Source organism: Antechinus flavipes, chromosome 2 (assembly GCF_016432865.1).
Source record: "Antechinus flavipes isolate AdamAnt ecotype Samford, QLD, Australia chromosome 2, AdamAnt_v2, whole genome shotgun sequence".
In the NCBI taxonomy this organism is placed as follows: Eukaryota; Metazoa; Chordata; class Mammalia; order Dasyuromorphia; family Dasyuridae; genus Antechinus; species Antechinus flavipes.
In genome coordinates, this window is record NC_067399.1 from 122,235,419 (window position 1) to 122,523,776 (window position 288,358).

At 36.3% G+C, this 288,358-nt stretch overlaps 1 protein-coding gene and 1 long non-coding RNA gene across 2 annotated transcripts; one reads left to right on the top strand and one right to left on the bottom strand.

The window, feature by feature from the left end:
* Positions 1–96,881: 96,881 nt before the first annotated feature.
* On the top strand, positions 96,882–219,306 carry TGFA (transforming growth factor alpha). The gene is made up of 7 exons (XM_051973565.1): positions 96,882–96,951; positions 97,038–97,973; positions 143,433–143,486; positions 191,386–191,503; positions 202,058–202,207; positions 206,810–206,919; positions 210,279–219,306. Exons 1-7 carry the CDS (start codon positions 96,882–96,884, stop codon positions 210,284–210,286), a joined length of 1,446 nt encoding a protein of 481 aa, XP_051829525.1. The 3' UTR covers positions 210,287–219,306.
* Positions 160,998–182,522, bottom strand: LOC127548191 (uncharacterized). The gene is made up of 3 exons (XR_007950332.1): positions 182,276–182,522; positions 179,513–179,623; positions 160,998–162,371 (listed from the first exon to the last, which is right to left on the bottom strand). It is a non-coding gene; the product is annotated as an uncharacterized LOC127548191 (long non-coding RNA).
* Positions 219,307–288,358: the final 69,052 nt, after the last annotated feature.

Below are 288,358 nucleotides of genomic sequence, written 5' to 3' on the forward strand. Positions count from 1 at the left end.
ATTGTTTCATGGTAGTAAAGTTTAAGTATATATGAATGAGAAGAGCATGGATTTAAATGGATTAGAGAGTTTGAGAACTTCTGAGAAAATGGAAAAGCAATATGATACCACCTTAAAAAAATGAATGAAATGAAAAATGTGCATACCCTTTGATCCAGCAGTGTTACTACTGGGCTTATATCCCAAAGAGATCTTAAAGAAGGGAAAGGGACTCACATGTGCAAAAATGTTTATGGCAGCCTTTTATATAATGGCTAGAAACTGGAAATTGAATGGATGCCCATCAATTGGAGAATGGCTGAATAAATGGTGTTATATGAATGTTATGGAATATTATTGTTTTGTAAGAAATGACCAGCAGGATGATTTCAGAGAGGCTTGGAGAGATCTACATGAATTGATGCTAACTGAAATAAGCAGAACCAGGAGATTATTATACACGGCAATAACAAGATTATAAGATGATCAACTCTGATGAATGTGGCTCTCTTCAAGAATGAGATGATTCAAACCAGTTCCAATTGTTCAGTAATGAAGAGAATTAGCTACACCCAGAGAGAGAACTATGCAAAATGAATATGTACCACAACATAGCATTTCCATTCTTTCTGTTCTTTTTTGCTTGCATTTTTGTTTTTCTTCTCAGGTTTTTTTTTTTTTTCTTTCTAAATCTGATTTTTCTTGTTCAGCAAGATAACTGTATAAATATGTATACATATATTGGATTTAATATATACTTTAACATGTATTGAACTACCTGTTATCTAGGGAAGGGAGTGGAGAGAAGGAGGGGAAAAGCTGGAACAGAAGGTTTAGCAAGGATCAATGTTGAAAAATTACCCATACATATGTTTTGTAAATAAAAAGCTATTAAAAAAAAAAAAAAGAATTAGAACTGCTCTGGAAGTGACCTGGGACTTTCCTCATATGAAGTTGGTTTATTTTATTTGGGATGAGAAAGTGAAAGACCCTCTTTTGAAATAAAGGATATGTTTTTAAAGGAATTATATATTGTCTGTGTTCTCATCCTTTTTTAGACCTTAGCAAATAATAATTGCTGATGCAGACAACACTTTTGGAGTTTACAGTATGCAGAAGAATGAGAGCTTACTGAGTCCTGGAAGAAGCAGAGTGGGAAGGACCTTACCAGACGTTCCAGATGACTGAGACTGCAGTCTGGAAGCTGAGAACACCAGGCTTATAGGACCTGTAGAGGAACTTCAAGAATGAATGGACTATTAAGGACAATTTAAAATCTCTAAAATTGACTTTGCAATTAGGAATGTTTTGGTGGGAGATGGGAATGTTTGTTCTTAGAGGAATTTTAACAATACTTGTGTTGTACCTGTTACTTATATTACCAAAAAAAAAAAAAAAGTTTAAAGGGACTCCTCAATTGTAGGAAGTTGAATTAACATTTTTTTAAGAATGAAGAAATCATTAATGTTAATTCTAATAAATTCTTTTATGTGAAACTGGGATTTTCTATATTCTGTATGAGTTTTAATTGTTTGTATTGGTTCATCTTAAAGTCATACCCATTATTTAAAGGGATTCTTTGTCCCTTTGAACATGTTTCTGTTTTAGACAATATGCAATTTAGAATGTTTCTGTGTATTGAGCATTTTAAAAGCAAAATGATTTGTGTAATGTTGAATTTAAAACCATATACTTAGATGTGAAAAATAAGCAGTGAACCTTTTTATGATGAATCTCTTACTATCATCAATGTAAGTTCATAGTCAATACCTATTTAGGATCCTTGAGAGCTAAATTCACCTGAAGCTTTGACTGATAAGATGTGCTATTGCAGATAAAATCTCTTGGGATTGTAACTGAAATTATTTGGAGTTTTACCTTCAGGTATGACTGTCTGATGCATCATTAAGCCAGTTATCCACCGTCTGAAAGAAATATGCCACAAGTTACTCAGAAGAATGTGATCCTGAATTGTTAACAGGTAGAAGTTAGTATCTGGGCATGAGTTGTGAGGACAACCTTGGCCTCTGCTTAAGGTGGTATGCTTCTGATTCAGTTTCCCAGTGATGTTCTTTTGAGTAAGAAGTCACCTAATTATTTCTGAGTCTGGCTTAAGATAGAATTGTTACCATCATGTATGTGCTCTCAGGCCAAGGCTTGAAGGACCTGTTTTGATGCTATTGTGTTCCTGTTTTTTTCATTTATGGTAAATTTTTAAAATCAGAGCAAATAGTCAGTAGAAGCCATGAGCACAATTCAAAAAAAAAGTGTGGTCATTATATCCCAAAGTAGGTTAAGTGAGCATTAGCCTAGTCACCTATCTGTTGCTAGGTGCATATGTTTATCTATTTATTTTAATATCTCTTTGTTGCTGACTTTTATGGTAGGCATCTTTATTTGTGAAAGGTTGTCTACTCCAATTATGGGGGACTGGTTGGGATGATAGGTGGCCCTGCTACCTGAACCCAAGAAGAAAACTACCATCAGGAAGGACATGTCTATGGAAGACTATCCTCATAGAACTTGTTGAGGCCTTCCTTTTCCCAATCTATATTATCCAAGAAGATTACAATGAAGGGCAAGGAAGGGAGATAACTGTTTGGGTGATTTCACAGTTAATATTCCCATGAGAAAAGACTATGTTTCCAAGAGAAAATACTATTGCCTTGGTTTAAAAAATATATATCCAAAGATATCAGAAAATTAGCAGATGTTCTGATTCAAACTTGGATCTTACCTTTTAACACATCTTGATGGTCTTGGTTTGGAGGAACCTGTTGGAGACAGGCTCTATGGTTTCTCCTGATACCTCTCAGGGGAGTTTTGTCTCCCCTGTATGATGCAATTTATTACCAATGTGGCTCAGAAAATTCTGTCCAAAATCATTAAGATTAAGAAGATACAGTCATGAGATTACCATGATTGGTGGTGTTCAAGAGACAAGGGTGGGAACCAGAATCTGGGAGGATAGGTCAGACTCTGAAGATGAAGTTGATCAGAAAGTTGAAGAAATGAATAAACTTTGGCATGAGAAGCTGTCTCACAAGATGGAAACAGTGTTCTAAAGACTGAGTGAAGACTAGCTGTGCCCCAAGGCCAGGGTTCTTTTGCCACAGATCACGTGGTTTACAAGGAGTGGGAGCTTTTCTTTGTGAGACTAAGTTGGGGCCACTTTAACACTGAACCTCTCATATAAGGTAATTTAGTAATCCTAAAGATGTGGTTGGTTAGAAGCTTTTCCTCATTTATGACTTAGAATGTGAGGTCCTTTGTCCTGACTAATCAGGGCAAAGATCCAGCCTATAGGGAGTGTTATTAGCCCAGGCCCTTATATAATTCTAGGGTGTTAACTGCTTGTGGGGAGGGAGGCACCCTTTCTCATGAGATCATAATAAAATTCCTTTCTGCTTTTACCTTGAGAAATCCCCTTGATTTATTTGAGCCAATGGTCTTCTCTCACACACCCCTAAAGCCTCCATTTTGTGGAAGATCCTAGGTTAACCTTTATTCTTTTCCTGGTCTTGTTCCTGATATTCTGAACTTCAAAACCAAGTTTTTCTCTACTGCTGGGTTATTCTGGAGTCTCCTTGTCCTGCAATAGCTTATAAGTCTTGTGATCTGCTCATCCTAAAATATTTCTCTGAAAGGCTCACCTCCTTTTCCTCATGGATCAGCTCCTTCTAAAGTCTCCTTTTTATGGAAGGGCCCAAACTAGCCTGCCTTCATTCTCCTCTTCATTCATTTCTTGGCTGTCTGGACTTCAAAACTGTGCCACCCTTGGGTAATTTCTTCTTTCCCCATTCTATATATTCTATATCCCCCACTCATTTCACTTATTTTTTATGGGTTGTTGTCTTCCATTAGAATGTAAGCTCTTTGTCTGATTCTTTTTGTACAGCAAAATAACGGTTTGGACATGTAAACTTATTTTGTATTTAATTTATACTTTAATATATTTAACATGTATTGGTCATCCTGCCATCTAGGGGAGGGGTTAGGGGGAAGGAGGGGAAAAATTGGAACAAAAGGTTTGGCAATTGTCAATGCTGTAAAATTACCCATGCATCTAACTTGCAAATAAAAAGCCATTAAAAAAAAAAAGAAAGAAAGAATGTAAGCTCTTTGAGGACAAAGATTGTTTTTCTTTTGGCTCTTTACCCTCAATAGTTAGCACTGTGTCTAGTCATAGTAAGTGCTTAATAAATGTTTGTTTCCATCCTTCCTTCCTGTATATGTTTTATTTTATCAGTTTCCCTGAGTTGATCAAATAGGAGCTCATAGGGTTTCTAAAAATAAAAGTTCATTTTTCTATAGTACTGTGGTATGAGAGCACTTTCTTGACAAGTAGCGCTCTCTACCTGGGAGATAAGTATCATCCCATTTTATAGATAAGGAAACAGACTCAGAAAGGATTCTTTTTTTTTTTTTTTTCTCTTTTGCAGAAGTCAGATATGAACTCAGGTCCTCCTGACTTCAGGGCCCAACACTCTATCCACTGGGACATCTAGCTGCCCCTCAGAAAAGATTTTTAAAGAAAATAGTAATATCTTTCATGTTTATATCTGAATTTCTTATTTATTTATTTCTTACCTTTTTACACCTCTTGATGGTCTTGGTTTGGAGGAGCCTGAATAATCTGAATATTTATTTCTGAATATACCCTTTTCCTCCCCCATCCAACTACTCTTTTTTTTTTTTTTTTGGAACAAAAGATTTTAAAAGGAAAGAAAAAAAAGCAACTGAACAAAACTTTCCAAAATATATCCCATACCCATAGTGCCTTATCTCTTCAGAGAAGAGAGGAATGTGTATTTTCTCAAATCGTGCCTAGAACCACCCTTCTTCTTAATTATAATTACATGGAGTTCAATTTATTCTTTGTTATTGTTTTTCCATTCACATTATTGTAATTCAATTATTGTTATAATCATTGTGTACAATATATTGTTTTCCTATTTATACTTATTGTACTCTGTATCAAGACTTAACAAATCTTCAGATATCTCTGAATTCTTTATAATCATTTTTTCTTATAGTGTCATATTTTTTATTTTTAACTTAGCAAACAAAAAACAATGAGCATTTTCATTTATATTGTAGAGCAGAAGAAGAGGATTATATACAAATCCACAAATCTCTATTTTGTAGAGCTAGTTTCCTCCAGATTTATAATAAATTGAACAAGTAACCTACAAAACAGCTCTACTTGTAGATGATATTTTTTTCTGACCTTTCCTTTTGTTCTCTTGTTATTTTAAATCAGATCTTTCCCATTTCCACCACCCCTAATTGAAAAACAAAATAAAATACTTTTACCAATATGTATAATCAAATAAAATAAAGTCTCACATTGACCAAGTCCAAAAATATATGTCTCATGTTGCTTCTTGAGTCTATCACTTCTCTGTTAAGAGGTAAGTAGCACATCTTATCATCTGTCTTCTGAAATTGTGGTTGGTCATTCTATCATTTAGGATTCTCAAGTATTTTCCAAGTTGCTTTTCTTTATATTTTTGTCATTATATAAATTATGTTACTGATTCCATTCATTTCATTCTGTAACAGTTCTCAAGTTTCTCTGAAATCATCCCTTTCATAATTTTTATTGGTAATTTAATATTCAACTATATTTACATGCCATTATTTGTTCAGCATTCCCCAAATGATCGATACCTCCTGAGTTTCTAGTTCTTTGCCACTATTGTTTTTCACTATTATGTACTCAACAATCACAATTACATATTCACCCAGATTCTGCTTGAAGACCTCCAAGGAAGAAGAGATTGTCACTTGTCAGAGTGGCCCATTTTTCTTTTAAGCAGTTCCATATTTTAGCAAGTTCTTCTTGATTTCTTGCCTAAATATATATCTTTTATAAGAGTGAAAATTTTATTTTATTTCTAGTTTCAAATTCTCCCATCAGCCTTCCTCCATCCATTGAGAAGGCAAGAAATATAATACCCATTATACATTTGAAAACATGCAAAATTTACTTTCATGTTAGCTATATTCTAAAAAAAGGAAGAAAAATTATATTTCTATATATGCATATATGTGTATACACACACACACACACACACATACACTTCAGTCTGTGCTCTGAGACCTTGGTTCTCAATTTGAAGGTAAATAGTTTCATATCATTAGTCCTTAGAAGTTGTGGATCATTGTATTAATCAGTTACCAAATCTTTCACAGATGATTATTCTTATAAAATTGATGTCATTGTGAAGCAGAAAAAATCCAGCCCTTTCAAACTATTCTGAAATAGTTCCTGACCAAGATATGTTCCATCTGTCAAACTGAGATCTTCATTTGCCTTGGAACCTCAGGATGGAATCCTAAAATATATTTAAAATAAAATACATTTTAAAAGAATGTGTTAAAATGTCCACATTTCCTGGCATATGTGTGTAAGTTTGGCAACTCGGTTCAACATGAGGGAATATATGTGTGTGTATTTGTACACACAGATATATATATATATATATATATAAACACATATCAAGAGAGAGTCACAATCATCTGTTCTTCACTGGATACTTCCTGTGGGTAAATATGCCATTGTGGAAAAGCAAAGAGACATCCATGTCAGAAAAACTCCCTTGGATAATTCAAAGGAATGGCACATTTCCCAAAAGTTTGTTAAATAAATATATATATATACCATTTGTAATATGCTAAATTATGTTACAAGTATATATAGGTAGATTAAAATTTATGTGTGTGTATTATGTATATATGCATTTATACGATGCAGGCATTAGGGGGTACAGTGAATAGAGTGCTAGGTCTGAAGTAAGGAAGGCTCATCTTCCTGAGTCTGACCTCAGACACTTATTACCCATGTGACTCTGGCTAAGTCACCTAACCTTATTGCCTCAGTTTCCTCATCTGTAAAATGAGCTGAAGAAGAAAATGACAAACTACTCCAGTTATCTTTGCCAAAAAAAAAAAAAAAATCCCAAATGAGGTTACCAAGAATCAGACATGACTGAACAACAACAAAATATAAATGGTAGATTTCATAAATCTGACATTGGTGTCTTTTGTTGGTAGATTTAATTATATACATATATGGAGATTTAATTATACACATAAATACATGTATATATAATGTTAAGTGACTAGAGCTTAATGGACTGCTCTTCTATTCTTAAGCTTCATTATGTCATAAAAGTGACTTTGGGTTTTCAAAGGCTATGTTATCAGAACACAAGCTCTAGTAGGTCCTGCTAAGATGGAAATATTTTGAATGAATAAAGTAATGAAGGAATGAAACCAGCACTTATTAAGCACCTACTGTGTGCCAGTACCAAGCTATGCACTTTACAAATAATTCATTTGATCCTCACAATAGGAAGATACTGTTATTATTTTCAGAAAGAAAACTGAGGCAAACAGAGTTTAAAGTAACTGGTCCAAACTGGTAAGTATCTGAGGCTGGATTGGAAGTCGGGTTCTTTCTGACTCCAAATCTAGAACTACAATACCACCTAACTAAACTCATTGTTGCCTGAAGACTAACCTAGCTAATTGCAGAGAGAAACTAATAAACAGACTAACCACAAGATGAGTGAGTAGTTGTTTTTTTTACCACAGAAATTTAAAGACCACCTACCAAGTTACTGAGGAGTTGTAATCTGCCTTGGTATAGACAAGAGCCACACTGAAAAAATTACAGATGCTTGAACAACTGAAGACCATAGCTTATTTGTTTATTGCTAATGAAGAAATATGTTTCTCTGACTCCTCTGGGAGAGACAAAATGGAAAGCGAATCTGGGCATATAAGTAAGAGGCAGAAACAGAAAAATAAAAGAATCTAGCAGAATTTGAGGACCAGGAAGTTTAGTCAGCATGGGAGTTTGAACTACCTAGTTGGGAATTGGCCTAACTAGTACCTATAAATCATGTCAAATTTATAAGCATTTATTAAGCACTTATTGTATTAAGCTCTGGATACTTTGGTAATCCTATAACAATCTACATTTTATAATGTTTAATGTTTATCAAGCACTTTGTTTTATTGTTTTTAAATTTATGAGTAGCTCTTGTTTTTAACCTTTGTTTCAGAAAATATCACTTCCCTACTCTCTCTTCCTTACCTACTGAGCCATCCCTTGGGGAAAAGATTGAAAAAGAGAGAAAAGAACATTTCAGCAAAACTAATTAACACCTAGAAGTGTGAAATATACAATATTCTGAACACCTTTTTCCAACTCTGAAAAGAAAGGAGAAAATGGCATATTCTTATCTCTTCCCTGTGCCATGCTTGAAAGTATTTTCTTTTTAGCAATTCCAGTATATGTTATACAAATATTCATCAGTTTTGTATATAATGAAATTGAGACTCATAGCGGTTATACATGAGGGAGATCATACTGATGAATCAGAATTCAGCTTCAAGCCTAAATATTGAAGCTCCCAATCCAACACTTCTCCCCCTCACTGAACCACACTATCTTTTAGTTTGTGAAATCAAAGAGCCATACCCCAAATATCTTCTAAAAGAGTCAGCGTCATTGCAAAGAGTAGAGATCTGACCTCAGTCAGGAAGACTTGAGTTGCAGTTGGTTCTGTAATTCTGGACAAATCATTTAATCTCTTAGTGTTCTGAGGAGCTCGCTAAGAGTGATGTACCAAGAATAATGTGTCAAGACCAATTCCGCCTGCATTATACAAAGAAGTTTCCCCATCAGGGGCTTTTTTTATACCAATGAGATCACAGATTCTGCCCCTTTTCCTATCTCCTAAACTGGACAAAACTGGATTTTTTAATCTATTGTATTTGTAATGGTCAGCTTGTGTACAGTTTGCTCTCTTATGGCTCAGAAAGAAGTCCCCAAAGAGACCCAATGATTTCTTGAATCTTGTTTTGGAGAAAAATAAAACACTCAAATACTACATAGAGGGTATGTGGGGATAGTTCAAGACAGAGAATGACAGAGAGAGACACACACACACAGAGACAGAAAGAGAGAAAGAAGAGAGGAGAGAGAAAAAAGGAGAGGAGAGAGACATATAGACAGAGATGGACCGAGAAAGACAGACACAGACCGAAAGAAACAGACAACGCAGAAACATAGAGAAAGACAGAGACAGAGACACACACACAAAAACAGAAACAGATAAACAGATAGAGAGACACAGAGACAGAAATACAGACACAGAGAAAGAGACAGAGAGAGAGAGAGAGAGAGAGAGAGAAGAGAGAAAGGATACCTAAATGCTCAAACAAATGAAAATATGTTTTGCACTCCATAGATTCAGACTATTAACTTAAATGAAGTATAGGGGAAGAAAAGTTTTAATTACTCGGAGAATATGCTGTTTGCTGTAGTCATAGAAGAGGACCTGAGTTAAAGGGCTATTATGTTCAAGTTTTAGCCACAAGAGGGAGCGCCAAGCATATAGGTAAAATAGAAGCTTATTAGGGCTCCTAGTTAAGCATTCTTCACAAAGACATCAATTCACCTCAATTCCAGTTCTACATAGTGTCTAGTAGAAATATTATCTCTGTTTATTTTCTAGCCAAAAGGTTCCATTTGGCAATTTTAGGTGGCTGAGCTCTTGTTGTTTCCATTTCCCTTGCTTTTCCCCATTTTGACATTTCTCCTAGTCCAAGGCTTATTAAACTGTGGGTTTACACAACATAGCATTTGCACTCTTTCTGTTGTTTGTTTGCATTTTTGTTTTTCTTCCCAGGTTATTTTTACCTTCTTTCTAAATCCGATTTTTCTTGTGCAGCAACATAATGTATAAATATGTATACATATATTGTATTTAACATAAACTTTAACATATTTAACATGTATGGGACTACCTGCCATCTAGGGGAGGGGGTGGAGGGAAGGAGGGGAAAAGTTGAAACAGAAGGTTTTGCAAGGGTCAGTGTTGAAAAATTACCCATGCATATGTTTTGTAAATAAAAAGCTATAATAAAAAAAAAAAACCTGTGGGCTTAAATTGTGGGGACCCATATGGGGTTGCATAACTGAATGTGGAGTTTGCAAAAAAAATTGACAATAGCAAGAAGTATCAAATATTTTGCCAAGATTCAATTTTCATGTAAAAATAAACAAATCCATCTCATTATATGCAAACTTGTTTTGTCTTTCATAAATGGCAAAATTATATTACAAAACAAAGAATTGTTTTAAAATAAATTTCTTTGGGTTTTATTATCAGTAATATTTGATTTGTATACCTATTTTACATACCTATATACCCAGGGTCATATAAACATTTCTCAGGTAAAAAGAGGTCACAAGTAGAAAAAATTTTAAAAGCCCTCTCCTATATGAACAATTTTCAGACAAAGAAATTAAAGCCATTTCTAGACATAGGAAAAAATGTTCTAAATCACCATTAATTAGAAAAATGCATATTAAGCTAACTATGAGGTATCACTATATATCTTTCAGATTGGCTAAAATGATAGGAAAAAATGATGACAAATGTTGGGAGGGATGTGGGAAAACAAGGATATACTTGCGTTATTAGGGGAGTTGTGAACTGATCGAACTATTCTGGAAAGCAATTTGTAACTATTTTTTTAAATAGTTTTGTTTGTTTGTTTTTTAAAGGGCTATCAGGTTATGCATACCCTTTGATCTAGCAGTGTCTCTACTAGGGTGTGTATCCCAAAGAGATCAAAAAAAGAGAAAAGGATCCAAATAGGCAAAAATATTTGTAGCAATACTTTTTGTAGTGGCAAAAACTAAAAACTGAGTGGATGTCCCTCCATTGGGGAATGGCTGAATAAGTTATGGTATATGAATGTAAGGGGATATTATTGTTCTACATAAAAACAATCAGCAGGATGATTTCAGAAAGATATGGAGAGACTTAAATGAACTGACGCTAAATGAAATGAGTAGAACCAAGAGATCACAGCAACAAGATTATGTAATGATCATTTGTGATGGGCTTGGCTCCTTTCAACCATGAGGTGATTCAGATCAATTACAATAGACTTGTATGAAGAAAGTCATGTGCACCTAGAGAGAGAACTGGGCACTGAGTATAGATTACAACATAGTATTTTCACCTTTTTTTGTTGTTTGCTTTTTTTCTCTTTCTTATTTTTTTCCCTTTTTGATCTATTTTTCTTCTGCAGCATGATAAATATGGAAATATGTTAGAAGAACTGCACATGTTCAGTATGTATTGGATTACTTGCTGTCTAGGACAGGTAAAGGGAAAGGAGGAAAAAAATTAGAATACAACGTTTTGCAAAGATGAATGTTGAAACTATCTTTGCATATATTTTGAAAATAAAAAGCTATTCTTTAAAAAAAAAAAAAAAAAAAAAAAAAAGCCCTATCCTAGTTGAGCTTTCTTACCTTCTTAACTGTGGCTTGTACAGGAATCTAATCTTGCCCCTGAATTATTGGATGGTAAAATCCCTTCCCTAGCTTCCTTCAATACTCCAATAAAATTTCACCTTCTGAAAGAGACCCTTCCCCATCTGCTAATACCTCCCCTTCTCAGAATATCATCTACTTATACCAGAGATATCAAATATACTGTGATTAATCTACTTCCATGTAGGCTTATATGCACACACTTTCAAGTACCCCTAACTAAACTAAAATAAAAGTGGGAAATATTTAAGAAAATAAGTACAATAGTCCTTAATAGATAATAATAGAAAAAGATAAAGAAAAAATAATAGATAATAATAGAAAAAAATGTGATTTTCCAAGTCTGCAAGGATCTTTACAAACAGGTTAGTGGGCCCTGTTTCTATTTGTATGTGATACTACTTATCTATACTCTTTATAGATATATATGTATATCTATATATAGATAGATATAAAGATATAGATATGTAAAAAATCTTGTATGTACCTAATTATTTAAATATTATCCCCTCCCCTTTAGAATGTGAGCTCCTTAATTAAGGAAATGCCCATCACTTGGGGAATGGCTAAATAAGTTATTAGTATACGAATCTAATGGAATAAGAAATTATGAGCAGGATGATTTCAGAAAATGCTGGAAAGTATTCCATGAACTGATGCTAAGTGAAGTGAGTAGAACCAAGACAGCATTGTACACAGTAACAATAAGATTATGTGATGATCAAGTGTGATGGACTTAGCTCTTTTCAACAATGAGATGATTCAAGGCAATTCCAATAGACTTGGGATGGAAAGTGCCATCCAGAGCGAGAGAGCGAATTATGTAGACTAAATGTGAATCAAAACATAGTATTTTCACCTTTTTGTTGTTGTTGTTTGCTTGAGTTTTTCTTTCATGTTTTTTTCCCCCTTTTGATCTAATTTTTCTTTTTTGTGTGTGCAGCATGATGAATACAGAAAAATGTTTAGAAGAATTGCATGTGTTTAATGTATATCAGAATACTTGCTATCTTGGGGAGGGGGAAGGAGAAGAGAAAAAATTTGGAAAAGAAGGTTTTGCAAAGATAAATATTGAAAACTATTTTTGCATGTATTTGTAAAAATAAAATATTATTTAATTTTTTTTAAAGGTGAGCTCCTGATGGACAGGAACTAATAAATATATATATATTTATATATATATATAGCAGAAAAAAAAAGAAAGAAAGAAAGAAAGAAAGAAAGAAAGAAAGAAAGAAAGAAAGAAAGAAAGAAAAAAAGAAAGAAAGAAAGAAGAAAGAAAGAAAGAAAGAAAGAAAGAAAGAAAGAAAGAAAGAAAGAAAGAAAGAAAGAAAGAAAGAAAGAAAGAAAGAAAGAAAAGAAAAGAATTGTATATTCTGGCTTCTCTAACTTGCTATTCCCTTTTCCTAAATGTTTCAGGGCTGTGTCTTTCTACAAATCTCTCCTTTCTCCTCTTTAAACCAACTTCTTATACACAGTTGGTTCATTTCTTAAGAAAGAGGAAACTGGGAGGGGGAGGATTTTACAGCAAATTTCTCTGATAAAGGCCTCATTTTTTCAAAAATATAGGCAACTGAGTTAAATTAATAAAAATAAGAGCCATTCCCCAATTGATAAAAGGTCAAAACATACGAATAAGCAGTTTTCAAAGGAAGAAATTAAAACCAGCAATAGCCATATGAAAAAATGCTCTAAGTTGATAATCAAAGAAATACAAATTAAAACAACACAAAATTGGCTGTCATGGCAGAAAAGGAAAATGACAAATGCTGAGATGGGGGAAACATGGGAAAATAGATACAATGATGCACTGTTAATGGAGCTGTGAATGAATCCAACAATTTTGGAGAATAATTTAGAACTATGTCCAAAAGCCTATAAAACTGTGCTTAGTCTTTGACCCATAAATATCAAAGAGGAGCTATATGAACAAAAATATTTTAGCTTCTCTTTTTGTAATGGCAATGAATTAAAAACTGAGATAATGCCCATCACATATGGAATGTCTAAATCAGTTGTAATATATGATTGTGATAGAATAATATTCTCTTATAATAAATGACAATCAGAATGCTTTCATAGAAATCTGATAAGACTTATAAGAATTGATGCAAAATGGAGGGAGCAGAATCAGGAAAGAAATATACATCAAACAGCAATAGTGTAACTCCAATCAATATTAATATAACAATCCATGATAATTCCAAAGGATTCATTGATGGTTTAAGAGTATAGATGGAGGAATAGTTTTTCTTTTATTGTTGTTGCTTCCCCCTCCCATGACTACTGTAGAAATATATTTCTGTATGACCTATTATGATAGAAAGTCAGAGCATTGGGCTCAATTTCATGAATTCAAATCTGGCCTCAGACATTTACTAGCTGTATGATCCTGGGAAAGCCACTTAACTGTTTGTCTTAATTTCCTCATATGTAAAATGAGCTGGAGAAGAAAATGGCAAATTATGCCAGTATCTTTGCTAAGAAAAACCCCAAAGGTGGTCCACAAAGAATCTGTCTCTAAAATGAAGAGGTTAGAGAGGGCTTCTAAGATCACTTCTAACTTTAAATATATGATCCAGATGATGATAATGGTTCTTATTTTTACAGAAATTTAAGTTTTTCAGAGTATTTTTTGGATCAATAACCATATGATACAGATAAAGTGATTTGACACAGGCCATCTAGCTTAAAAATGCTAGAAACAATATTTGAATCCAGATATTCTGAATCTTAAATCCAAGACTCCTTTAGAATACCAAGGTATAGGGTAAAAGTGATATCAGAAGCAGCAAATTACCACATTTAAATAAGCATTCTACCTCTACACCATGGTAACAGCTTGAAACATTCCTGGTTTAAACAATGACTGTGGCTTTTAATGCCATGTGTTTAATTGCTTCCTACCTCTTGTCATCCAGAAAAGAAATTCTTGACAATTTCATTCATACAAGATCATGGCATGTCAAAGCAGGTATTGGGCACATAGAATGTACATGAAGCTGGGATGTATGGCAGGGTAATAAGATTGGCCTGAGAATCAGAAGTGATAGATCTGCCATTTACTTCCTGTGGGCTTTTAAGTTACTCACTTCTCTGGGCCCTTGGCTTTCTCATCTGTAAAATGAGAAAATTAGACTACTTGACCCCACTAAGGGGCCTTCCATCTCAAATAGTGTTTCTATGCTCCTATGACTAGCTTTGATGTAGCAATGAGGGCTTACTGTGCTGGGGGAGAATCCCAGAAAGTGAGCTTACTAGCTGAGTGTCTCACATGGTAAACCAAGGAAAATTCATCCCTTGTTTTCTCCCACTGGCGGGAGAAAAACTTCAAAAGCTAGAGATAAGACAAAAGTACCATGTATGTAATGACAAGCTTGACCTTCTTAGATCTTTCATCTATGGATCTGTAGATCTTCTTAAAGCATTAATTAAGTCTTCCTCACTTGTTGGGAAGAAAAGTTATACTGAATATAACAAGATAGCATAGCCTAATGGGAAAGAACAACCTAGGAATTCTGTTTCTTCTAACTTGAGATCCTGAATAAGTAAGTCACTGAATGCTCAAATCTATGCCCTTGTTTATTCGTTAGAAAAATGTTGCTAGGGCTAGTTATGACAATTCACATGACTATTATATTTTATGCCTTAACAACTGAATAAAGTAGAGTGAGATTATCCTCATTTTACAGATAAGATTCCCTGAGGTTAAGTAGCTTGTTCAGTTTCACAGAGTTATAGAGCTAGAAGAAACTTCATCTAGTCTGAGCCCATCCTCTTAGAGAGGGATAAACAAACCAAGTGATTTAAGTGACTTACCTCACATCACACAGTAAATAAAGTAGTAAAGTCAGGACTGAATCCAGTGATCCTGACTCCAACTATAGCGCTCTTTCCACTGCCCCTCATAATAAGAGCTATACTACCTAACTTAACAGTTAGCGTTTGTATAGACTTTATATAAAAGAGAAAAGGGGAGGGAGAGAGAAAGGGAAGGGAAGGAAAGCAAGAAGGGAAGGGAGAGGGAGGGGAGGAGGGAAAAAGGAAGGAGAGGGAGAGGGAGAGGCAGAAGGAAGAAAGTCGAGGGAGAAAGAGGGGGAAGAAATGAGAGAGAGAGAGAGAGAGAGAAAGAGAGAGAGAGAGAGAAGAACGAGAGGAAGAGTGAGGGAAGACAGAGAGAGAAGAAAGCAAAATATTTCACTTGTAAAATATGAGAACTTTGCTGGATCCTGTTCATATTAACTTCACTTCATAAAGTCTTTTCTTCTTCCTTCCCCATTAAAATGTAAGTTCCTTGAGGGCAGAAATATTTTTCATTTTGACTTTGTATCCCTGCAGAACAATGCTTTGAAGACTTGCTTAATAAATGTTCGTTGTGGATTGAATCCCATTTTGCAGAGGAAGAAACTGAGGTTCAACCAGCTAGCACGGTGTCCTTGAAAAAGCACTAGATTTGGAGCAGCAAGGTGATATAAATGGATAGAGTACCTGAGCTGAAGTGAAATATTACTTCAGACTTCAGACTCTTTTTAGCTCTGTGATCCTGGATAGTCACTTAACCTCAAATACTATCAAAAAAGTATACTAGACTCAGAGCTGAGTCAGAGACTTTATTTTTGAGACTTTATTTCTTAGCTGGGTGAAGTCGGTCAAGACATTTGCCCTCTATCATCGAGGGGTTAGAGCTAGATAATCTCTAAATTCCCTTTCACCTCTAAATAGTATGATTTTATGACTTGCCTTTGATCCCAAGGCTAGCAATTGTCAGTCAAATCCAGTTCTTCTGATTTCAAATCAAGAACTCTGTGCAACAGATATGTTGTGATAGTTAGGATTTGTACACTCAAGGGTGTGCTGATAAATGTTTAACAACTGGTTCTCTGAAAGAAATGTAAACATAAACATACTTTTAAATGTTATATGTATTACTAATACTTCCTCTATCATTTTCTTAAATCTAGAAGATCAACAAATCAATAAATCAGATCCTGATTTATAGCATTTTCTAATGTCTTAGGTGTAAATGTTTACAACGAAAATTTAACAATTCTCTCTCTCCAGTCAACTGAAGCTGGCTTGTACTTGCCTTGTACTAATCCTTAAACTATCAGACTATTTGAATGGGACCACTATCTTTAGGAGGGTCTATAGGACCTATAGGACTTCCTATAGGAGATAGGAAACACCTCTGGGTTTGAGAGCATAACAGAAATCTTTACATTTTGTATGCTCGGGTGTCATTTCCAGCTCATATATTTCAGAGAAGCTTTCACAGAACTGGGTTTCCAACTGTCTCAATTAGTAAAGGTGTACACGCTTAATCCTGTTAGTATAACACTCCGCCTAGTGGTATTTGGGAGAATAAACTTTAGAAATTTAAACAGCCCCAGAAAGATAACCTAACATTCCATTTCTTCATTACTATTAAGAATATCACTATTAACCCAGTTACTTTGGTCAGAAACTGCAGATATCGTCTTTGATTCCTCCTCTTGCATTTCCCACATTCAATTAATAGAAAATCCTGTCAATTCTACTTCCTCATCTTTCTTTCTCATCTGTACCCCCATTCATCATACCCCACCGCCAATTCACTTGCTTTTCATTTGCACTCCCTCCCATCAACTTAGATTACTGCAAGAGCTATAAAAAGGTGCCCCACACTTTATCCTTTCTAGCCGTATCTCAAATTCCCAGCCTCCATTGCTTGAGTTCCTAATTTCCACCTTTTAGAATCCCTGGTACCCCTTAAAACTCGGCTCAAACAAGACTCCTGCAGGAGCCCTTTCTCCCCAGCAGTTAGTTCCTTCCCTTTTAAGGTTTACTTTTTATCTATTCTGTTGGTAACAGGTATATACCTATATCCAAGCTCTATACTTTACTCTCCCACTTAGAATGTAAGCCGCTTAAGGGCAGGGATTGTTTCTTTTGTATCTCGGTAACCCCAGCTTTTAGCCCCGTGCCTGGCGCATGATCCGCACTTAAGTAATGCTTATTGGTACTTACTTCTGCTGCCTTTAGGCATGACTTTCCCTGCACTTGCAATATTCTCCTTTACATCTCCACCTATTGAAATTCCACACTGCTTTCCCCTGCATTCCAATCAAACAGAATGACTGGCTATTTTCTGAATTCCACATTCCATCTCTCACTTCCAAACTTTTCCATAAAGCACCTGCTATGCCTGGAATGTATTCTCTATTCATATTTACTTCTCAAAAACCTTTCTTTTTCTTCAAGCCAAGAGTCACCTTCATGAAGACTTTGCTGATCCTTTCCATTCTATAAAGCGCTGCCTTTCCTTCTAATAGATTGACTTATATTATGGTGCCACAGAATCTAATAGACCACAAGAACTTTGGGAATGACTTTTGCTTCCCCCTAGTTTTCTGTCCTCAATATCTTGCATCTTATTTTGCACTCAATAAGGGTTTTAACCAAAGCCTGTGGAATATGAACAGAAGGTTTTCAACTATGTCCAGTGCATGGCTCTCTTCAACAATGAGATGATTCAAACCAATTCCAATTGTTCAGTGATAAAGAGAGTCATCCACACCCAGAGAGGATTGTGGGAACTGAGTGTAGACCACAACATAGCAATCTCACTTTCTGTTGTTGTTTGCTTGCATTTTTTTTTCTTTCTCAGTTTTTTTTTTCTCTTCTTAACCCTAATTCTCTTGTGCAGCAAAATAACTGTATAAATATGTATGCATATATTGGATTTAACAGATATTTTAACATATTTAACATGTATTGGACTATCTACCATAAAGGGGAGAAGATGGGGGGAAGGAGAGGATAATTTGGAACAGAAGACTTTTCAAGGGTCAGTGTTGAAAAATCACCCCTGCATATGTTTTGTAAATAAAAAGCTTTAATAAAATAAAATTTTAAAAACAAAAACAAATATGTCCAGTGGTCCTTTGCTGCACCCTAGAGGCAATAAAGAAAACATTTACAAAAATAAATATTTTTTGTTTATGGCAAGAAACTGGAAATTGAATGGATGTCCATCAATTGGAGAATGGCTGAATAAGTTAGGGTGTATGACTGTTATGGAATACTATTGTTTTACAAGAAACAATCAGCAGGATGATTTTAGAGATACCTGGGGAGACTTACATGACCTGATACTAAGTGAAATGAGCAGAACCAGGGGATCATTATACACAGCAACAAGATTATACAACAATCAATTCTGATGGATGTGGCTCTTTCCAACAATGAGATGATTGAGGCCAGTTCCAATGATCTTTTGATGAAGAGAGCCATCTACACCCAGGGAGAAGACTGTGGGAACTGAATGTGGATCACATTTTCACTCTTTCTGTTCTTTGCTTGCATTTTGTTTTCTTTCTCATTTTTTTCCCTTTTTGACTTGATTTTTCTTCTGCAGCAAGATAATTGTACAAATTTGCATACATATATTGGATTTAACATATACTTTAATATGTTTAAAATATATTGGATTACTTGCCATCTAGGGCAGGGGGTGGGGAGAAGGAGGAGAAAATTTAGAACACAAGATTTTGCAAAGATCAATGTTGAAAAATTATGTATTCATGTTTTTTGTTTTTGTATTTGTTTTTGTTTTTTGTTTTTTGCTGAGGCAGTTGGGGTTAAGTGACTTGCCCAAGGTCACAGAGCTAGAGCCATGCATGTTTAATTTTAAAAAGATTTAATTTAAAAAAAAGAAAGAAGAAAAAATAAATAAATATTTTGAAAAAACAAAATACTTGATAATTTAAAGATGTCTTGGAACAAATAATAAATTTCCCAGTCTGTAAGAAAAATTTTCCTATAGTACACATCGATATTTTGATTGCTGCATTGGTATGGCTACTTCTTCCAACAAGACAGAGGGAGCACTGGATTTGGAAACAGAAAGTTTGGGTTCAAATCTCAGCTTTGTTCCTTGTGACCTATATGACATTATGCAAATTGATTAAAATTTTCTTGGTTTTAATTTTCTCATCTGAAAAAGAAGAATTTAGACAGAATGTACTTTCAGGTTCCTTCCTGTTCTGCACCCTATTCTCCCTTCAAGACTGCTAAACTCATACAGTTCTTGTTGATGGCTTCCCATAGATATATCTGATACACCAGAGACTTTCCTTGAGCCACAGGACCAACAGCACAGCTCTTGGGTTGTCCCCCTATTTTTCATTGCTCTTGTTAGACAATTAGGGCAAAATCTCAATGTCCCTCTATTACCAGAAATTTGTTTTTGAGATCTAGTTCTCCTGTGCCTCTTCTAGTAATAATGAGTCAGCTGTCAGAGCCCTCTCTGCTCTGGTTTTTCCTTGCCTTTTAGCCTCCTTATCAACCATGTCAGCCAGGCCCCCTTCATCACCTTCTCTTAGAAAACCATCCTCATTCCAATCTCTGTATATTTGCTTATGTTGATTCAGTCTACTAGAATTTTCTTATTTTTCTCATAACTATCCCATTTCCAAATCTTTCATAGCCTTTAAGGTCCAGCTAAATTCCCATCTTCTCTGTGAAAACTTCTTTAAGAGTTCAGCTTCACAGCAGCATATATTGACTACACCATTCATTTGAGCGCTTAAACTTCCACTGCTTTCTAATTGTTACTTTACTGTAACATTGGTGGGTTTTTCTCTTCCCCATAGGTAGCATAGGAAATGAGATTTGGGTCCTGGAGTCAAGAAGCTCTGAGTCCAAATCCACCTCAGAAATTCATTAGGGATATCACCCCAGACAAATCAATTAACCTTTGCCGGGTTTCTCGACTGAGGATAATAGCACCCACCCTCCACGGTTAGTGAGAGGATCAAATAAGATAGTATTTGTAAAGCCCTTAGCAGAGTGTTTGGCACATAGTAGGCATTTTTTTTCTCTCCCTATCTTCTTTCCTTTCTTTTCTCCTTCCTTCCTTCCTTCCTTCTTTCCTCTCTTCTTTTCCTTTCTTCTTCTTTCCTTCCCTTTCTCCCACCCTCTTATCCTCCTTCCTTTCCTTTCTTTCTTTGTTCTTCCCTCTCTTCTTTTTTCCTTCCCTTTCTCCTACTCTCCCTCTTTTCTTTCATGCTTCCCTTTTTTCTTCCTTCCTTCCCTCCTTCTTTCCTCTCTCTTTCCTTTCCTTTCTTCCCCCTCTGCTGCTCTCCTTTCTACCTTCCTTCCTTCCTACAGACCTGTTCATTTTTTAAAGCTGAACATTCTGATATAGACAATATTTCAATCATGCAATCAAAAAAAGGCCTTAGATTTCTAATTGCATTATTGGGACTATAGACAGTTCGGATTCTTTAGGGAGTCTTGGAAAGCAGAAGGATCCTTCCACATATTAGAAAAGGAAAATGTAAGATGGATTTACAGTCTGAGAAAAAGATTCATAAGATGTTAGAGCTAGAAGGTATCTAAGAGACAATTTGGTTTAATCCTTTCATTATTCATATGAAAAAATAGGCCTGGAGAAATTTGACTTGCCCATGGTGACATAGGTGACCCAAAGGGACTCAAAATCATGCAACCAAAATCAGGAGGGTAGTAAAATTGAAATAGGCAACCAGAAGGTAGCAGTTACTGCTACTAATTCTAAGGAGTACACCAACCTCACTTCCTTTCTGAAGCTCTGAAAATGAGGAAACCCAGATGGGTATTTCCTTAACTAGCCTTCATATTGTAACTATAGAGCTGATTGTATTGACTGGCAGGAGAACAAGAGAGCCAGGTAAGATACCTTTGGCCAAGCAACTAGGATTAATTGGATGGTTTTCCCTGTGTGCCTACATTTAAGTTCCTCTGGGCCATGTGTGTCTCTGACAACAAATGCTGGAAGATGCCTGAGTTCTTAGACACAAAATAAACCCAAGGGCCAGGCAATGGTGACCTTATGCCACAAGGTTAGAGCAGCTATGTCTGTTCCATCATTTTCTAAGCCTTTCCTCTCTAAGTCATGTGTATGACCACTGATATATATCATATATATGACCACTGGAATTCTAAGAAATCAGTGGTCTAATAACCCTAATCCTATACAAGTTACCCTGACTTTCTGGTGTGCCTTACACCCTTCTTCCATTTCTTCCATTTCCACATGAAGGAGCATGCTGCTATGCAATCTCCAAATTTCTGTAATACTTTAAATTGAAGTTCCTACAACAGTGATAGTTGTGATAAAATTAATATCTGCCAGCATTTCTCCATAATATTTTTAGATGCTTACACTTCCCCAACACTTACAACAATGATTAATATTCCCTAAGGGATATTAGTTATCTCTTTCTGGAGTCAAGAAGACTAAGTTCAAATCCAGCCTCTGATATTCACTAGCTGTATGATTCTCGTTAAGTCACTTAACTTCTGCTTGCCTCAGTTTCTTCATCCACAAAATGAGTTGGAGAAGGAAATAACAAACCACACCAAGAAAACTCCCAATGGGGTCATCAAGAGCAGACATGACTTACACGACTCAACAACAACAAAAAATGAGCATGTTGTACTAATCTTGTGGCACAAGGTCATCATTGCCTGGTTCTTGGGTTTATTTTGTGTCTAAGAACTCGGGCGTCTTCTAGTACATGTTGTCAGGGACACACATGGTTCAGAGGAACTTAAACTTAAGGCACACAGGGAAAGCCATTCAATTAATCAGTATGCAAACTTAGAAATGTATTAAGAATCACCCATGGAAGTAAGAACTTGATTTTATATTTCTAAAGTAAGACTAGGCTTCAGGTATGCATCCTGTTTATCTATCAACAATAAGGAGAAGGGAAAAGCAAAAAGAGAAAAACAAAGGATCTAAAGTGCCTGGAGGATCCTGGTTTGGAGAGTTCTGGATGCCAGATGAGTGAATGAACCTGGAAAGGCTAAAGAGTTTGACCATGATCAGCCTGACTTACTTGAGCTGCTCTACCACCCTCATAAGAGCTCTATCTACCATTCCTCCATCTATCCTAATAATTAATTCAATAGAGATAGGATGGTAGAAGTGAAGGACTAGTAGGAACAAAGGAACAGATATACTATCAGAGGATCTGGTACTCAATAACTAGAATTCTTTAGAGGACTAAATATCCCACTAGTGGTTTCAGAAATGAGTCATTAATAAATTTGGTCATAGATTCATTCACTCATAGCTTGTTAAAATGGAAAGCAATGGATTTCAAGTCAGAGGATCTAGATTTTGATTCTAGCTCTACAACTCACTCTCTGTGTTGCTATATAACATTATGTGCCTCAATTTCCCCAATCTGCACAATAAGCTAGAGAAGAAAATGGGAAGCTACTCTAATATTCTGGCCAATAAAATCCAAATGGGGTCACAAAAAGTCTGGCATGATTGTATATCTTTCACATATTCTTTTTACAGACATATTTTAACTTCCCTTAACCTGGATTTTACTCCCATGGTTTCCTTCTGAACATTACCTAATACTAGCCGTCTTTACAAATGAGTCATGATGAGGCAACTAGTTGCATAGTGGATAGAGTACCAGCCCTGAAGTCAGGAGGACCTGAGGTCAAATATGACCTCAGACACGGAATACTTCCTGGCTGTGCGACCCTGGGCAAGTCACTTAACCCCAATTGCCTCAGGGGGAAAAAAAATCATGAGGAGATAAAGCACATTAATTTTCTCTATGGCTGTTTAATATTTATTCCTAGCTACTGTCTACTGATGATCAACAACTTAGCACATTATACTTTTGTTGGTGATTGTGTTTTTAACCTACTTGCCTATTTATTTAACTGTCCTCATTTGGGACTGTTAGTACATCAAAGAGGCTTTTAAAAACCCCAACAATTAGTTCTGGACAAAAACAAAAAACAAACAAAAAAACCTACTGCACATAGGACTTAAGACGTCAGGGCTTGTTTCAATAAATACACTTTTGATCTTCTAACAGTCCCTAATGAAGACCACAGGTATAAATTAAATAAAGAAATCATTAAGTTGGCAATGTAAGTGTCAACTCAGATTCTGTATTTCTGATATAGATAAATATTCTATGCATACAGTGATTCTCAGTATGTATGGGCAGTAATAGCAGTAATAATGATAGGAAGCACTTTAAAGTTTGTAAATCGATTACAGATTTCATCTCACAACAAGACGAGGAAACTGAGAGAGGAAGGTTCGGTGACTTGTCTAGGATCACAGAGCTAGAAAGTTTCTCAGGAAGATCTAAAGATCTTCTTGACTCCAGACTCAACTCTCTATCCACCCTACAAATAGCTGCTTAATGTGTAGCTCAATAATACTAATGGAATCTAGAGATGTTTTTCAAGGTCTTTTGCTGTTTGGGGTTCTAAAAGATCATCAAGTTTAGAGCAGGGAGGAACCTTGAAGGCTTGAAAGGATGAAACATTTCCAAGGGATAGGGTGCCAAGACCTTTGACCAATCAGAAGGAATAAGAAAGGTCAGGGTGGTGCTGTCAGGGATAATAGCTGACATAGATTTTTCAAATGTATAAAATGCTTTACACATGTAATACCACTAGGTGGCACTTCATTCCATACCTGGTTTTTTATGCAGCTTTCTTTCTAGAAGAGACAAAACTGAATCTCCCTCATCTGGGTCTCTTCCATCTCACCCCTTAGTCCTTACCTGATTCCACTCTGACCCTTTTTCTTTTTCACCTTGGAGACTAAAGATTTCATGAGCCATATTGGAATCCCAACCAGATAATTCACTCTTAGCTTAGGGACAATAGAATGGCCTTCTGGTTCCTGTGGCCCCTTTCTTTGCTGCTTTATGGAAACGATAGCAGACAAAAGTTAATACTACATATTATATTGTAGTATGACCCAGTTAGCTCGTCATCTTAATTTAACATTTTTTGTGTATCTGTAGTTAATTTTCAGACTCTTTATGTTTGAGGCAAAAATCAGGATACAAGAAATATTTAGATAAAAGGTGACATGGTATATTTCAGTGTCTGTTGCTAGAAAGCTATGAAGAAGAAAACTTGGAGAAAAAGCAAACCTTTTTTTTTCTAGGACTTTCCTTCATTCCTTGAGGAGGCGAATATTATTACCAATAGCTTCAATTCAGAGATGTTTATAGATCCCAACAGCCTCCCTTCTTTGTTACTGCCCAGCTCTCCTTTTGGCTTCTTTCAATTATTCCCTCTATGCAATCTGTTCTTTCAAACTCATTCCATGCTGCTGCTGCTGATTGGCTTTTATAACCGCCCTATTTCCCTCTCCCTCCCTCCCCACCCCCCCTTCCCCTTTGATAAAATCTCTCTTGCAGACAGTGCTAATTTCTTTAAGAACTCCCAGGCATGAATTGAATCTGCCTTCTGGTTCAATGATTTAGGTAACTCTAAATTGCACTTACAGTACAGAGGGAATGCTTATCTTTTTGAACTACAAATCCTGACATGCATCTCAATTCTTAATCTCTTTTACAAATATAAAATCTCATTTGATGTTCACAACAACACAGAGAAATAGGAATTGTAGATACTATTTCTAGTTTACATATAATACAACTGAGGTAAAGAGAAATAAGTGCCTTATACCCAGGATAATGCAGCTAGTATGAGGCAGCATTTGAATCCAGTCCTCCATAGCTATTATATATACTGTCTCAGCTGTTAGTGATTTTCTGACCTAGTATTATCTTTGCCCAATCTTTTAAGCAATTTCTGTGCCTAAAACCTCAGAAAGTTCACAGCACTGCTAAATGCACAAGACTCTCCCAGGAAGACATAGAGCAGAGCAACAAACACAGACACTAAGGAAAAGCTATTCCAAGCTATTATGTTGCTGCGCTGAGCTCCCTCATCCAGATTTCGCAATCTTTTTGGTCAGAAACTTCAGCCCAAGTCATAGGACAGGGGTCAGTTTCGGCAATACCAGCTCAGAGGTTCAGGTTCTCCTTGTCTAAGATACCTGCAGCAACCTGAAAGTGAGAAAAAGATGGGAGCCTCCTTAGGGGCATTCCAGCTTTCTTATTCCCAAAGAAAGTGTTCTGCCTTCCTCATTGAAGAAACGATTTTGTTTCTTCCATCTCTGTCTCTGCCACTTCCCCTGTCTATTTTTCTATCTCTTTCTTTCTCTCTCTCTCTCTCCCTGTTTCTGTCACTTCTCTGCTTCTTTCTGTCTCTCTTTCTCTGTCTCTTTCTGTTTTTCTTTTTTTTTATTTCTGTCTGTTTCTCTTTTTGTATATGTGCCTCTGTGCGTCTGTCTGTCTCTTTCTGGCATTTTCTGTCTCTGTTTCTGTGTATGTGTATCTTGTTCTGTCTCTCTGTCTCTGTATTTCTCTCTCTCTCTTTTTTTTTTATCTGTGTCTCTGTCTCTTTGTGTCTCTCAGTGTCTTTGTCTTTTCTCTCTCTCTCTCTCTCTCAGTCTTTCTGTCTCTGCCTCTGTCTCTCTCTGCCTCTGTCTCTGTGTCTCTGTATCTTCCTCTTTGTCTCTCTGTCTATACCTGTCTGTCTCTGTCTTTGTCTATATGACTGTGCAAGTGTGTATCTCTCTGTGTGTCTATGTCTCTGTCTCTTTATATGTGAATGTCTTTCTGCCCCTCTGTCTCTATCTGTCTCTATCTCTGTTTCTGTCTTTGTGTCTATCTCTGTGTCTTTCACTGTCTCCCTCTCACTCACTCTCTCTCCCCCCCCCGTACTTATGAAAAGAAACAAAATTTCTTTTACTCATTTATTAAAGAAACAAAATAACCCTAAGGAAGACTAGTAAATGACCTCATAAATAAGGGGAAATGCCTTGTAATGACAGCAAGTGGCGCTCTTCCTACATCCAGACTCCTCAGTGATTTCATTCACAAATCCTGAGCTTTTTGTTTGTAAACACTTAACTCAGGTTACTGGTTATCATATTCCCTCAACTGGCACCTGTTTGGCTGGCATCTCTTGGCATCTCCCCCCAGGCCCTTAGCACAATTCTTTGTGGGTTGTTTGGCTCTAAGGGAAGGTTTCAGCAATTATCTCTTCATGCCATCAGGCATGCTCAAGTTTCCTTCCCAGGACAGAATCAGAGGACTTTAGAATCATCAGAAACCTTAAAAACCATCTAATTCATCCCTGTCATTTTGCCAACGGGGAATCTGAAGCCCAGAAAAGGGAATGATTTGTCTTAAATCACCCAACTAGTCAATGTGGAGTCAGGATTGAAACTTCGATGCTGCGACTTCAAATCCGATGATACTCTTCATTGGGCCACAGCTGCTTGGTTGGATGCTAAACTAGGCAGGGTGGTTAACAAATATATTCTTGTGTAATCCCTATATTGATACTCCTGTTATACTAATAGAGTGCTAATTAGTGAACACACTTACCATCTTTATCGCCAACTTAAATAGACAGTCCTTGTTTTTTACTTAGGCTGGATAAACTGTGGTATTACTGTGGAATGATACTCTGCCCTTTCAGAGTACCTTTCATCTACAGATCTCAAAGCACCTTGGAAACATTAATTAAATCCTCCCTCCACCTCCAAGCAGTTGGCATTATCAGCCCTTTTCCTGGATGTGGAAAATTGAGGCACAAAATAAATAAATGACTTCCTTAAGGTTAATTCAAGGCCAAAGAAAAGTCTGTTTTAGAGTGCTTGGGGAATGGCCTAGACTACATTATTCTCAGTTCTCCTATCCTTTACCCAGTCTTTCCAGAAGAGTGTTTTGCATTGATAATTCCTAGATAGTTTCATTTACCCTGTGCAGAGTTAATAGGGTTGAATTGGAAGGAACTTTGAAATCACTTAGTCCCATATTCTCATTTTATACATGATAAAACTGAAGTGCAGAAACGATAAGACATCTAGCAAGGTTTTGGAGGTAAAAAATAGCCCAGCCAGAATTCACATTCTACTCTTCTGATTTCATTCTTTGGATGTAAGGATTATATTTTGTCTTTTCTGGTATTCCCATTTCTAAGTTCCCCAAGAACTTAGCACAGTGCTTGGCCCCTAATAAATCCTTAATAAATGGTTGGTGGCTGACTGACCACCCATTTCTTTGTTCAATTGCTTCAGTGTTTCTTCCCTTTGGTTACAAGCTTACATTGGCTTTTTATCTTCCCACTGGGGTGGGTGAGGAAGCAGCACAAGTATTTTCCAACAGTGACAAAGTTTCATACTTGGGTTCTTTAGGATACCTTCCTCTCAGTTAGAAGTAGTGCTCGGTAGTGATAAGTGCTCAAGATTTCAAGTCAGAGAGAGACACAGAGAGACACAGAGACAGACAAAGACAGAGAAACAGAGACAGACAGACAGAGAGACTACATAGATTTTATGTCAGGGGAAACTTCCTAACAATTGAGCTGTCTCAAAGCAGAATGAGTTGTCTTGGGAATTGGTCTCCCTCTTCCTTGAGTCATTTACAGAAAGATGAAGCAAAGCAACTTGTGGTATCCTTACAGTTCTATGTATGACAAGGTTTCAAATAGCAGCTTTGCCACTTGTGTGACTTTGGTTTCAAGACATTTAACTTCTCTAGGTCTCAGTTTCTTCACCTGTAAAATTAAGAAGTTGAAGTAGTCTTTGAACTTCTTTCCAGTTCTGACCCTAGGATCCTATTGATCTATGTGATCTTAAATGAGTCAAGGCCTCTCTTTGGCTCAGTTTCCCCCTTTGACAGATAAGAAAGTTAAACAATATTTAAGATTTCTCTCACTCTAAAATTCTCTGGTGTTCCTCTCAGCCACTACACTTACACACATTTTCACATGCTTAGAACAATTTCTATGGTCTAGGAGTACAAAATCTCAGTCTCACCTTGCTAACTCAGACTGTTAGTCTACCCAGAACAAACCATCATTATCCACCCTTCCTGGGGTGCAGTCCTTCCTTCCCAAACAGCCAACGGGTACAGAGTGAAACTAAAGAAGGGGCTCAGAAACTCCTGAAACCCTGAGGCAAGCCTCTCTACCTTGGCGGAAGTGAGCAACCTAGATTGTAACTTTTCCCGCCCCAGCCTCTGGGGATTTTCTCAATCTTTCTTTTCTGCTGCTGAAATTTATAAGCAGAAGGTTAAAACTGGCTCTAACTTTTTGAAACTCAGACCTAAGAAATAAGTCCAGTGTGATCTTTCCATCTCAGAAGTGTCACTTGTGGAAGGGAGGAAGGGAGGAAGGGAAGGAAGGAAACATTTATTAAATGCCTAATATGTGCCAAACACTGTGCTAAGCACAGCAATCCTGGGGAAGAAGAGGTCCACTTATTATCTTCCATTTTTTATTGTTGTTCAGTCATTTCCAATCCTTCATGATCCCATTTGGAGTTTTCTTGGCAAAGATACTAGAGTGGCTTGCCATTTCCTTCTCCAGTGGATCGATTTTTGTTAGGCAATCAGCAGTTAAATAACTTGCTAGAAAGTATCTGAGGTGAATTTGAACTCAGGTTTTTCTCATTCCCAGCCAAATACTCTAACTACGGAGTCACCAGGTGCCTCTTATCCCCCATTTTACAACTGAGAAAACTGAGGCAGGTACCTAGAGTCACATAGCTAGTAAATGTTTGAGACTCCACATTTGAAATCAGTTCTTCCTTACTCCAGGCCTACTTGCTTCTTGAACTGGAGATGCCTAAGATATTTATAGAATCAGGGGGTTTGATAACTATCTATAGTTTCCAAAACAAGCACTTCCTAAAAGGTCTTTTTACTGTTCATTAATCATGAAGAAAGAAAATAGAACTTGAATCTCATGTAATAGAAGGCTACCTTGGCAATATTTTCCACCAATTAAAAAAGAAAGGGACGTAACAAAAAGTTTCAGACAAAAAGGAATCAGAAAGCCTTTCACTCACTTCTTGTGTGAACAAGTCATTCCCCATCCTTGGTTCTGACCATGATGCAGTTGAACCAAATTGTACTCTAAAATTCCTTCTAGTTCTAACATTATGTGACCAAAACAAGACAGCTTTGACAAAGAACTATCTCTATGGTTCAGACTTTCTCTAGCTCTTCATTGCCTCTCTCCCCACCCCCCCACTCCTTCACTAGGCAAACTAAAGGCTATAAAGAATTAACCTTTGATAAGCTGAATCAATGACCTTAACCAATTATAAGTTTGAATGGGTTCAGTGAAATGGATATAACATGTAAATGTGTTTGGTGAAGCCTTCAGGGCCTCTAACTACATTCTGTAATTGTGATTTAGGGTTTTTAAATTAGCAGAATCTATCAATAAAAAAGGAGTTACACCTACAAGCCCAGCTTCTGAATTCATAGGCTCTGTGTCAGTTTATTATTGGATTTTAAAATTAGAAAAGACCTTAGAACAAAGAAAAATCATGAAGAAAGAAAACAGAACTTGAATTTCATGTAATAGAAGAGTTACCTTGGCAATATTTTCCACTAATTAAAAAAGAAAGGACGTAACATAAAGTTTCAGACAAAAAGGAATTAGAAAGCTTTTCAGTCACTTCTTGTGTGAACAAGTCACTCCCCATCCTTAGTTCTGACCATGATGCAGTTGGACCAAATTGTACTCTAAAATTCTTTCTAGTTCTAACATTATGTGACCAAAACAAGACAGCTTTAACAAAGAACCATCTCTATGGTTCAGACTTTCCCTAGCTCTTCATTGCCAGATTGAAAGGTAACTTATAATGTTGTGGTTCAGTCATTTTTCAGTCTTGTTCAATTCTTTGTGACCTCATTTGGGGTTTTCTTGGCAAAGATACTGGAGTAGTTTGCCATTTCCTTCTCTAGTTCATTTTATAGTTGAAGAAACTGAGGCAAACAGGGTCTTATAGCTAGTAAGTATTTGAGGCAGGGAAATGAGTCTTTCTGATTCCAGGCCCAGCATTTTATCCACTGTGTCATATAGTTGCCCAAGTTTATTATTTATTATTATTATTATTACTTATTAATTAAAACACGTGCCTTTTAAAATGAGGGGTAGGTGAAAGGAAAAAAGTAAAATTCCAGAATTGTCAGAGATTTTAGAACAAAAAATGTCAGAGCTGGAAGAGACCTTTAACTATATAATATAGAATGTTAGAGATAGAAGACAATGTAGAGAGAGATGAGGAAACAAGACCCAGAGAATTTAAGTGAATGGTCTGAGATTTGGTGTAATTTTGTATAGTTTGTATAGATAGGTTGACCTGAATGGGGCATTTCTGATTTTGATAAAATAAAGTGTTCTTTAATAAGACTTTGCAAAAGGACTCTAATTTTTTTTAGGTAGAAAGAACTTTAGAAGTAATCTAGTCCAGAGATAAAGACCCAGACATATATTCTCAATTAGTCAATTTCTTGATTTCTTTTACTTTGTTTTATAAATATTTATCATAAGCTAGAGAGGTTTTTTTGTTTGTTTGTTTTTTGAGGGGAGAGAAAAAGAAGGGAATTGAGGACAGTGACAGATTTTTTTTAAGCATCAGTAAATAGAGCATTTTAAAGATTTCACTAAAGTCCTTTGTAGTTAGTTTAGGCATTTATAATAGTCAAAATGACTTAGTTGTCTACAGTTGTTCTTCGAATCATATTGCTGTTACTGTTTAGTCTCTTGGTTCTGCTCATTTCGCTCTTCATTAATTCATGCTAGTCTCTAAAGGTTTTTCTAAGATTGCTGAATTCATCATTTATTAGAGCACAGTAGTATTCCATCACAATCATATACTACAACTTGTTCAGCCATTTCTTCATTGACAATCAGAGGGAAAAAAACTGATAAATAGAAGTATAGGATGATTTTGCATTGTGTGTGTGTGTGTGTGTGTGTGTGTGTGTGTGTGTGTGTGTGTGTACACATTCATATTTGTTTCTAATAGTAACCATCTTGGGGGGAGAAAAGGAGAAAAAGGAAGCTTTCATGATAACTATTGTATATTTAAAAGGGATAACAAATTATACATAATAGATTTGCAGGTTCATATTCAATCATCTTTCTTTCCTCTCTATTCTATATTTTAGAGATGCTTTTTATATATCTTAAGTTTGGAATAAAACACATAAAAGAAAAGTAAATAAAAAGTTGTACAGAAGGAAAAGAGGAAAGATGCTAAAAGGCTCAAAATAAAGCAATTTGTTATTACCTGGTTAAGCTTGTGTGTGTGTGAAAAAAAAAAAAAAGGAGGCAGGGGGAAGAAAAAGAGAGGGAGAGGGAGAAGTAATTAAAACAGCATGTACTTAAAGTTATAACTGCTTTTTAAAATAAAATTGTATTTTTAACATATATTGGGTTACTTGCCATTTAGGGGAGAAGGAGGGAAAAATTTGGAACACAAGGTTTTGTAAGGGTCAATATTAAAAAATTATCCATGCATATGTTCTGAAAACAAAAAGCTTTAATAAAAATTAATTAATTAATTAATTGCATTGTATTTGTGTGTGTGTTTTTTAACACCCCCCAAAAGTTTTCCTTCTGCCATTTACCTACTCTCTCCCAGAGTCTTCCCTCATACAATTTAAAAAAAAAAAAAGAAAAGAAAAGAAAAATATGAAGACGTTTCAGTAAAACCAACCAATACATTGTAAAAAGCTCATGTTTTAGACAATAATCCATATTCAGGGACCTTCACCTTTAGAAAGAAGTGGTAGGAGAAGGTAACCTTCTCTATCTCTTATTTGGAATCAAGCTTGTTCTTTGTAATTGCATAACATTCATTTTTGATTGCTTTGTGGTGGTCATTCTTTCCATTTACAGTATTGTAGTGATTGTGTATAGTGTGTCTTTCCATCCATCTGTGTATTCATAATATTTGTTTTTTCTTTAAAAAAAACATTTTATTGATATCTTTTGTTTTCATATCACCTAAATTCCTTTCTCAGAGAATCATTAAAGAAAAAGAGGAAGAAAAGAAATGCTCAGCAAATCCAAAGGATTTATTGGAAAAAAAAAATGAGAAAATATATGTGATAGTCCTCAGCCTTGAACCTCCCCCCAGAGGGAAAAATGTTCTGATATTTCTCCTTTGGGGAAGTGCTAGTTCCTTGTAATTCTATAATAATCCTTTTCATTTGTTTTGTAGTGGTTCTTTCCATTAAAAAATTATTGTAATCATTCTACATATGATTTTCTTGGCTCTGCTTACTTCATTCTGAATCATTTCATGCAAACCTTTTCATGTTTCACCATATTCATCATATTTGTCATTTCTTACAACATAGTAATATTCCACTGAGTTTGTATTCTAACTTAGCAGTTTCTTGGATTGTCTTCTTCCTTTTTTTTTTTTTTCTTTACGTCATATTTGTTGATGGTGCCTGAATTCAGTTTAAAAAATGAATTGTATTTGGATTAAGACAATTCACAAGAAAAAAAAGAAGAAGCTATCTAGTATTATTCCTTGATTCCATATATGACCAAACTGAGGAAATAGTTGTTCAGGGTTACTTGCCCAGAAATAAGGTCATCATAATCACAGGGCTGGATAGGGCTGTAAATGATAAACAACTGAATGGGAAATGATTGAGGAGGTATGCTTAACACTAAATTATTTTCTAGACACATTCATTTTGAATGGCAGAATTAAGAGCAGACCTGTCTGGGTTTTACCACTTATTGGGCCAGAGTGTCTGTGAGATATAGACTTACTCCAATTTTCAAGGATCTATAATTTTACTAGTTGGAATACCTCTAGAGAGACCTTTTCAAAAGTTGTCCCACAGCTTTTCCCACATTTACCTCTCTGTCCCACATAATTTTCTCAGATAATATTTTTGAATGCATACTTGATACGTTTTCCAGTTTAGTAGGCCCTACCAGATTAGAGGCTCACAAAACTAGAAATAGAAGGGTCCTCAGAGTCTACTTTCTGTCTTTATAGATGAAGAAATCAGTCACTCAAAAAGTATTAAATGTCTATTACATTCCAAGCACTGTGGTAGGTACTGGATATACAAATACAAAAGATTAAATAATGTCTATTCAGAAGGAGCTTAACTTCTAATAGGGAAAACAACAAAGACATATACCAAAATATATGGCATAAATATAAAATGAATAAATACAAATATTTACAAAACATTTAAAGGTAGTTCAGGAGGAAGGGTACTAGCTGTTGGGGGAACTCAGAAAAGACTTCATCCAGAAGATGGTGCTTGAATATTATTTGTTTTAATAGGAGAGAGGAATTCTAAGAAATAGAGATAAGGAGGGAATCCATTTGAGGAATGAAAGAAGGCCAATAAAAAGGCATGATTAAGGGACAGAGTGCCATGTTTGAAGAATAGAGAAAAAGGGTCGGGTTGGCTGGATTGCAGAATATGTGAGAGGGTATAATATCCTATGAGCCTGGAAAGATAAGACAATCAGGGGACACTTATCTAGCCTTTAAAAGTGAAACAGAGGAGAGAGAATTTGTATTTTATCCTAGATAGCAGGATCTAGGTTAGGGGAGTCATATAGTCAGATCTTTGCTTAAGGAAAATTACTTTGATGTGTATAGGATGGAAAGAGGTAGAGACAGACTGGAGGCAGGGAGGTCAATGAGGAAGCTGGTGTAATAATATAGGCAAGGGTGATAAGGCCTGAATGAAGGTGAGAAAGAAGAGTCAGGTGTAAGAGGTATTGTAGAAGCAGAAATGGAAAGATTAGAAAATTACACATAAACATACAAAACTTACATACAATACCATGAGAAAGAGTAGGACTCCAAGATAGCAGTGAGATAAACAGTGACATGAGGGGACTGGAAGGAGGATAGTGCCATGAACAGAAATCAAAAAGTTTAGAAGAGGAACAAGGGTGTGGGGGAAAAGACTTAGTTTAGTTTGGGATATGTGAGTGTAAGATGTCTCTGAGACATCCAGTTCAAAATAGCTACTAAGCTATTGGTGATACAGAATTTAAACTCTGAGGATCAGTACATTTATATATGTGTATATGTACATACAGATACCATGTGTATATGTGTACATAGATATACACCAATATGCATACAAATATATGTATGTGCATATATATTGTATATTTGTACATGTGAACACATACATATATTTGTAACATCTAAAATATGCATGCATATATGTGTACATATTATATATACACACACATATATGGGGATTGAGAGACACAGAGACACAGAAACAGAGAGAGGGAGATAGACAAGGAGAGATAAAGAAGGAGAAAGAGAGACAGAAACAGAGAGAGACAGAGACAGAGAGAGGGACAGAGAGACAGGAACAGAAACAGAGAGACAGACAGAAACAAAGAGAGAGAGAGAGAGAGAGAGAGAAGAGAGAGAGAGAGAGAGAGAGAGAGAGAGAGAGAGAGAGAGAGAGAGAGAGAGAAAGAGAGAGAGAGAGAGAGAGAGAGAGAGAGAGAGAGAGAGAGGTGTTGGTATAGAGATGATTGTTGAACACATGATTGTTGATAAGGTTTCTAAGAAAGTAGAGAGAAAGAAAAGGACATAGGACAAAACTTTGGATAATTCCCATAGTTAGGTGCATGATATGATGATGTTCCAGCAAAGGAGAGCAAGTGGTGGAGAACTAGGAAAGAATAACATTGCTACATGTTAAGAAGGTTATGTGACTTCTCCTTAAGTGAAACAATAGTTAATAAGGTTGTTGGTCTTCCTGATTTGCCTATTTTTGCTTTAATTTACTGGACTAATTGTCAAATTGATCTTCCTAAAGTGTACTTTCCTGTTCAATAAAAGCAGTTAGATGGTAAAATGCGTAGAACTTTGGGTCTGGAATCAGAAAGACTTGGGTTCAAATTCATCCTCAGACACTCACTCGCTATCTGATCCTAGGCAAGTCACTTAACTTGTCTTAATTTCCTTAACTGTAAAATAGGCATCATAGTAGTTCCTGCCTCATAGAGTTGTTGAAAGAGATCAAATGAGATCATTTTTGTAAAGTGCTTTATTTAATACAATGTCTGCTAAGTTTTTGTTTTCAGTCCTTTTTTCAGTTGTGCCTGACTCTTTATGACCCCATTTGGAGTTTTGGGGGTTTTTTTAGGCAAAGATACTGGAATAGTTCACCATTTCCTTCTCCAGTTCATTTTATAGATGAGGAAACTGAGGCAGAGTTAAGTGATTTGCCCAGGGTCACACAGCTAATAAGTGTCTGTGGCCAGATTAGAATGCAGGAAGATCAGTCTTCCTTACTTCAGGCTCAGGCCCTCTCTGCTCTGTGCCACCTAGTTGCCTGGCACTTAGTAGTCACTAAATAAATATTTGTTATTTTCCCCATTTGATAAACTCTAGTGGCTCCCTATACCCCCAGCACCAAATATAAAATGCTCCATTTAACTTTTTAAACCTTTTGTAACCTGGTCCATTCTTCCCTTTTAGTCTTCTTCCCCCTAACTTGCCTCCCCATAATCTGAGATGCAATAACTGACCTCCTTGCTGTTCCTCAAACATAACATCCATCCCTTGAATTTCATGCCTTCTCCTTGATTGTTTTGTCCCTCGTGCCTGGAATTCTCTCCTTCATCTCTATTTCCTGACTATCCTGGCTTCCTTCAGATCTTAGTGAAAGTCTAAGCTTTTTCAAAAAACCTTTCCCAATCTAGAATCTTAGTGCCTTCCTTTGGAGAGAATTTCCAATAGCTTGTATATACATTGTTATTTGCATCATCTCTTCCATTACACTGTGAGCTCCTCTTGTATCATCAGGGCTTAGCACGGTGCCTTACACTTAGTCTGTCACTGTTGGAATTGAGTTAACAGTGTGTTTGATTGTGGCTGATCAGATCAATATGAGTTCAGAATGCTCTGCCACAGATCGGACACAAATAATCCCCATGAACATGTGGGGTAGATTCTTTAACTTGTCTCTTCTGGATAATTCAATTCTGCTTTGCTCATAGGGCACAGCACCTCCTCTGGATGAGGGCACACCATGCTGGCAGTCCTGCACCAGTGTCTCCCATGTCACACAATCAATTCCAAAGTTCTTAAGAGAGACCTTGAGAGTGTTCTTGTATTGCTTTTTCTTGCCCTGTGTGAGCTCTCCATAAAATAATCTTTTTGGCAAGTATACATTTGGCATTGGAACAATGTAGCCAGTCCAATCGAGTTGTGCTCTCTGCAGTCTAGTTGGAATGCTTGGCAGTTTAGTTTGAGAAAGGACCTCAGTGTCTGGTACTTTATCCTGCCAGGTGATGTTCAGCATCTTGTCAAGACCATTCAAATGGAAGTGATTCAGTTTCCAGGCATGGTATTAGTATACTATCCAGCATACTATCTATACTACATAGTATATATCCAGTATACTATCCCGGATAGGTACACAACAACAAAGTCAGTACAACTGTCCTGTAGACCTTCAGTTTGATAATCATTATAATACATCTCCTTGCCTACACTTTCCTTTCGAGCCTCCCAAATGCTGAGCTAGCTCTGGCAATGCATGTGTCAATCTCATTATCAATGGGGATATCCCTAGAAAGTATATTGCTAAGATAAGTAAACTTATGCACAGCATTCAAAACATCATGATTTACTGTAACCGATGGTTCCACATATGGATGGTGTGGTGCTGGCTGATGGACTGTGTTTTCTTGGTGGTAATTGATAGGTCAAAATTAGCACCGTTGGCAGAGAATTGATCCATACTTTGTTACATCTTTGCTTCAGAGGCTGTGTTGATGCACAATCATCTGCAAACAAAAAATTATACATTAACATTCCCTCCAGTTTAGTTTTGGTTGTATTCTTTTCAAGTTAAAGAATTTACCATCAGTGCAATAGCTGACTTTGATACTATGTTTGTCTTCACTGAAGGCATTTGACAACATGGCTAAAAATATCGTGCTAAAAAGCAAGGGAGCTAACATACAATACATGCTTACTAAATGCTTGTCAACTTGACTAAGTAGCAAAGGAAGTATTTTAATTCATATTCTTCTTTAACATACATCACACTCTTGTGTGTATTATCTCAAATCATAAGGAGGCATCAAAGGAGCATGTTAGAAAATAAATAATTTACAATTACAGGAAAAGTTTCTCCATCTTCTCTGAACCATACTAGGTGGAAATAGCCTAAACAAGAAAAGGAGAAAATCAAAGCAAAAGGGAGAAGAAGATTTTTATGTTTTGAGTTTAGTTACTTTGGTTTTGTTTTTTTTTCAGAATTTGAAACCCCTCCATACAATTCTTGCAAACAACAAAGCTGGAAAGGACCATTTTGCACAATAACATTTCCCTTAGGAGGCAAGCAATGAACTTCAAAAGTACAAGATGGGGAGATGGGGAGATGTGTCTAGACTGTTATTCTTGTGAAAAAAGAATAGAGGATGGGGGTTGGTGGATTTTTAGCTCAGTGTGAATCAATGATGTGATAGGACATCTAGGTTAATGTTATTAATTAATTAATAGGTGGATTTAACAAAAATTTTAACATATTTAACATGTATTGAACTACCTGTCATCTAGGGGAGAGAGTAGGGGGAAGGAGGGGAAAATTTGGAACAGAAAGTTTTGCAAAGGTCACCCATGCATATGTTTTGAAAATAAAAAGCAATAACAAATTTTTTAAAAAAGAAAGTTAATAGGATTTTGACCAAAATGAAGAGAAAGAACATGAGAGGTGACAGCCCCTTGGTACCTTGCCTTCATCAGACCATACATTGAGTGTTGTGTTCAGGTCTGGACACATTCTTTTTTAATGAAGACACTGATAATCTGGAGAGTATCCAAAAGAAGGCAACCAGGATAGTGAATGACCTTTATACCATGCTAAATGAGGATGGCTGCAAAGAACTGGAGAGTTTAGCCTATTAGGGGGATTAGAGTTGTATTTAGAAATTTTAAAGGTAATCTTGAGGAAGAGGAAAAATAAAATTTTCTTCTTGACCCCAAAGGATAGAACCATGAATCATGGTAATAAGATCAGAATCAATCTTAGAGGAAAGAAACAATCCTGAGAGTTAAAGACATCCCAAAGTGAGGTGGGTTGCTTGAGAAGAAAGTGGCTAATATTTTTATTAGTTGAGGTCTTCAGGGAAAAACTGGATGACTCCTTACTTAATATGTTACCAATCCTTCCTTGATCAGTAGGATTAGGTTTGAAGTTCCTTTTAGTTTTGAAATTCTGTGATGGCAGCTAAGTGACTTGGTGATTAGAATGCTAAACCTAGACTCAGGAAGACCAGAGTTCAAATGTAGCCTCATACACTTAACTCTGTGACCCTGAGAAAGTTATTTAACATCTGTCTGCCTCAAGTTCCTCAACTACAAAATAATACCACCTACTTCGCTGGATTCTTGTGAAGATCAAATAAGATCATATTTGTAAAGCCTTTAACGTAGAGCCTGGCTTATAGAAGTAGCTCAATAAATGCTTGTTTCCCTATTTTTTTCCTTTCTGACAGAAGGGATGGAATGCATAAAATTGCAAAAGTGATAAAATACAAGATATAGGTGTCAAATTACTCATCCCCTATTATTTATGGAAATTCTGTCCTATTATGATGAAATCATTTTTCTGTGCCAAAATGGTTCACAATAGAATTCTAGATTCTTGTTTCTGGGAAAATGGGTAGGAACAGAAAGATTCTAAGGGATGAGTAGGCAATTTAATATACTGTATTTTACAGTTTACAAGGTGCTCATAGTATTTTAAAGATAAAGAAATTAAACCTGAGACTTTAAGTAGTTTGTCCAAGTTCCCATAGCTAATGAGTCTCAGAATCTGGGAGTAGAAGCCAGGTGTCCCCAGTACAAAACCAGTGTTCTTTGAAATGAATCAAATGGCATCCTCTAAGTAGCACTGCTCCCTTGGAAGGGGAGAGAGAGAGAGAGAGAGAGAGAGAGAGAGAGAGAGAGAGAGAGAGAGAGAGAGAGAGAGAGAGAGAGAGAGAGAGAGAAGAGAGAAGAGAGACTGCCATCTTAGATCAAACGTGAATAGATGTATCTCAGTCACACAAGCTCACACACAAAGTGAGGAAGGAGCATTGATGTCAACGGTAGTCAAAGTAGACCTTCTTGAGCTTTCTGCCTATATAACTAAAATTAGCAACAGATATTACTACTACCACCACCACCATTATTGTTACTACTACCCATAAACCATGATGAGTTACAAAGCAGTTTGTACAAAGCATATCATATTCTCACAACATCCCAGGCAGAGAGATGCTATTATTAATTTAATTTTACAGAAAAGAAAATTGAGTCTAAGACAGATTAATAACTTGCCTGGTCTCATATAGCTGGTAAGTGTCAACTGAGGTCTTCCAGATTGCTACTCCATTATGATATCTAGGTAGGTGGTATCACTTTCATGAATGATTTTTTAAGCTTTAGTGTTGCCTTTTGCTTTTATATAATAACTGTTTTCTCTCCCTGAATCCTTCTTGTAATAAAGTAAAGCATTTAGGCAAAGCCAGCTTATCCATTGATTGTATCATGTGTAACCCATTCCACATGCAGTGTCCGAACCTCTTTATAGAGAGGTATGTATTCTGCAAGGCTAAGATTGATCTTTGCAATTTATCTGAATTTTGTTCTTTAGTACTGTGTGCATTTACATAATTATCAGTTCAAAAACCTTCACTGATTTTTTATTCTGCAAAACTTGTCTCAAAGAGGCTTTGGCAAATGGCAAGTGTTGAACCTAAGAGTTTAAGGCATCTATCCCTGTTCATAATTTTGCAGCAATGATCTTCACTCATAAGAACATTCAATCCACTTTCCTTCTGCTGCCAGGTATATCAACTCCAAGATTGGTCCTCTGCTTTCTCAGTCCCACCACATGGGACCATAGATGCTGGTCCTTAAGTTGTGAGCTTGGTTTTCACCAGGTGCACATGGTCTGTTCTTCCCTGTCACTTGCTTGTGTGCCAGAACAAAAGGGATTTTTCCCTCTTGTCTACCATGACTATGTTTCCTGTAACTATGGTTGTAGTGGGAAAAGAGGAAAACAGTTTGGCTGGAGCAGAGAGGTCAGGAAATGATTAGTTAGAGATGAAGCTGCAGGGTAAATTAAGGCCAGATTGTGGACATTATTGAAAACCTAATTAGGAATTATGAAATCATTTCACAACAGTCTTTTGATGTAGGATTTATTCACTCAGCATTAAATAAAAATTATATCAAGTGTGCATTGTAAAAAGAACACTGTGCTAGACACTAAGAAGAACAAAGTTTAGGCAAGACCTACCTTCATGGGAAGCAACAAACTGGGAAAACATCTTCACAGTTAAAGGTTCTGATAAAGGCCTTATTTCCAAAATATATAGAGAATTAACTCTAATTTATAAGAAATCAAGCTATTCTCCAATTGATAAATGGTCAAAGGATATGAACAGACAATTTTCAGATGATGAAATTGAAACTATTTCCACTCATACGAAAGTGTTCCAAATCACTATTGACCAGAGAAATGCAAACTAAGACAACTCTGAGATACCACTACACACCTGTCAGATTGGCTAAGATGACAGGAAAAATAATGATGAATGTTGGAGGGGATGTGGGAAAACTGGGACACTGATGCATTGTTGGTGGAGTTGTGAACGAATCCAACCATTCTGGAGAGCAATCTGGAATTATGCCCAAAAAGTTACCAAACTGTGCATACCCTTTGATCCAGCAGTGCTACTACTGGTCTTATACCCCAAAGAGATACTAAAGAAGGGAAAGGGGCCTGTATGTGCCAAAATGTTTGTGGCAGCCCTGTTTGTAGTGGCTAGAAACTGGAAAATGAATGGATGCCCATCAATTGGACAATGGTTGGGTAAATTGTGGTATATGAATGTTATGGAATATTATTGTTCTGTAAGAAATGACCAGCAGGATGAATACAGAGAGGACTGGTGAGACTTACATGAACTGATGCTAAGTGAAATGAGCAGAAGCAAGAGATCGTTATATATTTCAACAACGATACTGTATGAGGATGTATTCTGATGGAAGTGAATTTCTTCAACAAAGAGAAGATCTAATTCAGTTCCACTTGATCAATGATGGACAGAAGCAGCTACACCCAAAGAAAGAACACTGGGAAATGGATGTAGACTGTTTGTATTTTTGTTTTTCTTCCCGGGTTATTTTTACCGTCTGAATCCAATTCTTCCTGTGCAACAAGAGAACTGTTCGGTTCTGCACACATATATTGTATCTAGGATATACTGTAACCTATTTAACGTGTAAAGGACTCTTGCCATCTGGGGGAGGGGGTGGAGGAAGGGAAGGAATCGGAACAGAAGTGAGTGCAAAGGATAATGCTGTAAAAAATTACCTTGTCATGGGTTCTGTAATAAAAAGTTATAATTATTAAAAAAAAAAAAGACCTACCTTCATAAAATTCATCTTCTAGTAGGGGCAATAAAACAAAATACAAATAACTAGAGTTGAAGATTCATAGTCCAAATAAATATTAGAGGCCAATTATCCCAACTTTCTTGTTTTATAAAGGAACTGAGTACCAGTGGATTCAAGGACATATAGAGAGAGGGAATTGAAAAAGAAATACCACCAATAATACTATTTTCCACTACACCATAATATCGCATATTACATGCCAACCACATTAATCAGAGAGGTGTGATAATAACAATAGCTAATGTTTATGTATCTCTTTAAGGATTGCATAGCTCTTTATAAATATTATCTCATTTGATAATCACAACAAATATGAGAAGTAGGTGCTATTATTATCTTGAGGGGGAAAGTTTTTAATTTAATATTTTATTTTCTCCAATCACATGTAAAAACAATTTTTAATATTGGGGGTTTTTTTGTTTCTAAATTCTCTTCCTCCCTCCTTTCCCTCTTTCCCCTTATCAAGAAGGCAAACAATTTGATGTAGGTTATACATGTAGTGTTATTGCTATTTGCTTTCGAAACAAGAAAACTAAGATAAATAGAAGTTAAACTTTCCCAAATTCACACTAGTGTCTCAGGCTTCCTAACCCAAGATCCAGAGTCCTAGTCATTCTACCATTTAGTTAAAAAACAGTGTTATGTGAAGCTCATGAGACAAAAACAGTTTTCAAAAGTAGGAGATCAGATTCTGTGAGGTTGATTTTCAAAGAATTGGTAAGAATTTACCAGATTGAAAGAAAGAGATAGCAACAGAGATAGATAAATAGAGAGACAGAGACAGAGACAAAGAGAGAGAGACTTCCAGTCATGGGAAACAAGTTGAGCCAACAGGAGTAAGTAAGCACAAAATATGTTGGAAGCACAGAGAGTCGACTAGTTTAACTTGAGTGTGGAATGTGTAGAGAGAAACTAATAAAAGATAAGACTGGAAAGGTAAGGTATCACCAGATTGTGGAAGGCCTTGAATGCCAGGTAAAACAAGCCTCCTCTTAGTGAGTCAGAATTTACTTCCACCAACTTCCTTTAACACCCTGTTTAGAGAATTGTGTTAGTCACTCCCACTTACTGTCAATAAGCCAGTAAATGAACTCACTCCAGTGCAAATGAGCCCTGCTGGTGATACCCACTTTAGAGAAGAACAAGAGTGTTTGTTACCTAATGCTGACTTATTGACTTAGATTAAAGTAATAGATTTCATATCTGTCATAATTTATTTAGAAAATGCTTTCCTTTCAGTGACAAGAGGATAGAATGAAAGGGGAATAGGGCATAAATAATAATTATAAAATGTATATTATAATAATGTATAATATAATATATGTAATATAACATAATGTATACTAGTATGAATAACAATAGCTAATAATTTTACATTTTATAAGTACAAATATATTGCAAGTATTATTATCCCCATTTACAGATTAAAAAAGAGACTGCAAATTTAATTATCAGAAGCAGGATTGAAATTCTTGACATTGTGTCCAAAGCTCTCACCTTGTTAGCTAATTTGTTAATACATGAATTATCATTGGTAAAACAATGATTAGTCCAAAGGCGTACCTTCAAGCTCCATTTGACGCAAACATTCACTTATGAGTGAATTCACTCCATTTTCCTTCACAGGCATTGACATAAGTGCCAATATAACCCGAGCAGTTGTACTACCCCTAATCTGCACCCATCAAGGGCCACATGCATAAAGAGCTAGTGAATGAACAAATAAATAACTTAACCATGACTACTCCTGAAAATACCATTTCTAGAACAAGCATGTGTCTGCTGACAGATACTCCATGTGGTTCCAAAAATCAATAATGAGAAGGGAGAAAAGACTTAAGGGGAGCCACCAGGTGAGACATTCCAAAGAGTCAACCCACATTTGTTAGGGTTTCCTCTGCCCCTACACACAAATTATCTTTTAAAGAAAATTCTTATGTATATAATTATTTGATAATATGTTCTACATGTTGTCTTTATATAATATAAGCTCTTTGCACTATCTCATTTTTGTCCTTGTTTCCAGAAACTAGAGCAGTGTCTGGCCAGTTTTTATTAAATATTTATTGATTAACTGATTAAAGTATAAATATAGATATTGTCTTGTGAGAAACAATGAAAGGAAGGGTCCCAGAGAACTCTGAAAAGGCATGAACTATATTTTGTGAGTAGAATCAGAAGAGCAATTTATACAATAACAGCAATGCTATAAAAACAAATAATTTTGAAAGACTTAGGAAGTCTGATCAATATAATGAGCACCCACAATTCCATAATAAAATATATTGTCTATTTCCTAATAGAGAGGTGGCAGATTGGAACATTTTTTTGATGGGAATTTATTTTGCTTAACTATACATGTTTATGACAGGAGTTTTGTTTTTCTTCCTCTTTCAATGAGGAAGGAACTGAGAGAAGATGAACCTGAAAATAAAGTAAAGTTGAATTTTAAAAAATAAACAAAAAGGAATAGAGAAATCCAGACATTCATGGGAGCCAAAATCTAAGAAAGGCCCAGCAAAGAGCTCTTACAGAAGGTAAGATTTGAGTTGAGTTTTGAAGAAATCCAGGGAAGTCAGGGGAGAGCATTCAAACAAGGGAGGCAGCCAATATAAAGTAATAATAACTCATGGCCTTAGCTATCTTGTATACAAATGCAAAAGCACGTGTAATTACCAAGGAGAACTTCAAATCCTAATGCAAGGAGAAACATACAACCTCTTAAGTATTGCTGATACTTGATATAATGAGACCTATAATTGGAATATGACTCTGGAAGTATAAGCCTTATTCATAAAGGAACTAGAGTAGAATAATATCATATATTGAGAAAATATATTCATGTGAGGAAATTCAGGAAACATAAGGGGAATTAATGAGGGAATGCATTATTTTTTAGACAATTAAAGATAAATGACTTGCCCAGAATCACATAGTTGGTGAGTATCTGAGTTTGAACTCAGGCCCTTCTGGCTTCTGGGCCCATGTTCTATCCACTGCACCACTTAGCTACCTGGAAGACATTTTCACAGCGCTAACACAGAAGCAAGATGGTCATCAGAGTGTATCACAAAAAGAAGAATTAGATGGTTTCAGAAACAGATCACAAGTCTACTTTAAAAAAAAAAAAAGTGTAACTTAAAAGTGAGAAAAGGACTTGATGGAGGTTTCTCTGTACCAAAAACAGAGCAACTAAATTTTTTTGTCTTTTCTTAATGATGATGTCACTCTTCAAAAGGTAGGGACATCAACAAGTTGAAATTTACTCTGAATCTAATTTTTTTTACCAATAGGAGCAACTTTTTGTTGGAGTGGAAATGATGGAACCTTTAAAGGAAGTGAACCTTATCATCTTTGTGTTAGAGCAGACAAGGAAAGTGGAAAATTATTTACCATGTCACCTGGATTTGGAGAGAGCAGATTTCAAAGGGATAGGTAGGGTCCAATGAACTCAAGTTCTATAGGGGAAGTCAATGTAGGAAAGATGGGAAGCTCTGAAGAATCACTTTCTAAAGATAATTAAAAAAAAAAAGATGAACCTGAAAATAAAATAAAGTTGAATTTTAAAAAATAAACAAAAAGGAATAGAGAAATCTAGATATTCATAGCAACCAAAGTTTAAGAAAGGATGCCAAGGGAACACATTAATCAATTTAGATCTTAAAAATAAAATATTGAAGCAAAGAACTGGTAAGAAATAATGAAGACAGAAAGTATGGCACAGTCTTGCAAGAATAATGCCAGAAGTGATAAAACTTGGAATGAACTGAGGTAGGAAAGGTGTCACCAAAAAAAAAAAAAATTTAGATTTACTGGAAAAAAAAGAAGGAAAGAAAGGATAGAATGGAGCTCAAGGGGTTTGGGACTGTTTAGTGGGGACAGAGAAAAAACAGAGCTGGTCAGTTTGTCTGCCAAGGAGACTGATCTTTGGACTAGAAAGAACAGAACAAAATTAGCTAGTAATTAAATCACAAGATAACTAAAGAAACAGAAATCAACAGGTTGCCCTGCCTAGATGAACCACCTCTCAAGCTACTGAAAGGACATGCACATGTGATGACAGAACCTCTGTTTGTGATTTTTTGAGATATCATGAAAAATGGGCAAAGTATTACAAAATACTTTGTTTAAAAAAAAAGTTAACAAAACTTAAAAAAAAAAAAAAAAGAAGCAAGAGAACAAAACAGAGCCTGCAAACTATGGACCAGTAAATCAGATTTTGATTCCTGGTAAATTTCTAAAAACCATGAGTAAAAGGATAGCTAGTGTGCATTTAGAAAAGGAAATGGGGGAATATGAAGAGCCAGTATAGTTATATTAAATATAGGTCATGCCATACTAATCTAATTTCTTTTTTGGACATGTAGAGATGTAGTAGTAGATGAGGACGATGGTTAGAAATAGTTTGCTTAGAATTTAAGAAATTATTTGACCAATTTTCTCATGATATTCTTGTGGAATAGAAAGATTTGAGACAGCTTGTAATTCAGTTTTGCAACCTGGTCAAAAAGCTATATCCAAAGAGTCACAATAGGATATTAATGTGCAACCAGGTCTCTAAACTTGGCCCTATTTTTTTTATGATTATATTTTCTGAATACACAAAGCTGGTAAGAATGGTTGACATGCAGGATTATAGAATGAGGATATAAAAAGATCATGATAAGCTAGAAACTTTGGCTGAATATAATAAGATGAAAATTAATAGATATATGTATATATTACTACATGTGGATTCAAAAAACAAATTTACATGCACAAAGATCAGGGAGATGTGGCTGTATTTTTTTATGGAAAAAAAAATCTGACATTTCATTGGATAAAATTATTCAATAGTTTAATGTCAGCTCCCAAAGATTTAACATTTATATGGTGCTTTAAGGTTTACAAATATCATCTCATTTTATCCTCCCACCAACCCTGAAAAATGACTATTATTGTCATTTCACTTTTACAAATGAAACTTCTAAGGCACAGAGAAGTTGTCGTGCTCAGAGTCACATAATTAATAAATCTCTGAGAATAGATTTGTACTCAAGTCTACCTGTTTTGAAGTCTAACACTATTTATTTCATTGCCTGAAGGGCTTTTCTGAGATGTATAGTTTCAAGTACTAGTGAGGAAAGTTTTGTTTCTGCTCTATCCTGATCAGATCCTTGGAAAGAAGGATGTCTTACTCGCTATGTAACCTTGGGCTTAACCCTGATTGTCTCTCTCTCTCTCTCACACACACACACACACACACACACACACACAGAGAGAGAGAGAGAGAGAGAGAGAGAGAGAGAGAGAGAGAGAGAGAGAGAGAGAGAGAGAAGAGAGAAATGACAGGTATTCAATTTATTCTGCTCTGTCCCAGGGAACAGTACAACAGCAAGAAGTTACAAAATAAAAACTAAACTTAATGTAAGGAAAAAACATTTTTTGACAATGAAAATGGGCTTCTTTGGGAAGTAGTGTGTATTCTTTCCCTAGAAGGCTTTCATTAAGGGTTAGAGAACTTTGCTTTGGGTCACACTGCTATGAGGATTCTTGTTCGAGTTTGGATCAGTCTTACTGACCTCAAAGGTCTCTTTCAAATCTGGGATTCTGGGATTCTTTATCTATGAAGAACAGCATGTCATGTTACATTACATATTACGATGTGTATTATCACTCTCGGGCAAAGTTTCCTTCTCCTAGGGATATTGGGAGTAGCAACATCTAATGGGTTGTTTCATGTTTACAAAACATGTTGGGAGATAGGTCCTGGATTATTATAACTCAGTATGCTCTAAACCCTGGGACCTTGTTCCTTTCCCATACCAGAAAGTTTCTAATAAACTCATTGATGACTCTTCTCCCATCCTAGTTAAAATTAGAACATTTTGTTTTACTACTGCCCCTTTTACTTACTGATAAAAACCTTGTCCCTTCCCAATAATGATATGCTATCCTTGAGTACAATGCAGAGGTTTTGCTAACCTCTAATAACTAGACTTATTTTCATTCCTCTCAAACCCCTTCTGATTTCTTGTTTTGTCAGTAGCAGCACCATTCATTCATCTGTTGTCATTCAGTTATCTTTCAGTCATGGATGACTCTCTGTGACCCCATTTGGGGTTTTTCTGCTAAAGATACTGAAATGGTTTGCCATTTTCTTCTGCAGCTCATGTTTTGCAGTTGAGGAAACTGTGGCAGAGTTAACTGATTTGCCCAGGGTTACACAGCTAGAAAGAGTCTGAGGTCAGATTTGAACTCGGGAAGATCGGTCTTCCAGACTCCAAGCCCTGTACTATACACACTGTGACGCCAGCTACCTGCCCAATTCATTGAATGATTCTTGTTTAAAACCTTGGCAATAATGTTGAATTCTCTTTCTTCCTCATCTTACCTTTCCAATATCCAATCAATCATCAAATTCCATTGTTCCTCCTCTTTCAGTTTCTCTCCACTTTCTGCCATTCCAATAATTGCCATCTTAAAACAGACCTTCCTTACAGCATCTGGAAGTTTGAAATAATGGCCTCTGAAGTCAAAGGAGTCAAAGAATCTGAATTCAAATCTCTGACACTACTTAGATGACCCTGGGTAAGTCACTTCCTTGAACCTCATCTCCTCATCTGTAAACTGAGGGGTTGGATTAATTGGCTTCTAGGTCTGTTCTGGCTCTAGATCTGTGATCCCATTCTTCTATTCTCTTCTTCCTCCAGTTTCTTATCTTGTTGCCAAATTAATCTTCCTTGTATATAGGTGTTATGGTGGATAGAACGTAGGACTTAGAGTCAAGAAGTCTTGCCTCAGTTGTGTGCTCCTTGCCAAGACATTAAATCTCTTTGAGCCTCAGTTTCCTCATTTGTAAAATGGGGGTAATAATATCAACCTGTCTCCAGGAAGGAGTTGTTGTTGTTGCTGTTCAGTCATTTCCATCATGTCTGACTCTTTGTGACCCCATTTGGGATCTTGGCAAAGATACTGGAGTGATTCAACCATTTCTTCTCCAGCTCATTGTGCCCATGAGGAAACTGAGGCAAACGGGTAAGTGACTTGCCCAGGATCATGAAGCTGATAAGTGTGGTTGAATTTGAACTCAGGTCTTCCTGATTCCAAAAGCTCCATATAAGCAAACTCCATTTCTAAAGGAATCCCTGCCTTAAGGTGATTAATTTCAATTTTGTCAGTTTATCCTGCCATATACCTTTTCAGATTTTAGGTACAGGAGGTATTAGGGACTAGTTGTGAGTCTAATCTCTGCCCTGGGTTCAAGTTCAATGTCTCATAGTTTTTTTCACATTCAATGACACTAGTCAAGCTTCACACCTTATATGTGTTGGAAGAAAGTCTATTTCTGCATCTGAGGGCCTTTGTCTTTCCAACTGAATGTCTCCATCATTTGGAGCTGATTTTCTGCTTTTGCTGACAGATTTTCAGCTTTTGCTAAAGTTTTATTAGGACACTTCCTCAAATTAAATTAAATTGACCAATCCAAAAAGCGACCTGTCATTAACCAGTGGACCTGTTAGGGTAAAACGAAGCATTTATTCTTCCTTCTGTAAGGTTACCTCACTGCTTAAGGATCTGTAACTTCCTTGTGTTGGTCTTCCTTCAGCCAACACAGGTCACAACCAATCTGTAAATCATAGATGAACTTTGAGAATTACAGTAGACAAAAAAAAAAAAAATCTATCCAGAAACATGATTGAACCCTTCTTGCAAGCTTTTCCAGTTAGAAACTCAATAGGACCTCCCTGAACTTGTATTCATTTGGCATAGAAAGCAAGAACTCAGAACCACCTCTATGTCATGATTCAACATGGGATAGCTAGCCCTTTTATGAGAAGATGCAGGGAAACAGAAAAAAAAGTCTACTGCTATAAAAGTTCCATTTAGAATCTTTTAAACCAAAATCAGCTGTCGAAACAAAGCCATCGCCTTCTTAACATCCTATTTCAGGCAACCAATGGTTTGCTCATCTCTTCAATCTCCCTATGCCCTTTGAGGTCAGTTTTCAATTAATTATATTACAACAGTGGTGATGTTTGCTTGAGATGGTAGTAAATTAATTATGAAATTAAATCCCACCCAGTACCATATTGTAAAGGTATTGCTACCAGTCTGAAAACCATCATGGTCTTTGAGTGTGATGGCACAAAGTACAGCTATTTTAACCTGGGGACTCGTGAACTTATAAAAATATTTTATAACTATATTTTACTCAAATTTGTTTCTTTGGAAATCCTTTTGTTATTCATTTGTTTCAGCCAGGTTCAACTTCTCCTGACTCCATTTGGGTTTTCATGGCAAAAATACTGGACTATTTTGTCATTTCCTTCTCTAGCTCATTTTATAGATGGGAAATTGAGGCAAATAGGATTATTGTTATTAAGTATTTAAGACCAGAATTGAACTCAGGAAGATGAGTCTTCTTGACTTCAGACCCAGTACTCTACCACTGTATTCCCCAGCTGCCTATAATTCTATGCATTATATTGTCCATTTAAAAACATGATTATAAGACGAGATCTATAAGCTTCACTAGCCTGCCAAAGATGCTATGACACACAAAAAAGTTAAGAACCCTTGAGACCCTAGAATCCTGGTGCTTTTTCTTTAAAAAAAAAATTAATAGCTTTTTATTTTCAAAAATATTCAGATAATTTTCAGCATTCACCCTTGAAAAACTTGTGTTCCAAATTTTTCTCCCTCCTTTTCCCTCACCTCCTCCCCAGACAGCAATATGTGTTAAACATGTGCAATTCTTCTATACATATTTCTATATTTATCATGCTGCACAAGAAAAATAAGACCTGATCCTTTTTCTTATAGGAAAATTGCCTGAACCTCTCCCTGAGTTTTTAGTACTCTCTCTCTTCTTCTTTAAATCATATTCAACCTAATTATCTAGAATTCAAGTTTCTGGAAGTCAGGAAGAGTTTTAATGCAGTCTTTGTGTTTCCAGCCTAGCCCAAAGCCTTGCATATAGAAGGAAATTAAATGCTAGATGATTTGAATGGAAAGGAGTAGGAATGAAATGAAAGGAAATGACTCATGACAGAAAATTAAATCTTCCTTCTTACCTCCTGGAGGTATAAGGCAAAATACTGAAGTGAATCTATAGGATCTTTTCCTAATATTAGGCTAGTATGAAGATCCATAATCTGAAATCTGACACATTTTCAAGGAGAATTTGTGTTTCCATCTAATATTTCTCCTTCTATGTTTCTAAACATCCTGAAAATGCTTGTAATTAGTCCTTTTCCCTGTACTTGTACATCATACAGAGAAAAATAAAACTAGCAAATTCATGACTTACTCATTCAATAAACATATATTAAGTATCTACTATGTGCCAAGAGCTGTGTGAAGTGTTAGAGACACAAATACAAAAATGAATGAATCCTTGCCCTCTCAAAACAAAAGCTGCAAACCCTGTAATCAGGCCTTGGTCGTTGTTCAGTTGAGCATGACTCTCTGTGACTTCATAGGTCATAGTCAGGCCCTCTGCTATCTCCCAAAGTCTGTCCCGGCTTATTCAGGCCTTGGTAAAATAGATAAGCTCCTTGCATTTGATGAGTTTTGTAAATTAGTGTCTGGCTTTCTCCAGGTGGTGGATAGGCCCACATCTCCACTGTAGAGGGATTATCCAGAAACCTTGGGTACATAATTGTGTACTTTGTCCGACAGAAGTACTCAATCATCTAGAGTTGAATGACTTCAGGTCCTAAACCTTCCTTATCCTTCACAAAGTCTGGGTCAGAGCAAGAGCCTCACGGCCACCCAGAAGCTTTTTCTCTCTCCCTGCAAAAGGAACAACAAGAATTGGAATCTTTTTGATGAAGCAGCCACAGGACAAAAAAGGGCCCCTTTCTAGTTGTCTGGGGACTGACCTAAAGCCCCCTAAAACCCAATGAGGGATTTTGTCAGCCTTGAATGCACTGATCAGCTCTGCAAGGTCCCAACTCCTGCTGCCAGCCTGAGAAGATCTGGGCTTTTGCTGGGTCCACAGTACAAAACCCGGGAAGGTCCAGGTACAAGGGAATGGTTCTCAGGGTTCCTATGTTAACTGCAAAGAACAGCTGGCTTCTAAGGCTCTTACAGGGGTCCTCAAACTACAGCCCGCGGGCCAGATGTAGCAGCTGAGGATGTTTATCCCCCTCACTCAGGACTATGAAGTGTCTTTATTTAAAGGCCCACAAAACAAAGTTTTTGTGTTTACTCTAGTCCAGCCCTCGAACATTCTGAGGGACAGTGAACTGGTCCCTTATTTAAAAAGTTTGAGGACCCCTGTGTCTACAACCTGATTTCAGGATACATCTATATGAGAGGAAAGGCTTTTTTTCTATAGAAGAGACCAGGAACAAAGAATAGACATTGACCAAAGATTAAGGATACCATAATTCCTAACATTTACAATTTACAAATTTCATTACATTTATCTCATTTTAGCCTGCTGACAATCTTGTAAGATAGATTTTTCAATGTTCCCATTTTATGGATGACATTGAGGCTCTGAGAGGTTAGGTATGTACCTATCATAGGGTCTTTGTGCCTTCAGAATTGACCTTCCCTCTCAACTGAAAACATCTGATGATGGTTAGGTAGGCATGATGAAAGAGAAAGTTCTGGCTTGAGGGTCAAAACACTTGGGTTTTAAAATCCTAACTGCAATTTGCTGCTTATATGGCCTTGGGCAAATGTTTAACTTCCCTTCACCCGAGTTTCCTCAAGGAAAATTTGGGAGGGGGGGAAGGACTAAGAGTAGATTTAGATAATGGAGATGACTAGGTGTTCTGGTAAAGTACTTAGTTTGGAATTAGGAGGACCTGAATTCAAATCCTGCCTAAGAGACACAAACTGTGTGACCTTAAACACATTGGTTAGCCACCGTCTGCCTCAGTTTCCTCATTTGTAAAATGGGGATAAGAGAACCTACCACTTAGGGTTGCTATGAGGATCAAACTTTATAATTTATAACATTTATAAAGGGCTTTGAAGACTTTAAAGCCTCATGTAAATACTAATACTATTCTTTTTATTATCTCTAAAGTTTTTCAGAGCTCTAATGAAAATGGTTCAATCTCATAATCAAAACATTCATCTCATGCCTAAAAGAATCTTTTCTACCTGTCTGTAGCCCTAATCCTAAGGCAGTTCCAGATCTTGTTCATCCTTTCTTCTAAGAGGACCAAAGACATCAGGAAGGTGATGTCTTGATTTGCAAGGGAGTCGGATTTAATTAAGATAGGGCTTTGCAAAGTCATCAGTTTCCCTCTCTCCTCCAGTCCCTGGAGACCATTGACAAGACATAAGTCAGGATGACCAGTGATAGCCCTGAAATTCTAGAACTATTGCTTACAAGGTATAGTGGAAAGAGATTAAGACCTGGAGTCAGGAAGACAAATCCACCCCTAATCTTCATGTTATCTGATTATATTTGTATTGTCTCCTCCATTAGAATGTGAACTCTTTGAGAACAAGAACTATCTTCCTTTTTTTTTTTTTTTTTTTTTTTTAATTTGTATCTCTGGTGCTCAGCACAGTCCTTTGTGTATAGCAATTGCTTAATAAATGATTTATCCATTCATTCATTATGGGCAAGCGACCAAGTAGTATTTATCATGTCTGCTATGTGCCAGGCATTGTGCTAAATGATGGGATTACAAAGAGAGGCAAAAGATAGTTCCAATTCCTGCTTTCAAAGAGCTCAAAGTCCAACATGTTAGCAAGTATGTCAAACAAATAAACCATATACAGGCTAAATTGGGGATAGACTCAGGGGAAGGTGAAAGATTAAGGAAAACTGAGAAAAGCTTCTTACATAAAGTGAAACTTGAAGGAAGCCAAAGGGTAGAGATGGGGAAGGAGAGAGAGTTCTAGGTATGGGAGACAGCCAATGAAATTACTCAGTCAAAAGATGCAATGTCTTGTAAGAGGAATGGCAAGGAAGCCCTTGTTACTGGATTGTAGAGTCAATTAATTTCCCTGACCATTCATTTCTTCTGTATAAGGGAGATAATATTTATAATAGTCACTGCAAAGGGTTTTTGTGAGACTTAGTGGTGATCATTTGTGTAAAGGACTTTTAAAAACTTAAATCACTATATAATAGTCAATTATTATTATTACTTCAAAGTTCCATTATGTCTTTGCCATGGACCATCCTTACAATGATTCAGATCACTTCCCCTCCCTTTTTTAGAAGAACATGTTCATAAGGTATTAATGCAATCTGACCAACTCTTGCTGCCTCTCCTTATGGAGAGAAGAGTGTCAGGTAGATAGAAACAGTTAGAATAAGTGATAAATTCATGAAAACAGTCCTTTCTCTTCCTTCCTGTCCCTCTTCCTCATACTTCTCTTCACTAACATCAAAATAATTTTACCAACTGCTGTCCTGATCTAGGATTCAAAAGGTTCCCAGGGTCTCTTGGTACTTGAAAAAAGAATCTTGCTGTCTGTTTCCCAGAATGTAAAACTTCTAGAGATGCTGGGCTGTATTTAGGATCTCCAGCACTAGTTTTGCCATCTATCTTGTGGGTTGTTTGTTTTGGACCAAAGTGAAGGACAATAATAATTATTAGATTTGACAGACAGAAACGGAGAAGCTAGCAGAGCTTATTAGCACATGTTTTATTGTGTATCTTTATACCATACTATTTAATGCATCAGTGAATCCTAGAGTGAGCCTTAAGAAATCCTACAGGTATTTCTATTTCTATATTTCTATTTCTTGGGTTTTACATCTGGATTTATTTAGTGTCTAAAGAAATTAAATTCTTGCTAGTGATGGCTCTCTCTCTCTCTCTCTCTCTCTCAAATATTCTACATCTAAGAAGATCTTCTACAGAGATGAATATCTCTTGAAGCATTCTCCTTACATATGCTTGTTCTGCTTGGACAGCTTCAATTGTTATGCAATATTTGGAAATATTTCTATTCTGCCTATTACTCTTTATTTTATTATCTAAGGCCAAGAAGAACAAGTCCAACCCCTCTTCTATTTAACAACTATTCAAAAATGTGAAACAAATCATATCCTATCTAACTTCTCTTTTCCAGGTTGAACATACCTAGTTCTCTTAGTTGAACTGGGTTTGGCATGAATTTCAATCCCCTTGTTATCTTGATTATCCTCTCCAGGATGCTCTTCCTAAAATGTGGCATCTAGAAATAACATATTCAATCATATGTGCTCTGACCAGGGGAGAATAAAATAGGACTATCACTTCCCTGACTTCCAGTAGTAAATAGAGCTAGAATTAAGCAACACCCCACCCCACCCACTTTCTGTTAGTGTTGGGACTATCAGTGTAAGGAAATAAGTAAGGAATGGGGAAACGTACCACCAGTCTGGGGTCACCTGCTTCTAATTACACCTCTAGAGGATAATTACAGGCAATATAGCAAAGATAGAGCTAGTAATTCACTAGTGATGAGACAGTATAAGTGAGAACAATATTCTAGTACTTTAGGTGTGGTAACTTGGAATCTGGTTGAAAACTCAGATTTGCAACTTATATCTATGTTGACTTGGAATCCATTTTCATCTTGTGTGTGTGTGTGTGTGTGTGTGTGTGTGTGTGTGTGTGTGTGTGTGTGTGTGTGTGCTGCAAAGCTTCTCTGGATTCTTTTCATGGGTCAGGACCATAGGATAAGTCGTATGTATATACCACAGAGAGAGATAGGAAGGGAAATACTAGTAGTCTTGTTCTCTGGACTTGAGAACTACAGATCGGATGAAAAATTAGAGTCAGTTATTATAATTATTCAGATCTACTCCTAATGATAGATCACATCACCCTCCCCGCCCCTCTCTTCCCACCCCCCACCCCCCATTTGCCCAAGTAGCATATACCTAAGAAGTCTCCACTAAGGAATAGTCTTCCTTCAAAATGATGGGAAAGCAGTATGTAATAAAATCTGTTTCTTGATTTTCAGTTTATAAATTCCATTTCCCCTCTCCATTGTCCTGCAGGTTTCCCAATTAATATTCTCCTAATATTCCTTCTAATAATCCCTTAACAATCTTTGAAACTTCCCTTACCATATATCAATTCTCATACCAAAAACTATATCAAGATTCATGGATCATGGAAGATTCTCAAGGGAAGTTTATCATGGAATCATAGGATCTAGAATTAGGGGGATATTACCCCTCATTTAGACTGATCTTGTCATTTAAAAATGAGGAAAATGAGTCTCAAAGAAGTAAGATCATAGATCTAACATTTGAAAGGGACTTCAGAGGTCATCTAGTTGAATCACATTTCCCTACTTCAATACGTCTATTTTGTCTCATGTCTGTCTGTCTCTGTCTCTGTCTCTCTCTGTGTGTCTCTCTCTGTCTTTGTGGCTCTATCTCTGACTCTGTCTCTCTGTGTGTGACTCGTGTCTCTTTCTGTTTCTCTGCCTCCCCACCCCCATCACTGTTTCTGTCTGTTTCTGTGTCTCTGTCTCTGTCTTTATGTCTTTCTCTATGTCAGTATCTGTCTCTGTCTCTCCTTTTCTTTCTATATAAGAAAATTGAAGCCTAAGGATTTTAAGTGGCTTATCCAAAGTCACACAATATTAGAGAAATGATTTGAACCCAAATCCCTGACTCCAGAGGCAGTGCCCTGTACTATATACTACCTCCTATGAAATAATCTAAGTCACAGAAGTAATGGTAATTGGAAGAAACAAGCTTTAAAATAAAATTTCCTGATTTCAAATCCAGTGGGGTTTTTTCTTCTGTTCTAGCACATTTTGGAAAAAATAAACCTGTGACAATGAAGTATTGATATTTTTTTGACAGGATCTATAGAAAATATTGACCTCCCCTATAATTTTCTCTTCCTGCCAGCCTATTAAATGGATTGTCTTTTTTCCTTTCTGCATTATAAATCCATTCCAATTCAATCCACCTCATTAAAATTCAAATTTTAGAGATGCTTTTAAATTGGTGAGCAACTAAGTGAGATGCTGGTTGTAAACCTCTTGTCTTTTTTTTTTTTTTTTTTTTAAGTGTTTCTAGTTAAGGCTTGATCTTTATAACTGTTAAAGAAATATTGCAAATTGTATCCTCAGGGTCTTTTCTGTGGCCAACTAAGTTCTACATTGAAGAAGATTATGTATGTTATTAGGAATGCACTAGGAATTTTGCTATATTAATAGTATAGATTATGCTGAATTAAAATATAACTAGTTAAGAACAGTTAGTTATCTTGTTACCTGGCAGGGTAAAAAAACTCTTTAGGGCAATAGAAAGAAAAGAGGCTCATATTTAAGTCTTAATCAGTACCGGTTTTGAAAATGGAAAAAAAAATCAGTTACGTAATTCTTGTTATCTGGGAAAAAATCAGCTATTATCTGTAATTGGCAGCTGCCACAGTAAGAGATTACTGCTCTAACAAATGACTAATTGAAATTTAGCAACTAGGAAAATTATAAACCATGGGGCTTTTTCTTCAGGGTGGGTCAGGAAATACAGTTGAAAAATCTATGAATTTCTTATAACAGTACTATCAGAAGTTAGAGAAAGGTAAGGCTTCCAGACTCTAGAGAAAAAAGAATTCTAGAAGGCCAGGGATTTTTGTTTAAAAATCTCCTACTGATTGATTTGGTTTTTTTGTTTTTTTCCTATTAAAGCTTCTATCTACATTGAAAAAACAAAATGGATGACAATGAACATTGTCCAAATCATGACATAGAGCTGTAAAGGCAACCTGCTGAGGAAGTCTATCAAAATATACAAAAATATTTTTAATACAATCTGAATATGGGCCTAGAATTAGGTAGTAAAAAGATAAAAATAATTATAGCTGAGTCATATATTGCCCTTTAAGGTTTACAATACAGTTTGGATACTGTTAATTTATTTGATCCTTACAACAGCCCTGTGAGATGTTTACTATTACAGAGACCTGCCCAAGATCACATAGTTAGTATCTAAGGCAAAATTCAAATTCAAGAACTACTTGGAATCTACCTACTGTGTCGCATTGCTGCCTGGAAGAAATGGAGATGGATCAAAACTGGGAAATTGTGCAGGATGTGTTATTCCACCCAAATTACTCATTATTGCAAGTGTCCACCATTCTCTTTTAGGCACATCTACTATGACTCATGAAGAATCTCTGAAGAATCAGTATTACAAGTAACCCAAAAGACAGTGGAAATATTTATGGTGGGTTTAAATAGACTTCAGTTTAGTACCAGCTGTGATTTGCTTATGAGGAATATAAAAACCTAACTAAGAATTTGTGTTAGCAGAAAAAGATGAAAAGTTGATTGTCTAGTGCTAATAAGAGAAAACAGATGGTTAGCCCAAGTATTTCTTGGGTACAACTGAGATATTTGTTTTAAAAAAAGATATTAAAAAAGAAAAGAAATAGTAAATGAGAAATAAGCAATGTATTAATAAGGTGGCTAGGTGGCACAGTGCAGGACCTGAAGTCAAGAACACTCATTCTTTCTGAGTTCAAATCTGGCTTCAGACACTGTATGACTTTGGACAAGTCATTTAATTTAATTTACCTAAATTTCATCATCTGTAAAATAAACTGGAGAAAGAAATGGCAAACTATTCCAGTATCTTTGGCAAGAAAACTCCAAAATGGGGTCACAAAGAGTTGGAAATGACTGAAAAAAATGACAGAACAACAAAACAACAATATATTAGGTGCTAGGACAGAGACAAAGACTTGCAGTTGAATCTTCTATTGAAGATTTATGGAAAACTTGGATAGGAATCCATTAGATGAAAAAACATGAAAAGGCATGATTTGCACTGGCAGAAAGAATTTCCAAAAGGATATAATCATGGATCCAGTCAGATAGCAATCATAAAATATCTTTTATATATAGGGTCCTGTGCCAAGTACTGAAATAACAGAGAAAGACCAAAAAAACCCCAATAATGACTATCCTCAAGGAACTCAACAGTGCAAAGGGAGAAACATCATGCAAACAACTATGAACAAACAAAAGATATACCTGTTGAATTGGAGATAATCTCAGAGGTAAGGCACTAGCTTTAAGATGGATCAGGAAAGGTTTCTGGAGAAAGGTAAGACTTAAAGAAAACCAGGGAAGTCAGGAAGTGGAGATAAGGAAGGAAAACATTCCAGACATAGGGGATAGTCACTTAAAATATTTGTGTCCAGAGACAGAGTGACTCAGAGAAGGAACAGCAAGGTAGCCAGTGACATCGAATCATTGAATATATGAAAGGGAAAGTATCAGAATACTAATGTTCTTTATCTTACCAATAACCCACAGAACTCTTGACCAAATATTTATACATATTTAGCATGGTTCCTGTCACTTAGCAAATGTTTAATAAGTTCTTGTTGACTGATTGATTACAACTATGCCGAAAAGAGAAATGCCAGATCTTTCAGGGCAAGAACTATTCTTTTAACTAGGAGCAGGCTCTTACTTAAAATCTATATAGTACCCATAACCTAACATGGTTTAATGGTGGGATAAATTTAATGATTATTGAATAGATTTAAATTGTTCAATGAACACTAGGGGAAACTGCCTTGGTAATACTTTAAGTGGGTGATCACCTTTCTGGGGTGATTTGAGAAAAAGGACAAGTATTTAACTCTTAAAGATCTGCATCTTTCATTTTCAGGTGTCCCAATGCCAAATATTTCTTTTTCTAATAAGCATTGCCTTCTTTTCTGTGTCTCCTCATACTACATATCCAGTTAGATTCCAAGTTTTCACAACTCTGCTGACAACACATCTTTCTAATCTGTCACTTGGTCACCACCCTAGTTTCAAATTCTCATTATTTCTCACTTGGACCTCAGCAAAAGTCCCACAATTGAGTTTCCAGTTTCTAATATCCCTCCTCCCTTAACTTTCTTCCACAATGCTGCCAAATTACCATCCTTTAAAAGAGCACTCCTCTGACACATAAAATCCTCTACAAACAATTCTATGATCCAAAAGTTCACTTCAGTTTCTCTCTCTATATGTCTTTCCACTCCAAACTATCTTTCCAAATGGATTTCATGCTATATACTTAAACCAAACTGACCTGCTTGCTATCACTTGTGTCTGAAATATTCTCCCTTTTCATGTCTTTGAAATCCCTTCCTCCCTTCAAGGGTTAAATTAATTGTGTCTCCTACTCCAAGTCTTACTTATTTCCCTCAGGGGTTAATGCTCTCTCTTCTCCCACTAAAACTGATATCTTTATAGGAATCATATTTTATATTTACTTTTCTATGCATACATAACATCCACCAAGTAGCATATAAATTCCTTGGAAAAAGACACTTTTTTTTTCTGCTTATGATCATCACCTAGAATAGGTCCAAGAACAAAGCAGGTGCTTAATCAATGTTTGTCTAATTGAAGTGAATTGTTATCTCATGCAAGGTTTTGAACGTGTGATTAAAGAATTTAAATTTTATTCCAGAGGCCATTAGGAGACACTTGAAGGGTTCTGAGTAGGAGTGTGACATGATCTGACCTTCACTTTAGAAAAATTAACATGACAAGAGTGTGGATGGATTGGAGGAAAGAGAATAATAAAGAGTAATGATGATAGCTGGCATTTATAAAAAAACACTTTAAGACATTTTACATACATTAACTCATTTAGTCCTCACAACTACTCAGTGAGAAAGGTGCTATTATTATCTCCATTTTATGAGGAAGGCAAGACTGAGAACTGTTGAGTGACCTTCCTAGGGTCACATAATTAGTAATTGTCAGATACACAATTTGAATTCAAGTGTTACAACTTCTGTATTAAGTTCACTAAACTAAGATGTGAAACTCAAATACAAATGTGGACTACTAAACCTACATAAGAATCCCTGTTGATAGCATATTGACTAAGTAAACCATCTATTAACATTATCTATGTTCTATTGTATTTTTATTTATTTTGTTAAATATTTCCCAATTAAGTTGGTTCAGGTCTAAACCACCACCACCCTCCCCATTCCAGATCTGAGAACCATGGGTTTGACAGTTCAGTATATCACCATCTAATTGTCTAGAGATAATTGAAGGCAAGGAGTTTGGAGGCTACTACAATAGATTGAGCAAATGATTCTGAGAATTTAAAGAATGATGATAGTTATACTGGAAAGGAAATTGATCTAGGAGACATTGGATTAAGCAGGAAGAATTTCCAGGACTGAAGGAATAGGAAGAATTAAAAATAATTCATAAGTTTTGAGTCTGGGTAACCAGGAGAGAGGGTATTATTAACAGAAAAAGAGAAATCAGGAAAAGTAGGGATTTTGGAAGGGAGGGATGAATTTATTTGTGGACATGGCATATCCAAGTGAACATATCCACAATGGGTTTGCTTTGAAACCAAAAAAAACTGTTTCTTACCTAAACATTGTATCATTTCCAGCACCTCGCCTAGCACTTTGAATAGAGAATAAACTTAATGAATGATTGAGAAATGAAATGAATAATGGGCTTGAGTGAAAATTATCGAGAAAGGCGAAAAGAGAAAAGGTTTTGTGATTTAGTGGTGGTGATGAGTTAGTGAATTACTAAAGTGGCTGACCATGGGTGGAGCACAAACCACATGGGAGTGGAAAGGAAGCATTGAAAATCAGAATGATGATGATCATGAAAAAGAAATAAGTAAATAGTGAGAAATGGAAAGGAAGAAGGGATTGACAAGAAAAAATTCCCTAGGTAAATGGGAAAAATGAACAGATAAAAGATGTGGTCAGAGAGGGTAATTTTAAAGTTCCAGACTACCAAAATATACTATGAACCTGTGGGTACAGGAACTAAAAGAGGGTGTGGTCTCAGGGTGAAAGAATAAGAGAATTAGGTCTCCAAAATGGAAAAGAAGAATAGCTGAATATAATTTTCACAATTTAAACTACGAATGACTGTTAGCATGTTCTCCCCCAATTTTCTTTTCCCTTTAGGCATATGTTTTTGCCATTTCAACTATCCCATAGTTTAGAAGCTATAAATTTTCCTGATCTAATAGCAAGAACAGAGATGACTGGGAAGAAAGGAAGAATGGAGAGAGGGAGAAGGAAAGAAAGAAGGAAGGAAGGAAGGAAAGGAGGAAGGGAGAGAGGAAGGGAAGAAGAAAGAAAGGAAGGGAGGGAAGGAGGGAGATTAAAGGAAGGAAGGGAGGGAGGGAGGGAGGAGGAAAGGGGAAAAAGGGAAAGAAGGAGGAAAGGGGGAAGTGAGGAAAGAGGGAAGGAAGGAAGAGAGGGAGGGAGGGAGGGAGGGAAGAAGTAGGGAAGTGAAGGAAAGTAAAAGGGAGAGAGGAAAAGAAAAAGAAAGAGAAAGGAAGAGGAAAAGACAGAAAAAGTAAAAAGAAATAAAGAGGTTTAATTCCCTAGGAGACCCAAAATGCCGGCTGGGACCTTCCATACTCTGGAAAAGCAAAGGCTCAGGCTGAGAAATCCTCTCAAACAAGGGTCATTAAGCTTGGATGTCCTTTCAGTTAGGAAAACATTTTTTTTTTAAATTAAATCTCCTTTGAAATGAGAACTTTTAATTAAGGGGCAAATTTTTTTTCAGCTTGAGAGTTCTGTGAAACATAAACCTGGCCCATCAGCCTCTGCTTGAAACACATGTTTGAGATCAAGGCTCAAATTGGAAGGGAAGTAGGGAGAGTGTGGGAAGGATGAATAATTATACCAACCAATAAGTGATTTTCTCCTGCAATCTTATAATCAAGTCAATATGTATTTTTAAATGTCTGCTGCGTGCCTAGCACAGGTCTAGGGGATGTGGGGGAAAACAAAGACACAGAGCATGACCACCCTGCCCGTAGGGGTTCCTGCTTCTACCACTTACTCTGTGACCTTAGGTAACTTCACCCCCATTAACCTCAACTCTTCATCCTCAATAGAAGGATAATACTACCCCTATTACTTTCCTTATAATGTTGTTGAGAGGGAAATACTTTGCAAATATGAATTGTTGTTATTATCATTGAGGAACTTCCAGTAAAATTGTGAAAATGAGACATAATTTTTTAAAAGTAGAAAACAAAACAAAGAATTCAATCCAGGAGCATAGAAGGGATCTTTGAGGCTATCAGGTCAGTGGGACTCATTTATAAAGGAAACAGAAGCCTAGGGAAATGAGATGACTAAACACTGTGTGCAAGACTGCACTAGAAATTGGGGAAACAAGATGAAGATCTGCATGTAATAAAGTTACATTCTTCTGAAGGATACACACCTCCCAAAGTAAGTAAATAAAAGATAACATGAGATGGGAGTGAGCACTAACTATGGAGAGTTAGGATAGGAAAGGCTTCCCACAGGTAGTAAGTAGCAAGTCTTTGAACCCCAACCCATCTCTCTTTCCAGTACACCATGCTGCTCCCAAAGATGAAGACCTAGAATTCATGTCATACTTTTTTTTATGTTTTAACATTTTTATTTTTCCTAATTACAAATAAAACAATTTTTTAACATTTGTTCTTAAAACTTTGAGTTCCAGATTCTCTCTCTTCCTTCTTGCTTAAGCACATGTGAAGTAGTGCAAAATATTTTCATTAAAATCATGTTGTGAAAGAAAACATAGATCTTCCTTTCCCTCTAAAAAAAAAAAAACCTCAAGAAAAATTAAACCAATTTTTAAAAACAGAGAGAATGAGAATGATTTAATTTGTATTCTGACACAATCAGTTCTTTCTCTAGGTATGGATAGGATTTTTCATCATCATTTTTCATTAGAATAGTTGTGGATCATTGATTGTACTGCTGAAAATCGTAAAATCATTCACAGCTGATCATCCCACAACATTGCTATTACTTTGTACACAGTACATTTCACTTTGCTTGAGCTCCTGGAGGACTTTCTAAGTTTTTCAGAGAGTATTCTATTCTTACAGAATAATAATATTCAGCTTATTCATGCAGTTTATTCAGCCATTTCCCAATTGATGGACATCCTTTCAATTTCCAATTCTTTGCCCTGAGAAAAGAGTGGCTATAAGTATTTTTATACTTGTAGGTTATTTTCCCTTTTTCAAACTCTCTTTGGGGAGTCAGCCTATTAGTGGTATTGTTAGGACAAAGGATATGCATGATTTTATATTATCATTTTATTAATTAAATGAATGTATAATTATATTAATGTAATCAATAATTTGTATTATTATACTAATATATAATGCTAATATATTTCATGTGCACATATGTTCTTTATTACAGGGGTTCTTATGTGGGGACTATAAATATACAGATCTCTCTTACTTATGCCTCCAAGTAGCTATAGCATGTCCAGAGACCATACTCCAGAAACGCCATCTTGGCAAAGGGCTAAACCAGGCTGAGAGTAACAGACCTCAAACCTCTTGGTAAGTTAAGGGGATGTCTACCTAAATCTGTGAAGACTTCCCCCAATGGAATAGGTGGATGAGAACAATTTGTTCCGATGCCCACAAAGGCTTTTGAAGCAGGAACTGTGTAGTGCTTAGAACTTCATCAGACATTGAAGATGGCAAGGTCATATACTGCATCCTGGGCCATCACCAGTTATCCTGATTTTTGTCTGTACTTAAATGACTCTGAAAGAGAGTAAGGTTGATGACCTTGTGTAACTCTGCCTCAAATTCAATTCATGCACAAATCAAGACTTCATCCCACTGATTTCACCATACTGCTAAAGGGATCCATGACACAAAAATGGTTAAGAATCCACAATTTGGGTCCAGTGACCCAGTCTTACAAAAGAGGAGCCTGAAGTTAAAGGAAATGAAGTAACTTGCCCAAGATCATGAAACAAACTGGTAGAAAAACTGGGACTAAGGCTTACATATTCTGACTTGAAGCCCAAGTCATTCTTCATAAAATCTCCCCTTGGAAGCATCCCATATGCCTCAAATAGGGTTTTTTTGGGTTCATTCCATTGATTGATATTTTCCAGGCAGCATTTTATGAAATATAAAGTTCAGTATCTTCTGGCATATTTACTTGATATCCCATGAAGAAACAAGAAAAATCAAACAGGAAGAGGAAGGATTGCAAACCATACCAATGGAGGAGGAATTAATAACAACAAAAACCAAGGAATTCTGCAAAGTATCCAAAGGAAGCAGGGTGCCATGGTAATAAGAGAACTGGGTTTGAAGACCACATCCTAACTCTGTCACAACTGAGTGACCGTGGACACATTGATTTCTCATTCTGAGCCTGAGTTTCCTCATTTGTAAAAGGAAAGGATTAGATTAGGTGACCTGGGAGGTTTATCCCTACTTTCAATCTATGATCTTATGAAAAGTTAAATAAAAGCAAAATCCTCCTAATGTTGCTAATTGATTCTACAATGTTCTGTGATATAAATAAGAAATGTATTCTTTGTTGGCCACAGAGTGCCAGGGCTCAATTGAATAGAGTGCAATGGACTGAGATAGAAGGTGGTTATGAAGTAGAAATCCTCATAAATCCTGAGTAGGAGTTCCAGCTTTGCCCTTTACTGTTTGGCCTGAAACAGAATACTTCCCTGGCTTTAGGTATTTCGGATGAATGGATACTTAACGCCACAAGGTGTACTTTAATTTTGCATTGAGAAAACCCTTTTTACCATAAAGATGCTGTTGCAAAATAACTTGCCTGCCTGTTAAGTAACCAGCCATATAATATTCATAGGTTTTACTACTAGAGGTCATCTTTGAGAGAACCAGGCCCTATCTTCTTATTTTAAGGATTGAAAAAAGTGAAACCTAAGAAAATGAAATGACCTGCTCAAAATAATACAAATAACAAATATTCAGCAAATAATGGAGGAGGATTTGAGTCGAGATCTCAGTGTAGCTCTAAAAATCTAGTGGGCTTCACTTTATACTATCTCTTCTAGCAAAATTTCTAACAGTAATGTGAAGTTTTGTAGTGAGGTATTAACAACCTTACTGAAAGTTAATGTTGGTTGGAACAATGTCATACTAAGTATGCATAAAGCTTGGTGGGAGGTGAGGTCTGGGCCAGTGATTTTATCAGCCAAGAGAATAATCAGTGAAGAAACATCCTCCACCCATGCAGATCAGAAACTTATCTGTAATTTATAGTCACAGAGTTGCCTGGAGCACTAGTGATTAGGTCACTTGTCTAGGGTCACAAATACAATATGTATTAAATTTAGGACTTGAACCCAGATTTCTCTGAATCTCAGTCTGGTTCTTTGTCTCCTATGCCATGATGCCTCTTGAATGTGAGTTAGGAGGAGTATCTTTCTTATATTATATAATGGAACTAAGATTGGATCAAATCTTCTATAAAGCAGGCTGGAAACCTTCCCATAACTTAGTTCAATTCAGTAAATGTTTATTAAGCATCTAACCTGTATTCAACACTGTGATAACACTGTCAGAGGATTTTTTAAAAGCTCTTCAGGAACAATTTCACACTGGAGATAAGACATAGATAGCAAGGATAGACAATAAATGATTCACTATCTGGTATAGACACTAAGTGCTATAGAAATCCAAAGAATTCCATCCACTCCCTCTTTCCCTTATCCTCCAACTGTGCGGTTAATCCCAATTATCTTCTCCAAGCATCCAATCCTAAATCTTGGTGTGGTTGTTCCTTCAGTGCTTGGGAAATCTGTGAGTTCAACCACAGGGATATTCCCTCCACAAATGCAGATTGCAGCATCCCCACGCTTTAAGAGATGGTTTTGATGGACAATTCTGGGCACAACAAAACAAAACAAAACAAAATATCAACTTATTGTCCGGTGGCCAACGTTCTAGTTGAAAAGCTTTTGCAGTCGGTAGCTTGGCTGTTCCTGAGACAAAAGATATCTTTTGTAATGGAAAAGGAGCTTGATTTTTATCAGGGGATCTATGTTCAAACTCTAGCTCTGCCTACTTGGAAATTGTGTGATCTTGGGCAAATCTTTTCATCTCTGTGTACCTAATTTACAAAATTAGGAAGTTGAATGGATAATTTCTAAACTCCTTTCTATCTCTAAGTCTATGATCCTATGATTATCAGACTGGCTGTTGTTGGGCTGTTTCAGTCATATCTGACTCTTTGTGCCCCTATTTGAGGTTCTTTTGGCAAAGATACTGGGGTGGTTTGCCATGTCCTTCTCCAGTTCATTTTATAAAAGAGAAAACCAAGGCAGAGAGGGTTAAGTGGCTGGATTACGTCAGGCTAGTAAGTGCCTGAAGCCAGATTTGAACTCTTGAAGATGAGTGTTCCTGATGCCCAACCCACTGCTCTATCCATTCTGTCACCCAGCTGCCCCATCAGACTGGTACTCAAAAGCTCTCCAATGTGTAGGACCTGCTAGACCTTGGAGTCTATTGACATAACTTCCAAGAAGCCCAAGGTCCCTTCCCTATTCTTCTGAAGCATCAAAGGAGGACTTCACTGGAACACAATATATAGTATATAGTAAGAATAAACACAGGATACAATTATCAACAAAAACAAAGTTATGCTGATCATGGTATGGATCCTTCAGGTATAGAAAGAAAGAGATGTTGTCCATTTGTCTCAGGATCAACAACACTTGTTTCTAATAAGAGGGAAGGAGTAGGAAACCCCACCTAGCTACTCTGGAAGAGATAAATTAAGTAATGACAGGAGTGATGCTGATGAAAGTCACACCTCTCACAAAACAATGAGCCAAGATGTTAATGGAAACCAGACAGGGAGAGGTTATTTTGATAGACCATGCTTTATTAGTGGGCTTGCTGAGGTAGAATCACAGAGCCGGAAAGGACCTTACAGGTCATCTGGTCCAATTAAGGAAGAAGTGTGGCTCAATAGAAAGAGCATTAGAGTTGGACTCAAGAAAGCCTGAGACTTATTACCTATGTGACATGCAGAATGTTACTTAGCTTCCCTGGACCTCAGTTTCCTCATTTGTAAAATCATGGGGCTGAATTAAATTACCTTTAAAGTCACTTCCAACTCTAATTTTACATGGGACAGAGAATAATAGGGAAGGTAGACATACAACTATTGGTCTCAAAACACTCTCTGCATAAACTGAAAATCATCCAGTTTTCTTTTTCCAATACCAGCCCTTGGATAATTTGTGAAGTAGCCAAAGTTTAGGTGTTTGGATAGAGTGTCAGGCTTGGAGTCAGGAAGATACTTATTAGGTGGGTGACCCTATTTGCCTCAGTTTCCTCATCTGTAAAATGAACTAGAGGGGGAAATGGCAATTCATTCCATTATCTTTGCCAAGAAAACCCCAAATGGGGGAGGGGGGCAGCTAGGTGGTGTTGTAGATAGAGCACCAGCCCTGAAGTCAGGAGGACCTGAGTTCAAATCTGGTCTCAGACAACACTTCCTAGGCTTCCTAGAAGATTTTCTGGGATTCTGGGCAAGTCATTTAACCGCAATTACCTCAGCAAAAACAAAACAAACAAATAAACAAATACCCAAATGGAGTCAAAGAGTTGGACATAACTGAAAAATGCTTGCACAACAAGGAAAAAGTTTGTCTTCAGTGCCCTTAGCCTCTCCTTTCCATATCCTTTCCTTAGCTGCATCGCATACTCCACCTCTCTCCTTCTTTAAAAGATCTTTCTAGTCTTTCCTCTTCTGCCCTATTCAGAATTTGTTCCACAGATGAATCTAGTCAATATGTCAAAGACATATTGTGATTTTGTAGGTGTGAAAATTCTACCCACCTATAGAGATCACAACCAACCTATAAGATATCATCTTGGAGAGAGTTGTCTGAAGCTGAGAGGAATCATGACTTGCATAGTACATATTACTAGCAATTGTCAGAGGCAGGATTTTAACCCAGGTCTTTTGGCTCAGTCTAGCAGTCTAATCATCCCACCATACTGCCTCTGAGATCTGGTACCAACTATATCTCAGTGCAAATTCCAGAGTGTTTAGATTTTGTCTTGTCTGTAATTATGGATTGAAACCTTTACCCCTTGTTAAAATAATTTCTAAGAATTATTAAGCAAGTCTCTAGAATAAGCAGTTGGGACAGTGGTAAATAAGGAACATTTCCCCAGTGTCCTTGAAATCCCATCACTGCCAACTTTAATCAAGGGAAGGATTGATCATATCTTTATTCCATCTAGACTCTGTCCACTGCTGCTACTTGTGGACTTTTCAAAAAGTCAAGTACAAAAGGACTTAGTCTTGAAACAGGCCAAACTGTGTGATTACAAAAACAAAAAACAAAAAACACCACTATGGTCTCCTGTGAAAAATGCTGGATTTGAAGGCAGGAGTGACTCAAATCTGGCTCCTGCCACAATATGAGGCCATGATCTAGTCATTTCCTGGCTATTTCTAAACTATCCAGCCAAGAGTGTCCTGTCTCTCCTCTCCCCACCCCCACACATCTACCTCCTTCTTATATTCCTCTTACCACATTTGAATGTTATTATCCTTGATTCAGCAACTGTTTTGCTTGTATTTGTATTTCTAGTGCTTAGCATAGTGACTGACAGAAAGTGCTTAATAAATGCTTTCTTATTCATTCATGTCACTTAACTTCTCTGAGACTCATTTCTCTTATTTATAAAATGAGAATAACCCTACCTGGTACATTTTTGGTACATGGTTATTGTGAATACTAAATGTGATCATGTGTGTAATGTACTTTGAAATACATAAATCTTCATAGAAGTATTAAGTATCATATTGTATCATAACTGGACCAAAGCTTCTTGAACTATGGGAATATCTAAATTCAATATATCTCTTAAACTGAGAAAAACTGGAATTGTTACTTAATCTATACATGTATATTGTCTATTATTTACACATTGACTACTCCTCTGCCTATAGTGAAGTAGACTTTGTTCTTCCCAAGATACATATGACCATTTATTGCTTCAACATATAAATGCATATGGTATGCTAGGTACCATACAAAGTGTTGAGATATCAAAATATATATCCTTTCCTTTCAGTGAAATTACCATTTAATTAGAAAATCATGTGCACAAATGCATTTTTTACCAGGCTGCATTTCTGAATTGTCCCATAGACCTCTTCATCCCTAGAATTTACATTTCAGAGATATCCTTAAAAGATTAACCCCTCCCTATGATTACAGAATTTCTCCTGGAGCCTTGATTTAAGGAGGGTCCTCAGGGCAACCAAGTGTTCATTTCTCACCAGGTTGTAATTCAGATTTCTCCATTATGACCTTTTCCTCCCACCTAGCCCTTACTTTTCAGCATCCTTTTATGTGTGGCCTCCTCCCATTAGAATGTAAGCTTCTTGAGGGCAGGGATTTTTTTCCTTTGTATTTATCATCTCATTTAGTACAATGATACATAGGAATCACTCAACAAATTCTTGTTGACTGACAGAGTGATATAAGAAAGACTGACAAAATCTAAAATTCCAGGGAAAGTGCTATAAGAAGTTTGAGGAAAAAGAGATTGCTTTCAACTGAGGAGAATTAGGAGAGGGTGGAGTAAGAAAACATTTAATGGAAGAGGTAGCACCTGAGTTGGGACCTTGAAGGAGAGAGGGTTTTCAGGAAGTGGAGATGGGGATGGGGGAATACATTTAATTAAGCTCAACTCAATTCAACAAGCATTATGAGGGTCTACTTTGTACAAAGCTCTATATTAGACCCTGAATAGACTTCTTCTTCTCCTTTTTTTTTTAAAGACAAGGTCCCTATTCTAATGCATGGTAAATGGACAGGGAATTCCCAGTGTAGTCTTCAAAGATTATTGCATCAGGCAAAACACAATGGCATTTCATTAGCCTTCAACCTCTTAACTGGCTGAGATAGGAAGCACAAAGTATCTCAAAAGAGAGAGCCATACTCAAATCTCTGAGGAAAATTGGAGGGAAAAAATATTTTCAACTGAAAGATATCAGAGACTTGATCAGAGGTGGTGCTAATATTTGATCTGATTCTTGAAGTAAGGAGGTAGAGCATTCAAGGAGTGGGAGACAGTTTGTATTATACATGGAGGCTAATCAAGTTTGGTAATAGCAACCTGTTCATTCTGGTAGGAAATTATAATACATGAAGGGAAGTAATGCTTTAAATGCCAGGCTAACAACTCCAAGACCAATGCTCTGAACTCTAATAGCCCTTTAGTTTGTGTTCTAAGTATGGGGTTGGGATATGCCATAAGCAAATTTACAAAGAAGGGAGAAGGAGGAGCAGAACAGTGTCAGAGTGGTCTAGGTCAGAGAGTACGTGAAGAACATGGAATAGGATAAAGCTGGAAAGATAAATTGAAGCCAGAGAGTCCAGGGCTCAAATGTCAGAGTGAAGAGTTGTTCATTTGTTTTTCTTAAGGCAGTTATGGAGAAATGGGTAGAAGATGCAGAGGGCTGGATTTAGGTTTGAAATAAAGAAGAATTTCCTAACGCTTAGAGCTGTCCAAAAGTGGAATGGGCTACCTTGGGATGTAGTGATTCCTCATCACTGGAAGTCTTCCAACAAAGGCTTGATAATCACATCAGGGATATAACAGAATTCTTCCTTACATGCAGGTTGAACTCAGGTTGGCTTCTGAAGACTATGAGATGCTATGACTCTATAATCTTTATGAAGTCGAGCCCCTGAATGAATTGCTCATATTTACTTAGCACTTTAGAGTTTCTAAAAATCCTTTTATCTCACAAGGAGGCAACATTGTACATTAGGAAGTGTGCCAGCTCTGACATCAGAGGACCCCAAATTAAATCTCATCTCTGACATTACCTGTGTGTCCTTGAGTCAGTTAATTAACACTGGACTTTGGTTTCTTCATCTATAAAAGGAAGAAAGCTGGACTAGATAGTCTTTGTTGGCTCTTCCATTTCTAGATTTAAGACTGAATGAACACAAAGCAAATATATTGCTCTAATAAGCACGTTCTTCAGGCACAGGCATAGGATAATAGACTCTAAGCAAAGACATAGGAATGAGAGAAGGAAAGAGTCTAACAGGCAGTAGAGAAGAGAAACTAGAGGCAGAAATATCAGAAAATTCTTAAAATAATCTGTAGTAGAAAAGATGAAAGGATTTGACTTCAGTGGCACTTGAGGGGATTGGATAGATGTGAGTGTGTCATTGTTCCTCATTTGCTGCTAAAGAAAGTATGGGAGATAAGGGAAAAACAGAATTCTTGAGGACATAGAAGCTTCCAGAGGTGGCCCAAGGAAATGAATCTCTTGCTCACTCAAACATAGGCTATTTTCAGACAGAAGATCAAATTAACTCTCCAGCTCTGCTTCTGAAATAGGGTTCACTTCAGCTGTGGATTTCTTATGTACAGGAGCCAACAAGGATATCCCCTGAAATGCAGGACATTTTTTATTGCATGAATATACAAGGAATGTTTTTTTTTTTTTCTTCTCCCTAGGCAGCTGTAACTTCAGTCTTTCTTGGCAACCCAGCAAATAATTTACATAGCTCTTCCAAGACTTTTCTTGTTCTGTTCTGTCAGTTTCGGGAAATCCTAGGCAGAAGCAAGGTCAAACATCTCCCCACCAAAAAAACAAAAGTCATTTTTCTCAATACAGCTTTCCTTTTCTAGGACCCCTGAGTTTTGCACCCCCCACTCAGCAGCTTGACGTCAAATCTCATTGTGGGGGCTCCAAAAAGCCTTAATAAGAGTCTTGTGGCTGAACTCTGCTCCCCCTCCCCCTTTCAGGAGTTTTAAATGAACATCTCAAAGGGGGTGAGACAACAGGCATGGACATCGTGCCAGTCTGCTCTGGTTGTCTGGCCTGTGAACCCTCAAGGTCACTGAGCAAAGTGCTGAGTTAGCATGAGCTTCTACAATCACAGAGGCTGGGGCCTCCATCTGGGGACAATCAACATCTTTGTCTGGGAAACAGATTGGATGGATAATGAGATGCAAGAAGGCTGGTGGCAGGGAGCACTTGTTATTACCTGACCTCATCTGATTCTGAATCCAAACAAGGCAAATTCCTTTCTTTTCCTTTCCTCCAAAATAATGAAGCTCAGCAAGCTAACCAAACCAGTTAATAGGGGGATGTTTGCAGAGAGAGGTTATTGGATTACAGATTCAGAGGCTGGAAGAAACTTCAGAGATTATCTAATACAAACCTTTCATTTTATAGAAGAAACAAACTGAGACCCCCTAGGGTTTAGGTGAGCTGTCCAAGGTCATATAGGCAGATAGCAGAATTAGGATTCTACCCCATCTTCTGACTGTAAAGTTCATGCCTTCTCTCTCTCTCCCTCTCCCTTTCCTTTTCCTCTTCTTTTCCCTCTCCCTCTCTCTCAGTCTCTCTCTTCTTTCCATCTCTCTCTGTCTCTCTCTCTTTTTCTCTCTGTGTCTCTATGTGTCTGTCTCTGACTCTTTGTCTCTTCTCTCTGTCTTTGTCTCTCTCCTCTGGCTTTCTCTGTCTCAGTCTCCTCTCTCTTCTCTCTCTTTCTCTCTCTCCTTCCTTTCTTCCTCATTCCTCTCCCTTTTTTTCTCTCTCCTCTATCTTGCCTCTAATCTCTTGATTATACAAGGTCTGGATAGGGAAAGTAATATGCCCAAGGGTACACATCTATTGGGGTGCATTGGATAAAATTTCAGGCTTGGAGACTAGAAGATTCCTCTTCCAGAGTTCAAGTACAGTCTCAGACTTTTCTAGTTGTATAACCCTGGATAAGTCACTTAACCCTATTTGACTCAGTTTCCTCACCTTAAAATGAGCTGGAGAACAAAATGACAAACCACTCCAGTATTTTTGCCAAGAAAACCCTAAATGGAATCACAGAGTCAGAAATGACTGAACAATACACAGCTAATGAGTGACAGATGGGACATTCAAATCCATATCTTTGACCCCAAATCCTGTGTTCTGTGTAATTCCAGCACCTAAATCTATCCATTTCTGACTAAATTTCTCAGCCCAGATTCAAAAGATGATGAACTCTTCCTGGTCTAATTAACAATGTGATGCCCCTTAAGATCTATGAGATTATATCATTAAAAAAAAAAGGCTACAATTGGGCCAGAGATTGCAATGCTTCCAACAGGATTAAGATGATGTCTGGACTAAGGATAGCAAGAGGAAATGGAAAATGAAGCTATTATTCTTCCATTAATTATTATCATTATGGTGTTACAATTACAGTGTCTATTTGGTTTCAGAGGTCCTATTATTATACTAATGTATGCAAGAAAGCTTTGTGTATTTCTTTGACCCTTTGTGCTGGCAAATCTCTAACAGCTTCAAAAACAGGGCAAGTCCCTTTCCTTCCCTGGGCCTCAATTCTTCTGTCTGTAAAATAAGGTAGTTGGATTAGATGCTTCTTTGAACTCAAGATCCTATCATCTTATGATCTCTCAGCTCCAACTCCTTTGTGACTTTGCTTTTGCCAGGATAAAAAGCCATGTTAGAAATTCTTAAGTTCTGGTGGGAACAAATGTATTTTGTACCACATGTACATTAAGAAAATTACTCTCCAAATCAATTATAGCAAAACCTGTCTTATTATGTGATTTAGTGCTGGATTTGGAGGCAGAAAAAAAAGGAATTTGATTCCAGTTCTGCTACTAATTTCTTCTATAATATTAATAATGTAATAGTAATTATATTAATTAGTTACAATAATAATAAATAAAATTTGGTTTTGGTTTTTTAAATTTTTTCCTCTTTGCATATTTTTCTTGGCTTCTTGGTTTCTTTTGTGGTTTCAGCTGGCTCTTGGTTTTATATTTCTCCTGTCACTTATCTTCAGAGAATGTAAACTCCTTGAGGGAAGGAGACTGTTAGATTTTTGTCTTTGTACCCCTAGCATCTGGCACATAGCAGACATTTAATAAATGCCACTTGATTGAATTTTTTTTTATACTGTATGATTGCTCTGTGGCTACCTAGGATGTTTTTCCATCCAGTAAGAGGTGGGGGGGACACAATCACTCCATCTTTTTTCAGGATGATACCTTATCTCCCCCACTCTTAGAATCTTCAGGAAGGATATTTTGCAACATGATTTAGAGAAATGGAGCATCTTTGCCTTTTACTACCCTTCAAATGACACTGTCTCTGGCAGGTTCTCAAGCATGAAGCCAAAATTTTATATTGTATTGATCGCATTGCTCCTATAATCAAGGAGAAAGAAAATTTATCTAGTTACCCTTGCAGAATTTGAGAGCCTATATAAAGGAAGGAGTATCTAGGGCCCATGGAAAAAGTATTCAGAGAGAGAGAGAGAGGAGACAGTTAGCTGGATGAGTCAAAAGTAGGGAAGCCTTGTAAAGATTTGCTTATGAGGCCTGGAATTTAAACTTATGCCCGGGTCAAGAGATCTGAATTCTCACAGTCACTCAGAGAGGGAGGCCTTGTTATCCTTATTTCCTGAGTATTTAAATTGAGGCAGAGAACCATGAGTGAATTTGCCCCGAGAGGTCACCAATAAATCTTTCAGTCCTAGGGGCAAGTTTCACATTAGGTCTCTACCCACAAACAGAGGTTCTAAAATTTGGAAAAACATGTTAGTTTCTTAGGCTTTCACATCCCAAAGGAGAGCAGATGTTGGTCCTTTGGTGCTTTCCAGCTGCACTTTGCAAGAGTCAAGGGGCTCAGGTAATAATAATTCACATGTCTCTAGCACTTCATGAGTTACATAGGGGCTACAAAGGGGTTTTTCATAAGACAACCCTATGAGGGAGGTAATGCAGGCATTATTACCCTTGTTTGTTTTACAGATGAGGTAACCAAGACTCAAGAAATTAAGTGGATTATCCAGCTAGTAAGTGTCAGAGCCAAGATTAAAATCTAAATGTTCTGACTGTATCAGAGGCTCATGCCCGATACGGCTTAAGAGAAGCATTCTTCCATATTGAAGTAGGTAATAAAAACAATAGCCAACCTCTAAGCTTATCATTATTTATTTGTTTATTGACTAATTTAAAAAAGCCAATTTCTTTTTTTGCCTCATTTTTGTCTTACTTAATCGTAATCACTGAATAAACCTGAATCAAACTGAACTTAAAAAAGGCCAAGACCTCCCACTGCAACCACAGCCATCTCCACTCATGCTGATCTATATCTGGCCACTCTACCTAGATAGAAACAGAGGAGAAACTGAGGTAGGTGACCTTGCACAGCTCTCCCTTCACTCAAATCCAATTCATTTATATATCATGGCATCATCTTCCCTGATACCATGATCAACTTTGAGAAAGAAAGACAAACAATTGCAACAACAATCATTTAAGGTTCACAAAGTTAAACATTTTCCCCCTTGTAACAAATATGCATAATCAAGCAAAATAAATTTTTCTATTGGCTACAGTTGATGTATTTTATTCTTTATCCAAAATCCCTCACTTCTCTATCAAGTGTAACCTGTTTCATCACTAGTTCTTTAGAACTGTGATTGATGAATTGATCAGAATTCTTGTCTGTCAAATATCTCTCTATATATTTATGTTATAATATGAATCACTCTTCCAGTTCTTCTCACTTTACTCTGCATTAATTCATACAGGTCTTACCAGGTTTCAGTGAAACCATCTATTTCATCATTTGTTATGGTGTAATAATATTTCACATTCGCATACCATAGCTTGTTTACATATTTCCCCATTGATAGGGATCCCCCTTTACTTTCCAGTTTTTTGTTACTACAAAAAGAGCTGCAATAATTTGGTGGTTTTTTTTTTTTTTTGGCACATATATTTTTTTCCATCTTTCTTTGATCTCTTTAGGATATAAAACTAGTAGTGCTAAAACTGAATCAAAGAATATACATAATTTGTTAAATTTGGCAGCAAAGTTCCAAATTACAAAGTGTAATTTGTATCCATCATTCCATTTGATTCTCATAAATAAATCTGGGCAGTGTATTACCCCTATTTTCCAGATAGGTGAATGAGACAAAAAAGTTAGAGATTTGCCCATGGTCATATGGATAATAATACATCTCCTAAATTTCTAGAATTATTCTGAATAATCCTTGGAGAACCCTAAATCTTTCCTAGACTTGTCCCAGTTCGGTCATCATCGATTTTTTAAATGGAGAAACAAAAAGAAAATCATTCACCACCCCACATGCTAGGACACATTTCTGTTTATGAAGATATATACAGGTAATACTCCTCCCAAGGGGAATACATGCTTGTCATTCCTAATTTCCTTAGTCACAAAAGTTTTCCCTTCAGTTCTCTTATAGTCTCCCCTGGTTGTAATATATGCAACAATTTGCTCTTTCATATAAAAAAAAAAGTCCCTTTCTTTTGCACGCAGGTGGTAATTATCATAGGATAATTATCATATCAATGAGCCTCATCAGGTGGAAGAGCAGGGATAATCCAGAGAGCAGAGAAATATAAACCTTGATTAATTATGGTCCCTGGAGGCTCATTTTAAAAAATTTCTTGTCCCAGGGAAATATCATTTAGCTAATTCCCTTCATCAAGGGGTCTTGCTGTCAGTGATGTAACAAAATCAAAAAATTTCGGAGAAGGAAGATACATCCTCAGAGGCCTTAATGTACAAACTATAGTGTAAAAAAGAATCTACTCTAGAGAAAAGGTCCACTACCCTTTGCTTAAAGACCTCCAATGAAGGGGGAGCCCAATGCTTCCTGAGACACACCATTCCACTTAGGCGCAGTTAGCAAGTTTTTCCTTACACCAAGTATAAAGATATCTCTTTGCAATGCCTATGCATTATTTTCAGTTTTGTTTTCTGGGACCAAAGAAAAACAAGTCTGATTCCTCTTCCATATAACAGTCTTTCACACATTTCAGTCTTCTCCAGAATGAAAAATTTCTACTTTTTTCAGTTGATTCCCTTATGGTATGAACTTATGGCTCTTTGCCATTATAGTTGCCCATCTCTGGATGTTATCTAGTTTATAAACATCCAATCAATCTGGAGTCTAACAAAACAATGTGCTAAACATTGTTCTAGATGCTGCGTTTACAAGTACAGAAGTGCAACAATCCCTTCCCTCAGAGTTTACATCCTATCACTGTGGAATCTGACAGGACTGAATAGCAACAAATGTGCTAGACATTGTTTTAGATGCTGGATTTACAAATACAAAAGTGCAACAGTCCCTTCCCTCAGAGTTTAGATCCTACTGAAAGAACACAATAGGTCTACAGAAAAGTCAATATAAAATATATAGAAAATAAGTATACATTAATTTCGGGAATTTCCGTTGGGGTGGGGAGGAAGAGAATTATTATGGGAAAATTCACATAGAGTCTTCTTAAAAGAGGTGACACTTTTTAGGACAATGAATTTAGGACTGGAAGCAACTTTAGAAAGCACCTAATTTAACCCCTTTGTTATTGTCCAACTCTTTGGACTCCATTTGGAATCTTCTTGGTAAAGATACTGGAGTGTTTGCCACTTCTTTCTTCAGCTCATTTTTATAAATGAGGAAACATTTACACAGGATTTGATTTTGCACAGGATTCAATGAGTTGCCCAGGGTTATGTAGACTATAAGTGTCTGAGGCAGATTTGGACTCAGCTCTGCCTACCCTAAGCCCAGGACTAATTGTCTTCATTTTACAGATGAGGAAAATGAAATTGATAAAGGGATAGATATAGGGCTTACTCAGGGCCACAGATCTAGGATGTAGAAAAGGCAGAATTCAAATACAGATACATTATTCTTTCCGTTATGTCATAACACTTTTTACTTGAGCTGGATCTTGAAGGAAGCCTTGGGATTCCAAGAAGTAGAGATATAGAAGGCATGAGGGATAGTGTATCCCAAAATCAAGAGGCAGGACTTGAAAAGTCACAGACAGAAAAGACAGTAAATAGATCAGTTTGGCTACGATATAATTACATTAGGGGAACAATGTGTAATGAGTTTACAAAGATAGATTATGAAAAGTTTTAAATGCCTGAGAGAAAAGGTTGAATTTTATCCCAGAAATGATAGGGAGTTTTAATGGTGAGGGACTGATCTAGATTTTTAGGATACTGACTGGCCAGGTTACTTGCCTGCCTTGTTCTTGGAGGATTATTTGTATCAGGAACAGAATCATAGCAGATGTAGATTGTGGGACAAGATTCAACAATAATCAAACAAATGTTTATTGATTATTAGTCCAGATCCATGACAGCATTGGAGTGTGAGGAAGAGAAAGGGCTTACTGAAAGGATAAACTCGCCAACAAGTATACCTATCAGAGCTAAGCCTTGGTTTCTAGGCATAATTGTAGCCAGATTCCTGAATAAAAAGAGGATTATATCCAAATTGGCTCTGAATGGGTTTGCAAATGGATTCTACCGGTGTGCTCAGAAGTCAAAATTAAAGCTTTAAGACCCCATTGTTCAGAAGCAGGATGGGGAAAGTGGTGACAAGGAAAAGTAGCTTTCAGATAAGAATATGGCAAGGAGGAGGACACTTTTTTCTAAACTGGGGTCATGGGTCAAAGAGGAATAATCAATAAGGACCACTGAAAAGGCAAAGATAACAATTTCATTTTGTTTTGAGAGAAACATAATTTTAACTTACTCTCTGAAAATTAAGTACAATGGCTAAGAATACTTTCCACTTTCACTATTTTTTTTTCTATATGTATATAGTTATCTGTGTTTTATCTAGTCCATTAGAATGTTAGGGCTCTAAGAGCAAGTAACTTTCTTTGTATTCCAAGTGATTAGTATAGTGTTTGACAAATAGTAATTTTTTTTAAAAATTTTATTTTATTTAATAATAACTTTATATTGAAGAATCCATGCCAGGATAATTTTTTACAACATTATCCCTTACACTCGCTTATGTTTCGATTTTTCCCCTCCCTCCCTCCACCCCTTCCCCTAGATGGCAAGCAGTCCTATATATGTTAGATATGTTGCAGTATATCCTAGATACAATACATATTTGCAGAACCGAACAGTTCTCTTGTTGCATAGGGAGAATTGGATTCAGAAGGTAAAAATAACTCGGGAAGAAAATCAAAAATGCAAATAGTTCATATTCGTTTCCCAGTGTTCTTTCTTTGGGTGTAGCTGTTTCTGTCCATCATTAATCCATTGAAACTCAGGTCTCTTTGTCAAAGAAATCCACTTCCATCAGAATACATCCTCATACAATATCGTTGTCGAAGTGTATAATGATCTCCTGGTTCTGCTCATTTCACTTAGCATCAGTTCATGTAGGTCTCTCCAAGCCTCTCTGTATTCATCCTGCTGGTCATTCCTTACAGAACAATAATATTCCATAACATTCATATACCACAATTTACCCAGCCATTCTCCAATTGATGGGCATCCATTCATTTTCCAGTTTCTAGCCACTACAAATAGGGCTGCCACAAACATTTTGGCACATACAGGTCCCTTTCCTTTCTTTAGTATCTCTTTGGGGTATAAGCCAAGTAGTAGCATTGCTGGATCAAAGGGTATGCACATTTTGATAACTTGACAAATAGTAAATTCTTAATAAATTCTTGTTGACTAACTGGAAAAATATGTATTCCAACATGCAATAAAAATAAATGTAGAGTAATTTCATACTTTTGTTAAAGAATAGAGATGGAGAAAGATCCCTAGAGGAAGAGAATAAAAAGGGAAAATACAATGTGACAGAAGAAAACAAAGGAGAGAGAAAGATAGACAGAGACAGAGACAGACAGAGACAGAGAAGGAGAAGGAGGAAGAGAAGAAAAAGGAGGAGGAGGAAAGGAGAAGAGAAGAGAGAAGAACAGAAAAAAGGAGAGGAGAGGAGAGAAGAACAGAAGAGGCAAGAAGAGAGGAGAAGTGGAAAAGAAAAAAAGAAAGAGACAGAGGAGGAAAGGAAACCTAGAAGAGAAAAGAAGAAATAGAAAACTTTTTTTTAAATTAAAGCTTTTTATTTTCAGAACATATCCATGGATAATTTTTCAACATTAACCCTTGCAAAACCTTGTGTTCCAAATTTCCCTCCCTTCCTCTCACCCCCTTCTCTTGATGGCAAGTAATCCCATACATGTTAAACATGTTAAAATATGTTAAATCCAATATGTATACATATTTATACAGTTATCTTGAGGCATAAGAAAAATCAAAAAGGAAAAAAGAAAAAAGAAAATAAAATGCAAGCAAACAACAGCAAAAAGAATGAAAATGCTATGGTTATGATGCACACTCAGTTCCCACATTCCTCTCTCTGGAGTAGCCATCTAGAGTAGATGGCTCTCTTCATCACAAGATCATTGGAACTAGTCTCAATCATCTCATTGTTGAAAAGAGCCATGTCCCTCAGGATTGATCATTGTTTAGTCTTTTTGAAACAGAAGACTTAACTGGTTCTGAGGTAAGTGGATTAACCAAACATAAACTGCTTATCATTTCTATTTGGGCTAAGGGCATCAGACAAAATTATTGCCTTTTGATAGTCTTATAAGTTCTTTAATGGCTTAGAACAGGTATTTGAGTCCTGGGAAATAACTTGTCAGATGGGGGTTGGAGGGAAGCCTTGAAAAATCAAGGCTTCTTTCCCTTGGAATTCTGAAAGTTTTGCAGTAATTTGAGTTTTGTAATTTTAATTTGGTATCTTGGAGCTGTCCTTATATTGGTTAGGCATCCAAAATTGATTGTTTCATCTTTGTTCTGTAAGAGACTGAGACTCCATCATTAAATAATACCTGAAGGTTACATTTGGAATTATTACTTTTTCGTTGTTTTGAGCCTTTTCCTCTAAAAAAAAAATAAAATCTAGTTTTTGTTTTTAGTGATAGTAATATGTACATATATATGCATACTATATATGTATATGTGTGTATATAAATACACACATATACATATATAATGTGTCTAAATCTGTATGTATACACATGCATATATCCCAATAAAAACTCAGTGGAAGAAAAAAAAATCCAGAGCTAAATACATTAGGGCACTCACCAAACCTTCAGAGGCTCTACTTGAAATGGGATAGGTACAGTAGCCCATTTAGGAGAAAATTATTCTCTGAGTTTGTGGACTGTGTCCAACAAAAATCACCTTAGATATTTGCCTCTGGATAAAATGAAGCAATAGACTAGATATGACTAGCCAGAGGTTCCACACCCCTGATACGGGTAATTTAAACCATCATAAGAGAGAACATCAAAGTTGTTTTCCTGGAAGTTGTGGTTCCCCACATATCCTAGAATATGTGCACCCCTTTAGTAAGAGGATACAGACAACATGGTATAATGGACAAAGCACTGGCCTTGGTGTTTGGAGCTAAGCTCTGTCACATATATACTCATTGTTAGTGACTCTGCACAGATCATTTAATTTTGCAGGTTTATTTATTGATTACCCTATCCCAAACAAGACAATATTTATCAAGTGCTTAGCCCAGTGGCTGGCACATAATAAGTGTTCGTTTCCTTTTTCCTTTCCTCCCTTCCTCCCTCCTTCCTTACTTCCTTTCTTCCCTTTATCCACCCTCTCTTCCTCCCTCCCTTCTTTCTTTCCTCCTTCCTCCTTCCTTCCCTTTCTTCTTTTCTTTTCCCCTTCTTCTCTCCTTCCCTCCCTTCCTTGCTTCCTTCATTTCTTTCATCCTTCCTTCCACCATCCTTCTTTCCTTCCCTTCCTTTCTCCCTTCTTCCCTTTTCCCCTCTTATTTTTCCTCCCTCCCTCTCCCCTTTCCTCCTTCCCTCTTATTTTTTTCTTCCTCCCTCCCTCCTTTCTTCCTTCCCTCCTTCCTTCCATCAAACATTTATTGAGCCCTGTTATGGGCAAGGAACTGTGTTAGGTACAGAAAATATAAAGATAATACTTACAAACAATCCCTGCCCTTATAGAGTTTACTTAGAGGTTGGTGAGAAATACATTTATAAAGATAAATAAATAAAACTTAATTTGAGGGAGGAGAGAGCACTAAGGATTAGGGGGATCAGGAAAGGCTTCCTGTGGGAGGTGGTACTTGAAATGAACCTTGAAAGAAGGTCAGAATTCTTCACCTTGGGCTGCCAAAATACATAGAACCCATGAAGACTCCGACAGCTGTGAACAGGAAGCAAACACCTCATGGTATCATGTCTATCTTTGGTTTAAACACCTTGACTAATCAAGAACTGAAAATTCTCAAACTAATGCATAGCAAACTTTTAATAAATGACTGTTGAATGACTGATTAAAAGACCCTGCAGGAATAATGACACATATTTTTGATAGGGCCAATGGGAAGATTTGTTTTGCTTTGCTATGTGTTTTTGTTACCAGGGTGGCTTTTTTTCTTTTGCTTTTTTTCTTTTCAAAGGGGAAGGGGAAGGGAGAGAAAATTAATACTTGTTAATTGGGGGGGGGGGATTAAAAACTTTAAAAAGCTTTTTTTTTTTATGACGAATTTTCCAAGGAAATCTTAGAATCAGAAGTGGGGGTGGGGTGAGAATGAGAAGCAGAGAAGTAGATGAGAGGTGGGAGTGGATGTAGGGAGAGCAAATCTCTACCCAATTCACCCCTATTCTCAGATTGCATCAACTTTTTTTTTTTCCTTAAAGGGGAAAGGTCATTTTACCTGACTGACTCTACTAATAGAAACGCCACTCCTCTGATAAATGAATACTTCATCAGCCAAGTCAGTGATACTTTTAAACTTTCAGATCATAGAGTAAAAAAATAATAAAAATAAACATGGGAAATGAAGGCTTCATTGGCTGATCCAGGCTGAGTGATTTTCATTCAGAGAAGATGCCAAAAAAACTCATTTGCTACAATTTGTTTTTGTTTAAGAATTTGAAAGGGGGGAAAACTCAAATGTTTTTGCTTTTTCTCATTTGAATATTCATCATCCAAAGTAAACAGGGGATCTAAGTCTTTTATGTTGGGCACAGACACACATAGAACCCTTGTTGAATTCTGAACTTTTTAACGGGCACAGGAAGTGATTGCCAGTTCAGACTAAATGATTCTGTGTCCAGGATTTGGAAGCAGGGTAAAAGATTGACAGATTGGTCCCAATTACTTTCATTCTATGGTGGATCAATAGAAATGGTTGATATGTAGCATCTTCCTTTTCCTTACCCATTGTTCCCCTCACTTTTTACAGGTCCTCCATCCTCTTGACTTACTGCTTCAACATTTTCAATATCTTATTTTCAATAGAGGATTTTTCAAGGATAAACATCAATCAATGCTACTACTCTCAAATCCATCCTTTGCAAACACATTTTGTCATAATTTCATGGACTATATGTGTCCTCATTTCATAGGATCATAGGGTCATAGGTTCATAGATAAGGAGTTAGAAGGTACATTGGAAGTCATTGATTCCAACCTCTTTATCTGACATATAAAGCAGGAATCAAGGAGGTTTGGTGGCTTGCCAAGGGGCAATATAGCAAGTGTCATCACTTGGGAATCCAAAGACATTTTTAAATCCTGATTATGTAGTTATTTATTTGTGATATTATGGAAAATGCTCAATATACTTCCCTGAGCCAGTTTCCTCCTCTGTAATAGGAGATTGTTGAATGAACTAAATATATAATATCCTTTTCTATGGACTCAAGTTCCCTTATCTCAAGAACACATTCTTCCTACCTAATAGACAAACTCCACAAATTTCATACACCTTATGATAATAGATGATTTTTCTAGAGCACTTTAAAGGTTTATAAAAACAGTAATATTGTGAGGTGGCTAGTACATAATCCCCCAAATAATAGGAAGAAACTGAGGCACAAAGAGATCATAGAATTTTAGGCTGAAAAGTACCCATAAAGATCATTGAGCCCAAACCCTTTTTTTTGTAAAAAAGGAAGCTGAGGTTCAGAAAGGTTAAAGGATTTCCCCAGAGTCACAAAGATCAGAGTGGAGAGCTATCTAGATGTGAACTCAAGTCTTCCAACTTCCAATCCTGTGCTCTTTCATTATATACTACATATTACTATACCACATATTATTCCAATCTCTGGATTTTTATCCTCCATTTTCCCCTCTGTTTTTATCTCTGTCACCTACAAATTAACTATCAAGAATATTATCAACATGATAATTTAGTCAAGTGAGATAATGTATGTCTCTGCAAATACTAAAATGTATGCCAAAAGAAACCATCTATATCAAGTGTTCCATTCCATGTTATTTGCCAAAGGTTCTTTTTTTGGACTAATTTTTAGTAGTTTGTCTTTACCAATTACATGTAAAAATAATTTTATATTCATTTTTTTAAATTTTGAGTTCCAAATTCTCTCTTCCTTCCTTCTTCTCCTTCACCCTCATTGAGAAGGTAAACAATTTGATATAGATTATACACATGTCATACAAAATATGTTTCTATATTAACCATGCAAAATAAAATAGACCAAAAAAACCCCAAAAAACAATACCCAAGAAAAATAAAGACGTTTGGTTTTTAAAGCATGCTTCAGTCTGCATTCAGACTTCATCATTTCTTTCTCTGGAGATAGATATCATTTTTCATTATAAATTCTTCAGAATTGTCCTGAATTATTGTACTGTTGAGAATAGTTAAATCTTTCTTAGTTGCTCATTGTACAATATTGCTTACTGTGTACAATTTTTTTGGGGGGGTTCTATTCATTTCACTTTACATCAGTTCCGGTAAGACTTTCCATGTTTTTCTAAAATCAACCTGCTCATCATTTCTTATAACACAGCAATATTCCATCACAATCATATACAACTTGTTTAGTCATTCCCCAACTAATGGATAGCCCCTCAATTTCCAACTATTTATCACCATGAAAAGAACTGCTACAAATATTTTTGTACATAAAGATTTTTTCTCTTCTTTTTAAAATCTCTCTGGGATACAGACCTAGAATTACCGGGTCAAAAAGTAGGTGCAATTTTATAGCTCTTTGAGAATAGTTCCAAATTGCTCTTCAGAATGGATGCATCAACTCACAACTCAACGAACAGTGCATTAGTGCCCAATTTTCCCACATTCTCTCCAACATTTTTCATTTTCCTTTCTTGTCAGATTAGCCACTCTGGTATGTGTAAAGTGGTACCTCGGAATTATTCTAATTTGCATTTCTCTAATCAATAGTGATTTTGAGTATTTTTCATATGAATATAGATAACCTTGATTTCTTCTTCTGAAAACTATTAATATTTTCTGATCATTTATCAGTTTGAGAATGTCTTATAAGTTTGGCTCAGTTCTCTATATAGTTGAGAAATGAGACTTTTATCAGAGAAACTTGCTGTAAAATTTTCTCCCAGTTTCCTGTGTTCCTTCTAATCTTGGCTATACTGGTTTTGTTTGTGCAAAAAAAAAATAATTTAATGTAATTAAAATTATCCATTTTATATTCCATAATACTACCTCTTGTTTGGTCACAAATTCTTCCCTTATCCATAGATCTGACAGGTAAATTTGTTTATGGTACCTAATTTGTTTCTGGTACCACCTTTATGTCTAAATCATCTAATCTATTCTACTATTCACTTCTCTTTTATAAATGAGTTCATTCCATTCACATTCATAATTATAATTATCGTGTATCTCCCTCCATCCCACTTTTTCTCTCCCTATCCTTTTATCCTTTTCTCCATCTCTTTTAATCCTGTCTCTTTTCAAAAAATGTTTTCCTTTATCAAACTGTGCATACCCTTTGATCCAGCAGTGTTTCTACTGGGCTTATACCTCAAAGAGATAGTAAAGAAAGGAAAGGGACCTGTATGTGCCAAAATGTTTGTGGCAGCCCTGTTTGTAGTGGCTAGAAGCTGGAAAATGAAAGGACGTCCATCCATTGGAGAATGGTTGAGTAAATTGTGGTATATGAATGTTATGGAATATTATTGTTCTGTAAGGAATGACCAGCAGGATGAATACAGAGAGGACTGGCGAGACTTACATGAACTGATGCTGAGTGAAATGAGCAGAACCAGGATATCATTATATACCTCAACAACGATACTGTTTGAGGATGTATTCTGATGGAAGTGGATCTCTTCGATAAAGAGAGCCTTAATTGATCAAAGATGGACAGAAGCAGCTACACCCAGAGAAAGAACACTGGGAAATGAATATAAACTGCTTGCTTGCATTTTTGTTTTTCTTCCCGGGTTATTTATACCTTCTGAATTCAATTCTCCCTGTGCAACAAGAAAACTGTTCGGTTCTGCACACATATATTGTATCTAGGATATACTGTAACCCATTCAACATGTAAAGGACTGTTTGCCATCTAGGGAAGGGGGTGGAGGGAGGGAGGGGAAAAATTGGAACAGAAGTGAATGCAAGGGATAATGCTGTAAAAAATTACCCTGGCATGCGTTCTATCAATAAAAAGTTATTTAAAAAAGTTTTCCTTCTAATAACCACCTCCCCCAATCTGCCCTCTCTTTAATCAGTACCCTCCCCAATTTTTAAAATTTTCTTCTCTTATTTTCCTGTAAGATAAGATAGATTTCTATACACAATTTAATGTATATATTACCTCTGAATTAATTCCAATGTGATTAAGGTTCACATGTTGCCATCCTTCCTCTTTTCTTGTCCATTGTAAAAGATGTCTCATGCTTTTTTTTTTTTTATGTGAGATCATTTACTGAATTCTACCTCTCCTTTTCCCCCTTTCCCAATTCATTCCTTTTTCTCATTCCTTAATATTATTTGTTTTATGTCATTTCATTATAATAAACTCAAAATTAATCCCTCTGGCTACATATATTCTTTCTAATTGCCCTATAATGATAAAATTCTTCCATGATATTTGAATTTATTTTTTTAAGGCAACAATCGATGTTTTCTCCTTGATTTGGAAGCTCTAGAATTTGACTATAATATTACTGGGAGTTTTCATTTTGTAATCTCTTTCTGGAAGTAAATTGGTGGATTTTTTCAATTTCTATTTTATCCTCTGGTTTCAGCGTATCAGGGCAGTTTTGCTTGACAATTTCTTTCATGCTCTTCTTTTGATCATAGTCCATATGTCCATAGTCCATAGATCAGATAGTCCAATAATTCTTAAATTATCCTTCTTTTATCTATTTCCAGGTCTCATTTTTTTCAATGAGATACTTCAAATTTTCTTTTATTTTTTCACTCTTTTGGTTTTGTTTGATTGTTTCTTGATGTCTGATGGAGTCATTGCCCAAATTTTAAATAAAATTATTTTCTTCAGTGAAGTTTGTATCTCGTTTTCCCATTTGGTCAATTTTGCTTTCTAAGGAGTCTTCTTTGGTGGATTTTTGTGTCTCTTTCGTCATTATTTTATTCAGTATTTTTTGTTACTTCTTTACCAAGTTGTTGACACCATAATTTTCTTGCATCACTCTCGCTTCTTTGCCCAATTTTTCTTCTACCTTTTTTATTTGACTTTTAAAATCCTTTTTGAGCATTTCCAGGAATTTGGGGGGGAAAGAAGTTAAGATCTATTTGCATTTTTCTTTATGGCTTTGTATGTAGTTGTTTTGATATTGTTGTCTTCCTCTGAGTTTGTTTTGATCTTCCCTATCATCTTAGTAGCTTCTGTGATAAGGTTCTTTTTTTCTAGCCTATTTGTTGACTTTTAACTACATGCTAACGTTGGGCTCTGGTCCAAGGGTGGGAGGCGGATTGTCTCAAGCTTAAGGTTGTAATGATGCTGTTTTCAGAGCTAGTTTTGGGAGTCTATAAGCTTTAAGTTCTTCTGAGATAGTATAACCTAAGGAGAAATGTGATCACTGGCCTGTGCTCTGGTCTATGAGTGAGTGACCATAATCACTCTTTTCTGCTTTGGAACTGTATTCATGATCCATACTTCTGTGAATCCTCCCTCTGGTCCTGGGATTATGACCAAAAACCTTGTATGGGCAATGTAACAGAGTTCTAACCAAGTGCCAGCAAAGGGATTCCTGTAATCTCTTTCTGATCAGTGGTCTGATCCCCTTACTGTCTGTAGACTGAGAGTTCTGATAGCTACTGCCCCCCCAATTCAATCATATTCAAAGTCTGCTACCCATGCATTGTTTGTGCTGGACTGTGTTCCATTCTTACCCTGATGAGACAGACCATTTATGGCAACCTTCTAAGTTGTGTTGGCTTAGAAAACTGTTTCACTCTGTCCTTTTATGGGTTTCTTTCCAAAGAATTCACTTTGAGATGTCTTTTTAATGTTGTTTGGAGAGGAATTTGGGAGAGCTCAAGTAATCCCTGCCTTTACTACATCCCCCAAAGATTCTCTTCACATTTGAATCAGTTCCTTCCTCCCAATTCTTCTCCACGAAGATCAACTAGTAGTATTTCCTGATGTCATAAGTAGAATAGAGCATCAAGGAAAGAGCCCTGTATGTGGAGCAGAAGATATGTGTTCAAGTCCTTTTTCCACTATTTATTTTGACTAATTCCAAATACAATGCTCTTATGAAGCTGAGACTAGGCTAGTCACTCTGTGTGTGAATGTGTGTGTGTGTGTGTGTGTGTATGTATATATGTGTGTGTATGTATGTATGTATATATGTATGTGTATGTGTGTGTGTGTGTGTGTGTGTGTGTGTGTGTGTGTATAAATAACCTGAGTCCCTATGGGACTTTCTCTTCATTGATGGAGATAAATACCTTGAGACTATGTGAGGGGTAGATAAGGGTTGTTAAGAGCAAAAGAGATCCATTCTCTCCATTCTCTCTTTAGAATGATTTGAGCTCTGTGATCCATGGGTTTCTGGCTTTCAGTTCTGAGACTGAAGATAGAAGAGGCCAATGTCACTTCAAATTGCTGAAGGAAAATATATGAGAGGAGCTGGAAGTCTTTACAATGTCCCTCTCCCTTGTTTACTACATTAGAGACTTCAGGGAACTTCCCCTTCAGTGAAATCTGGGTTTCTTGATTTACTTCACTCTCAGTGGAAAAGAGCTCCTTCACTTTGTATTGTATTGTAGATTTTCCTATAATTCTATATCCTCATAACATTTTCCTATGTATACTTTTCTTGATTTTTTGTTGTTGTTGTCGTCATTGCTATTTAACTTGGATAAATAGGTTTCTTTCTACATGTTATTGTGTATTCATTTTAGAGGTATGGTTTGGTGGGAAGGAAGCTTTGGATGTAAAAATCTTGTTTCCCCTCAATTAATGAAATAACTATCAGAAGTTAAATTGAACCTGAAAACCACATCCCCTAGACTAATAATAATGTTAATAATTCTAGCCCAGTAGCCCTGTCTCTGAAGAGAACAGAGTGGTCAAGTTTATGGCCCCAACCTCTTGCTTCTCCAGGCAGGAAATTAAATCTCCTTTGGAGAAGCATTAGGGGAGAGGACCCTAGAGATGGGTAGTCTATCTCCTTCCAAGCTGCATAATGATAAACTTTGTTACATGTGGGGGAAGAGCCCTCACAGTATATACATGTATATGTATAAGTATTTATATATGGGTACCGCCACCCTCCTAGTATCTTAGATTCCCACTCTAGGGGTTATCCTCAATCCTCATTCTTACTTCCTCCATGGTCAATGTGTTGCCAAGGTCTGTCATTTTTACCTTTGTAACATCTTTCTTTTATACCCCTTTTTTCCTCCATTACTGATACCATCACCTCTTGGCCAGAATGCTGCAATAGTCTACTGGTCCATATGCCTGCTACATCTCTCCCCACTACAATCCATCTGCTTCTCAGCTCCCAAAATGATCTTCCTCAACTTTAGGTTTGACCATGCAATACTGTTCTGAACTAAATAAATTCCATTGACTACCTATTACCTCTAGGATCAAATGTAAAAATCTGTTTGGCATTCAAACCCCTTTATAACTTTCTTCCCTATCTCTCCAAGTCTTCTTATACCTTATACTCTCATCTCTACTACTCTGCAATCCAAGGACACTGGCCTTTTGGCTATTCCTTACATAGGACATACCATCTCACCACCCTGGGCATTTTTGCTGGCTAATTCCCATGTAGGGAATGCTTTCCCTCCTCATTCCTTTCTGGCTTTTTTTTAATGTCACAATTAAATCTCATCCTCTGCCAAAAGTCTTTCCTTAATCCTAGTGCCTTCCTTTTATTGATTATCTACAATTTGTCCTGTATATATTGTGTTAATACATAGTTATTAGCATTTTTTCTCCCCTGTTACATTGGAGGTTCTTTGAAAGCAGGGATTTTTTTTTACCCTTCTTGCCATTCTCAGTTGTCACATTGACACAATGTTTGGCACATTGTAAGTTCTTAATAAATATTTCTTTTTTAAATTTTTAATGTTTTTTATTTACAAAACATATGCATAGATAATTTTTCAACATTAATCCTTGCAAAACCTTCTGTTCCAAATTTTCCCATTTTATCCCACCTTCTCCCCTAGATGGCAGGTGGTCCAATAAATATTAAATATGTTAAAATATATGTTAAATCCAATATATGTATACATAGTTACACAGTTATCTTGCTGCATAAGAAAAATAGGATCAAGAAGGAAAAAAATGAGAAAAAACAAAATATAAGCAAACAATAACATAGAGTGAAAATGCTATGTTGTGATCCACACTTAATAAATATTTTTGACTGTCTTATTGTGTATGTGTTGTTTTCCCTTAATAGGAGGTAAAAGTTTCCTATCTTTAGTAAAAATTTCAGTTTTTCTTTGGAAAACCCACACTCCTCACCCCCAGAACAGTGTCTGAAACATAGTAAATGTTTAGCAAATGTTCAATGAATGAGTGAATGAATGAAGCATGGTGGAAAAGAAAGAATAAAGGACTAGGACTTGGGAGACCCAAGTGTTAAGTTTCAACTCCATAACTTTATGGGAGTTACTTGTGCCTTTTTGTGCCCCACTTTCCTCATCTATTAAAAAAAAAGGGGAGGAGAAAGAAATTGGACCAAAGCGGGGAACGCTTTACCTTTTTTATATCATGTACTCCCCTAGCAGTCTTGTGAAGCCCACAAACTCTTCAGAATAATTGTTTGAGGCCCATATTCATAATAAAAGGAAATGCTAAATTTTAGTTAAAAGTTAGTAAAAATCAAAAAGTTCTTTTTCCCCATCAATTCATGGATTCTTTTGATTATGGACCCCTGGATTAACAGATTGATGAAGTTCAAGTCAGCTCTAATATTCTGGAATACAGTGTGTGGCTACTATTTAGACAGGGAGTCCACTGGATCACAAAGCCTTGGAGATAGTGGAGGATGTCTAGTTCAACTCATTCTTCTGAAAGAGAGGAAATTGAGGTCCAGAGAAATCTTATCACTTGCCTAGAGTTACTAGCTGATAGAATTAGAATTTGTAGCCTCCATTTTACGCAGAACATAAGATGGGATAATTTGGCATTAGCAAAATTAATTTCATTTATTCATTTTTTGTGCCCAAACTATAATTCTGGCAGTGCCAAGCTAAAAGTCATATTGTTTTATGACTTTTTAGGGTCTACTTACAAAGTGGAGGGTTTGGGAATTACAGGATACCCTCTGATTTGGGGATAGGGGCTTATGGCAGGGCAATGCTAAGCAAATGTCACTTTGTGGACAAGGACAAACACCCACACACAATGGTGATAATTGAGGCTAAAATAGATACCTCCTTTGCTGCCCCTGTCTCCCTAACTTAATTAGACTGATTATAGCTATCTAAATGTGGCTTTAGCAAACCTTTTTTTTTTTTTTTTTTTTTTTAATGGCAAGGCTAAAGATAAAGGATCCACTAAAATGAGTTGAGAAAGATCTTATTGTGTGGTCAATCCTCAATTTCCCTACACACACACACACACACACACACACACACACACACACACACACACAGCAATTTCTTTATTATAACATACCTGACTGTTCTAAGACTCACAGTTTGTCTAGCTCAACTCCTTCATTTTACAGATGAGTAAACTGAGGCCTAGGTAATTTAAATAATTTGCACAAGGTTATAAAGGTAGCAAACATTAGATTTTCAATTTGATCCTAGATATTATAACTCCAGGGCAGCAAAATGGCTTAGAGGATAGAGCACTGGGCCTGAAGTCAAGAAGACCTGAGTTCAAATATGAACTCAATGACTAACTACATAACCCTGAACAATTCAATTAATTTCTGTTTGCTTTAATCCTTTAGAGAAGGAAATGATAAACCATTTCAGCTCCCTCGACTAGAAAATGCCTTAGAAGACCCTGGCATGCTATGTTTCACTGGTCAAACACAATTGAATGTTTGAAAAACAAATTATAATTCCACTGTCAGTATTCTTTCCTCTGTGCTCCTTGACCAATGCTTTCAACTCAATTCAGTTTACCTTGGTTAAGTTCTTACTGTGTCCAAACCACTAGTTGGATGCTTTGGCAATAGAAAGCACCCATAATATCAGGTCCTTGTCTTGGTAGAACTTACAGTCTCCAAGCAGATAAGACCCAAACACAAATAATTCTAATGGACAATAATGTGTGATAAAGGCACTTAAAGACTTGAAAACATACTGTGATGTGAAATCTTGGTGGGCGGAGGATGTTATTGCTGACAGGGAGATGGGGAAGATTTCCAGAAGGAGGTGGCTATTTATTTAGACTTTAAAAGATGGATAGGAACTAAACTGGCAGCTAGGTGGTACAGCAGAGTGCCAGGCTCAAAGTCAGGGAGATTCCTTTTCCTGAGTTCAAATCTGGCCTCAAATACCTACTCGCTATATGACTCTGGACAAATCAGCTTAACCATGTTTGCCTCAGTTTCCTCATCTAGTTTATCAAAATGAGCCAGAAAAGAAAAAGAAAAAATATTTTTGATAAGAAAGTCCCATAATGGAGTCACGATGAATTGGGCATGACTGAAAATTACTAAACAAAACCAACAGGATTCCAAAATAATCAATTGTTTTGTAACTATTTCATTTGTATTTAAAAAGGTATGTGCGCCTAGCCTAAGTCTTTTGAGGGCAGGGACTTTTTTGTTTTTATATCCCTAGAACTAAACACAATATCTGATTCTTGGTTGATAAATTGGTTAATCCCAGTGAAGAGGGAGAGGGAGAGGGAAAAGATAAGGTGGGGGAGGTGGAAGAGGTATTTCCACCATGATGAAATAGAAAAAAACAACGGAATTGAACTCAGAGGACCTGGGTTCACCCACTGTGTGACCTGGAGAAAATGATTGTCCCAGTTCCCCCTTCAAAATGTGGGAATTGGACTAGAGGACCACTAAGGTCTATTCCACTTCTAGCTCCTATAGCATATCAGTCAGACATAGGAAATAGCATGAATCATAGTAAGAGGTGGAGAAAGCAGATAGCATGAACATCGGGTTGGACAGAGAGTAGTCCAGTCATTGGTTTTATGGCTCAGTGTCTATATTGTGTCTTACACCCTTTTCTTTCCTCACATTTATGCCTGTCAATGAACTGTGTTTTCTTGGCAGATGCTCTTAGAGTTAGCTCCAGGCAGAATTCCAACATCTACCAAAATCTAGAGGGGAAAGCCCAGAATTCTGCCAGAGGCCTTAGATTCACACCCCAGCTCTGCCACTTTAGTGATCCTGGGTCACTCACTTCTTCTTCCTGGATTTCCATTTCCTTCTCTATAAACTGAGTGCAGGAGGATTTCTGCCACCCTTCAAAATTTTGTGATTCTAAAATCCATTTCAGGAGCCACATACAGCTTGGGCTTGCCTTTTAGAAGTGTAATTCTTTCCATAGAGATACTGATAACTATTGTTCACTCCCTCACAATATCTCGGCTGTTTACTCACTAATATCTGAGTGATCTCCCATCCTAAACAGCCAGCTCAGCTGGCTTGAATCATTCCAGGATGAATCCAGGGCTTGTGGCCTGATAATCACTTCCACAAATGAATCAGGAAGGAGGGGGAGGTTGATTACAGTGAAGAAAGAGTCTATTTAAGCACATGCTTGGTAATAAGCATGTCGAAGAAAGGAAACATAGAAAAATGACAGAAAGGATTTTACTGGTCTCTGAGATGAACAAAACATATTCATAATATGAAGGGAAGAGGGTTAGGAAAGACAGGGATGGAAAAGAAGTTTTGTTTGGGTTTTCTGAAAGTGATGCTATCAGTTGCAAAGCCCCATAAAGAAATATTTACATGATGGAAGTACTAGAAGTAATCAGGGAGAAAGCCACATTATGTGGGCAGCCCAAAACTTGAAGTAACAGGACTTTATGAACCAAAGCATGAGAGCACATATGTACCTTTAGGTATTTGAACTGACTGAATCACCATAAAGTTTGCCGGGACTTTGGCCAGAATTTTCCAAAGTGGTAAAATTAAGTAGGACAAGACATTCTAAACAATTAAAAACTCAGAACACTACAAAGACTTAAGAAGAAATAGCCTGGGGCAACTTGATGGGGCAAAGGATAGAGTATCAGCCCTAACTTCAGGAGGACCAGAGTTCAAATTTAGTCTCATATATTTAATACTTACTAGCAGTATGACCACAGGCAAGTCACTTAATCCTAATTACCTCTGAAGTAGAAATGGCCTTTTCACTTTAAATCATCTTCTTAAAAATCTATCTCCCTTTATTCCAAAAGTTAGCAATAAGAGATTTGACTTTTTATTAGTTGCCTCCTGTGAGCTAGCTATGTTTTTGGTTTGCCTAAATGAAGTGTTAGCAAATTGTTAGGCTATGTGAACCATAAGGGACAAAAAGGAAGGCAAAATATGTAACCTGATCAGTAAATTTTAAGACTCAGCAAAAACATATTTTAGAAAAGGAATGATTTCTTGTTTTTGTTTTTGTTTTCTCAACCATAAATAGAAAAATAAAAGTATTTCAGATTGTTACAAGCAGGATGTAAAAATGAGAGGCAGTGTAATTTAGTGAAAATAGTAGAACTTGGAGTCAAGAGATTTGGGAAAAAATCCTGACTACAACTTTTGTCAGTTACCCAAGAATTAGTTTCCTCGTTTATCAAATGGGAATGATCCTTGACTACACAACTCACAGCTTGCTTCTAGGAAAGTATTGTGTAAATAAGAATTACTACTCTTTTGTTCATATGTAGTGTAATAAATAATTATTACTATTACAACCAAATGTTGATTACTCAGTCTAAGGAAGAACATTTGCCAAGATAATACAAAACGTGAAATAACTGAAAAACTAGAGATTAAATACTAAGAGAAGCAGATTTTTGAAAATGTTGGGGAGTAATCATTTTTTCTTTCTCTTTTGATTACGCCCTTTTTTTAGTTTATTTACCTCATGACAAAATGACTTCTTGACTAAACAAAAAACTCAACCTATTTTTTCCATGAATGAAAGAAGGGCTAGCTCACTGTTTTGACATAGTTGCTACTTCCTCCCATTGCCCTTTTTCTCCCTTATGTTAAAAATGCCTCACTCGCTGCAGCCAATTCTTGCCCTGAAAGCAGCCAACATTCTTCTCTTGGGCTGTGAGTGAGCTCCAAAGAACAAATACCATTGTCAGTCCTGCTCTCCAGCAACGGTCAGATAGTAACGGGAGCTTAAAGGGTCACAGGGAGAGCTGGACAAATTGCCAATGCTTTATTCATCCCTGGGCTCCCTGAACAGAGAGAGAAAATCAACCAATAAGGGATTTGCACAAATTTAAGGAAGTATGCCTACCTAGGAAATATGTGGATAGGGAAGATGATTCTTGGGGAAGTCCCCTCTACTTTAGCCTAGATATAATCCACAAATCAGATTATTGAAAGTACTATTCTGAAAAGTAAACAAAGCAGGAAAAGTGTCCTTGAAAGTCAATAATGGAGATTAAATCGCCGTTTAAAAAGAATTATACAATGTTTCATCAATGCAAAAAACTTGAAACACCCTCCCTCCATTCCTCCAGCTAACCAAATTCAACCCATCCTTGAAGACTAACCTCAAATCCCACTTCCTCTGTGAAAGCTTCCTTGTTGACTGAGGCCCACAATGTACATTGCAATTATTATACAGAATGACATTAGCACTTTAGCACATGCTGTATCATTCCTTGATGAAGATGTCCCCATCTGGTTTCTTGAGGTTAGGACCTTACCTTAAAAATCTCTGTCTCTGCCTGTCTGTCTCTCTGTCGCCCTCCCATTGCACATGCAAACACACAAAATTTTAATCATTGATGGACACGATACAATTATACAGAAGCAAGAGGTGTTACTGTAGGCAGGGAGAAACCCTTAAAGATCTTCCATTTAAAATAACCTCTTTATTTTACTGAAGAAACCCAAGCCTAGAGATGGGGAATAATTTTTTACGGGAACACTTAGTAAATTAAAAAGCCAGGTACAGTTCCAGCTGAGCACAGGTGCAGCAAAACTCCTCAGAAGAGTCTTAATTCAGATCCAGTATTAGGGGACTCTGGTCAAGGCCGGATCCTTCATTTATTTTGCAAAAACAGTGTCTTTTGTTTCAATTCACGGGACGAAAAGGAATCTTTTAGAGATCATATGATCTACCTTCCATTTTACAAATAGGGAGGCTGAGATACAGAAGACAGCACAAAAAAGGGAAACCACTTCTCCTGGTCACAAGGCTTTTACCTCTACTATACTACAAATTTTTTAAATGCCATTTTAGGGAAGTGAGGAAGGACAGAGCAATTCTCCTCAGCTGCTGAATAGTAGCCATAGAATCAAGATAATTTATGTGCTAGCTGGGTGGCAAGCTTTCTGAGCCTCAGTTTCCTCACTTGTAAAGCTAAGGGACTGGGCGACTATGAAATTAGTCTCTAAGACTCCTTCCGGCTTTAACTTTCCTCGGGCTTTCTTTGTAGCCAGCGACGCAGGTGAAAGAGCCGAAGGGCCGCTGTCCGCCTCACTGCTGCCGCCTAGGGCCCAGAGGTCGCCAGGGGAATCTTTGCTAGGGCACTAGGACAGGCGGAGCAGTTCCCGGCTGCCTCTTCTGGCCAATGCGCTTCGGCGAAGACAGCTGTAACTGCCGGGAGCCGGAGCCTCCGGGGCTTGTACTCTGTTAAAATAGCTGTTGCAGCAACAGCAGCTTATACCCAGCCTGTAGCTCCCCCTACTCCAGTCCAGGCATCCAGACTGGTGCGCTGGTGGCCCTTCTGCTGTGCTCTTGCTCCGGTTCCTTTGCGTTCCTCATCAGCGTCTTTTCCCCTCTACCTCTCACCTCTGGCTCCATCCCGCAGGTGGCCAACTCCTAAGCGTCCGGACTGGAGGAACACTCAGTCCCCTCCCTTACCTCCCACTAACCCATCCCCGGCAGGATTTCCAGTCCGCTGCCGGGTGCGCCCAGCTGCGGCTGCTACTGCTGCTGCTGCTGCTGCTCCGTGCCGCACCTCTGGCCGCAGCCGCCCCGAGGTTCCCTCCCACCTCAACTCCCACGCCTTCTGTGACACCCCCCCCCCTTTCCTTTCCTCTCCCCTAGTCTTTCAGCCCGAAGTCCCCACCCCCTGTGCCCTCAGGGGGGCACCCCCAAGGGGTGGGAGGGTGGTCAGCCGTGCCCAGGTCGCCAAGTGGCGGAGAGGTGACGGTAACCGCCTTCCTATTTCCGCTCAGCCGAGTGGTGTGGTGTATGTGTGTGCGCGTGTGTGTCAGAAGGAGCGAGAGCTCAGAGAGACACGGAGGGAGAGAGCGCAGAGAGAGGAGTTTCTGCTTCGCTCGCTCCTTCTCCCACTCACGGGAGCCTTGGAGCAGGGCCTGTCCTCCCGCCCCACTTCCCCCTCCCCCCGCGCCGAGCAGCGTCTCAGTCACTTGGGCGCAGCAGGTTGGGGCAGGAGGCTCCAGCGCCTGCAGCCTGCCTGGAAAATGGTTACTCCGGCGGGGGAGCTTGCACTGATCGGGCTAGGTAAGTGCACTACCTTCTCTCCTCGATCCTTCTTTCCTTCTCATTCACCTTCCTCCCCCAGCCCCTTTCTCTTTTTCGGAAGGGAGTCAGAGCTCCCTTTGCGGGGATGTGGTGGGAGAGAAGCTGAGAATACCAGGAGTCTGCAGCTTAGGGAAGTGGTGGGTGAGGGAGACGGAGGGTGAGAAGACAGCCCGCTCCTGGGGACTGACGTTTCTGCACCCGTTTCCAAAGAGAAGCTGCATCGCGGACCCCTTCTCCACCCATCTCTCCAAGAATGGTCCCCTGAAAAGGGCTTTTCAGACCTAGTTGAAAGCTGCCACGGAGAAAGGAGGTCTTTTGTAAGGAGTCGAACTTTAAAGCTGTGTATAGGCATCTTTAAATTTGCTCTTACATACACCATCGACCTGCTCACCTCCCTTCTTCCTTCTCCCTCTTTCTTAAAGGCTGCTTCTTCCCTTCCCTCTCCTCCGCGCCGCTCCCCGCAAGTGTCGGTAGCCTACAGTATGTTGACTCGTTTAATGAACCTAGATAGGGTGCCTAAACTGGATCCTGCTGCTACGGCGGTAGAAGCTGTCGCTGGTTTCGGAGGTTAGATTTGGGGTCCACCTCAGATACTCCTCACTTGTGTAACCTTGAATAAATGTTTCCCTTTTTTTTGGGGGGGGGACTCAGTTTCCCTATCTGTAAGAAGAAAATACTACACGAAATGATCTTTAAGGCTCTTTTCCAATTCTAAATCCTGAGCAGGTGACATTTTTGCCCCACCCCCATCCGCTTCGGTCTCAGGTAAACTTTTCCCTCCCCCAAGCACTTTAAAAGTCCTTATTGCCTCTGTTTTCGATCGTTTTTTCCTTCTGCCTTTCATTTGGTCTTGCGGGTTTTTTTTTTTTAAGACCTCGGAATTTGTGGTGTTTGTAGGTATTTTTCTGCAGATATTTTCCTTGGGGAAAAGATTGGTTTGGTGGCGGAACAATGGAGCAGGAATGAAACTCTAGAAGCAGCTTGGCTAATTTCCTTTGAGTTTGTTCTTGGAAATAAGCAGGGTTTGGGGAGGGGGGGGGCGCGCCCTGAGGGGAGGAGAAGTTTAAACCCTGCAAATTTTAGAAATTACGACTGAAGTTTTTTTTTTTTTTTTTTTAATTTTTGTGAGGGTTTTTTTTTGTTGTTGGTTTTTTTTTTTTTTTTTTTTTTTTGCATCTTTCATGGATCTGGATCACAGGTCAGTCTTTGGCTATCTCTGGACTGCAGAGACCAACCAAAAAGTACTGCTCCTTTATTTACTTTAAAAAACACACATTTATTCGATTAATTCATTTTTCGCTATTTATTAAGTTTTTGAGGCCATCTAGTTCTTTTCACTTTCATTTTACAAAAGAGGAAACTAAGGCCCTGATTACTTCATATTTATGGAAGAACTTCAAAATTCAGTCAATATCTGGTGCTTGCTCTCATGAAGTTTATAGTCTAGTAAGATAAGACCTCAATAAAGAGTAATAATACACAATATTTCATGGTGCTTGTATTAACCAGATACAAGAGGAGCAGGCAAGAGAAGGGCATCTTGGAGGAGGTAGCATCCACTTGAGCATTAGATTAGAGTTAGGAATCCAAAAAAGCAATGGATCACAAGGTCATAGATTTAGAACTATCTTCTCATTTTACAGCTGAAGGAAATTGAGTTCCAGAGAGGTTATGACTTGCTTAAGGTCACACACTTAGAAAATGGCCAGCTCACACACTTAGAATCTGAGTTTAGGACCTCCTTTCTGAAGATAGGGAAAGGCATTCCAAACATAGGGAAGAGCATGAATATAGAACTTACATTCAAAAAAAGTGTGTTTTGGGGGCAAAGAGAGTTGTCTGTCCAGTTTGTCTTATGTATAAAGTTGGTGAAGGGTTAGTAAGTCATTAAAGCTAGAAAGGGTCATTCCCAGAGACATGGAGAACTAGGCACATTGAGGTGTGAATTTTGCTTGGTAGATAGTAAGGAATTGCGAAGAAGATTTTGGGGATAGAGAAGCAACATAACTGAGTCTGAAGACTAGAAAGATCAATTTAGTAATGGGATAAAGGATGGTTGGCAACAAGGACAGTGATTTTGTAGTCCAGAAGGAGTGATTAGAGGTGTTAACATCCTCTAGAGAGGGAAGGCACAACCAGATATGCCAAAGTTGTTAACAAACAATAATTTTATATACATAAAATAAATTATAGAACTATTTATTCTGGGTTTGAAAACAATCAATACTCCACTGAACAGAAATTTAAATATTGGTCCTACTCTTGGGCAGTGAGAATACAGAAGCTAAAAAAAAAAAAAAAAAATCCAGCGTTTCTGTCCTGGGGCATAAAGTTTCACAAGGAAAGAATCTTTAGTTCCTGATTGTAAGTGTAAAAAGTCATCTGGATTCTGGGATTTGAGAATTCTATATATTCTTTTCTATCTTTAAAATTCTATCAAGGGAATGATCCTTGGGGATTCTCCTTACTGCAAATTTTTCTACTAGATTTTAAAAGTCTCAAGGTGATCTTAGAATCTTCAGTGAAAATGTATATGAGAAATGAAGAAACTGGATAATTCATTTACTTTAGTGTCATCCATCTTCCATTGGAAAAGAACCATACAGCTTCTCTTATTCATTTCTTTCCTTTTACAGATGAATAAACGTATTCTCTGAGAAGGGGAAATAATTCTGGCAAGGTTTCACTTCTACCAAGTGTCAAACTTTCCCTATCATGGACATAGTATGCTGCATGTGTTCACACTTATGTATATTTCTTTCTCTTTTTGCCTGTTACAGAATGAATCTATCTTTAGCTTCATCTTTTGGGGATTTTCTCCCCTTATATTTATGAATGAAGAAAATAGTGCTTATTTCTAAAAGGACCAAATTAAAAGGCATATGGAGAGTATTAAGAAAAAGGAGTAATTTGCACTAGTGACAAATCTTTCATTTATTTAAAAAACAAAACAAAAGAAAACAAAACATTTGGAGCAATTAGCTGCCCAGCCAATCCCTGACCTAATTATCTGGCTGGAGGAGAGATACTATCCCCACCTGAGGAGAAATTGATGTAGTATTAGGATTTTCAGAATGTGATTAGTTTTCTCTGACGCCTTGGACAAAAAAAAAAAAAACAAAAAACCAAAAACTAATGTTGCTTTCTTCTAGCCTGTGGTTAACTGAAAGGATTTCTTTCATCTGCAAATTTCCAACCCCTTCTATTTCTTTCTTGCCCATAGCTGTGCTTAAATTAGTCCTGGGGGATGTTTGAAAGAATGGAATAATGTTCCCTTCTTTGCAAGTTTCTGTTTAAATTAAACATGGGACCTCCCTTCCCCAAGGGAGGGAGGGAGGGAATTTTCATTTTAGAATTTGGTGTTTAAGCCCTCTTTCAGGTGATAGGTTGGGACTAGGTGAACTCTAAGATCTATCCCTTCCACTTCTAAGAGCTATGATCCATCTTTGAGGGATGAGTATCAGTAGGAAAGCTGTTGGAATTGTGTTAAATCTGAGTGTCCTAAAATGATTTTACTGAGAGACCCTGACTGTGGTGGTATTTATGTCACTCCAGCTTTACTGTCCTTGACAGGTCAACACAAAATGTATTCAGTTCTTTAAGACCTGTATCTTTTCCTCTGTCACATTATGTTAGTATTTGAACTCCACATGATTTTTGATGTCTTACTACAGTCTAAACCTCTCGGAAAGTCCTTTATAAATTTAAAGCACGGAATGTCTATAAATTGTTGCTTAAAAGTGAAAATCTAGTTTTCTCCTAAAAGTTTCCTGATATATAAACAAAGTTAAAAACAGATGAAAAGTCTCAAGGAAGGAAAGATATAATCCAATCTTGCCCAGATAGAGCTTGAATGTCTTTTCCCTTCCCAAATGAAAAAAATAATAAGGTAGCTTCATATTCAATGTATGATGATACTTCCCTAGTGATGTCCAGTGAAAATTGTTCCATGCCCCCCCCCCCAATTCTGATGTCATTTTCTTTCTTTTTTCTTTTTTTATTATAGCTTTTTATTTAGAAGATATATGCATGGGTAATTTTTCAGCATTGACAATTGTAAAACCTTGTGTTCCACTTTTTCCCCTCCTCCACTCCCTACCCCAGATGGCAGGTTGACTAATACATGTTAAATATGTTAAAGTATATGTTAAATATAATATGTATAAATGTCCATGGAGTTATTTTGCATAAAAAGAATCGGACTTTGAAATAGTGTACAATTAGCCTGTGAAGGAAATCAAAAATGCAGGTGGACAAAAATAGAGGGATTGGGAATTCTATGTTGTGGTTCATAGTCATCTCCCAGAGTTTTTTCGCTGGGTGTAGCTGGTTCCATTCATTACTGCGCTATTGGAACTGATTTGGTTCATCTCATTGTTGAAACGGCCACGAACATCAGAATTGATCATCATAGAGTCTTGTTGTTGCTGTGTAATGATCTCCTGGTTCTGCTCATTTCGTTCAGCATCAGTTCATGTAAGTCTCTCCAGGCCTTTCTGAAATCACCTGATGTCATTTTCATGGCACGGAGGTGACCCCACCTTCGGGAGGCTTTGCCTGAGACAAAAGAGTCCTATGGAAATGTAAAAGTCCACCTTGTGGACCTGCCTGCTTGCTGTCTCTAAGGGGTAGTTTAGCATTGTGCATAAAATGTTAATTTCCAACCAAGACTGCCATAATCTGGAGGCTTTGAGTCCTTTACTTACATCTCTACTGATTTCTTTAATTTTCATTATCACACAAGGTTTAAAAGTTTTTCTGCCAATACTGACAAGTATTTATTGAGGCTGGGGAAAATGGATAGTAATAGCTATAAGGCTGCAAAGAGTCAATAATCTAGTTGAAGAGACAATGCTAATATACATGGAATAATTAATGAATAAAGAAAACTAGGTAATTGACCAAGTAATACATTGCACAGCATAGTTTGCCCATTTAGTTCCAGGAATGGATGGATTGATGTGATCTGTTACAGAGCCTCAGGGAAAATGGAGAATTTGAGTGGCAGGCCTTGAATCTTAAATAAGAGATAGCTCAGTTTCCTCAAACTTTTGGGGAGTAGACTTGGGAATTGCAAGGTGAAGTTAAAGGTTTACTTTCTCTACTTTTAGAAAGGATGCCATCTTAGACATGCTTTCCCAATTCCCTGATTTAAATATTTTCCCATCATTTTCCTGGTTACAAATATTTAGTAACATTAAACATAACTTAGAATTATAAAGTTTCTGAACTGGGAAGGGACCACAGAGATTATTTAGTACCATTCCCTCATTTGTAGAAGCCCACAGAAGAATGACTTACCTAAAGTTACGTAGATGGTAGCAAATGCAAAGCTAGGACTCGCTTCCTTTGACTCGCCATAGCCTGGTACTTTTCCTTCTTTACTGCCCTTCCCTTCTGAATAGAAGACACCTAATCTTTTTTGATCTTGAAGATTATGTGAGGATAAGAGGGAACACCAAATTTGACTTTAACACTTCGTTGCCCTAATACTATTTCTCAGATTTTGACTTGTACAAATCAACAACATCAGTTTCGTCCACAATCAATTTTATATCTATTTGCTTTGCAGATAAATTTTTTCAGACTGCCCTATGACTCCCATTATATAGGAAGCTCTTCGTGAGAAAACTACCTTCTATAGTATATTGATTTCTGCTTTGCAATTAGGAGCAGCTAGGTGGCAAAGTGGATAGAGTGTCTGGCCTGAAGTCAGGAAGATTCATCTTTATGAGTTCAAATCCAGCCTCAGACACTTAGTAGCTATGTGACTCTAACCAAGTCACTTAACTCTGTCTCTGTTTCCTTATCTGTCAAATGAGCTGGAGAAGAAAAAAGGGTCATAGGAAGTCAGACACAACTCAACAACAGCTAATTGATATGGAGGATACATTATGTAAAATATGGTAATTCCAGCCCAATGGAAATATTCTATGAGAATTTGAATGATGAGAGATCATATCGAGAAATTCATTATTTGCACTACTGACCTACCTGTACAGCATTGGATTTGGAATCCAGAAGAGCTGATTCAATCTCACCTCAGTCACTTAGTTACTGGCCTTGATTTCCTCATTTGTAAAATGGGAATAATAATAGTACCCATCTCATACAGTTATGAGAATCAAATAAAATTATTCACATACATATGTATTATATACAGCACTTTATGTATGTGCTGTATAAAAGTAACCAATATTATCATTATTATTAATGTATAGTTTCAGAGTTGGTTGGGGACATTGAAAATGTAAGTGACTTGCCTCAAGTTCACACAATATATATAAAAAACAGGACTTGCCCTTGTATTTTCCTGAATTGAGACCAATTCTCCATCTATAATGCCACTCTGGGGAAAAAAAAATTATTTCATGGAAATTAGACTTTTATATCCAAAAGAATTAATTAAATACAAATAAGGGAATGTCTAAGAATCATGAAATCCCTCCCTAAAAGTATATTTAAATATAATTTACACAAAAAATCATTTTTTTGTAGAGCTTTTGTGGAGACAGTTTAGATTACTTTATAAATCTCCGATCATTACATTTGTGAATTTCTTTTTAAAGTATTAAACCTTGTTATTTACAATCCAAGGTAGTAGCAAGGGAACATGCCTGGGTTCAGTTTCCCATGGCTGGTTTCCTCAAAAATTGGTTTCTCAGGACATGAGCTTCATGTATTTACTAGATGCCCACTGCAAAGGTGAAATTCCTAGCAAGCTTAAGTTTGTTGCTAGAGTAACTAAAGACAAAAAGAACACTACAAAGGTTTAATGAAAACCTTTTTTTTTTTTTTTTTTCAAAGAGCACTTTACACAATGTTCCATTTTCCTGGTTCTTCATCTAAGGAGATTAGAAATGAAGATTGTGATGAACCAAAATAAATTTTTGTAAATGAAATTATAAAATTATTGCCCATTGAACATACTATCCCACAGATTGTTTCATGCTCCAAACTGCTGCCATATCCATGATAATAATCCTTAATTATTTTGAAAGTTTCAAGCTCACCCATTATGTTTCTTTAAAGTTTGCAGTATATGTGATAAATGCTGGCATTGGTTAATATACAGTCCATAAATATGTCTCCCAACTAGGATATTCTATGTTTTCATTTTCCTCCCAATTCTGACAATCTATTTTCTAAAGTTCCTTCTAGCTCTGGCATTTTATGATTTTAATTACATGAGTTTCTGCTATTAAGATGCCTTTAATAGGGAAAAATTTCTCAATAATCTGATCAAACATATTTAAGTTTTCTATCAATATATTTTTTCTGTCTGTAAAATTAGGAATCTTCCAATTCCCCAAAGAGGGTATGGGGAAAGGGGAAAAGAGCAAGAGGCAAGAGAAAGAAAAGAAAAGAGATGTTTTTTTTTTTTAGCAGTTAGGATTTTGATGATGTTCCAACCTTTCAGATACTTGGTTGGTGTTGTTCAGTCCTTTCAGTCATGTACAACTCTTCCTGATCCCATTTTAGAGTTTTCTTGGCAAAGATACTAGAGTGATTTGCCATTTCCTTATCCAGCTCATTTTACAAACTGAGGCAAAGAGTTAAGTGACTTGCTCAGGATCACACAGCTAGGAAGAGCTTGAGGCCGAATTTGAACTCACAAAGATGAGTCTTCTTGATTCCAGGTCCAATACTCTATATTCTATCTAAGCTGTAAAATGAGAAGGCTGGACTAGTTTAGCTCTAAAAATATCTTCTAACTTGAAATCCTAAGTCTTTGATACTTCATAGGATTACAGGATTTTAAAACTGAAAGGGACCTCATTAGAAGTCATTTCAGACCAGCTCCTTAATTTTCAGATGGGAATTTAGGGCTTATAGTAATGAAGATTGGCCTATTTCTTGACCTACTTGTTGACCTGTATTGTTTGTTAGTCTTGGTGTTCCAAGTCAAGTTTTTTTTAATAAGAAGTTGATTCTATATATATAATAGATTCCAATAAAGTGAATTTTCAAATATTGAGTATAGGTTTTCCTTTTATAAATTTTCTCCTTACCTCTCTTAATTTCACTTTGAAACATTGTTTTTAATGCCTTTGTGTTTGTATTTTTAAATATTGATAAGTCTTGTAATAAGTCATATATTGATAAGGCAAATATTGATAACTCTTATAAGTCATACACAGGTGTGTGTGTATGTATGTGTGTGTGTATGTATGATGTATATATGTGTGTGTGTGTGTGTGTGTGTGTGTGTGTGTGTGTGTATTCTTTAATCTTCTCCTCTTCTCCATTTAGGTTCTCCTCCTGAATCTCATTGTGGTATAGAGGACATCTTGACCTCTTGGAGGCTCTGCCAGTCAAGTGTAAATTCTGACAGATTCTGCATATAGGCCCAAGAATGAAATATTTGTTTTTTATGGACCATGCTAGTAGAAGTGTGGGGTTCTTCACCAGGTTGACCACCAGGTGATGAATTATTATAGTCAAAGAAATTCAAGAAGACTTACAAAAAGTACAAAAGAACTGTAACCTACATTAGTGGAAGGAGCCCTGCCCACACAGATGAAGTAATCTCGTTCTCTAGTCTTTTATCACCTCCCTTAGAATATGAGCTCTTTGAGGGCAGATGATTTTTTCCCCCTTTCTCATATCTCAGCTTAATTTAGGACCGTGCTGGACACATAAGAAGCTCTTAATTAAAGCTTTAATTCACTTTTAAATTCATCCACTGGATGATTCTAATCTTTTTTATCTTTTAATCCCTGCCCTTTTAAATTTTAATTTAAATCCCCTTTTTTAAATTTAGGAATTTCTCAGTACCCTAATCCTTTAATATAGAGGCAACCAAAGCACACTTTGCAAATACAAATCTTAGTTTGCAAGTCTCTATTTAAGTAGTTGTTGTCAAAGGTAATACACTTTGAAATGGGACAAGTTGATAGGTGTAGTACAGACTACAAATGGGAATTGAATTTGATTGTATGTCAAATCAAGAAATGTTTTTTGAGTGCATACTTATGTGTCTAATAACATGCTAAACATTGGTGACACAAAAGAAAGCAAAAACAACCCCTAATGTCAAAGAGGTTCAAACAAAATATAGCTAGACATATACATATAAATAAATATACACAAGTATATATACACAAATAAGTATGTCTATATAAAATAGGTATATCTATGTTTTTATATATATATATATATATATTACTATATATTACTATATAGAGAGACAGAGAAGGGGAGAGAAGAAGAGAGAAGGGAGAGAGAGAAAGAAGGGGAAGGAGACAGGGAATGGGAGTGATAGAGACAGACAGAAAGACAGAGACAGGCAGAGCCATAGAGAAACAGGCAGAGAGAGACACACAGAGAGATAGAGAGATGAAGACAGGGGAAAAAAATAGACACGCAGAAAGAGAAAGGGGTAAGTTGGAAGTAATTATAGAGGAAATAGAGTAGAATTAAGGGGACCAGGAAGATATTCTATAGAAGATTTTAGATGGAACTTGAAGGAGAACATTCCAAACATGGGGGACAGTCAGTGAAAATGTACAGAATTATGGAATATACTATGGGCTTCTAATTTAGCAGATTAGAATATTTAAGACTAGATAAATTTGAAAATTGTAAAATTTTTCTCTTAAAATACTGTTACATCAAGTCTTCAGACTATTAAGACACAGGTAGACAGATATTTGAAAAAATAGAAATAGTAACCATACTTTTACAGTGGGGCTAAATTCTCATTGTTTAATTAGGAATTTTTACCTTAGGGATAGCTTTAAAATTTTCTATTAAAGGTAACCTTGACTTAGAGGTATTGCTAAAAATATTTCCACTCCAGATCCTGTTGATATAGCTTTATTGAATTTGAAACAAAAAGAGTTCCCAAAGTAAAGGCTACTTTCTGTATCTTTTATTACATTTCTTGGCAGTGATTTAAAAAAAAAAAAGACTTTGCAAAATCAATAAACTGAATGTCACAGGAGATTTCATGCTTAATGTAGTTTCTGCAAACCTGTGTCATAACTTTATTTTGCCATTATAAATTCATGTGCCAAGATTGTGATATTGTTTCTGAAGAATAGGATGGATGACATTGTTATTAATGACAGGAACTCCAAAGCACTCCATAAAACCTATGGTTTATGGAGTTTTAGAAACCTCCCAAGTGCTGTGTTTTGTTTCACTAAGTTACCACTATAGTATCTGAAACCAAGATAACCCTGGATCAGAGAGCTGGATTCTTCTGCAGAGATGGAATGAATATTTGAGTTTCAGTTCCTGAATCTCACTTTGAATGAGAGCAGTAAACAACCAGGTTGTAACCCTTTGTGACGATTACTTTGGTACCATTTGGGGCCTGTTACATCATCTCTTACCTCTTTTTAATTATCCTACTTCCAAAAAGGTGCAGGAGATTAACAAGCTTAATATATGACACAACTAAGAGGTCAGTCGGGGTGATACTCTGGTTTCTTCTCACTCTTTCAGCCTTTGCCTTGGTACAGTGGAAAGAATACTTGATCTGGAATCAAATTCTTGTTCTACCATTTACAATTTGTGTGTACTTAGGCAACTCACTGTGGGCTTCAGCTTCCTCTCATGTAAAATGAAGGTAGATGATCTATCTCAAAGATCCCTTCTGGTTCTAAATAACTTACACCTGAGTTATTCATCCAGGAAAATCCAGTGTTCCACTAAATTATAGTGGGAATGTGCAAACAAGGTAAGGCTTAAGAAAGACTAGTCCTTTTTACTTTTTCTGGTAGGGACCCCTTGGAATCAGATTTAGAAATCTTAGGAGGGTAAAACTCATTGTCTTAATTATCCTACTGAATGTCTTTATTTTGGCCTGCCTGGGTTGTAACTTTATCACCTCTGTGTAGGATTCTGTGTGACAATTTTAGCACAAGAGGAGAATATTTTCATGCACGTATACAAGCAGTCTACAGACGCTGCAAGTGAATGTGAACCATGACAAATGTTTTTCATCGGCATAGCAGGCCTTTGGGTGTTATAATTAGGGCTTTCAGGGTATGATTCATAGGACCTGGACTAGGGAGAAGCTCACCAGCAAAGCAAATCTCGAGCCTGGGCATTTTTTTTTTTTTTTTTGGTTGTGAGGCAAGTTCATGGAACAATCAACACCATGGTAAACAGTGTGGTTTGGAAGACCGTTTATAGGAGGGAAGAGGAAATATTGTGGTGCTATTCTGACCCCATGTTGTTCTAACTGTAAACTTTAGGGTCTGGAAAGAAGACATTTCAGCGAACTTGTGATTTGATTGGTGTGGAAATAGCTTCTATGGGTATACATTAGAACCCCTCCATACCATCTTGACCTGTCCAATTCACTGTCTTTTCTGTAAAATTTCCATAGAGCCTGAAGGTTTATATTCAATTCTTTTAATATTTACAAAGACCTTTTATTATGCTTGGATTATTTATCTATTATTTTTTCAATACATCACTTTATGAAGTGTCTAGTACAAGTATTAGAAGTGAGAAGTATGGCATGGTGCAGAGAAAACTGATCTTGGAGTGAGGAAGATTACAGTTCAAATCTTGTATGACCATTGCCATGTCAGTGGGAACTTCTCAGGATCCCAAGCACTGCTAAGATCGTAAGTGACAGCCTTATTGCTGATATGCATATTGGAAATTTCCCATAACAATGAAATCACAAGTTTGGGAGAGGGGGATGTACAACAAATAATATTACCCTGTCAGCCCTTTATTTATTTTATATATACATACAGTATAAATATAAACCAACTCAGCCCTAAGGCAGTTTACGATTTAGTAGAGGTATATAATATTAAATACCATTAGAATATAAGATTCTTGAAAGTAAAAACTGTTTCACTTTTGTCTTTTTTTTTTTTTTTTTAAATCTGTAAAATAAGCTGTGGAGAAGGAAATGGTAAACTATTTCAGTATCTTTGCCAAGAAAATCCCAAATGGGGTCACAAAGAGTAGAACACAACTGAAATAACTCAATAGCAACATGCACTAGGTATTGTGCTAGACACTTGAACTCTACATTTATGTTACATCTTGTACACAGGTCCTTGTTAGCAACATTCTGTGGGCTTCTTTTATCCACAAGTGCATCTTTTGATTGCCCTTTGGGACACCTGCAATTTTGATTTTTATGAGATCACGATGTTCTATGATTCATTGGCATATAACATCATTAGGAGAATATTCGTGTAAAGGAGAAAGATACAAAGCAAATAATATAAAATTTTCCATTCTCTAATTTTTGTTCCGCCTTTGTCATTTGTGATTTGAAAATTTTTTGTTTTTGATGTCATTGAATGTTTTGATTCAGTTCCTTTAAATAAGATTTTAAGCTCCCTTGTAGAATCAACAGTTAGGAGTTGATAGCATTTGATTAATTGAAACAATATACACTGCATTAAAGTGATACTTTGAAAACAACTTCTGTAAATCATTTTTTAAAAAAAAATATTTTCTAGGCCTGGATACCTTTCAGGAAGTCTTTATGTTCATAATAATGCTAAGATGTTTTAAATTTCTAATATGGAAAATAATGATAGATATAACCTACATAAGCAAAAGCTCTCTGACTCAATAATTTTTAGGAATGTAAAGGGGTCCTGGGACCAAAAAATTTGAGAACTACTGATTTAACTTATATTTCAAGAACTTATGACAGTTCCAGGTAGTAATTATAACCAACAATTATCATTACATAGAATTGTAGATATATAGTAAAACCTTTATTAACTAAAATGTTTGAGGAATGAGGTATTCTTCATTTGTTTTCTTGCCTGAGGGTTAACCAACACTTTTGTTTCAACTTTTATTGAAAAATATTAATAAAATACGTTGGTTCACTTTCATTCCTTACTCAGTGTTGTTGGGATAATAGGATCTTTAATGATTGAACATTATTAGGACCATTGACTGAAAAGACTATCTCATTGCAGAGTATTCTGCCTGTAGCCAGTATAAGCAAGTGGACTGAATATACTTTGGAAGGTTTGTTTTTTCTTTAACTAAATATATGCTGTAGTCTTATATTTTTGTTAAAAGGGGAAAATAGCCAATTGTTTGAGGTTTATGTTTGGATTTTGGATAATAGCAATTTTACTCTTGCTTTAATTATAAAAATAAATGTTTTGGGGGCACCATAGACTTTATTCCACATATGTCAAAGCAGCTGTGATTTTATCCTTCTGCTTTCCATGCAAATAAAAACCTCTGTATACCTTAGTAAAGGGTTTCATGAGCTGCTGTGGCTGACAAATAAGTTGCCCGGCCAGGTAGACGAGGCCTTATGTATAACAAATAAATGTTCATCTCTGCATTTAGCTAAGTTACTTCTTAGAAGTACTTGGCAGAAAGTCCATTTTTTAATTCTTTCTTAAAATGGAGTTAAAAGAACATGGGAATGTAGAAAAAAGACTGGATTTTGAATATGAAGACTCATTCTAAATCCTGTTTGTAATATTTGCTACATGTATGACTTTGAACTTGGATTTTCAGGTTCTTCATCTGTAAAATGAGGGGATTGGACTGTTTATGAGAGAGGCAGAACTTCATGACCAGAGCATCCATTTGGTTACTAACTTATTCAAATAAACAATGATGGAATGCTAAGCGAATTGACTAGACCTTTGGTCATGGGACCCAAGAAGTGAATGAGATATCAGCTGGAATGCAATCATGTTACTGGAGCCCTTATTTTAAAAATAAAAAACTCTAAAGCATGAGGCAAATCCACATGCTAAAATCAGACATCTGTGCTAAAAGTAGTCTTAACTTTCAGACAGCTTTTCATAAATATTTGCTATATAAAATCCTAGTTAAAAATAAATACTATAAGATATGGGGAAATGTTAGTAACATAAAGAAATGTAATATAAAATATAAGTGTAATATAATAAAAAATATAACATAAAATTTTAATTTTTTTCTCCTTTAAACAAAAGTTCAGCTAGACACAAGAGACAGAAATTTAAACCTTCACCAATAATTTATTTAACAAACATTTGGTCCTAGATTATCAGTTATGGCATGTGTCATTTCCATTGTGTAGATACAATAAATCAATAATTAAAAAACAAATATGACATTGTTTCTCTAATATAACAAAGCTATCTTCTTTCCCTTAACACTCTTTTTATAAAAAGAGGTAGTTGCATTTCTGAATAAATTTATCTTTTCTTCATCAGAGTTAAAGTTGATGGCCAAAGAGCATTGAAGAGATTTATATTATTCAATCACATCCAACTCTTCATGACTCCATTTGGGGTTCTCTTGGCAGAGATAGTAGAATGGTTTGCCATTTCCTTCTTCAGCTTATTTTACAGATGAGGAAACTGAGGCAAACAGGATTAAGTAAATTGTCCAGGGTCACATAGCTAATAAGTGTCTGAGGCTAGATTTGAACTCAGGTTTTCCAGATTCCAGACCCAGCATTTAATACACTGAGCCATAGAACTGCTTCCAGTACTGGATTATTTATGATTAGGAAAAGAAAAAAAAAAGGGTGCTGATCACCTAGAAAGAGTGATCTATGATTCAATCAATAAACATAGATTAAGTGCCTATTATGTACCAAGCACTATACTAAGTACTGAACATACAAAGGGAGGCAAGATAGTACCTACCCTCAAGAGCTTACACTCTAAGGAGGGAGACAACATGCAAACACACACATATAAACAAAGCTATATATAGAATAAATAGGAAATAACGGGAAAGGCATTGGAATTAGGAAGGGTTGCATATTCAATTGTTTTCCTTACCATGTCAAGGTTATTTGAAGAAGGCAATACAGTAAAAGTGGGTGAACTCTTTGTGAAGAATTTTTAGGAGAGACAAGTCATGTAGGATCAGTAAGCATAAGTGGAAACATTCTGCATGGCCAGAATCAATATTGAGAAAACTGACCCACTAAAGGTAGATTTGATATGTACAAAAGAGCGATGAACATACCAACAGAAAACTTCACTGGGGCAAATGGTCTTCAAAAATTTGTTCTGAATTCAATATGATTCATTCAACATTTATTATACTTGCATTGTGGATAGAGTGCCAGACTTAGAATCAGAAAGACTCATTTCCTGAGTTCAAATCTGGCCTCAGATTCTTACTAGTTGTGTGACACTATTTCCTCATCTATAAAATGAGCTGGAGAAATAAATGGCAAAAACTTCCATATCTTTTCCAAAAAAAACCCTAAATAGTCACGAAGATTTAGATACACTGAAAACAATTCAACAACTGTGTGCAAAGGCTTATGTTGGAAATTTGGTTTCCAGAATGAATTAAGCATGGTTCGTAGGCAATACTATCTGATGCTATCAACCTTGTTGGAACCAGGCTGATATGATGCACGACCTTTTATTCTGCAAAGAATAGATATCCTTGGATGTGAAACTTTAAACAAGAAAATATTCTAGGGATTCTAGTGGATGGGAAAAGGAACGTTGGACCTGTCTTCCTTTTGTTAAAGTGACATAACCTCAACAAAACTCAGAAAAACCTATGTGGAAAGGAGATGCTGAGTATGAGGAGTCCTGGGTTTAGGTTTTAAGACTTAGTCTCATGGACAAGTCACTTAACTTCTCAGGGCCTCAGATTGCTCATAGGTAAATTGAGCCTGTTGTACAAAATACCCTTTAAGCTCCCTTCTGGCTGTAGTACCCTGTGACTGGGCAGAAGGTTACCTTTGGGCTTGTGGGAACATTTATTTGACTCTACATAGCAAAAATGACATGGACAAACGTGAAGAATGATACCACTGTTTGCCTTGAGTATTGGATCCATTAGAAGAATGTAAAGTCCCTCTCTTGAGAGGAAAGGCTACTTTTTGTTTGTTTTGTTTTGGTTTTAATTTTTGCTTTGTATTTCTAGTACTTCCCATGATGGCCTGACATCATCAGTGCTTAATATTAAGATTCATTGGAATTGATTCAGTTTGTGAAAATTTGGATTCCAAATAAAAACAACAAAGAGAATTAAATTAATAGGGCTTGTTTAAAACTACTTGCATTTTCATCACCATTATATTCTTAGTTTAAAGATAAGGCATACAGAAAAGGGGGCAACTAAGTGGCACAGTGAATAGAGTAGTGGGCCTGGAGTCAGGAAAGGCTTATCCTTCTGAGTTCAAATCCCACCGTCAGATGCTTATTAACTGTATGATCCTGGACAAATCACTTAGCCATTCTCTGCCTCAGTTTCTTCATCTGTAAAGTGAGCTAGAGAAGGGAATGACAAACCCACTCCAGTATTTTTGCTAAGTAAATCCAAATGGAGTCACAGAGTCAGATAATTAAAACTAACTGAAATAACAAACAAATGCTTAAAGACCTCCAAAGAGTAGTAAATGGGGATCTGAATCTTGTAATTATTCTTGAACTATTCACTTCACTAGATTTCCCTTTCTTCCTCTTTAATGAGAGAATTGAACTAGATAGGATCATAGACGAAGAGCTAGATGGAACCATTGAAGCTAGTGATTCCAACTTTCTCCTTTTATAGATGAGGAAACTGAAGTCCAGAGAGGCTGTGTCACGCAGTGTCACCCAGCAGGTGTTTTAGGGTAGGATTTGAATTCAAGTGTTCCTGACTCCAAGTCTTTGCTCTATCCACAACATTGCACATTATCTACATATTGCTCTCAAGCCTTTGAATTACGACCAGCTTTGGGTATGGCATAGTTATTTCCTTAGCCTTGGCTACAGTTTCCTCCTTTGCACTGGTATTTTTAGGGGTACTTGGTTTCCGCACAGATTGCTGTTGATAGTTTCAGGAAACCTTGGGGCTTTTCAACCATTAGCCTTTTGCTTCATTAATGTTTAAAACTCCTTGAATACTTCCTTCCTTTTTCCCATAGCTGAAAAAAAGTCTGGAGTTATAAAATACTTGTTCTAAAGAACATCTGGTCTTGAATAAATCATTATGCATTTGAAAACCCACTATGTGGAAAGTATAGAATCAATCATTGACTAAGACACCCCCCCCTTTTTTTTTTTTGCCCTCACAGAGCTTATAGTTTGGTAAGAATTAGATATCTTTTTTTGTATTTGAATTTTTATTTCCAACTAATTTTCTGGAACTTTAACTTCCTTTTCTTGCCCTTATACTCTTCCCCTCCTCCTCCCTACTTCCAGTCCCTATAATGTCTACTGCAGATCCATGCAAACAGTGAGTGATTGGTAAACATTTGCTGTTGAGTGAGAATTCATTCTTAGATTTGATTCAAACCAAATCATGGCATGTAACTTTAACTACTTTGTTTTCCTCTTTATTCTTAGATCTGTGTTACAAGAGATGACTTGCTAAGAAAGGAATGAGGATATATTCAATCATTCAACATTTATTAAGCACCTACTATGTACCAGGCACTATGCTAAGTCTTAGGGATTCAAAAGAAGACACAAGACAATCCCTACTTTTAAGGAGCCCACCATCTAATGTGGGAGACAGCAATTAAACAAATATGTACATATATATAGGAGTAATTAGCAGAAGGAAAGCACTAGAATTAAGAGGAGTTGGTAAAGGGCTTTCTGTAAAAGACAGGATTTTAGTTGAGATTTTAAGAAGTCAGGGAAGTAATAGCCAGAGTTGAAAAGGGAGAAGGTTACAAGCATTGGGAATAGCATAAGAAAATTCACAGATCTGAAAAAGAATGTCTTATTCATGGAACAGCTTTGATAAAGTGTAAAGCCATCTTATGTGAGACAGGAATGAATGAAGATGATTATGGAAGAAGGATCTAAGTGACAGGTGATAAGGAAGAGACTATGGTAAATGGCCTCACTATTTTCTGTAAAATATGGGGCAGCTCTAGAGAGAGAACACGAACCATAGGAGGTTTGAGGAAAAACTGAAATGGAGATTGGAGTAGGGAGTTGATTGGTATGGAAAGATTGCCTAGGAGCAGTAAGGAACTTAATCGCAGTTACATAACAAATTGTAGGGGACTCAGAACAATTGTATGATTTCTTCCCCCCTTATTTATGCAAGAATGAGGGTGGCAAATGGTAGATGTGATACGAGGCTGAGACTTGTCAGGGTATAATTGGTGAAATGATAAGTATGGGGGTAGGGATTCAAGGGTAGGGTAGAGAGGATGGTACTGAGTTGAATTGGTTCACCAAGTGGTCAAGGTAGGCAAAAGAGAAGAGAGTGGCCAGTACTGGGGTGATGACTTAGGAGAAAAACAAATATTCTTTTGCCTAAGTTTACCTTCCTTTAACACAGTATATCTCTTTTATGTATATTATTATTTGATTGTTGTCTCCCTCATTATAATGAAAGCTCCCTGAAGATGGGAACTGGTTTTACATAGTGTCTGCCACATAGTAAGCAGTAGGTGCTTAATAAATGCTTGTTGTTTAAATGCATCTTTTTCATCTTTCCACCCTTTTTGAAATAACAACAGTGGTAACAATGATGACAATAATATATTACTCAAGATTGTTTTTCAGGAATGGGGGTAGTACCCATGAGGTAAAGAAATGATGAGTTCTTAGGGGGCAAGTGAAGGCTTTAATTCATGCTTTTAAAAAATCCTTTTTTTCCCCAAGATGGTCCATGCAACAATTACCACAGACATGTGAACCAACAAATCTGGCACGGAATTGCAACAGAGGCCTGTTAGGCAGGATCAACTCCCTAGCAAAGAGAGGAGCTAGTGAGGGCGTAGACCCAGTGTGTCAGTGTGTTCTGTCATTGTGCAGGGTACACTGGGAAATATGCCATCCTGGAACATTAGTTGTGGTTTCTTGCTGCTTAATGACTGGGTGATGAGGCTCTCCACCTGCTCCATCTGTGCCTTGGGCCCTGCATTTGGGGTGCTCAGGTACATGTGTTCCAACACTGTCTCCGGTGATAGATAACCACTGACTTTGGTTACAGTGATATCTGTCATTCTGGGAGGGGATGATGCATTCTATAATATACTTACAAACTGAGACACACCTTGGAATGGCAGGTGTCCCTGTAACCAACAATGCCATGGAGGTGTTGTTCTAGGGTGCAGATGGGCTGTATCTGTGAAATGTCATTCAGTTTTTTATTAAGTACCAACTATGTGCTAAATGTTGTGGAAGATACCGAAGAAGTAGAATCTCGGAATCATTATCATTTTAGATCTAGAGATCTGGCAAGTAATCTATCTAGTACTACCCACAGCCTTTATGTGTTCTTCCTTGGTATATGCTTGCAGACATGCAGTGGGAGGGGGAACTCACTGCAACCCAAATCTCTTCCTTCTTCTTTTGAATGCTACTAATTGTGGGGAAGCTCTCCTGCTATGAAGGTGAAATATGCCACTTTGTTACTTCCCCTTGTTTCTAGTTCTGACATCAGGGGCAGGGCTGTGATCAATTCTAATCCCCCTTTCACATGACAGCTCTATATATTTGGAGACAAATAGTCGCATTTTGGCTAAATGTACTTTTCTCCAGGCAAAATATCCCTAGTTTATTCAATTTGTCTTTCTACAACAACAACCAGTCCCCTCAACTTCCTCCCTAAACTGTGGCACTCACTCACTGTGAACATCATACTCCAGTTATACTTTGATTAAGTCAGAGTGCAGCCAAACTATCTTTCCCTCTTTCTGGATACATCATGTATCTAATAATGTAACCAAGTATAAGACTCAACCCCTGTCTTCAAGTAGATTCTAGTCTTATCTGAGAGAGAAAGATAGAATAAACAATCGATTTAATTGGTGAATGACATAGAGATAGATGTAACTTGCACTTGTTTTCACTTTTTAAAAAAGTTTCATCGTGTTCTGATAAAAGAATTCTAATTTTAAGACTTGATCCTTAATGGATCTTCTTTAGAAGCTGATTAGTTTCCCAAGAAGCTTCAGGGGCATTCTGTGAGGTACCCATTGTAGAGCATCCTAGGAAGGTTTGGCCTGGCACCCCATACACTTCTAATCTGCAAAACTTCTAGGAAATCAAGAAGTTTGTATGATTTGGGGCAATTCATTCAACCTTTATGGACCTTAGTTTCCATCTCTCTGAAGACAGTAGATTGGACCAGAAGGCTGCTAACATTCTTTCTATCTATTCTTTGGTTCATCAGTAGTTAAGCTGCTCCCTTCTGGCCAAATAGTTTAATTTCTTTATTCTGGGGCATTTGAGTCAATTTCAAGGCAAGGCTGGGGGTCCCTGTTCAAATTAAAACTTAAAACCAGCCCAGAGATCCTTTGATCTCCTTGAGGTCCTTTAGATTCCAAGCTTCTTATGATTTAGGACAATTTCTCACATATTAGGTTTATCCACTATTGTTTCAGATTCTTAAGAGTAGTGAACAATGACTCATATCTAGTTAAAAAGCTGGACCTATCCAGAGGGAGAAAGGTAAATTGTTAATTGGACTTGACATGGGAAAACCAAAGAAAGACATTTTGGTGTATAGTAAAAAGAATGAGGGGCAGGTAGGTGCTGAGATACAAAGACAAAAAGTGAAAGAGCTTCTGTTTTCAAAGAACTTCTATTTTGTTAGCAGGGTGGCTTAGTGAAAAGAGTTCAAATCCTGATTCTGTCACTTACTGCTTATATGACCTAGAGTGTCACATAATTTTTCTAAGCCTCAATTTCTTCATCTATAAAATGTGATTGGGAAAATTGAACTAGGTGATTTCTAAGGGGCCTTCAAGTTCCAAATTCAATAATCTTTTAATTTATTATACTTTTAGAGAAAATACATTTACACACATTCAATGTAAATATAAAGTAATTTCAGAATGGAGACAATAGAAGTTGCAAGGGATCAAGCAAAAATTGTGATGTTAGGTAATCAATGAGCATAGTTAGAATGGCGCTAATTTCTGTACATAGTAGGAATGTATTCATTTCTTTAATCAAAGAAAGAAAGAATGAATGAACTAGAGATCACTGACTCCATCTTTGAATAAGTTTGTATGTATACTTTTATTGAAAGAACATTAGAAGAGAATAAAAAGTAATCCTTCAACATGCTGCCTTTCTATCAAGAATGGATGGGGCAGGTAGGTGGTGCAGTGCATAGAGCCCCAGCCTGGAAGCCAGGAGGACCTGAATTCAAATGTGATCTCAGACACTGAGCTGTATGACCCTGGGCAAGTCACTTTAACTCCCAATTGCCTCAGGGGGGAAAAAGTGGATAAAGAAGAATACAGGACTATGTGAAGAGAAAAAGAATCCTTTCTAACTCTCTACATTATGCTTTTGAAAGGATTGTATTTGAGGTTTGTCTATGTGACCTGTAGGTGGAAATTCAAGATAGATGATAATCTCACTTTTATACCATGTCACTAAGCTATATCCTATTTCAAAGGGAAATCTATAGCTATCTCTGAATCCCTTTACACATTGCAGAGAGACAGAGACTTCTAGGATGTTTCAGCTCTCTCCAGTATAGTAATTCTGAAACTATAGGAGGGAGGCCAGTTGGCATGTGACCAGAATGCTGAAGTTTAAGGTTTAATTTGCTAGTCTTTAAATCAGGGGTTCTTAACTTGGCTTTCATGAGCTTCTTTTTTATAGTTGTTTTCCTTTGGAATTCTATGTATTTTATCTTACCCATTTAAAAACCTAATTCAGAGAAGGGGTTTATAGGTTTCAGCAGTCTGCCAAGAAAGATTCATGACTTAATAAAGTTTAAGAATCACTACATTAAGTGGCTCTTTAGACTTTCCTGAGAAAATATGGGCAAAATCTTTCTCCAGAGAAGAGCCAATAAGATCACTTTCTCCTGTTCCTACCTTCCTTCTCTAATACTTTTTTAAAAAATCATTAAATAACTGGGTTTATCTACAAATGTATTAAGATGTACAAAGTGCCTTCCTCTCTGAAATACACAGGAAAAGTATTATTTCCACTTTTTAAATTAGGAAACTTAAAGTCAAGTAAAATAATACCATGTATTACTGTGATTAATTAAGTACACTGAAGGGAAATGAGTACTATATTTGTAATCTCAGGATTTGAGTTCAAACCTTGCCCCTGCAACTTTCTGTCTTCTGTGACTTGAAGAAATTACTCTTATCATTGAAGTTGAGAGTAGATAGACTATATCAGTCCTTCTTAAACATTTTCCCACTCTTTTCTTGATCTCTTTTCTCCCAAAAAGTTTTTACATGACTCTGGGTATATTAGTATATAAATTATATATATGTAAATTAAACATTTATTGATTATAAATCCTAATTTCAGGACCCCCATAATAATGAATATTTATGTGACATTTTAATGTTTATAAATTGTATAGATTGTTTAGTTTGTTCCTCACAACAATCCTGTAGGATGAGTACTTATCCCTGTTTTCAGATGAGAAAATAGGCTTGGTGAGAGGAAGTAGCTTGTCAATGGCCCTACTGCTAGTTAATTTCAGAGGCAAGATTTGAATTCGTATCTCACTGATTCCAAGTTCAGCCCACTTAACTATGCCCTACTATCTCAGATTCTTGTTATACCTCTAAAGCCTATGATCCTGTGGAATTGTCAAACAGCATGCTGGTAGCTGAACAAAGACTGAAATCTAAGTCTTCTAAGTCCACATCCAGGGTCATTACATATCTTATCTTTATCTAAGTCCTTCATTAAACCCCCTTGCTTCCACACACTATCCCAGAATTGCTTCTTCCATCAGGAGAACATGGTTCTACTGCCAGGTCCTGATTAGGGCAAATGATGAATCCCACAAAGTGGTCACATTTTTCAAATTCATACAGTTCAAAGCTATAATTATATGTAAAATATGATCATTGGTTCTAGTTTAGAGGAATTGGACAGTGTAAATTCAAAGAATGAACCACTCGACAAGATTCCATCATCTAGGATTTTGCTGAATTTATTTATTCAGTAAACTTTTTCTGGGACGCTGCAAAGTGGATCATGATGTCGACAATAGACTCATCATGTTTGTAATAAAAACCTGTGTGGTTTATAGTCTAGACAAGTTATTAAGATATGGACTGGCCGTCCAATAGCTGGCATTTGCAGAAAAATTGAACTTTTATGGTATTTGAATATAAATGGTATATTATTATTTACAAGGAATGATGAGCAGGCTGTTTTCAGAAAAGCCTGGAAAGACTTACATGAACTGATGCTGAATGAAGTGAACAGAACCAAGAGAACATTGTTCACAGTGACAACAGGATTATCTGATAATCAACTGTGATGGACTTGGTTCTTTTCAACAATGAGATGTTTCAAGGCAATTCCAATAGACTTGGGATGGAAAGTGCCATCCACATCCAGAGAGAGAAGTATGGAGGCTGAACATGGATCAAAGTATAGTATTTTCATATTTTTGTTGTTGTTTATTTGCTTGTTTTTTCTTTCTTCCTTTTATTTATTTATTTATTGCTGAGGCAATTGGGGTTAAGTGACTTGTCCAGGGTCAAACAGATAGGAAGTATTACGTGTCTGAGACCAGATTTGAACTAAGTCCTTCTGACTTCAGGGCTAGTGCTCTATCCACTGCACCATCTAGCTGCTCCTATATATTTTTCTTTTGATCTGATTTTTTTTGCACAGATGATGAATATGGAAATACAAGAATTGCATGTTTTATCTATATTAGATTGCTTGCTGTCTTGGGAGGGGATCTTTATAAGTTCAGATCCAACCTCGGTTACTTCCTAGCTGTTTGACCCTGAACAAATCACTTAACCCTGTTTGCTTCAATTTCCTTATTTATCAAATGAATTGGAGAAGGAAATGACAAAAACTCCAGTATCTTTGCAAAGAAAACCCCAAACGGGGTCATGGGGAGTCCAATATGACTGAAATGACTTAACAACAATGCTAGCTTAGTATTTAGGCTATTCCATTCTGGTGGGTGTTGTCTATCAACTATTTTTAACTTTAAAATAGTTTGCATTGGTCAGAATCTGATAGTATCTGGGCCTTGCCTCCTAAATATATACAATGCTAACAAGTCAAAAAGCTCTTTGTTATAATCTTTTCTAGGAGTTACTACATTTAGAAGGCTGAATTCCATTCTCCCTATCCTGTGGTATAGTAAGAGAGAATGTTGGCCTGGAAGGAGGACATGGGTTCTAGTCTGTAATTCTGGTCAGATGCCACTATTTCAGGAGGAATCTTCTCATGTTCAATAAGTCATTTCATTTCCTTTCTCCTTCCCTTCTTTCTTTCCTTCTTCCTTCTCTCCTCTTCCCAATTGGTTTTTCTTCATATAATTTACCATTCACTACAATAAACAAAGCTCACTGAGCTCTGAACCAAGCTAGCTTGAATTGAATCCGATTGATACATTATTCTTTGACATGTATGTATCATTATAAATTTCTGTCAAATTGGGACATCATATGTAAGATTCTCTTTGGTTCAAACAACTAAATGTAGTTAAGACTTTCAGCAAATTAGTGGATTAAATATGCTTTGCCCAATCATAAAAATGGCACTAATGTTATCAATTCTAGCCCACCCCCCAAAAAAAAAACCCAAATCAGTGTCAACAAACATTAATTAGAAGCAATCAGCTTCTAAAATAAGATCCTGACCAAACCCATCATCAATAAGAAGCATTTATTAAGGATCTGTTATGTGCTGTCCACTCTGGTAGCTACTAGAAATATCAAAAAACTAAAAAGCAACATCCTCCTTTCCCAGTCCTTGCCCTCAAGATGATCACAATCGAATCATTAAATACTGTCTTATTGGTCACACTTTAACCAACCCTCACATGTAAGACTCAACAGATGTTATTGGTGACAGTCCTAATCCAAATCAGGCAATAATTTAATTCAACAAATATTTATTGAGTCCCTATAGGGTATATTGTTCTGTACTAGGTAGGGCATGTAAAAACTAAAGCCCAAATGTTTGGGGATTTATGAACTTTCAGCAATATATAATTTGCCTTATCCTAGACTAAGTTGTCTAGCCCTTGCACAGGGATATAAAAGCTCTGCTATCAAGCTGTCTCATCTTTGGGACTTTGATCTCTGCATTTCTTTTGCTTTGAATGACCTTTCTCCCTGTTTCTACCTGTTCAGTTCCTAAAGCTCAAATCAGATGATACTTTCTTCATGGGATCTTCCTTCATATCTGGTTGGTTGATAATGAACTTTCCCTTGAAATTCATGTTTTAAGTGTAACTATACAGCTATAGGGATAGAGCTTGGTTTCACATTTTGAGTGAACACAGAGAATAGTAATGCTAGATATAAAATTTTTTTAAAAGCTTTTTATTTTCAAAACATATACATAGTTTTCAGCATTCCCCCTTGTAAAACCTAGTGCTCCAAATTTTTTCTTCCTACCTCTTCCCCCAGACAGCAAGTAATCCAATATATGTTAAACATATACAATTCTATACATATTTCCACAATTGTCATGCTGCACAAGAAAAATCAGGTCAAAAAGGAAAAAAAAATGAGGAAAAAACCAATGCAAGCAAACAACAACCAAAAAAGTGAAAATACTATCTTATGATCCACACTCAGTTCTCAGAATCCTCTCCAAGACCATTGGAACTGGCCTGAATCTAGGTATAATCTAAAGAATTCACATTTCTATAGCAGCTAAACATTTACAAAGAATTTTCCAGTTGGTGTGGCTCAGTGAACAGAGTGCTGAGCTAGGAAGACCCATCTAATTTAAATCTGGCCTCCGACACTTACTGTGTGATCCCGGACAAGTCACTTGACCCTGTTTGTTTCAGTTTCCTCATCTGTCAAATGAGCTGGAAAAGGAAATGGCAAACCACTCCAGTATCTTTGCCAAGAAGAGCCCCAAAGTCACGACCCTTGGGGTCATGAAGAGTTAGATATGATTGAATGATCACTGAATTCCTTACTAGGGCCCTGAGAATTAGAGTATAATTGTTATTATTTCCTATTTATAGAGGAAAAAACCAAGACTGAGGTGAAGAGAGAGAGAGTGTAAAAAAACTTACCAAGAATAATAATAGAAAAACTAGAATTTTAACTTGGGTCTTTTTCCACATCAAGTTTTCTTTCTACTATACTATGCTTCTAGGGTGCTTCTGAGCACCCCTTAGAATTAAATATTGGACCTAGAATCAGGAACATTTGAGTTCAAATACAGACACGTATTAATTGTATGGTCTGGACATGTCATTTAGCCTGTATTTGCCTCAGTTTCCAACAACTATAAATTGGAAATAATGATAGTACTTTTCAGATTTCTTGTGAGAATCAAATGAGATAATATTTGAAGTCAAGAAAAATAAGAATAAGATGATGATGGTGATGATGATGAAGAAGAAGAAAATGAAAGAGAAAAAGGAGAAAGGAGGAAGAGGAGAAAGAAAAATGCTCAGCCTAGTGGCTGATACATAGTAGGCATTATATAAATGCTTATTCCCTTCCCTTCTGATTAGGTATAAAATGAATGATAGAGGCAGAACCAACGCATCTGTGAAAATCTATAGGAATGTTTAACAGCTAAGGTTATATTCTTCTAGGACTTAGAATTTGGTTCCTGAAACAAGGCCAACACTTTTCATTCCATGAAAGTTAGATGCTCCAGGCAAAAGCTCACTATGTGGCACCAAAAAATGAGGGTCAGATCATTTTGTGTCTTTGAATTCCCTTTCTTTCCTTTTCTCTTTCTCTCTTTCCTTTCCTTTCCCCTTCCTTCCTATTTATTTTTTTGTTTGCTGAGGCAATTGGGGTCAAGTGACTTGCCCAGGGTCACACAGATAGAAAGTGTTAAATGTCTGAGGTCAGATTTTAACTCAGGTCCTCCTGACTTCAGGACTTGTGCTCTATCCACTATGCTACTAATTATTTTTTAAAAGAAAAAAAAGGACCTTAACTTTCCCTGGCTGCTCTGACTTTTGTTTTGTTTTGTTTTTTGGAACTCCAAGGAAAGCATGTGAAACTTACCTCTCTTTCCTTCTTTCTGGTTTTTCTTTCCTTCTTTCCTTTTTATAAACTCAATCTTTGCAATCAAATAAACAAAATGAGGAATAAAGTAATTTGTAATGCCAAACATTCCAAACAATTTTTCATTTTGATAACAGGAAAAATGTAGAAACAAAATCTTGGCATTAGTATTCTATTTATTTTAAGCTTTGTGAGCTAATTTTGGTTTCTGAATTTATCAGAATCTCATTGCTGAAAGGAATCAACTTGCTAGGGCAACTATTTGTACCTGAGCACTAGTGTTCATGCAGCTCTACTTCACTACTTCCAATGACGAGGAATTCACTACTTGATGAGGCTGTCCATTCAACTCTGGGGGAAGCTCCATTTCTCTTTGTATATCTTTTCATATTTCCTTATATTCTTTATATTTGCTTTTCTGATACTATACTATTTTAAATACACACACAGTGGTCCAAAATTTTACCTATTTTATTGTTCATAATGGCATAGAGATGAGCTTGGTTTTTCAATGTCTGTATTCTAAGAGCATAACCATGCTTGGTTCTTATGAGGTTGGCACAGCTTTGAATATAGCCACCGTAACAGACTGTGTGTCCATGGAAGAACACAGTTAAATGTAGAGAAACTATACACAGATTGCCTAAAGGTGATGAGTTTTTTCAGTCATAACACCTATCAAAGAATATCTACTATGGGATGCGGAGGAGGTAGTAGCAATGAATTGACAAATCTGTGAATTATTAGTGTAATATCCATAGGGCATTTTTCTAGTAGCAGGATTTATGGCTTAAAGGGCAGGATTTGCCTTGTAAATTTTACTGTTAATAGTCCATTGGCTAGACCAGGTTTTTTGAGTTCTAAAGCTGGACAGTAAAGCTTCTTCACACTAGGAGCCATATGACTCAATCCTCAGGAAACTTGTCAGTGAGTGATTCAGTTTTGGGGCAAGTACCAGTCCCCCTGCTGCGTACATGAAGGTTCCAGTCCTTCTAGGAAGTAGAATTGGGATTTCCCCTGCCTGCCTCCCCATTCCCCAACCAGTTTCTGGAGATGTTGCTGATTAAAGGAGTGGATATTTGTAATTCTGCACGTAACTTCCCCTTCCCCCACTGATCATTTGATTAAACCTTATTTCTGCAAGGAAGGCAATTTCATCCTACACTGGAGGGTATATAGAGATGTGAATCTGTATATAGAGACTTTAATAAATATTGATCGAATAATTTGGCCCTGAATGCTGTTTACTGTGATTTGCAAAAGAAAGACTTTTCTTGGTATTGACAGAGTAGCTAACTGGAATCTAGCTGAACTATGAAATTAATACTCTGGAGTGGAGAAAGAAACATTGAACAATAACAACAATGATTTAATGTATCCATAATGCTTTCAAGTTTACCAGGCACAACTCACGAAAACTACATTAATGGAGGGAGTGGTTACATGAGTGAAATCATAGATCATTGAAATCTTGGAGTGTCTTCTTTATAGTCTTATGGGAATCTGTACAAGACATAGAGTTTACTGGTTATAGGAAAAGTCCTCTATTCTCTTATAGATGACTCAGATGGAGAAACAACTAAATGGATTAAAAGGTTGTAAAAAATTCATGTTCCCAGGAATTGTTAAAGGATCTGGGATTGCTGATCCCAGAGAACTAAAGGCTGAGGTCAGCCTTTAATGTAGAATGTAGAATCCTCTTTTACTATCTTTTAGTTAGGTGAAATGCATGATAGTCATTTAGTTTTTACATATTAAATTGGGACAATGGAGTACATGGAGACTTCATTTAGGAACTTGCCAGAGCACATCACAAGTTTAAATTAGGAAAGGTGCTTTATTGAGGCACTTAAAAAGTTGTAAATCCTATGATTTCTAATCCATTTCTCATTTTATAGCTGATAAGACTGATGAGCTTATTGGTTCAGTGACTTGCCCAAAGTCTCATAGAAATGGTAAACATCAGAATAGGGACTTGAACCTGCATCTTCTGACGTAGGCTCAATGTTCTTTCCACTGTTTCATGCTTAAGGATGTGCCTATTACTCAGCTTTTGTGTATCTCCATTGAGATAAGAACAAGACAATAGACTTAACGTGCAATATTTTGTCTGTAGGCTACAGACAAAGGAAGATAATAAGATATCAGATATCAGAAGATAACAAGTTTGATCCAGGTTGAATCTACATTCTAATTTCTTATCCATCTCATCCTGATTGCCTCCAGCTAATTTCCCCTTACTCTGGTTAGCCTTGTCTCTGACTAGTTTAAGGCCATTTTGCTTTAGAAAAAAGATAGCTTGGTGATGCAGTGAGAGAGCTGCTCCTTGAAGTTCAAATGTGGTCTCAGTCACTAATTGCGTGATCCTGGACAAGTAACTAAATCCTAATTACTTCAGTTTCCTCATTTGTAAAATGAGATAGAAAAGAAAATGGCAAACCATTCTAGCATCTTTGCTAGATAACCCCAAAAAGGATCATGAAGAACTGGACTCAACCAAAAATGACTCAGTGATGACAAGCTACTAAAGCTTACTGCTGCAGTAAGATTTTTCAGGACATTATATATAAAGGTAAATCGAAAAACTGCCTTTGTCCTCTAAGGGTCATTTGCATTCTACTATAGGAAGCCTATGTGTGAGCTCTATTTGGTCATTTGTTAATTATTAGAGGGCAGATAGTATAAACCCCTCAGTTTACAGATGAGGAAATATATCCAGAGAGGTTGAGGGATTTGATAATTCCTGATACATAGTAGGTGTTTAATGAATGCTTGTTGATTGATTGTCCAAGAACATATAAGTGATAGATGTCTTGGCTAGAATTTGAATTCAAGCCTTCTGATTTCTGATATTCATCTCCCTATACTATGCTAATACCATTATATATTGTGACTTGGTTGGGTATATCAACAAATGGGTTGGTAAACATTCTAGAAATTAGAAATTGTTAGCAAAGAAGTACCATATTTTTTGGGTATGTTTCTCCTTTCTCCCACCTTTTATCTCCTCCATTTTTATTACAATGAAAACCAGACTTCAAGGGAGTATCTAAGGGGAGGCTTAGCTTTGAAGATGGCAAACAACGGAGGGAAATAACATTTCTTATGCAATCCCTGAAAATGTGTCACTGAGTTTAAGGTCATCTTTAGCTGGGAGGAAAATTAAAAGACAATTGTACCCTAGTAAGAGAGGGGAACCTTAGCCAGAAGCCATCCCACTGATCAATACTTCTATAACTGTCAAGAATATGACACCAAAGAGCCAGAGGGTTATAAGTGAGAGCAAAAGGAAATAAGAATAAGAGGAAATCTATCAAAAGAAAATGCTCTTGGCCCAGAGATCAAACCTCTTTTAGCTTAAATTTAACCAGCTGGAATTTTATTTTTAAAAATACTATCTTACTCAACTTTGCAAAGAAAAGTTTTGCCTTTTATTGAGAAATCAGATTTTATCAGAAAGATGGAATCCGTTGTGCTTTGTCAACAATAGTCGTAATCGAGGATCTGATCAGTGGAAAGCAGGCCCTCTGGTCAGTTCCTGTAGCAGAAAGTATTGTCTCTACCCTTAAGGAATTCACAGTCTAATTAGGATGCAGGACAAACATAAATCATCTAGCTTGGACAAAAAAACTTGCAAACTTAAACTGCCACATTAAGGCAGACGGACTGGAGGAATCATGAAATCTTCACATCCCACTTATTTTATTAGCTGTGTGGCCTTAGCCAAGTAACCTAACCTGAATCTTCAGGGATATTGTAAGGAAAATACTTTGTATACCTTCACGTGCTTTAGAAACATGAGTTTATTAGTGGTGATAGTGATAGTAATAGTAGTAGTTATTCTCTGAGATGATTTTTTTATGGTTAGACTTCATAATACAGAAAACTTTGATCTGAAATTCTGAAATAAAAAGTGTATGTTAGAGGACAGGAGAAAATATCATATTCTCCCATGTGCTGAATGACAAAGAAACTTTGGAGGTGACAGCACTAAACCTGTGTTTGATAATATTGAAAAAAATTTAAAATATAGTGATATCTTGCTGCAAATATCGCCTATCTAGAAAGTAATTAACTGATATCATAAATTATGCAGTACCTTTTTTGAGCCCTACTAGTTTTTATAACAGATTAGGTCTAGTAAGAATCACCATGGATCAGATTGAAATAAATTTAACCAAAGGCCAACGTCCTTTGATCTGAAACCTTGAAATAAGCTAGGTCAAAAAAAGATTAAATGGTACTAAATTGTGAAGTGTTTGAAGGCAAAAGTGTTATTTTTTTAAAAAATTTCCTTGCTTCCTTGATTACTTAGTAAATGTTTATTTAATCAAATTGAAAAAGAAAAAGGAAACCAATATGGATTCAGAGACCTGGATTCAAATTCTGTCTGACTCTGCCACTGTCTAGTTAGCTAGAGGACTAGGTTTGACACTTTTATCTTCGAACTTATTTCTTAAGCTATAAAAGGAAGCAGTTGAACTACATGTTCTCCAAGGAACCTTCCAGTTTCATGATTCCATAATCTTAGTGTCACTGAACCAAACTTATAATACTTGTTATAATCATCTTATAATTCTTCAGGATGCTTGCTATAGATATGATAGATACTGGATCTTTGCTTTCATTATTATGGGAGATTCCTGGGAAAGCAAATTCCTTCTACTAATATATTCTCTCTGCAAATGATAGGCTTACTAACTGCCTAGAGGACTAAGAGATCAAGTAATTTAACTTATGATTACACAGTCAGTGTATGTCAGAAGTGGAACCTGAGCTTCTCCTCCTGTTTTCAAGGTTGGTTCTCTATCCACTAAGCTGTACTGCCTGAGAGATCAAGATGCTTTGTAACTTCTAATAGCCTCTAATGTCCCTTGCAGCTGTAACATTTTGTGTTTCTATGAATCATTACCTATCCTGAGCTACAGGTATGCAGGTTGTCCCAAAATGTATTGGTGTGGGTGTGTGGAATCAGTCTTATCTGTGTCTTACACCCTTAGAAATGCTACTCATGATCTGGAACTTTGAAAAATATCAGTCCTGCATAGAGTAAGTAGGATCCTAGACTTCCAAGCTGAAAGAGACATTGAAGTCCCTGATTTTACAGTTGTTGAAAGTATTTCATGCATGATAAATGGCTAGAGAAAATGCCCAGTTGGAAGACAGAAGTCTCGCTTTTTTTAAAAGAGATTTTTATTTACAAGTTATATGCAAGGGTAATTTTACAGCATTGATAATTGCCAAACCTTTTGTTCCATTTTTTCTCCTCCTTCCTCTCACCCCCTCCCCTAGATGGCAGGATGACCAGTAGATGAAGACGGACATCTTGTTGGAGTAATGGCTAGGTGGTCAGTGTCACTATATTACAGAATATAGAGGAGTAAAGTATTAATTTGTAAACTCCTTAAGGGCAGGGACTGTCTTTTGCCTTTTTCTGTATCCCTAGTACTTAGCAATACTGACATACACTAGGTGCTTAATAAATATTTATTGCATTGAATTCTTTTAGTCAGCCATGACCTTCTTTCCCCTCAAGGGATGGTCAGTAATTTGGATGTTGAGGGAGCTGATTATTATTAGTAAAAGTGATTCTTATATTGGAAAGGGCATTATATTTGTAAGCTTCCATGTCCTTTTCTCTTCATAGAGGATGCTAGCTTCCCTCTAGCTCTAAATCCTACCATCCTATTTCTCTATTTCTTTTGGATCCCAAGCAGGGCGTAGCATAGTAAATAATCAAGCCATTTGTTTAGCCAGTAGTTGTATTCTGGTTAGATGGCATTTACTGTAATTTGCTGAATTGTGAGGTTTTTGAATGTAAGGAGAACCAAGAGGGCTCTTTCTATAGAATTATATTGGAAAGTATAAATGATAGGGGGTATAATAAGAACTCTTCTAAGCCACTAACTCACACAGATCATAGAAAATTAGAGCTGGGCCTATATCCCAAAGAGATCTTAAAGGAGGGAAAGGGATCCACATGTGCAAAAAATGTTTGTGGCAGCCCTTTTGGTAGTGGCAAGAAACTGGAAACTGAGTGGATGCCATCAGTTGGGGAATGGCTGAATGAATTGTGGAATATGAATGTTATGGAATATTATTGTTCTGTAAGAAACAACCAACAGTATGATTTCAGAGAGGCCTGGAGAGACTTAAATGAACTAATGTAAGTGAAGTGAGCAGAACCAGGAGATCATATACACAGCAACAAGATTATAAGATGATCAATTCTGATGAACATGGCTCTCTTCAACAATGGGATGATTCAAACCAGTTCCAATTATTCAGTGATGAAGAGAGTCATCTAAACCTAGAGAGAGGACTGTGGGAATATGGTTCACAACATAGCATTTTCACTCTTTTTGCTGTTGTTTGATTGCATTTTATTTTGCTTCTCCTTTTTTCTTGTGTGGCACAATAATTGTATAAATATGTATACATATATTGTATTTAACATATATTTCTACCGTGTTTAAAATATATTGGACTACTTGCCATCTAGGGGAGGGAGTGGGGGCAGGGGGGAAAATGGAACACAGGGCTTTTCAGGGGCTAATGTTGAAGAATTGTCCATACATATATTTTGAAAAAGAAAAAGTTTTAATAATAAAGAAAAAGAAAATTAGAGCTGAAAGAGATTTTCTGAACTATCTACAGGTTATTGTTCATAATTTTTTTTAGACTGGGAAACTGAACCCCAGGAAGCAGTCGTGACTTTCCCAATATCATACAGTGACAAAGTAGAATTCGAATCCATATCTTTTGACTTCAAATTTAATGCTATTTTCATAATATGAGTTAGGGCAGCTAGATGAAACAGTGGGTAGAATGCCAGATTTGCACTTGGGAAAACCTGTGTTCAAATGTTACCTCAGACAAGTAATTGTGTTCCTGGACTAGTCACTAACCTTATTTGCCTCAGTTTCCTCATTTGTAAAATGAACTGAAGAATGAAATGGCAAATCATTCTGTCAAGAAAACACCAAATGGGGCCACCAAAAGTTGGACATGATTGAAATGATTAGACAATACCATCCTTTTATATCAGCCCCAATATCAGTCTAACTGACAGTTATAGAAAAGAAATCAAGATGAAACAGTGTGGCATAGAGGATTTTGTATCAGAGGATTTCAATTTGAATTTTAGCTCTGTTACTCCCTGTGTGGTTCTGTGGAAGCCACTTTACTTAACCTCTCAGGATCTGTGCCTCCTCATCTGTAATATGAGGAGTTTGCACTTGATGAATTCATATGTTCCTTCTATGCCTAAATCAATGATTCTAGGCTGCAAAGGACAAAACTTAACATCTGAGGCATAGTTAGGAAACAGCTGGTAGCAGGATTACAGAATCCTGGGAGGGATGTCCCATAAACATACAATTTAAGCCTTAGCAACTACCCATAGGCATCTGTCTCTCTCTTATCCTAGAGGAAGAACTGCTCAGGCTCCTCTACCTTTGTCTCACCTTCAGATTTGATAAACACATTTGCATGATAGATATGCCTTCATCCAAGTCTCTGATAAAAGTATTTAAAGTTTAAAGGAGGACAGGATCAGATCTCTATTAGATTCTATAAGAGACATCATTTGAATCGACATCAATAATTCTTTGCTTTTGGTGACTCAGTCAGTTTGTGAGTTCATTCTACTACCAAGCCTACATTTTACCATCTTGTCCACAAGCATACCATACATGACTTTTTAAAATGTTTTGCTGAACTCCAGGTTTACTATGGCCTATATCATTCCCCTGATCTACCAGTCTAGTAACCCTGTCAACAAAGGAAATGAGGTTAGGCTGGCATGACTTGTTCTTGATGAGCCCGTGTTCACATTGAACATTGCTTCCCTTTCTATATATTCACAAACCATCCCTTAAAAATATGTCCTAGAATTTTTCTGGGAATTGAAATTAACCTCAATAGTCTACTATAGAAAGACTATAGGTTTTATTCTGATTAAAATAAAATTGGAGTATTTTCTCTTCATTGTTTCTACTATATCTTTCTTATTTTGTGGGGTATTTTTGAAGATCTCCAGCAATGACTATAACAATTACATTCATAATTTCAGTAAATTTACAAGATCCAGGTGAAATGAATTCATCTGGGTCACTTAGAGGCTCTCATTTATTTTGGATTTTAAATTGCTTGTATATCACTTTTCTTCTATCCAAACATCATTTTTCATTGTAGCAAAAGTAAGCAAGATAGGAGCTGAATATAGGTGCCTTCTTTTTGTCCCTCCTTGTCATCATCCCACCCTAAGTGTAGTTTATCCCTTCTTTATTCCCTGTGTCCCAATACAGTATTGCTATCCATAAATCTGAATATTAGCTCTTTCTGGGCTACTTTTAAAAGAAAGAGCTATTCTTTTGTATTCATCTTTACTTATCACTTAACAGAGTATTTAATACCCTCCCTTATATCTTGTTAAAACTTGAGTTGTAAATGTTACCTGTGTAGCCATATAGGGTTTGGTTTTTTTAGACCCTTCTCCATTTTTCCTCATTGGAATATTTGTTTACCAATCTAGTTCTCACAGATATTCCTCTTTTCTCTACAGCACTTACAGTCTATACCATGTTGATAATTATATCCTGACTCATTTGCTATCATTTATGCCCAGCACACGGTAGATGCCCAGTATTTGTTGATTGAGTGAATAAATAAGAATTGGTCTTGTCTTCCTAGTAGACTATAGCCCCTTTGGAGGCAGAAATGATAGAACTTTGTACTTCCTAGATTCACCTTAGCTCTAGTATGGGTCAAGGACAAGATATGTGAATGTGGTCTATATTTGGTGATTGATTGGTTGATGTATCCTGCCTTTTAATATCTCTCATTTGTACAGAGCCCCAGTGGACCAGACTGGACTTCTCAGTATAAATACTCAACTTACTTCCACCTTCAGACACTATTCCTAGTGATAAGATCTTAAAAAGAATTACTTAAGGCAAAATTCCGCTGCATGCTTTCATTTGTGCCAACATCAGTGGAAGCTAGCCAATGAGCAGAAAGATGCAAGAAAGTTTGAGCAGGGCTAAATTAAAAGCACTAAATGAGGGGAAGAGCAGTTACATTTGGAGTAGTGAATGGTACAAGAAAGCCCCTGGCAAGATGGAAAGAGCAATGACCACAGGAGATGACCCAGGTTCAGTCAATCAGCAAGAATGCGCTTACTGTGGGCACTTTGCTGAGTCTGGCATATATCAAGAAATGCAAAAGATACAAAACACATGATCCTTCAAGGAGCTCATATTCCAGTGGAAGAAACTATACAATAGCTATCATTTACATAACTTGACATGTTATCTATTTGATCCTCACAACAAATAACCCTGTAAAACAGATAGATACTATTATTTGCTATTATTATCCCCATTTGACAGATGAGGAAACTAAGACTGAAAGAGACTAAGTGACTTGCCCAGATTTACATAGAAAATAAGTGTCTGAGACAGAATTTGAACTCAGGACTTCCTAACTCCAAAAGCAGTACTCAGTCTACTGCATGACCTAGGATATAAATAATTATATTGGCAGCTATGTGGTACAATGGATAGAGTGAACATCAGCCCTGGAGTCAGAAGGATCTAAGTTCAAATACAGCCTCAGACACTTAATAATTACCTATTGAGTCACTCATTCAGATTGCCTCAAAAAACAAAGGAAAACAACAACATTAACAAACGCTGTGTACCACTACAGTATAAAAGGAAGATAATCTCAGAGGGAAGGCACCAGCAGTGGTAAGAATCTGGAAAGGCCTCCTGCAGATAGATTGATTTGAGTTGTGTCTTGAAAGGGGATCAGGAAATCCAGAAGGTGAGGGAGCAAGAACATTCCATACATGAAAAGCAGCCATTCCTAAAACAAGGACTCTGCAGATGTGTTGTGTGTAAGTAGCAGCTGGAACATCAATGTTCACTGGCTCATAGAATACACAGAGAGGGATAAAGAAGGAGAAGACTGGAAAGATGTTAAGGGGTCAGGTTGTGAAGAGCTTTCAAAGCTAAGTAGATAATTTTTATATTTGATCCTGAAAGTAATAGGGAGCTACTGGAGTTTATTGAGTAAGAGTAGTGACATGGTTAGACTTGTATTCCAATCCTACCTCTGACATTTAACTATTATGTATGATCTCAGATAGATTATTTAACATTTTTGAGCCTCAGTTTCCTCATCTGTAAAATGCAGAGATTGGACAAGACATCCAGGGAGAAAGGGTCCCTTTCAACTTTAGATATATTAAGGCAACTAGATGGCACAGAGGATATCGAGTGTTGGACTTAAAGTCAGTAAGATCTGAATCTGACTCTTTTTTTCTGATACCCAGTTGTGTGACCCTCAGCATGTCATTTAATCTCCTTAAACCTCAATTTCCTCATCTGTAAAATGGTAATAATAATAGCACCCACATCACAGGGTTCAAATGAGGTAAATATATATAAAATGAGGTAAAAATGTATAAAATATGTATAAAAGCACTTGTAAATCGAAAGCGCTTTAGAAATATTATCTATTATTGTAAGGTATGATCCTAGAATTCTAAATGGAGACTATTTGAAATAATATTTTTAGGTATCGGTGGAGAATGGCAAATTGTGTTGAATCTAGCATTTGATAATTTTTAAGTCACTTTTAAAATAGATATTGGGGATTGTCCACCTCATTCTCTGCTCTTATTACCTGGCATGGTGAGTTATACATAACTATTTTCGTTTCAGTGTTTTACAGATCGATGGTTTCATCTGTATGGGAAGAATTCCCTCCAGTAACACAGATTTCTATCTTCTCTATTTAAGGAGATGATTAATCTTCATTAAATATGCATCTCTAACCATTTGACAACCTCCTCAACAGAAGGGATTTTTTTTTTTTTTGTCCATAGACTAATGATGCCTGTAAGACATGATTACCTGGGGTAGATAGTTGGTGTAGTGGGTAGAGCACCATCATGGAAGTCAGGAGGATCTGAGTTCAAATGTGACCTCAGACATTTAATACTTCCTAGCTGTGTGACCTTGGACAAGTCACTTAACTCGAATTGCCTTAACATCCAAAAAAAAAATACATACCTACCTGGATGTTCCTACAGTACTTCAAGCTCAACATATCTCAAGTCAGATTCATTTCTTTTCCCTGACATCTATTTCTTCTTGTGACTTTATCATTTTTGTTGACAGCTATAACTGATTTTAATCAAATTTTCCTGGGGTACCTGTTGTCCTCAAAAGCTGAATCCAGAAATTTTGTGATGGTCCCATGGCTTTCACCTTTCACTTCTTGCTAAACACTCACTGATTACTGAACCCTTTGCTTGAGGCACTGAATCTTGATCAGTCTTTGAGTCTGTTTAACTCTCAGAGTTCAGAGTCTGCCACAACCTAGCAACACATCTCTAATTATCTTCCTCCTTTTCTACCACTGTAATTGTCTAAATTTGGCCTCTACTCCTTGTCCCACTCACTCCTGCCACACACTGTGAACTGTAAGATTGGGTTTTCCAGAGTTTATTTGCAAAGGAAGAAAGACTATACAAAATCACAAATCGTATACTAGGATAAAGTCATTAGAAGTATGTAAAAGAAAACTACCCAATTTCAGACTAAATGGCGCTCAAGGTTCCTTACTAAATCTTTAACTAAAGTTTCCCAGACCTAGCTTTTGATATCTTTTCCAAGTTGGAATGATCTGGTTCTCTCTTGATTCCAGGAAAAGATGACAAATCCCCCTTATTTGCCTTCTACCCTTACACAAAGTTATCTGGAATTTGCCCACCTGGGTACGTTGGTTCAAGCTGATTAGCTTCTTCCATTTAAAATCCCAGGCTCACTCCTAGTCAGTCAGGAAGTTTCTTGATTACATGGTGGGTTTGGGGGTATTTTGCCCACATTCCTATATATAGCCACTGGCTTTCTAATTGTCCTTGCCTTCTCCCTCCCCTAACCAAAAGAAAACCAAGGGGAAAAACAAGCTACTACTATTAGCAGCACCTCAAAAAAAAAAAGTAACTTTTCAGGAAAATCTTCAAGAAAGCCTTGCATTATAATGCCATCCTTTCTATTTCCACTGTCACCAAACCAATTGAGGCCTATAACACCTCCTTTCTGAACTATTGATATAGTCCTACCAGTTCTTCCCACCTCCACTCACACCCCCTTCACTCCGTCCTTCCTACTTATTCTATTATTCTTCATAGACTTGATCCTGTATCTCTCTACTCTCAACCCTGTTGCCTATTGAGGAAAATTGAAAGTCCTTATCTTGGCATTCAAGGTTCTCCACAATATGATACTTCCTAATTTTTAAAGCTTTGCTTCAATTGCCCACTACCCATTCAGTCTGTGCTTTGTACAACTCCCATATATTCTCTGAAATTTCTCACTTCTTTGCACTATCTGCTATGTGTGCAATGTCCCTGGGCCTTTGAACTTCCTTCCTTATTCCTGACCATTCTGGCTTTCCTCAAATCTCATCTAAATTCTTTGTGTAAGAAGCCTCTCCCAGTAATCCTTAATCTTAGTGCCTTTCCTCTGACATTATCTTTTGATGCAGAGTTGTTGATAGGTTATCTTGTTGAGAACAAGAATTGTCTCTTGCTTTTGTGTGTGCGATGCTAAGCATAATATCTGACACATGGAAGGCATTTAATTAATACTTGTTAATTGGACTTAAAATTCTATCTTCACCTTTTCATTCATCTAAATCCTCTACTTATTCTTCTTATGCTTTTTTTTTTTTTTTTTAAGATGATTGGAATCAAGGGACTTAGTCAGGGTCACACAATTAGTGTGAAGTGTCTGAGGTCACATTTGAACTCAAATCCTCCTGAGTCCTGGGTCAGTGTTCTATCTATTAAGCCACTTAGTTGCCTCACTTATTCTTTAAAATCCAAATTCTCCATGAAGCACAGTGCCTGGCACATAGTAGGCCCTAAACAAATGCTTGTTGACTTTTTAGTTTTTCTTATCCCTTCAGGACTTCAATTTGAACTTTGTACACAGTTCTACTATAATATAGTGCAGTTTCAAAAAAGCACACCACTGTGTAAAATCATGCAATAAAAACAAAGGGCTAATTATATGAAAAAAAGGTGTTAAGTACACAGTTCCTTAGTGACACATAAAAAATAAAGATAAACCTAATAAAAATGGTAGCACAATTTAATACAAATTAAATGGTCAAGAAATACTACAATAAGACAGCAGCATTGAAATCTCAGCAACTCCAATTCTAGGCCTTAAAGATACACCAATCCTTCTCCTCTCACAGTCCTGCTGTACTAAAACATATAAAATAAATATGGCACTTGCCTTTGAAGAAAACCTGAAGTATTCATGTGAAAGTGGGCATCAGAAGGATTGTAGCATGTGAATTATTGTGAAATGGTGATTTTTCTGTATTCTTGCTGTTTTTCAAGGAAGAAAGTATGAATAAACAAATTTGAAAATTATATTATGCTCAGATTATTGCAGTGGAACAAATTCTCATTTACAAAATAAGCATTATAATAGAACTGACTATATTCGTACTTGTGGACTTAAATGTCATCATTATACTATAGTTCTCTGGATTTATGATATCTCATTACATAGTAAACTCCTTGAAAAGAGGAACTGCATCTTGCTTAAACTCCATTATTTCCTACACTTACCTAGCAGCATTCAGAATAAAGAAGGTACTTGCTACATATTTGTTTAATTAGGTCAAACTTATGTGATAACTCAAGTTTATATCCAATGCCAGAATGACAAAATAAATGCCTCTGTGTTGTATAGGTAGTCTCTAACTTATGTAGGATTTGTTTACATTCTTGAGGGGCAGTGTAGTGATGTGCATCTTGGAAGTCAGACAACTGGTTTCCAGTGTTCATTGAGGGATGTGAGTCCACCAGCAAGAGTGTCAGAGCTGGAAAAGTTCTTAGAGATTAATCTTTTCTTTTCTACACAGTCATTATGGAAGTGAACTTTGGGGGCGTGAACCATTTATAAGACAAGAAATTATCTGCATTCATTTCTTTAACAGAATTGTGCTCACATCAGCTTAGCATCTTCCTTCCTTTCCATAAATCTTCTAAAGACATTCTTCCTTCCAACTCCCTTCCCTCCCCCCCCCCCCCCCCCCCCCCCCCCCGGAAAAAACAACACACACACACACACACACACAAACAACAATTCTGGGCTCCTTCCTTCTGGTTCATCAGTAATGGTGCAGTCTATCTATATTGCTACATAAGTGGCCTATTTCCATTGTCTCCTGGGTGATATCTTTGATATACTACTTCTTGTATTCAAGTTATTGTTAGTAATATACTAAGCATGCATCCTTCTTTGATCTTTTGGCCATCTACAATTTTGAGGTTCTGTGGTTCACAGAGGTCATAGATATAGAACAGGAAGGGTGAATATCTAGTCTAAACTTTTCAGCTTACAGATGAGTAATTGAAGGTCCAAATTTCCTCTATTTCTCACTCCATTTTTATTCAGGATTATAATTTCACATTTTTATTTCTGATTTTTCTTTTTTAAATAAGACAACAAAATTTCACATTCTCAAGATTTCCCATTATCTTTTCACAATAGATATATCTTCAGGATAATTGTCTTTAGCTAAGTCATGTTTCATGGAGGAGCTCCTACAGAGTCTATATTTCACCAAGTCCAATTGTTGGGGAACCATATTTGCCCAAAAATCCACCTTAACTTGAACAAATTAGATAACATGCTAATCTAAACATTTGGAACTTTGCTGCCACTATTTATCATGTCTAAAGGGCTGCCTTATAGAGAGAAAATTAGAAGAACTTAGGAGAAATGGGTTTGAGTCCCATTTCCAATATATTCCAGACCTGTAATCAGGAATAAATGCTGTGTGATATAATAGAAAAGTAGTTAGATTTAGAGTACTCAGGAGAAAAAGATTATTGTAACTGTTAAAAAAAAAAAAGTAGTGATAGGAAAGTGTCCACTTACATCCTATGTTTGAATCCTGATTTTGCCACTTACAATCTGTTATTCTGGGCAAATCTAGTTCTTAGTTTCCTTCTTTGCAAAAGGAAGGGATTGAACTATATAATTTCAATAATTTAAAAGTGTCTTTTCCTATCCTAAATTTTATCATAGCATAAAATCTCATCCTAGGTATTCTGGGGAAATCATCGATTCATCCATTCACCAAACATTTATTAAGGACGTTATTGTTTGCAGAGCACTGTGCTTACTATTGGGAAGAATACAAAGAGCTCCCAAACTTATGGTCCAGTAGAGGGATGTCACAAATACAAATATAATATGATTTTCTCCTCGATGATTCCACATTATATTAGGGTTTTTGTGTTTTGGGTATCTGTTGTTCACTTGAGTGCATACTTGCCACCATTTTCTCACTTGAACTTCAAATGAGATGTCCTTACTGGGGAACTCAATTTGTCTGGTGGTAGTAAATTGCCTAGGAGGGGAGGGGGAAGCAAGTTCATAAGGAAAGTAGAGGAAGTCCAAGGCAAGGAGGTTTTCATTAAGGGAATGAGTGCCACATGCTTACACCTCCACTCTCTGTTTATTACTGGTTTCACTCTGGAAGGCACAATAGGCAGGGGTGGTCTTCTCCAGCCAAACATCTCTCTCTGAGTCTGTGGTCTTGGCCGAGGCCAGACTCCCAAAAAGGGTTCAGCAGACTTGGCTCATGAATGAGGCTCACAGAGACAAGCCAGTCATTAAGTAGCTGAATTTCTATGGGAAGGCAAGGAAATAGTCTTCTTATATTGTTCGCATTATGAATAATAAGCCAGAGCCTTTCATCTGACGGACTGAATGGTTTTACAAACATTAATTAATTCCTGGGGCACCTTTATGAGTTAGGCAGCTATTATTATCCCCATCTTTAGAGATGAAGAAACAGAAGGGGTAAAGTAAGTTGCCTTAAGGCCAGGGCCCTAAACCATGATGAAATCTACCAGGGTGTCCAACTCCTTCTTAGATTCTTGACCCTACAACATTTCTATATTGCATCACTCCAGTCTGGAAGTATAACTTCTTATATCGATTTATTTCTTATATTGGCATCAGTTATATTCTCTTGCTCTTGTCTTAGAAAAACAACAACAAAAACCTTGTCCTTGCTGAACCAAGGAACTCTTCTTTTCTGTCTTCACTTTGAGGCAGAATATGGGGGGGAAGAGTTGAGGTGGGAGTTGATTATTCTTTTGTGCTGAGAGAAACTATGAATAGGCCAATTAGAATCACTCAAGGGAGGTATGCAAAGCATTCCACTCTTAGGCTGTATCTTCTTTTGACATAATTATGGGTCATAGTCTGGCTTTCCTCCAGGGTGATTTGTGGAGGTGCCAGCAAATGTCAAAACATGAACACTTCCTCCAATTGACAGCCCTAAACCATTAAGAGCTTTCCCAGATCTGAGTAGGAATGTCCTGCTTTTAACTATTTGTGCTGAGATCACAAAAATAGCCCTTTCAAAGCTGTCCTCTCTGGTTGAATTCTGAGATCTGTGGCCAAAATTAGGTGGCTGGCTGGTCCGACCAGAGTATGTTTAGACAGCAAGAGGGAACTGCATGATCAGAATGAGTGCATACTATGCTCAACATGCACACAATTAGCTGTCTTCGCTTATTTTGCAAGCATCTGGTTTGGGAATTTGGAGACTCTGCAGGTGACCGAGTTTAACAGCCCATAACACTCATTCAGATGTCATTCTAATGCCTCCTGTTAGAAATATCTGCAGTTTGCTCATTGCTGTGTTTGTCATTTCATAAAAGGAAAGGCCAATTGTGAGCCGTGACTGCCTTATTAAATCTGCCCCTACGGGTTAAGTTTTTTTCTTCTGTATCCAGGTTAGAAAAGGAAGATCTCCTGAGTATGAAATGAAAAGAAACCTGTTTTTTTTGTTAATTAAAATTAGAATAGTAAAGTAGAATTTATTTTTGAATACTTTAAATTTATTCATTCTATTTATTATTTTGATCAATATACAATTTGGACTTTTTGCATTATTATTGTTAACATTAATCATCTATCAATCTTCATCTGATGTCCAGATGATTGTGGTATAGCTGTGATCTGGGTCTTCTTTTTTTTTTTCCCTCTTTTTTTTTTTTTTTTTTGATCTGGGTCTTCTAAAGTAATGAACACAGAACATATGCTCTGGTAGTGTCTACCAAGTTGGGAAAGCTGTAAATGTAGGCCTATAGCAGCAAGACTGTGTGGTTGCCTTGCAAAGATTAGCCTGACTAAATTTTAAAAGGCTCTCCACCAGGCTGAACACAAGATGGTGAGCTTTCTGCCTCTAGCAACTTTCAAAGACCACACGAGAGAGGATTTTTGAGTTAGTGGCAGAATCGTGAGTTCATAAACTTACAGAGAAAACCTTAAATGCCATCTAATCCAATGCACTTATTTGACAAATAAAATCAACAAGTATTTATGGTAAGAAACTTAGGATGTGCCAAAAACAGGGACAGCAAGGTGGCACAGTAGGTAGAGTGCTAAGCTTAGAGCCAGGAGGATCCAAGTTCAAATTCAGCCTGAGACACTTATTAGCGGTATGACCCTGGGCAAGTCACTTTACCCTGTTTACCTTCTTAGTTCCTCATCTATTTAAGGGGCTAGAGAAGGACATGGCAAACTACTCTACTATCTTTGCCAAGAAAACATTAAATGAAGTTACAAAAAGCCAGATGCAACTGAAAAAAGACTGAAAAAGACTGAATATTTGTTATCTCATGATAGACTCATTACTAGGTTGACTACAAACTGGTTTATTGTTCAGACATATTAATTCATACAGATATTTCATCAAAGTGATTACAATCTAACTCGGAAGATGGAGAACCTACATCAACAAAATCACAGATTCTTAAAATATCAATGATTAGTATAATAGTAATTTATAGCAATAATAATTATATAGCTCTTTAAGTTTTACAAAGTGCTTTTCTCATGACAACCCTGTCAAGAAGATGAGTGCATTATATAGATTTTTTATAGATAGCATTTTATAGATAGCAAAAAACTAACTCAAGAAATTTGTCAAGAAAACAATAGAGCCAAGACAAGTTTAAATCTTCTTAATCTTTCTCCAGGGTTCATTCCATTGAACCATGATGATGATAATAATTACAGCTTACAACATTATAAGAATAATAATAACAGTTGACATCTTTTAAAAGACCTTATGGTTACAAAGCACTTTTTGGTAGTTTTTCCTCATTTGTTTCTAGGCAGGTGGGTTTTAAAGCATTGGGTCTAGAGTTGGCAAGACCCAAGTTCAAAAATGACTTTAAATGCTTAAATAGTTGTGTGGTCTTGGGTAAAAATCACTTAGCTTTGATTCAGTCTCCTCATCCATACAAGGAGATAATAACAGTACCTGCCTCCCAGTGTTTTTGCAGGGATTAAATGAAGTAATATTGGACAAAACTAGCTCTTTTTATTTACCCCACCAACTTCTTAAAACACAGATGTTTGCCATTAAAAAGCTTGTTTTTGAAGGTTTAATCCTTTAAGATTGCTATATTTTGTTTGATTTGCTTATTTGACATTGTTTTGAGTTGCTTGCTTATCTTTTTTTCCTTATCTTCATAGGTATTTTATTAGCAGTGTGCCAGGCTTTGGAGAATACAACATCTGCCTTGAATGGTGAGTTGTTAAGTCTTCTGTGTTAATTTCATAGAGGTAATGAAGAGAAAACCATTACTTATGAACCAACTCATATGTTGAGACAAGGGTTCAGACTCTTGAACATCCCACAATTTCTTCCTGGGATTAATTTTATCCTTTCCTTCTCAAGTCTATTGATTGTTCTCTAAGCCCAATTCTGGCCTTTAATTGTTAAGGACCAATTCATCACATGCTCTAATTTAACTATGTTAGTATTTCAGTGATTTTTATGAGTATCTTCTGGTCAAAAAAACTTCCTTTTTCTTATAGTTAATTCTCTGGGGATACACCTGTATTTAGCAAGGCTTGTTCTTCAAAGATAGATTTTTTTTATTGAGCATATAGAGATAGGTCTCAGGTAATATCAGAAACTATGTATTTCAAAGATACTTTATTTTATTGATTATCCCCACCATCAGTATTAGAGTGCAATCTCAGTTTCTTTGTAGATCATTTTTTATGAATATCTTCTGGTGAAAAGAATTTTTTTCTTATATCAACTCTCTGGTGACATGCCTGTGTATTCAGCAAGGCTGGTTTTTGAAAAAAACAGATATACATTTTTTTATTGCACACATACAGATATCCAGGTAATACCAATAAAGAATCCTGTGAGATGATCACATTATTCAGATTCCAATGATTTGAAATTATATGTAAAACAAGATAATTGCTGCTAACACAGTGGAAATATGCCGTGTGAATTCAAACAGTAAGATTAATTCAAGGAATTGCTTATTCATACTAATATAAGACTTAGCTGTACACCCTAACCCTTGGTGACAAATCAGAGAAATATTTTAGTGGAAGGATTGTACTAGATACTTGCGAATTGAAAGATTTGAGTTCTGTTCTTGAAGTTTCACTACTAGGAGAGAGTATTCCCTATCCACCTATCCATTTTGTCACCCTTTTATATTATCAGAGAATTGCTAGCAGGGGTGAGGGGAAGAATACAGGGTCATGCCAAAAGAATTGTGCTTTAAGAATAAATTTAATACAATTCAACTAGCATTTATTAAGGGCATACTTTTTATAAATTAGGGTAACTATGTAGCATCATGATTGGGGTGCTGGGTTTGGAATTGGGAGGATTCTAAATAGTTATAATATAGTGAAGGAAGAGAAAATGGTTTGTGGACCATCCTCATGTTCTTTTGTTTCATAGGTTATTAGAGTTAAAAGGGTTTTTAGGGGTCACCTATTCAGAAGAATGGGTAGCTAGGTACCTCAATGGATACCTGGAGTCAGGAAGATTCATCTTCCTGAGTTTGAATATGGTCTCAGCTAGCTGTGTGTCTCTGGGTAAGTTGTTTAACTCTGTTTACCTTAATTTTCTTATTTGTAAAATGAGCTGGAGAAGAAATGACAAACCACTTCAGTATCTTTGTCAAAAAAACCCAAATGAGATCATGAAGTGTCGCACATGACTGAAAAATAACTGAACTGAACAATGTTCAAAAGAATATTCAACATCTTGTCTTTCTACCTCCTATTTTCCAAGTTCTTAGAAATTCCTTTTAAGCAGTGATGATCTTTTTAGCCATCAATCACCTTGTTTAAGGACCCCTAAAGCATTGAAACCTTAGGATCTTAATTTAAAGGCAAGTAGACTCAGAACAAATAAAAGGAAGTACAGTGCTACCTTACCCACAGGGTAGTAAAAGAGACATGAGTAGAAAATGGAAATTGGGTCAAGGTAAATTTAGATAAATTACTCAATAATAAATCCTTGACTAACCTTTGGTAATTAGAGATGAATATTTAAAGTTCAGGGTACAACCCTAACCTTCTGAAGATGACATCATGGAAAGGATATCACATATACTGCCACCATCCAATAGAGAGGTCAAAACTTCCTTAACAATAAGAACTTCCCTGAAATAGAAGTGGCTGCCAAAGTGAGTTTCCCATCACTGGAGATTTACTAGAGGAGGTCAGATGATTACTTGTCAGAAATGCTGTAAAGCAGATTTCTTTTTAGGTAATGATTAAAAACCAAGTATCTTTCAAGGGCCCTGCCATCTTTTTTAAGTTTTGTCATCCAGGGTGGCATTTCTTATAATCCACTTTCAAAAACTTTCATGATTTCTCAGATTCCTTCCTTTCCCTCCAATCTTCCTTTTAAGGTGACATCTATTCTTTCTGCCTATCATTCAGCTTAGATGCCACTAAGAGGGAGTAGGTGCACCTAGAATTATCTTCATCAGCAAACTTTTACTGAGTACTTGCTAGATTGTTGCAATTTAATAATTTTCCGTTGTGTTTGACTCTTCATGACACCATTTGGGATTTTCTTGACAGAGATACTGGACAGGTTTGTCATTGCCTTCTCCAACTCATTTTACAGTTGAGGAAATGGAGGCAACAAGACTGAGTGACATACAGTGTCACACTTGCTAGCTACTACAAACATAACAGGGTGAAATAAAGCATAACAGGGTGACTGCCTTGGCAGTCAGCAAGCCTGAGGTTTAACCCCAGCTTTGTCTCTAATTCATTGTGCATCTTTAGGCAGTTACATATAGTATAGGAGGTGCTTGGTGAATGCTTGCTAACTTCCCTTGCCTTAGCTCTGGGTCCTAGGTTCCTTGTGCCATCCCATGATGGGTATGGGCCACATGGTTTCTATGGCTTCCAATTCCAGATTCTCTCAACCAAGTGCTGATGGATAATGAAGATAGATGAAAGAGTGATGCAGAATTTAAAATACGATCATGGGCTTAGTACATAAAGGCACTTCTGGTTGTGAGGGGGATTTTGGAGTGGGGGCTGGGATGGGGATTGTTTCATTTTAAGGATCATGGGATTATCAAGAGGGCTGAAAGGAATCTTACATCTCATTGAATTCCACCCTCTTATTTTATAGATGAAGAAATTGAGCCCCAGAAAATTAAGTCATTTGTTTGAGGTACCTAGAGTAGAAAGTGATAATCGGTGCTTGAGCCTGGGTTCTTTGACTAAATCTATCATACTAATATGGAGGGTAATACCATCTGGAGAATGGAGTAGGGGATGTGGTACTCAAGAACATCAAATGATCCCTCCTCACTGTGTATTGTTCCCTATCTCTTAAAAGGCACGTTTTTGTGTAGCTAGGGAGGGACAGAATGCATTGTGATTATAAAGGTGTTAGGCTGATGCTTGTCTAAGCCTCAGGAACATTACATAGCTCACAGGCGGCTGGGCTGGTTCTCATATTTTAATAAGCCTAAGTGTAATGATTGAGGGGGGGTGTGGTCCAGGGGCCTAGAAAATGACACTCCACTCTGCCTAGTGGTATGCTCTGGGCTCTGGACAGAGGTCTTTGTAGCCAACTGTCCCTTCTTAACTCCCTGCAAAATCTAATGATATATAGCTACATGTGGGAAGCTTTTAGGAAGGTTGATTAATTTCTCATAATTTTTTTTTAAGCAGCTACTGAAGGGAATCAAAGAAATGACTGATTCTCTATTGACATTGTGATTTTTAATTATCTTGGTAGTGGTGGAGGAGATGGGAACAAGAACTGTGGTGGGACCTGCGTAAATCATTTGAGTTTCATAAAAGGAGAACAGAAATCAGGAAAAACCTCTTTGGAGCTTGTGCTTGTTTGGAAATTAGAAGAATATGGGTCATCCAGCCAGCCAGCAAGTCCTCTGTTTATTGGGCATCTTGCTCAACAAAAGCTTTTTAGAACCATCAGGCTCTTCCCCATTCCTTTGTCTGGGGACAAAGAAATTGAGCTGAAGTCATTCTAAAATTAGAAGCCTCACGTGCCCTACCCAGGTACATGGTTCACCTGCTTCAAATCTGGGAATAGAAGCACAATTTGCAAGAAACTTGGCAGGCTGCATCTGGAGGATGAAACTCCTTTTTTAAAAAGCCTTAGTGAGCTGGGAGAGGTGGGCAATGAAAAAGAGCTGCCTAGACTAGGAAAGGGGAAACTTCACAAATCTGTAGTCCAATAATAGAAATATTTTCTTCACATTTTCTGAGAATAGAAGCATAGGTTTGAGCTGCATTTCTGATAAGTACTTATTGATATAACCAAATAAGAGAAACTTAAGAGACATTTAGTCCAACCTAATTTTACAGAGAGGAAAAAGAGGAGAGGAACTGATTAGGATCAAGTGAGTAAGGAATAAGTAGCAAAGCCAAGATTCAAACCTAGGCATCTTGATTTCAAATTCAGCGTTCTGTGTTGCCAATGCCAGTGCCACATCAACTATTCTTTCTTTTTCTTTTTTTTTTTTTAAAGTGCTTTGTAGTGGAAAATCAAAACAAACACACCCTGGCCTTGGACTTAGGATAACAACCTATGAATTTAGGCTTTATTTCCTAATTCAGAAAATAAGGGCATTGGGATAAATGATCAATAAATATTCACTTTAAGCACCTACTATGTGTCTGACACTGTTTTAAGTGCTACTATTGGGTTCTATTGGATACTATTGGCTACTATTGGATCTTCCTGAAGAAGATGATATTCTATTGGGGGAAACACCACATGCCCATAACAAGTACATATGAAATTTATAATTTTGGTGGACAGACATTAGCAATTGTGTGCATCCATAAGATTCTTTGTCTCCAACTTTAATATCCTATGATTCAAAATGAATTTCCTCATTGCAGCCAACCCAAAATAGAAGCATTGGGGGACAGAATAGTCCCACATATTTCTTGTTTTCCAAACTTATTAGTCTTTTCAATGTTACTGCTATATTTTATATTTGGGGAATCATAGGCCCAGATAATAGGTGGTTCTTTAAAAAGGGTTACATGCTATATAATAATAATCATAATTATAGCTTACTTGTATAGCGCTTTGTTTGCAAAACATTTTACATACATTTATTATTTGATCTTTACACTAACTGTGAAACAAGTGAATTTTTGTTACACTTTGTGAATGATAGAACTAAGGTAGAGACATCAAGAGACTTTCTGGGGTGATTGTATTTCAATCCATATTAATTGATGTCCATGGAGGATAATTTTATGGTAGTTTTTTTTTTTTTTTTTTTTTTTTTTTTTGCAATTTTCTACTAGTTTTGTACATTATAGATGTCCTAAAATAAATATGAATCTTGTGAAAATTAGACAGCAAGTTTATTCTTTTGTTTGATTTTCCTACAAATAAACAAAAACCTGCATTTAGGATATCTTCATGTCCCTGCTATGCCAAGATGAATAAAGTCTTTGTAATAGTGTAACTGGTAGCAGGAGAGAAACATAGGTTTGGGGGGATCATAATATTGGTACAAGTTACTATATTCATTTTTCTTTCATGGGACAAGGAGTTTTTAAATATCATTTAGCAGCAGCAATTTTATGTACAAAGTTAGAGTTATAGTCTGCATGAAGAGAGCAACACTTGTGAAGCTGCTCTAGGTTTATGTATCTGGGAAGGGGCAGCATTTTAAACTGAAATGTCACATTAATGCAGGATTTCTGAACCTTGGGTCCATTAACTTTAGAAAAACTGTTTTGTTAGTTCTATTGCAATATAATTGATTTCTTTTGTAATCATACCTGTTTTATATATATTTTACAAACATTATTCAGAGAAGAGATCCTTAGACTTTATTAGACTGTCAAAGGGAATCTATGATAGAAAAAAAAAGATTAAGAACCTTTATTTAGAACTTTCAATTAGTCCTTATCTAAGGATTTAAGCTAAGCATAATGAATCTTCATTTGCCAAGGGAAACTTGTCAATTTGATATTTTGTCTTTAAAAATCATCAAGGCAAAAATTATCAGAGCTGAATAAATGTCTTATAATAATAAGACATAATCATATAGTTTGAGTTGAAAGGGACCTGCAAGGTCAGGTAGATTAACTTCCAGCTCCTAAATCTCTTCTGTGACAGCTCTATCAAACTGTCACCTGGCTTTTGCCATGACCCTTCCAGTAGTGGAGAGTTGACCAATAATAAGGCAGAATATTTCATTTTTGGACCACTCATTATTAGAAATCCTTCCTTTTTGAGTAGAACCAAGAGATCATTGTATCAATAACAAGATTATGTGGTGATCAATTCTGATGGGCATGACTCTTTTCAACAATGAGGTGATTTAGATCCTTTCCTATAGACTTGTGATGGATCTATCTGCATCCAGAGAGGGACTGAATATGTATCACAACATATAACCCTTTTTTGTTGTTGGTTACTTGCTTTTTTTCCCTTCATTTTTTTCCCTTTTTGATCTTATTTTTCTTGTGCAGCATGATAAATGTGGAAATATATATAGGAGAATTATACATGTTTAATATATTGGATTATTTACCATCTACCAAGAAAGGCATCAGGAGAAGGGAAGTAAAAAAATTTGGAATACAAGGTTTTGCAAGGGTTAATGCTGAAAATTATCTTTGCATATATTTTGAAAATAAAAAAAATATTATTACTTTTTTAAAAAAAAGATTCTTTAATTCACTTAAAATTTCTATAACTTCTGTCATTGATCTTAGTTTGGCTTTCTGGGTCCAAGTCAAATAAGTTTGATCCTTCTTTCAGCTGACATCCCTCACTGCAAAAAGTGGGAGAAAAAAAATCAGATTTCCCCTATAGGCTAACCAATTCCAATTTCTTTGATTCTTTGTATGATAAGATTTCCTGCCCCTTCTTGTTAATACTCTCAAGTATTATCACCATTTTTAGTAAACTATAGCATGCAGATCTCAGAACAATAATCCAGATATTATCTGATCTGCCCCCAAATCTGTGTTATTACCACATACACTCTAGACATCCCATTTCTAATAATGCTAACTTTTCTCTCTCCTCCCCAACCCCCCCCCCCCACCCCTCCAGCCTAATCAGCCTTCTGGCTTGTATTGAACTTATAGACATTTAAACTCTTGGATCTTTTCTTTTGAATTGTGGTTGATCCACATTCCAGCACTCCCACACCCCATTGTGCATTGCTAAGGATGGTTTTTGGACCTTCTTGGCAATAATTTACCTTTATTCTTATCCATCTTCATCATCTTAGTTTGGGCCCATTGTTTTGGTCTGTCAAGATCTTGGTGAATGTCAGTTCTGGGTTGTACTTAGGTTTTCTGATTCTAAATTTAGCAATCTTTCCACTGCACCTAGCCATCTCTGAAGCAATCGATTCTAACTCATCGTTATATCAAATACCCAGCAATTTTTTGTTTAAACACAGTAAATGAAGGGAAGTCTCGCTATCTACCAGAGCTCTCCATTTTCATTTCCTAATTGTTAGGAAAATTGCTTAAATTCTGAAATATTTTCATTCTTTGTTCCTATTTCTTCCCCGCTTTAGCCAAAAAAAAAAAAAAAAAAAGAGCCTAATCCTTCTCCCTGACATTCCTGCAATTACTTGGAGATAGAAATTATATATAAAACTCTTAAATCTTCTCTAGGCTAAACATACCCAGTTCTCAATTTTGTATATTTCCAAAATCAAGTGAACTAACATCTAAAGAGCTTTATAAATTTGACAGTACACTAACAATTGTTATTATGATGTTTATCCATTTATAGGATTATTGTGTTCTACTTCTGTTGCAAATATGCTGGTTCCCTAAGAACTTGTGACTTTTTGGAATTAGGGACACATTGGGATCTCAAATGATTCCCACGTAAAGTATATTTTAAAATATGCATATATAAGTTTATTGAATATTTTCAGATACTTCCTCACAAAACACAAACTCTTCACAAAGTATCTCTCTCTAAGAAAACAGTTTATAAGTTACTAGCAGAAAGAAGGAATGTGTACTTTAACTTTGGCGATATGGCACTTGACTTATAATTGATCAGTTTTGTTGCCTCTGACCAGAATTTTGATACTTCTTCTTTACATTGTTTTAGCCTTTCTATTGTTTTCAGAACTGTGCTTTCTTTACTCTTCATCACTTCATACCAGTTCTCCTGTCCTTTGTTACAATGAAGTTACATTGACAACTAATTTATTCTGCCTTTCCCTGATTCTTGGGCATGTTTTCTTTTTGCTACTATAAATAACTTTACCATGAATGTTTTTGTATATGTGTTTTTTCTTGATGTTGGTAACTTCCTTTAGAGAAAAATTTACATAATGACCACAGAAGAATACAGGAAAATTATGATGAAAGACTTCAGAATTTTGTTCAATGCACTATTTAGTCACAACTTCTGAAGACTAATGGTTAAGTCTCCTGTCTCAGAGAAAGTATAAACTACATTTTCAGATATGGCCAATATGCCAATATGTTTGCTTGACTGTAGTTATCTATTACAAGAAAGGGTGCTGTTGGGAGTGAGGAAATCACTGGAAAACAACAAAATAAAATGACATCAAAGAACATTAAAAAAAAAAAAACCCTCTCTGGGATATAGTCAGATTTATTAAGTGCTGACTATGTGCCAACCCCTGTGCTGAATTTTGGGATACAAAGGCAAAAACAGACACTGTTCTCAAAGAGCTTACATTTTAATGGGAAAGACAGCATGTAAATAAGAAGATTCATTGATGGAGGCAATTAAAAAGGGTAAGGCCTTTTGTAGGGATGGGATTGGAACTGAGTCTTGCAGGAAGCCAGGGAATTAAGAGGCAGAAGTGAGGAGTTTGGGAAGCAGAGCTTACCAGTGATGGGGAGAAACATGCAGAGATAGCAAGTGATTATCCTGTCCAAGAAATTGTAAATTGGCCAGTATATCCAGATCATGGATTGAGTGAGATGGAAGTATAAGAAGACTGGGAAAAAATAGGAAAGAACCGTATGAAGCTTATGAAGAGTTGCAAGCATCAAATAGAAGAGTTCCCATTTGATCCAGGAGACAATAGTGAATAGTAGAAGCTTATTAAGCAAGAGGTTGTACAGATGTAGTCCGACTGTGTTTTTAAAAAATCCCCTCGATGGTTAAATGGAGAGGATAGATTGAAGTGGAGGTGAGATTTGACAAAGGAGACCAGTTAGAAGGCTATGATAGTGGTCTAAGTGAGATGTAAAGGGGACCTGAATGAGAGTTATAACTGTATGAGGAGCAAGAAAGTAGAGGAGCAAAATCTGTCTATCTATATAGATGTATAGATGTGTATTTATTTACATGTATATATGCACAGATGCAGATTACATATAGATATACACACATAGTTGCATACATATGTATATATTAACACGTGTATGTCATCTACACCACCATGCATGTTGTTTATTTATATACATATACATATGTATATTTATTGTTCAATCATGTGTCATTTATGACCACATTTGAAATTTTCTTGGCAAAGATAATGGGATGGTTTGCTATCTCCTTCTCTAGTTCATTTCATATGTGAAGAAACTGAGACTAAAAGGTTGAATCCAGGATTATACAGCTAGTTAATGTCAAAGACCAGATTTGAATTCAGATCTTTCCACCTCCAGGCTTGGTACTCTCTATCTACTGTACCATCTAGTTGCTGCATATATACATATGTGTGTATGCACATATAACACATACACACATACACATCTGCATAAACACATTGTGTGAAAGTAGAAATAATCAGATTTGACACAGAGGATTTGATGTTTTAGGTGAATAAGAGTAATAAGTTGAGATTGACAATGAGCTTGAGTAACTGAGAAAGATGGAGGATTCCTAAATAATAACTTGGAAGTTGAGAAGAGAAAATGGTTTGGGGAGAAAGATCATAAGTTCTGCTTTGGACATGTTGAGTTTGAGATGCCAACAGGACCTCCCATTCAAGGTGACAAAAAGATGGTTGGTTATAGGACACTGTAACTCAGAACAAAACTTGGACTGAATACATAAATCTGTGAAGTATATCATCAGTCTCTCTGAGTTAAAGGGTATGTATGTATGTAGTTTCTAACTTGGTTAAGAAGTTCATTTCATGTTTCTTTTTGGTTTCCTGATCTGAAGGTTGCAGCATGTCTTCCCTACAATATTAGGCAACGAGAGAGAGTTTCACACAGCCTTTGCTTTATTTCACCATTTAGACTGATGCAGCAGGAAACTTGTTAAAAGTCAAATGGCTTGCAAGAAACATTAGTTCTTAACACCAGAAGAGGGAAATTAATGATAAGTATTTATATGCCTCTATAATACTCATCTTATATAGAAAAAAGAGACAGACTATAAATATAAGCACCTTGAGAATAGGGATTATTATGTATGTGTGTTTGTGTATATATAGGAATAAGTTTATAAAGATGTGTACATAATATGTATATAGATATGTATATACATATTTATATATGGTATGTTTATGTGTTTTTATACATACACACACACATGCACACACACATATAATATGTATGGTAGAGGAAGGTTTTATATATGCATATAGTTTTTCCATGGCAGTAAAGAGTAACACTTTTTGTCCAGTCATTTCAAATATAGGCAGTCTTCAACTTAATAATAGAGACCTGCCTTATGTAAATATGTGGTGAATAGGTAGCAGAGAAGGGTGAGAGAAGAACTGGCATGGTTTCTTTCATCTTTCTCTTCTTTCCTATTCAAATCCCTGTGATGGAGAAGGAAGAAGACAAATGGGTCTAGAATCAGAGGACCTAATAAAGCCTTCTAACTCTGAGTCTTAGTTTTCTTCTCTTCAAAATAAAAGGGGTGGACTAGATAAGAAATGTTTTTTGTGTGCTACTAAAGGAACATTAAAATGTAATTAGGAAATAAATAAATAAAAATATAGATAACATTACATTTCAAAACTATATCAATATACAGCCTGTAAGGAACCTTATACTGCTTATGGTCCTGTTTCTGAATTTGACAGCACTGAATTTGATGATCTCTAAAGTTCATCTAGGGTTCAATAGTGTATGGATAGCTATGGTTTATTATGCCATATGTATATGTATCTTCTTGTTCCTTAGTCGTTTCAGTCATGTCTGACTCTTTATAACCTCATTTGGGGTTTGTTTTTTTTTTTTTAGGGGCAAAGATACTGGGGATGGTTTATTACTTCTTTCTTCAGCTCATTTGACAGGTGAGGAAACGGAGGCAAAGAAGGCTAAGTGACTTGCCCAGATCAACAGCTAATAAATATCCAAGGCCAGATTTGAACATGAAGATGAGTCTTACTGACTGTAGACCTGGTACACCCCATTTAAGAGTGAGTGGGATGTGTGTGTGTGTGTGTCATCCCTGTGTCCTTATAATGTCTCCTATGTTGAATGATATCTTATTAGCTTCTATTCATATGAGAGTAGATAGGTTGGTAAATAAATTATGATTAAATAGCAATACCTGACTGGAATACCAAAAGCTGATTTCCTGAATAATAGAGAATGAGCTTGGATTTATAAGTTAAATTCTAACCAGAATGTCTATTTGGGTCATCCTCTAAAATACCTGAGAGTGTATAAGAGGGTCCTCATTCTAGGGTAAAAGAATCCTCTTGGGATAATGCTTGGGATGGATGAATATAGCTCTAAGCCTTAGAGAATCATGGCAATCAAAATTAGCTGTATAAATATTAGTTAATGAAGATATTTGAGAAAACTTGGAGTCCATGAGAGTAGAAGTAGAATTTTGGTATTTCCATTAAGTGCTTTTTCCCTCACAAATAAAGTGCCCCCTTCTTGGGAAAAAAAAAAAAGACACTTGTACTCTGCAGTTTTGCTGGTTGAGCATGATCCAAGAGGGATTTGAGCAAAAGGGTGCTCCATTAGGATGGAAAATCTTGTGGCCAAAGGGTAGATGCCTCCTGACACACCTGAAGAGGATTTGAAATCTCTTTTACCCCTTGGCTTTCTATTACTTCTGAGATTAAATATCAAATCCTCTGGCTTTTAAAGCCTTTTACATCCTGATCCTTCCCTATTTTCCCAGCATTAGTACATCTTATTAGAAGGGTAACCTACCATTATCTCAATGTATTTTACCATTTTTTTCATACATCACTTCCCACCTCCTGACCTTGCACTAGCTGTCCCCTGTGCTTGGAACTCTCTTATTCCTAATCTCTGCCTCTTGGCCTCTTTCAAGTTCATTTGACCTTCTGCACATAGCCTTTCCCAGTCTTCTTCCCCTTAATACTGCTCTCCTTCTTTTGAGATATGTCCTGTATATCTTGTGTGTACATAGTTCTTTTCATGTCATCTTCCTATTAGAATGTAAGTTTCTCAACGACAAAGTCCATTTATGCCATTCCAGTTTCCTTAGGGCTTAGCACAGTACCTGGGATATCATAGGCACTTAATATATGTGCATTTACTGACTAAGGAGGGGGAGATAGTTAGAAAGACCTGTTAGGATACTATTACAATATTCTAGCTTGGTGGTAAATAAAAGTCTATATTTAGCTAACAGCAAAACTGGAGTGGGTGACAGAAATTTTCTCGAGATGAGAAGACATCACAGGTTTTAATTTGCATCAATAGAGTACCTACAAGAATAAACCAAGGCTTTTTCTTTCTAAAAAGTATTAATTGCCTTAATTTTTATATCACTTTTTAAAATTAAAGCTTTTTATTTACAAATCATATGCATGGGTAATTTTTCCAACATTGACCCTTGGATAACCTTTTATTCCAAATTTCCCCTTCCTCCCCCCCACCTCCTTCCCTAGCTGGCAGGTAGTCCAATACATGTTAAATATGTTGAAATACATGTTAAATCCAATTATATGTATACATATTTATAATTATCTTGTACAAAAAAATCAAATCAAGAAGGAACAAAAAGAAAAACTGAGAAAGAAAACAAAATGTGAGCAAATAACAACAGAGAGAATGAGAATGCTATGTTGTGTCCCACACTCTGTTCCCATGGTTCTCTCTCTGGGTGTAGATTACTCTCTTCATCACTTCACAAAGTGGAACTGGTTTGAATCATCTCAATATTGAAGAGGTCCATGTCCATCAGAATTGATCATCTTATAATCTTGTTGCAGTGTATAATGATCTCCTAGTTCAGCTCATTTCACTTGGCATCAGTTCATGTAGGTCTCTCCAAGCCTCTTTGAAATCATCCTTCTGGTCATTTCTTATAGAACAATAGTATTCCATAACATTCATATACCATAACTTATTCAGTCATTCTCCAATTGATGGGCATCCACTCAGTTTCAGTTTCTTGACACTACAAAAAGGGCTGCCACAAACATTTTTGCACATGTGGGTTCCTTTCCCTCTTTTAAGATCTCTTTGGGATATAAGCCCAGTAGAAATACTCCAGATCTAATTTTCTATGATCTGTGTTGAGTTAGTAGTTGAGAAGAGTTCTTATTATGCCCCCTTTCATTTATACTTTCCAATATAATTCTATAGAAAGACCCCTCTTGGTTGCCCTTACATTCAAAAACCTTACAATTCAGCAAATTATAATAAATGTTCATCTAACTAAAATACAAATACTGACTAAACAAATGGTTTGATTATTTGCTATGCTGCACCCTGTTTGAGATCCAAAAGAAATAGAGAAATTAGATGGTAGGATTTAGAGCTAGAGGGCAGCCTAGATCATTACCTAAGATTCAGTTTTGTTTTCAAATCAGGGATTTTTGAAAGTCTCTAAGTAAAGAATGCACTGTCTACCCCCAATTAGAAGTGATATTAAGCTGTCTCAGAAAGAGTCTGGGAATCAGGACACTTGTGGTCCATTCCTGATTCTGCTAAACAAATCTTGGCTCTGAGGTCACACTAGTTGTATGACCTCAGTTCTGGGTCTCAGTACTAATATAGAATGAAGAGACTGAATAAGACGATAACTAAGATCTTAGCTCACTTTGTAATTCTCCAGGCTGTTTTTTTTTTTTTTTCCTCATAGCCCTCAGGTTCCCAGGGTATTGCATAATTGGTAAATGTGGGTGCGCCCGTTGCAAATTTTGTCAAGTCAGTAGATTTTTGTTTGCTTGTTTTGTAACTGGGCTTATTGTTGATAACTCGGGGCTTCAGCATCTCAGTTCTGCCTAGAACAAAAGACACAGACCAAGACACCAAAGATCCAAGTACTCAGGATTACCATGGTTGACAGCAATGCTCAAAAACAAAAGACTATTAGCGTGGCATCGTTGATTATGTAGAGATCCTAAGACTCTCTGAATGAACTTTCTGAAAGAGAAGAGTCTCACATTTCTATTACAGGCCCCCTAAAGTTGTAGATTTTTTATTTAAAAAATTAACAGTTTTCTCTAACTTCTAGTCACCATTTCAAGAAAAAATTAAAACTTGTAATAAATCTGCATCATCATTCAAAACAAATTCTGTCATTGGGCATGTCCAGAAATGTAAATCTCTACCCTGTAGTTCTAAGTTCCTCACCTCTTTGTCAGGAAGTTGTCAGGAAGTTGTCCTGTGGAATTATGGTTTGCCATTGTATTGAACAGAATTTTAACTCTCTCATAGTTGTTTATCTTTACAAAATGTTATGAATTTGTTCTCTTGCTTTTCCAAGTTTGTCCATCCCTTTGGTCATTACTCACAAACCAGTAGAATTCCATTATATTCATATGGAATAATTTGTTCAATTGTTCAATTGATAGATACCCCAATTAGTTTTTAGGTTTTTAATGCTGGAGAAACGGAGGCAAGATAGAGAAAAAGAACTGTGGCACAACAAGGTCTTTACTATTACTGGAACAAAAAGCTACTAGAAATATTTTTTGGTACATAAAGTCTCTTTCCTCTTTGATTTCTTTGGGATATAGGATATAATTGGGTCAAAGGATATGTACAATTTAGATATTTTTAGAACCCCTGTATTTATGATAGCAAGATTGGGATTATGTCCCTTCTTCCTTACTTATAATTACATAGAATCCCAGAATCCTTAGAACCAGACAGAATATTAGAGATTATCTCTTCTAATCTTTACCTGGTACAAAACCCAGTTTTTCTCACTATCTCCCCAAATAAACACTACACAAGAACAAAAGAAGGAGGATAGGGAAGAACATAAAAGGAAACTGGAATGACAGGTTGTTTAAAAACAAACTCCCCCCCCCCAAAAAAAAAAAAGGCGTATTATTAAGAACTTTCAATGTGACCAATTTAAATGAATGGATTCAGATGCAAAGAGATAAGGAGATGATCATCAGGTGCTGATTTTTCTTTCTTTCTTTATTCATTTTAATATTCCTTTCCTTCTAAGTAGGAAAGAAATATAGCTAGAGGATTGGAATTGATAGGATCTGAATTAGACTCTTGCCTGAGATACTTATGAACTCTGAAATCTGACAAATCATTTAATCTTTTTTGCCCTCCGTTACCTTATCTATAAAATGGGAATAATAGTACCTACTTCCCAGGGTTATTATGAATACATAATGAGATGATATTTCTAAAACAGTCTGTAAATTTTAAAATGCTATAAATATACTATTAGCATTATGCCTTTTAAAATAGGATTTTAGAATTGAAAAGAATAATAGAGTTCCCTTACTATCTGTGGGGCCATGGGCCAATCACTTAAACTTTCAGTCTCAATTTTCATATTTATAAAAAATGGCATTAGTAGGATGTTCCAATACATGCTTTATAAGGTATGTAAAGCACTTTCTTTGTACATGTTAAAGCCCCATGCACATGCCAGTCACGTGTGTTTTTATTTAGTATAACCTCTTCCAGTTGAAATATAAGAAAAAGAATACTGCATTTGCGGGTGAGAGACCTTAGTTTAAGTCTCACTTTCCAAATCTGTCATAAGATAATAAAAGTATTTTCACTACCTGCTTCCAAGAGTTAAAAAAATACCTCTAAACCCTTAATGTCCCACAGGAATGTATTATTTTTTTTATCAGTGAAGAAACTGACCCTCAGCTGAATTAAGTGACTTTGCCAGGGTTCCACAATTAGTTGTTGAATGGCAGAGTCAGGGCTAAATCTAGGCGTCCCGCCTGACTCCTCATCCCATCTGCTAAGCCACATTGACTCACATAATATTCAGATTCAGTAACTAAATGCCAGAGAAGCATGGACATTTTTCAAGGAGCAGAAGGTTCTTTTTCAGATTGATTATTAAGCTTATGGTGACCTTTTGCTCTGGTTGCCATGTAATCATGGTGTATCTTACTTAGCATGCTGGTATATGTATGAATTCCATTTTCTGTATTTAACACACTCCCTATAATTAGGAGCCTAGCAAAAGGTCTAGAATCAATCCCCATAATTGTTTTAGAGCCCAAATCAAGTGTGTCAAGAATTTTTCTCTCCCCCAAAACTAAGGAGATAGCTTAGGAGGATGAGCCTGTAACAGGCTGTGTATTTGAGTTCAAATAATTGGCTCCATATTCCAGGACCTTTGTGATCACTCTCATTTGCCTCACCTTTTTAGGTCTTAGTTTACACATTCATGAAAAGATGGCTTTTGGTCCAATGATATCTTTAAATCTCTTCTAGAACAAGATCCTATAAACCTTGTCCTTAGAGAATACACTTCAGCATATCTCTATCACAGCATATCTTCCTTACCCTTGCTGCCCTTCAACAATCTATCCCCTTCTAGGACCATCCTTCAACAACACATTCTCTAGGGACTGCCACTCAACAATCTATAAAAACTGAGTGTGTGCACATATGTCCATACGCATCACACAAACATGTGTATAGATGTGTCCACACACATATATTGCATATGTGTATAATTATAGACATGATATTCCACTTTGCATATTTGCTCTGAGACTTCCAGGAGCATTGGCGAACCATATATATAAAAATCAACCAAAAATAAAAAGAATCAATGTTATTAATAATTAGAAAGTAATTGGGGGGCAACTAGGTGGTGCAGTGCATAGAACACCAGCCCTGAAGTCAGGAGAACCTGAGTTTGGATCTGCTCTCAGACACTTAACACTTTTTAGCTGTGTAACCCTGGGCAAGTCACTTAACCCCAATTGCCTCAGGGGAAAAAAAAGAAAGTAATTGGGTTTCTTTATAAATGAAAGTAGCATTCCTATTCCTCAATGAAGGTGTTTTTTTTTCTTTGTTTGTTTTTATCAGGCAATGACTTGAAAGGCACTTTGGGTCAGGAAAGATTTTAAGTATATGAAATCTAAATATAAGTCATGGTTACAAGTTATCCCAATCTGTAGTAAGGTAGAAAGCTAGAATTTAGGATAAAAATGGCTAATAAGAATATGAATAATAACTAATATTTATATAGTGCCTACTATGTTTTAGTTATTATGCTAAGTATTTTATGAAAATTAGTCCCCATTTTACAGATGAGGAAGTTGAGGCAAACAAGTTAAATGACCTGTCCAGGATCACACAACCAGTAAGTACCTGAGGCCATATTTGAACTCAAGTCTTTTTGAATTCGTGCTCAGACTAATTACTGTACCACCCAACTTCCCCAAATAATAATAGCCAACGTTTATATAGCCCTTCAGTATTTGAAAAATGTTTTGTATATTATTTGATCCACAACAACTCTTTAAAATGGATGCTGCTATTACCCCCATTTTACAGAGGAAATAATAATAGATAATAGCATTTGTGTAGCACTTTAAGATTTACAAAGTGCTTCATACTTACATTTACACTTTACATTTTAGCATTGCAGTCATGGAAGGTAAGTATTATTGTTATCCTCAAGAAAATGAAGCAAAAAGAGTTTAACAATTTGCTCAGGATTACAGAGCTAATCAGTGGTTGAGATAGTATTTGAACTTAGATCCTCCTAATTCTAAATTCAGTACAGTAACCCTTTCAGCAAGTTGCCTAACAGAAGTCCATATTCTCCTGCTATCACTCACTCTCTACTCTGGAATCCCTATGAATGTACCTATTCATCTTCTCCCTGAATTACTATCATTCCATCCCTTCCAGCTCATTCTGGACAACTAGCCTGTTTTAAGGGCCTTGAATTTGTCACTTGATATACTACATCATCAGATTCTAGGTTCTGGAGAATATTTATAGAATGAAAGATCATTCCTTTTCTTTCAACTTGAATTAGGAATTTAATTTCAAATTCAGAAACTCTGTAAAGAACCAAGAACCCTGTTTTTATTTTTGTTTTTGTTTTTTTATTTCTTTTGGAACTTAAGAGGTGAATCTTAAGGATGACTAAACTGTCAAGCCCTGTTTTATAAACCAGTGCTATTGTGGACCCTTACTCATAAAGCCTAGCCTTGCTCATCTGAAAATCTCTGTCCTCATTTCCATATTATTCTCATTCCATGATTCTTCCATTTTTCACACCTTATTTCTTACAACATTGTCTCTGGCTAGCAATTCAATGTAAGACCAAAAGCTTCATACGGGGACATCCCTCAATGTTGGGTGTTCCATGGTATTTGTGAAAGAAGCATATGAATATCTAGAACTATTCAAAAGGGGAATGAGCTGCCCCAAAAAAATCTGTTGGAGGGTGGATAGCCATGTGAGGGATGTTATAACAGGAGTTCGTATTCAGGTATGAATTGGACTCAACGACCCCAAGGATCCTGCCAACTATGAGGTTTTTTAACTATGCAAACATCTGCACTATGGGTCTCGTAGGCTACCTGAGTGATCTATTTGAGAATGATCCCAAAGGTAGGGAAATAGTTGTAGTGAGGTAAGGTGATGGGAGGGGATGGGTTAGAAGTGAACTATTTGTTGCTTCTGGGCTTGAAAGTGAACACTAACCGTTTTTTCGTGTCAGTTTGTACTCAGTATAGTTCATTTGATAGATAAAACTCGATATGATGATTAGTAAAACTTGAGACAGCCGCTCTGTTTCCTGTTTTATAGACCCTTGACTGGGTTTTATGAATGGGTAGAATTGAAGGGAATGGAGTTAAAAGGTATACAAACATGTCAACACTTTCTTTTTTCTGGCGTGCTCCGTGGTTGGATAAATGAATGGGGCAGGGCATAGAAAGCACATATGTAGAGACTTGTTCTTGGGATGATACATTGCTGAGATGGCTGGGACGTTGAGGCGGATGTTGTCTCATGGCTTACCTGTGTTCAAAGCAAAATGAGTTGGGAGGTTAGTGAGAGACCAATTCATACCACCTCAATTATTTACTCAGAGTGACGCTGAAAGGCATTTGTGTCTTTTGGAAGTTCTCTTCGTAAATAACAGCCCTGGCAATGAAATAAAACCTCCTTTCTAGACTGGAGGGGGCAGATGCCCAACTCCATTAAAACAGCATTTGAGTAAAAGAAAACTCTGTATTCTGCAAATGAATGAGAGAACTTCCACTGTGCTTATGTAACCTTACTGTAAAGCTCACTGTCAGCCCTGAAATCTACAAACTGAAAAGCAAATTGTGCTAGAAGAAAGAGAATACAACATAGCCACAAAAATCATTGCCTTTGTGATGTGATTTGGATATTGACATACTTTTTTTTTCCAAATTAAAATGGCATGAATGTATGTTTTTCCTGTCCTTAGGGAAAGATAAAATGCAGCATTATTTTTCTGTATTTTTAGCAATTTTATTTTAAGGTCCCATAGCAGAGACCTTTTTAACCCAATACATATATATCGAGGTGATTCTTAAAAGGGTGATTTTGTTTATTTGTTAAACCTCCCAAGGAAGTATTTATATTACTGGTCAGAAATTGAAGTTTGTAATTGATCACCATAATGATTATTAATACAAATACCTCCCATTTCTATTGTATTTTGAAGTTAAAAGAGCACAACTATTCTTCTTATTCCCATTTCAGAGATGATAAAACTGAGTTATCAGAGTCACATACCACACAGGTATCCAGGGTCACACACCTAATGTCAGAGTCAGGATTCAAAGCCATGTTCCCTGACTAGGGCTCTTTCCACTATTTCATCATTACTCCTTCATTTATTTATATGACAAAATAACCAGTAGATGGGAATATATACCTAGCTAAGATATCCTTACACTAAACCCAACACATCACACAAGTTTTCACTTGTCCTATGATTGCTATCCAATGCTTATAAACAAAGACACTAAAGTCCTTTTAGATGCTGATCAAAATAGTTTTTTTCAACCTCAAAGAATAGGTTACTTTTCTTTAAACATTTAGGGATAATAACAGCTCATATTTCTCAGGGGCTTTAAGATAAGGTTTACAAAGTGTTTTCCTCATCATAGCCCTTTGAGTTTGATATGATAGGTTTAAAGCTAAAAGGAACTTTTAAAATCAAGATTGACATTCACTCTGTCTCCCAATCCCCAGGACCCAGAGAGTTTAGATGATTTGCTTAAGAGCATATTGATTGTCCTGTAACTCCAAAGCCATTATTATACCACTTTAGAAATTGAGTCAAATATGTCAAGTGATTTGCCCATGGTTCTGTATAACTATCAAATAATGAATCCAAGACCAGAGCTCCCTGAGATCCAGAACTATATGTGGAGGGACCTTGGATGCCATCTAGCCCAACTCCCTCATTTTACAGATGGGAAAAACTGAAGCCTAAAAGGTTAAGTGGTTTACCCACAATCATGTTCTTTCCATTGTACCATACATTGTGCCATTCCGAATATTAATCTTCTGCTTCCAAGGCCAGTTTACCTTCCTCTATACTGATTTGCCTCATAATTGACCTTCTAAAAGTCAGCAGCACCAGTTGCAGGAGTTAGGAATTGATTACCCTTTGTAGGGGCAATTGGGTGAAAGGGCCCAACTTCTGAGTTTGAATGAAAGCCTTCTTGGCCATGAAGAAGCAAGAGAGGAGTCTGGGAATGCTGGGGTTTGCAGGATAGCAACACTGCCAGGCCTCTCAGAGCATCTGTCCCAGCTGTGGGAACCTTCCTCTGTAGGACTAGCTAGCGTCATTTGGTGGGGAGGAGAGATTTTGGTAAACACTGTGTAGGAGGAGGAATGAAATGGGTAGAGAATGAGGTTAAGAAATGGGTGTGTGAAAAAGCCAGGGTTGAGTGAGGCCAAAGTGCCTCAGAGCAACATTCCAACTCCCACCTTTTTCTAACAGGTGGTCGGCGACTACAGGCACCTGCCCAAAGAGCCCAAGCCCCAAGCCCACTGAACCAAAATGTTCCTTTTGCCCTGGGAGCAGACCAGGGAGACAGAAACCCCAGGACACAGAATGGCTGAGGAAAGATGATATCAGAGTCCTCCCTCCATGCTATTAGAAGCTTGGTGTCCGCCTGGTGGCTTTTGGATGTGTGGGAAGCTAAGAGCTATTGGAGCCATTGCTTCTCACTCAACTTGGCCTCTGGGGCTGAGGTGGCGTGGTTGGACAGTGTACGAAACTGTCTTTCAAAAAGCAATTTCTTCCCACTGCACATCTTAATAACTAGATTCAGGTCTTAAGACTTTTTTTTTTTAAGCTTATTTTCCACCCACCCCTGCCATCTCCCAAAAAATCCTACAGATTTGGTACCAGGGTTAAGACATAGAAGAATAGAAAGTCCTGCTTAGATTTTAGTAAACACCTAAGTTAAGCAGTTTCATCGCTGAGACAGAAGATTATAGGGTCATCTATTTAGAGCTTCAAGGAACTTTAGAGATCACGTAGTTCAAGTACTATTTTATAGATGAGGAAACAGGATAATAGAGGAGAGCTGACTTGTCAAGCTTTATACCCAGGTTTTCTGATCCTAAATCTGACATGTACAGTGTCATACCATCAGCAGGCAAATATGTGACCACTATCCCATCCCTGTGACCAATAATGTCCTCAAATGAAGACCCAGAGAGATTAGTATCTGTGAGCTGTGTCTTATGGGATCGTTTTCCTGACTTGTTAGCTGGTACAAGCACCTGTCCTGTTCTGGTTAGATTATATCTAGAGTATTATATTCAGCTCTCATTTTTACTGGGACAGACAAGCTGAAGCCTATACATTTTATGGGTACTTGCTATCTGTCATTAGTTCCCTTTTTTGGATTACTATTAAATTGCCCTAGACAGAGAGTACAGAACTTTGATTTCCAGTCCTGAGGTCCAAAGTAATGGCTGGTGACCTCCGGCTGAGTATACAGAGAAGCCAAAAGTAGACATGGAAAAAACTATTTGAAGAGTTTGCTACCTACTTTTAGCCTAAATCCAAGGTAAGACTGACAATCTGCTGAGACTCATGAAACCCACAGACCCACTTCTCTTCAGCCACATGGGAATTCATGATAAAGCCAAAAGAAACCAGGAAGATATCACAGGTGATGTTTTTTCTCTTCTTGTAGTTGAAGGCCATAACTTTGGAAGAGGAAAGGGGAAAGGATGTGGGAAGTAAACAGCTGGCTAAGAAGATGGTGTCCAAGAAATTAAAGTTGGTCTGCTAGACCATGACTTATGATACTAAAATAATGGGCTACTTGCAAGGAATACAGACAAGTAAAACCATGTTTGGCAAGAAATTTCCTGACATAGTCTTCAGTACTTCAGATTGAAATATGAGGGAGAGGGAGAAAAATGCCCAAATGAAATTGGTAAACTCAGTATTACAGTGGACAAGCATTAATACAGAAAAGAAAAATAATGAAGAACAAAGCCAAGTCATCCTAAGGAGAAAATAACAGGAAAGAAAACAAGGAAAAATACTTCGATAATGCACCAAATACAAATAAAAAATAGACTGGAAATCCTAAGAAAATGAGTGCACTTGGAGAGATGGGATAATAACTGAGATACAGTTATGGAATTGTATCTTCTTCATATGATATCACAACCAAAAATACTATTGTGGCCATAAACTCCTTTGAGGAGGATGCTATATAAAAAGGGGGTTGAGATAGCCCTATTGTCTAATTAAGCCATATGTAGCAAATTGTGTGCATTTCTTGGCACCTCATTCTTAATTTTAAATTCTCGAGATAGAGTATGACTGAAAATGAAAAGTAACCAGGATATTAAGGAAACTGGAAACTGTGTCACTAGGAATCATTTGAAAGAATTGGGGATATTAATTTAGAGAAGAAAAGACAGAAAACACACGAGAGCTATTTCCTAGTACTTGAAGTAGTATCATGTGAAAAGAGTATTGAATTAGTTACACTTTGTCCCAAAGGAAGAAATAAGAACGATTGGTAAGCATAGCAGAAAGACATGTATAAGGTCAGTGTAAGGAAGAATTTCCTAACAATTAGTTGCCCTAAAGTGAAAGACAGGAAATTCCCTGGGAAATGCCTTGTCACTAGAGCTCTTCAAGTGGAGGCTGGATAACCTGTTATGAGGAATACAATAGAAGTGATATCTGTTTAAGTAAAGATTAAATAGAGATGACCCCTGAGGTCATAGGAAGCATCACAGTAGGAAAAAAAAAAAAAAAGAATCTCTTTGGAGAGAGAGGACCAGATTTCAAATCTACACACACACACACACACACACACACTCACTCTCTCTCTCTCTCTCTCTCTCTCTCTCTCTCTCTCTTTCTCTCTCTCTCTCTCCTACCTGGGGGACTCTGATTGAGTCATTTCTCTGTTTTTTAATCTGTAGAATTAGGTATTAGACTAGATGACCTCTGAGGTCCCTTACAGTTCTAAATGTATATAATTGTTTCAACTCTTAAAACTGAGTCAAGAATTGCATTATATGATAAAGTATAGAAATCCACAGATCTAAGAATAAATGTGTGGAGAAGATTTGGGCAAGAGAACAAAGAAGAGTGATGTTGGGGACTTTGCTTTACCCCCTCACTTCTACTTCTTACCATCTGCTTGCTAGCTCCCTTAAGAAGCTATGGGCCCAGTCTCTTCAAAAGGCCTTTCCTGATTCCCTCAGTTATTAATAGCCCTAATCACTTTTTATTTTTTTTATGTTAGGAAGCTAGACACTTAATAGCTTTGTCACCTTAGGTAAATCACTTATTCCTCTTTGCCTCAATTTCCTTATCTATAAAATAAGCTGGAGAGAGAAATTGCAAACCACTGAAGTATCTTTGCCAAGAAAAGCCCAAAAGGAGTCACAACAAGTTGGACATGGCTGAAACAACTCAACAACAAAATTATTTTGTGATTATCTTGTATTTACTTATCTTTCCTTCCTCTGCTGCACTACAGTGTCAAGCCCTTGATGTCAGCAATCATCTCACTTTTGCATTTGTGTATCTAGCAGATTACCTGGCACACGGCTCGCTCTCTCTATTTATATATATATATATATATATATATATATATATATTCTCTCAAGTGCTACCCAGATAGTGACTTTAGGCTTAAAATTCATAAAATCTTGGAAATGGAAGGAACTATTTTATTCAGTTTTCTAATTTATATGAATGATGCCTTCCTGATGTGTGTCACAAAAATGGCATAGAGGTGATAAAACATTTTTGTAGGGAGTATCCTCTCATATCATCATCTCAGAATCAAGTCAACATTTCCTCAGAATTCTAGAAGGGTCTTACATTTAGGTTCAAAAGTCACCTCCCTAAGTACAAAAGAACAAAGGCATGGTTAGACAATCTTTTGTCTTAAAAATATCTGAGGCTTTTAGTTCATTGGAGTCTCAAAATAAATCAGCAGTGTAATAAAGCATTTCCCTCACTTTCTCTCATCCCACCCTCATCAAAAAAAAAAAAAAAAAAGAATTAATGTGATGATGGACTGGATTAAGAGAGGCATAGTTCTAAGAATAAGTACTCTGCCTTAGTCTAGGTATTGGGCTCATTCTTGGCACTACAGTTCAAAAAGGACATCGATGAGCTAGAGAGGATCCAAACAAGCATTGGGATGGTAAAGAACCTTAAGGTCATGCCATTTGAAGTCTAGGGGCAAAAGCAAAAGATGTGTTGTAATAATGTGTTCAAATATTTGTTTGAAGGGCTAATGTGTCAAAATTAAAATGCAATCAGAGCTGTCAAATAATGAATGGGATACATCATAGTAGTGAGTTCCCTCTTATAGAGGGTATTCAAGAAGAGTCTGGATGACTTCTTTCTTTTCAGTGATGTAGTGTATATTCTCTCTCTCTTCTCTCCCTCTCTCCTTCTCTCTCCCTTTCTCCCTCCTCTCTTTCTTTACATTTAATTTTTTTTTATTTTTCCCAATTACATATAAACAAAAAACATTGAGTTCCAAATTCTCTTTCTCCCTCCCTTTCTTTCTCTTCTCTTTGAAAAGTCAAGCAATTTGATATAGGTTATACATGTGCAATCATATAAAACATTTCTATATTAACCATATTGTGAAAGAAAACACATATTAAAAAATAATAATAAGGTAAAAAAAATCTTTAATCAGCATTCAGATTCCATTAGTTCCTTTGCTGAAGGTAAATAGCATTTTTCATCATAATTCCTTTGGAATTACCTTGGATCATTATATTTCTGAGAATAACCAAGTTGTTCAAAGTTGATCATTTACAATATTACTGTTTATAATAATATAATGTTACTGTGTACAATGTTCTCCTGGTTCTGCTCACTTCACTTAGCCATCAGGTTATATTGTCTTCCTAGATTTTTCTGAAACCATCCTACTTGTGTCATTCCTTATAACACAATGGTATTCATCACAATCATATAGCATAACTTGTTTAGCCTTTTCTCAATTGAAAGACATTCTTTCAATGTCCAGTTATTTGCCACCACAGAAAGATCTGGTATAAATATTTTTGTACCAATAGGTTTTTTCCCCTTTTTTATCTGATTGGAATACAAAGAAGTAGTGGTGCTGCTAGGTCAAAGGGTATGCACAGATTTATAATCCTTTTAGCATAGTTTCGACTTGGTGATGGTTAAGGTTTTCTTCATCACTAAAATTCTGTTATTTTTAGTAGAGAAAAAAGGAATATTGGTTGCCTCTCCCTCCTTTCTGAAATCCCAACAAATCTCATGAATGAATGACCTGTGATAGCAGTAACCAAATTAAAGAATTTTCTTCATCTTTGCAATTTACTTAAGTTATAATCTGATAGCTGGGGATTGCTGGTTTAAAATTAGAAGCTGAACTTTTGAAGAAGAGACAAATTGACAAAACTGGAAGAGACTTTAGAAACATCTGACCCAAACTTCCATTATTTTTCTTTCAAAAAACAAAACAAGATAAAGTCTTTATTACTACATGCTTTTCTGACCTTCTCTGCCAGAGAACCGCACCTTGTAGCAAAAGGAAAAAAAATGGGATAGAGGAAGAAAGTTCAGCAAAATTTACCACATCAGTACAGACTAACTAATTCGCGCTGGGAGCAGACAAGCACACTTAAACATTTTTGATGAAACTATGATATCCAGCCATTCTGGAAAATGTTGCTGTTCAGTCATTTTGGTCATGCCAAACTCTTTGTGACTCCTTCAAAGTCCTGATACCATGGATGACCCACCTCCCAAAGAAACTGTCACTCTTCCTCTGTGCTATAGAGTATTTTGTTCATTTGGGAACATTGTAAAAGTCACTATTCTATGCCTACCCCATAAGTGTAATGGAATGTTTTTGCAAAGCAAGAAATGATGAAAGGAGGAAATTCAGAAAAACTTAGGAAAACTTGTATAAATTGATAGTAAAATGAGCAAATATAGGAGAGTCATTTATGCATTAACTACATTTTCAAGGAAAACCTTTATGAGAGCCTTACGATATCCAATCAGCATAATAGTCACCTAGGACTCCAGAAGATGTAATCATGCTTCTTTATCATCTTGTGGCAGAGAGGTGATGGACTAACAGTACAGAATAAGACTTACTTTTTAGACATAGCCAATGAGTAGGTATTATCACATTTTCCCTGCTTGAATATGGATGAAACAATGAGTTTCCAGCTGGTGAGAAATTATCTTGACACAACTTTGGAAAAATAAGATTCCTTATCCATGGTTTTAAGAGGTTGACATTGGGAGTCATGCTTTTTCATTGGCTGTGGTTTAAAAAAAAAAAAGTTCTAATGTTTCTGACTGGCTATTAGAAATTCCTTCCCAACTTTAAAGTTTTCAGATGATTGACTGAATCTGTTTTCTGCTAATTCTGTTAGTGGTCAGTATTGCTTTTTGTTCTTTGTAAGCTATTGTTACAACTTTGTTAGGTAGGAAAATAATAATGTTCTTACAGTTTTTCTACATCTGTAATTTGTCATATATTAAACACAATTCTTGTGGAAGATAAGCATGAGCAACTGGATTTTTCTTATGAAAGAGACTGTTAAATTCCAGTAGCATCTAAATTGTGAGAATAGCTCTTCTGTGGAGTAGAGAATAGTGAAATCCTGGGATAAGACAACTTGCTAGAGAGCAAATGTTCTCAACTCAAGATAGGACTATTTGGGTCCTGGAAATGGTGTGTGTTTGTGTGGTCCTAAAATGCAGGAGAGGTATATTGGTGTACTGTTGGTGTCTGGAAGAGGTTTCTTGTTCACACCAAGAGAAAAAGAGAAAAGAGAATAGAGGAAAATTATTTTTAACTCCTGTCGAAAATTTGCCAAAATCAAAGATTGTTGGTTTTGATGTTGTTCCTCTCACCCCATCCATGACTTTATCATCATCACCATTAAGGGACAACTCTTACTTTTCACCTTACAGTGTGAAATAGCAAGGTCAGATGGTGGAAATTGGAGAGGATCCAATATCAAATACTGAACGTTTGTTTTCTTAAAAAGTTTGGAAGTATCTGCTGAGTCTCTCACCTGATTAATTAGACTGATTACCAAGAAGTTTGAAAATTACTCCTAAACAGGATTGTTTGTCAAAAGATATAACTTAAATACCTAAAGGATTCATGATTTTTGTCACCATGAATATTCTCTCTACCAACATAGATTGCTTTGTTAGGCCACCTTTCAAATTGGTAGGGTTTAAACACATTCATGGCCTTGGAACTCAACCTTCTCATGACAAGGTGCTTCAGGTTAAAGGACTCTGGATTTGGATTAAGGACCTTGGGTTTTAATCTAAGATTTGCCTGCTTTGTCTCTTTTTGGGCAATCACTTAATCTCTCTGGGCATCAGTTTTCTTATCTGCAAAATGGATAGGAACATGAATTAAATGACTTCTAAGGTCCTTTCCACTAAATTTAAGAACTTTAAACATAGTAAAGTGGATCGGACTTTGGACTTTGCAGATTTAAGAACTCCAGATTACTTTCAGGTCACATTGAAGCACCAGAGTATAAGATCTTGAAGAAATGCCTTGATTGCCATTTCATCTTCTTTTTAAAAACAAACACAAAGAGATAATGTGGGTTGTCTTAGTAAAATTAAGGTATAGACAGTGAGACTATTAAATTACCATTCAGTATACACCTACCTTTTTACCCGTTAGTATTTTTGTGATAAAAGGTATTAATTTGAGCTAAGTGGAAAATCATCATTTTGAGAAACCAGAGGGATCCTGGAAATATGGCCATTCTTCTGTCAATAGACAAAATGTCAGCTCAAGGCCTAGAGATCTGTGGCTTTCCTTAGCTAATTATTTCTAGTCTATGATCATGGCTCCTTAAATTGAACTCTTTGTGTCCTGGTTTCCCCCACTCTAAAAGGAAGATTATGAAAAATGAACTTATACAAAGAGTGACCATCGAACATCCCATAGATACAAAGTTATAGGAAAATGCTATATCATATAATTTTGTTATAATGAAAAACTTTTTAAACCTTAAAGCACTATAGAAATATGGGCCACTGTTTTCCTTTGTTGTTGCCTACACAACATAGAGCCTTTCTTGCTACATGGCTGTCTCCTTATAAATGTAAATTCACATGATATTAAGATTTTAGAGTTAAAAAGAAGCCTTAGAAATAATCTGATGCAATCCCTTCATTTTATAGATGAGAAAATGGTGGTATTCTTACTGGCTGTTCCATATAACTACAGTGTTCTTCCTCCTCTACTCCAATTATTGACTTCCCTGGCTTCTTTTAAGTCACAGCTAAATCCCCTTTTCTTACAGGAAGCTTTCCCCAACTAATCCCTCTTAAAGTAGTATCTTCCCTTTGTTAATTGCTTCCTATTTACCCTGCAAAGCTTTCTTTGAATATATGTTTCTTGGTTTAGACATAAGATCCTTGAGGGCAGAAACTATTTTTTGTTCTTTTTGTATCCCCAACACTTAGCACAGTGCCTGGTATAGTAAGCCCCTAATAAATGTTTATTCACAGGTTTGATATTGTATTGCTTGCTGTCTGGGGAAAGAGGTAAAAAAGAAGAATTAGGAACACAGGGTTTTGCAAGGGTGAATCTTGGAAGGTGTTTTTGCATATATTTTGAGGGTGAGGAGCTATTATTGAAAAAAAATTTTAATTTAATTGATTTGAACTGAAGGCTCCACAAGAGCGTGGTAAAATTAAAAGTGTGTGTTAGGTTTGGAGTTGGGCATGGCTTCTAATGGCTTTGCCATTTACTTTCTGTGTATTTGATCCTGGGCAAACCACTTAAATTCTTTGAGTCTCAATTTTTCCTCCACTGACAGATAGATGATCTGAGATTTTAGTTCTAAATCTGTGTCTCTGTGATCTTTATGAACAAAATCACACTGGTCCTTTTATAGTAGATCTGTGATTGGAACCCAGGACTTTTTAATTCCAAGTCCAAATAATCTTCCTGCAAGGCATTGTGCTAGGTGTTGAACATTATCCAAAGATGAACAAAACATAGTATCTCCCCTCCAGGAATTTGCAGAATAAATGAAAGCTAACGTACTACCACAGATAACGATTCGGATAGAAATTGAAAGAGAATAGGTGAAGAAAAGATAGTCTATGCAAAGTTCCAAGAGAGATCCCAGGAGGAAAAGAGACATTTGTGAGGGCTTATAATTCAAAGAAATAATAGAGATTTTTTTTGTCCCCACCCTCTGCGCGCGCACACACACACACACACTCACTCCCTATGGGCAAACTGTGCATTTCTTTCTTACCACTTTACTCCAGGTTAACAGTTTTGATTATGAATAAAAGGGAAACCTAGATATTCAGGTACTGCTAAGCCATAGCCGGGGGCTTTAACGGGGCCAGTCCCCTGGGACCCTGCCAGCCCAGCTCCCCTTCCAAAGGGACAATGTTCCCAGTTCTCAAAGAATAATTTATCTGTAGTGCAGTTCAAAGCAGGCGAATTGAGGGTGTGCTAATTAATTTCTTTGAAAGCTCTAATTGACAGAGAATAATTTCAAAGTCCTGGGTGATCTCCAAGAGGATATGATCAGAGGGGGAAGGGACCCTCTGGTTTGGAGACACAAAAGAAAAGGATTTAGCTCTTTGAAGTCAAATCTTAAAATATTAAAAGGTGAGAGAGGTTTAGCTTTCGATCCTCAAAGACAAATCAGTGCTACTAGTTGTTCTCTAGTGAGCAACAATTTATGTTGGGTTGGGGGGAATTTCGGGGAAGGGAGCAGAAGGAGATAGATTTTCTTCATAAGAAGGAGAAAAAAATCTAGGAAGACAAATTTTTTGATCGAGGCTTTTCCATCTTATTATTTAGTGAACTAAAAATCAGATAAACCTAAATCACAGTTGTTACAGTGAATCTAAGGTATAACCACCCCGTTTGTGGTTTTTCTTTTCTTTGTATTCTTTTTCTCTTTTTATTTCTCAGAAAATGTGGTTGTGATGAGAGACAGATTAAAATAAATTACATATATAGTATTTGGGGAGGAGGGAGTGAAAAGGAGAAAGGAAGGAAAGAAGAGAGAAAGTGGGCAAAGCCTGGGAAGGAGGAATGGGGTAAGGGAGAGAGAGAAAGGGAAGGAAGAAAGGATAAAGGGAGAGAAAGAAGAGGGAGAGAGACAGACAGAGACTTTGGGAAATTTTTTTACCTCTCAAGGCAAAATGAGTGGTTTGGACTACCTGGATTTTCTTACAGCTTTAAATCAAATAATTTTAATTAAAAGGAAAGTGAATAAATGCTGAGTCAAATGCTGGTCTCCAAGAACAAAGGATGAAACATTCTTCTTTAGAGAAGTGGGGGACTATATATTTAAATTTTTGCTTTCACTGTCAGATTTAGTCTCTGCATAGGTTAGTTTTGCTTAATTGCTTTTTTCCCCCCTTTGTTATAAGGAGGGATCAGTTGTAGGGAAGTGATGATTATAATAATAATTTTAAAAAGAAATTATCAAGTAGATTTGTTTTAAAAAATAACAAAAAATCCTCTTGTCTGACTTACAAAGCACTTTGTCCACAAACATCTCATGTGGTTGGCTGTGGAAGTAGTATTGTCCCCACTGACAGATGAGAAAATTGAGGCCCAGAGAAGTAATCTGACTATTTATGACCAAAAAGTAATTATGCATCATAGGTCTTAGAGGTGGAGAAGAATCTTGGAAATCATTTGCTCCAACTATTTCATTTTTATAGATTAAGAAACTAAAGTCTAAAGAAGTAAATATCCTTCACAGCCTCTTATCAGGGAATTCAGAAACAGGACCACAATCTGAACACTGGTTTCCTAACTCCAAAACCCAACCTTATTTCCACTATATCATATGACTTCCAGAATTTGGTCCCAGATATCCTGATACTACATCTGGATTACTTTTTATTAAAATGTTATATCTGTACTTTAGAAAGATACTCAGAGGCATTCTGGTCTTCTTTATCACTGAGGTTTTCTGTCTCATAGAATGCAAATTCAGGGTGGTTTAGCCTTGGGACTTTTACTCTTTTTTTATCTGTAAAACACCTCTGAGAATTTTAAGACAATATTGATTCCTAAATCTAGATTTGTTTGTCTTCAGATGCCCTCAGGAGCTCTTTAAAGCCTCCCTTACTCCTCTGACCCAAAACTGGAAATAGCTGGTAGTATGAGAAAAGGAAGCAAAGGCAATCCCGGAAAGTTCAAGTTAGTTTGAAGTCCATGTGTTTTTGAACTGGCTCCAAACTGGCAAAATACATTCCTGCATTCTTGTTACCTGGCTTCATGTGTTTCATGGAAACAAAGAGGATATGGGGCAAAGCGTGAAAAGCAAACTAAGCAAGTCCACCCTCAAAACAAATACAAACAGGATGGGCACTTGTATTACTAAGTAGTCCATGAGCTTTTTTTCCTTTTCTTTTCATGTCTGTCTGTGTTCTCATGTCCCCCTCCCATATCCTATTTCTTTCCTGTGAAAGTTCTACTTGCAATTTAGGCTTGTGTATCTAGACCTCAGGACTCAAATTGTGTTTTCCAAGTACAAATACCCAATATTATTTCAACAGGATCACATAAATGCACAGATCACCATCATTTTAATACTGAAAAGAAACATAAATATGGATTCTATTTTACTCAATTTAGTAGAGAATGAGCTCAAAAATTCCCAAACTTGGAATGAGAACACATATTGGGTCCATCTGCACCCCAGATTTGATTTGTAGTGATGGCACATTATATGGGAGAGTGTGGTGATTGTCTCATATCATATCCACAAGCTTGTAGGCTTCTCTTCCTATTTACTCTCCAAATTTCTGATTTCCCTGGACAATCCATTATGGGATCTGATACCTATGAATTTTTACTAAGCCATTTTTGTCTATACTTCCACTTGGAATAATGAGATCCATCTGTTCTCTGAATAAAGCAACACTTACTTAACGTTTGTTCTCTCTCTGTGTGTCTTTGTCTGTTTCTATCTGTCTGTATCTCTCCCTCTCACTCCCCCTAAATTCTAATATCTTGAGATCTAGTGGACAAGTCTTAGAACCAATTCTATTCTTTCTTAGATTTTGATCACATTCTGGATTTTTAAAAAATCCTCATCTTTAGCTTGTTTTATACTAATCTTGAGTTAGTTTCCTGCCCCACCTCACCTGCACCTTCTCCTATAAGATTTTTCATAGAATAAAAAAGAGCTTGAGTTCACAATATATTCGACATATTATAGTACTAGAATTGAATCATTTCCCTTTTTCCATTTCCTCAATACAGACCTACCAGGGGTCATTATAGATTTTGAGAAGGAAGGAACCTTAGAAATAATCTAGTCTGAGACCCTTAATCTACAGTTGCATAAACAGAGACTAAGAGAGATTAAGTGACTAGATCAAGACTATAAAAATAGTAAATTATGTTAGTAGATTTCCAACTCTGGTCCTCTGGTTCTAAATCCAATATTTTCTCCTATATAATGCTGTGATTTTGCTTGCACAATGATAGGATGTTTTGAATGTTCTTTTCCATTACTATTTCTGAAGATGTCTAGCCAGCTTTGGCCACAGTAACTAACCCACATGATCAAAACACACAAGTAACCCCCTGATTGTTCACATACATAGGATTTGGGAGGGACCTTCAGAGACCATTCAATTCAACTTTTCCTTTTTATAGATGAAACAAAATGAGACAGAGAGACTATGTGATTTGGCTAGGGTTACTCAGGTAGGAACCTATCAAGCTATAGAACCAGCCTCTGATTCCTGTATTCCTTGATTCCACACCACCACCCCTTTTCTAATTGTGTCCAGAATAAAAATGAGAACTGTCTACAGTACTCTCAAAGAAAAACTCCATCCAATAGCCCGCTGTATTTCTTTAGACTTATAATCTAAGAGTCCCTAACATTCTCCTTCCCTCTTTCACTCTTCTAGTCTCTTGATTTGTTTTTCATTGTGTTTTGTGTATCTATTTAGTTGTCCTGTATCTCTCCTTTTCTATTCTCCCCTATTTGTTTTCTTCTTTTTCAGAGTTTAAATCCCTTCAACTTCAACCTTTGGTTTCCTCAGTTTCCCAATTTGATAAATGAGAGGGGTTTGGACTATGCAACCTTGGAGGTCCCTCCTAGCACTGGATTTCTGATATTCTTCATGCTTTCCCATCCCCTCCACTCTCTCTCTCTCTCTGTGTCTTTACTTTATGTTACGAAGCTGGTGCAGACATTTTTGGGTTTTTATTTATTACAAAAAAAAGTTTTATTTTCACTGATCTTATTCTCAAGTTACATGAATGAGAAAGCAGCATATAAAGTAGGAAAAATTCTGGCTTTGGTCAAAGACTGGGTTTGAATTCTGATGCTGCCATTTTGGAGCTATATGACCATTAGGCTAAACACTTAACAGTCTCTGGGGTTCCATTTCTTCATCTGTAAAAGGTAGCAGTGGATGAAATAATGTCTAGTTTTCCTTTCAATTCTAAATCCTGTGACCAATGCATAGGAGTTGAGCAGCTTTTCATTTATATGCAGACCTCAAAAGATCATTGAAATCACAGTCAAAGAACCTATCTTTGAATGCTGACTACATCCCCTACTACCTGTGTGACTTTAAGCAAATCTTCACCTCTGAATTTCTCTCTTCTGTAAACTGAACTTCTGTAAAGTGGGTAAGATCATTTCTAAAGTCCCTTCCAGTTCTATGTGCTATGGCCTCTCTCCCCTCCTCCCCCTCACCTCCTTAATTTATCAGTGACTTTTGTGATTATGCATTCCCCTCTCCCTTTTTTTCTTGAGATTAAGTGCTTTGTTCACAAGTACATGGCCAATAAATAGCAGGATCATATTATTAAGTGGCAAAAAAGATATTGAACCTAAATCTTCAAAATCCAAGTCCCAAACTTTTCCACAAGACTGCACTTGCCTTGACTTTTATTGATTTCTCCAATCACTGTCTAGACTAAGGAAAGGAATTGAGAGGTTTCATTAGTAAGATGGAGCTACCAATCCACTGGAAACCAAACTACAATGGAATCTGCTAAAGCATGCAGTTGAATAGCATGAGTGTAGAACATGGTCCCAAGTTTTTGGTCACTTAGAAGAAGCCTAGTTTCACTGTTTATAACCTGTGTAATCAGATACAAATTGATTTACTTTTCTTGACCTGAATTTTTCCATTTGTAAAACGAGAAGGTTGGGCTAAATTATCCTCAAAGTGCCTCCTTTTCAGTTGAGTTGTTTTTGAGTACCAGCACACAGATTTTGACTTTAAAACTCCCTACACCTTCAAATCTTATAGCTGGGTGGCACAATAGTTAGGTTTGGATTCGGGAAGATGAGCATTCAAATCCAGCCTCAGACACTTATTAGTTGTATGACCCTGGATAAATCATTTAACCCTGTTTGCTTCAGTTTCTTTGTCTGCCAAATGATCTGGAGAAAAAAATGTCAAATCACTTCAGTATGTTTGCCAAGAAAACTCCAAATGGGGGTCACGAAGAGTTGGACATGGTTGAAACCTGAACAACAACCCCTCCCAACTTATACTGCAGGGATTCTTAATGATTTTTGCTTCATGGCTTTTTATGGTGGTCTGGGGAAGCCTATGAATTCCTTCTTAGGGAAAAAAAAAGGTTTTAAATGCATAAATAAAGTATAAAACAATAGGCTTGGACTTGGATTTTGAAGACCTAACTTATAAAGAAAACCAATTATATTGAAACACAGTCATCAACATATTAAAACCAAAAAGACAAATTCATAAATCCCAGGTAAAGAATCCCTGCTCTACAGCAATATTTTATGTCCACCTTTCTTTGTGAGTTGTACATCTGTTTTCTTTCTTCTCAAAAGGTCAAGATGCTCCCTTGACCCTCTCAGTTGTTTCTTTAAAAGATGCAAAATGAAGAAAGCCTGAGGGACAGTGTGCTTTGACTAAAGGTCCCTGCAAAAGTGTAACAGGAGGTTATGTCATTATGACATGCTCTAGGGAAAGCCACCAAGATTAGGAGAGTGGAGCAGAAAGAACGCTTGACTTTGGAGTCAGAAGACCTCAGTTCAAATTCTACCACTGTCATTTACTACCTCTGCCGAAATGTGAGACATGCAAATTTAGAAATATTTCCAATCCAAATGTTCAATGTGGTCTATTTGTTCCTCATCTGTGGTAATGGGGGTTAAGTGACTTGCCCAGGATCACATAGTTAGGAAGTGTTAAGTGTCTGAGACCAGATTTGAGCTCAGGTCTTACTGACTTCAGGGCTTCTATCCACTGCCACCTAGCTGCCCCATCCTTTTAGTCTTAAAGAGCAAATGACAACAACTAACTAACACCAACCTAAGACATCCTGGATAAAGAACAAATCCTCTGAGACTTAGTTACCTTATTTGTAAAATGAGGATGTTGGACATAATGGCTTCTGAAGCCTTTTCTATTCCTATATTAGTGATCCTATCATTCTGATGTTACATTCAAGTTGCATACAATTGCCTAACTTCAACAGCAGGAAAGAATGAATTGATGAGCTCTTTCTGAATATGATTGGGATGGGAGATAGATTAAATTTGTCTCCTTCATCAGAATGTTCATTTGTGGCTGCTTATGAATGGGAATGATTGTTTCTGGAAATTCAGACACTTTGTTTGATTCAACTCACATTTTATTAGAGGAGCCAACTGGACAGGCTACATGTTCTGCCAGTATCTGTAGGATGGCCAGTGGGCAATCAAGGAAGAGTTCTTGAAGGAGATGATCCCTGAGGTCAACTCTGAAGGAAGAGAAGAATTTCAAGAAGATGAGCTAAAGAAGGAATACCTTCTAGGGGCAAACCTGTACAAATATACTGAGGTAGGAGACAAGATGAGATCCTAGAATAGCTAGCTGGGGCTTTGACAAGAGTACATGGTATTATAGAATAATTCAAAATAATGCAAGAAAAGTACAAGATATTTATGGAGAACCTTAAGTGGCAGGCTAAGACATTTGTATTTTGTCACTCAGTTAATAGGGAACCAATGAAGGTTGGCCCCTTAGTACCTGGATTATCCAACATATATAACCTACATAGTTTTCTCTACCTGGGAAGTGAATCTGTGATTTCTTTGTAGGGTGGAATAGAATTTTACTCTCTCTCCCCAAATTACTACAACAGGCCCCGTCTAATTTCTCCTGTGCTCATGAGTTGACCCCAAGTTCTGGGACTGTGGATCTTCATACATAGTTCTCACAGACTTAGCCTCCCCAGAGAACTAGAATGTTTGCAATATGTGGATTTAATCAACACTTTGGAAAAGCCTGCCATAATTTTCATGGAAACAGGAACTGTATAAGCTTTGAAGCTTCAACTGCTGATGGTCTCAGTATGAGGTCTGTTCAGTAAACCAGAATATTTGCTTTCCATATCAGCTTTGAGCGATAATAGAAAACAGTACCAGACATAATAGAAAGCAGTGGGAGTCATGATGTAGAGAATTAAGAGAGCAGGGCCCTCTCTATCCTGTAAGTAATGTTTCCATAGCTCTTCCTTCATATTGTATTTTTTGTTCTTTCTGTCTAAAGATGAGGACTTATATATTCCCCAAATCAGTTCTACTCTAACTCTTAAATGAGAAAAACAAAAGTATCTGAGGCCCTCCTCCTTCTTTCCCTAGTTATTGACTTATGTGTTCAAAGAAAATGAATTAATGTTTAGGAAACTGAGGACGGTAGGGGAATTCCTTGGAATGCCCCTTTTTATATGATTATTATGCCACTTTACCCAGATGAAAGATTTAGGCCGCAAGTCATTAAGCAAATTTATGGAGCCATAAAGGCTAACTTTAAATGTTATACAGGTGTAGCAGTTCTGAAGGTTTATAAGTGACTTCCAGATCACAGACACTCTATTCTCAATGTCTGAAGGACTGAAGAAAACTAGACCCCCCTTTTTTCTCTTTTTCTCACACATACAGTCAATTTTTTTTGCCTTATTCCCTTATCTATTACATAATAAAAAATTTAAAGTCCCTAATTGCAATGATAGATAATAATGCCCACCAATACTACTCAATATACTTTTTACTGATATTGTCTCTACGTAAGCATGAAGCATGGGATTAAACCTTTATTTCTTGAATCCTCAGTTTTCTCATCTGTAAAATGAGAATAGCAGGATTGGAATAGCTGAGTTTTAAGATCTCTTCCATCTGCGACATCTTAAGATCATGATATATTTAATGACCAAATGAAGGACACAGTAAATCCTCTAAACCGACAAAAAGATTATTATTCCTACTTAACAGATAAGGAAATATCACCATATTTCCTTCTAATGGAAAAAGCAGTGGACTTGGGATCTCCAGCATCTGGTCAAGTTCCCAGCTCCACTATTTACTAGGAAGATATTTAATAAGTCACTTCCACTTTTGGAATATCAGTTTCTCCAGTGTAAAATGGGGGAGCTGGTCTAGATGAACCTTCCATCTCCAAATCTTATGGCCCTATAAACTGGACTCAGAGGAGATTAAGTGACTAGGCCAGCAGCACAGTTATTGCTCACTCATGCCCCAAGGATCTGTTACAATACATGACTAATACATCAGTCACCCTCCCAAAATGAGATTTCATTATTGAGTTTCTAAAACATGGTATATGTTTGTGAAAGAAAATGGGAATTTTCTTACAATCTTTCCAAATTCATCCTACTGTTTCTACCTGATTTTTTTTTTTTTTGGTAATTTTTTTTTTTTTTTTTTACTATAGCTTTTTATTTACAAGTTATATGCATTGGTAATTTTACAGCCATTGACAATTGCCAAACCTTTTATTCCAATTTTCCCCCTTCTTCCCCCATCCCCTCCCCCAGATGGAAGATTGGCCAATACATGTTAAATATTCTACCTGATTTTTAAGGTTCAGGTGGACCTATCTGAATCAGAACTCCACATAGATCTTAAATCGAATGGTAAGTTTGTAGGTAGATAATAGGACAAAAGCAGTCATTTCTGAGATGATGAATTCTCCAAAGGCAGTATTCATTAACTCATTTTATAGCCCACAACACTGTGTCAGAGGTCTCCACTTATCAAAAATCATTTAATGATTGCTCTTGATGTTGATGACATCAAGTGATTACCCATATCCATTACTGCTTGCTCTAGTTGGAGTCAAAAAGAAGGTTACTGATTAACCAGAAATGTTAATGCTCCAGCATTAGGCATTTCATTTTGAGTAGTGTTAGATGAAAGAGAATTGAACCAAATTGTTGCTTTTGTATTACATTGATGCTTAGAAAGACCTTTTAATTCATGTGGATACTTTCTCCAAAGAGGTGGTTACAAGTCTTCCATGTTCATGAGTTTCCATTGCCAAAAATGGGCTGGGACGAAGACTATATACTTTATTAGGCTGGTCCTCAGAGAAGAGATATATGGCCCATTACCTTGACAGTTTGGGAAACCTTTCCAACTTGAAAGCCAAGTAGATGTCATCTTCAGGCCACAGTGAGGCATTTGCTGACCCTGCTGTCTTTTGTCCTGGCAAGATCACATGTGGAATATTGTCTTAAGTTCTGGACACAATATTTTAGGGGAGACATTGAAGAGGGACTAGATCACAGAGAAATTTGAGGATTTATTCAAAGAAGCAGAGATGTTTAGCCTAGGGAAACACACACACACACACACACACACACGCACGCACACACACACACGACATTGTAACTATGTAACATCTATTTCACTATACTCTCAAACAGGCACTAAAGATACTGTACTGTATCTGTAAGAGTCAAGTAGAATGTTGAATTAAAAGGTAATCTGAGATGGTATTTTGAAATTATAACGATTTATTAGATAACAGTTACTATTTTAAAGATGGATATTGACATTCTTAACAGTAGTGCAATGTTTTTGGACTGAAAAATCATAGGAGTCTCCTAATTTTAAGAAGAGACCCAGAGGATAAACATAAAGTACATTATAATAATCCTGAAAAGAAATGTCCCAAAACTGAGAGATTGCAAGTTATTTTATAGTAAGGTCAAGTCTAGGAAATCTGCCAAATCAGTATTCCATGAATCACCCGATATATTTAAACATTCAAAAATATTAGTGACCTTAATAGTAAAGAATAGTACCTAGGACCTGATGTACCCATCTCCCAAGGAAGAGGAAAATTTAGTAATAAAAGAAAGACTCAACCATAACTGATTCTGTGACATCTAAACAAAACAAAGGAGTTGCACTAAAGATGAAGATTTTAAAAACGAAAGCTTTCAGGAAATATTTTGAAGGAGGGAAACTATAGACAAAGCTATTCTACCTGGAATGATAGTACCACAAGGAAATGGAGGCCAACAACAACAAAAAGCAGGAATTAGAGGACTAGCTGTTTAGAACTTTGAGTGGAAGCATAGACTGGAACAGCTTGAGAAAAATTTCTGAAAGAAGAGAAGCAGCTAGAGAATTTAAAGAAACAGCATGAGGAAGAAGTCTTGAAGGAGCTGTTAGAACAAGCTATGGATGCAAGAGCATTACTCTCTAATGGAAGAATGAGATCAGAGCAAAAAGAGTTTTGAAGTCATTCAGACTAAGGAATAAGAGTTAGAAAAGACCCAGGAACAGAAAAAGAAAGAAAAAAGAAAAAAAGAGTAAAAAAGGAAAAGACTTTCAAACTCATGGATTATGTTACAGCAGCAATATCAAACACATACTGGAACCACATTAAAATATAATTGGGAAATAGTTAACAAAATAAAAAATACAACAGAACATAGTTAATTTATGTTTTTTCTAAGTCAATATGTAACCCCAAGGATCTTTAACAAGGTTAACAAGACTGTTTCTATTTGAGTTTGACACCACTGTGCTAGAGAACCAATTCCTAATGTATCATTTGATCACAACACTTTTGAGGCTGCCACGTTTGTACCCAGTTTCTGCTCATCTTGTATCAACAATCAAATGAATGGAAGATAGATTGCCTCAACTTTTAACAGAATATTATATCTAAGATCAAGTGCTCCCTTGGCCTGAACAACTATCTCAACAAAATGATTGGGAAACTAAGTTCAGAAATAAAGACTGACATGTTGTTTTCATTAAAGAGAGAAAAACCAAGAGCCTTCTCTGAATACCAAGCTCTGGGTAACATATGTGACAGAGGTATAAAGAAACTTCAAAATAAATTTGGCAAGATATAGTGCAGGAATTGACACACTTTAGTTTTGGTAGCTGTAGTCCTTTGGGAATGAAACCTAGGCAAATTACACTGGATTTTTCCCAACTTGGCCTTCCTGATTAGGTTTAGTACTACCTTGTTTAGTATAGTAGTACCCCAAATTAGGTATGATTTCTTCTTTTCACTTTAACCATTATGTTTTTTATCATATTTTGAATGGAATGGGAATCTGTGCCCTCCACCTAGGAAACATACATAGTGACATTTTTTAGGAAGCTCAAAATTGAAGAAACTGAATGGTGAAACATCTTACTGCAGGAGAAAGATTTGATATTTCTCTTAGGTGGATTTAAAATAAGATTTTTTTCCCTAGAAATAAAATGTATCAGCTGCCCAGCTGGTGTTTGTTTTTGGCTTTCTTCCTTTTTAGCTCTGAGAAAATTTCATAAAACAAACCCTAGCATCTCACACTGATTGCAGTAGAGAAAGCAACTGAATTCAAGAGCATATCATATACCATTAGTAAACATCAATCAGGAAGGCCAAGGCTAGTCTCACTGCCTCACAGCCTCACAGCAGATGTGCTATGCTAAAACCTCACCCAATGATGGCTTCCTTTGTGCTTTGAGGAAGAGGGCTGCCTAATACCTTAGACAGAATAGGATCCTAGGAAAGACACTCATCAGAGTATAGTCACATAGCTAACCAGTCTGAGCTTCTAGATCTTCAAGTTTAGACTTACAATAAAAATGATAATCAACCCATTCCATTTATTTAGATCAAGTATAAGAATAGTCAAGGAGCTATAGGAGAGCCAGGACTATTCAACCAGAAACCTATAAGGTTCCTTTTTTTTCGGAGGCAATTGGGGTTAAATGACTTGCCCAGGGTCACATAGCTAGGAAATACTAATTGTCTGAGACTAGGCTGGTGCTCTATCCATTGAGCCACCTATCTGCCCTATTCAACCAGAAATCATACTAATTTACAATGTTCCAGGGAACACTGAACAAGTTGTTACTCAAATGACTAGGCATAATTCCCATTAATGCATTATATGTCCAATGTGTATTTTTTGGCTTGTAAATGCACTGGTGTACGTGAATTTTTCTTTTCTTTATTATTTTTACTATTGTTAATGTTTTATTGATTAAGTCTTCTCTAAGATAAGTCATCACAGCTTAGCTTCTAATACTTGTCATTTCAGAGATCAAGAAAGGTATTAGCATGAACTAGTTGGATTGGATAACCCATAAGTACCATTCAGCTTTAAGTGAACGATCCTCTAAACCCTGGCTTCTTGGAGGTCTGTGTGAGATGTTTTACTGATAGTGCATCTATTAATTGGAGTGTTACTAAAATGTATCTCCAAATGAAGAACCTCATTCCTACAAATAGTCAAGTATCCAAATGAGGAATCCATGAAGTCAGACACTTTCCCTTAGAAGAGCACCATGTGAGTCTTAAAATTTTATGATTCCAGAATCATTTAATTTCAGTATTTTCCCAAACATTTGGGAAGAAGGCTTCAAACTTGTTGCACTGTATTATGATAGAAAATCAAATTAGACTAATTGGATGACAAATCAAATAAATAGAAGGTTGGTATCTTACCCATGTCCATATTCATCAATAGAATTTGCTACTTTTGATTCATTCATGCAGCCCTAATATGTATATCTTCCTTTACTTCATAACTCACTGACAGGATTTTTCACTACCTGTAGCAGTTTGGAGATTTCTGTATATAGTCACTCTTGAAGATAACTTCTCAAAAGATCAAAAGAGACACTCCCAACAAAAGTCTCTCTGGAGACCCCACTATTTATATTTCTCCATCCAGGAAAGTATTCTTTTTGTGAAACCTTACCAAAGATCTTTTGGGAAATCCAACTATATTGCATTTTCTTATTTCATTTGTCCATATTTACATCTCAGGAAGTCTATTCAGTACTGAGAAGCAATGTGGATACACATAGAAACAATACAAACATTGTTCGGTCATTTCAGTCATGTCTGATTCTATGACCCCATTTGGAGTTTTTTTGGGAAAGATACTGGAGTTGTTTGCCATTTCCTTCTCCAGTTCATTTTATAGATGAGGAAATTGAGGCAAAAAAGGTTAAGTGGCATGTCCAGAGTCACATAGCTAGTAAGTGTTTGAGGCCAGATTTGAACTCGGAAAGTTGAGTGTTCCTGATTCCACTCCATTCATTAGCAGATAGAGAGAAGCAATGCGGAAAGTATGTTTATTGAGTCACCACTTTTTCTACATGAATTGTGGAATTTCATTTCCATAGCTAACTTGCCCAACCAGTCACATAGCTAATCAGTAACTGAAACAAAACTATAACTGAATTGAATTGAATTCGGGCTATATTTTAAAACATGATGGGAGAACAGCTCCAGCATTTGTGGTGGTGACTAGCACCTCTATAATTTGGACTTTATTGATCCTTTAGAAGTGACATGGAGTCTAAGCTCATACCAATGAGCCAAATATTGAATGGGGATGATCTATACCACTCCAAATGTACCATGAAAAGTCCAGAGCTCAAGGTAGAAAGAGGTCATAGGAAAATTACAACCCTAAGGTCTTCTTAAAGTGTTTATCTATTATATTTCAAATGTTTCTTATGCAAGAAATGAGTGGTAGGAGGTGGTTGGCATCAGACTTAGTAATAGCTTTAGCCATGCTACAGCTTGGAACTCCTAAGTTCAAGCAATTCACCAGCTTCAGACTTCCTACCAGTAAAAGCTCTATACAAGCTCTACAGAGGTATAACTATGCCTGTACAGACCACAACTCTTAATACTCTATCTCCACTGACATTCAAGGTTGTGAAAAACAAACAAACAAAAAAATGAGAGTCCTTTAATTAGCAGAAAGTATTGATAGTTTACCTTGCATTTTTTTGGAATCAACCACTCCAATATCTTTACCCAAAAAACCCCATGTATAGTCACAAAGAGTTGGATACAACAATAGTATGAGATAGAATAGATATTATTATTATCCCTATTTGATATATAATGCCCCCTTCTTTCCCTTCCATGAAAATTAAGTCACTTAATCACAATCAGATAGCTAATTAGTTGCAAGACTGAGACTACGGTAAAAATCAAGGCTTTTTGCTTCTGCTCGGTTAATACTAGACAGTACTTGTGGCAAACTATTTTGTCTTTTACAACTTTATTAATAAAATGAATAAAATGAAATAAGGTAGAAAGGGATAGCAGAACGCATGGGGAGTTTTGTTATTTAAAAGAATTCTGTCTTCTCTACTTAGCATTTAAGAGACAAGGAAAAGCTTTTCCCCTTTGTGGCCTAAACTTTCCTCACCTATAAAATGAAAAGTTTAGACCATATGCTCTCTAACCTTCTTTCCAACTTCTAGATACCGTGATCTTACATTTCCATGAGAGTAAGAGCCACAGGTTAGTCAGCAGAGCAAGTAACATCGGCGAGTGAGGTCTCAGGTATACTGACACACCTTCAACAGTCACCATCCCATCACATGAGGTAATGGATGGGAGAGCTCTTTTTAAAAAGTAGCTATCAAGACCATATTTATAGTTATTACCACCATTTGAACATATATCTTAAACCTACAATTGATTTTAAATTGTGTTTTGACGCATTGTAAGAGTATGACCCTACCATGAGCTCATAAGCATCCTAAGTATGCAATGCCTGGGAAAAGGAAAAGACTTGTATTCTAATCCTGTTTCTACTACTAACATTCTTTTGTTAAGCAAGTTGCTTTTCTCTTCTTTGTGCCTGTTTTAGAGTGTTTGGGAACTGGTTGGGGTAGGAAATGAGGGGAGATAGTTTCAAAAGAAATAGACTTACCACTCAACCCTGAAATCAAGAAAAAGGTTGTACAATACTCGTCGAGGATGACAGCCAAAAGCAAAAGAAGGGCAATGAGGGAAGGCTATTAGGACTGCTATTTACACACCTAAAATAGGACATGGATATATAGGAAAGAGCTTTGAGCATGGTGGTCTTCAGTATACAATAGGAGGGAGGAGTCCATGATGATCCTTCAAAAGGCTGCCTTTTTGTCTTGGAGCATCATTAAACCAAGTTGTTATCAACCTAGATAGAATTCTTAGATTCACAGGCATTCCTTGCTTGGGAGGTATAGGTGAAGTTTGGGGATTTTGTTGGGTAGGGGATGGGATCTTGAATGGTTTTTCTCTGTTTTAGTTATCTTGATTAGGGATGTACTAATTAATGAATGCACATGGGAGATGAAAGTTTCTAAATGAGAGAGGAAAGGAAGGGAGAGAAAGATGGAGGGAAAGAGGTAGGGGGAGAGAGTAAGGAGAAAGAAAAAAAAAAGAAAAGGGGGGAGGAGGAGATTCATGGTGGTGGAGATAGTGGTCTTGGTCTTGGAGGCTCAAAGTCTTTCTGACTATCACACAGGATTTTTAGTTTCTTTATCCAATGAAATTATATGTGTGTATTTATGTATACAATGTACTTTGCCAAACTTAAAGTTCTATCTAACAAAAAGGGAATTTAATACCCAATCTACTTAGGAACTAATAGATGGGAAAGTGCTTTGGTAAGTAAAAAATTCTTTAGAAATGGAAGTTTGTTATTGCTTGGATCTCTAATGGGTCCAATTCTCTCAAAGTCTTTTGAGTGGCTTAAGATAGTAAAGTTTGGTGGTAGTGATATTGATAGTGGTGTTTACTTCAATCAACAAACATTTATTAAGCACCTATGATCCAAAGCTCAGGAAGAAAATACAAGAGTGAGACAGATCCTATCCATAATAAGCTTATATATCATGTAATTTTCCCATTATAATCACATGTACTTTTCTGATGTTGATGAGGTTAGGCACAAGCCCTCAAGATTGGGTCAGAATTGAATCACAAATGTCTAGGTTTGTTCATCTTTAAGGTGGGGCAGTACTAGTTGTGGGAGAATAGAAATGGAATAATCAAGCTAGCAGTTATATGGGAAGAGACGTGTATAGTCCAAGGAACACTAACTAGGAGTCTTAAAGCCAGAGACAAATTTTCTTTAAATCTGAAATGTAATTCCTGGAGAAAGCAGGGTAGGGAAAGCAAAGAGTATAAGTATTTAGAGTACTTCTTTAGTACCTATACTGTTCCATCTGCTGCCAACATAATATCAAGCACTTTTATAAATATTATCTCATTTAATTCAAATACTCTACAAAGTAGGTGCTATTATCTCCATTTTTACAGTTGAAAAACCTGAGCCAAAAAGACATTAAATGACTTAACCATTCACACGGCTAACAGACTAGATCTGAATTCAGATCTTCCTGACTCCACATCCAGTGTTTTTTCCTGCTGTGCCACCACCTTACCTTAGTCCTAGATAAAAGGAAAAGTACCCTGGGAGGCAGAAGTGCCTTCAACCACATCCTACCTCTGTCATTTACAAGCCATGTATAGTTTTAGAACTGAAAGTCACTTTGAAGAGTACTCTATAATGTCTTCATTTTACAAATGAAAAAATATGATCTTAGGGTGAAAATAACTTGCCTTAAGTTCTACAAATACTAGGTAGAAGAGCAAAGATTCAAACCCAATTCTTGAGGGTACTTTGAAATATAGAGACTTTTGTGAAAGTAACCAACTAGCTCATGAATTTAAGCCCCCTTATTTCAGACATTTTAATTAAACAAGGGAAGATATCAGACATAATTTAAGTAAGGGATAAGGGGGGAAAACAGTTCAGGGCATCTGGATTTCAATCCCCTATGCTTGATGTGACCATCTTGAGACTACAGCAACAGCAGCACAAAATAGACCAATGATGGTCCTCTGAGGAGCTCCTCTTGGGACTTGACACTTGACACAACCAGGTTATACCAAATTCCTCTCATTTCCCTTGCATTCTCTATGAAATGCCTATGTTCCATTAATGCAGGTGAGAGACAAAAGTGTCACAGGCAGGGTGGGGTTCACTGAGGAATGTCTGATTGATTTCTCGTCTCAGCAGGAAGATAAACAGGGATTGACTAGTAAGGTCCAGTGGAGTACAACATTTCACACGTAATTTCTAGCATGAACCTGATTTCAGATACAGAATGTTAGAGAAGAGAGGTAGGATAGGGGATACCAGGAAGTAGGAGACAAACTGTCACAAATAAGGCTTATATAGATCTCAAATTCTACCACCCCCTAAAAAAAAGAACAAGTTTGGGAGGATTGTTCATAGGAGAATGGATCATTTAATCTCTCCATTTTAGGGATGAGAAAAACTGAGTTTTTAGAGAGGGAGAATGACTTGCTAATAAAGAGCCAAGCTGGAATTCAAAATTAAATCTTCTGATTTCAAATCCAGTTTTTTTTCCACTGCTTTTAGTGACCATGGATCTTACTGGATTTTCTCTAAGTCTCAGTTTCTTCGTTTGTAAAAAGAAGGTTGGATAAGATGATTTTCAAGGGACTTTTCAACTCTGATACACTGCATGTTATTCAGGTGTGATTCTAGCAATGTTGTCACAGACATATGACTTGATTTTAAGCTTTTAAGAGACTGTGGGTGGCGGTCAGAGTGACACAGCTGCTTCTGAACTTAGGCCAATGATTTTTGTGCCAGCTGTGCCTGAAACTTGCAATGAGACATTAAATATATGTCTTAAACTCCTTTCTTGCTCCTCAGTTCCCTTATTTATAAAATAAGTTGAGAGGAATAGTTAGTAAAATTGATGTTGTTTTTCAAATGGAAAATGCTGTAGTATTTAAGTAAGAGAATTATTCTGGCAACTTCCAATAACCCTTAATCCTTCAGCACCTCCCCAATAAAAAGGTTGAAAATGTCATCCTTAAGCAGCTGAAATTTATAAAGTGGACATCACATCCGACTTTGCCAAGAACATTTAAATTGACTATTAAATGTGTATAATAATAATAATGTACATTTACTTATTGCTTTAAAGTTAGCCAAGTCCTTTATAAACATTATCTCATTTGAATCATATAACAAGCCTCCAAGAGAGGTATTGAAAATATCAGACCTATTTTACAGATGAGCATACTGAGGCTTGGCAAGCTTAAGTCAACGGTAGAATTAGGATTCAAATCCTGTTGCCTTAAAAGTCCAATGTACTTTCCATGACATTATGATGTCTCACACATGGATCAAATAACTCATGTTTCATTAGGGATTTCAGACAAATTTGGTGTTCTCTCCTCAAAATTTAGCATCGAGTAACATTTGCCCACAATCATTCCTTTGTGGGCAATGGGATGACGTACATCTACTGCCAACATAGTATTCTGCACAAAGCAAACACTTTATAAGTGTTCACTGAATGAATGATCAGGATGTATTCCACCTAATGTCTAACTCCATTCCTTTTCTTGTCCCAGCAGGTCCCCCTATGGCAGCTGCAGTGGTTTCACATTTTCATGACTGTCCAGATTCCCACAGTCAGTTCTGCTTTCATGGGACCTGCAGGTTTTTGGTGGAAGAGGAGAAACCAGCGTGTAAGTAAGTATCTCCTGGTCTGTGGATTTCTGAATTCCCAGATGTAGGTGTGGTTCTATTGACCAGCATGAAATAGTAGACCTGATAGGTCATTTCCCACAAAAGGAGGTTACGAAGGTCTGTAACAGCTGGTAGTGGAGAAGAAAGAGCAATCATTGAAGCACTCTACTGAAAACATGAGGAAATGGGTTGCTTTCTTCAAAGTGCTTACTGTCTAATTGGGGAAATAATACATGTATGTGTAAAGATAGCATGTCTTTCCCTCTCCTATCTCTTTTCTTTTTCCCCTTTCTTTCTCCCCTCCCTTCTTTCTTTCTCTCTTATGTCTATTCTCTCCTCTTCCTTTCTTCTTTTTTCTCCCTATTCCCCCCCCCACTTTTGCTTCCTTTCTTCCTTCTGTTCTTCTCCTTTCTCCCTCCTTTCTATCTTCTGTCCTTTCTGTCCTTTCTGTCTCTCCTTTTACCTTTCTCTTTACCTCGCCTTCTTCCTTCTATCCCTCTTCTTCTCTCTTTTCTTTTTTCCCCTTTCTTTCTCCCCTCCCTTCTTTCTTTCTCTCTTATGTCTATTCTCTCCTCTTCCTTTCTTCTTTTTTCTCCCTATTTCCCCCCCCACACTTTTGCTTCCTTTCTTCCTTCTGTTCTTCTTCTTTCTCCCTCCTTTCTATCTTCTGTCCTTTCTGTCCCTTTCTGTCTCTCCTTTTACCTTTCTCTTTACCTCGCCTTCTTCCTTCTATCCCTCTTCTTCTCTCTTTCTTTTTTCCCCTTTTTCTCTCCCTGTCCTTCCCTGCAATTTTGTAGTCCAGTGGTGTCAAGTTCATATAGAAAAGGGGCCAATAACTCAAGGAAAAAGATTCCTTTGAATCATATAGTGACTTAACTTTAAGCTGTAATACTGTTTTGTTGGTTTCTTATTAATTTTGTCAAATATTTCCCACATATTTTATTCTAATTCAGGCTGCACTATGGGTTGCATTTATATTACAACCCCTCATGTCTTTTTTGAGGGGAGGGGCTACTAAGGCATTTGGGATAAGTGACTAGCTCAGGATCCCACAGCTAGGAAATAGTAAGTGTCTGAAGTCCAATTTGAGCTTATTTCCTCCTGATTTCAGGGCCAGTGCGCTATCTACTGTGCTATGTAGCTGACCCTTCCCATGTCTTATTAAATTAAAACTGGTTAATTGTTGTTGTTTTGGGGGTTTTGTTTTTAATACATCACCTTGTATTTCATATTCTATTTGCATTGGATCATAGACTCAAGCCAGAAGGGAACACAAAAAAGATGTAGTCTACTGCCTTCACCTTACAAATTAGGATTTGCTCAGGGTCACTCAGGGAGCAAGGAACAAAGATGGGAAGTGAATGTTGATTATCTGATCAGAATCAGCCGGACCTCTCTGTAATCACAGTGCCATACTGCTTCCAAATGTCAACTAGTCCATATTCAAATTGTCTCAACTTCAGGGGGCCTGTTAAGTTGAGACTCATGCTCACCTCCATGCTCCTAGGCACTTGAGAAGAATGTTACAATGAATATCAACATCATCCTTAATTCAACAAGATTTATTAAGTTGGTGTTGGAGATCCCAAGATAATTTGTATAGATAATTAAATAGAATATAACCCCAAAGCCTTGAAAAAGTAGCCTGATTGGAAAGGAGTTGTAGACAGGGACACTAGTCTTGAGTCTTCCTAGGCAAGTAATTTCCTCTTTCAGATAAACTATGAAGTCTTGTTCAGACCTCAGTTTCTGTAATTTGGAAGCTAGTCTGGTAGGCTAAGAATTAAATGACAATTTCAGTTTTGTATTGCTATTTGAATTGAGGCTTTCTCCTTTACAGAGCTTTTGATAAAGTACAACATAGCCCAACTACCTCCTTCTCTCTTAGAAATTATGCAAGACTTAGTCAATATTTGCAAAGCACTGTGATATCCTCAGAAGAAAGATTCTGCATAATTTTTAAAAATAGCATTCTTATTACTTATCATCAATATTGGCATTACTAAAATACCAATTAAGTCACTCATTAACTGATGCCCTAGGAGCTGGACAGGATTGTGTTCACTAGATCTATGATGAATGGTGATAAATAGACATCCACACTGTGACCAGGAAGGAAATTTTTTGTCTTTCATTCTCAAATTTGAGAGAGCTTTCACTGTATGACTATGAGAAAGACAAGAGAGACAGTCTTTATTTCCTTGGACTACAGAAGAGATTTAGTTGGCAAGAAAGGATAGCTTTGGCCTAAAAGGGGAATGGGAAACTTTCTGAGTAGTTAGCAATAGATAATATGCTGAAAACAATACTGATTATAGACCATAATCAGGCTTTATAACAGCCAGACTTGGCTGGTGGTGGAGTCCAGCCTGTATTTGGGGAACAAGATAGGAGGTCATATGAATATTTGTATATCTGAGCGACAGAACATTGAAACAGCTAATTGTAGTCATAGGGAGTAATTCTTCTAGGATTGTGGTCCTAGAAATGTAAGCTTTATGAAAACAATATTATTCAGAACCAAATTTCCCATAGGTACAGTGCTGTAACTGGGAATTAAGTTTCAGGAGAAAGCCAAAATGGCTTTTGACACCAGAAAATACAAGAGGGAAGGGAGGAGTTAAAATTGATTTGGGAATATACAGATACTTTTCAACAAAGATACCCAATGATAATATTTACTGTGGATAATTTAAATCTAAGATTAGTCCTCTGTCTCTCCTTACCTCCACTCTTATATCTCCCTCCTAATTTCTATATGTATTAGAAACTTAAATTTGAAAAATATCTATTTTAGGACAGTATCAATGTAAATAAATTTGTGGGAAACAAGAAAAGAAATGGTCATACTTTAGAACTTTTGTCTTGAAAGCAATGATGATATCAATGAGTGGGAAATGAGAATGGAATATTTCTATGCTAAGAATATACCCAAGTTCCTTAGTTTTATTTGTACCCCCAAACTACCCATATAAAATCTACCTTTGGGGATAAAAACAAACAAAAAAAGATAACTAAAATTTTAGGCATGTTGATCTCAGCTATCAGTAATGTAGTATGAAATTTCATACTTATTCAAAATATTTCCAGATATTTGAGCATCCCAGAATCTACTTCACACTAAAAAGTACGAGACCAACTTGCCAAAAAGCCAAGAAAAATACTCCCACTAAGTTACCTCATTTCATTTCTGTGAATCTTGGAAAAGTTTTTCTAAGTGGGTAAGATTTTTTTTTTTTTGGGGGGAGGGGTTGTTTTATTTTTTAATTGAGTGGAAATCTCTTTCCTGAGTATATTTAAGTCAAGGTCAGATCACTTTGAGAAATATCAAGAAAGGGACCTTCCTGAGGCTTTTTGAATGATTAAGTCAAATAAATGATTGTGGGAGCCCAAAAATGGGAACAAAGAAACAGATACCTATTCATTTTACTTATAGCAAACATTTGTTAAGCAACTACTAGTGTATGGTCTATGCTAGAGTTTCAGGATAAAAAGATAAAATCAGGCAGTCTCTACCTCAATGAGCTTTCAGTCTAGTTGAGGGAAACAAGTAAGGTAATTCAAGATGATCCCAACTATTAAAATTAGAATAAAATCCACATCTCCCAATCCTGTTTTTCCTCTAAATGTTATTATTTATGTTGAGGAACTTAGAAGCCAGTATCCAGGAGAATGTTTCTCTCCCCCCCCCCCTTTTTTTTTTTTTCTTCTTTCTGGCTGACCCTGAACTGTCACCCTCCTAGGTCCCATGAGTCTTGACCATCTTGTTCCTCTCTCAAGATGTACTTTACCACCAAGGCTGCCTTCAGTGATGCATCTTCTTGTCTGCGGACCTACCCTCAGGCTGTTAACACTTATACTCAATAATAAATTCAGGGCTAGCTTTCCTCAGTTCCTCTTACCTTTCCACTGTGCACCGTCTTATTAACAAACTCTTCTTTCTCCTAGAAGGAGGATGCCTTCTTATGCCTTCCATCTTTGGATGGAACCTACTCACTGGAATTTTATGTTTTTACTGAACACAGCATGTAGCATCATCACTGTCTGACACACAGGCCTACCAGGCATAAATGGAGAATTACTTTTTACTTCATACTCCTTTTAGATCCTCTTTCTCAGCAGATACTTCTCTAAAGTTCATTTTTTCCTGTCTATTTCTTTGTAGCTGTCACCTATAGTACTAAAGGTCATTCTCCTTTCATTTCCACCAAGTCCTCACGTAAATAAGTCTTTTCCACCTCAACTCCTGCCCACTTCAAACATCCTGACTTTATTGCTACTCAATCATTACTGCCAGTCTAATTCAACCAAACATAAGAATGATCATTTCTTTCTCCACCTCTTTTTGTTGCTAACCATCCCAATACCTTGAGTACTGACTCTTGCAAGTGCCAGAATTCCTAATTAAGGCTCTGGAAAAGCACCATAGTCCTTCTGTCCCCCAGGGTCACAAAATGCTCCTCTGTTTCCCTCACTCCTCCCATCCAAGCAGTTGCCTGTTATCTAATTTTACCCCACAATGTTTTCCCACATTTTTTTCTCTTCACTCAATTCATATGGCCAACAATCTAATCCAAAACTTTATCACCTCTGGTCTGAACTATTGCAGTAGGCTCCTAATTGGTCTCCTTGCTTCTAATCTCTCTCTTTTCCAAGCCATGGTCTGCACATCTGCTGAAATCATCTTAAAGCACAAATCTGAAAAATCCTTAGTGACTCTTTACCAGCTCTGTGATAAAGAAAACACAAACTTCTCAACCAGGCATTTAAAGTCCTCCAGAATCTGACTCCAACCTCTTGGGATTATGGCAAATGAATTCAGACTTTGTATAACAGTTGGAGGGAATCTCCAAAGTCCCTTTCAGTTATTAACTTATTTTTGCTTATTTATGTTCATGCTAGAAAATATAAACTTTTCTGAGGATAGAATGGTTTTTTTGTTAATTTTTTTTCCTTTATATCTCAGCACTTTACATTGTGCTTTGCCCATATTCAGTGCTCAGTAAACATCAGCTATTTGGGATTAAGAATAACATTATAGGAGAGACTAAAATTATTAAGGAGAAATAACAGAATTCAGAATTTAGATTGTATAATCTAAAGCCATGAACCTCAAAGGAGAAGTTGTCAGTCCTGTTGGGAGAACAAAGGTGTGGATGTGGTAATAAGGAACAGAGATTATTGCCTATGTTTTGGGAGTGGGGAGAGCTTGAGAGAAGGAGCTGACTTTTGAAAGTTGCAAAGGATAACTGGAATTCTATATACTTCATTTGCCTTTCTGTGAACTCTGGTGGGATTTAGCTATATCCTAGATTTATATAGACACAGGAGTCTGTCACATTATAAGAATTATTAAAATAAGGATAATAGCTTATTCTAGTTCCATATAGGATTTTAAGATTATAAAATATACATAGCAGCTCTTTAAAGTAGTAGAAATACTATTTTTATACACACACACACACACACACACCCCTATTTTACAATGAAAACGGATGTCACATGACTTTCCTAGGACCAGCACTTGATTCAGATCTTCTGATTCCAAGACCAGTATTATTTTACAATATAATGAACAGTTGGTGACTCAGTTGTAGGAACTTAGGTAGTAACCATTGAAAATCTTTTTACTCCTTTGATACTCTGGATCCTCCTTCAAATCATACCCTCTACTTATACATGTCTCTTCCCTCCCCCAAAAAGCTCTATCCTGAACCCTCTTCCAAGTTGCCTCTATACTACATTGGGTGATCTCATCAGTGCCATGTATTCAATTACCATCTCTACGCCAATGATTTTCAAATCTACCTATCCTGCCCCAATCTCTCTGCTGATCTCTAGTCTTGAATTTCCAATTGCTTTCAGTCATCACAAACTGGATGTTGAGTAGATTTATTAAATTTAATATGTCCTAAGCCAAACTCATTTTTTCCTCTAAACCCTTCCAGCTTCCTAACTTTCCCTTAGTATAGAAAGAAATATCTTTCTAGTCTCTTAGGTTTGAAACTCAGGAATCGCCTTGAAGCCCTCACTATCTTCTCTCTCCACATGTAGTGGGTGGGTGGATGGGTGGGTGGGTGCCTTCTTCCCCAGCCATATCCAATTTATTGCCAAGGCCTGTCAGTCTCACCTTGGCAACAAATCTTCTACATGCCCTTTTCCCTCCTCCTCCAGCATTGCCTCCATGATGAAGTTCTCATTACCTCACTCCAGTATTATTGCAGGAGGGTTTGCTTGCTTCAAGTCTCTCCCTCCCCCAATCCATCCTCCATTCAATCATCAAAGTGACCTTTCTAGAGTGTAGATCTGACTTTCACTGACTCAGTCTAGTCTGGTGATTCCCTATTGCCTCCAGGATCAAATACAAAGATCCTCCTTTTGGTATTCAAAGCCTTTGATAACAGATCCCCCTCTTAACTTTCCAGTCTTACTATACCTTACTCCCCACCACATACTCTTATGTCCAGTAACCTGGTTTGTGGCTATTTGCCAAACAACACCCCACATCTCTGTGCTCTGGATATATTCTTTTGGCCTAGAATGAATGCTCTCCCTCTTTTACATGTATTGACCTTCGTGGCTTCTAGGTCAAAACTAATATCCCAGCTTCTACAGGAAGCCTTTCTCAGTAAGTTTTTATTCTAGCCTTTCTTCTTGTTAATTATGACCTCTTTATCCTATATATGCTTGTTTTTACATAATTGTCCATTTGTTGTTTCCCCCATTGGATTTTGAAGTCTTTGAAGGCAAGGACTGTCTCTTGCCTTTTTCTGTCCCCAGCATTTAGCACAGTTACCTGGCATGTAGTAAGAGCTTAATAAATATTTATTGATGGTTTGCTACATCAGTATCACATTCAAGATCCCTTCCAGCACTGACATCCAATGAGTCAGTCTTCGCATTTCAGCATTCTAGAGAGTAGGATAAGAGCAGAAATTTCCTAAACAAGATTTAGTTCTGATGGAAAACCTACCCACAATTTGAGTTCTAAGATTCCTGTGATAGAGCTTTCTCTCTAGCCCAACAATAGTCACTTTGTTGATTGGGAATTGGGCTACTGGGTCTTTGGTTCTGGTTCCCCCATAGGGCTCTGCACATTGAGAAGATTTAGAAAGCTGAGAAGCTCCAACTGGGTTTTCTGACCAAACACCCAATTGTACAGCCGGTGTTGGCAGTTTGTCTGAAAGCCTGGAGGGGTTCTGCTTACTTCATAGACATTTTAATTCTTCTTTTTTAAAAATGGAAATACACCCAGCCACAATATTTGCCCCTGGTAAAACACCAAAGCATCCTTGTGGTCTTTCAATTTAATCATCTTCTGCTGGGGGAAAAGAAAAGGAAGAAGGTGGAGACAGGGGGAGGGGAGGACCTGGGGGAAAGCATACACCTGGATGGAATGCTTGAATGCTTCCCCTTTCATCCAGTTACACTAGGCTCTTTATGTGGATCAGTTAATTCTCATTAACCTTCCCTTGATGGAAATCAGGTGAGTCTCATTTTTACAAATGAGTAAACAAAACTGCCTAAGAAACTAAGATTTTGTTCCACCTTGCTGTAGGCCTATGATGAAATGGAAGGAACATTCAATTTTGGGTCCAGAGAATCTGAGCTTATATTCTGGTATTTGCTATTTAATTAAGTCCATTTTAATTCATCTAATACTTAACAAGTAACTATCACCACTCCAATTCTCTCTATCCTTCTGGGAATCATACTGTATGCTAGGAATCATAAAGAGTTCTGAAACAAATGGCCCTTGCTCTAAAGGAGCTTATATTCCATCTTTGAGTTAGACTGGAAGGTCTTTAAACTTTCAATATTAATTCTAATGATCCTTGGAGTCCAGGACTTCTGCAAATAACCCAGGCTTTGACCTCAGGAAGTTTTGCTTCTTGGGAGAATTTACTCCTTCTGCCTTCCATTCTCAAAAACTTATTTAACTTATTTTGTTACATAATGTAGAGGCATGTTGTTATTTAGTAGTTTCCAATTCTTGGAAACACTGTGTGGGATTTACTAAGAAAAGATGATGGAGTGTTTTGCCATTTCCCTTTCCAGTTCATTTTACAGATGAAGAAACTGAGACTAATCAGAGTTAAGTGACTTGGAAAGAGTCACACAGCTAATAGTGTCTAAAATTGGATTTTAACTCAGTAATATGTCTTCCTGATTCCAAGCCCAGTACTCTATTATACCTAACTGGTTTATGTATCACCTAATTGATTAATAAATGCTTATTCTCATTCCTCCACCCAGCTGCCAAACTCATCTTCCAGATCTGAATATGTCATACTCTCCCACTACCTCTTCCCCTCTCTGGTCTCAGTGATTGATTCATTGTTCATAAAAGATGATCAAAGTATATCTTGAGATCTGAAGTGTTTTCTAAATTTTGAAATTTAGATCCAAATAAACACAAGTTGTTTTGTCTATTCATGAACCAATTCCCATTTTAACACGGACTATGATGTTAAAGGTTTGAATCTTACCAGTTTCCTTAGGCGTCTACATGTTCCATACCCCTCTGGACTTCCTGCAATCATCTCTTTCCATAGGAAAATTGGTTCCTCAAATATATAAATGACCCAAGGGCCTTCGTGGGATACTCAGAAATCTTGTTTTTCTAAGCTGGAGGTTGAATCAGAATTCTTCCTTGCTTAAAGGCTTCATTCATGACACCTCAGCGTCTCACCTATTTCCTTAAAAGTTTTAAAATTTAAAATAAGAAAGTAAGGGAGTTATCTTTATGTATAGAAGTAGTGACTAACAAGTAACAGTCATTTTATTGCCATAAATAAGGAAAATAAAAAGTTAAATGATGTTTTTATTCTGAGTTAAAAAAAAAAAAGAACATTGAGTGAAAAGCATGAATGTATCTAATAGAATAGTTGGCATATCATAAATATGGTTGATTGTGTTCACTTCTTAGCCAAGTTATGATTTCTCACAATTTTGAAGGAAAAATCTCCTAATGTAATTGCTACATACAGAATTGTATATGTAAATATATGTTGTGCCTGTGTTTTTATATATTTGTGTATCTTGAAGGACTTCTGGACAGAAATAAAAACTGTCTGGATGAAAATGTCCAGGATGAGAGTTTTTCTTTGGGTGTAGTATCTACATCAGAAAGTGCATAAGACCAGAGTGGCTTCCTTCTGACAAGGAAGATTTCCTCTACAAAAGAGGGAGAAACCCAGCTGAAATCCAGGGGTTTCCTCACAGTCATTTTTTTATATCTGGCACTTGACACAAAGTTAATTTTGATACTGTTAGAGGAGGTGGATTAGACTTTCATACCCATGAAACTGCTGCTTCTTCTGCCACTTAAATTATCACTGCGTAGGCATTTTTAAATCTAGGGTTAAATACTAAATCGAATATTAAGTATTAAATTGAATTTTGATATTGAATATTAAAATTGAGAGTGGACCTTAAAGATTAACTGACCTCCCATATTTTACAAGGGAAAAAACTGAAGTTCAGAAATTCAAGGATCATAAATTTGAAAGGGAGATGGTCCCTAAAGGTCATCTAGTCTAATCCCTACTTTTTTACAGGGGAGAAAACTGAAGCTCAGTGAGAGTGACTGTCCCAGAACCTCCCAGGTAGCAAATAACAAAGCTGAGATCCATATTTGATGCTCCAAATCCAAATCTTCCAATCTTTTTACTGTACCATACTTCCAAGGCTGTGGTCATACAGCATAGTATCATCAGTTTTTAAATTTGGAAGTTTAGAGGTCATTGAGTACAGAAGTCCTCATTTGAAGAAGAGAAAACTGAGGCCCCAAGATTTGAAGGTTACAAAATCACACAAATAAGTACTTTAGGTATGTGTCTTCCAGAGTGACTCCAGTGTTTCTTGAATATGATTTCTTGAAACCATCATGATTAGAATTAAATAAATGTTTTAAGAGAAAATAAAATTAATTCCCCTCTATAACTCTGGATTTGATTTAAGTTAGCACAATTATTTTATCTCTTCTCATAATTTCTTTATTGAAAAGAAAAAATACCTGGCTCTCATGGAATGTACTTTCATCCTCAGCATCTTAGTCTTTTCTTTATTTGTAAAGCTTGACCAAGGAGCTCCTTTGGAAGCCCTTTTTACCCTAGAATCATAAAATTCATTGTTATTAATTCAATTATTATTCTGTGAAGTAGATATATAGAAATTATGATAGGCCTTTGCATACATTTAGAAATAAGATCTCTGCCCTAGGTCATGTAACAGTCACTAGCAGAACTGAGGTCACTTATGAGCCTGGACTTATTTCATAAATTTGCAGGATTTAAATTGTGGAAAAGCCCTGAAAAATCACCTAATCCACCACCATCCCCACCAGCCTTTTCCCTCCTTAATGTATTGCTTAAAAAGCTGAAATGCCTAGACTCAATAGGATATAAAAATTCGTCCCAAGATTAGGTCCTCTGACCTCTCCATCCAGTGCTCTTTTTCTTCTTTTCTTCTTCCCTTTTAAATCTTAATGCCTTCATCTCATTGCCACCCCAAGGTATCCTTGTAGAACATCTCTGACTTTCCTTTTCTCCACAGATGCCATTCTGGGTATGTTGGGGCACGATGTGAACACGCAGATCTCCTTGCAGTGGTGGCAGCCAATCAGAAGAAACAGACCATCACTGCCCTGGTGGTGGTTTCCATAGTAGCCTTGGTTGTCCTTATTGGGATCTGTGTACTTATACAGTAAGTATTGACTTTGTTCATCTAGACAAGTGTTTCTCAAACTGTGATCTAGAGAATCAGGGGGGAGTGTCCGTCTCTAAAACTTTTTCAGAGTGTCTACAAATTCAAAATTAGTTTTTATTTCTGATATGCTAAATATCTATAAATATATCTCACATAAAAACTCTGTAGACAGATCCTCAATAATTTTTAATAGTATGGAGGGATATTAAGAACAAGTTTAAGAACCACTGATCTAAGTTTTGTGAACTTTTAAAAAAATAGTTCCATTTCAGCATGATATAGTATATAATCATAGGTTTTAGATTTAGGAGGGAATTTATAAATCACCTAGTGCAATTCATTTATTTTACAAGTGGCAAAACTGAGGCTTGAAAACATTAATTGATTTGCCCACGGTCATATAATTGATAAATAGCAGAGTTGGAAGGCCTCTCCTTCTTAGTCAATACAATCCATCCTGAGATTGTTACTCCTGAAAATATTTTAGATATTATATTAATTTTTTTTCAGGTCATTGAAGCATATGTTTTTCAAGCTAGAAGGGATACTGGGGGTCATGTTATTCCATCTCTTCAGTTTAAAAATTAAAAAACTGAGACCTCTAAAGTTTAGTACCATGCCTAATGTCACAGCACTGAGGCAATAGTAGAATAAGAAAAGTTCTTCTAACTCTAAAACCAAGACTTTTTCCACTATAAAAGGCTGCCTCACTTTAAGTGAACAACCCAGAGACAGATAGGGGAATATAAGAGCAAGAAAAGGCTGAAATTACCAAAGATCTCAGGAGTAAGATAATTCCATTAAAAATCTTGAGAAAATGTAAATAGGAATAGGAAAAGTCATCTCCAGATCATCCAAATGAGTCCAAACATCTTTGAATATTGTATGACAAAGGAAAATGAATCAATACCTGAATATTCAGAGAGCCCTGTAGATTCCCAAAAGAGTATAGAACTATACTACAGAATGTTTCTGAAAGATTCAAGAATGAAATAAGAATCATGACAGCATAATTTATGACCTTCACAATAGAAATGATTAATAGTATCTCATCAGAGAGAACAACTGATTAGAAATGCATGCATACACACAGAAATGAAGGACAATCTGGAAGAAGCGAAAACAAACAAACAAAAAAAAAACAGTAGCATTGAAAGAAAATATGACCATTATTTAAGAAAAAATATGTATGTAGAGATAATTTAAAGAAAACCAGTCTCCCAGAACATGACAGATTGCAAAAGCTGAACACCAAAATGTAAGAATAATATATGAAAAACTACCCAGAATATCTAAACACAGAAAACAAAATACCTATTAAAAGAATCCTGTGTTCTTTTAACACAGTTAAAGACAGGTGTCATTAAATGTAACAGTTCAGTTCTTCAAGTTTCTTATACTTGGAGAAAGACTTTCAAATGTAAAAGAAAGAAAATTTGAATAATATAAGATTATTCTATGCCTATTAGAAACTATAGAAGATAATGAAATGATGTATTCCAAAGAGCAAAGATACTCAAAAAATAATCAACCCAAGGTGATCAATGAAAAAAAGGTGGACATTCAGTAAAAAGGAGATATTTAAAGTATTTCTACAAAGAAAGCAAGACATGAACAAATAATTTGCTTTTCAGATATCCAAGACAATGGATAATGGTGATCAGAAAAAGTAATATAAAGACATCATCAATAGCTCTCTCAAGAATTTTAGAATTGATTGCATGATGTGAGACACTAGCACAGGATCATCCAGCATGATGTAGTACCCTTATCAGAAAAGGCACTGTGCCCTAGGGGCAAAGGAAAATTGAAGTCGCTCAAGAGAAATGAAAGATGTGCAAATTTTGAGAATCCACCCCAATTGTTCACATCAACTATATGTGCCTGACCTGTGGTAGAGTATTTTGAGCTTGTTAGTCTGATCAGCTGTAGTCAGACACATAGTAACTTAACTCTACATAGTAATACTATTTTGGTTCTTTTCAAAAACTGAACAACCAAACCACCAAAAAAAGTAAACAAATGTGGCACAAATAACTCAATAAATTACCTTCAGGGGAAAACACTTTAAAAAGAGAAAGATATTTATAGAGTTAAAAAACCACAACATAACTATGAATCCCAGACTATCATGCTACAGATAGCCAAATGGAAAGCAGGGACTAGAATCTCCAAAGGACACTTCATAAAGGACACAGAATTTGAGCTGAGCTTTGAAATATAGATAGAAGGCATGGGTTGATAGAAAATAGACTATGTACCCTATATTGGGATCATGAAACTGATCTTTGCTCCCTGCCATGGACATTTTTTTGTTCCATAGGAATATTCTCTATAAATTACAGAAACCTTCTCAGTCAGCTTTCAACATAATCTGATGTTCCTTTAAAACAAAATAGACTAATATAACAGTTTATCTTAGTTCTTATTTTTAGCCATAGTTAGTTTTAATACTCCATTTAGTTTTCCTACTTAGTAGAATTCAGCTTCTCTCTTCCCCTCATCTGCTCCTATAAATCCTGCTCACACATCATCAGTAGAGACAGATGTAGCGTAATGGAAAGAGCACAGTATTGGAAAGTAGATAAGGGATTGAGGTCTTGACTCTATTCTAATCTCACTGAGACTTTGGAGGATTGATTCTGTTTCCTTCTCTGGGACTCAGTTTTCTGATCTGTAAAATGAAAGGGTTGGACTAGATAATCTGACACTGAAATTCCCTTTCCAACATTAATCAGGCTATGCTATGAGCAATCCAAGGAACTGGATTTGAATCCTGATTCTCCAACTAAGAATCAATGTGATTTTGAAAAAGTCACTTATTTTCCTTCTCTGGATCACAGCTGTTAAATGAGAAGGCTTGACTGGATCAGGGGGGTTCTTAACCTGAGATCCATAAATTCAATTTAAAAAATACATTTTGATAACTATTTCGGTATAATATACGTCCTTTGTAATCCTTTGTGTTTTATTTTGTGTATTTACAATCATTCTTAGAAGGGAGTTTATGAGTTTTGCCATATCATGAAAGGGGAATCTATGATGTGGTAAAGATTAAGAATCTTGGTTTGAGTGAATTCAAAGCTCTCTTTTACTTCTGGATTCTGTAACAGTTGACTAATTTCTTCAAGTCCAGGGCTTTGTACATTGGGACTTCACATACTTATAAGTACCCTTTTCCAGCTGATCCCAGGGAAACAATTTATTCATTAATATTTTATTCAAATAATAAGCCAGTTTAAATTTACAGAAACAGTAGACTGACCCTATATCTATCATTTGTAACTCTGACCTTGCAATACTCTGATGATGACACATGTCCACAAATATATCAATCTTTCAGTGACCTGATAGTTTGGGTCATCAGGATTTCTTAGTGGTCCAGAATTCAAAACTATGACTCATTTCCTTGATCTACCTCCCACCCCCACTAAGCTTTTCCCATTAGTTATCCAAATGCCTTTCTTAACTCTAAAGAAGTGTACAATATTCATTCACTTCCTAAAATCTTCAAGAGATATGACATGGATGATAATGGACAAAAAATTTTAAAAAAAGAAAAAAGAAAGGAATGAAAATGGGGCAGCTAGATGGTGCAATGGATAGAGCACCAGCCCTGGGGTCAGGAGAACCTGAGTTCAAATCTCTTCTCAGACACGTAACACTTCCTAGCTGTGTGACCCTGGGCAAGTCACTTAACCCCAATTGCCTTAGCAAAAAAAAAAGGGGGGGGGAAGAAAGGAATGATATTGGAATATATTGGAATAGTTTCTCAGTCTCATCCTTAACAACTGTTTCTTTTTTTTTTTCTTTTTTGAAATTTTTGTTGAGGCAATTGGGGGTTAAGTGACTGCCCAGGGTCATACAGCTAGGAAGTGTTAAGTGTCTGAGGTCATATTTGAACTCAGATTCTCCTAACTTTAGGGCTCGTGCTCTATCCACCGTACCACCTATCTGCCCACCTTAGCAACTATTTCTTAATAGTAGTGCTCTATTTAAACAGATAGTGCTCTATTTAAACAGACTCTTTCAACTTCATCCAGAGACCTTTCAGAATGTTTATCTATGAAGACAATTCTCTTATCTGGGAGACAGCTGGGTATGCTATCCTCTGGGAAAAATAAGAGGATGCTTCTATAAAAACATTATAGAAATGAGAAAGTGATGCTGATACTTCCATAACTTGACACAAGTATATTTACAACTGGAGGGAATAGAAATTTCACTAAATCTTAGGTTATGAGAAACTTGAGGGATCATTCTAATCTACTATGTTTATAATTCAAAGTGCCTTCTTCACTATCTCTGATAGGAATCATTTTGTTTCTGCTTGAAGAGGTGAATTCTCTACCTCCATGGGTAACCCTTTTCCTTATTGACTTGTAATCTGCCTCTATTTCCTCTCCCCTTTGCTCATTGTCCCCCAAATACTACAGACATATTAAGATTCTCATAATGCCCATGTGCTCTCAACCCTAGTCAGAAGGGAGACAAAGTCCAGGCATTCCCTTTCTGGGACAGGCTTGAACATAGCTTTTGGCTGCTGTTAATAACTTAAGTCAGTGTTCAAATTCTCTTCTTGCCTCTTTTATATTCCAGCTGCTGTCGAATAAGGAGGCCTTGTGAATGGTGTCGGGGCTTTGTATGTCAACATGAGAAGCCCAGTGACCTCTTGAAGGGAGGAACAACCTGTTGCCGCTCAGAGACAGGTGAGCACAAATGTCCTGAGGCTGTATTCTGTTTGGAGATCCCAACTGGCAAAGAAAATATCCAGCTTCTTTCTTGGAAGGGAAATAAAAATGAGGCAGTGGAAGGAAGGTTGATTTCTAATTTTTTTTTAACCAGTTTGATTCTGATTTGTGTATGTATTACATAGATGAGGTTGAAAGTATTTGGCAGCTTTTATGAACCTGTCTCAATCCACAAACATTAAGTACCTACTGAGTGCAGAACACTCAGTGTGGTTGCTGGGGAGACACAGTGTTTAGATGAGACAATGTCCCTCCCTACCCTGGAGGAACTTAAGAATGTAATAAGAAGTTAAGACACCAACACAAATAATTAAATCACAATATTATGTAAGTGCATTAAAGAGATGCACACAAAATTCTCTGTGAAGTTTGGAGGGAGGGGTTATTATTCAGTAGGGGATCAGAGTGGCCTTAAGTTGGATTCTGAAGGATGGGTAGGATTTTGATAGCTTAAAAGAAAGAGAAAGGTTCTTCCAGCATAAGTAAAAGCCTAAGTACATGAGGTCTGCTTTGGCTGGAGTAAAGAGTGCATGGAGGAGGGGGATAATAATTGCAGGGAGCCCAGAAATGTGGGAAAGGAATGTGACCTTCACTCAATGGACCAATAAGCAGTTATGATTTTAAAATGTCTCTGAAGGACTGGAGAAACCGACAAGAAAAGTTAAATACATGGGGATTTAGATTCTAGATCTTTAATTTTCGGCAGCTAGGTGGCTCAGTTTACAGAGTGCTAGATCTGGAGTCACAAAGATTCATTTTCCTGAGTTCAAATCTGGCCTCAAACACTTCCTAACTAGTGACTCTGGGCAGGTCACTTAACCCTGTTTGCCTCATTAGTAAAATAAGATCAGGGAAATGGCAAGCCATTTCAGTATTTTTGGAACAAAATCCCAAATAGGTCACAAAGAATCAGACATGGTTAAAATGCATGAACAATAGTCTCATCAGTATTAAAGTACTGACCCCAACCATTTTAAAATTTGAAATTCCATTTATCAGAAAAAATAAACTCTCAAAATCCCCCTCAACATCAAGTTTTGAAAGTGAAGTTTTGATGAGATATCTGTTGATTAATTCAATTGCAAGCATATAATTTTAAATTGCTTTTGAAATTTTAAAATCATATAGAATAATAGAAGGGAGATCCATCTAGAGATAGATCTGAGATTCAGTATTTTCCAAAACTTGGCAACTCCTTTTCTCTCTGTTATTTACAAATCCTGCCAATTGTGATTCTAATAAACTGAACTGAATGAATGTCAGGATAAGTTTTAAACTACAGTTTTAAGTTCATTGGATATAGGGTAAGCATTTTCAAACAGAAGATGTGTAGGTAATTGGATAAAGTTGAGGAATATTTGTTACCCATAATTATGCTCCCCTGTATGTATAGTGGTATACAGAAATATTCACATTCCTTTTGGGGAGCATTGGCTATTTCATCCCTGTAATGCTAATAAGAGGAAAGTGAATAGTAAATGATGTTGACTTTTTGTTTATCTAAAATGTGGGAAGTTGAGGCCATGAAGTGATGTGCCTCAGTTGTAGTGAGATAACATCACAGAAAAACTTGTTAAAAACTAGAAGGGGGGGGGGTCTTAAAGTTCCCACCCTTTCATTTTATTATTCTCAAAGGAGGGGAATAACACAGCTAGGAACTATCAAAGCTAGAACTCAAATCAGGATCTCTTGAGTCTTCTGTCTCCAGATCTACCATCTTAGGCTTCTGCCTTAGAGAAAAAACCCAGGACAGACATACAAACCCCACCCCTTCACAGACATACCTCCATCAACTCTCCAGGACAATCCATTGAGTAAGTTAGTGAACTAGTAAATGTTTGCCTATCCTTTAGACCCAGCATACAGTTAGAAAATTATTATTTGAAGGAAGTCTTGATATTCATTGCAGTAGTTTTTAATGCATAGTATCTTTTTCCTTTTTGGTGTTCCCTACTCTCTCCTTAACTTCATTGAAAGGCAGAGCATTGTAGTGGGAAGAATACTAGATTTAAAGTTCAAAAATCTTGATTCGTAGTTCTTTCACATTCTAAGATTCTTCCCATTCTAGCATGCTAAATACTGTGCATTCTCATCTCTTGCAATTCTGAACTCAGTGTTCTATGCTTTAACCTTCCTTTCCAACTCCAAAGCTTTGTATTAATGACTGATTTTTATTGCTTTTCAAGGAAGGCCAAATGTGAACCACTGTAAGCAAGAATAATTTCTAATCTATTGTAAATGTCATGTGCTGCCAAAAGCAGAAGCCATGATACCCTGTTCCCTCCTTCTTTCTGATAGTGGCCAAGCAGGAAATAGTCACTGAAATAGATAGCACAAGAGTGGGAAGGGTGAATCCACAGTCCTGAAGACCAGATCCATATTAGCTCATTTCTAGGAGTTCTCAGGATCTCTGGAAGATAAAGAAAGAGGGTACAATTCATTTCCTTATGGGAGTAATGGCCTTATACAGATCTTCACAGCTGTGAGCAGACCTCAAGAAGATTTGGTCCTGGTAGTACAGTGATAGAAACATTAGATCTGAAGTTAGGATTCAAATCCTGACTCTGGATGACCTTGGCAAATTGTTTTTATTCCCGGGACCGCTGTTTTTCTGTTTCTGAATGGAGGATGATTGAACCAGACGATCTCTAAGATTGATCCCAAATATAAATTTTATGCTCTTCTAAGTTGGGCATCTGACAAGCCTATGAGGCTACCAGGTTGGCTGCTAAGCAGTACTGGCTTAAAGGTAATAACAAGAGGATGGATGATCCTTTGTTCTTATGTATTCAATTTATTTTTTCAGTCTAGCACTTATGAGGGTTTTTCTGCTTTCCCAATTTCATTCTTCTTCTCCTCTTCTTCCTCGTTCTTCTACCTTTTCCTTCTTTCTTCTTTTCCTCCCCCCTTCCCTATCCTTCTTTTCTCCTTCCCTTCCTTCTCCTCTTCCCCCCTTACATTTCTTCCTCTACCATTCCTTCTCCTTCCCTATTTCCTTCATAATAATCATAATAACAATAGCTTGCATTTATATAGCACTACATGGTTTGCAAATGTTTTAATGTAAATTCTTATTCTATTCTCTTAACAACCTCCTGAAGATGAATGCAGTAAAACTTGGGACTTAAGCCTAAATAGCCTGCAAGCATAATATTGATGATAAATTGATAGCTTTTTAATGTCTGTTCCAAACTTCTGTCTTGAAAGTCAGTTCCTTCCTGATGACTTCCCATTTAGGATAACAACTGGAAGAAAGAGCTCCAAACTGACAGTAATGAATAAAACTCAGTAATGGGAGTTTTTCTCTTTTCTCATAGTGGTCTGAAGGAAAGACACTGGGGATACAGCCAGTTGGACTGCTGCTGCCCAATAAAGGAGAAAGGACTCTTCTAAAGAAGTGCATTTTCCATGGAAGCAATTATTGCTGGGGACATACTAGCAAGCATTTTTTTTCCCTGCATTGCCTCAAAAACTCCTATGCATCGTCTTTATTATTTGCTGGGCTTTTAAACTCGTCGAGAATCCCATCTGTTTGGGGTTACTTGGATGAACTGAGGATGGAAATCGGCAGACCACGAAACCCTTAAGACTGTGTTGTTGGAGCTGGATGACGGATGGTCTTGGAAGGAATGACAAAGAGTGTTGGCTTCTTGTTTACGTAGCAGAATTGGGTGCAGGTTTGGAGGTGTTTGAGTTTGGTGCAGGTGTGTGTGTGCTGCCAGGGATGAATTTCAATCCGAAGTTCTTCCTCTTTTTCCCCCTTCTTGTCCATTTGTGCTTCATTTTTGTCTTTGGATGAAATTGTCCGTCCATCCCCATAACCTTTTTGTGGTGTTTGGGAATCCACCTGGAACCATGAGTTTCCTTCAAGTTGTTACAATTCTGTCTCATTTTTTTAATGAGGGAAAGTGGATAAAATGGGGTTGCTGCTTACATTATGGAAAGACAACCAGTTTTAAGAGGAATTGTCTTTTCTAGCTACAGAACCTTTAAGACTTTAATCCTCTGAATCCTCTGGATGTATCTACCAATAGATATTGTAAACCCTCAATTGCTGTTGTTTTTTTTCCAATGGTGATAATTTCTAATTTATTAGATATGAAAGATTTTCATTTTTCATCTCTTAAATCAGTGTAAAACACACACACACAATCTTTTTAAATCTTCTACTTCTGCTGTTTAATTACAGACTGAAGTTATAGCTCAAAAAATATATTTGCATCTTCTAATCAGGGAGGGTACTTTTAGCATCCTAATTGTTAATCTCTGAGGAGGAAGGCCACAAACCATATCACAAGGAGCAAAAATGCATAACTGAAATTTTAAAAGTTGAGCTTTGAGACCCTAAGCCATCCTATGGGTTCAGTCTTATTCTAGATGGGATAACTTGTAAAGAGCAAACAGGAAACTCACCCGTTCTAGAGAAAGTGAGTGGGCAGATAGATTCATGGCTGTGTGTGTATAGGATAAGTAAGCTCTGCTATGTGTATAAAAAATTACTCATTTATTTAAAAAATAAACAAAATGTTGACGGCCCCCTGGAGAAATCTTCTTGGTTGTATTTGGAAACTGATGGTTAGCCAAACATCCTTGAAATTTCAGGCCAGATCCAGGAAAAGGAGAGCCAGTCACTTACTTTCCATTTGTAACTCAGTCAGTTTGTTGCTTTATTTTAAAATTGGGAATCTTTACCTTTCCTATTTATTTTCAAGCCATTAATCAAAATTGTCTAGTGATTTTTCTGTTTTCCATTAAGGATAACTTTTTTAAAAATAATAAATAAATGTCAGATAGGCCTCTTTGCCCTTTTTGGACCAGACTTTCCCTTTAGAGGATAGCAGGGTACTTTTGACTTAGGATACAGTTACCATCCCTGAATGAACAGTGGTAGATATCTTGTATATCACTAGACTTTGTTAGTTAAAATTTCAAGATAGAATTATAATGAGGTAGATATATATAGATATATATATATATATTAATTTACTGTACCATATACAAGGATACTATTTATTCATTAGTCTTTGAAAAATGAGAGACATATACTCAATACATTCTGCTCCTCAGATCTTGAAAGAACTCTATTAAATGAATAAAGATAGTTTGAGATTCTCCTATCATGGATTCCTCCTCTGCCATCATTTTTCCTCTCCAGTCTCTAACCCCCATCTCAGTTTACTTGTTTTTTTAATTTTATTTTTTGCTAAGCAATTGGGGTTAAGTGACTTGTCAAGGTTAACACAGCTAGAAGTGTTAAGTGTTTGAGGCCAAATATGAACTTGGAGCCTTCCTACTTCAGGACTGGTGCTCTAGCCACTGCACCACCTAGTTGCCCCATTTGTTTTTTTTTTTTTTTTTGTTTTGTTTTGTTTTGTTTTGTTTTTAAAGAACCATCACCCATGTCTTAATGTTGGCACATCAATTATTTCCTTTATTATCATAGTTGGAATCTCTGAAATTGAATTCTATCCTAACCCTCTTAATTCTTTATGTAATCCAAAAGATATGTGTCCAAATGTAGGACTTGGGGGGTTGGAACTTTTGCTACAAAAGGAGCTCCTGATTCTAGGTCACTCTCTCTCTCCCTGTTTCTACCCTGGAATTGAAACATAAAACATCAGCTTCAAATTTATAGGCAAGTACCCTGAGCCTCCATATGAGCCATGAGTATATCGGGCTAAGGAACTACCACAGATTCTTTATTCAAAACCAGATCCACGACATTTTGTTATTTTATATTCTTTCTCCCTATCCTAGAAACCTCCTAGGAGGTTAAGATGTCTGTGCAGAGGACAGACTCATAAAAGTGCAGGTATTTTTAAAGTTATAATTTGAAAATAGATTTACAATAGTGTTTTTAACCTGGGCCAGCATTTTCATTTTAAAGCAAATTTGTCTCTTCATAGTTTAGTAGAAGTTATTTGAGCTCTGTTTTCCTTAAAAAAAAATTTTTTTTTTCAAATACCACCAACATGAAGTATTTGTTTTCCTAGATGGACTAACAAAAATCTAGTCTGTGGGATTTGGTAGTTCTGCTTTGAAGCAGCATTTCTCTGTGTGTAATTTTATCACCATTATCTGTATGTTTTCTGATGAGTATCTACATGCCTTCCTGGTAGCCCAGAATTAGCTATCATTTGAAGTCAGCTACCATGTACGTGCAGGCAGTGAAACCAGGTGGAACTTTCATGGCTCTCTGTAAAGGGGTTCTGGCTTGGGATCAGTGAACACTTTGATTCTTGTGTTATGTTGGTGCCTTCTTGACTCATGATAGAATGTCCATTCTCCCCCTGGTTTTGATCTGTCCCTTAGATGTGCTAGCCATACAGTAAACACCCTCTAATAAATACTTCTTTGGTGATATCTTAAAAGATTCTGGAAAAGAAGTGATTTAGATGAGTAAGGACTGGGACTTTTTTCCAGAGAGAGGGATTCAGATGTCTTTCCTCTTCATGACCCTTTAAAGAACCTGGAGTTGAACTGATTGATTTCTCCTCCAACTTGGGCTCATAGTTGGTGATTCCTTAGAAAGGGGATGACTGATAAGCATTTGGCTAATGTACAATTTTGGGCAATGATATTTCTGACTTTGACTGTAAAAATATCTTGTTGATGTTTTCTTTACCAGTTGGGTTAAAATTTGTCCATTCTGTGCCCTCATGTCAACTTCTACTGGTTCCATGTTACAGAAGATTAGCCATCCATCCATTAGGATTTTCTTGAGTTGAATCCTCATGTCCACTTAGCTAATGCTTTGAACAGAACCAGCATTGAGGTCCGTGAAGCCCTAATGTCTAATTGGGCTTTCACTAGGCAAAGAAGACTCAAAGATCCTTGGAAAAGAGAACCCAAGTATTCAGCACAGATCAATAGCAAAATTTCTTCTCATTCATTAAACATGGTACAACCCAAGTGATACATTGGCCTGATTTGTTGTTTCAAGTGAGATGAGAATCTTGACCCAGAAAAAAAGGTACCTCTTTTGGCCCAGGGACCAAGGAACAGGATTGTAATTTGACCTCAGAGAGGGAGTTGGAATATTTAAGCCTTTTTCCAATAGAAAAATCTAGATATATAGGCCCAAAAAGGCTTTTGATTGCTGACATTTCCTGCTCCCACACTGGGCTTAAGAAGTCTGTCTTTACTGCTTCTTTTGGGGAGACTTTCCATATTCAGTTGTAGGAAGGGCATTGCATCAATAAGCTAGTCTTCTGGGGACAGGGTTTTCAGTGTGTGTATGGGCTGTTTGTTATTTACCCACACAATGTTGCCAGGGACAGACATCAAGTTTCCAGGCCTTGATGTCTCCCACCCTCCCTAGCCAAAGGGGTTGGGAATATTCAAAGGCCAGAGAGACCTAAGGTATCCATTTGCAGAAATGATGTAAGCACTTATGTTAATGTTAAAATGTTTTCAAAGGCAAACCATAGTTCTTCCTAGTAACTGATGAAGCCAGTCTTTCTGAAAGTTCCTAAGAGTATCCAGACAGACAGAAAGACCAATAGATGCCCACACTCAGAACTAAGAACTACTTATTGAAGCTTTTTACTAACCCATCATGAAAATGTTCAACTTATCATTGTCTTTATTAGGTTTATATAGCCAGCTTATGCTTTTTAGTCATGGTTAACTCTCTCTTCTGTATATGTTGCACTGAAAAAGTTAATATTTAATGTTTTAATTTATTTTGTGTGGTAAATTAATTTTGATCTCTGTAACATGTTAATGTGATTGGCAGTTCTTTTCCTCAATATCCAAGTTAGTTATTTAAAGAGGAGCAAGCAATATAAAATACAGTTTTTTGTGTTTTTCCAGAAATGTGCACTGTGGTTTGATTGTACTGTATCTTGTTTTGAAGGATGAAGGAATGAACTCTTTTTTTTCTAAAACATGACTGGGACTTTTTTTTTTTTAAATAAGTTTGGCATATCTTTGCAACAGTGTTGAATTTTTATTGTACAAATATTAATGTAAACATAAGTGAAGTGATCATCGCTGAACTACAAGGATTTTAAAAATTGACAAGGAATGCTAACTGCTCCCTAAAATCAGTGAAATAATTCTGGCAAAGGGGACTTTTACCAAGGATTTGCTGAACACACATACTTCATCCAGCACTGTGTAAGCTCCTTATGGGAGAAGTATAAAACAGTCTTCCTATCCTAAAGGAACTTGAAACAAAGTTGGTGAGATAAACATATATATATATATATATACACACACAAAAAAAAAAAATAAATAAATGTAAACCAGTAGAAACAAGCCTTTGATTTAGCAAATAGGAACTGTGTGTAATGACAAAAACAAAAAGATTGGGCTTCAGAGAGAAAATAGAAGTCAGGCAAGGTGGATCAATAGGATTTTTCCATTATTCACTTTCCAATTTAATTATACATAGTAAGGATGATCTTTTGATTGAAATTTGGGGGAAGTGTGAGTGTCATAGTGAATTTGGAATTTGGGGATCTGGGTTTGAATATTGGCTTTTCTGCTTGCTAGCTAAATGACCCTGCTCTCAAATCATGTCACTGCTGCAGGCCTCCCCTATAAAGGAAGAAGCTTAGAATAGATCATTTTTAAGGTCCTTTCTAATGATGGCTTCTTGAACCTATGATTTTCTCTTTAGGCTTGTTGAAACTAAGGTATTCTTCTTTATTCCTTAGTGTCTCCTTTAAAATAAACATTATAAGAACTGGCAACTGGCATTCTTTTCTTTTCAAAAAGCAGCAATGTCCATTGGGAAAAGTTTTCAAAGTCAATGGACCTGAGTTCAAATCCTAGCTGTATGACCTCAGTCAATTCACTTTATCCCTCTTGGTCTCCATTTCTTCATTTGTAAAATAAGGAGTTGGATGCAGGGTTCCCTCTGCCTTCAAATCTATTATTATTATTCATATCTATTATTACAAAATACTTTATGGTTCTGAAAATGTTGGTCTTTTTAATATAATCTCATTTGGTGCATAAAGCTTTCTTAGAGCCACAAGATGTTAGGGCTTCAAGATTATCCAGTCCTAGTCTAATTCACTTTTCATCTCCATTTTGAAGAGGAGAAAGCTGAGACCCAGAGAGCAAAGATCCCCATTTGTTATATATCCCAACATGTTAGTCATGTTAATATGTGGCTTTATGTCATCCACAAATATAATAAACATGCTATCTATACTGTTATCATCCAAGACATTCATAAAAAGTATCCACAGGTCTGGCAGTGGCAAAGCTAAGACTTGACCCCATGTCTTTTGATTTTGAGTAATGTTTTTCTCTTGGACCTCTGGACTATGAAGGGAGTTTCTGGCTAAGCCATAAAACTATCCTCTGATGTGTGGAGGCACATCTAACCCGTCTCTCTGACCGCTTTTTCCTGTCCTCTTTAGTTTCTGATAGTCTTCCTAAAAGATTCTTGTCTAAACTATTGACCAAAAAGTCTTACTTTGCCCAGTCATACCTTCTCTTCATCATCTGCCTATTCTCCAACCTGTTATTTATTCTAACTTTCATCTTTGTTTCTCCTATTATTGTTTTTGCCCATTGGGTCTTCAGATCTTACCTGTTTAATACCTTACCTCACTGTCTCACATCTAAACTTCCTTACAACAGTTAAGTATCAACTGGTCAGGATGTTGGGATCAAATGAAAGAGATATTTTCTTTTTTATTTACTCATCAACAGAAAACTTAGGAGTAGAACAAAATCATCAGACTGCAGGTATCAAGACCTTTATAAATAAGGCAAAGTTCTGACTTATTCAAGAGCTAACATACTTTCTTTTAGGACAAGAATTGGTGTGTCTGAAAACTTAAAGGTAAAAGCAGGCAAAACTTCAGTGGATTTTCTCCATTTTGTCATTTTTTAACAAAATAGGCCAATCAGGTAATGCCTCACAATAGTACTTGTCTTTTGTTGATTTTACTTTTTCCCTCACTTTTAGAAAGAGCTTTCCCATTTATTATTTCTTTTTTAACCTCTACTATGAGGTAGGTAAGAAAAATGGTATGCTTATTTTCTCCATTTTACAGATGAGAAAATTGAGGCATAGAAAAGTTAACACTTGCCCAAAGTCAAATAATAAAGTTTTAAAATAATTTAAATAATTTTTTATTGATAACATATAAGGAATTAGTGATAGTCAGACATTTTAGAAGGAGGGAGAGAGAACATAGTCTGATTCAGATATATTGGATATTTTCTAGGCTGATAGCTCCAGATACTATGAGTCCCAGAGCCCTTCAACCCAAACCTACTATATAACCATATTTACTCTAATTTCCATCTTCCATTATTGCCTTTGCCCATTGGATTTTTCTCTTACTGCCCTGTGACTCTTGGAATTTTGTTAGGAATATCACACACAGGCATAGGCAAAGTAATCCAGGGCAACTGTGACCAGGAGCTGAACTGGTGCATTCCTACCTCATGAAGTCACTTAATATTCTCACCCTTGTTTTGTAGGCGAACAAAGAGAGCACTACCCACAGAGGAAGAAAAGGAATAGTAGGGACAGTCAAGGGTCTTCTGCTACCATCCAAATAGCAGCAAAGAGGGGAAACCTTTGGAGCAAAGATGGGAATTCAAGGCTATCACTTTTTGCAATGCTTAATACTCTAGACCTGAAACTTAACGGGAATGGAGGTCTTAAAATTTTGGTAAATCTAGAGATTAGTAAAGCCTCAGAGGCTATTTGGTCCAACTCCTTTGTTATTCAGACTAGGAGATGTAGATCCAGGAATTTTAAGTGACTTGCTTTAAAAAAATTTTTTTTAGGTAACTTGTCTATGGTTATCCACCAGTCCACTGACTCAGCTGATTCAAGTTCAAATGCTGCTTCTAATTCTTAAATCTCAAATGCCCATAGACAAGAGCCTTTGTTTCCCCATCTGCAAAAAGGACTTGGATTAAATGATCTCTGGGTATCTTTCTACCTCCAATCTATAATCCTGTGAAAATCTAAGCAATTCTGTCAATAAAAAGTTATTTAAAAAAAGAAAAAAGAAAATCTAAGCAATTAAGATACCTGCCACATATGTTCCATGCTGCTAGCTCAAAATCTTTGTCCTATTTTCTGGAGTTTCAGATAACTAGAATAACAGCTTGATTCTAAGTATTTGATGGCTATAAAGCTCCTCTCCCCCCCCCCCCAAAAAAAAGAGAGAGATCATCATGGAGATTTGTCTTTACTAATACTTCAATATGAGAGGAAAATGGAAGCTTTGCCTTACTTTCCTTCTATTTGATGAAATGCTAGAGAACCTAGGGAATTAATGAAATTCAGAAGAAAGGGGGAGGGGAGTTTCTGCACTGTATCTCATAGGAGCATCTCCCCCACACCAGAAATGAGAATGAACAAGAAACGGCCAGGAACACATTGCTAAGTACATAGACCAAAGTCCAAATTAATCATGTTCTGTTGCAAAGGCAAAGAAACAATGGTCAAGAGATTCCTTGGATGTCAAAAGTATGGGATCCAGAACATGACTGAGTCAGAGGGTGTGAATTCAAAGCCTAGTTTCTCTTCTCCTGTGTGACCATGGAGAAATCATTATTCTCCTCTGGGCTTCTTTCTTCCTCTTAAATATAACAGGGTTGCACTAGACAAAATCTAACATCTTTTCCAGTTGCAAATCTTACAAATCCAGGTTCCAGTTCTGATTTTCACCATAATTACATGACATTGAGTAATTCACTTTAATAAACTTCCTGAACTAGTTTCCTCATTGGTAAAATGGGGATAATCCTGTTCTACCTACCTCAGAGAGGCTTTGTGAGGTTCAAGTGAGATAATAGAAATAAAAGGTTTAAGGTTCTGAATATATAGGTCAGATTACATCATGGCCCTGCTCAAAAGCTTTCAGTAGCTCCCTATTGTCTAAAGGATAAATAACAAAGTTCTCAACCTGGCTTCTGGATCTGTTACAGCTGGTTCTTCCAGACCAATTTGGCTACTGTTTCCAAGATTATTTCCTTCCCTCCCTTTACCTCCATACATTTATGCAAGTTGTCCCCCAAACCTCAAACACATCTCTACCTCCACACATCAGTTAAATGAAATCTAATCTCTAAAGTATCTGCTTCCTTCAAGAAGTCTTTTCTATTCCCTCATCAGTCCACCTGATTCAAAATGATTTAAATTTCCTTAGAGAACCTTGTTTGGATCTCTACATTACATTGTATTTCCCCTTTGAGATTATTCCCCTATATATTCTCTATATATATCTTGTCTATATCTAATAATTTACATGTCTTCTCCATTAGAATGTGAGCTCCTTGAGGGCAGGGACTGTTTTTACATTTCTTTGTAAACTTAGTGCTTAGCACAGTGCATCTAATAAATGCTTTTTAACCAAATGCCTTTGCATGTGTACTATTTTATCTTCCTCACTATGCTATTCAATTGTAAGCACTTTGAAGTCAAGATTATGTCCTTTTTCCACCTTTATATTTCTGGCCCCTAGTTCTATGGCTGATATGGGGTTTCTATTCAGGAGCTGAGAAACACTTAGAAACAGAAAAGGAAATGGGTTTTCATACCAAGAAAGAAAAAGAAAAAAGCCAAATGTGCTGTATATACTATCTTTTCCAGCAATAAGCTGCCATTTTGAAATTTCTCCCAAGCTCCTGGATGTCCCTAATTGAACAAAAGTCAAGGATTAGAGAAAGGAGTAGGGATACCCCATCTACTTTTCCAGATATCTATTCCTGCCTTGTAAAGATTCAGCTTAAAGTGGCTTCACTCGGTGACACAGTCCAGGTGAGACAAGGCTGGGCCCAAGCTCAAGCTGCAGACATTGTAATCAAATTCAGGGTGAATGGTGGGGGGAAGAGGAGCAGTGACCCCTATCTAAGGCTGAACCCTGGGCTGATAAAATGCCATCCACATTCCTTGGAGGGAACTCCTTCTAGTGCTGAAAATCTGACATCATGGAAAGTATGTGCTGCCTAAGAACACTTGTAACCTTAACCCTTGCTTGAACAGAAACAAAGCAGCTGCCATTTTTCCTCCTGGATTTCTGACTGGTCAAGTGAAGATATCAATTCTCAGCCACCTATCAGCCACTACCTATACATGAAGACTCAGATCTTTTGATAAAAAGAAGACTTTTCCTTTGAAGAAGGAGACTTTTCCTTTGCTAAAAAGAAGCCAGGATCTTCATACTAATGAAAGTTTAGATTCATTCAGACTTTCCATCTTGGACTGCAGTAATCATAGTTTAGTGTCTAAAATCAAAAGGTTTTAATCCCACTGTGCTCTGCCCTGATCAGATTGTATCTGTGGTTTTGGATTGATCCTTGAGGTTAGGAGCTTTTATTTTTGTCTTTGCATTCCTAACACCCAGCATAATACAACTGGGCTGTATATAGGGGTTTAAGAAATGCCAAGTGATTAATTGGGCAAAGTACCACATTTTAAGGACTTTGATAGACTAGAGCCAGGAATTCATAAACTGAAATTCATGACTTGACCTTTAAACATTTTGATAACTTTATTTCAGTATGGCTGGATTCTTTTGTAATGCTGTGCATTATGTACATTTAAAAACATTATTCTGAAAAGGGAAGGTTTATAAGCTTGACTAGGACACCAAAAGGGTCCAGGATACAGAAAAAGTCAAGAGTTCCTGAACTAGAGTGTATTCAGAAGTAGCTAATCATTGGAAAAGACTTTGGAAGACTGTCCCATTGCCCTCCTTTTAACAGATAAGGAAATCTAGCCACATAGAGACTAAGTGACTCATCTAGATCCAATTTTCTTCCCACTAAACCACATTGCCTCTGAGAGGATTGTTGAGAGGACTGGAAACAATGTCACACAAGGCTGATTGGAAGAGGGAGGAGGCATTTTTCTGTTGCTCTAGGAGTTGAAATTAGGAACAATGAAGAGAAGTTTTAGCAGATTTCATATATAAAAAAATTTTTATATAAAAAAGAATTATAAATTCACTCTTAGCAAGCCCTTACTAAAGATCTCCTTTTCCTATAAAGAAAGGTCCTTCCCTGAACTGATCCCTAGAAACATTTGCCATTGACTTGGTGATTTATGGGCTCAAGACAGAAATCACTATACTTTTAAATTGAGCCAACCAAAACTCAATATTTAAACTCTGAACTTCCCTTACCCATCAAAAAAAATAATATCCAGGGTTTAATTTCTTTCTCTCTTTGCCCCCTACCAAAATTCAGGATGTTGACTACTTTTCCTAAAGACATTTATTTACAAAGGAAAGGGCACTTGCAGAAACAACAACCATAAAGTTCAAATAATCAAAAGGGCAGCTGAGAAAATTCTCTACAGAAGTGACTTTTGAAAATAGAACTGGAAATATGCTTTGAAAATCACTACAAACCCCTCTTATGTGTGATGATACTAAGATTCAGAGGGAGAAGATTCCCATTCCTCCCACATATTGGCTGTCTTCATCAGCTCTGTGTCATCCACTAATTGACATTCCTTTTGCCCTCATCTGAATTACTGATATATATACATACTATATATATAATAAAATAAAGCTAAGATAAATCATCTTTATTAAAGAATTTCATCTATTTTGGCATTGATTTATTAATCACCATTCTTGGACACCACCACTCGACTGGTAACCAAATTTACTTAACTAGTGTCAGCCAGTAAACCCATATCTCTTGACATGATAAAGTACTGTCTTTATCCTCAAATGCTTTCTCAATATCCATATTTTGAAGCATTTTCCTCATCCACCTGTTCAATAACTTTGTCAAAAAAAAGAAAGATCAGTATCAATTGACTTGTTTTTAATCCCACTTTCTATAGGAAATCTTCCTTCCACTGCTTTCCTTCTTTTAATTATTTTCTCTTTATTCTGTATATAGTTTGTTTCATATATATTTGTTGACATATTATCCCCTCTCCCCATTAGATTATAAGCCCTTTGAGGGCTGGGTCTGTTTTTTGTCTCTTTTTGTATCTCTAGCATTTTGCACAGTGCCTGGCATGTCATAAGTACTTAATAAATATCTATTCATTGATTATTGACATCTCTTACTGATTACCACTTCCTTTTCTAAATGCCCACAAATTTTGATAACTTCTAGAATATTTGTAGGAATAGAAATCAAGCTCATTAGCCTATGATTCATAGATTCTGGGATGGGGGAGGAAATTACCTTTTTCCAGTTCTCCACTTCAGAGCCTTTTTTTTTTTTTTTTGCCCCTTTTACCTGCAACTGACTTCTTGGAACAGCTGGGTGGCACAGTGAACAGAGAACTTGGAATCAGAAAGACCAGAGTTCAGATCTGGCCTTGTACATTTAATAGTTGTGTGTGACCCTGCGCAAGTCACTTAACCTCTCTTTATCTCCATTTTTTTTCATCTGTATAAAAGGGGATAATTAATAGCATTTCTCTCCCAAGGTTTTGTGAAGATCAAATGAGATAATTGTAATGTGCTTAGCTTAGAATCTGGCAGTTAGTGCTAAATAAATATTAGCCATTATCATCATCATCATTATTTAAATGAGTTCATGGTATAAATATCCCTCCACTGCTCAGGGAAATTGCATCAAAGGATCTGTAATTCTATCTTTTTTTTTTTTTTTTTACACCCTGAGTCTCTAACAGAAATAAAGTCCTCACAAAACTCCTTTGTATTAGATCTTTCTTTTCTCTAAAGGATGCTCCCCTCTCCCTGAAATTATTTATTCCCAATAAGTGCTCCCACCCTTAACAATAGCCTATGGTTAATATAGTTTAGAAAGTCAAGGTAAACATGGAAAAGAAATACAGGATTTCCTCTGCCTAGATAATATCCAAGCTCCCAGAAGGAGCTGAAGGGAACAAAGGAAGCATGGTATATTACCTTTGGCATTGTATTCTGGAGAGAGTTTAAGTAAAACACCATTTATTCTAATATAAATCTTATTCTATAGGTCTACACATCCTTTTAGAGTTCTGATCATGTTCTCACTTTCTTAAATCCTCTCTCTTCATGTATTCCCTTTTTCTAGCTCCATTCATCTTTTAAGATTTTCTCACTATCTGGGTTCCTCTCCAAGACTGCCTCTATGTCTAAGTTTGCCTGGCATATGTTATCTCTTCTCACGCAACTCTACCTCAAACTCTCCAACGACTGGATATGGTGTCTCCTTCTGGGAGATTAGCTTTGCTCCTAGATACCTTAATTGAGGGAGGAAGATGAAAGAGAAATCTGCTTCTCCCTACCTCCAAGGAAAGTTCTGTCCATATTCAGTGTCTGGACTGCACTCAACAGAGCTACTGAATTCATCCAGTGCTTAGTTATTTGAAGCTCTTTAATCATGTACAATGAGGTTGCTCCCCTTAATTCCACTGGGGGAAAAAAGTATGTATTCATACATCATTAATGGATCAGCAGTTATTAACACCTTGTTAACACATTAATACCTCATTACCCCTTTTATCTTACTCTTTGCCTTCTATAACTGTATCAGTTATGGGAGTTTTTTCATTAGGAAGGAGAGTGCTGGTCTTAGGGAGGCATATAGGTGATTGACATAGAAGAAGAAGGAGGAAAAGGAAGAGGAAGAAGAGGAGGAGGAAAAGGAAAAGGAGGAAGAAAGGGAAAAAGGAGGAAGCGAGGGAAAAAGGAAGGAAGGAAGAAAGAAAGAAAGGAAAGAAGGAGGGAAGGAGGAAGGGAGGAAAGGAAGGAAGAAAAGAAGGCGGGATGGAAGGAAGGAGGGATGGAAGGGAGAGAGGGAAGAAAGCAGTCAGGAAGGAAGAAAAGAAGAGAAGGAAAGAGCTAGGGAAGGAAAGGAAATTTTTTTGGGAAAAAAACATTGGCTTGAAAGTTAGAAGCCCTGGGTTTAAATCATCTCTGATGCTTACTGCTTGTGTAACTTTGGGTAAGCCACTTAAATTGTCTGACCTTAAGCTTCCTCATGTATAAAATGAGGACAATGGATTAGATGGACTCTGAGTCCTTTCTAGCTTCATATCTAGGATCCCAAGATCTTCTTTCTCCACTCTTTCCTTGCCTCTACAACCTTGTGAATCTTGAAAAAATAATTTTAAAAAAAATGTCTTTTTGCACATATGCCTCTTTATTGCACATTGAAATAGCCTCTGCAATTCCTCTGAAATTGTCACCTCACCATAAGTAGTTCTGAGTTCATAACTTCCCGTGTCCCTGTATATGCCAACAGAAGACTCACCCTAATTCTAGTCATCATGCAAGATCAGCACCTTGGGCCCCAAACTTTACAAATTGCTTTTAGTTCAGGTGAGAGCTGGACAGAGCTCATCTTTTTTGCTCATACTGAGTCTTTCAGGCCAAAAAAAGCATTCACAACTGCTGATAACTCAGTTGTAGATGAAACCTTTTTTAAAATTTCCTTTAAATTCCATGGCATTGCACTTCCCTGGATTGTTGGTGCTTATTTCAGGGAACCTCAGTTCCCTCAGCCAGGCAAGGTGTGGTGTCTTCATTCAAGCTACTCAGGAGCAAAAGCCAAACAATGAGTTCAGACTGGAAACTCCAAAGCCCTTTATCATATGTTCTTGGCTCTGATGCCTGAAACTAACTCTAGTATCTCAAACCCAGTTCCATCTATTTCAAAAGACCCATTGGAAAGGAAAGAGGACTGAGACCTAAGAGGTACTCGTTCCCTTTCCTCTACGTCACTGATCCTTTACCCTCCACACTAGATAGCTAAAGTTAGCAGATATAAGGCCTTATAGTTTAAATAAGAAGGGCTCCATTTGGAGAGCACAGTAGTGTGAATGAGGTCCCATGGTGGGCAAAATGAAGATGGAATTCTAGAGGATAGGGAAGGGGAAGAAGGTAACATTTAAGTGCTTAGTGTGTACCAGGCACTATGCTAAGCACTTTACAAATCTACTCACAAATCTATTTACTTTACAAATACTATCTCACTTGATCCAACTCTGGGAGGTAGGTACTATTATTATCCCCATGTTATAGTAGAGGAAACTGAGAAAAACAAGGTAAGTAACCTTCCCAGAGTTATGCAATTAGTAAATGTTGAAGCATGGATTTGAGCAAGTAACAAGTTTTCTTCTGGTTACTATGAGCTAGCAAGGGAGTTGCTGAGCAGTAATGCAAAGCCACAATTGTGTCACTTGTTGTTGTTACTTGTTGAGCATTTGTGGTTTGTTTTGTTCATTCCTTTCACATATTTTTCATGATCCCATTTGGGTTTGTTTGTTTTTTTTTTTTTTTTTAGCAAAAATACTGGAATGGTTTGCCATATCCTTCTCCAAATGAAGAAACTGAGGTAAAAGGGTTGAGTGATTTGCCCAGGGTCACATAGCTAGTGAGTGACCGAGGTTAGATTTAAAGTCAGATGCTCCTGACTTCAGTATCCCCAAATGAGGTGCTGATATCAGGTGCCCCATAAAATCTTCCGAATCTCTGGATCACTATAAAATGAGAGAACTTTCCAACTGGAAAGGATCTTAGAGGTCCCCTGATCACAGAATAACAAAACTTTAGAATTGGTGGAAAACTCAATAGAGATTAATCCCATCCGTGGAAGGAATCTCCATTGACAAATGCCCAACAAGTAATCAACCAGCATCTGGTTAAGGACTTCTGATGAAGAGGGATGCACTATTCTTGGAAACTGTCCATTTCACTTTTGAATAGCTTTAATTTTTAGGAAATTCTTTTTCCTATCAAGACTAAATTTGCCTCATTATAACTACTACCCATTGCTACAAATTCTGTTTTGTGAGGCCAAACAGAACAGGTCTTTCAAATAAGTCCTTCAAATACTTCAAGTTTGATATCTTTTCTTTTCCAGATGAAACATCACAAATCCCTTCAATCAAACCTCAAATCCCTTCATCCTTTTGTTTGCCTTCTGAATGTTTTCCAACTAATCAATGGTCTTCTTAAACTGCAGTGTCTAGAATGACATTCAATACTCTAGCTATGTTCTGATTTGTGAAGCAGAAGATAGAAGGATTATCACCTCCTTATTTCTGGAAGCTTTGTTCTTTATTCATTCTTCAGTCCTATCCAACTTTGTGACCCCGTTTGAGGTTTTCTTCTTAAAGATATTGGAGTAGTTTGCCATTTTCTTCTCCAGCTCATTTATAGATGGGGAAACTGGAGCAAACAGGATTAACTGATTTGCCCAGGATCACACAGGTAGTAAGGATTTGAGGCCAGATTTAAATTCACAAAGATTAGTCTTCTTGACTCTATGTTCAGTATTTTAGTCACTCTACCCACCCATTCTGAAAGCTATACTTTCATTAATTAGGCTATCACATTAGTTTTTGAGTGCTGTATGGGAGACTTCACCCATGCTGAGTTTACAATTCACTCAGACTCCCAGATCTACTTCACTCAAGTCTAGTCTGTTTCTCCTTCCTCCTGTATTTATAAATTTGATTGTTTAAATACAAGCTTAATACTTTATATTTGTGTCTATTGTACTTCATCATAGCAGATTTGACCTAGTTCTCCAGGCTGTCAGGATCTTACTTTATTCTGACTTGTCATCCTGTATGTTTTCTTTCCCTCCCAGATGTGTTTTACTTAAAGATTTGATGAGCATGCCTTCTATACTTTTATCCAAATTATTGATTAAAATGTCCGATTCCTCTGGACCTCAGTTTCCTCAGTTATAAAGAATTAAACTAGATGATCTTTGAGATCCTTTTCGATTTTATATCTATGAGCTTATTTTAAATAGAACAGGGACAAGCTATTGGAGACCTCCTCACATACATACACACACACACACACACACACACATCCTTTTCACAGCTGGGGAAACTGAGGCATTTAGAAGAAAAACATTACCCAATATAAAAATCAGGAGTCAAAGTTAAAGTAAATGATGATCCTGATGTACTTTGCTTAAGCTAACTGTTTCTATACTATTGTATACATTTAGGGGTGTCAGATTCAACTCTAGATCTAACAAGGAAAGAGTAAGAAATATGGAAACTTCTTTCTATGAGAAATTACTGAAGGAATTGGGGACGCTTAGCCTGAAGAGAAGCCTGGAGAACAGGGGTAGGGGAAGACGTATTGACAGTTTTGACATATTTGAAGAACTGTCAAGTGGAAGGGTGATTAGACATTATCTTTATTGCTTTAAAGGTCAGAAGCAGTATTAATGGGTGAAAGCCACAGTGATATTTATTTTGATTTAATCAAAGGAAGAATTTGCCAGTAATTAGAACTGCTTACCATTGAAATAAGTTGTCTTATTTTCTAGCAAAGCACTTATCTACCTCTGGAATTAATCAAGGAAAAACTATAAAGAATGTTGCAGATGAGATTCTTTTATGGGGTGGAAGGTTGGATTAGAAAGAAGACTTCTAAGAGTATCTTCCATTTTCCTAATTGTATGGTTATACAACTAGTTTGTGGCAAAATCAGGACTGGAACCCAGCTCTAGTCACTCAATTAACTTCCCTCTTCCTCCTAAATTAGCAAAGAATCACTTTTTGCCAGCTCAGAAGTTTGGGAATCTTTAGGTCAAACTATTTCTTAATACAGTCAAAGCTCCCCCCCCCACCTTTGAATATTTGAAACATTTGAATGAACAGACCAGAATAATTTTTTTTAATGTGGTTCTTTTGAATGAGTACTCTCTGCAAGTAGCTAATGCTATATTTAAAAATAAATACTCTTTGACATTTAAATTTCATTTAGAGTATTTATGCTAATTCACCTCAAATTACCATTAGTGGACAAAATGATCTTTAAATTCCCTTTAAATTCCCAAAAAAATTATATGAGAAATCTGAGGGCTTTTCTAATTCATTTTATCTTTCTATAACAAGTGCTCACTAAATATATGTTTCCCTTAAAGAATGAAAGAAATAAAATAACAGAGAATAAAATATAAGAAACTCTGCTGGATGTAAGAGAATGAGGCTTTGTGCCCACTCCCTTTCTCTAATGAACTCCTTTGCTATGGATTAAGGCATAAGATCCAATCAGGTTCAGCATTCATTCTATTGAAAAGAGAGTCAGGTTCCCCTTTCTGATATTCTTTAATTTAAAATTTAGGCTTAGGCTCATATCCAGGTCTCCCTAAAGCAAGATTAGGGAACTCAATATATACTATAAATTAAATATGGGACCAGTATTTATACTACATGTATATGTACTACAGTATATATACTACAAGTAAAAGAAATGCTGAATGCCAATGTGATTAGACTGTGAGCTGTGCAAGCAGATATGGTTTTTTGTCCTTTTCTGTATTGCCATGGCTTAGCCTGACATATAAATAAGAGGTTAATAAACATTGATTGACTGACTAATGGACAGAAAAAAAAATTTGGCACACATTAATAGGATAATTTCAAAGAGGATTTAATAACAACTTATAACTATTATTATTATCTCTCAGAAATCTAATGGTTAAATATCATTCTAATGCTTAAATCTCATCAGAGATTGACAACTAAGCATTTTACATTTCAACCCAGTTCTGCATTATCTAAATTTCCACTGTCCTGATGAAATAGGACAGACATAAGCCAATAAGAAAGAAGGAAGGAAGGAAGGAAGAAAGGAAGGAAGGAAGGAAGGAAGGAAGGAAGGAAGAGAGGGAGGAAGGAAAGGAGAGAGGGAGGAAGGAAAGGAGGAAGGGAGAGAGGGAGGAAGGAAGGAAGGAAGGAAGACTCTCAGCTACCACCTATATAAGTGGAAAGAAAAACAAATGCAATCACAAGAAAAGACTCAGCACTCAGGTCCCTGGAAATTAGTAGTATGCACCATAGTTCAAGGTAATAAAATATAAGCCAGCACAGATTTCATAGATAAAGGATAAAGGAATTCAAACCAGCCCCAGAAAGAAATCTCAGAGGATTGCAGTTCTTCCAGAAATTTAAGAGAAGAGAGAATGCCAAGTCACCTAAATATAGCTCAGGGAAACTCCCAGAATAAAGAGTTAGCTGTGGGCCTAGCACCCCCTTAGAATCATTCAACAGCTGTGGGGAAAAGCACGACCAAAGGGCTGTGGACTTTTCTGGAGGTTGGGCCAAGCTGGCCAGCCTTTCCTAAAACTCCCAACTGAGAGAGACAGATATCACAGAATCTCAGAGCTGGGCCGGACCTTCGAGGCCAGTTAGTCCAACTCACAACTGAATAGGAATCCTTTGTACAACATACCCAACCAGTGGTTATCTAGCTTCTACCTGAAGACCTAAGTGAAAGGAAACCCACTTCCTCCCAAGGGAATTCACCCCACTAACTCTAATTGTTAGGAACCCTTTCCTTACCTCAAAACCAAATCTCCTCTGGAAACTATCATGATTGAACTTGATTCTATCCTCTGGGGCCAAACAGAACAAATCCCAATAACATTTCAAAAACATCCAAATATTCATCATGACCCCCTTTTCTCTTTGTTGGGCTGATGCAGAAAATCGCCAAGGATTACACTTCTACAAAGGCAAGAAGAAAGCTTACTCAGAGAGCCAAATTTGTCCCTGGCATCTGAAATTGAGGATGACAAAAGTAAGGACCCCTAAATGACTGGTGACATTTAATGGCACCCAGTTCCTCATCCAAATTAAATTTCCTCTCTATACTACTAGCATCTTCATCAATTCAATTCAATACAACAAGCATTTATTACTATATGTAAGATGATATACCAAATCCTGTGAAAGAAATAGCCCCTGTCCTCAAACATTTTTCTTTATTTTTATAAGCCTTTTTATTTTCAAAAATATGCATAGATAGTTTTTGACATTTAACTCTGCAAAACCTTGTGTTCCAAATTTTTTTCTCTCCCCCCCATCTCCTCCCCTAGATGGCAAATAACCCAATATAAATCAAACATGCAATCTTTACATACATAATTCCACAATCATCATGCTTTTTATTTACAAGTTATATACCTGGGTAATTTTACAGCATTGACAATTGCCAAACCTTTTGTTCCAATTTTTCCCTTTCTTCCCCCTCTCCTCCCCCAGATGGCAGGATGACCAATACATATACATGTTTAATATGTATTGGATTACTTGCTGTCTAGAAGAAGGGAGGAAGAAAAATTTGGGAAACAAGATTTTGCAAAGGGTGAGTGTTGAAAACTATCTTTAAATATATTTTGAAAATAAAAAGCTATTATTTTAAAAATAAATAAAATAAAATTTAAAAAACACTCATTAATGTTGGTACCTTGGGGAAAAGCCCTGAACACCTCATCTTAGTTACTTTTCTGCTCCATGTCACAATTTCTCCAACCCTCTTCCCTTCCAATTCTTCTTGCACTCTTTCAACACTATTGCCCCTTAGATCCTGAACTTCTCTCAAAATAAAGCTCAATTAAAGGTTCTGATAAAGGCCTCATTTCCAAAATATATAAAGAATTGACTCTAATTTATAAGAAATCAAACCGTTCTTCAATTGATAAATGGTCAAAGGATATGAACAGACAATTCTCAGATGATGAAACTAAAACTATTTCCACTCATATGAAAGAGTGTTCCAAATCACTATTGATCAGAGAAATGCAAATTAAGACACCTCTGAGATACCACTACACACCTGTCAGATTGGCTAAGATGACAGGAAAAGATAATGATGAATGTTGGAGGGGATGTGGGAAAACTGGGATACTGATGCATTGTTGGTGGAGTTGTGAACGAATCCAACCATTCTGGAGAGCAATCTGGAATTATACCCCAAAAGTTATCAAACTGTGCATACCCTTTGATCCAGCAGTGTTTCTACTGGGCTTATACCCCAAAGAGATACTAAAGAAGGGAAAGAGACCTGTATGTGCCAAAATGTCTGTAGCAGCCCTGTTTGTAGTGGCTAGAAACTGGAAAATGAATGGATGCCCATCAATTGGAGAATGGTTGAGTAAATTGTGGTATATGAATGTTATGGAATATTATTGCTCTGTAAGGAATGACCAGCAGGATGAATACAGAGAGGCTTGGAAACTCTGATGCCAAGTGAATTGAGCAGAACCAGGAGATCATTACATACCTCAACAACGATACTGTTTGAGGATGTATTCTGATGGAAGTGGATTTCTTCGACAAAGAGACCTAACAGAAGCAGCTACACCCAAAGAAAGAACACTGGGAAATGAATGTAAACTGTTTGCATTTTTGTTTTTCTTCCCGGGTTATTTATACCTTCTGAATCCAATTCTTCCTGTGTAACAAGAGAACTGTTCGGTTCTGCACATATATATTGTATCTAGGATATACTGTGATATATTTAACATATATAGGACTGCTTGCCATGTGGGGGAGCGGGTGGAGGGAGGGAGGGGAAAAGTCAGGACAGAAGTGAGTGCAAGAGATAATGTTGTAAAAAATTACCCTGGCATGGGTTTGTCAATAAAAAGTTATAATTAATAAATAAATAAATAAATAAATAAAGCTCAAGCAACATCTTCTACATGAAATCTTCCTTAATCCCTCAATTTGCCAGTGTCTTCCCATCAAAAATTTAATGTGTACTTATTTTGTATATAGATTTGCATATACTTACGTGTGTACATGTTGTCTCCCCAAATCGAACGTAATCTCTTCAAGAGTAGAACTATCTTTGTATCCCCAGTATAATACCTCACACTTAGGGTAGGTTCTTAAATATTTGTTGATTATTACATTGATTGATGGATTGGTTGATTACAGCCTCAGAAGTAGCTGAGAACTTTAAGGACATACTCTTGGTCCAGTGAGTATAAGCCTTATTTGAAGCCCTAACCATCAGTGGTTATGATTGGGAACCATCAATGGCGGCCCCTAGGGGTTAGCACTGGTAATCCATGAGATTTATCACATACAAACTAGAGGGAAAAAAACTATTACCTCAGAATCACCTTATTTCCTCATTGTTCCTGATAGTGTTTGGGGAACCAAATGTCGATTTTCAATAAACTTGATGATATGGAACATATAGAACCAAGAAGGAACCCTTTGATTCCCTCTACTATACTTATCACAGGTAGCTCCCAGAAAGGATTTTATGAGGTTTTATTTTGGTTTTTTTTTTTTTTTTTTCCCCATAGATTAGGGAAAACCATTGAGTCCTATCCTCTCATTTTACAGATAAGGAATTAAGGCCCAGTACTTAGTGCTCTGGGTTACACAGCTAATAATGTGAACTCTAGTCCTACATACTGAAAATATTAAGAAAAAGAAATGTGAGAGCCTTTGCAAGGCATAAAACTAAATGGGAAGAGAGATGGTTATATTGGAAGGAAAACAGGAAATGTGGATAATATTTATAACCTAGTCTGAATCAGACCTTTCACTCAGCCTAATTCTGTGGGTTCCATAGAAATTTTTTTATGCTTATTATCCCTTATTCCTCTTTATATGCCTTATAGTTTAGTCAAATGGTCCTTGCTATTTCTCATACATGACTCTCCATGCTTCTCTAAATTAACCAGCTAGGTCACTTAATGGATAGAGGGCTAGACCTGGAATCAGAAAGAGTTCAAATCCAGATTCAAACATTGTGTGAACCTGGCCAAGTCACTTTATCCTGTTTGCCTCTATTTCCTCATCTGTAAAATGAAGTGGAGAAGGAAATGGCAAACTGCTCTCGTATCTTTACCAAGAAGATCCCACATAAAGTCATGAAGAATAGATACAATGACAATGACTGAATAGCAACAATAACAAAAAGCTTTTCTACTAGTTTTGCAACTTATGACATTATAATAACATTACTAACTTATGATCAAATAATTTTTCTTCTCTGAGATTCAGTTTCCTCATTTTTTCAAATGGAAATCTTAGACCAAATCAGAAGTCATAAAGCTTTTTTTTGTATCATGGACGTCTTTAGGAATTTGGTGAAAAATGTTTTTAAATGTATAAAATAAAATATATAAGTATAAAAAGAAAATTATGTTGAAATGTAATTATTAAAAAGTTTTCAAAAACAAGTTCTTGGACCCTAGGTTAAGAACACCAGATTAATGTTCTCTATGAGCAAAGTCTCTTTCAGCTCTTGCAGGCTCTGATTCCAAGTTGAATATATTTAAGGGGTATTTCATAGTAGCCCTTTCCTGAAATATAAATATTTCAGCCTAGCTAATTGAGCACTTTCCACCCACTTTTAGTCCATGCTGGACACAAGTTTAATAGCTTTCCTTATCTCTTGCTGTCCTTTTTGATTTTAAATTTTCAGGTACTGAAAGCTTCTGTACTTTTGACCCATTCCCATGACCAACATAACACAATTTCCAAGATTATAGTTAATCTTACTGAATTCTTCAGAGATATAAAGTTTATGTATGGTACAATTCCTTTCTTCATTGAGCTTATTGTCTAGAAGGGAAACAGAAAACTACAAACAGGTAAGTAAAACATACAAGATATCATGCTAAGTATATTAGAGAGATAGTGTTATTTAAAGTCCAAGAGGGAAAGTCATTATCACTTGAGAGGATCAAGTCAGAAGCAGATTTAGATTGGTGAGAGAGATGAGAAATATATGAGGTTATTTTAAAAAGTTATTTGCAAAATGAGAATTAGAAGAATTTCCTTCAAATACAGTTGGTCTTTGGATTCCATAGAGCAAAGGAAAAACTCTCCTTCCCTTTCTCTGTTCCTCTCAAGGAGTTTACATTCTATTAGCACACACAAAAATGTACATATATAAATATATTCAAATGTAATCTAGGTCAAGTGGTAGGATGGCCACAAAACTTTCTGGGATTTGTAGTTCTTACCAGTTTTGGAAGAAAGGAAACTAATTTGAGGACAGCTGTAGTGTTCTTCTCTTAAATATAATGTTCTCCGGGAGCAGTTTTTTTTCAGGGGCTTCTGGGAGCAGCCTTCCTTTCAGTTCAATGTAATCACCCCCAATGCAGATCCTTTATTTTCTCTTTCCAAGTATTGTCTCCTTCCTTGGGCCCAGTTAGCTTTCTTAAGAGGCCTATCTCTCTCCTTGGTTCCAAGAGCTCTTGCCGCTAGTTCTTTGCCTCTGCCAGCTTCAGCCTCTCTTCCTCCAAATTTCTCCAGCCAGCACAAAGGTAGAAGTTGGAATGAATTTGCCTCTGCCTCCAAGAATGGGCTTGTGGTCTAGTGGTCTTCCTCTCTAGTGGGCTTGAGAGCTCCTCCTCATATATGCTCTCATAAAGGTATGAATCTTGTGGAACTCTAGTAAGTACTAAGTACATCTAGAGAACTGTTAAGCACCCTGCTAAACAACCATTCTCTATCAATTCCACTGACTTAGCACCTTATAAGAATTCTAATAGATAGTCCTTGAATAAGGGATGAAGGGGTGGCATTTTTCAGATACAGTAATGATGAATCATGGGGAATGTGATGTTGGAATCTTTACAAACTGTTAAGTCATTAGAGTTGATAGAGACAATAATTATCTAATTTAGCATAGTTCAGTATGATTGATCTGATCTTACAAGGAGCTGTTATGTGCCAGAAGAAACAAGGTACTAAGTAGAACTGATAAAAACAATGCTTGTGTTCACACCTTTAGAGAACTCATGTAAGCAAGAAGCTCTTAGGGCCAGAGAGCACTCTGGGAGGAAACCTATAATCCCACTCTCTCAGAGAAAGAGCATAAATAGAGCTTCAGTGAGCCAGTCAAAGGAGTTCAGCTGAATTATATTGAGAGGGGAGTCAAGTGAGTTCAGCCAGAAGCTCTCTCTCGGAGACAAGAAAGATTCATTACAACTTTTACCTTGGTGCTGGCTGGAGGCTGAAGAAAACAGAGGCAGAAGCAAAGGACAAAGCTACAAGAGCTCTTAGAACGAAGGAGAAAGAAGGACAAACCTTTGGATTTGGAGACATTTGGAGGGAGCTCTTGGAACCAAGCAGAGAGATAGGCCTCTAAGCTAACCGGGCTATTTTGGAGGAAGCAATAAAAGATCTGAATTTTTATCAACTGGCTGTATTTGGGTGATTATTACTTTTAACTGAAACTAAGGCTGCCTCCAGAAAACCTCCCCAAGAAACCTGCTCTCTCCCAGAGAGAACTACTATATTAAAGAAAAAGAACACCACATTAAAGAGGAGTGAATTTGTCATTGGATGTTAGCAGAGTGACTGTGGAAGTCAACGTCCGGGACCTCAGTGGTTCCCTTTTCTTGAACTCTGAGAAGAAGTTCTTCATGAACAAGTAAAGAGGTATGTGACTGTGGAGAACTTTGTTGGGCAATTAGTCCATTAGCAGAAAAACCAGATGGCAGAAAAGGCAGCTTTACTCCACCTTTGCTTCACTTTCATTTAATTGTGTCTGTATTTTAAAAACTTTTTGTTAGAAAATTACATTTTCAAAATTTTTATATTAATTTTATAAATACCTGTGAGTGATCTTATCTTTAAGTTGCCTGGTGATCTTTTATTTGCAATAGAAAGGCTTGGGAGAACATTGTAATCCTCTTAAGAAAGGGATCTTTCTTAACACAGAACTGGGTATTCAAATCCCTACCCAATTTTAAAGAGTTCTATTTTTACTGGAGGCATAAGCATAAGCCATTTCAAAAGTACAGAATTGCTACAAACCCAGGCCCTATTGCAAAAGTTTACCCCATGCATACGAGCCAAGTGTTTGTTGTAGGAATCTCTCCAGAATTAGTTTTCTTCTTTTTCCCTCCCTCTCCCCCACTCTATGTTACCCCAAAATTAATGATATCAATATTATTGGGATTTGCTTTTCATTCTTGATTTTAACCAATTGATGGTTATAGTTTTATAATCATTACTATTCATTTTATCAATTGAATTGAATTAAACTCAATAATGTCTAATTTTGAGGAGAATTTTATATAACAATTGTCATTAAAACTAGGCAGTTTGGGTTTTTCTTCTGAGACAGAATAATTGGTTTTTAACCAATTATTAGGTTTTTTTCCTTTGTTGGTTTTGAAATTGTTTTGTTTTCAAATACAGCACTATTAAATAGCTCATGTATGCCTTACTCAAAACCTTAACAAAGGGTAATGATTGTTATTTGGTGGCACCAGTGAGACTACCTCCTGCTTGGTGATTGCTTTGAGTATTAGAGTTGTGACTAAACTGTCATTTGCTCAAGTCTGAGCTTGTGGCTTGTTATTACTGCTGTTGAGCTATGTCAGTTTTGACTAAATTCCTTGGCCAATTGTGTATTATTCTTTGGTAACTGGTTAAACACTGGCATTATGGAGTTTCATTGTGATCTTATGATAGTGTTATTGGTAAAACATTATCACCGTGCAAACATTGATGTGTGTAAGGGTACATTGGTACTTGGAGTATACTTTGTGATCAGGATATAATGAAAGCTTTGAAGGATAATATAAGCAAGTTGAGGGAAAGTAGGAAAGTCCACTTAAGAAGTAAATTATGGTAACTCACTATGGATGTGCTATATGAATTGTCAAGAGCCATATAGTCATAACAAGTTACCCAAAAAAATTTTGATAGGAAAGAATGACTAGTTTGTGACTGATCCACCTACCCCAATGTGATAAAATTAACACTCTAAGGAATTAAGAGGATAATGAAGTATGGTAATTGAGAAATAAGTTTGAAAATACATTTGAGTTCTCACCTGTTCACAAGATTAAAGAACTATCTTGGCCATCTAGCTACAATTCATGGGACTGTTGTTCCTCCTGCAAGGAGTTTGACTCCTCATATGTCCAGAGGTTCAAGACAGGATATTTCCCTTGTGTCTGAGTATTAATGTGATATCAAAGGCACACTCTAATGACAGATCTATTAGGTCACTGAAAAAGAGGATGATGAAACTTCATGGATGGCATTGTTGGAGCAGGCCTAGTTCCCTGAATTGTACAATAAAACCTCTTCTGAGTATAAAAAAGGGGAAAGATCCACTGGAAGGTATGGAAAATATCTGCTTCATAATAAAGATAAGACAAGGTATGTTATGGTAGAGAAAAGTTACCAGTCCAGATTGGGACATTTTTTAGAGAAGGATCCAGACCCTCATGGAGAACAAGCATGGGCAACCCAGATTACATGGTTCTTAGTGGCACTTCTTGGCCAGTTGGCATTTGATATAGTACAGAAGGAATTGTTAATAGAGAATCTCAGCAGAAAAACTTTTAGGCTATTAATAGGTTTGGTAGTTAGGAATCTAGATAAGATGTGGCAAAATTGCTTACAAAACTGGGAAAATGCTTAAGAAACAGTGAGGCATCAAATCAAATATATTTCACATTTGTTAATATACATATCGGCACAGAAGTAAGAAATCATAATTTTATGCTCTGTGTGGATGCTAAATTATGAAGGCTGATAGAACTGGGGTCAACACATTCTGAAATGGAGAATGAAATCATATTAGAACAAGTGCACATAGGTCTCAAATATAACAAATTCATTAGAGTACAATTGGGTAGCCAAAACTTTAAGCAGAATCCTTCTAATCTGAAAGAGTTGCTAAACACCATAAGTGACATAGGAAATAAGTCCAGGAATGGCCAGAAGTCTCACTGGAAGACTATTATACAAATGGTTTTAGAGGACCTGCTAAAGCTTGGACCAAAGATATAAGGCAGAAGAATCACCATAGGGATATTGAATTCACAGAAGAAACTTGAAAGGAAAAACTTCACAAGCTGAGCACCACAAGAGCAACAGTTTCCTTGGAAGAGTCATGTTCCAAAGGAATGGAGACCACTACAAATTGACATGCATATAGTGTCATCTAGAGAAGGCTGAGAAAGCAACCCTCCTTTCTGTTAACTGTAGAGAGAAAAGCTGCTAAATGCACAAGCAAAGAGAATGGACCTTTAGTACTTAAGAGGCCAAGAGCTACAAGTTTGCTTAAAGAAAATAAAATGGAGCCAGACAAAGAGATCATCTTGATGCCAACAAGCACTGACTAATTGATGATTCCTATTGATTCTTTTCTACCTTGTTTCATAGGACTTCAAACAGAAATGTCTGTAAAATTGGGAATGTGGATTGCATTGCTATCTTGGACAGTGGTGTACAATGACCATTGTGTTCCTGTCATCCTGTGAGAGACATTTAAAGAATGACTCTTGTTGATTTTGGCCTTGGAGAACTGTGTGACACAAAACTACCCATACTTGGGACTTTAGAATATCCTGAAGATATCATTGGTGACAACAAAGAAATGGACAGTCTTGTTCTGGTCTGTCAGGACTTTTTATGTGAAAATTGACTTTTAGTACTAATTAGAACCAATTCCAATGCATTCTAATTCAATTCAGAATACTAGTTGAATATAGAAAGCAACAAGTTGTACCTCAATAGCTGCTTGTTTTGATCATCCAAGCAGCTTACACAGACACATATAGAAAGATTGAGTCAAGCAGTAACTATGTATTATAAATATTGAAATAGGTCCTAAGTAATTTGATCTTGGAATAGAAAGGGTGGCTGAAACTCAGCAAGAGTCTAGGTATATTCTCACCTTATAAGTGGGATATGGCATGTACACAGTGAACAATCCACAAATCCATCTTGATGGTATTCACAGACTTCTCAGGAAAGATCTGGAAAGATCTCTTTAGATGTGAGAGATGACTTCAGAAAACACTCAACAATCTGTATGTCTGTATACATCATTCACAGTGGTAGCTGCCCCCCTCCCAAAAGGAAAGATTCATGTTTGTAAACTATTATATTCTGAATAAGAGAACTAAATTAGAGCAATTCACCATGCCAAAGATTCAAAGTGCCCTGGATTGTCTATAAGGCCATTATCTGATTCTTGTGGCAGAAGAAGATAAGACTGCTTTTATCCATCCTACTGGATTTTTACCAGTTTGAACATATACCCCAAGGCATTTCAGGGACACCTAAGACCTTCCAAAGACTGGTGGAGAAAGTAAATGACATAAATTACCTGAAAATGTTAAGTTACAACTGAATGCTATAATTGCCTTTGGGAAGACCCTGGGGGAGCATGAAGAAAGCCTAATGAGGTCAATGGAAGGAAAATAGCCTAAAACTTTCAACTGCTAAATGTCAGTTTTGTACCGCATCTGTCAAGCATATAGGGCACACCATGTCACAAGCAGCTCTGAGTATTGTCACTCAAAATAGAGTCACTCCTCAGGTGACTATGACCAAAGAATACTTGAGATTTGAGATTATTAGACTTAACAGTTTGTATAAAATTTTTTGCTTAAAACTATGCTGCTAGCAAGATAATTGTATAAATATGTATACCTATTTTGGATTTAACATATTTTTTTTACCATATTTAATATATTGGATTACATACCCTTTAGGGAAGGGAATTGGGGGAAGGAGGGAGAAAATTGCACACAAGGTTTTTCAAGGGTTAATGTTGAAAAAATTATCCTTGCATATGTTTTGAAAATAAAAAATCTCAATTAAAAAAGTTTAACCTAGATTAAACTTTTTTTTATCATTTTCTTAAATGTAAACAATTAACAAAATAATAAAACAAGCCTTGATTTGTTAAAAAAAAAAAAAAACTATGCTGCTATTGCTAAATCACTGAATAAATATGATTGGTAGACACAAGGCAGAAAGAGAAGATGCACAAAATTGTTTTGAAACCAATAAATCCTTTTAAGGATCATTAGGCAGATATATAAATAAGCATTTAAAGACTTGGTCAACTACCTTATCTGGGAACCAGTATTGGTTTATGCTGACCCAGCCAAGCTTTTTGTTCTGCATTAAAATGCCAACATAGAGGGTTTGAGAGCAGTTCAGTACCAAGAGAGTGATGGTACATGTAACCAGATATACTTACCAACAGAAATTTGAGTGATGGTGCAACATGCTGTCCCATTCCCAAGTTAGAATTTCTGGCTCTGAAATGGGCTATCACTGAAAAATTCAGAGACTGTGTATGAAGCAAAAATGCAAGTGTGAAGTGATAGCAGTCCATTGACATAATCTGACAAGTGCCAAGTTGGATGCTCTTTGCCAAAGATGGGTGTCAACACTAGCTAACTATGAATTGAATATTCACTATCAACCAGGAAAGAATAATGTGGATGCAGATGAATTTTCTAAAAGACCATAGGACAACAAAGCTGTGGTGATACCTAAAGAAAAAGTAAAAGCTATACTCAGCAGCCAAAAGATTGGACTGCAAGCAGATGGCAGTACAGCTGAAAGTTTGGGACTTGTGCCAGACTGTATGCCAGCAGCATACATGAATCTGCCTTCATCAAACCAACTTTCCTTGCCTCAGTTGTCTGTGGATGAATGGCAAAGAGGGCAGATGGCTGACAAGGGGCTATGTGAAGTGATGCGAATCATAAAATGTGCTAGCAATAGCAAACAACTCATGCCAGTCTTCTAAATACTCTTTACCATAAAGACAATGGCTGAAGCTGGAGCTGGACAGTGGATTACCATAGTGGACACCTATCAGTCCTCCTTCAGGTATAAGGAAGCAGTGGGTGCTGCTCAGAGGATACCACTCTACAATTATGAAAGGTCTATATGATGATTTTGGAAAAATGAGCCAAAAAAAAAGGATTTTACAGCTAGCAAGAAAGAGATCTTACAGGCTCAGTATATCAGCAAGATGTGTGAGACTTATAAGCCTGTTGTGTGAAAAATACTGCAGACACCTGCTGCTTACTTAAAGAATATAAATATTAGAAAACTTTTGGAACTGGTTTGAATTTATTTTCTATCTCTAGAAAGACATAGTAAAAAACCATGTAATATATTAATGATAATGGATCACTTTTCTTTGCATCAAGAAATTTAGAACAAGGAGTAGAACTAAGATGTGAACCACAGAAAGCAACTTAACCAAACTCTCCCAACATTCTCCTTCAAAGAACTTTAAATAACGCCTCAAATGAAATTTGGAGAAGCATAGTCAAAAAAGGGTCAAGGAAAGACATTTTTCCAGCCTAAGGTAATTTAGGAGACTGGCAGGAGAGGTCTGTAACTCTAGAATGAAAATCTGTCTGAATTGTAGGCACATGGTGAGCAGTACTAGTGGTGGCTTTGGAGGCAGCACCAGTTTCAGGATCTCTCAGCCCAGAGACTATAAGGAGATTGGACAGCTAATCCAAAAAAAGATTACTGGGTATGTTTTGCTGACACTGAGCACAGCTTAAACTGATTGGCAATTCTATGGCTCATATACAGTTCTGTGTCACAGTTACAGAATGCAGAGGATGTGCTTTTGGTCATTCACAAGGGAGCAAGGGCCCGGTCACAATTCCAAAACCAAGAAGCTTGCTACTGCTTGTGGGTGCAGGAGAGAAGGGGCTCTTTGTAGATAAAACCCAAAGGGCAGACTAGGAAAACAGTGCCCACATTTCTACAAGCATCACCCATCTTGGAAAGTACTGAAAACTTGCAGACCCCCAGAACTCACTCTGAAAACTGTAACATGAAAAAGACTGAAGCTTGGTTCCAACTCCAAATGAGCAGAGCTCAACTTTAGCATAAAGTTCAAAGTCAACAATTAGTCTGGGAAATATCACTTCTAATTCTGTATCCCGAAAGAGATTAAAAAAGAAAAAAATCCTGTAAAACAATCAACTGTCAATGACATAACTATTTTCTTTTTCTTTTTTTTTTTTAATTTAATTTTATTTAATAATAACTTTGTATTGACAGAATCCATGCCAGGATAATTTTTACACAACATTATCCCTTGCAATCACTTATGTTTCGTTTTTTCCCCTCCCTCCCTTCTCCCCCCCCCCCCAAGATGGCAAGCAGTCCTATATATGTTAAATATGTTGCAGTATATCCTAGATACAATACATATTTGCAGAACCGAACAGTTCTCCCACTGCACAGGGAGAATTGGATTCAGAAGGTAAAAATAACTCGGGAAGAAAATCAAAAATCAAATAGTTCACATTCATTTCCCAGTATTCCTTCTTTGGGTGTAGCTGTTTCTGTCCATCATTTATCCAATGAAACTCAGTTAAGTCTCTGTCAGAGAAATCCACTTCCATCAGAATACATCCTCATACAATATCGTTGTCGAAGTGTATAATGATCTCCTGGTTCTGCTATATCTCACTTAGCATCAGTCCATGTAGGTCTCTTCAAGCCTCTCTGTATTCATCCTGCTGGTCATTCCTTACAGAGCAATAATATTCCATAACATTCATATACCACAATTTACCCAGCCATTCTCCAATTGATGGGCATCCATTCATTTTCCAGTTTCTAGCCACTACAAACAGGGCTGCTACAAACATTTTGGCACATACAGGTCCCTTTCCCTTTTTTAGTATCTCTTTGGGGTATAAGCCCAATAGAAACACTGCTGGATCAAAGGGTATGCACAGTTTGATAACTTTTTGGGCATAATTCCAGATTGCTCTCCAGAATGGCTGGATTCGTTCACAACTCCACCAACAATGCATCAGTGTCCCCGTTTTCCCGCATATCCTCCAACATTCATCATTATTTTTTCCTGTCATCTTAGCCAATCTGACAGGTGTGTAGTGATATCTCAGAGTTGTCTTAATTTGCATTTCTCTGATCAATAGTGATTTGGAACACTCTTTCATGTGAGTGGTAATAGTTTCAATTTCTTCATCTGAAAATTGTCTGTTCATATCCTTTGACCATTTATCAATTGGAGAATGGCTTGATTTTTTATAAATTTGAGTCAGTTCTCTATATATTTTGGAAATGAGGCCTTTATCAGAACCTTTAATTGTAAAGATGTTTTCCCAGTTTGTTGCTTCCCTACTAATCTTGTTTGCATTCGTTCTGTTTGTACAAAGGCTTTTTAATTTGATATAATCAAAATTTTCTATTTTGTGATCGGTAATGGTCTCTAGTTCATCTTTGGTCACAAATTTCTTTCTCCTCCACAAGTCTGAGAGATAAACTATCCTATGTTCCTCTAATTTATTTATAATCTCATTCTTTATTTGACATAACTATTTTCAAAAATAAAAATGATCCAAGACAACTTGGAAGGGCTTATGAGAAAAATGCTATCCATATCCAAAGAAATAGCTGAGGGTATCTGAATGCAGATTAAAATATACTTTTTAAAAAAAAAAACTTTATTTTTCTGGAGGATTTTCTTTGGGGGTACTCTGTTTCCTTTCACGACATGAATATTATGGAATTTTTTTTTCTGCACATGTATAACCTATATTGAATTGCTTGCATTCTCACTTGGGGGTAGGAGAAGGCAAAGAATCTGGAAAAACAAATGAAAACTGTTTTTACATGTACTTGGGAGGAAATAAAATACTAAATAAAACTCAAAAGAAAAAGAAATAGGTCAAAAAACCAACAAAATAGCAAAAATAAATTTTGACCATAAAAATCAAATGGCAAAAAATAAAATAAAATAAATTCACCATAAAACAATTATTATAGTTGCAGAACACAAACTCAGAAGAAGACAACAGCATGGAAAATCTGTAACCAAACTCTCAAAGAAATATGCTAATTGAACCTAGGTCCAACAAGAATTCCTGGAAGAGTTAAAGAAAGAGAATAGTGATAAACTGAGGAGAAAAATGACAGTAATACAAGAAAATTATGAAAGAAGAATTAATAGCTTGCTAAAAGGGCACCAAAAATACTGAAGAAAATAACATTTCAAAAAAAAAAAAAAGCAGAAGTGACCAAATAGGAAAGGAGGTACAAAAACTTTGGGAAAAAAATGATTCCTTAAAAATTAGAATGGAAAAATTGAAAGATAATGATGCAATTGAGATGTCAAGAAACAATAAGACAAAGTCAAAAGAATGAAAAAATAGAGCATAAAATTTCATGAAAATTTTATTACATGGAAAATAGATTAAAAGGGGATAATTTAAGAATTATTAGAGTTCCCAAGAGCCTAGACATCATATTTAAAGAAATGATGAAGGAAAAATGAGTCTTAGATCAAGAGTGTAAAATAGAAATTGAAAGAATCCACCGATTATTTTTTGAAAGAGATCCCAAAATGAAAATGCCCAGAAATATGATAGCTAAATTCCAGAGCTTCCAAGTCAAGGAAAAAATATTGCAAGCACCTAAGGAGGAACAATTTAAAAATTATGGAATCACACTCATGATCAGACAAGATTTAGTAGCTTCCATGTTATAGGAACGTAGGACCTGGAATATAATATTCTGAAAGGCAAAGGAGTTAGGATTACAGCTAAGAATAACCTACCCAGCAAAACTGAACATAATCTTCAGGGAGAAAATTTAATGAAATAGAGGACTTTTAAGCATTGCTTAAAGAAATGACCAGAGATGAATTGATCCAATTGGCTATTTCTTTTACCCTGGCATTCAAAGAAGAATTATTTTGGAAGAAATAAGCTAAAGGGAATACCTATTAGCCAAATTTGAGGGGAAGGTATGGGAACCAAATTATGAATAAAAGAAGAGGGGAAAATATGAGAACTGGATGAGAGTTTAGTTTTCATGGAGTTATGAAAACTGAGTTAGAGAAATACAGAGAAATGAAATGAATTAGAAAAATAAAATTGAAACCTAAGATATAGAGGCAAGAACAAGGAACAAGGAATTAAAAAACAAAAACAAAAGGAAAATATAATCAGGGGTAGGGGATTTAGAATAGGAAGCATTATTGTAAAATGTATTTAGAGGTGGAGAGCCATGTATAAGGACTTGAGGGGAGAGGTGGATAGAGGAATTAAACTCTTCAGATAGGATAGTACTTAGCCAGTAGGGAATCAGAGGAAGAACTGAACTATATCCAAATAAGGTGAAAACCAAGGGAAGAGTAATGATGTAATCAGGGGTGGAGATTCATACTCATTTAGGGAGATTATAACCTGAGAGGTTGTGACCTGTGGTACTCAGTCAATAGGGTATCAGGGAGGAACTTATGTTTCAGATATAAAATAGATAAGTATTGATTCCAAACACTCCTATTCTATAGGATACCCACTTCTGAAGCTGTGTAATTAAAGACTTTTAACTTTAAAAAAAGAGTAAAAAAAACTAGAGTTGAGTAGAAAATTTGACATGAAAACACAAGATTCCAGAAAAGAAAAGAAAAGAATCAAAGGGAAATCATAAAGAACTTAATAAGTTTAACCTATTTATATTCCTATATGGGAAGATGATTCAATGGCAGAAATGACCAAAAAAAAAATGTTCTTTATAAATATATTTATATTAGTCAATAGATAACCCACCTAGTTTTCTGCCTGATAAAATTCCAGAGTCACAGAAGAAAAAAAAAAAAAACTTATCTATACTTCAGATTCAAACTTAATTAGTTCAATCCAAGAGAATAGGATTAAAATAATCAGCTGTACGACTTTCATCATAAAATCATTTTGTCTTGAAAGAGATCTTACAAATCATCAAGTCTAATCTTTTTTATTTTGAAGATGAAGAAATGGAAGGTAAATCATTTGTTCAAGGCCACATGGCTAGTTAGACAAGAACTCAAATCCCCACCTAAACTACCTTGCCTGATAGCATCTTAACAGTACAGAGAGCAATGTCATTCCTGTTGGAATTCTGAAGCTGTTTCATTCAGGGTAGAATATTTTTAAGCTTGATAAAAGCAATTGAAAAAACTATAAGCAGAGATTAACCATTTATTCATAGAGACTATATTTTCCCACCATACATAGACATCTATGCCCTTAAATGGGAATTAATTAAGTGCACAAAGGCTCAAAACAGTTATATAATTATGGGTCCAAAGATTATCTTCAGATATCACTCATCCAGTTAGTATGGCATAGAAGAATCCTGGACTTCAGGTCAAGGAACTGGTGCCAATGTCTGGCTCTGCCACCTACTAACAATATAAATTTGTGACCTTGGATGAGTTAACAGTTCTTAGCTTTGTTTTCCTTGTTGTTAAATAAAATAGGGTAATAACAATTTCACTATCTGCTTCAAAGAGTTTTAAGAGAGATTAGAAAACCCTAAAGTGCTATAAAAATATGATCTATTGTCATTATTGTTGATACAAATATTCATGAGCCAGTCATAGCAGATTATGACAAAAGAAGTCTCTCTATGGCTAACAGAGTAACTCAGAAACTTCTGTCCATCTTTCCATTTCTTTCTCCTTTTACTCTATATAACATAGAACCACATTTAAAAAAATAATTTGTCATATTTGTTGCAGAGGTTTGTGTTTCTCATTTTTTAAAAAAATGGGCAAGAAACACATTTTGAATTTAACACCTAAAAACCACTCCCCCCAAAATTGCTTTTCACCTGAGTGCAGCCTTCAGTTCCAAGCAGCTAGGTGGCACAGTCGATAAAGTGCCAAGCCTGGAGACAGGAAAACTTGAATTCTAATCTCACCTTAGATAATTCTATGTGACCCTGGATCAGTCACTTAATCTGTTTCCCTCAGTTTCTTTAACAGCTGGAGAAAGAAAAGACAAACTACTCCAGTATCTTTGCCAAAAAATCCCCCAAAAGGTCATGAAGAATTAGTCACCACTGAAAAAACAACTCAACAACAACAACATCCATTCCAACTTTCAATTGATTTTGTTCCCCTTGTGAATAAACATTACTAAAATTTGTTATAGAAAGATATGAAAATCCAACCTGGAAGTTTGAAATTATAATTTATTACCTTCTTTCCCCATTTCAAACCTCCAGATTTGGAGAAAACTCCTTGTTACAAAATTAATTTATTTGTAGCAAGAGCCAGGGACTGAAACTGGATAAACTATTGGTCTCGAAGAAAATAAGCCCCAGTTTATCCCAGCCAAACCAGATCATCTGGTTACATTCATTATGTATCGAGTTCTTTGTCTCTGGTCTTCAGGTCATTTGCACTGTCAGAATTCTCCCCCACCAGGAAAGGTGCTGACTTTTGGCTCAAATCCACCCCTTTCCATGGGGCTCTTAGAACCCCTGGTGAGTGAAAACAAAGCAGCAATCTTTGGACATCACCACTCTAAACACATGACAGGATGTTGGATTCTGATGTTGCGATGGCATTTCAGATTGGATGAACGGTTCCCATATGCAGTACCATGAGTAACTCTAAGTGGTTCAAATGCTATGTATTAGCCAGGAATGCAGGCTTAGATAGTATCATCCAAATATCTCTTACTTACAGAATCATCATTATGTTCTAACATAGTATTGCCCTATTGCAGGTCAGCAACATTTATGGGACACACATCCGGTGCAAGGTACTTTGTCAGCCAAAGAAAAAACAGGAGGAGGCCAAGCCCTGTTTCCTGTTGCAGAAGGGACTCTCACTTGCTTGATGCTGTTAATTCCATCTGTCAGAATCAGCTTCCATTCAGAAGTCTCCTTGAGGAGCTCTGTCATTTATATTGATAAAGCACATGGAAGAGGGAGAGGAACCCTCCAAGAGCTGAGTAACAATTTAAAGAACTTTCAATTAAATGAAATTGACCTAATTTATTACTTCATTATTCAAAGAACCTAGGATTTAATCAGATTTAAAGGGCCTGTGATTTAATCATAATTCTTCCTTGCCTTAGTAATTTGTATTCTTGAGTTGCTAACATCAAAATAAAAACCTTTTCTGATTCCACTCTCCCCCAACACATATACAGCAGGTGCTCTCCCTCTCAAATCACCTCCCATTTAATTATTTTATGTGTATATACTTATATGTGTTTATTAACTTTATATTTAAATGATGTATTTAAATGTATTGTCTCTTATTGGATATAAATTTATTTAGAGATCTAAGAAAGAAGAAAAAGATTCACATGTACAAAAATATTCATAACAACTCATTCTTATAGTAGCCAAAAATTAGGAGGTCCCCAACAATTGAGAAATGGCTAAACAAATCATGGTATAGGAATTTTATTATGTTATAATAGAATGCTATTAAGCCATAAAATTATGAGAGGGACAGTTTTAGTGAACTTTGAGAAGATTTGTATGAGCTGCAGAGAAGAGAAACAGAACCAGAACAATTGTGCAATAAGAAGCAACTTTGAAAAGCTTGGAAACTTAAATCAATTCAATCAACCTTGATTCCAAATGACCAATGATGAAATATGAGCCACCTTTTAACAGAAATGGCAGTCTCAGGTAAAGATAGAAATTTTGAGGATATGGACAAGGGAGAATTTGTTTTGCTTGGCTCTGCATATTATTACAAGGGTTTTGTTTCATTTCATTTTGTTTTCCGAAGAAGATGGGTGAGAGGAAGAGAAAATCAATTTTTGTTCATTGAAAAATACTAAAATTGAATTAAAAAAAAAAAGAATCAAGCTGATTGTAAGCGGAATTGTTTCACTGGTTGTACTTGTATTCCCAACAACTGGGGTATAATAAGTGTTTTAAAAATGTGTGTAGATTGATGGCATGATTGACCTAGGAGTCAGCCTCCTGAGAGAAAAATCTTGTCTGTACTTAGCTAGGTTGTAGCTGGGGTTCATGTTCACAGCCTTCTAACTTGATAAGACCTGTAAAAGCTTATATTCTTCTGACATATATAACCTTGGAGAATGCACAAATCTGTTACAAATAATTTAATTTTTTTCTCTAATTGAAGAGGCAATATATTATGGTTGAAAGAGCACTAGTCTTAGTGGGCTGAATTTGGAGTTGCTGAACCTGAATTCAGTTTCTACCCTCCTATTTACTACTAATGTGACTTTGGGCAAGTCAACTGAAGTCAACTAGTCTTTACTGAGAACCTACTGTGTGCCAGACACTGTGCTTAAGTGCTGGAGATATTAGAAAGTCAACATATTAAGTGATAATAAGGGCTATATCTGGCATGAGAACCAGAATAAAACCTCTCTGCAAGATACTATCTGTTAGTGGATAGCTTTACTGGAAGCTCAGTCACAAAATCAGAAGGCATCTTGGTAAACAGGTAGGCAGACAGAGTAGCTTGGAAAAAAAGTATCAAACTCCCAGCTTGAACACCAGAGTAAGAAGGAATCATATTAAAATATGCTATGTTGGGAAATGCTTAACAAAAATGGGAAGAAATGCAATACAACAAAGATCATGTTAATTTATGGTTTCATAAGTTACTATGCAACCTGCAAGGATTTATTTCTCTTTGATTTTGACACCACGGATTTGAATCATAAAGATCCTAAGTTTAGTGATAAGGAGACCTTAGACATCGTGTAGTTAAACAGTTTAATTCTACTCTGAAGCCAAGAGGTCGTGTCCAATATCACAGAGAGCTAAAGTGTCACAAAGTAGAGAAGTGTCTTCCTGACTTTGCGCTGGGGAACTAGCTCACATTTTTCTAACTATTCTCTGTCATCTCTTTTTGGGCACCAGAAGTACTCACCCTTCCAACATTTCCTCGTGACAGATATATTACAGTTTTTAAGATTATAGTGGATCTTCCATTCATTATGTTTTAAATGAATGCTTTTCCTTTTAGGAAACCTTTCCAAGATTCCTTCTGAGATAGGAAGCAATACAGTCTCACTAGTTTTTCCCCGCTAATCAAAGATCCTTAGACCAAGGTTGCCTTTTCCACAAAGGGCTGATCTAATCCATTTCTTTAGATTCTTATAATCTTTTAGGAAACCTTCCCAGGAGAGAGGAAATAGTTCAGGTTTATTAATAACCTATTAACCTGCAAAGGAACAATCTCATCCATTTGTTTAAATTCTTATAGTAACCATAACTGCCATTTTAAATAAATTTTTCTCAATAAACAAAAATCTATTTTCTCTCTCCCAGCTACTCTTGGGGAAAAATAGGAAAATTTATTTTAACCAATAAGCAGAGTCAAAGAAAAAGAAAAAACCTGTTCAACAAATGTATATCTCATTCTTCACCCTGAGTCCATCACTTTTCTGTCAGGAGGAAAAGATGCTTTGTCATCTATCCTCTCTTTCAGAAGTTGTTCATTGCACAACTGAGTTAAGATTTAGAAAACACTACACACACACACACACACACACACACACACACACACACACACACTAATCCTATGTGGTAAATAATGCTGGCACTATTTTTCAGAAAAAATAAACTGAATATAAAATAAGTAAAGTAATTTTACCCAGGCTTCCATAATGCTCTGAGCTAGGACTCAAATGCAGAACTCCTGGCTCCAGCCACTGCACCAGAAAATGTCACCTTCTGAAAATAAAGTAGGTGATCTTTTTTCTGACCTTGGCTCCAATACCTGGAATGTTCCCTTTATGGAAATTTCAGCCCCATTTGTATGGATTCCATTAGGTTGGTAATGTGTCAGATTAAAGGGTTTGGAGAAACTATATCTAAGCCTCTGTCAGAAAAAAAAGGGGTAAATGCCTCAGGAAAGGAAGTGCAGAACAGCCTGTTCTGATGCCTGACCACTATAATCAGAAGCTCTTCCTCCTCTCTAAATTGAGTTCTTCCTATTACACACTGAACTAGTTTCCTTAGGGGTGCTCAAGGGAAAAGGAGAAGAGCTGGTTCTCCCAGTAAACTCAGGATTTGAAACATCATGTCCTCTCTGCACCCACTTCAGCCTTCTCTTCTTTGGATTAAATCACCTCAAGTCTTTTATATTTTTCTTCATTGTTCATATTTTCTATTCTTTTTATCATTTTTGTCATTTTTATTTGTATCATTTCCTGTTTCTCTCATGCCAATCCATCATATTGTTTATTCTACTAAGCAGAATTGGAATGATGTCAAAAAGAATGAGAAAGTAATAATCATCATCATCATGATAAGGAAAATAATAACAATAATAACTAGCACTGCATACAAGTTCATTTGATCCTTAAAAACAGCTCTAAGGTGTTATTTCTATCCACTTTGGAATATATATGCTTCCGGTTTTGTTGTTGTTGTTTGTCCTTTGTTCTTGAAGAGGATCATGACTTTGGAAAGATAATGTCATCACTTACAAGAGAATTGGATTTCAGTGAGGGAAAGTTATGTAAAGTTACAAGATTCACTTTCTCCACCAGAGTCATCTGGGTCTAGTGACAAAATATAGATGTGAGATGCAATGGGATACTTTGGCCTTTTTAAGCTAAGGTCTTTCCCAGGTATCAGTTTGTTCAAGAAAAGGCCCATCCCATTTTGTTAGGAGGGTAAGTGCCTAAGATGGACTTTGAATTCAAATCATGCCAAAGAGAACAATGGTGGTGGTGGTGATGATGAAGATATATTATAAAGTAATAGAAAAAGCCCAAAATTAAAACCAGAGGATCAGAGTACAAATTCCAATTCTACAACTTATTATATATGTTCTGAAGCAAATTATTTCCCTTCTGTGGGATTTAGAGTATCAGAATGGTAATTGGAATGGAATGGAAGTATTCTGTAGTCAGAAAGATATGAATTCAAATCCATACTTAGCAGCCGTGACTAGCTGTGAAGACAAGTCACTTAATCTGTGTCTATTTCAATTTCCTCATCTGTTAAATGGGGATAATAATAGCAAACACAAAGATCAACTCATCTCCAACAAGTGACCACTCAGGCTTTGTTTTAAAACCTCTAGAGACCAGAAGTCCATTCTAGATTAGATACCTCCAATTAATATTATATTTCTGTCCTTTCATCAAACCTAAATTGTCCTTCCTGAAATGTCAATCAACAAGCACTTATTAAGTCCCTACTATGTGCCAAGGGCAGCAAATGGAGAATCAAAGACAAAAAATGAAACCGCTTCTTCCCTCAAGGGGCTTACATTTTATTAGAGAAGTTCAGTGATTTGCCCAATGTCAATCAATCAAAAAGTATCTATTAATCACCCTAGACCTGCCTTCCTATTGAATTATGTCATGGGGACTAGAGCAGTAAGGGACCAACAATCTAGCTTTGAAGAGAAAATGGTCCATTCCTATTTGTGTCGAACACTGACTTTTTCATATATCCACTGGCATCTATTGGAAAAACTAATATATTATGAAAGAACCTGTGATATGCTAGCCTTATGCTAAATTCTGGGGAAACAAAAAAAGAAGAAAAAAAAGGCAAAAAACAGTTCCTGCCCTTAAGAAACTCACAGTCTAATCAGGAAGCCAACATACAAACAACTATTTATAGATAACCAGAATACAGGATAAATTGAAGATAATTAACAGAAGGAAAGAATTAGAATTATGGGGAACAGGAAAAGGCATTGTATAAGTATGGATTCCAACCAAAAGTCCCCAAAAGCAGCAGCCAACTTCTTTTAACTAATGTCTAGCTCTTTTCTTCCTGTCTCCAGATACAATGAGCACCTTTCTAAAACTGACTCCTTGGAAAGATAAATTAATGCTAGTTTTAGATACATTTCAAGATCTTCCTATCTTGTGTCCTAGCATTTCTATTTATATTTCTTTTCTAAAGAAATTCCCAGTGGGGGAAAAAGATCATGTAAGGTACAAAGGGATAGTTAAGGCAAGCTAGAAATTAAACTCATTCATAAAACTTCTGACTAATGTTTTACATTGGAATAAGTAATGAAAAGAAGCTCATTTCAAGCCCTAGTAATTCAAAGGATTTGGGAGAAGCTGGTGGCACAGTGATTAGAGTGCTGGGCCTAGAGTCAAGAAAATTCATGTTCCTGAGTTCAAATGTGGCCTTATACACTTACTGGATAAGTTGCTTAACATAGTTTCCCTTAGTTTCCTCATCTATAAAATGAGTTGGAAAAGGAAATGCCAAAATACTCCATTATTATTGCCAAGAAAATCCCAAATGGGGTCATGAAAATTCAAACATTACTGAAAACAACTGAACAAAAACAACAAAAAAAGGATTAAAATGAATGCTTATTATATAATTTAGAACTTGGCTAGAGTGTGATTTCTTCATTATGGGCATTCTATCCACTCACACAAACTGTAATTTTCCCATCCTTTGCAATTCTTGTCCATTTTTCTTTTTAAAAAAATGTTTTAATAATGGCTTTTTTATTTTCATAATACATGCAAAGATATTTTTTATTATAGCTTTTTATTTACAAGATATATGCATGGGTAATTTTTCAGCATTGACAATTGCAAAATCTTTTGTTCCAATTTTTTCCCTCCTTCCCCCCACCCCATGCAAAGATATTTTCAACATTCACCCTTGTAAAACCGTGTGTTCCAAACTTTTCTCCCTCCCTTTCCCCCAACCCTTTCCCTTAGACAGCAAGCAACCCAATATAAGTTGAACATGTACAATTCTTCTAAATATATTTCCATATTTATCATGGTGCACACGAATAATCAGATCAAAAAGGAAAAATGAAAAAGAAAAAAAAGCAAGCAAACAACAACGAAAAAAGGTGATAATAGTATATTGTGATCCACATTCAATCCCCTTAGTCTTTTCTCTGCATGCTGATGGCTCTCTCCATCACAAGTCTATTGAAATTGTCCTGAGTTACCTCATTGTTGAAAAAAGTCATGTTCATCAGAGTTGATCATCATATAATCTTGTTGTTGTGTACAATGTTCTCTTGATTCTATTTACTTCACTTAGCATCAGTTCATATAAGTCTCTCCAAGACTTTCTGCTGATTAACCTTTTTTTTCTGAAATCATCCTGCTGGATCATTTCTTAGAGAACAATAATACCCTACTACATTCATATACTATAATTTATCCATTTTCCAACTTACGGGCATCCACTCAATTTTCAGTTCCTTACCACTACAAAAGGACTATTACAAACATTTTGTACATGTGGGTCCTTTTTCCCTTTTTTGTGATCTCTTTGGGATATAAAATCAGTAAGACATTGCTGGATCAAAGGATATGTACAATTTGATAGCTGTTTGGGGATAGTTCCAAATTGTTCCATAGAATGGTTGGATCAGTTCACAGCTTGACCAATAATGTATTAGTGTCCCAGTTTTTCCACATTCCCTCAGAGTTGTCTTAATTTGCAATAGTAATCAATTGTACTTTAGAACATTTTTTATATGACTAGAAATGGCTTTAATTTCTTCATCTGAAAATTATCTGTTCATATTCTTTAACCATTTATCAGTTGGAGAATGGGTTTATTCCTATAAATTTGAGTCAATTCTCTATATATTTTAGAAATGAGGCCTTTATCAGAATCCTTATATGTAAAAAAAAAAATTCCCCCCACTTTCTTCTTCCCTTTTAATTTTGGCTGCATTGGCTTTATTTGTACCTTTTAAAAAGTTAATACTATCAAAATTATGTATTTTTTATTTCATAATGTTCTCTAATTCTTTGGTCATAAATTCCTTCCTCTCCATAGATCTGAGAGGTAGACTATCATTTGCTCTTCCAACGTGTTTATAGTATTATTCTTTATGTCTAACCCATTTCAACCTTATCTTGATGTAGGGTGTTAGATGTTGGTCAATGCCTAGTTTCTGCTATACTATTTTCCAACTTTCCCAGAATTTATTTTAAATTGTGAGTTCTTATCTCAGAAGTTTTGGTTTCTGAATTTATCAATCACTAGATTACTATAGTCATTGACTACTTTGTCTTATGAACCTAACCTATTCCACTTATCAACTACTGTATTTCTTAACAAGTAGTAAATTCTTGTCCATTTTTCTTCTATAAATCATAGGATGATTTTATAATCTTGATTTTAAGTTGAAAAGGTAAGCCAAGTGGTCCAACTCCTAATTTTACAGATGAGAAAAATGGCAGCTATAGTGGTTAAATGACTTGCTTGTGGTCACACAGGTAGGAAATAGCACTGACAAGATTTGAACCCAAGTCTTCTGGTTCAAAAATTCAGTGTTCTTTTCCATTGTCCAACACTTTCTTAAGATTTAGAAAAATCCTTCTTAAAATATTGAGCTGATGTTCTTTCAATATCTCAGTAGTGCCAACATACTGTGAAAATTATATAACTATCATCTCAGATTTTTGTGACTTAATTAGCTTACATCCTTTCCCATTTATATGTGTGTTTTTATATTCATGATGAATATTAACTCATTTTTCAGTTGAGTATGACTCTTCATGAACCTATTTGTTTTTTTTTTCCTAAATTGTTCTTGTTGTTGTTGTTTTTACTAAAGATATGAGAGTAGATTGTCATTTCCTCCTCCAGCTCATTTTACAGTTTGAAGAAATTGAGATAAGTAGGGTTATATGAACTTGCCCAGGGTCACACAGATAGGAAGTAAATTTGATTTGAACTCAGAAAGAGGAGTCTTCTTGACTCTAAGCTCAGCACTCTATCTACTGAAACGTGGTGACCCTTGGCTGGGGTGAGATGTGGGGAAGACTTAAGGAAGAGAGGGAAAAGAAGAGAAGGACAGAAAGGAAGATGGTAAAGAGGCAGAAAGGAACTTAGGAGACAAAAGAAGGAGGGAAAGAAAAGAGAAGTAGAAAAAAAGGGAGGGAGTGGGAAGGTTAGAGAAGGATGGGGAGAGAAGAAAAAACAGGGAAGATAGAAGAAAAGGAGGAAGAAAAGGAGAGAGAAGAAAAAGAGATAAAGAGGTTTCATGGCAGATGAAAGAAAGAATTAAATGAATGCTGTAAAAATTACCCATACTTATAACTTGTAAATAAAAAGCTATTAAAAAAATTTTTTTTCAATAGTCATCTCTCTGGGTGAAGATGACTCTCTTCATCACAAGACCATTGGAACTGGCCTGAATCATCTCACTGTTGAAAAGAGCCACACTCATCAGAATTGATCATCACATAATCTTGTTGTTTCTGTGTACAATGTTCTTTTGGTTCAACTCAAACCACTTAACATCAGTTCATGTAAGTCTCTCCCAGCCTTTCTGAAATTGTCCTACTGGTCATTTCTTATAGAACAATAATATTCCATAACATTCATGTATATTATAACTTATTCGGCCATTCTCCAACTGATGGGCATTCACTCAGTTTCCATTTCCTTGCCACTATAAAAATTGCTACAAATATTTTTGCATATGTGGGTTCTTTTCCCTTTTTTATGATCTCTTTGGAATACAGACCTGGATCAAAGAGTAAGCACAGTTAGATAGCCCTTTAGCTATGTATATGGCTTTTCAGAATGGTTGAATCAATTCACAGCTCCACCAACATTGTATTAGTGTCCAGTGTTCCCACCATCCCCTTCAATATTCATTGTTATCTTTTCTTGTCATCTTAGAGAGGTGTGTCGTGGTACCTCAGAGTTTTCTTAACTTCCTTTTCCTTAACTAATAGTGATTTAGAACATTTTTTCATATGACTAGAAATAGTTTTAATTTCTTCATCTGAAAATTGTCTGTTCATATCCTTTGACCATTTATAAATCAGAGAATAGCTTATATTCTTATAAATTTGAGTCAATTCTCTATATGTTTTAGAAATGAGACCTTTATCAGAATCCTTGGATGTAAAAATTTTTTTTCACAGTTTACTGCTTCCCTTCTAATCATGTCTATATTGGTTTTGTTTGTACAAACCCTTTTTAAGTTAATGTAATTAAAATTATCCATTTTACACTCCATAATGTACTCCCCAACTAGAGTACATTGGCCACATATTCCTTCCTTCTCCACAGATCTGAGAGATAGACTATCCTTTGTTCTTTTTATTTGCTTATAGTATCACTCTTTTTTTGTTTTTTGTTTTTTCTGAGGCAATTGGGGTTAAATAACTTGCCCAGGGTCACACAATTAGGAAGTGTTAAGTATCTGAGAACAGATTTGAACTCAGGTCCTTCTAACTTCAGGGCTATTGCTCTAGTGGCATAGTAATTAGATCACTATACTATACTATATACTATACTATATTATGGTATCATTATTTCTAAATCATGAACCCATTTAGACCTTATCTAAATGTTAGATGTCAGTCAATGACGAGTTTCTGCCATACTAATTTCTAATTTTTCTAGCAATTTTTGTCAAATAGTTCATTCTTATCCTAGAATCTGGGGTTTGGGGGTTTATCAAATACTAGATTTCTATAGTAATTGACTGTTTTGTCCTGTGAACCTAACCTATTCCACTGATCAACTAGTCTATTTTTTAGCCAGTACAAATGGTTTTGATGGCTGCTGCTTTATAATATAGTTTTAGGTTTGGCACAGCTAGGCCACATTCAATTTTTTTTTCGCTAATTCCCTTGGAATTCTTGACCTTTTGTTCTTCCAGATGAACTTTGTTACTATTTTTTCTAGCTCTAAAATTCTTGGGAATTTGATTGATATGGCACTGAATAAGTAAATCAATTTAGGTAAAGTTACATTTTTATGATATTAGCTCAGTCTACCCATGAGCAGATCCTACAATTCTTTATCAAATTGAACCTCACCATTTTATACATAAAGAAACTTAGGCTGTTGTGAAAGGTAAAGAGGTAAAATGACTAGAATCAATGTTCTTTCCAAACAGACTGTTCCAACTGCTTTCCAACATCAAGTGGAAAAATCTACCAAATGAATTCTATTAATCAGTGGGTTCCTTAAGAAGGGTGATCCTGTCTTATTTGGTTTTTGGTTCCTTCTCTTCTCTCCCTGCCAAAGTATCTAGTTCAATGTCTCTGGCACAATTGGTACACAATACATATTTAACTGAATGAATGAATGCATATTTTGGAATTAAGAAACTGGCTCTGTTTTGGTATTCATATGTGTTTGAACAAGATGGTTCCTCTCTGTGTATTCTGTTTTTCTTCTTGCCCCAGCTACAACTTTCCTAATTGCAACAGAGGATTCTACTGTGAGGGATTTTTATTTGAGATAGCAAAATATATTACTATAGACAGTGGCTAATAACATCCCAACCAGATCTAGAAGGGCAAATTAAATGCAGGTTGTCTAAAGACTAAAATATTTTCTTGCTCCTTTGTTCTCCAACTTCTATCAATTAGAAACATTTACATGAAGAATCTTAGTGCCATTGTGATAATAACAGCTCATATTTACATAATACTTCATTTATTGTTTTTAAAGCACTTTCTTTTTAACTCCATGTTAATATGATATATATATGTGATATTTATATAGCACTTCAAAGTTTGCAAAGCATTTTACATATATTGTCTCATTTAGCTATGTGACTAACAAGTAGTTTAATCTCTGTTTGCCTCAGTCTCCTCAACTGTAAAATGGAAATATTCATAGCACCTATTTTCCAGGGTCATTGTGAGGATAAATTGAGATAGTATCTGTCATTCTTCATCTGTCAAGTGCCTGACACAATCATAAGTACTAGTTGTTAGTGTTATTAATTAATTAATGTTTTTACTAAATAATCTTTATTATTATTTAAATAAGCATCTACATCCCAGAGTTGGGAAGATCAAATGAGATAAAAATGCTTAATACAGTGTCTGGCACATGTTATTCATTCATTTCAATTATGTCTGACTCTTCATGACCCTATTTGTGATTTTCCTGGCAAAGACAATGAAATGGTCTGCTATTTCTTTCTCCAGCTTATTTTACAGAGAGGGAAATTGAGACAAATAAAGTTAAATGATTTTCCTATAGTTATACTGCTAGTAAATGTTTAAGACTGAATTTGAACTCAGGTCTTAAGATTGTAAAATCTTATCAAGTATTAGAACTAAGACTCAGATTTTACATAGAATCCTGTGTTCTTTCCATTATACTTTGCTGCCTCTTATTAGCAGCATTTCAGCAATGAAATATTTAAAGGTATGTAACATGGAAATTAGTTTAAAAAAAAAAAAAAAAAAGCTCTTTGCAGAAGTCCCCTTGATTAACATGACTTGCATAAAGGTCTTCCTAGAAATGATACCATGAAAGGGAAACTAGCATCTAGTCTCTGTACACATTCACCACACACCCCCATCCACCCATCCAACCTTATATAGCCTCAAATTTCTCCTAATCCCTAACCAACTGCAAATACCAGTACCCCTCCCCCACAAAAAAAGAAGTAAAAACAACAACGACAAAAAAGATATCCTTCCTGTTCTTAACATTTGAGACCTACTGAAGAATTAAGAAACAATTCAATCAAGATTTTCAGCTTTGATCATTTCCATTCTATCAGATCCTAATGAACATTCAGGATAAACCTCATAACATCCCTGATTCAGAAAGAACCAAGCCCCTTACACGTATTTCTTTTTCCCCACCTAATAAATACTTTTCTTATGACCTGAGGTTTTCAAAGCATAGTAATTGTGATACTCAAAAGTTCACAGAATGTGAAGTCCAAGGAAGCAGGTGGTAATAAAATCTTTGGCCTCAGGTGTCTCTACACCAATGTACAAAATATAGATATTCAGAAATTAGAATTAGACGTTCTTAAAAGAGAGAGAGCAAAATGGACTTCATAAGCATCAGTGAGTCTTTGTGGGAGACCCAAGACTGGAACAGGTCTCCTAAAGGCCTTACCCTATTCCAAAGAATTAAGTAAAAGGAAGGGACATTGTGAAGAAGCCATATTCATGTGAGGAAGTCCAGGAACCAAAAGGAAGAAGAATGATGAAGAGTGTTTGAATAAAAACCAAGGAAGGTTCAAATAGAAATGGTTTCATCCTTGGAATATACCTCCTGGACAAAATGATTAGCTTGGAAAAACATCACAAGTTTGACAGAGAATTGGAATGAGAATGAGAATGGGAGCCTTTAATGATCCATTGAACTTCTAGAGTATGCTCTGTCTCTCTCATCTCTTTCTATCTCTCTTCTCTCTCTCTCTGTCTCTGTCTCTGTCTCTCTCTCTCTCTCTTTTTCTCTCTCTTTCTCTCTCTCTCTCTCTCTCTCTCTCTCTCTCTCTCTCTCTCTCTCTCTCTCTCTTCTCTCTTTCTCTCTCTCTCTCTTTCTCTCTCTCTCTCCTCCCCTCTATCTGTCTATTTTTCTGTCTCTGTCCCCTCTTTCTATGTCTGCAAAATCTAGGAAATCTAGGAGAGGACCAATATACATACTCTAGATCCTCAAAGAAAATTTCCAAGGATTCAGAGAAAATATAGATTTTATCACATGAATGAATGAAGTTCTATAGAGGAAATAAGTCTAGGAAAAATGGGAAGCTCTCAAGTGTGATATTCCAAAGACACAAAGACAATCAATTATGATGGGGGGGGAAGAGAATTGTATGAAGAGGTTGATATGGTAGCACAATGGTTTTTACCGACCAATTTAGATTTTTAAAGGTATGAGCAGAAGAAAGAAGCCAAGGTGGGTAATGGAGAATAAATACAGTGATATTACATTGAGTAAAGACAAAAATTCCAAAAGAAATGTTTTTTTTTTTCATGCTTTACGAAGGGAAAGAAGGGGATAAATTAGGGACAGTAGAACCTCTGCTCAGGATTGATTCAGACTAGGATAACTGATGATAGAGTGAAAATAGATCTGCTGAATACTTATTTTTCTTGATTTCTCTGCCATTAAGAATGAACTTTGAATTACAAAGTAGAAAGTAAAAGTAACTAATAGGAGATCCATATCCCAGGTAAATAAAGAGAAAGGAGTCCCATATGAATTTAGATCACCATTTTAGACCATCCGTCCTGAAATAAAGCGATGTAATTATTGTCTTGTCAAAAATCTCCAAAGGACTGTGGAGAATTGGAGAGTTATTACAAGTTTGGAGAAAAAAATTTGTAAAAGTGGGAGAGGAGAAAAATGTAATTTACAAATTATAGACTCAGATTAACTCTTGATTCTTGGCAAATCTTTAGAATGTATTTTTTTAAGGTGATCATATGTAGAAAGAAGTAAAGATATAAAGATGTAAGGAGATGGTTATTGAATTGTAGAAGAGAAAATGATTATAAAAACTAATTTAGTTTCATTCTAAGATGGATGCTCCATCCCAGACAACCTTATTTGTTAAGTGGATAAGGTTACCAAAATGACAGGTGAGAATGGGGTATCTATATTATACTTACAGTTTAGCCAAATGTTTGAGAAAATTTTTTTATGCTTTCTTTTTAGAAAAGCTCAAGAAGTATGCAGTTTTTAACTTTTTGTATGTCACAGACCCCTTGGTAAAATCATGCTTTTAAGTAATTGAAAGGAAATGCTAAATTTCAACTAGATGCTAATAGAAACAAAGATGTATAATGTTTTTGTTCATCCCATTTCACAGAATCTGTTCATGGGCCACTTGAGAGGTTTGTGGATCTTGGGATAAGAGTTTATGGTTTGGAGGGAAGGTTTTTGGTTTTGTTTTTTGCTCTAGGTCTGTATTGGGCAACAGCAGGGCTTCTTAAACTTTTTTCCATTCATTACTCTTTTCTCCTAAGAAATTTTTACATGACCCTAGGTAGATAGGTATATGAAATAGTTATAAAAACCCAACATTTACTGATAATAAATCATAATTTATGCCACTTTCAGTTACAAAACCCCGTATGGAGTTTTGACCCACAGTTAAAGAAATTGGAGATTAGATAACTACTCAAGTCCCTTCTAAGCAGTCCATTCTGCTTTGGGATAGCTCTGGTTATTTAAAAAAAAATTTATGTAATATAGAGGTGATATCTGTTTCTCTTTTACTTCCATCTATTGCTCCTACTTCTATCTTCTAGGACCAAGTAGAAAAAGTCTGATCTTTATTACACTGGAATGTTGGGCTTGTGTCCTGGATTCAGCTCTGACTTTTCAACCATGGACAACTTATTTAGCTTCTTGGAGCCTCAGTTTCTCCATCTATAAAATAGATCTTTATTGTCCCTGCCTCACCAAATTGTTGTGAGAATGAAATGAAATGATGTCTGTAAAACACTTTGCAAGTTTTCAAGGACTACATAATTATACCTTCCTTACATATACCATCATTATTTCTTTTTTCTGTTGATCTTCATAATTGCCTTTCAAGTACCTGAAAATAGAAATCATATCTTTCTCCTACCCTCAAGCCTTCTCAAAAAGGTGGGCTACTCTTCTCAAATCAACAAGGATTTATTAAGTAACAATTATGTATAAGGAATAATGTTAGCAGCTAGTCCTACAATGATCAAAATGGAACTGTGTCTACACGCAGAGGGTTTGCATTTCCAGTTAGGATGACTTAACCTTTAGGAGATTAGCACACACATGTTTCTTAGTTTCAGTATCAGTATTAGTATTAGTATCAGTAAGTAATAGAGCCAAAAGCTGAATACAATTTCCTAAAATTTAACCTACTTTGCTAACTGTACAGCTGTCATATAGGTTTCCCAAAAATAATCTGGTGTTCTCTCCTCCTTCCTTATACTAGGCCCAAATAATTATCCATTTGTAATGTCTGTTTAACATTCACATGTTGATGTTTCATCAATAGTAAGCTGACCACTTGGTAACAAAAACTCCAGTCATGGCAAGCTATGGAATGAAGAAAAAAGGTCTATTATCTCATTGATATGGGGGCTCCAGAAATGAGCATTAGACCCCATCCATCTTTGTGGGTGGGACTTTGTGAATTTCTGTGACTGAAAAATTCAATAACGACAGCCAGCCTTCTAAACATGATCCTCCCTGAATTTAGCTAGCTAGGTTAGGTCTTAAAAGAGAGCATACAATTAAGTGAGAATAGCAACCAAAGCCTTTTCAACTTAAAATAAGTTTGTTGCTTGAATTCACTAGAATGGAGTAGAATCTTGGCATAAATAAAGCAGGTCTTGCTTTGTATCAAATATTGAAAGGCTTAGATAAGCTAACAAGGAAGGGCAATTTAGTGTTATTGCTGGCCATGTACAAGCCCTGTCAGCCCATCTGCTCCAATCTTGACCTTGGGCTGTATGTCTGGATCTCTGGTCTGCGACCAAAGGCCTATTCTCCTTGCAGCTTAAACTACAATTCCTCAGACAACAAAGCAAGCCTTTCTATCTGCTTAAAATGTTTGTTGCTGTCTTGGTCCATGAGAAAATATAGAGTAGGAAGATAATGTACTGCTTCTTTCTGCTTCAATAAAATTAATAACAATAATAAAAATAATAATGTTATGAAACTCAAGCCTGAGGCCAAAGCAGGTTCTTTGTCATCTGTTTTTGTAAAAGGAATAGTTTATGTAAGAGAAACTTTAGAATGCAAGGTGTTGGGCAGAAAGCTGTAAACAAGCCAATATGGTTCATGTTGTGGAAACTGGGCTACTCACAAGGCCTTCTAAAGGGAAAGGAAAGAGCATTTTTGGCCAGTGATCACTCTGCTTCACCTCTGCTGCCACCTTAACTTTCTAGACTAATCTCAGACTACTCATTTCCATGAACTTTCCTCTCTGGTCAATCTTTGTGATTCCTATTTTCCCGACTTCTTTTTCTTTCCTAATGCCATCCTACTGAATTCTCATCATTTAAAAAAAGTATAAATCAATTGTCACTTCCTTTATGAAATCTTCCCTGATTCACCATTTGGTAACCATCTGTCTGTCCACTCTGGGACTTCACCTTGTACTTTGTATCTCTCTTTAATACTTCTAATCCGTAGTATAAGAAATATCGTGGGTAGAAAGAAAGCCTTCAGATCAAGAAGACCTGAATTTAAGTTCTGACTTTGACACATACTTATTGTTAATCTATGAGCAAATCATTTAAGCTCTCAGTGTCCTCAGGTAACTCTCTCTTTTTTTGCTAAAGCAACTGGGGTTAAGTGACTTGCCCAGAGGCACTATTAGGAAGTGCTAAGTTTCTGAGGTCACATTTGAATTTAGGTCCTCCTGAGTTCAAGGATGGTGTTCTAACCATTATGTCCCCTGGCTGCGCTTCCCAAGTAAGTCTAAAGCCATAATTTACAAGTTAAGTGTTGATCGGCATTAGTGAAAGGATTTTCCATACCAAGAGTCTGACACATTAATAAAATCACAGGATTCTTGTTTGGTTTTTTTCCCCAAAAAAATTCAAAAAACCTTTTATATTGTTATTCTCATTATCTATGTGAATCTTAAACACACAGAATCATACCAAATAAGTTAGCATAAAAAATGTAGTCTGTGGCAGTCAAGGAAGTATTCCTGGATAGATATCCCATCCTGGACTTAGGATCTGGGAGATCATTAAATCAGCTATGAGTGTACATGTACACAATGGAGCCAAACAATATAGTTCCCTTGAACTTCTCAAAGCAGACCTAAAGGTCCACAAGAAAGGCAGAAGTTTTTGACATGGCCAACATGTCTTATTTGTGTCTCTTGCATCTTCTTTTTCTTCTCTTCTCATTCAGGCACTACAATGGGTTATGGGATTTCAGAAGAGCTCAAGACACAATTCAACCAGTTTATGTGTAAAACCAGTGAAAAAGGGCTAAAAAAAGGTTTTGTTTTTTTTGTTTTGTTTTGTTTTTTTATATGTCATAATGCTGCAGAACTCCAGAGACTGGGTAACTTAAAAAAAAAAAAAATTCATTTCCCCTTTCTTTACTTCCTTTTTTCTAATTTGTAAAATGGAGAAAATTTATGAGATGATCTCTGAGGTCCCTTGTAGCTCTAATGATTTTTGACTAGGAAAAAAGAAGACATAATCTTCACTTGAAGGAGGTAAGAATGGAAAGGAAGGAGGTCTTTATTGCATTAGAGGCAGCTCAAACCAGCTTAGCAAATGCTACAAATCATGGCTTGAATTTAATGATTTATTGATTGTCCAGACTTAAGAAAGCTATCAAGAAAATGTTAATGATATAGATTAAATTTGTGTGCCATGTGTGCTTTTTTCTTTTTTCCAGGAAGCTGATTGTTAAATATTTACCAGCATACCCCTGGAACTAGATCATAGAGAAGAAAACTGGAGAAAGAAGCTTTAAGACTGAAGAAATCGAAAAGAATTATTTTTGTTTTTGTATTCTCATAGAATGGTGCCTATAACTTAATAGGCATTTAATAATTATTTTCAGATTGTTTATTGAAGTGCTTCCAAAGAAGGACTTTGTATCTCATAGAGAATGGTACAAAATATAAGATACCATCCAGTCCAACTTATACTTGATATAAGAGACTATCCAGTCCAACTTATACTTGAACAAGAATCCCCCTTTATACATTTCCAACATGTAGCCACCCTGCTTTTAGTAGAAGGTGGAAGGGAAAGAGTCAGTCCTTTTTCAAGTGAACTGCTTTCTAATCATTAGTGTACTCTATCTTTTATTTTTTTTTATTGAAGCTTTTTATTTTCAAAACATATGGAAGGATTATTTTTCACCATTGATCCTTGCAAAGTCTTGTGTTTCATTTCCCCCCACATACCTTATTCCCACTGCCTTTCCTAGATGGCAAGTAATCCAATATATGTTAAATATGGTAAAAAAAAAATCTCTTATACTTATGAAAAAAAGATTTTAAAAAATACACTTGTAACACTTTGCCTTTATCCCTATCCAGTTATATTTTATTGGATTTTGGCTGATATTCTAGCCTGTCTTTAAGATCTTCTTGATTCCTAATTCAGATATCTATTGGGTTGGCTATCCCACTGAGTTTTATGTCATTCACTGACAATTTTGGTAAGCATGTTATATATGTCTTTGTCCATTTATAAAAATGCTGAACTACATAGGGTCAAGCAGAGGCTTCACCACGGTATCAGAACTGAAATAGAAATGGATCCTTGGGTATATATTGACTTTAAAAAACACCAATTAACATTATCTGTCTTGCATTGTATTTTTATTTATTTTGTTAAATATTTCCCAATTACTGTTAAACTGGTTAAGCCTGCATTCTGGGTTTTTTTTTTTTTCTCTGCCTTCTAGTTTAACACCTCTGGAGTTCAAGGTTGACACCTCTGCTGGAGTTTGACACCTCTGCTCAGAGGCAGCTCATTCTAATTTTGGAAAGTTCTAATTTTTAGTAAATTATTCTTTCCATAAAGTTTAAAATAGCTTCTTTGCAATTTCCACCCATTGCTCCTAATTGTGCTCTCTGATGTCAAGCAAAGGAAGTCCAGTGCCTCAGGATAGTCTTTCAAATAACTGAAAATAGCTAGCAGCAAACCCTTCTCACAACACTGCACCAAATTTTGTTTCTCTAAGTAAAACAATGATACTTTTATTGATGTCCTTCCTAAGACATGGCACCCAGAACTAAATACCATTTTTGATATATGGTCTGCGTGAGGTAGAAGAAAGCAAAACTCTCCAGTCCTGAACAATGTGCCTCTTTTAAGGAAGCCTGAGATCCCACTGGAGGCAGCTAGGTGAATTGGTGAGTAGTATTAGGCATAGAGTCAGAAAAATCTGTATTCAAATGTGGCCTCAGTCACTCATTAGCTGTGTGACACTGGGAAAGTCATTTAACTTCTGTAAGCCTTAGTCCATTGGAGCAGAAAATGTCAAACCACTTCAGTATTTTCACTATGAAAACCCAATATGGGGTCATGAAGAGTTGGACAGAACTAAATAATTGAGCAACAAAGATCTCATTAGCTTTCCTGGCTTCTATATCACATATTTGACTCATATTATAATCTACTAAAATTCTCAGCCCTTTTCCTAGTGACCTGCTGTCTAACAATGGCCTCCTCTGTTTTATACTTATGAAAAAAAGATTTTTTAAAACACAAGCATAACACTTTGCTTTTCTAAAAGCAATGTATTCAGTTACATTTTATTGGATTTGGCTGATAGTCTAGCCTGTCTTTTTGATCTTCTTGACTCCTGATTTAGATATCTATTTGGTTGGCTATCCCTCTGAGTTTTATGTCATTCACTGACAATTTTGATAAGCATTCTATTTATGTCTTTATCCATTTATAAAAATGTTAAACCATGTAGGGACAAACAGAGGTTTTAGGGAAGTCCGCTGCAGACCTCATTCTCAAATGACATTTGAACAATTAAAGTCTACTCTTTGGGGCTGGCCATTCAATCATTTCAGAATCCACTTAATGGTTTTCAAGACTTTGAGTCTTAGGAAGGAAGGAATGAAGAAAGGAAGGAAAGAAGAAGAAAAGGAAGGAGGGAAGGAGGAAGAAGAGAAAGGAAAGAAGGAATTGAGGAAAGAAGAGACAGAGAAGGGAGGGAGGGAGGGAGGAAGGAAACAGGTATTTATTAAGTATCTATTATGTACCAAGCACCATGCTAAGTTCTAAGTGCTTTACATAGTTCATCTCATTTGATCTTCACAACAATCCTGTGAAATAGGTGCTACTATTATCATTCTGCATTCTATATTTGAGGAAACTGAAGAGACAAAGCTTAATTGCTTGCCCAAGGTCACAGAGCTAGTGTCTGAGGTCCAGTATTCTATATATTATGCCCCTTAACTGCCTCTAAAAGATGTCCCAGGAACCCCACACCACATTGCTTCTGGTCTAGCTTACATGTCTCTATTTGTCTACAAGAAAAGACTTCTTTTGAGACCATCCCAAAATAATAAAATTATACTCATGCTCTCTAAGTAGACTCACTCTAACAGCTCAGATAAAACTCTGAGGGGGATGCATATGTCATCTTCCCATATAGGAATATAAATGGTTTAATATTATTTATTCTTTGTGACTTCTCATTCACTTTTAGCTTTTATGTATTGTGTTGGAATGTTGAATTTTCTATTCAGCTTTGTTCTTTTCATTAGGAATACTTGAAAATCCTCTAATTCATTAAATATCCTTTGTTCCCTGTAGGGGAAATACTCAGTTTTGCTGGGTAGGTTATTCTTGGATGCAATCCTAGCTCCTTTGCCTTCAAGAATATAATATTCCAAGTTCTCTGTTCCTTTATAGTGATAGTTGCAAAATCTTGTATGTTCATCCTTTGATCCAGCAATACCAATGTTAGTTTTATATCCCAAAGACATACACAAAAAAAGGGAAAAGGACCTATTTGTACAAAAATATTTATAGCCATACTTCTTGTGGTAAAAACTAAAAATCAAAGAGATGACCATCAATTGGAGAATAGTTAAACAACCCGTGGTATATAATTGTGATAGAATAGTATTATACTATAATAAATGACAAGTAGGATGAGTTTAGAAAAACTTGTACTCACATGAACTGATACATAGTAATGTGAACAGAACTAGGAGAACATTGTACACAGTAATAGCAATATTATTTGATGAAGAACTGTGAATTGACTTAGATATTTTCAGCAATATAATGATCTAAGACAATCTCAAAGGACTAATGATGAGGCATACTATCTGCTTCCAGAGAAAGAACTTGAATACAGACTGTAGCATGCTATTTTTCATTGTCTTTTAATTTTTTTTTTACTAATATGGAAATGTTTTACATATTTGCATATGTATAACCTATATCTGATTGCTTACTATCTCAGGGAGAGAAGGAAAACTACAATTTGAAACTCAAAACTTTATTTTTTTTTATTAAAGCTTTTTATTTTCAAAACATATGCATGGATAGTTTTTCAACATTGATCCTTGCAAAACCTTGAGTTCGAATTTTCTCCCTCTTCTCCCTACCCTGGAACTCAAAACTTTAAATAAAATGCTTAAAAGTTGTAGAAAAAAATCTTGTATGATACTGATTGTGACCTCATGTTATTTAAATTTTTTTTCTGGCTGTTTGTAATATTTGTCCTGTGATCTGAGAGTTCTGGATTTTGGCTATAATACTTCTGGAAGTTTGGGATTTCTTCCAGGAATCAATGAGTAGGTTCTTTCAGTTTCTACACTGCCCTTTGGTTTTAAGATATCTGAAGAGTTTTCCTTAAAATTTTCTTAAATTATATCTAGGCTCTTTTTTCTGTTCATAGTTTTCAGATAGCCAAGTGGTTTCTAAATTATATTTTTCTCAATATATTTTTTAGATCAGTTGTTTTAATTATGACTTTTTTTTCTATCTTTTTATTCTTTTGACTTTATTTAATATTTCATGAAGTCTCATGGAGTCATTAAATTTTACTTGCCCAATTTTGCTTTTGAAGGAGTTATTTTCTTCAGTGGGATTTGTTACCTCTTTTGCCATTTGTCCAATTCTGTTTTTTAAGGAATTGTTTTCTTCAGTATTTTTGGTACTTCTTTAATAGTCTGTTAATTTTCTTTTCATTATTTTCTTGTATAGCTCTCATTTCTCTATTACTCATTTGATTTTTTAAAAAAATTTGTTCTTTTTAAAAAATATCTCTCTAACTCTGATGATATTCTTATTGATCCAATCTACATTTTTCTTGAGATTTTGCTTGTAAATATTTTCAATTCATTGTTTTCTGTTTGTGACTTGCGCTTCCTTGTCACCATAGCGGCTTTATATGGCCAGTTCTTTTTTTGTTTGCTCATGTTTCTAGTCTACTTTCTCACTTTGAACTTTATATTAGTATCAGACTCTCAAAGGAGCGGGGGATATCTAGGGGATGTCTCAAAGGAAGGGATGTCTAGCCTGAGTTCCTATCTAGCTGCTTTCATAGATCAATTTGAGGGCCTGTAACTTTTTCATGCTTCCAAAGAGATGAGATTTGGGTAAAGATCTGTTCACTGTCCTCCTGGTCTGAAAATTCCCGACCAGGTTTGGCTCTGTTAGCTTGTGTATAGTTGAATTTCCATAGACTGCTCCTGGATTCAGTCATAGTTAGCTGGCTGGGAGGTTCTCCAGACTCAGAGGACTGGCTTCCCTTTGGCTTTGATCTTTTGCCCTGGCTTTTTCCTCTGCAGGCTTGTTTGCAAGGCTAAAGGTTAGAATTGAGTCACTGTTTGTAGGCCAAGACCCCTGAAACTTGTTCTTTGCTCCTTACACACTTAAAAAAAAAAAAACAAACCAGGATATTTATCCTTCTCTAGTCCCATAAGATCACTCTAGTTCTCTGCATTCTTTCAAAAATCTCTGAAATAGCAAAACTGATCATAACATATATACCAGTTCTGTCAGTACTATAAGATATCGGTCAAAATTAGGACTGCTCTTACCTGGAAGAAAGTATAATGAGCCCATTCCAGCCATAGCCTCTCTCAGACTCTTAGCTAGATAATAGAAGAATCCCTCTTTTTCTTGAATTACATCATAAAAAGTAAAAGAGATAGCATAATGTCATGGCCAAAACAACAAAACAAAAACTGTATTTCGAGTCAAAGGAATTAAAAAAAAAATTTATCCTTGCTATTTATTCTCTTTGAGACCATGGTGAATTATTTCCCCTTTAGGCCTCAGTTTCCCCATTTATAAAATGAAGGAGTTAGAGTCAATAATCTCCAAGGTCCCTCTTGGCTCTAGATGCCTTTAACTCTAGCCACCTGCCTGAGGCTCCTTGAATATCTGGCCATTGGCATTGTTAATCTAGCCTAGTTCTATTGGGAGCAAAGAACTCCCCAGGGGCCTCCTTTCTCCTTTGCCATCCCCCTCCCTATAGAGAGGACAGAAAGCCACTCATGTGGTGGTTATTCAGACTCACAGTGAGCCTCTGTACCCCACACAGGCTACCTACTGTCTGAGTCTCTTGGCTTTTCATCTACCCAGAAAGGGAAAACCTCTCTCACACAACAAGAATTACTAGCATGGGATGTTTTAGTCCATCACAGTCCTATAATGTGTAAACTACTGACTCCTCCCTCCAAGCTTAAATAGATGCTTTGACTTGAGCTTACAAACTAGCCAAAGGTTAGGAAGCTTCTGGCTTCTAAGATGTGGCTTTTTTGGGGGGCCACATTAATAAAGCTTGTTTCTTTGACTAAGGCCCAATCAGTCAATCAATAAGTACCTAACAAGTGCCTTCTATGTTTCTAGCTCTGTGCTAGGTACCACATGAAATGATAATTGATAAAATAGAATCCAAAAGCTTAGAGATGAAAAGAATTTTACAAATGATTTAGTTTAACCCTGTTTTACAAACGAAGCTACTTAAAGCCCAGAGAGGGGAATTTATTTGCCCAAATCACAAAAAAAAAAAAAAACAGAGCTAAGATCAAAACATAAGTTTTTAGATTCCAAACACAGCACTCCTTATGCCAATACTGCTGATATGGGACTGATAAGCGACTTAGAGATCAGCTTGTGCCCTTCAGTTTTTTTTATTCCTGGAAATATCACTCTCCCTCCCCACTCATTATACTTTATATCTCCCTGAAGCTATACTTTGTAGCTGACTTCCTCTTTTTTTCAGCATGCTTTCATCATATAGAATGAGGGATGATTATTCTTTCCAACAATTTCATCTCCCAAGTGAGACTACCACTCAAAGTTATTGTGAAGATTGAATGAGATTGAACCATAGGAATCATACTAAACACTTAATATTTTGCTGAACTGAATTAAATTGAATTGAATCAGAGCTAAGATTTATAAATCAACCTCATGATAAGCCTTTTAATTTGCTGCTGTGTTGTACTTAAAATATACATTTTCTAAAAGGCCTAAAGAGCAGAACTCTTCCTTGATGGCTTCTGAGTAAAAAAGTTCAATCCCAGTTCAATCCAGTTTAAACTCATTCAATTCACTCAAACAAGTTTATTTTTGTTCTAATCATTTTGATTTGATTCAAACTAATTCAATTAATTTTAATTAGAATGAGACAGTGGTAGTGAAGATTGTGGGAACATCCTTTTGTTTCAGTGATGTTTTGGAAGAGGAACAATTTCAGGATGGGGAGGGATCCCATTTTTTTGGTCCAGGCCCTCTGCCTGAGTAGGGATGTGCAGCAGCTGGTGAAGACTGGGTTCAGTTTCCTTGGGAAAGGGAGGGATTGGTGTTCAGTTAGAGTGGTGTGATAGGCAGCAGAAAGTGCACAGAACTTCTGCTGCAGGATTCCTGAAACACAAATCAAAAGACACTCTCATGACCATGCTTCAGCAAAACTGAAAGATCTACACCCAAAGAAAGAACACTGGGAGATGAATATAAACTGCTTGCATTTTTGTTTTTCTTCCCGGGTTATTTATATCTTCTGGATCCAATTCTCCCTGTGCAACAAGAGAACTGTTCGGTTCTGCACACATATATTGTATCCAGGATATACTGTAAGTTATTCAGCATGTAAAGGAGTGCTTGCCATCTGGGGGAGGGGGTGGAGGGAGGGAGGGGAAAAATCGGAACAGAAGTGAATGCAAGGGATAATGCTGTAAAAAATTACCCTGGCATGCGTTCTATCAATAAAAAGTTATTAAAAAAAAAAAAAGCTGAAAATGCAAAATCAAAAAAAAAAAACAAAAAAAAAACTGAAAGATCAAAGTCCCATAGGCCAAACTCCCCATAGATCCATTGGACAATATGGCCATCTAAAAAGTTTTAGTCCAATGTGATTTCCTGGAAAATGTAGATTTGCTCAAAGATACTATCTTGCTTCTTCTCAATTAAATCTTGAAAAGCAATTTTATTTATTCCACAATAGATACTATCTCCACTCAATAAAAGGTTATGGAGATCCCTCCTCTCTTCTCCCCTTCCCCCCAAAATAACATCATTTAATCTAGTTCAAACTGGTTAAAACCATTTTCATTCAGCTCATAGCAGTTTAATTTGTTTCAAATTTATTCAAACCAGTTTAATCTAGTTCAAACCATCTTAATTCCATTAAATACAGTTCAAAATCATTCTCAAATTGGTTCCATTCAGTCTAGTTCAAACTGGTTTAATACAGGTACCTTCCAATATATATTCCTAGAAATAGGCTCACCAACAATCCACGAGTTGGATTGTAACATATAGAGAAAATTGTATACATTTTAAGGAAGATGGCCACATTGGTTAGTTCCTCTGTTATAATACCAATGAGAAAGCTCATTGAAGAAATGGAATAATAATAATATGGTACTTAAGGTTTGCAAAGCTCTTTACAAATACTTTCATTTTATTCTTGCTACAATTCCAGAAAGTAGATGCTATTATTATCCCTATTTTACAGATGAGGAAATTGTGGCAGACAGAAATTAAGTGAATTGCCTAGGGTCAGATCTTACTGATTTCATGCCTAATACTCTCTCTACTGCACTTCTGAACCACCTCTAAAAGTTGCATCAAAGAAATATAAGATAAGAAGAGAAAAAGAGCCAGTGGCATAGCAAAAATGAAGAATAACAAGTTGAGATGCAGTGCTTCATTGATTTCCTCCAAATGTCGGGAGAAAATAAGAATCACCTCCAGCACACTGGAGAGATCCTTCATAAAGAACTCTGGAGAGGACATGCAAAATAGTTTCATGGGATGGACAGGCATGAGAGAGCTAGAGACATCTCCAAAATCAGTAAGATCACAGATGCATTTGAGTATTTGAATATGATTATTGTTTTTGTTGTCATTAACATCATTATTATTGGATTTGGTCATGAAAACTCATGAAAAACAATTTTCTCATAGCCTTCTCATAGTCTCATAGATCTATTGCTCATCCCTGTTCCTTAACAGATTTTTCAAGATAGAGGAAGAGGGAGCATGCATACCAACAAGTAGGCAAACAGCCTATGCATGAATATATATTTAGACCTTTAAGAAAATAAATCAGTATCTCCAAAGATAGTCCAATATGTTACAGGAAACCCCAGTATGAAGGTATCACAGGGCAAGATTTATAAGTCTTTCTCTCTACAAGCAATGTCATTTGTGTTTTAGCTGTCCCCAGCAGGCCCAGCAATGTCAAGTTAGGGTGGAGTTGGAAAAGAAAGGGGAAAAAAAAATAGGCTGAGAAGAGCCGTGATTAACCCCTGGCTTTCATTCCCATAGCCACTCAGCCAAACCACCTCATCTATACATGGGCCTCCCACCCCACCCAGCCTGGTACGTGCCTGGGAAGTCCTTGTAAGCAGGGTTCTCCTCGGTATCTTATGCCAGCTCCTGGCAGGGGGAACACAGTGTCCTTCTATAGCTGCCATTCATGGATGAAGCACCCTATGGTTATTTTCCCCTACAGAGCCCTCCTCCTGCCACAGATGAGGGCAAACAACAGCTGTGTCACAACCACACCCATAGTTAAGTTTTAGATGTAAATCTTTACGTGAAGCACTCAAGACCCCACCTTGCCCTTGGTATGTAGTTGAGCTTCTTTGTAGAGACCTAGACACTTGTGAGTTTTCCCCCAGTGTCCTCCACATATCCCTTGGGGAGTCATACTTCCTGAAGGGAGGCCAATCCCTTGCCTCATCAGCAGGCAATATCTTTATAGACTAATTCATGCAAAAAAAAAAAATCTCTCATTTGGAACTCCTCCTGAGGCAAAGCATGTTGAAGATAGCTACCATTGGCTCTAGAGAACTAATTGTTAAATTTTCAATATGAACATTTACAAGTCAGAAAATCAACAAAGGCTAAAATTAGGGCTTATATGATTATTTTGTAGATAGTCTGAACTCAAGGAAGTGATGGAAAAATATTAATAATGCAAACTAAACTTAAAAGTTTATCCAGCATACTTTTTTTTTGAAGAGCTGTTCATTTTGCTAGTAAATGGCTGCAAACAGAACTAAGAACAATAGACAGAAGTTGGAGAAAAGCAGATTTTAGTTCAAACTGAGAATAAATTCCCTATTGATACAATTTGTGCCAAAATGATATAACTTGCTTTAGGAAATAGTGAGTTGCTTATCCTTAGAGTTCTTTTAAAAAGCAGAATGAGGATATTAGCAAGGTTCTCATGGGGGGAGTTCTTGATTGAGTTGAGCAACAAATGGCAGACCCCTTCCAACTTGTTTGGAACCAGATTATGAAATGTTTAAGGAAGGAACTAAGATTCTATGTTTCAGCAGTGGTAAAGAAATTGAGTCCTGATGTATGATTCTTTGCAAAAGGAATTCCTGATTCAACTCCCGTCATCCCGAGGAGATGTGTACAGCTGAAGTTTCCCAACCCATCTTATGGATGTCTAAGTTAATTCCTGAGAACTCTTGCCATATTGATTATTCTTGAGATTAGGAGGGGGTGGGAGGATGGCTAGAAGGTATATCTTGAATATCCTTGAGATTTTAAATTGAAAGAAGAGAAGGAAAGATAAAGTAAGATTTTCTACATCATACAAGAACACGATAATGACCATAAACAGTGCCATAAGACTGTCATCTTGAGGTTCCATACTTAATAAAGAAGTATGGTTTGAAAATCAAAGGACTTGGGTTCTAATCCTGTCTCTAACACTTGATATCCATATGACTTTGAGCAAACTACCAAATTTCTCTAAGTTCCATTTCCTTAACCATAAACTGAAATGGTTGGAATAAATAGCCACTGAGGTTCCTTCCAGGGCAAGATTTATGACTATGAACTCTGAGGTTCTATGATCTTGTGAGCTAAGATTATAGATATCATGGAAGCAATCTCTCCCATTTCTATCTTTGGGCATCCAGCCAGATCAAGGTAGGAAGGTACTGGAAGCTAAGCACAGAAATAAATAGCATCAAACTTTTCTTGAGAAATATCTCAAAAGTTTTGATCAGTGATTTGGGCAAGGTTTCAGAAAGATATTTGAATAAGTTGATTCACCCTGCCAGCAGACAAGTTCGTGAATATATCTCCCAAATAGGGCTGAATATCAGGTAACTTCACTGTCCCTTTAAAGAACTAGCTCAAGGTCCAAATCCTGTTAATGGAGATTATTATGTTCTCATTTTCACATGCCCAATTTAAACAAAAAACTGCTCTGCAGAGAATGCATACATCTTGAGACTTGACCAATTTCAAACTGATATTTGTAAAAGGACACAAAATAGGCATGTGACTCACAAAGAAATATAGGAACCAAATAGTACATGATATGAGGTCAAGAATACTAGCCCTCTAATAGTAGGGCCCCCAAATGTTTTCTTCAGTGACTTTAAGAGAAAAGTAGCATCTGATTCCTATCAAGCAGGGGTGAAGAGGGAAAAGCAGCCTCAAACACTGAAGGGGAACCCCAAAAGGCTGAAATGGAGCTAGTGATAATGGCTCCGATTTTTATGATCCTACAAAGGGCTTTCCTCTTTTTTTGCCTTTTCTATTCTTTTTTCATATAGTATTTTATTTTTCTAAATACATGTAAAGATAGTTTTCAACACTCATTTTTGTAAGACTTGGTGTTCAAAATTTTCTCCTTTTCTACTTTCTCTCCTCTCTCCAAGACAGCAAGCACTCTGATATAGGTTAAATATGTACAATCCTTTTAAACATATTTCCATATTTCTTAAGTTGAGCAAGAAAAATCACAATAAAAGGGGAAAAACCCATGAATAAGAGAAAAACTAATAAACTAATGTAAAAATATGAAACCTCACTCTACATTTAATCCCTGCTCTCTTTCTGGATATAGATAGCATTTTCCAAAAAGGGGTTTCTTCTTAAGTATATTGCATAGTTAAGTATGCAAGCATTATTTTCCCCATTTTATACCTGGAGATGGGCAGAGAGGTTAAATGTTAAAAGTCACTAATAATGATGATGATAACAATGATAATAATATCTAATATTTTCATAGCAATTTAAGGTTTGTAAGGCACTTTTGCATAGGTTAACAAATTTGATAAATGTCAGGTTTGTGGTTTGAACCCAAGACTCTTGACTCCATTGCCAGCACTCTTTCCACTATGTCCTTTTGCAGAGAGAATTCCTTTGTTCTCTGGACACTTTGTTCTCACATTCTTCTGCTATATAGAAGCAGACTGAGCCTCCCTGTGCTGTCAAATGGGCCACACCCCATTGGTGCCCAATAAATGTCTAGATTCTTAAAGCTAGAAAGGAATGGAGTTATTACTTCTAGCCCTTTCCCTTCAGGCCAGATGAAATTTTAAACCAGAAGAGTCATTCGACTAGTCCTTTCATCTCCAAAACTTAATGGACAACCCTAGAGGCAAATACAAAAGAAGTAAAATATTGGGTTCAGTGTGGAGATTGCCAATAAAATAACAACAAATACAAAGGAAGATATTACTCAGTCAAAATAAAATTAATTGTATTAATTACAGCACATTATACTTGTGGGTTTATTATTGATTACCATGATGATATTGATTATAACAAATTTTGGTAATGATTAATAATGCCTGTATTACAAAGTACTTTCCTCATAACAAATCTGTGAAGTAATTAGTTAGTACAAATACTTTTATTCCCATTTCTGTTGTCACCCAACCATTTCAATCATGTCCAACTCTTTGTGATTCCATTTGGGGTTTTCTAGGCAAAGATACTAAAATGGTTTTCAATTCCCTTCTTCAGCTCATTTTGTAGATGAAGAAATTGAAGCAAACAGGGGCAAATGACTTACCCAGGATCACATAGGCAATAAGTGTCTGACAATAGATTTAAACCCAGGAAGATGAGTCTTCCTGACTTCAGTCCACTGTGTCACCTACCTTCCCTTTTTCCTATTTGGAAGATAAGAAAATTGGGTCTCAGAGAAATGAAGCAATTTGCTCAGTCACTTTGTTAATGAGAATCAGGACTGAGATTCAAACCTAGTCCTCTTATATTCCAAAACCAACACTTTTTTTTCCTATTGCACTGTGGACAATAATTGGATGACTAATGTAATCAATATAATGTAATCCTCTGCCTAAGTCCTTCTATAATGTGTAGGAATGACCCTGGGTCCTTACAGGCTATGCCAGCAGAGTGCAACCTCTAGCAGATCTTACAAGGACAGAAAGGATTCAAATACTGGCTCAGATGTGGACCCTAGTCATCTGAGAAGCAGTCTAGCAAAATGCGTAGAGACTCCTCAAAAGAGAGCTATCCATCAGCTGATATATACCTACCAACTTTTGCCCATAGCCACTCCTGAAACCATTTGCTAAGATTTGAAGCAGCTGAGATCAATGTATCAATGCAGGGACCACTCACACCATCAAAATGATGGATGGAAGTAATAAAGGGGCTGGGTGTTAAACATATGTATATGTAAAAGGGAAAAAAAAAACATAGTGGTCTTTTCTGTGACATTGATAACAATCCAAACCAGGTCAGATTGGCCACTTCTAATCTAAACCATCCAGGACAGTTGGTGCCTATTGTTTTCTTATCGCTCTCCAATGGAGACAATTCAACATCTACATTCGAATGTTTGATATAAATTCACAGAATTTAGAACTGGAAATTGACTTTGAAAAATAACTAATCCAAGGACTCCTCATCTTTTTTAATGTCATGGATCCCTTTGGCAATCTGATAAAGTCTATGGACTCTTCAAGAAAATATTAATCACCTATATTCATACTTGAAGGTATTACAAATTTTTGTCTGAGGGTTATAGAAAATAAAGATATCATATCTGTCCCATCCAAGTTTCCAGACTCCCTCATGTCTATCACTTGGGAGAGGGGTGTCCCATGAATCCTAGGTTTAGAACTCCTGATCTACTTCAATTCATTTTAAAAAGGAAGAAACTGTGACCCAGAGAAAATAGCATAGACAGGATTCTATTGGGGGGACGGAGGAAGGCAGAGAGATTCCATTACACAATATTGCCTTCTTAAAAGTGATTTGCCAATATGATTTTCCTTGTCCTCCAGCACTTAGAAAAAATGCCTGGAATAAAATAGACATGTAATAATTGTTTATTTAATTGTCTTGAATCAAATCCCTTATGTCCAACCATAAAATCACCTGTTGTAATTTCAGTCTACTTCGTCTTTTTCAGTTTTGTTCAAATGTGAATGTGTGTGTGTGTGTGTGTGTATGCACATCTGTGTATGTATATCATGCAAAAATAATAACAACATTTCGGGAAATCAGCTGCACAGTGACCTCATCTAACCAGGAAATGGCCAAGAACCACAAAAACAGCAAAAATGATCTCTAAGCAGTCAAAACATATCATAAAGTCTATGCATTGAAACTAATCAACTTTATTTTTAAAACAGAAAAGCCCCTCAGAACCTCATTCATAGCCTCATTCTTATGTTATTTTATTATATTTTTATGTTTTATCACAATTTTAATAAGCAAGGTTATTAAGTTTTCAAGTCTATAGTTGATAGAAAGCAATAAACTAAAAGGACTGGTAGGATAAAGAATACTTCTTCACAACTGAAAATTACTCTTGTCAGAAAAGGACAACAGGAAAAAAAAGTGTAAGAAACTGTCACAAGAATTAAAAATAAACCTCACTATTGGGACCATTTAATTTATGGGCATATATAGTTATATACCTAAACAACCCCTCAGGGTTTCTCTTTTTTCAAGTACCAGAGAATTTTGGAGCTGGGACTTTGGTCTTTTATAGTTCTGGCTAACTCAATCCCTTCATTCTTAAATGTGGAAACTGAGATCTTTACTTAAGCACTTTGACTTTTTTTTTTTTTTTTAACAAATATCACACAGATAATAAGTTACAGAGATGTGATTGAAACCAATATTTTCTAATTCCAAATTTAGTGTATTATTTCAGCTATATGTTCCCAGTAATGACCCTGAGTTATCCAGAAAAGATTTTCATATTCAGTATTCTCTTTATAAGAAGCAAGGAATTGTGTAATATGTTTTTAAAAGATTTCTATCTGTTTCTATCCCCAAAATAACTATTTCTATCTACACTCTATTCTATTTCTAACCCTCTATCTAGGTTAGCACACAAAAAAGTCTTGATATTTAAAGAGCGTATACCAGAAGTTAATTGGAAATTTTAATAATTAGTGACTGCAGTGAAATGAGCTTGCTCTTAGAAGTGGGAAGCCTACCTTTGGATCCTGGTTATGATACCTCCTAACTTTGTGAGTAACTAACTAGATAACACAATGGTGTTAGGTCTGGAGTTCAAATCCAATCTCTGACACTTATTAGCTGTGTATTCCTGGATAAGATACTTAATCTTATTTTCCTTCAGTTTCTTTATCTGTAAAATGAGCTGAAGACAATGGCAAATCATTCCAGCATCTTTGGTTCAAAAACCCCAAATAAGGTCACAAATTGGACACAACTGAAACAAATAAATAATAAAAACTGTTTCCAAGAACAAGTTACCCACATTTTCTTAAACTGTAGTGAAGTAGTAGAGAGAACCTTAGGTTTGTAGCCAGAGAACCTGGGTTCAAACCCTATCTCTGTACCTTACTACTTAAATAATAATAGCTTCTCTGGGTCTTGGTTTCCTTATCTGTAGAATAATAGCATTGCATATATGTTGCTGTTGAGTCATTTTTCAATGCTGACTAATTTTTTAAGACCTAATTTAAAGTTTTCTTGGCAAAGATTTTGGAATGATTTGCCATTTCTTCTCCAACTTGTTTTACAGATGAGTAAACTGAAGCAAACAAGGTTAAGTTACTTATCTAGGGTCATAGAACTAGTAAATGTCTAAGGCCAGATTCAAATGTAGGAAGATGATTCTTCCTTACTCCAAGACTGGCACACTATCCACTGTATCACCTAGCTGTAAACATATCTGTATATATGTGTATATGTGTATATATTTACTTACACATAAATTATATATAATATATATTTATATGTAATGTAGATGCAGATATAGATTTGGATAGAAATGATTGAATTAGAGGTAAAAACAGAGAGAAGGATATTTGGATTAGATCTATGAATTCCTTGGTATAGGAAACTCTCCTGGAGGAAAATCTTTCTACTAATTCAGGGATGCAGTGTATAGTCTCAGAGAACTATAAAGGCATTGAGAAGTTAAATAATTTATGCAAGATCACACAGTTAATCAGTGACTATAGGAGTGTAATAGAGGAGCCTCCCCTAAGTATATTCTATCTAGGCACTGTGATAAGGTCTAAACACCCAGTTTTAGGGAAAAACCATTAATATCTGGAATACAACCAGAGCAATATAAACAGGGTAGTGGTTAGACACAAAGACATTGTTATACTGGGCCAATTGTAGAAATTTGAAGTTTTTAATCTGAAGAAGACAAAATTAAATTGAAAACAAATTGGATATGTTTTGCTTGGGTTTTTTCCTTTCTTCCTTTTTTTTTTTTTTTTGAAAGACAACTATAACTTTATTGGAGAAAACTGGGTTGATGAATAGTTTATTATACTTCAATAAATATATCAATAAAGGAAAAGTTAAGGCAATAAGTTCATTACTAATATAGTTATTGATTCTTAAGTATCCAAAATAAAGTGGTATTGGAAAGGAAATAGAGGAAACAGTATCCTTTAAATACCAAAAATCTGAAGTACATCAAAAACACAGATGTATAATAATGATAAAAGGCACAAAGGAGTTTTCAGACCATTTCTTTTTTAACTTCTTCATATTCCGATAAGGAGAAATAACACTCTCCAGTCTTTACCCTTAATATCTCCTGGAACCAGGTCATAGTTGAAATAAGTTAGATTTTTTGTCTTGCTTTTTCTAATAATTTATTCCTTGAATTTCTTCTTCAACTATTTCTTCCAATTTATCTGAGAAAGAAAAAAGTCTCCATATTATTTTAAAATGCCTATTAGAAGTTTTTTTGTTTGTTTGTTTCTGAGGGCAAAGTTAGGAATAATAGATTGAAATTATAAAGAGGAAGACATGTATAATATAATGGAAAACATGCTAACAGTTTGAATTCAGGGTTAATGGGTTTCCTATCAGTAAATATGTTCATTTGAACTATGGATGGCCACTTGCTGGGACTGCTGTAGAGAAGATTACTATTCAGGTATATGATGCCTGACTTGGATATTCTGCAAATTCCTCCAATGTTCTTTCTGTCTTCAGTCTAGCTAAACTGGAGCTCAGAAGAGTCATCTCCCTCAGTTTTCCTACTGGAAAGGAAAAGGGGAAAAAACATCAAAAACATTGGCAGGTAAAGCTGCTTCCCAATGCATGGAATGTTGGCATTCACTCATGTGTTCTCTCTCATACTTTTCTTCAGGGGAAAAAAGGGACACATTTCTGTTTAACTAACAAACATCCAATCCCACAGATCACATGGTTCTTTCCCCCCATAATTCAGGAATTGCCTTAACTTTATCACTCATGAAATAGGCCAGCACAGAGACTGGTAGGTGTGGGGGCACATAAGAATGTATTGAGTTGACTGGAAACATCTGAATTCTACTCAAAAAGGCATTTTGGAGCTGAATTCTACTCAAAAAGGCATTTTGGAGCTAAGTGGATACAAACATGATTCCCCTTGAGGGGGTAAAAACACCTCCCAGTATTCTCAATGTGCCTTGTAGAAGAGTTCTTTGGAAGATCTTATATATGCAAAAAGGCTATTCATTACGATCCAAAGTGGAAAGTTAAGTGTATATGGCATCACTGCCCTGACTATCTTTGAAAGCTGTATTCAGTGGTATACATGGTTCTTGTTTTAATGGGGAAGCGAGCACTTCATGGGTCCTATGGTTAGAGATGGAGGCTTTTGTTAGCTGAGTTAATCATTCAAATATTTATAGAGAACAGAATCTCTTGAAGTAGGACTGAGGGCAGTGAGGTGGTATAGTGATAGAATGCCAGCCCTGGAGTCAGGAAGACTCCTGAGTTCAAATCCAGCCTCAGACACTCAATAAAGTGATCCTGGGTAAGTCACCTAATCCTGTTTGCCTCAATTTCCTCATTTATAAAATAGGTTTGAAAAGAAAATGGTAAACTTCTCCAGTATCTTTGCCAAGAAAACCCCAAATGGGGTCATAAAAAATTGGACACAAATAACCAAAACAAAGACTGAGATATACCGTGCTATGAATGCTTATAGCAGATGGCCATGTGACCAATACCCACCAGCCCCCAAGTGGAAGCTAAAGGTCAGCCTAGTTAGGGAAAATTGGATTTCATTACTAAGATCTCTGTAGATCCTGGTGGATAGGGGAAGCAAAACAGTTTTCCTAGCAACAAGAAATTTATAGATGTCACAGTAGTGTAGCACCCACAATATTTGACAATGGATCTTCTTCCCCTATATCCACCTCCATTGCTGTGTGTGTGTGTGTGTGTGTGTGTGTGTGTGTGTGTGTGTGTATGCACGGGTGTGTGTGGGTATGTTGGGGGGAGATGGGGAACAATATCTGTGATTTTTCAATTCTACAACACCAAAAATATCTAATGAAAGCTTCCAGCTGGACATCTTGGGGGCATCTCAAACTCAACAAATGTACAAAACAGAAATTCATTATTTTTCCCTCCATATCCAGGTCTTGTCAAATATCTCTATTTCTTCAAAGGGTACCACGTTCATTCTAGTCTTCCTCAGCTCCTCACTCTCCCTAACTTCATTATAGACAGTCATTTATCAAATGTTGCTAAATCTATGTCCAAAACATTGCTTATATCTGCCCCCTTTTGCACTATTCACATGTCTACCATCCCAGTACTCAATCCCATCACCTTCTGCCTGGACTAAAGCAATAGATTTTATTTGATCTATCTATTTCAAATTTCTCCCCTCTCCAATCTATTCTTCACATAACAACCAAAATGATATTCTTAAAGGACAGCTTGACCATTTTGCTTCAATGAGATTTTTTATTTACTTTATGTAAAATGCTGCCCTTTTGCATGTGAGTAGTTTGGATTGTTTAAAGTGGCAGAAAAGAATTGGATTCACACAGCTGAAAATTACCTCAGAGGTCCTATGTCCCAATCTCCTCATTTTATAGATGAGGAAATTGGGGTCCAAGAAGTTAAGTGACTTGCCCAAATTCACATATTTATACATAGAAGGGCTTGAATCTGAACTAAAAATCTTGACTCCAAAGCCAGTTTCTATCACTTCCTCATGCCATTTGCCTCCAGTTTTCCATCCCTGTAGCAAGCATTAGGCAATGTACATATGCTATCGAAATGCAAGGCAGATAGGTATTGCAGTGGATGGAGATCTGGCCTGAAATCAAGAAAACATGAGTTCAAATCTGGCCTCAGATACTTATAGGCTACATGACTCTGGGCAAGTCATTTAATCTCTATTTTATTTGATTTCCTCATCTGCAAAATGGGAATAATAATAGTAATTACCTCCCATAAGTGTGGTGAGAATCAAATGAGATCAATATTTGTAAAACACTTATAACAGTGCCTGACACATAGTAGCTACCGTAAAAATGCTATTCTTATTATAAATGAATAGTTTAAATCCTTCACAGCTCCTAATCTGATCCCCAAATTGTACTAATGATGGTAACATTTTCTTGTTTTCATGTCTTTCTTTGTGATACCATCCAATGGGTAAAGAGCCAGCTGCCAAGGGTCTGGGGCTAGAACAGAAAAGAATCAATACATACTACTTGTGTAGATTGAGGGAAATCATTAAAGAAGGGAAGAAAAAAAAAAACCAAGATAGAAAATCCAGAGGAATAGTTGGGAACAGATATTTCAATGAAAACTGATTTCAATAAAATAGAATTGCCAAAGAAGAAGGAATGATATGGAAGAATTCAAATTGGAAATTAAATGCTCATGCTATCAAGAGTCAGGCAGACATTTATAATATATGCTCACTAGGAAGAAGAACATGTTAGTATTCAATAGCAATGCTTTTATACATCTTCCTTTTATAAGATGAAGAAAATCATTCCATACCAGCCATGTTCCCTTTTGTATCTTAAAGAACATGGCCAACTTGGGTTGGGGAACAGAAATCATCAGCTATGCCAAGTGGAACAGTGACCAAAGAAAGGTGAAAGAGACACGTAATAAGAATTACACTTGGCTGTCTTTGTGTAGCTATTCCTTTTATGTCTCATGTTGACTTTTGTACATGATCTTGTCATCTCAGATAATAGCCTGCAGGTATCCTTAGACAGACACATCGTTATTGTGCTCAAAAATCTTTAGTGGCTCCCATTTGTTTTAAATTAAATTTAAATTGCTTGTTAAATTAACATTTCTTTGTCTGACAGTCATAATCCTCCACAATTTGATACCACCATATCTTTTCAGTCTTACATAATATTATTATTCTTTTTCCAACTTACTTTCTGATTAAGATGGATGATTTTCACACTTCCATTCTTTTTCCTGGGCTATTATCTAACTCTGGAATGCCATCTGTCTGAATTCTATCCATTCTTTAAAATACAATCCAAAAGCTATCCCCCCCACAAGACCTTTTCCGACTCCCCTCAGAGATAACAACTTTCCTCCTCAAAACTAGATAGATAGAACAGTCGATTCTCATCATTCATGGTATCTAGCTTCTATAAGTCATCATGTACACTGAGTCAACAAATATTGAACCATTTGCTCTAGGAGAAATAGAAAATTAGATTTCCGCAAGCCTCTAGTCACTACATTTACTTTAGCACCCTCCAGAGTTGCCTTATATACAGATCAGTGAATATCCTTTTCTGTTTTCTGAATGTACCCATATTGATGATTTATTAACATTTAACTCAAGGTCAACAGGACTATAACTCATGTCTGATTGTAGCTTATCTAACACATAACAACACATCTCTAAGGCATATCCCAGCCTTATTATGCTTGGGAAAACTAGACAGTACTTCAGCAACACACTTAGAGGCCATTTTAAATAGAAAAATCAACAACAAAAAATGAGGAAAATGTGGCCCTCAATAGAACACAATAAATATGCTTGTTTATGCTTTAAGAGCTGAATGAGAAGACAGAGTCAATTTGTTGAACCTCAGTTGGAAACATGAGCCTCAAGTGATTTAAAATTTTTTTTTACCACATATTTCTGAATGACCAAAAAAAAACTTATTCAAGTATTGATTTTGAGGTTGCAAAAAAATTTTAGTAAGGGGGCAAATCTGTAAATAATGAGGAATAACAATGCTTTATTTTGTGCCTCACTACTGTATTTTTCATATATTATACCTTAGCTGCATAAAACCTTATGTTTTATATTCCTCCTGAGCTATAATTTTCATGAGGGCAGGGACAATGTGCAATCCAAATGTAATCTCTAGACCCAGGCCTAACTCAGTGATCTTCATGCAAAAGGAACCTATTAAATGTCAATTCGTAGCATGGTTTATAATTTCAGCATATACACCAATATTGATTGCTGAGGACAAAATGATAGTGAAATTCTATGAAGGGCTAGTAAGCTCCTTCAAATCCAATTGACTATGATATCCCTTCTAGGCAAGCATCAAAAAAAAAAAAAAAAAAAGGAGAAGAAGAAGATGGGGAAAAGTATATGTGAAAGTATGAAGTTGGGGGGGAGGGGAGAAGAAATGAAAGGCTGAAAGGCCAAAGATTTGTAGATTGTGCAAAAGTTCCTTATCTCTATATTAGAAATACTTTCTTCACTAAATAAATAAATAGTAGTCACTAAATATAATGAGAGCCAAACAATACCACCAAAATTGGCATTAACTATGTTTAAATAGACAGGAAGGATTTGTTATGGAAATAGGAGTTATCCTTGTATCAGCTGCCTATGGACACAGTCAAGACACTGGCTTATCAGAGCTAAGACCAGAATTTAAAATAAACAAGGAAAAAAATCATCAAAATGAGAAAAAGATAGAGCATACAATTAATTTTTGGCCTTGAGTTATGTAAATAAGCTATTGAAATTAAATGTTGAAAAATGGACAACAGAAATAATATTGATGATTGTAGTAAATCTCATCCAGATATTAAACCAATGTAAATTGATTGCTAAAACAAGGAGACCAAAAGAAACCAGAAGTTGTTTTAGTCAGCAAACATTTTACTTAATAGTCAAAAATAGAGAGATGTCTAGTAAAGAAAATATGTTAGAATATAAACTTTTCTGTAATATCTTATGAAGAAAGATAATGGATAATTATGAGCAATAGCATCCAGTACAATGGAGAGTAAAAGCATAAAGAAAGTTTGAAAAGCTATCCAACTAAGTGTAGTTATCACAAGAGCATTCAATCATAAAAACAAAAGGTCACAAACAGGAAAAAAAAATAGACAAGATTTGCAAAAATTATTGTAACAAATTATCTCCTCTGTCTTGGATATCAAATGGAACCACCACCATACTTGAAAGTTTCTGAGGTGCTTACAGAGGAAATAGAAGTGGCAGTGAGAACAAATATGAGAAGAAACAGAAAAATTGGATTAAAAACTATGTAAAGCAAATCTACATTGGAGGCAATAGTGAACCTATTGTGATACCAAGGTTTTTTTAATCTCACAGTTGACTGAAAGATGTAAAGAATATTCAATTCCATTGTGCTTATTATTTGTTGATTGTGAAAAAGCATTCAACTCCATGGGAGGGTGGGGGGTGGGAGGGGATTCACTGCTTTACAGGCTCTTTATAACAAGATATCTCCCATCCATATATAAAAATCTTTCAATATTCCTTTGAAAGTATTACAACAAAAATAACCCTGTTTAATGTTAGGAAAAATGTATGGTCCTCAAAAGTCTTTAAGACCATAATAAAGGATATATTCAGCATAGATTCCAGGTCAGAAAGGAATTCCCAGGGGATGATGGTGTCCTCCAGAAGTTATTTTTGTTGTTATTTTTTTTTTTTTGTGGATGACATTATATTGATTAAATGAAGCTACAAGATATTGTAGAACCTCCTGGATCATTCAAAGGACTTTGGCCTGTCCATTCACATAGGAAAGACCAAATAGAAAAGATCTATTGCCCAGATTTCAACATGCATCTGAATAGATAACTTATAGAGCTTTGTCCAATAATACATATGTCTAGGACAGGCAATACAAATAAATAATGAGCTGGGCCCAGAATTGAAATGGAAGAAAATGAATTGGATTATTTTTAAAAATTGCAAAGCACTTTTACCGAACCCAAACTTTTCACATACACTAAAGATTCAACTTTTCAATATAAACATTTTGCTGCTATTACTATATGATAAGGAAGCCTAGAATGTCACTACATCAAAGAACTAAAAATTCATTTGAATATTGAAGCATTGTTGCTTTTAGTATTTAATGTACAAGTCTAAAATGAATACCACTATTATAGGGATAGAAACCATAAAGAATTGGAAGTAGAAAATACATATAGCATAAAAGAGAATGTTCCAAGTAAATAAATTTACTAGAGCAAAATTTTGCAATGGAATATGAAATGGGGGCTCATTTTGATAATAAGAAACAATAGGAGCTTTGGGTATGCTTGGTACATTGAGTTTCTTTCTTTCTACTAAAAGTAGTAAACCATGTAAACATGGCTTATATGAATTCTTAAAATTCAGCTTAATGCATAATTTCTGCTTTGGAGAAGTTTGAGAGATCATAAAAATAAAAGAAAATGTCTAATCCATCATCTTATAGCTCATGTATCCTGGAATTCTCTAGTATTTTTTTTCATCAATTATGTGCAATGGGAATAGGGCTAAGGGCCTAGAATATATGGAGAGTTCCTCTGAGGCAAAGGCCATATCATAGTCCTAAATTCTCTCTTGACTCCCACTTGAGCCACTCTTTAAAAAATGGCATTGCCTAAAGATAATGAATACAGAAAATGTATTTGGTCTCTGCCAAGAATGTAAGGAGAGAAAGTGTGTGTGTGTGTGTGTGTGTGTGTGTGTGTGTGTGTACATTATATATATATATATATAGTATGTGTACATATATTTTATATATTATCAATAATTTTATAATCTATATGTCAACTTTTTGGCTATATAAGTGACATTCTACTTTCAAAAAATTGAACAATTTTAAACAAAATAAAGCATCTAAATTATATATTGAAGAAGATTAGTAAAATACACTAAAGATTTTATGTAAATTTGAAGACAATATTTTGAGGTATTAAAATGTTTCCCATTTTAATTATAAAACAAAGTTAAGAAATTTAATTGAAATTTTTTATTTGAAATATATTGCATATTACTTTACAAAAGAATACCAAACCAAAGGGATAGCTACATTGGAATATAATTTTCTTATTGACTGCCAAATACTTTAGTGTCCAAATTCATAAAAAAAGTTATCTTATTTTTAAGAAGACATAGACAGTAGCACAATAGTGACAAGAGACCTCAATATTCCTCTACCAGTTTTGGATAAGTTTTCAGAAAGATAAACAAAATGGAAAATATGGAACTGAACAAATTTCTGGAGAAACCAAAATTTAAAAACTTAGAAAT

Coding starts and splice junctions, on each gene's coding strand:
- TGFA (XM_051973565.1), top strand. CDS start 96,882: ATGAAATTAGTCTCTAAGACTCCTTCCGGCTTTAACTTTCCTCGGGCT. Junction 143,487..191,385: donor TACAACATCTGCCTTGAATG/GTGAGTTGTTAA, acceptor TTGTCCCAGCAG/GTCCCCCTATGGCAGCTGCA. Junction 191,504..202,057: donor GAGGAGAAACCAGCGTGTAA/GTAAGTATCTCC, acceptor TTTTCTCCACAG/ATGCCATTCTGGGTATGTTG.